Consider the following 277,239-nt stretch of genomic DNA (forward strand, 5'->3'; position numbering starts at 1 on the left):
GACGCAGGTGTTGCAGGGAAGGAGATGTGGGTAGATGCCAACTAGTCAGAAGTCAGAGTCTACAGGATATAGTGACAGGAGGTGCTGGGGAAAGGGCGAGGGTCACCTTAAGGAGACACCAAGATGCTTGAGCATCTGCTTGAATGGGCTGCCAGTTCCTGAAACTGAGAATATTGGAGAAGCTAGTTTGAGAAAAAGGTGAGATGTCTGTTTTTGAACTTAATGGGTTTGATGAGTTTGGGGAACATCCAGGAGGGGAGGTCTAGGCTGGAAACAAAGTTGGGATAGAGGACCCAGGATCCTGCCTCTTGTGGCTCCAGCTCATGAGAGGGTACCCACTCCTATCTCTGCCCTGGCTCTAGGCCACGCTGGAAGCCACATCCCCTCTCTGGGACTCAGTCTTCCCATCTGTAAAGGGGTACTAGACTCTGAGTCCTTTCCCCCTCTTGCCTGAGTGTTGTGAAAAGCCTATGAAGTTTTCTGGGAGGGAGAGCAGGACGAGGAGGCTGGTCTTGTCCTGTCTTTTGCCCACTGGAGGGTGCAGGGGGATCTTTTGGAGGGGAGAGGGCGTGGGCAGCGGGGGTCCTCAGATTCCTGCAGCACTTCTGGGTCAGAGGAGCCAATCTCAGGTCTCCGAGATTGAGAAAGGGGCTGCCATTCTCACCTCCCCTCATTATCACCCTTGTCCCTTACTTCCCCTCAACTGGATGTCCCCAGGGGCTGCCCCCGCTCCTCAGGGGCTCCTGCCCTGCAGTCCCTCCCTGCTCCTCTGACACAGCCTGAGAAGCTGCCCAATCATGTTGACAGATCGCCAGCTTCACCTCAGGCCCCCAAAGTGCTCAGGCTCTCTACCTCTCTCTCCCACTCAAGCCTGCTCTCTGGAGGCTTCTACGAGGAGGTGCTTGAACAGACCCTACTCAGACTCCTGAGTTTGATGGGGTGGGACAATGGATTCCAATGACGGGGACTGGGGCTTGGGAGTCTGAGCGCTCTGGGTGCTGTCCTGATTCAGCCTCTCCTGGCCCGGTGAGCCTGGGCACCACACTTTTTTGTATCTCGGTTTCCTCTTCTGTGGAAAGGAGTTAAAGAGTAATACCTCCTTCACAGGGGCAGTGGAAGAGTCAGGTGAGTGAAAATACACAGGCACAGAGAAAGGCCCCCAGCCCATCGTAAGTGCTCAGGAGACGTTAGCTGGTGTCCCTGTTCTTATCCATGTGGCTTCTCCCAAGAGCCTTTGCAACTGGAGACCTTTCCCCTGCCTGCCTCAGTGACTCCTCTTCATTTACAACAGAGTCCCCACCTGGTGTGCAGACGCGCCAGCAAGGAAGGGGCTACAGACGGTGAGAGACCCGCTGTGGGGATAGCCCGGCCTCCCCTGACAGTCATCACAGCCCTTCCGTTCACTCCAGCATCCCACACAGGATGATCTCAACTTCCAAGCGGGACACTCAGGGCCTTTCTCAGCTGGCGCCCCCAATGTGCTTTTCTCATCCAGGTAGCCCAGCAATCCTGGGCTCCCAGAGGCCCCAGCTTTCTCACCTGGGAGGCATGTGTGGTTCTGTCCGTCTGGAGCACTCTCCCCTGTACCTGTTCTCAGCTGGGACCTCTCTTCCTCAGGGAGCCTCTCCAGATGCCCTCGGAGTCATTTTGGCCATCTTCCTATAATCATAACCAGCCAGGCTGCTGCTTGCCCATACAGTGCCTTTGGGCAAGGAAGGAAAAAAGCACCCTTACCTCAAAATGGTTTTCTTCTATCTGCCAGTAAACCCTTGGAATAGATGTGTTGACCTGTAGCACTTACAACACGGAGGGTGTCTGTCCTGGTGGAGCCCTGATGACACCAGACCTGCTACTTTGGGAACATTTCCACACACTAGGCACTGTGCCCAGTGCCTTATCTCCAATACTGTCACAGAGTTCAGGACAGAAATGATTCCTTTTTTGTTATGTTTGTTTTGGGAATGGTTCATTTTCTTTTCTTTTCTTTTCTTTTTTTTTAAAGATTTTATTTATTTATTGGACAGAGAGAGAGAGATCACAAGCAGGCAGGGCAGCAGGCAGAGAGAGAGGGGGAAGCAGGCTCCCCACTGACCAGAGAGCCTGATGCGGGGCTCAATCCCAGGACCCTGAGATCATGACCTGAGCCAAAGACAGAGGCTTAACCCACTGAGCCACCCAGGTGCCCCTGAATGGTTCTTTTTTCATAGGTGAGAAAAGTGAGACTCAAAGGCTAAGACCAAGGTCATGTAACCAGTAGGTGGCAGAGTCATGATTTGAACTCCAAAGCATGGATGCAAGTAATTGCTTTCATTAAGTCATTGTCACCCAGGTAACTGCTTCCACATCTGTCCCAGACTTTATTGTGAGCTCCTTGAGGCGGCGACCACACTCCACCCACTACCCAGCTCTGGAAAGGTATAGAGTGGGCACAGAGTGGACAGCAGCACATGCGTGTTGGAAGAAGCCTCTTTGCAAGGCACTGGGGACCCAGAAGCTGGAGTCTGTTTCCCTGTAGCTGAAGCTGGAGGTTCCCTGTAGCTGAAGCTGGAGGTATTTGAACCAAGGAGCCCCAGAGTCCACTCCCCGTCCCCCACCCCACACCCCCTGCCTCTTAGTCACTGAAGGCTAATATTTGGTTTGGTGCCTACTTAGGGTCTTTCTTTGCTTCTGCAGAGAAACCCTGTCCCAGGCCCTAATGATTCCAGAGGATTCCAGTTAATTCTTGAATCCAGATTTTTCTGAGTCCAGAATTGTGCTCTCTGCTGAAGTGGGGCAAAGTTTATAAAAGAAGGCCCACTAGCCGGGGGAGCTAGGAAAGCAGGAGAGGCCTATCAAGGCAGATCTTTATTTTTTCCTTAAAGATTCTACTTATTTATTTAACAGAGAGAGAGAGCACAAGCAGAGGGAGAAGCAGGCTCCCCACTGAGCAAGGAGCCTGATGTGAGGCTCAATCTCAGGACTCTGGGACCATGATCTGAGCCGAAGCCAGACGCTTAACCAACTGAGTCACTCAGTCACCCCTATCAAGGCAGAACTTAAAGGCAAGTCTGAGTTTTCCAGGAGGACCCAGGACAAGGTGAAGGATGTTCTTGGCCAAGGTATGACTAGAGGCTAGGCCTGGAGGAGGGCAGTGGCAGACAGACATCTTGGCCAGGGGGGCCAGCACTTGCTTTTCTTTGGATAGATGACTTTGAGTCTAGTACAATTCTTTACTGCCGCTTAACACCAGAAACCTAATTACGACTTTGTGCATCTCTAATTACGCCTTTTGCCTTTTTCAGACCTTTACTGGTAAAAAGTGGGGCGCTATAAAAATAGCCTCTCTTCCAGCCCAGAGACTGTCATCCAAGCTGTCAACTAACCATTGAAATCTCCATCGTAGAAACAGGTTTCTGTTAAAAATAAAATAAAGAGAAGCCGACAGTGATGCTGTGGTTTCTTCACTTTACATTCTTTTAGGGCAAGGTCCTGGAAGTCAGCCTAGCCTAAGGTATGGGAACTTCTTTATTCAAACGGCAGTATGACTCAGAAGCTACAGTCTGAATTAAAGTCCTGGCTGTGTGACCCCGAGTGTCACTTCATCTGTCCAAGTTTCAGTTCCATTACCCCTAGATGGTGCCCATCTCCTAATTTAATGTATGTAAAGCCCTTAAACAGTGGCTGGTACACAGCAGACTCTGTTAGTTGTTATTTTTATTACTTCTCCAGATATGTCAACATAGCTCTGAATAAAGTAACAAACAGTCCTGATTCTCTGCTAGTTTTGAGAGTTTCATTTGCAAGTGCTGGATGTCCTGCTGTGCTCAAGAACACTGGGGGTCAGGGAATAGTCCTCATCGGAGTCAGGGTGTCTTCTCCTTGTGGGAAAGGCCAGAGGTGAAGCTGGCGACTCAGAAGGGGGCCGGGGAATTGAGCACCTCCTTATCGGATATGATTGTCCATCCAGCCTCTCCCTGCTCAGCCGGAGCTGGTTTCCCTCCCCCCAGCTCTGGTCCTTCCTTCAGTGTTCAGGTCCTGCTCCAATTCCAACGTCTCACTGTGCGCCCCAGGAGCTCCATGAACCCTATCTGCCTTGTTCACCCATGTCCCCGAGTTGGAGATAATGCTCCATAAATGGGGCTGAATTGAATGAAAAGGGACGATTTAGATTTTCTCAAAGGGAAAGAGTGGAGCTGAGGGGGCCAGTCTGCATGGGGAAGCCCAGTCAGTCAAGGGGGTGCTAATGAGAGTTGTGAGCCCCTGGGAAGGGCAGTGGAGGAGGCTGATTGAGGCTGGGCCCGGTTCCTCGTGGTGACAGGCACAGCGGCTATTTTGGGGCATCGGCCTCATTCTCAAACGTGGGATATCTGGTTTTCAATGACTGACATACAACCTGTGCCTTTTAAAGATATTTTATTAAAAAAAAAAAAAAAAAAAAAAAGGAAAATCAACCAAACAAAAAGCCCAACCCAAGAACTCTTGGTTCTGGAGTCTGGGAGCAGCTTAGGTCTGTGGGGAGGGTGGAACCTGGAAGACAGATGGTGTGGGGGTCTCTGATCCCCAGGGAGGAAGAGCAGGAGTCCCGGGAAGCTGACAGGCCAAGCAGCCCTTCCCAAGGCTCAGCCCCCCTCTCCGTGAGGCCTGGACTCACCCACTTAGAAAAGACTGGTCAGGGCGGAGGGCTCAACCCACAGAAAAAGGCAGGGTGGGCAGTTCCGGACAGGTTCCAGACCTCTGGTTAAAGTCACCAACCGGTCAGGAAGGAGAAAAGGGTTGGCCCGGGGCTCGATCGGGCCTATCAGCACCCTCCACGAAGGCGGGGTTCAAGTCACCCTGGGGAGGCAGGCCCAGATTGGGAGATGCTGCCTCAAGGACTGAGCAGTAGGGGCCCTGACGAGGCAGGAGCTGCGGGCAGTGCCAGGCAGGACTCCCCGTGGGCAGGGTAGGACGGAGACACTGGAGAGCTCAGTGGCCAGGGGGGCCGCGGGGTAGCGCCCGGATGGGCCGGGGCGGAGGATTGTCCAGGACCGGTTCGGGCCGGGCCCGCACGCCGCCCCGGCGCTTCTGCTTGCGCAGCAGGTAGCTCGAGTACTGCACCTCGGGCATGGCCAGCTTGAGGCAGGCCTCGGTGGCCGGCCCGGCGCCGCCGCTGGGCAGGTCGTAGCCCATGATGTCCACCTTGCGGCTGGGCTGCCACGGCTGCAGCTGCTTGGTGCGGATCTGCGCGGCGGGCCGCAGCACGGGCTCCTCGCCGAAGCAGCGCCGCAGCAGGCGCTCCCGGGCCTCGCGCAGCTCCCGCGCCTCGCGCTCCACGCAGGCTCGGCCGGCGCTCGCCACGCGGCGCCAGAACGTGGCGTTGAAGTGGTCGTAGAGGCCCGCGTCGAGCGCGTTCCAGGCGCGCGCGGCCCGCGCGAGCGCCGCGGGGATGGCGGCGAGGCGCGAGCTGGCGGCGCGCGCGTTCAGCTTGGCGTAGAGCACGTCGTCCAGGTCCCAGGCCAGGAGCCGCCGCAGCAGCACCAGCGACTCGTCGAAGTACTCGGCGATCATGACGAGCGAGAAGACCTCTTCCACCTGACGGATGAGGCCCGCCAGGTAGGCGGCGTCGTCGCGCGGGCTGCGCTCGTTGTCGCCGCCCAGGTCGTAGGCCAACGTGTTATGCGCGAACATGGCGAAGTGCTCGCCCGCGCGGTAGTAGGCCTCGGGCGCGCGCAGGAAGGCCTCGAGCGACGCGTTGGGCACGCGCCGGAAGGCCGGGCAGTACTGGTTGTAGTAGCTGAACAGCGACTCGAACATGGCGGCCGGCTCGCGCAGGATGGTGACGTAGACGGTGCCGGGCGGCATGAGGCGCTCGAGCTCCGCGCGGTCGAAGCGCAGGTGGCTGGCCAGCACGTGCGGTGGCCGCGTGGCTGGGTGCACGAAGTGTGCCGAGAAGTTGCGCGGGTAGCAGAACTGGTGCTCGCAGCTCGGGTGCGGCAGGGCCACCGTCAGGTTGTGGCGCTCGGCGAAGCGGAACAGGATGTTCTGGACGGTGGTGCCTGCAGTCTTGTGCGTCTTGAGGAAGGCCACGGTCATGTGCTTGGGGCGGGGCGGTGAGTCCCGCAGAGGCGGGCAGCTCAGAGGAAACAGCTTGGGGTACCTGTCAAGTCCGGGGTGGGGGGAGTGTGCGGGGAGGGGGGGGGAGGAAGTGTGTGAGGGGCGCGTCTCGACCCCTGCCCCTCCCCCAGGACGGTAAGATGGGCCACAGGCACGGACCAGTAGAGGGTGTGGCAGGCAGCCTCTAAGATGACTCCCAGTGATCCCTGCTGGCCTCTGGTATTCACTCTCTTGTGCATTTCCCTCCCCCTGAGTGTGAGCAGGATTTACTGTTGCCACTAGGGAACAGAATAGGTAGAAATGAAGGTAGAAATGTCACTCGTGAGGTTACATTAGAAGGACTATGGCTTCTATGGGGCGCCTGGGTGGCTCAGTGGATTAAACTTCTGCCTTCGGCAGAGGTCATGATCCCAGCCAGGGTCCTGGGATCGAGCCCCGCATTGGGCGCTCTGCTCAGCAGGGAGTCCGCTTCCCCGTCTCCCTTCTCTGCCTGCTTCTCTGCCTACTTTGATCTCTGTCAAATAAATAAATAAAATCTTAACAAAATAATAAAGACTATGGCTTCTATCTTGGTGTCTCTCCTCTCTCTCTCTCTCTCTGGGATAACTCAGGAGGGAGAAGCAAGCTGCCGTTCTGTGAGCAGCTCTGTGTGGAGGTACCAGGTGGCAACAGTCCAGGAGGTACTGGGCCCTCAGTCTGTCAGCCTGCTTGAAGAACTCAAAGCTGCCAGCAACCACATGAGGGCGATGGGAAGGGGAGCACTTCCGGTCAGACATTCAGATGAGACTGCATCCTCAGCAGCCAGCTTGATTGCAACTCCCGGTGACCCTGAGCCAGAGATCCCCAGCTAAGCCACACGTGGATGCCTGACCCATAGGAGCAAGATAGTAAATGTTTGATGTGTTGAAAACCTAAGTTTTGAGGTAATTTGGCTACACAGAAATAAGATAACGAATATAAGGACAGAGGCCCTTGGAGATCCTTGAGAAAGTCTACTCTACACACGAAGAAACTGAGGACCAGAAGAAAATTCATTTACGTTTTCTGGCAACTCAGATAAAGTCACTATATTCTCTTGTTCTCTGTCTTCTTTTTCACTTTTACTCTTTCTCTGGCTCCTCATGGAGGAGGAGTCCCCACAGCATGGGCTTTGAGACAACCTATTTGCTATATGATTCTGTTGTGTTCCCTGGAGCCTCGTTCATTCAGCCAACAAATTTTCTTTTGAGCATCTGTTATGTGCCAGACACTATTCTAGGCTCAGGAATTTTGCTAGTATGAAAAACGGAGAATACTCTTAGCCTTCATGAAGCTTTCATTTCTGTTTCCTTGTTCCTGCAACAAAGGTGTTGGGGATTACAGATGGCCTGTAAGTTCCCTTCAGACTCTGAGTTACTCTCATTTCTTTTCTAGCCTCGCCATCGTGTAATGAGGACTACTCTAAGCACCCTTGAGAACACCACTGAGATTTCCTATCTGTGGTCGGTTTGGGCTCAGGGTAATATCTACCCAGATGCCCCTCTTGAAGACCAGCAAATCCTCCAACAAGGAGAACTGAGCCCATTCACACCTTTCTCAAGGGCAGGTCATGTAGGAAATGGGAAAGTTGAGGTCCTGAAGAGTGCAGGGATTTGCCGGGTTCACAGAGCCAGGAGTAGGGCAAGGGGTCCTATTCATTGTCACATGGTATCCTGTATCAGGATGGCTGACTGGGTCGCCCATGTCTTCGTTCCCATTCTATAGACTAGGAAACAGGCTCAGAGAACAAGGGGATTTGCCCAGCACAGCAGAAACAATGAGAACTTGTCTGCAGTCCTTTGGGGGAGGCACTCAGACTATGATGCCGTGGGAAGGACTTGGACTGGATTAGAATCCCAGTTTAGTCACTGACTAACTCTGTGCTTTCAAGCAATCTTTCAGTGAAGACCAGTGCCTGCCCAGGGAGGTTGTGTGGATCTAAAGAGAACGTATAGAGGGTGCCTGGGTGGCTCAGTGGGTTAAAGCCTCTGCCTTCGGCTCAGGTCATAATCCCAGGGTTCTGGGAACGAGCACCGCATCAGGCTCTCTGCTCAGCGAGAAGCCTGCTTCCTCCTCTCTTTCTGCCTGCCTCTGCCTACTTATGATCTCTCTCTCTCTGTCAAATAAATAAATAAAATCTTTAAAACAAAAATAAAGAGAATGTATAGAAAGCACTTTTAGAATAGAGTGAAGGAGCAAAGTGCAGCAGAAGACAGACTCTTTTGGCAGATAGAAGGAATGGGAAGGAAAGGTCCCAATTCTGTTGCCAACCAGGCAAGAATGCAACTTGCCTGTGTCCCGCCAGCATGCCCAGGCCCCACCCCCTTACCAGCTGAGCTGTGCCCCCTGGTGGATGAGGAGGCTTACGGTGCTGCATCCTAGCACCAGCAGCAGGATTTTCCTTCGGCTCATCATCTTGGTGGCCAGCTGCATGTGCTGGAGGATGGGGGGCATGATGGGGTACCCACCCCTGGACCAGCCAGGGCCTCGCTATCCAGGACTCCCTTCGCCGGCACTCATGGGGGCTCCTGGGGCTCTGGTAGCAGGGCCAGTATTCCTGAGAGGCCTGGCAGAAGAAGGAGGCAAACAGGTTTGCGGCAGGCAGAGGAGATGGGCTGTGCGCCCCAGCAGGACTGCTGCAAAGAAGAGCTCCAGAGGGTGGGGTGAACGGAGAAGCCGGAGAAGATCGGATTCCTACCTCCCATTACCAAGACCCTATCTCCACCCTGCGCCAGATAACTTAGTCTTGGGTGGAATTACAGGCTCGGGGGTGTGGCCAGCCCTTCAAGCTGTAGCCACTCCTCCCTTGAGCCCCGGGCTTGGCTTTCCTGCCTGGGCCCTAATTCGTCTTTGTCTTGTGGTCATTTGTATCTATCTCCCTAGTAGGCTTACCTTAGCACCAGAGCTTGGGTTAAAGCACAGAAGTCTCAATTCAAGGTTTCCCTCCTCCAGGGCTCCTTGCCTGACTGCTTCAGCCAAGAGCTTGTCTTGACTCCCCAGAGCCTGAACTCAGAAGACACTGACTAGACCTGTAGTTTCTTGAGTCTCTTGACACGGGCAAGGGATTACTACTGCGGGCTTACAACATGTACTACACTCTTACATACTTCCATTTAATTCCCATCACCCTCTAACATAGGTGTGATTCCCCATTTTGCAGACAAGGAAACTGAGTCTCTAAGTGATGGTGCTACTTGTCCCATGGTACACAGCTGTTGGCAGAATCAGGATTCAGACCTGCTCTTTCTGGTTTCAAAACCCATCCCCCTTGGTGTTATGTGTGCTGCTTCCACAGAGAACTGATTTCCCCATCCCTGTTCTAGACTCTGGCAGTTCTGCCTGCTTCTGAGCCCTGAGCCTTCCTCGCTGGGCACCTGCCCTGAGGACCCAAGACCAATAAATCCATGAGGGAGAGAAAGGAAGGACTTGAAATCCCAGAACCTTATCTGGATTTCATCCCCAGACACCTGAAACCCTGGCCACCCATCCGCTGACTCTGCAGGGAGAGGTGCCTGGCCAAGGCCATGACATGGCAGCCTAGGAGAGGGGTGGGAGTGTGGGGGATACAGAGGCAGTTCTGCTTGTTGTCCTGCAGAGACTCTCCAGGAGAAGGTGGGCCTATCCCAGGTGAGTGGCAGGAGTGAGAGGCAGAAGTGAGAGTGAGGGCCTGGTTTCCGGCCAGGCACCTGTCCCCACACGAATGCCTTGGCTCAAGGGCAGCCCAGCCCTTGGCAGCACTAGTGGAAAGTCAGCTTCGGCAACAATGCCTGTCCCCCCCCCCCCCACTAGGGTAGGGTCTCTATCTCAGGGGCCTTGGTCTCCAGGTCTGGGTTCAGGTTCAGCCTCACATACACACCTCTTGAAAGGGGAGAATGAGCCGGGAACTCTACGGGCATTTGCACGTATATGGAACTAGGACACCTGGGTCCCAGGAGGGATGAGGTAATGTAAAAACTTTTGACCATCACTTTCCCCTGGGGCTTGGAGCTTGGTTTCCAGTCCCTCTTCTTTACCGCTACCTCCCCCTGGCCCCTCATTAATCCTGGATTACATTTAAACCTGTTTGGGTAGAAAGATGTCCTGGTTATGCCTTTCTTTTTTTTCCAGGCCCCATCACCTTGTTTCCTCCACCAGCCTGCAGACAGACTTAATCTGCCTGGAGCCAAGGGAGGTGAAGGGTACAGCCACAGAGGGCCAATCAAGGGCAGAGCAGAGAAAGCCTCACTGCCTGCTGTGTTTTCAAGGATTGCTGGGGGCAGAGGAGGGCTGGCTTTGCCTGAGTAAGGAAGGCCGCAAGAGCAAGTCAGAGCCGATAGCCTCTGCCACTCATCCTGCCTTGAGGATTTGGTGACAAGGTGGGAGTTTCTTGAGAAGGCAGAGTTGGGGGGGGGGTGTCAACCTATTCTCATCTGTGATACACTTACTAAAACTACCCTATTTTCAGTGGACTCACTGGGTCACCCAAGGAGGTCAAGCCTGGAGGGAGCTACACTGGGACTTTCCCTGGGGAATGCTTCAACCAGGCCACACAGAGGAGGAGGACAGAGTGCCAGGTGGTCCTCTCCATCCCACTCCCATCCGTGGCTTAGCCCTGGGGACCCAGCCAGCCAGACTCCAGGCTGAGGTCCCGCTTGGAATAGGGAATCATCAGCACTCCCTGGACACCAGCCCTCCAGGGTAGGCACCAGTTTCTGCTTGGCCACCATCAGTGACAGGATGCTCACCACCTTCAGATACATCCTGGTCCATTTCTGAGCAGCCTTGGCTGTCCCAAAGTTGTTTCTGGGACAGCGAGGATCAGCCCACCACCATTAATGCCCTCCTCAGCTTGCCTCTTCCACCTTCCACTCCTCACAATTGCTAGTGCTGCCCTCCTAGACCACACGGGTCATTTTTCTCCATGACAGACCTTCAGGTATTTGAAAGCAGCAACCTTGTCTCCTCTGGGTGGGCACTCGGCCAGGCTAAACATTCCAGGTCCTGAGAGAGGGTGCTGCTTGGACACTGGAGGAGGCCTCCCTTCCCTTGGCAAGTTCTCTCCATGATGCTGCCTATGGAGCTGGAGTCTGAGCACTGGCATCCAGGGAAGGGGGCTGGTTGGGGCTGGATTTAACCTCTGTAATCTCCAGGCTGGCACGGGGTGGGTGGTGGTCTCCTGCGGTCCTGGCTCCAGCCCATTGCATGCTTCAAACTACTCCCTCTGCATCCCCTGTGTCTTCTCCATAGAGAGTTTTCCCCAGCCGTCCCAGACAGGTCAGGATGCCCAGCCTCATCAGAATATCAGTGCTAATTTTAGTCAGAAAAATTTACCTCAGGCTGCTGCCTGGTTTTGCAAATTGCTTTCCTTTCTCCAGGGAACCAAAGGGGGAAAAAATGGTCTAGCTAGCCAGAGCTTTGAAAACTGGCCTGGACACCCACCCACTCCCAAATGAGCCCTTTTCTCTCTCCATCCCAGCCCTAGGGCCAATATGGGTGCTTTTAGAGGAGGAGGGTGTCCTGGCCTGGACCACCAGACCTGACCGTTGGATGACCTGGAGACTCCATCCTTCCTTAAGAATGGCACAGCCCAGTGAGTAGGGAGGGAAACAGTCCAGGGCACTAGAAAGGAAGGGGCCAAGGACTCAGGGGGTTGCATGTAAGTGGCCCAGGAGATCATATTATCTTTCCACCTCTCTCTCTTTTCCTTCCTTTTTCCTCCCAGCCCGCTGCCAGGTCCCCCTTGCCCCCTCTCCCTGCCACCCACTCCCACGTCATCCCTGTCTCCGAATTCCCCTCATCCCCCTCTCTCCATCACTATGGCCCCTCCAGCCCCCATCCCCTCAATTTCATCCCCCACCTACTCCAGAGATCCCGTCACCAGGATCTGGTCACCATAGGGGATAGGCCAGATTCCCCCTCTCACCCCGGGCCTCCCTCGCTCTCCAGGGGGCAGAGCGCGCGCCCCCGCCCCCCCCCCATGCACTCCGGGCACTAGGCCCCCACGACACCCTCCCGCCCACCCTCGAGCTCCGATCTCTGTCCTGATCCGGTCCACCTCCGTCCCCCAGCCCCACGCAGGCCACTGCAGTACTCACGCCGCGGGCTCTGCCTCCGACCCGGGTGGGGGGTGGTCGCCGCTATCTCCCAAACCTTGTCCCGAAATCCAATGCGAATCGGAGCGCGCCGGGGGCCCTGAGCACCGAGTGCCGGTTCGCTCGCCTCTCCGCGCCTGGATGGGATCAGGTGGCGGCTCCGCTCTTCTCCGCTCAGCCCGCCGCCCGCCCCCCATCGCACACCGGAGGCGGGGCGGGGGCGGGGGCCCGGCAGCCGAGAGCGGAGGGGGAAGGGAAGGGAAGCGGGAAGGGGAGGGGGCAGCTCTGACTCGTGGACTGCCCAGGAACAATCTCCGTGTGACCTTTTTGGATGCGGGTATCAGCTGGCAACCTTACAGAGACTGGACACCCATGTGGTCAGCTCCTTGCCCTCACTCTACAGAAGGGGAAACTGAGGCCCAGAAGGTCTCTGGATACTCTGACATTGATGGACATTCCTGGCTGCACAGGCTGACCTTGGGCTGGTGGGTCCTGGGGGAGTTAGAGACACAGGTACTTCTACAAGCACCCACATGCTCCTTCTCCTCTGCCCACCTCCAGTAGAGAAGCACAGCTCCAGCTGGGGGCTGGTCCCATTCTGCCCTGGCATTCCTGGGGACACTTTCCTTCCAGCTCCTGAGGCAGTCCCCTGCTGCTGACCTACTCCTTCTCTCCAGCAGGACTCCGGACCCACTCACTCCTGACCAGAGCTTTAGCACTTTGTTTTGGGAAATTAAAGAACCCAAGTTCAGCCCTGTTGAACTTAATTAAGTCCCAGAGTCAAGAGCCAGTCCCTGCGCCTGAATACTTTCAGCTCTCCAATAGAGAGGTGTTCTTGGAGTTGCAGAGATGATACATGTGAAGGTTCTGTGTAAATTCCCATGGGTGTGTGTGTGTGTGTTGGGGGGGGTGCTCCTGAATTTTCTGCCTTCTTAGGCCTTAGTTCCTACCCCCTGGGAGACGGGCAGCAATACCTCGCGGGGGCCAGACACCAGCGGCCCCACATGTAATTCATTGGTTCTCACGGACCCCTGCTTTCTCCTCCCCTCTTAGCTGAGTATGGCAAGGATGCTGGAGCTGGGATAGCAGCCCAAACCAGGACTGGAAAGGATTGGATTCCATTCCAGTCCCACACAGGTAGCTATTGTATGAGGGTCCTTGTTAAGAGGTAGAAGGGAATGGGGGCTCTTGCAGTCAGGAGAAATGCTTGTGGTCCCAGTTTGGCCTCTTGGGAATGTCAGCTTCTCTCTGCCCCTCTTTCCCCTCTGCAGAATGGGAGGTCCTGTCCTGCCTGCGTCCCAGGGCTGTTATGATAAGGCCCCACTTGTCCCTTTCTGGCCGCAACTACATTACCTCTGCACCCATCAGACTTGAGTTTATCTTGCCCAGCGACCCCTATCACCTTCCCCAGCGTATACACCTGCCTAGGGCCCTGCACGGACAGATGACCTGCCAGCAGCTCTCCAGTTACACGGAGCAGAAAGATGCTTCTTCTGGGTCAGGAATGGTTTTTCCTGAGTGTGCCGACAAGCTGGAGGGGAGGGCAGCACTGCTATTTCTTCTGTCCTCTCTGGGTTTGGCTTCTCCTTTGGGAGTATCTGGAGACTGGGATGGTGGTGGTGAGGGGAAGAGGAAGGATTGAGGCTTGGGCAGGAGGGAAGGGAATTTTCTAGCTAGGGCTAGGATGTGAGCAAACCTTCCTGGCACAGTCCTTCTCTGTTTCTCCTAAACCCACCTATCGTAGACCTGGCACCCCATCTTTTTCCCCTGCTCTTGGCTACTTCTCTTGGGGAGGGCAGTCAGTGAAATGGAGCATGCTAGAAAGAGGATAGGAAGGGTGTGGGTGTGTGGGGGAAAATGAGGCTTTACTTGAGTTTCCCAGCTCTCTCACCCCCCCCCCCCCACACACACACATACTCGCACAGGCAGTGAGCCTATCAGTGAAAGGACAGGGCTAGAATGGGAGGGGGATCTCAGAGCTAGTGGCAGAGGTGCCGAGAGAAACAGAACTGACGGGTCAGGATAGGGAGAGGTGGAGGCTGGACAGACGGGGGTGGGGGGTGGGGGGGGGGTGGTGGCTTCTCATCCCTCCCTCGGCGCACAGGCCGCTGCTGGTGGTGGTGGTGGCGGTGGTGGGGCAAGGGAGGCAGCGTCCACGCCGCCAGTAGTCTGGTGGGGACAAGGGAAGAAAAGGTCCTGAGTTCATTTTCGGGACTAAAAAGGATGCAAAGCCTGTCGCCCGAATGGCCGTTTCGTTTGTCCCCTCCTCCCCGCCCCCCATGAATCATTACTGAGCTCCTCTTGAGAGCCAGGTGCTGCCAGACAGTAAAAAGCCCAGGTCTCTGCTCACGTTCTTGGGGAGGAGGTGGGGGCAAAGGAGCAAGAAAGGCTTTAAAACAAACGGTAGATGTTTGTACGTGTTATGGGAGCTCCAAAGAAGGAAAGGAAAGCGGGAGAAAGCCTAGCGGAGACATTTGAGCCGGCCTGATAGGTGGAAAAAGGGGCTTTAGTGTGGCCCTTCCCCCAGGTCGGCAGCTGGAGCTCAGCCCGCTTCTCTTCGGCTCCGATCCTCTTTCAGCCCATTCATCCATGCGTGGGCCGGGGGTGGGCGGGCAGACAATCAGATACTGTTTTATCACAGGCATCGGCTGCAACCTCCCGCTTGGCGCCCGTAACGCGCGGCCGCCGGCGGAATGAGTCCTTCAGGACTCCCTGAGGAACGTAAGCGCCCGGACCTCTCACGCCTGAGCTGGAAGTCGGGTCGGAAGGCTGGGGCTCTGCGCTCCGGCGGGTCAGACGCGGAGAGCACGCCTTTCGGGCGGGCCCATCGTTCTCCGCAGCCCCGCCCCCGCTCCAGCCCCCAGTGTTCCCGGTGCTTGAGCCCGGTACAGTCCTCCCAGAGTCGGACCGCCAGAGCAGGGGACCTGCGTACTACAAGTCCCAGAAGGCCTCGCGGCCAGGTCCCCTGGGAACCCTTGGAGATCCGCAGGGGCTGGGCCTCAGTGTGTATGGCCTGCCAATCCTCCAGCGGACGTGGCGTGCTGCGCTGCCGGAAGTTCCGGGAAGTGGGCCCCAAGTCTGGCTCGAACTTCCGGGTTGGTCGCGCGCCTTCCTGCGGCTAAGATGGCGGCCGAGCATCCCGAGCCTCCCAAAGGAGAGTTGCAGCTGCCGCCGCCGCCACCCCCTGGGCACTATGGCGCTTGGGCTGCCCAGGAGCTGCAAGCCAAATTGGCAGAGATCGGAGCTCCGATCCAAGGTGAGAACCTCGAGAGGTCAAGAGCCGGGGCAGCGCAGGCCTGAGGAGAAGCGGAGCCTGGTTACCCCGGAGACCCGGTGGCGGGGGGAGGGGCGGAGGCGGATCGCTGAGGCCTGACTTGATCCTGACGGACCCTGTTGATCTTGTGCTTTGCCCAGCAGGGAGTCGCGAGGAGCTGGTGGAGAGGCTGCAGACCTACACCCGCCAGGTACGTGTTGGTGGCGGGACGTCGGGGTAGGCCGAGTTTTTAGAGAAGGCCTTCATGGCCCCTCACTGCTCGGTCTTGGTTCTTTATGTAGCTCTACACAGCAAGCAGGGGTTTGCTGTTCCCGCTTGTTTTTGTCATTATCTGACCAGTTGTAATCGTTTCTGTCTGCGTCGGTCCTCTCCAGTAGCTCAAGCTCTGGCAGACAGGCACTGGGTAAATTTTGTTGAATGAATGGGAGTGAATGTCGTTTGGTGGAACAGCTCCTCTTGGACTGACCTGGAGTCCTTTCTGTTTTGCAGACTGGCATCGTGCTGAATCGGCCAGTTCTGAGAGGTGAAGATGGGGACAAGGCTGCTCCCCCTCCCATGTCTGCACAGGTAAGGGGGTGGTTCTACTTTATAAGATGATCTCTCACATTCAGTGTATTGGAGATGCAACTAACAGATTGGACAGGGAGAAATGGCAGCTCTTCAGTTCTCCTTTGGTCCTGGTCCTTATCACCTTTCCCAGTGTCTGCTTTTCCAAATTCTACCTGTCGTTTTTTTTTTTTTTTTTTTTTTTTAAAGATTTTATTTATTTATTTGACAGAGAGAAATCACAAGCAGATGGAGAGGCAGGCAGAGAGAGAGAGAGAGGGAAGCAGGCTCCCCGCCGAGCAGAGAGCCCGATGCGGGACTCGATCTCAGGACCCCGAGATCATGACCTGAGCCGAAGGCAGCGGCTTAACCCACTGAGCCACCCAGGCGCCCTCTACCTGTCGTTTAAGGTGCAGCTTGCATAATCTGGAAGCCTGACTTGATTCTTCTTCAGCTGGGAAGAACTCTTTTTTGCCTTCCCAGGGCACAGTTCCCATTTTGTTCAGTTAGACATTAAGGCTCATTCCCTGGTTTGATTTCATAGCTTTTACATTTAGTGAGTCATTGGGACACACTGGCTCCAGTTTACTTAAGTCTTCTCAACTTTCGTGTCCTTTCTGAGCCAGGATTTGAATTTTTCTCTAGGACAATGGCTCTGACCTGGGAACTATTGACTTCTCTGTGTGGGACGAGGAGTTCCCAGGTGGCCTTTAGAGGTGTCCTCAAATTTCCTGAAATTGTATGCAAAATCTGTGTTCACGTTTTTCTGGGGAGAAAGTCGATAGTTTCCTTGGTTGGTTCCCCCAAATTAGCATCCTCTTCTTTCGGTATTGTTATAGAGTATTGTTTTCTTACATGCGAGAATTATATGTCATTTGACTTTGAATCCTAGCGCCTGGCTCATAGTTGATCTTCAGCAAATGTCTGCAGTAGGTAAACGTTTCCTAGTTTAGGTTCACATTTTTTCTCCACAGCTTTCTGGGATTCCCATGCCGCCGCCACCCATGGGACTCCCCCCGCTGCAACCTCCTCCACCGCCCCCACCACCTCCACCAGGCCTTGGCCTTGGCTTTCCTATGGCAGTTGGACCCCGCCCACCAAACTTGGGGCCACCACCTCCTCTCCGGGTGGGTGAGCCTGTGGCTCTGTCAGAGGAGGAGCGGCTGAAGCTGGCGCAGCAGCAGGCGGCTTTGCTGATGCAGCAAGAGGAACGTGCTAAGCAGGTGGGGCAAATGGCAGCTTCGGTGTGGGTCTCAACAGGGTGCAAAAGGGGCAGTGGAGCTTCAGAGAGGCTGAGGCTAAGGCTCCTCCTCTTCCTCTTTTTTTTTTTTTTTTAATATTTTATTTATTAGCATGAACAGGAGGGGAGGGCAGAGGCAGAGGGAGAAGGAGAAGCTGAGCAGGGAGCCTGATGTGAGACTTGATCCCTGGACCCTGGGATCATGACCTGAGCTGAAGGCAGACGCTTAACCAACTGAGCCACCCAGGCACCCTGGGGCTGAGCTTTCTGGGAAGGTCTGGACCCAAGACTAGAACATAGGCCCTCAAATGGAAGAGGACCCCAGGAAGCAGAGTTATGACAGCCTGGCCTCAGGGATGGTGGTACTGATGGGAACTTGTTTTCTTTTTTAAGCAGGGAGATCATTCACTGAAGGAACACGAGCTCTTGGAGCAGCAGAAGCGGGTAATGCCCCCTAGCCTTTGGCCTTATGGTCCAGTGCTTAGTGTCCAGAACAAGATGTGCCTTGCAATTTTTCCGTGGAGGTTACCTCATCCTTAAGTTCCAGTATCTTCCAAATAATCCCATCTTCACTGGAGCCCTGGGATTGGTAAACTACAGACTGTGACCTGATTTAGCATGGCCTGCAAGTTAAGAATGGTGTTTCTATCTTTAAAGGATTGTTAAGGAAAAAAAAAAAATAAGTAAACCAGAACATACTACGGCCTTTGCAATGACCCATAAAGTTTAAGATGTTTATTGTTTAGCCCATTACAGAAGAAGTTTGGTGACTCCTGTTAGTCTTATGTGATAATTGTTTTAGGTACCCACGAGGAGAGTCTGGATTTATTTAGTCAGTTGTATTGGATTTAGACTAAACATGGTAGATGTAGTTAGAGAATGATACAGAAAGCATTCAGTCCCAGAGGGGCATTTTGTCAGTTGTTCCCTAGTGTGTTACTGGGAGTATTAGAAAGTAAACATTAACAGGAATAGACACGAAATTACTTATGAAGTGCTGTTTTTGCCTAGATTGTGCTAGATCTTGAAGAGCAGGAATAAGAAAAGAATTCATTGTTTCTTAGAAATAACTTAATCTCTTGGGGAAGAAAACTCTTGTTAAAAAAATAGAAGGCTTTGTGTAGCTAAATGTTAAATTCTCTGTTAGAGACCAGGAGTTCCCTGGGATTTTTTGGTGTTATTTCCAGGGGTTTTCTTTTGTGATGAGAGACCTCCTGTGCGTGGATCAGTAGCCTGGAAGGGTCGGGGGTGATGAGGATGTCCGAACTCTGGTGGTACCTGATTGTTCTTCTTGGGCCTATTGGCTAACAGCCTGTGTTTGCCAGAGGCTGCCTGCCCAGTGGATTTTCAAGCTGTGTCTTTACTCCCACGTCTCTCTTACAGGCAGCCGTGCTCCTGGAGCAGGAACGGCAGCAGGAGATTGCCAAGATGGGCACCCCAGTCCCTCGGCCCCCACAAGACATGGGCCAGATTGGCGTTCGCACTCCTTTGGGTCCTCGAGGTAAGACCCTAGAAATGGAAGGGAAGGGGAAAGACTGTTTGAAAAATCCTACTCGTAAGTACACGTCCTGTGGAGTGCGTAAGTTCAATGAACTCGTAAACTGAGTAACTCATACAACCAGCACGAGGACCAAGAACCAGAATGATACTAGTACCTCAAAATCTCTCCTGGGCTCCCTTCTAGCCACCCCCTCTCCCTAAGGGTGACCGTCACAGTGATCTTTAGCAAGAAAGGTAATTTTTAAGATGCGTGTTTTGTCTCTTCTGACTTTGAATTTCTTTCTTCTCACAGTTGCTGCTCCAGTGGGCCCCACTCCCACTGTTTTGCCCATGGGAGCCCCGGTTCCCCGGCCTCGTGGTCCCCCACCACCCCCTGGAGATGAGAATAGAGAGGTGAGATTGGTGATTTCTTTCTAGGAACTGGAGAGTGTGGAGAAGAACTTTCTGGAGAAGGATTCTGAGAGAAGATAGGAGGACTTTCAGGGATGGGGGGCAGGGGAGAGCCATATCTAGTTAAAGCGTATTTAGGTAGAGCAGGAAGTAGGGTTTAGGAGATGTTTCCTGGGCAGGGTTCTGAGGTTCACTCTGAAGGGGGCTGAGGGATGATTGTGACCCTTTCGTGCTGTTGCTCTCTGCCGTTTACATCACCTACCTGGCAGTCTTTCTTGTACAAGAGGTCGAAATCTGAGATTAACTTCTCTGTCTGGGTCGCCTCTGGCAGATGGATGACCCCTCTGTGGGACCCAAGATCCCCCAGGCTTTGGAAAAGATCCTGCAGCTGAAGGAGAGCCGCCAGGAAGAGATGAACTCTCAGCACGGTGAGTGTGTTGGGACCCGAAGGCTGCAGGGCAGAACCTGGAGAGGCTGAGGCCGAGTCTGCACTCCTCCATCCCTTTCCTCTGTCCCATCCTTTGAGAGGGAAACTGGCCCTTGGTTAAAAAAAAAAGGAGTTCCTGCAGGCGAGTGGTGTGGTACCAGTGCGAGGAGCCTGATGGCCGCCTTTCTCCCTTACAGAGGAAGAGGAAATGGAAACAGACACTCGCTCATCCCTGGGCCAGTCAGCGTCAGAGACTGAGGAGGACACTGTGTCTGTATCCAAGAAAGAGGTAGGGATGGAGCAGAGTCTGGAAGGAATGTTAGGAGACGGTATTTGGGCACTAAAGTCATACTAGCGCAAGGTGTTCAGTAAGTAATAGCTGCTATTTGTGCCAGTTCTTGTCCCAAGTATCTTACAGATATTTCATGTTTAATTATCATAATCTTTGGAGTTCAGAGTACTATGCATGCCAGCGTTTTACAGCTGCAGACATTTAGGTTCTGAGAGGTGCAGGAATTTACTGATAGGCACACAGCTTGAGAGGAGCAGAACTTTGGAGTCCGACTTCAAGGCCTCTTTCCTCTGTCACTTGGGGAAACAGGATGAGGAGATTAGGGGAGGGCATGATGCTTGGATTCTCTGACCCAGTTGGTTTTCCTTCTCTCGCAAGAAAAACCGGAAGCGGCGGAACCGAAAGAAGAAGAAAAAGCCCCAGCGGGTTCGGGGGGCGTCTTCTGAGAGCTCTGGGGACCGAGAGAAAGAGTCAACCCGGTCCCGCGGCTCCGACTCCCCGGCAGCTGATGTTGAAATTGAGTATGTGACTGAAGAACCGGAAATTTATGAGCCCAACTTCATCTTCTTCAAGAGGATTTTTGAGGCTTTCAAGGTACAAGGAGCAGCACATTGGGAAGGGGCACAGCTGAGCAGGGAACGGGCAGGGATGGGGAAAGACAGAGTAAGGGAGGGCGTCTCTTTGGTGCTGGGTTCAGAACTAGGGAGGGACACAGGGCTTGGGTTTCCACGTCGTCTGCCTTCCCAGCTCACCGACGACGTGAAGAAGGAGAAGGAGAAGGAGCCAGAGAAACTCGACAAACTGGAGAACTCCACAGCCCCCAAGAAGAAGGGCTTTGAGGAGGAGCACAAGGACAGCGATGATGACAGCAGTGACGATGAACAGGTGAGGCCCGCAAGCTCTTGGCGGGAGGGGGCTTGGGATGGGTGGCTGAGGTGCAGCGGGCAAGGGGCCGTGGTGAGCTCCTGCAGAGGAGAATGCCTTTGGGGTGAGCCAGGCAGCGTGATTCATACCTTATAGGCTTGCTGAAAAGAAATGATGGTTTTGTTCTAGGAAAAGAAGCCCGAGGCCCCCAAGTTGTCCAAGAAGAAGTTGCGCCGAATGAATCGTTTCACTGTGGCTGAGCTCAAGCAGGTGAGCTTGGAATGGATCTAGCAGATCCTAGAGCCTGGCTGGGAGACTGCATGAAAAGCTCCTAGAGAGGCACAAGGGTTTTGTTTTGTGGGGTAGGGAGGAGGGCTTTGAAGGAGGCCTGGGTGACGTGGGCACAGGTCCTCTGAGGAATGAAAGAGAGAGAGTCTCAGATCTGAGAGGTTAGGGCTTTCTAGTGGCACGTTGCTGTGTTTTCCAGCTGGTGGCTCGGCCCGATGTCGTGGAGATGCACGATGTCACTGCACAGGACCCCAAGCTCTTGGTTCACCTCAAGGCCACTCGGAATTCTGTGCCTGTACCACGCCACTGGTGTTTTAAGCGCAAGTACCTACAGGGCAAACGAGGCATCGAGAAGCCCCCGTTTGAGCTGCCAGACTTCATCAAACGCACAGGCATCCAGGAGATGCGGGAAGCCCTGCAAGAGAAGGTAGGGGACCAGCCAGGGCCCAGATCCACCCGGCAGCTCCACGGCTTTAATAGTCGCCTGTTTCAAAATCGGGAATGTGGTTCCCAGAGTCTACCTTCTTGTTAATTGTCTAATTATCCATTCTCCAGAAGTCACCACTGCCTATGACAGAGAGTGGGAAGGGCGGGGGGAAGACAGCAGCTCATGAAAGGCAGACCCGACCTCGATGTTCAGAGCTGGCTCTCCTGCCCCATGCTGAGATTTCTGATTCCACATGGCTCCGTGTCCCCCCTCGTCTCCTCCTCCTTCCTCTGCCTGCACTAGGCCAATTCTTTGAACTGCACATGGTGACTCCTTTTCCTGCAGGTGGCTTTTAGCTGTGTGTGCAGTTCCCTGTTCCCAATGTGAGCCTGATGCACTTTGTGGCTGGAGATTCAGGGTGGTTGTATAACTTTTTAGATTTAAATTTTTAAGTGAAATACTTTGAGTAGAGAATACTTGTGTATACTGCAGAAAATTCAGGAGGTACAAAAATACATGATGAAAACTGTCTGTCAGTTAGACTCCAGTCACCCAGTTCTGTCCAGAGGCAGCTGATGAGGTCAGTCTCTTGATCAGATGGTTTGAAAAACCATCGGTGTCTGTACCTGAAGATGATTTTATATGACACATCTATTTTGTTCAACTGGGATTATGTAATTTTGAAGGGTTTGAGCGGGAAGGATTTTGGTGACTTCTGGAATGAGAGAAATGAAGTTTCCCTTTCTTTTTTTTTATTTTTTAAATACTTATTTGGGAGTGAGAAAATGAGATACAGCATGTGTGGAAGGGGACGGGCTAGAGGGAGAGGGAGAACCGGACACCCCGCTGAGCAGAGCCCAGTGCGGGGCTCGATCCCAGGACTCTGAGATCATGATTTGAGCCGAAGGCAGGTGCTTAACTAACTAAACCACTCAGGCGCCCCTTCCTGTATTTCTTTTGGCAGTAGGGAGCCAGATCTTTAAAGAGCCGAACTTGGTGAATATTTTTTATAATCTGTCTTCTGGCATTTTTCACAGGAAGAACAGAAGACCATGAAGTCCAAAATGCGAGAGAAGGTTCGGCCAAAGATGGGGAAGATCGACATTGACTACCAGAAGCTGCACGATGCTTTCTTCAAGTGGCAGACCAAGCCAAAGCTGACCATCCACGGGGACCTGTACTATGAGGTTTGGGTGTAGGGGCTGGGAAGGAGAGACTGGGCCTTCAGTCATAGCTTTGTAACACTTAGTTGGAAAAGCTTTCCAAGATGGTACAGTGGCTCCTCTCCTCAGCCTTAGCTCTTAACTCTCCTTGGAGGGAGTGGAATTTGAAATCTTAAAATGAGGTAGGTTTTTTTTGAGGAGGAGTTCAGTCCGTGTCTTTAAAATGATGACTGGATGACTGGATAAGAGGCAGAGGCACCAAGTGGTAGATGCTTTTAGGAAAACAGTTAATACTGAGGGTGGGAGAAAAGTTTTTATTTTTTCCTACTGATCCTTGAAATGGCCGCCGCCGGAATATCAGGAAATTGTGGGGGTGGAAGGATCTTGGCGATCATCCTGTCAAGTGTCCTCATTTCACAGATGAGAAAGCAGGTCCTGAATCTGGCCGTGTTCTTCTGGTGGGTTAACGTCGGCACTGGGAGTCCTGCTTCTCTCCTCCTTTCTGGCCTTTATTCCTTTTCCTACTCCAGCCGGGGAAAGGAGTGATGAGAATCAACAGGCACTAGGGCAACTCTCAGTGGGATTTTGTGTCTGGAGTGGATTGGGACTTCTCATCTTTGTTCCTAGCCTAGCCTCTTGCCATTGAATTCCCAGTGTGTGTCTGGCATTCGTAATACAGTGTGCTCTGCTTTTTCCTCAGGGGAAGGAGTTTGAGACACGACTGAAGGAGAAGAAGCCAGGAGATCTGTCTGATGAGCTAAGGATTTCTTTGGGGATGCCGGTCGGACCAGTGAGTGCCAGCTACCTGACTGGGGAGGCCAAGAAGAGGATGGGAATTGGGGCAGAAGAGAGACAAAGGACAAGGTTGGGCAAATGGTATCCTGTTCTCTTTTTCCGGCAGAATGCTCACAAGGTCCCTCCCCCGTGGCTGATTGCCATGCAGCGATACGGACCACCCCCGTCGTACCCCAACCTGAAAATTCCTGGGCTGAACTCGCCCATCCCCGAGGTGAGTACTGGCTTTCATTCTTAGTTGCCTCTGCTTTTTGACTAGAGGATGATTTTTTTTTTCTCCTTCTCTTATCCCATCCTACCATGTCTCTGTCTCTCTCTTTTTTTTTTCTCCCCAAAAATAAGTTTTTGTTTGTTATAAAACAGTCAATGAGAATTGATGAGTCCAAAGATGAAAACAAATGGCCTATCATTTCACCACTCAGAAATAACCAGATTTAAAATTTGGTGAATGTGTTTCCAGATATCTCTTTGCTTTATACGCGGCTGGACAGATAGAAATAATTTTATCTCAAGAATGGCATTACGCTTTTATTTTGAAATATGAAGCACTGATTTAAAAAAAACTTTGATAGCAAAGTCATTACGGTAAAAAAGAAGTAATTGTTAAACTTCAGGTAAAAATTTCTGTCCCTTTAGAGAAATAGATTTTAAAAGCTTCTTAAAGTTAGGAAAAATCGGTAAGAGTCGTGTTTTTGACCTTCAGGCAATGTGGAATCTACCGTGAAGGCCGAGGTTTATTAGTCAACTCTCTGCCTCCCATTTCCCCATCCAGTTGCCTCTGGATTTTTCTCGCTTACTACTTTTGCTCTGTAATGCTTTATAACATTTAATTCTTCCCTGAAATTATAATTTTCAGAGTTACCAAGTGCTAGTTCTGTACTGTGTAGCGTGACGTCTCTCCAGGGCTCCAGCGTTTGCTCCGGCGCTTAGCAGTGGAACTGACTTGTGTTCGGTCTCTTGCAGAGCTGTTCCTTTGGGTACCATGCTGGTGGCTGGGGCAAACCCCCAGTAGATGAGACCGGGAAACCACTCTACGGGGACGTGTTTGGAACCAATGCTGCTGAATTTCAGGTATAGGCCATGGCTGTCTTACTTCAGGTTGTGAAGTGTGGAGGTAGTTTATAGTCATTGTCAGGGAGCCAGGTGTTTGGAAGTTTCAGAGTCTGAAAAAGGGCATGCATTTTCCCGAGATGTGACTGCAGTAAGTTCCCCAATAGAATGTGAGCTCTCTCTGGGCAGAGATTATTGTCCGTTTACTTTTCCATCCCTTCAGTTCGCAACAACTTGACGCATCGTGGGTACATAGTAAACGTTTGCTGAATGAATGAATGAATGATCTCTTTCAGACCAAGACTGAGGAAGAGGAGATTGATAGGACCCCTTGGGGGGAGCTGGAGCCATCTGATGAAGAGTCTTCAGAAGAAGAGGAAGAAGAAGAAAGTGATGAGGACAAACCAGATGAGACCGGTTTTATTACCCCTGCGGACAGGTGGGGCGAGCAGAGTCTGCCGCTAAAGTGGCCTGTCGCTGGGGGCTTTCTCATGACTCCAGAGCTTGTTTCTCTCTTCGCAGTGGCCTCATCACCCCTGGAGGGTTCTCGTCGGTGCCGGCTGGAATGGAGACCCCTGAGCTCATTGAGCTGAGGAAGAAGAAGATTGAGGAAGCAATGGATGGGTGAGAGAACCAGGCACAGCACAGCTGAGAGGGAAGGTCTTCCTCTTCCCTTCAGCCTCTGGGTTGGCCAGCTGACTTGTGCCCCGCTTTCCCTACCTTGTGAACCAGTTATGGACTCTGCTAGGCACAGCTTTAGGCACTGAAAAACACCAGGTAAGCAGATCCTCAGAGAACAAGGTGATTTCAGATAGGGGTAGGAAGGTGACGCAAACTCAACCAGGTAATGGGATGTGGAGGGAACTGGGTGGCGGGGAGGTCTTTGGGAAGGTCTCACTGAGGTATTGGAGCCCAGAGCTGAATGTTGGGAAAGATCTAACTGCAAGGTAATCTGAGGCAGAAGGAAGCGGAAGTGCCTAAGACAGACAGGGGTTTCTCCGAGTCTTGCAATGGAAACTCCCTTACTAGGTATGTAACTGTGTAGGATTGTTAAGGCTTCTTGATGAATTGACTCCTTTGTCCTGAGGTCATTTCTTTGCCCATTCTGGATTGTGTTCCGTTTTCCTATTTGGTACATTTTAGATTAATTGAACTTTTTTTTTTATGATTCCATTTTATCTCCTTTGTTGACTTATTAACTGTAAAGTTCTGTTTTGTTATTTTTTTAAATTTTATTTTACTTTATTTTCCTAAAGATTTAATTTATTTATTTGACAGAGAGAGACAGCAAGAGAGGGAACCCAAGCATGGGGAGTGGGAGAGGGAGAAGCAGGCTTACTGCCAAGCAGGGAGCCTGATGTGGAGCTCAGATCATGACCTGAGCTGAAGGCAGACGCTTAGTGACTGAGCCACCCAGGCACCCTTGTTTTGTTATTTTTAGTGGTTGCTGTAGGGTTTATAGTACGGGTCTTTATCACAATCTACCTTCAAGTGATCATGCTGCTTGCAGAGGGAAGTGAGTACCTAACAGCAGTGTACTCCGTTTTTCTCTTCCCAGCCTTTGTGTGGTCATCATGCTTTTTACTTTTACGTATTGTAAATCCTACGTTATGTGGTTGTTTTGTTTATTTATTTATTTATTTATTTTTAAAGATATTATTTATTTATTTGACAGAGTGAGAACACAAGCAGGCAGAGAGGCAGGCAGAGAGAGAGGAGGAAGCAGGCTCTGTGCTGAGCAGAGAGCCCGATGCGGGGCTCGATCCCAGGACTCTGAGATCATGACCTGAGCCGAAGGCAGAGGCTTTACCCACTCAGCCACCCAGGCGCCCCTTATGTGGTTATTTTTGTTTAAATGATTAGTTGTCCTTTTTTTTTTTTTTTTTTTAATCTTTTAGAGTGATTTAAATAATTTGTCCTATATTAACTCATAAATACCATTCTCCGTGAACTTTCATTTCTTTATGTACATCCAGGTTTCCATCTGGTGGCATTTTCCTGCCACCTGAAAGGCATCCTTCAGCATTTCTTGTTGTGGATCTTATGGTCATAAATTCTTCCAGTATTGGCAGCCTGAAAATTTCTTCGTTTGTCCTTTTGAAAGATTTATTTTATTTTAAAATTTTTTGGTTTTATTTAAATGTCCTTTTGAAAGATTTTTGATTTTGATCGGGGATAGGATTCTAGGTTGGCAGTAGTTTACTTTCAGTACTTTATTTTGGGGCGGGGGTGAGGCAAAGGGAGAGAATCCCTAGCGGGGTCCATGAGGGAGGCTCCAGGCCCAGCATGGGGCTTGCTCTCACAACTCTGAGCCAGAATCAAGAGTTGGATGCTTAACCAACTGAGCCACCCAGGTGCCCCTCTCCAGATATATCTTCTGGTACCTTTGCTTTCTCTTCTTCTCCTTTGTAACTCCAATTATGTATGTATTAGATCTCTCAAAGCTGCCCTCCTGCTCCCTGATGCTCTGTTCCTTTTGAAAATCTCTTTTCTCTTTGTATTTACTTTTTTTTTTTTTTTTAAGATATATTTATTTGAGAGAGAGAGCGAGCACAAGCAGGAGGAGCAGAGGGACAGAGAGAGAGAATCCCAAGCAGACTCCGTGCTGAGCGCAGATCTTAATGGGGGCCTTGATCTAGCCCTGAGATCATGACCTGAGCCAAAAACAAAGTTGGACACTTACCCGACTGTGCCACCCAGGCACCCCACATGCTTGTTAATTTTTGACTGAAAGCCAGACTTAGTGAAATCTACCTCATTGGGTGCGGGGTTCTGGCTTCTTTGTATTCCTGCAAGCCTTGCTCGGGTTTGTCTAGGCACACAGTTAAGGTACTTGGAAACAGTTTGATTCTCAGGTCTTGCATTTCAGGTTCCTGAGGCAGGACTGAAGTGGTGTGCGGTCCTCTCCACCACCAGGCACAGACGTTCTGTACATTCCACCCAATGCCCTGTTAATCAGGAGGATTTTTAATCAGGCTGGTGTGTTAGGTGCTATTCCCTGGCCCATGTGGGAAGCAGACACGGTTACCACCAGTGCCTTTGGGTGGTTCTGTCCCCGGCTCTGGCAATTCACTCACATCAACACTGAGGAAGACCCTCTGTCGGTCTCCGGAGCTCTCAAGTTTCTGTGCTGCTCTCTCTTCTCTAGGACTCTGCCCTGTGACCTCTAGCCGCCTTGATCTCTGTGGCCTTTCAGTTTCATCCCTTCAACTCAGTCAGCTAGAGTCCTTTGGGCTCTACATGGCTTCCCCCTCCTTGTGTGGCCTGCAGATTGTCTCAGTGCAGTAGGCAGTGTCACTGAAGGACACGCCTCATTTGTTTCCTGTCTCACAAGTTATTCTGCTTTGTTACCCCTGTCCAGTGACCTGAAATCTTTGTTTCATGTGTTTTGCCCACTTTTTAATTTTTTTGATTGTTTCAGGTGGGAGGGTAAATCTCGTCCGTTACTCCTTCTGCAGAAGGCTCAAGCTTGGCATATATACACAAGGAAGAAAGGAAAGAAGGGTCTTGTGGTTGGAGCATAGTGAACAGGGACCAGATTATGAACCCTTTAGATCACGTAGGGAGGTTGGGTTTATTCAAATAAGCAAGCCTCAGAGGTTTTTGAGCAAAGGAATGACTGGATCTAAACTGTTCTAAGGTGGTAACTGGCTGTTGTGTGAGAGTAGATGGTTACTGGAGTGCCTGGGGGGCTCAGTGGGTTCATAAAGCTTCTGCCTTCAGCTCAGGTTGTGATCCCAGGGTCCTGGGATCAAGCCCCGCATCGGGCTCTCTGCTCAGCGGGGAGCCTGCTTCTTCCCCTATCTCTCTGCCTGCCTCTCTTCCTACATGTGATCTCTGTCTGTCAAATAAATTGGGAAAAAACAAAAACAAAAAAAGAATAGATGGTTACTTCTCCAGAGGGAGAGGTGAGGGGAGGTCCAGGTTGATATTGCTAGATTTGCTTTTGTGTTTTGAGTGGAATCATTGAGGTACATGGCAAGACTGGTTCGGCTAGTTCTTGTGCTATAGGAAGTACTGGAAGTTTGAGTTCTCTATGTTAGAACTCCAGGTACAGCTTTGAGCAGGAGCTGTCGTCTCTTTTCTCCTGTCATCTTCTCTGTACCAGAGTTCTTGCGGAACTTTTAGCCCGACCCTTAGCCCTTCTTCACATATGGGAATCTTGGTCTTTGATCCCCTAAACTTGGGTCAGGGGATCCTTTAACTCAGTCCCTATATTCCTTCAAGGCTATTTTCCCCAGAATCGCACTGTTCCACCCCACTCCCCACCAACCAAGTTGTTTCCTCTTCTGGGTCTCTACTGCCTGCAGAGGCAGCCTAGGCATCGTTTTTCCTCTGGGTGACTGGCAGTCTCTTTGGGAGCTGGGCGGAGGTGCTGCTTGTGTTCTCTTTTCTTCCCCTACTGGAGACCCTTTTGTCCCTTCCTTTTTGGGCCTGACTGCATTGTCCTTTGCAGAAGTGAGACACCTCAGCTGTTCACTGTGTTACCAGAGAAGAGAACGGCCACTGTTGGGGGAGCCATGATGGGATCAACCCACATCTATGACATGTCCACAGTGAGCACTCTTTTGGGGGCTGGGAAAGGGGGCAGAAACTTAGTCTTGTAAGCCTCTCTGTAGATGACAAGACTCTGATCCCTTTTCCAGGTGATGAGCCGGAAGGGCCCGGCTCCCGAGCTACAGGGTGTGGAAGTGGCCCTGGCACCTGAAGAGTTGGAGCTGGATCCCATGGCCATGACCCAGAAGTATGAGGAGCATGTGCGGGAGCAGCAGGCACAGGTGGAGAAGGAAGACTTCAGTGACATGGTGGCCGAGCATGCTGCCAAACAAAAGGTAGGAGGTCACAGGGGAACCCAGCTGGATGTGAGCCAGGGACCAGGTACCAGGGCCTCCTTTTTCAGTGGCATGTTGTCCTCTAATATGACAATGGGGGTGCACTCAGGTCTGCTGCCCTGAGCGTCCCCGGTCCCGAAAACCTTAGAAATCCTCCGGTGGGCTGCCCTCTTTAAGGATGATGAAACTAAGGCATAAGGAGGGGAACTCATCCAAGTCAGAGAATCCAGTTTTAGCACTTTTTCCACAGACCTATGTGTCTGAGTCAGGCTACCTACCCTTGTCTTGGGGATTAGTGGGTTGTTTCACCCGTTGTAACCAGTTTCTCTTTCTCTCCTTCAGCAAAAGAAACGGAAAGCTCAGCCCCAGGATAGCCGCGGGGGAAGTAAAAAATACAAGGAGTTCAAATTTTAGGTCCCCCTCACACACCTGGTCCTCCTTTAGGCCCTCTGTCTGGATGTTTGGGCTTCACACATGGTCCCCAAGAGCCAGCTCTCCCACAATTCCCAAGGGCTTGTCATTTCATGTTCTTATTTTAGACCTGTTTTGTAAATAAAGCTGTTTCCCAAGGAAAGAGATGCATATGTAACACTTCTGATTCTCCTTCGTCTTTTAATCCCCTCGTCAAAAGGACTAAAACAGGCTTTTTCTGCAACTTCAGGGCTGCCTCAGTGACCTGGGGCATGCGCCTGGATCAGACGTTGCTTTTGGTGATAAATTCAAGGCCATGCTGAAATTGTGTGTTACCATGGCTTGCTTTTGTAAAAGGGCTCCCCGGGAAGTACCTTTAGGTCTGGTTTGACCTTACTACTTTGTCCTTGGGGACTAAAAATAGCCAGCTTAACACCCTGGCTGGGCTGAGGAAGTGCAGTGGGCTTGGGAAGTAGGCCAGGTCAGGCCTTCCTAATAGACCTGTGGCCTGAAGAGTCCTGAGTCCATACCTGGGAGAGAACACAACTCAAAATCGAGATTGTTTTGCGCTCACATGAACTGAGTGCTTTCAGTCACCCAGTATCTAGGTGTGGGTGGGTGTGTGGAGGTAGGCTTGCTTTCTCTGTGTAAGTCCTCTGGTCCCTAGAAGTCAGCCCAACAGGTTGGGACTTCAGGGGCCCAACGGGCATTTGCTGGGTGCTGAGAAGACCTACTGCTGTTGCCCTAAGTGCACCAACCAAGGTGCAGATGTCAGGAGGCTTCAAGATGGTTTTTGGAGGTGATGGATTGGGGGGGGTAGTGTGGGAGGGCGTTGACTGAGCTAGGTCTTGGGAGGAGTAGGATGTTAGAGATTAAACAGTGAAGCAGGGGAAACATTACAGGTGAAAGAAATTGAGGGTAGGGATGGGGGGCCTTGGAACTCCAGAATGCTGCTTTGGGGGAGGGGAGCTGTAGGTAAGAAAAGGAGGAAGGGTGGCTCCTGATGGGCCAGGGCTTAGCTTTAGATCTCACACTTGCCAGGGCCTTTTGGACTGTAGGTCCGTGAGCCCATACGTCTATGGTGGAGAAAGGCAGGGAAGGAAACTTCACGGCCCACAGGCGAGCGGGCCGTCCCCTGGGGTCGCCACGGCTCCCTTTCGTAGGTCGTGAAGAAACCCCGGGGCAGCACAGCGGGGTGGGGGCCAGGTGGGCTGGCGTGACGCGGGCTTTGGCCGGCGGCCGCTTTTGCCTCGGCTCTGGGGATCCAAAGGGCCCAAGGCGCGCTCCCGCGGCAGCCCCCTTCTGGCCGGGGCCGCGCCCCGGAAAAGCGGAGTTTCCGCTGGCCTGGCTGTTGCAGTCGAGAGGGGGAGGGGAGGGCCGGGCCGGCTGACTGCCGCCCGCGCCGCGGATTTGAGGGCAGGTCCGGCCGGGTTCGGGAGCGGGGGGAGCGGGGGCAGCGGGGGCAGCTACGGAGCGAGGGGAACGAGGGGAGCGCGCCCACAAGCTCGCCAGGGGCGCGAGCGCGAGCCCGGGCCCCGCCCCTCGGCGCTGGGTGGGGCCGGCGCCAGCCCAAGCTCCCCGCCCCCCCGAACACGCCCACCCAGTGTCTAGGCGGCGCGAGCCGCAACAGGCAGCGGCGGGCGAGCGCGAGGACCGCGCGCCGAGAGGCCCCGCGCGTGCGTGCAGCCTCTCGCTCGCTCGCTCGCTCGCTCGCGCGCTCGGGCGGGCGGGCTGAGGAGACGAGTGGATCCCTCGCCGCCGCGGTGGGAGAAGGCTGGGCGTCCTCTCGGCGTCGCCCGGATCCCCGTAACCCCCGCGCCCCCCACCTCCGGCCGGGCCATGGCTGAACGCGGAGGGGCGGGCGGTGGTCCCGGAGGCGCCGGGGGCGGCAGCGGCCAGCGGGGCTCTGGGGTCGCCCAGTCCCCGCAACAGCAGCAGCCGCCGCAGCAGCCGCCGCCTCAGCAGCCGACACCCCCCAAGCTGGCCCAGGCCACCTCGTCGTCCTCGTCCACCTCGGCGGCGGCCGCCTCCTCCTCGTCCTCGTCCACCTCCACCTCCATGGCCGTCGCGGTGGCCTCGGGCTCCGCGCCTCCCGGCGGCCCGGGGCCAGGCCGCACCCCCGCCCCAGTGCAGATGAACCTGTACGCCACCTGGGAGGTGGACCGGAGCTCGTCCAGCTGCGTGCCCAGGTGAGCGGCGGGCGGGGGGACCGGGCCCTCGGGGCCGCAGGGCCGGGTCTGTGACAGGCCCCCGGCTTCTCATTCCTCCCCGTCCCAGCGCCCAAGGGAGCGCCCCCTCCCTGGATACCCTCTGGCTGCCGGGCCTGGCCCCTGCCGGGCCTCCCAGGACGCCTCCTGCGGGGACCCCGCCCTCTCCTGGCAGCCCCACCTTCTGCCTTGGCCCGGGACCACCCTTTTCCCCTCCCCGATTGGGGCCTTCTGGACTCGCAGCCCGGGGCCTTCTCTTCGTCGATCTGACCGAATCCGGCCTTCCTGACGGTCAGTTTCCCTGCGAATGTCACAGACTCTTTTCCCTGGCTCGTTGGTGCCCGTGGGCTGTACATTTGTTACATCGATGCGGTATAGATGTCTTTTGATATTATTATTTCCCAATATACTAAGCGTGTGCCAGACTCATTGTCACCTTCTGCCAGGTAAAGCCCATAGAGTAATCCTTGAGGCTTCTAGTCTTCAATACGCACACGTTCATTTGGGCTTCAGATCACACACATTCTGTCCTGGCCTCTGTGCTCTTGTAAAAGTCCTGTTGAGTGTGTCTTTAAGTGTATTTTTCATCCCCTCCTTCCTCCCCAGTAGCTAGTCACAAATTCTCCTAGCCCTGGAGGACTACATATAATTACTGCCTTGTTACTTAAATTCAGTCCATTCCTCTGTCTGTTGGAACCATCTGGGGACTTTCCTTTCATTGGTAAAATATGCGTGAGTTTGTGATGTTCTCTCTTTCTGTATTGGGAAAACAGTCTTTCTTTTTCCAACTCTTTGGGGACAGTGCGCAGTGTTTTACAGTTTACCCCGTGAACAGACACTGTGGAGCTGGTTTCACCTAGTAAGCCCAGGAAAGTGCCTGGAGGTGATCTTTTTGTCACCTCTAAACTGAACCCATTCTGTTGCCTTGGAGTTTTGGACTCTCTCCTTATTCTGTTAGCCCAGGCTTGGGTAGATGGAGGTTTAAGTGGGGGTTAGGAAGTAACGTCTAGTTCCAGGCTTGGCTCTGTTTATCTCCCCCTCCCTTTATTTGGAATCATTTCTTGCTTACAAAATTACACACACACACACACACACACACACACACCCCTCCTAGATAGGGTATTTTACAAAAATGATGAAAAGTACATGTCTATACTTGACTCACCTTAAAAAATTGAGCATTATAAATTATGTTGAAGGCCTCAGGGTGCCCCGTCCTGACCATACTCCCAGCTTCCCCTAGGCAAACACTATCCTAAATTGTGTTTCCCTTGTCTTTTAAAAATATTTTTAATGCATGATTGCACCTCTAAACAGTATGTTTTAGTTTTGAGTGTTTTTGAAGTTTATATAAGTGCCGTCACACTGTGTGTTCTGTGGATTAACTCAGTTGTGTTCGTGGGTTTTGACTGAGCATTCAGCTTGTGAGACTCGTCTGTGGAATATAGTGGCTCTACTTTAAATATTTTCACTAATGGATAGAATTTCATTGTATGAATACATCATAATTCTCCTTTTGGTGAATATTTATGTTGTTTTTTTGTTTGTTAACGGGAATAGTAATGCTTTAAATATTTTTGTCCAGGACTCCTGGTGCCTTGCAAAAGTTTCTTTTGGTTTCTTTATATGTAGGGATGGAATTGCTGTTTGCAGAGTATACATCTGAAACTATTTTAAGATAATGCTAATTGTCTTCCATTCATGCTCTACCCCTCTTACTTTTTGTTTCAGCATTCACTTCACTGACTTACACTTTTTTTTTTCTTTTGTCTTTCCTTTAGGGTAATCAGAAGCCACATTAGCTTAGTTTGCTTTGGCCAGTGCCCAGCACAACACCAAACTCAAGTGGGAGTTTAGTATGTAATGGTCCTTAGCAGGCTTCTCTCTTTCTAGGTAGGTCCATCTATAGTCCAAGTATTTTAATCTACCTCTTTCAAACATAAAAACACTGTACCCCTTCCTGCATTGGTTCAGTGTTAGTAATACATGCTTCCTTCATATCTGTTGCTGTGTTTGACTGGTGACAGTTGGACAACTGCCTTTTCTAGCTTGTTAGATTGACAAGGCGTTGAGCCAACAGGGAAGAAGCTGCTGTGCAACAGAGGGAGATAAATAAAATCACTGATTGACATTGATTTTTTTTTTCCACACCTATTGGTCACTAAAAAGTCCATGTAATAAATTACTAGCCCAGGAAACAGCCTACCATCCTGAGTAAATGGGTAATTATTACACTAACTTGGTGTGAGAGGCTTTAGGTTGCTTGTTGTTTTCGACCTCCTGGGATCATGCGGTTATGTCATGTCTACTAACCAATCCTTGAGATTGTCAGCTGTCCTGTTAACTTTGTTTTTCAGCTATCACCCTTGTGCCTCCCAGCCCCTTGTGGAACACTTGTGCTCTTTGGAGCATGCTGTTTTATCTGCAGGATGGAAAATAACACCCTGTGGGGAGAAAATATCCTGCTATTGGCCCTTCCAATTACTAGAGTCATCTGGTTAATTTGAGATCTCCTTATTTGCTTGTTCATGTTGTTTAGAATATATTGGCAATGTGTACTCTGTATGCAGCATTCAGTATATAGCCTAGGATTAACATTCTTGTCTCTTGTAACTTAAATGAGACACAAGCATGTAACATACGTGCACTTAAGAAATGTAAACATGATTGTGGATTTAAGGCTTTATATATATATATATATTTAACTTTATATGGCTGAAGAGAATACTTACAGTTGGCTTTAAAATAACTAAATTGTTTGATTCATTGACATTTTTACCAGCATTTTTTTTAAATTAAAAGATTAATACATGTCCATGATTAGAAATTCAAGAAGTACAGAAAGATGGACATTTTATTATTTTTTTATTTTTTATTTTTTAAAGATTTTATTTATTTATTTGAGAGAGAGAGAGAGAGTGAGAGAGAGCATGAGAGGGGAGAAGGTCAGAAGGAGAAGCAGACTCTCCATGGAGCTGAGAGCCTGATGCGGGACTCGATCCCAGGACTCTGGGATCATGACCTGAATGGAAGGCAGTTGCTTAACCAACTAAGCCACCCAGGCACCCAAAAGATGGACATTTTAAAGGAAAAAGCCCCCAGCCTTGTCTCTGTTTTTGCTCTCCAGAGGTAATCACTGGGAAATACAGTTGGCTTTTAAGATTCTGTTTCAAGCCGGTATAGGTCTATTACTGTTCATGAAATTCACAGCTTTGGAAGTTGGCATTGTTTTCTCTCCATACTAAGTAGTTCTTCCTCTACTATGGCCCATGGATTGGCTAGTGGTGTGGTGACATTATAAACAGGTGGCATGTTGCTTGATGTTAAGGGAAGAGCTTTAGAGTTTGATTGTTGATCCCTTCTCTTTGGTCCTTGTATGGTGACGTTTTCCCTGATGTTCTTTTCTCTTTTTGAGAAAAGAGAGTTCTTTTCTTTTTTTGAGCTATTTCAGTAGGGGAGGCAGAAAAATTATTAAATTTCACAGGTATACTGAATTTCCTCAGTAGCATAAAACCAATTATTGGGAGATAAAATGTGTTCTGCTGTATCACTTACAAACTGTATCACATTTGTCTTTGAGTACAAAGTACATTTGCATGTCCTTACCTGTGTGAGCACTTAGGAAAGGAGTTCAGGAGTTATCAGTCACATTTCTCCTTAGATCACATTTTTTTTAATTGGATTCCAAAGTTAAGCCTTATTCGATAAAACTATTAGAACCAAAGGAGGTGGCCATGGCTAGGTTGACATGATTAGTCTGCAGCAGAAGTGTTACTTTCATCAGGACACTTAGGGAGAGTTGCCCCTCTAACCACAAAAGCAGTAGGCAAGCCAGGATATATTATCCTTCTATTCTTATTATATGCCAAGACAACCTCTTCCAAACCTTGGTTTTTTAATCCATTGATTGGGAATACTTCTACTTGCCATTCATTCTAAAATGTGGCTGAAATAAATATGAAATAGAACATATAGGTCTGTAGGAGGAAGTACTTCTTAAATGTAGATAGGAAGTAAATGAAATTGATCAAATACGAGAGACGTGGTGAAATTTCTGCTATTTCCCTAGCATTAAAAGTCTTAAAAGCATATTCGTATCTTAGAAGATTTGAGTTTCACATTGTGAGTGTTGTAATAGAATATCCTCTCTATCAGGGTAATATTATCCATTGTCCCTGCGGAAGCTCAGATTCCTTAAGTCAGAAAGAGAATGACTTTCACAGAGTCTGTTTTACATGTATTGATTTACAGATCTTTTGGGTACCTTAGTGGTTATGTGATTTCTTTTTAAACTAGTTTTCCAATTTATTAGCTGAGCCAATGAGCTGCTACTGTCACTGTGCGTGTTTGCCTCAGTGTGCCTGAGGGAGGTACAAGTAAGAATATGGGCTGTGTCTTCTCCCTGCTTCAACCCAGGAAGCTTGTTTTGTTTTGGCCTGGACTTGAGGGTTTAGTGCGTCCTCTGAAATTTGAAATTGGCTTGGCTTGCATCTGTGGCATCACATTCTGGGAGTACTTTAGGCGTCCAAGGTAGCTGTGGCAATGCTTATAAGAATTGGTCTTTTTCCAGTGTGGGTTCAGAGTGGTATTAGGGCTCTTGAGAAAAGAGTTTGAACTTGGTCTTAGAATGTCTTTCAGCGGCCCCTTGGGCTGGATTGAGTGAGATGGTTTGGTTTTAGACTGGCACGTGCAGACAGAATTCACCCTTCTCCAGGCCTAGTTGGAAGAGTAAGCAGCATAGCTTCGGATGGTTTTAGAGAATCAAGATGTTAATGCCTAGACACCAACTCTAGAGTATTTTCCTCTTCCTGCCATTCACAGGGCTATTGTCTGGTTAGAAACCCTGATGCATTCTCTTTTACCTTATAAACCAGAGAAGAGCTACAGTCACAGCTCAGGGAGCTGCTTAGACAGACCTGTATGTGACCTCTACCTTGGGTAGAGAAGTAGAGTAGAAGAGCAGTAGAGAAGGCCAGGAAATGAAGATAAATTGTTACTTAGCTTATATATCTTCCAGAAAACAGTTTGTGAAAGCATTCCATTTGACATCCAGTTAAATCTTGACATCGTAAGCTGTTTTATCTTTAAAGCTGTGCTATCTAATACAGTAACCACGTTGTGTGTGGCTATTTAAGATTCATTAAAATTGAATAAAATTAAAAATTCTCTTTCTTAGTTGTATTAGCCACATTTCGTGTCATACTAGTCTCGTGTGATTAGTGGCTTCCATATTAGACAAGGCAGATCTAGAACATTCAGGACCACAGAAAGTTCTTTTAGATAACACTATTATTTATTTATTTATTTGTTTGTTTGTTGGTCAGAGAGAGAGAACACACAAGCAAGGAGAGTGGCAGGTAGAGGGAGAAGCAGGGTCTGTGGGTAGCCCGATACAGGACTTGATTCCAGGACCCCAGCATTGTGACCTGAGCTGAAGGCCGACGCTTAACCAACTGAGCCACTGAGGCATCCCTAGATAACACTAAAGAGAAAATTGCCTAACCATGATATTTCTCGTATTACTATCTGTGGTTTCTCTTTATTTATTTAATTAAGTTGAATACTTTTGTCCACTTCCAGATTTTTTTTTAAAGATTTTATTTATTTATTTGACGGAGATCGCAAGTAGACAGAGAGGCAGGCAGAGAGAGAGGGAGAAGCATGCTCCCTGATAAGCAGAGAGCCCGATGCGGGGCTCAATCCCAGCACCTTGGGACCATGACCCGATCTGAAGGCAGAGGCTTTAACCCACTGAGCCACCCAGGCGCCCCCAGTTTATTTTTAAATGTCCCTTTTTTCACTATTTCACGGACCTCTTAGTTTTCTTCTGTTAGTTGTTCCCCTTTAAATGTTTTTACCTTTTAATCTGCTCACTTCTTAGGTAGGGAATTTGTTTCCTGGTATTGCAATAAGGCTGTAAAAAAAAGTACATATTGAATGGATGAAGACCTGGGGGAACTAAAGTTTTAATCCACTCATTACTTTCCTTTTTGGTTCTAGAATTGCTTGTTCCTTTTTATTGATAGTAAATGTGGTGAGTGGGGAATGTTCTAGACACTGTTTCCCTTGTGGTAGGTGGGTGACAAAGTAGAATTGAAAATGGCACATTTATTTATTTATTTGTTTAATATTTACATAGATTCTTTTAGATAGTAAAGTGTTTTAAGATACACTCAAGGTAAGAATCTCTGAGTTTAGCTGTAGCTTCACATATTTTTCTGACCCTGAATACTGGCCTTCCTTTTTTCTCTTTGGGGTCAATGGTCCTTGCCAACTCCAAGATAAATCCGTTCAGCATTTACAGTACTTCTAGTTCTGTGAACATGACACTTAGGTAATATCTGTAGTATATTTTTGCAAAAAAAAATTTTTAGAACTGTGATGAGTATCTTAGAAATTATGCTGTAATTTATGTGTTTTTTAGTGACTCAATACAGATAAAGGTAGATATGAAGGGAATGTTTTAAAACTTGATTCCTACTAGAGGAATATACCTGTTCCTCTCTTTGTGGACTGTGTAACTCTCCCAAATGACAGCTTGCCTCTCCGAATCTTCCTGTGAGCAAGATTTCCACCAGGTCACACTGTGGATGTAACTGACTTATGAATTGTCCCTGGGGAAATTTATACTGATTGTTGTGCTTAGACATAAAAAGGTGTTTTTTCCTTATAGTTGTTCTCCAAAACATTTTGTGTCTGCGTATGTGTGTGTGTGTCTCTCTCTCGAGTTTTCCTTTTGTTCCTTTTTTCATAGGTGAGGTAGAGAAGCTTTGTACCAATTAAAAATAGTATAGAAAACACAAACGGTTTAGGATATTAGTTGTCATTTATTTGTTCCTCCTCACTGACCTTTTCCTGTCTCCTGTTTAAAATCACCAAATGGCTTCAAGGTTTACCGAGCAGCTTTATCCTTCCGTTTCTTTCTATTACAGTACCTCTCAAACCACATTGCATTCTACTGTTTGTAATTCTGCCCATCTTTTTCCACCCTAGTTTCCTCCTGGAGTGTAACCACTAGTAGCAGGTCAGGGTGATGTTTCAAAAGAAAATCAGATTATGTCACTCCCTTCTTCATAATCTTGCCAGTTCATTCATTTAGCAAATGTTTGTAGACCAGCTGGTCTCCTTGAACTCCTAAGTATATATTCTAATGGGTGAAGATTAAGTGACACTGTCAAATAACTTTTCATCATACATAGAATAAAATAAAACCCCTTTCATGCCTTAGGAAAGACTTCAAGATGTGACCCCTTCCTTTGTCTTTGACCTTATCTTCTGTCATTCTCCACGGTGCTTGCTTGGTTCTGGGAAGCAGAGCCTAGACGTGGTCACCTCTGCCTTTGGGCTTTGGCACTTGCACCTGGAATGGTGCTTTGTCCCCACTTCATCATGTGGCTGGCTTGTGAGTATCATTCAGGTCTCAGTTAATCTACCACCTTGGAAAGCTACCCTTCCCTGCCTGTTACATTCTAGGAGTTTATAAATCTTCGCAATTTGTTACTGTCATCTGAAATAATCCTGTTCATTTACTAGTTACCTTACAGGTACTCAATGAATATGTTTATTAAAGGAATAGTGCCTTTTTTATTTATAATGCTTGTTGAGTGAGTATTTGTTATACACAGTTCTTACATTTAGCAAATACTTATTGACTATTTCTGTGTGCCAAGCACTGCTGTAGGTGCTGGGGGAACGGTGGCAAACAAGTTGACAAAATTCATTCTCTCCTAGAGTGTATGTTCAGGTAGAGGGAGGCAGATAATAAACAAATAGTTATAATTAGGTAATATAAGTATAAATAAATAGGTATTTATTTTATATGTTTACAGTATAAATAAAGGGGTGATGAGTGAATGCCATGATGAAAAATAAAGCGTAATGAGGGAATTGAGAAAGTTGGTGGAAGGGCTCTTCTGGACGGGGGGTGGGGGAGGCAGAGAAGGTCTCTGGGGGAGTGACATTTGAGCTGATACCTGAATGAAGTGAACCAGATTAATTGAGCATTTACTGTGTGTCACAGTAACCTTCAGAGGCAAGTACTGAGACCCCTTTCTTAGAAAGGGAAATCAAGGCCGAGTGAGATGAATGCACTTTTTTAAGGTTATGTAGCCTTAAAAACTGTGTGTTTAGAGGTAGGTAGAGTTGGGATTTGTCTCATGACTCATGATTATCTGACACCAGAACGATTTCTCTCTTTAAACTTGATGGTCCTCAAGCCCTGGCTGGTTCTCGTAGTTGACAAATAATATTTAATGTTTATGCTTTGTCACACTGGAATTATAGAATGCTGCTCTATTACCAAATTATAGATACCAAGAAACTTAACATCAGAATGGCTATAACTGCCCGTTCTGGAGCCCATTAGCCAGGATTTAAATCCCGTTTACCATTTAGTGATTTGGGCAAATTATTTAACTTCTCTAATGTTTTAATTTTCTCATCTGCAAAACAGGCCTAACTGTCCCTACTTCTCATTAATTATGAGGATTAAATGAGACTAATACAAGTAAATGCTTACATGGTAAACAGAAAACACTTCAAAATAATAGTTGTTACTACTGTTCTTTTGCTGTGTTTACTGCCAGTCCAGCTTCTCTGTCTCTTGCTGACACCCCTCTAAACACTGCTTTCTTTCTGGAGTCAGGGCAACTTGGTTGATATATAATTTGCTCAGTGGGACCTTCCTAAGGTCTTGGGTTCACTTTAGACACAGATCCTGCCAAACGCCAAGCTTAAAGTCAGAGTAAAGTATTTTGGTTTTCTGAAGCAGTGGCTGGATCGGGATCCTGTTTCTACATCCTGCCAGCTTATATGAACAGAAGACATGGGTCAGGCTCCGCCTGCAAACCACAACTTTGTTTTGAGCCAATTTGACTTGACAGCTTCCCTATTCTACCTGCTGACTTCTTTAGCTCTGGTTTGGCAGCCAGAAGAGCAACTAAACTGGTTTACAGCTAGCCATTTATTACTAATAAAAGCTAAGTGACTCCTAAGAAAATGAGGGTTTAAATGGAATTGATATTTTTCTCTTATCTCCTTAAACTTTCCTTTTTACGTCTGGAACCATGAAAAAATCCTATTTTATTTTTATAAGATAAACCTGATAATACATTTAAGGCCTATCATGAAACATTTGAGTGTGTGTGTGTGTGTGTGTGTATGTATGTTAATTTTCTCCTTTAATTAACACCAAGACTTCACTGTCCCATTTTATTTTATTATTATTTTTAGAGAGGGAGAGAAAGTGGGGAATAGGGGCAGAGGGAGAGGGAGAGAGAGAATCCCAAGCAGACTCTCAGCTGAGCACAGAGCCCACTGTGGGGCTCAATTTCACAACTCTCAGATCATGACGTGAGCCGAAATCAAGAGTTGGATGCTTAACTGACTGAGCCACACAGATGCCCCTGCCCCATTTTAGTTGGAAATCTACAGATACATTTAAATGTTTCTGGTTCTTCTTTAAGAATATGTAAAACACAGATTAACTTCTCAAGTGTGGATTATCATGATGAATGGTATCTTCATGGTGAACATCAGGGCTTAAAATGAAGAGTATAGACTGGTATGTGTTACATACTTTAAATTCATGTGTTTGCTCTTTTTTTGTCTTTATTTCTCCCTATTGCTATCAATATGCCTTCTTTCTGCTTTATTGCTTTAAATAGACCATGGGCTAAAAAAACCCAGGTAATCAAATATGGTAAGAATGAATGGACTCTGGAAATGACGGCTGAGAGTAATGGATAGTATCATTAGAATACATAAAATTCACAGCTGTGGTGTTCTGGAACTAGGAAGGAACATTTTACATACTTCTTGGTTTGCTTGGGATTGTTGGTGAGTTTGGGTAGGGGTTTAATCTTCCAAAATCTTAGGGAGTCAAAAACCCTATTGAAGATGGAGTTAGAGATACAAGTCAAATTTTGCATTTGGTTTGGAGAATTGTGGATCAGTAAATAAAGCCTATATTTACTGTTTGGTTAGATTTGTTTTGATTACCGGTAAGCAAATCACTATTTTCCCTGTTTTTAAAAAGTGACTACAGGGGCACTTGGGTGTCTCAGTGGTTAAGCCTCTGCCTTCGGCTCAGGTCATGATCTCAGGGTCCTCAGATTGAGCCCCACCTTGGGGGCTCTGTGCTGCAGGGAGCCTGCTTACCCCTCTCTTTCTGCCTGCCTCTCTGCCTGCTTGTGATCTCTCTCCTCGGTCAAATAAATAAATAAGAATCTTTAAAAAAAATTTTTTTTAAGTGAGTACACCTTATTTATTTATTTATTTATTTTGCCTTTCTGATTTGTTATGGAGAGAAACAATGTAAAATGTTTGAGCATCTATATTCATAGAAATCATTACCATAACATCTCTGGGTAATGTCAGTGAAGCTGTGAATTTGATGGTATAATATTTGTTGACCCATGATAGACCTGATTTACATTAGTCATCATTTACATTGTCTTCACAAGTAGGCTTTTGTTTGGCACTTTTAGCTCATATCCAATGGAATGTGGCAGTGTAATCTATCTTAAGTCTATTGTTTAATAAAACTGTCTCCTCAAAACTAAAATACATGGAAAGTAGTCTACAACATTTGCCATCTCTGCCATGCACCATTTTTTGCTGTGGATAAAAATGAATAAGCAACTCTGGAAACCAAGATCCTCTGGGAACATAAAAACTCTTGTAGCTATTAATGGATTTAATTGTATTTACTCTCTGCCACCAAAATGTGCAATAAATTGTTTATACCCTTGCCTTTAATGGGGAGAATTTTTCATTAAGTGTATGTAATGTCATTATCACTTTGTTTTTATTACTTGTAGATAATCCCCTTTATCTTTCCTTAAAAAAAACATAAAAGAGGATAGCTATAATATAAATATTACTCCTTAATCTTTTCAGTCAGCTTTTCTCTCCATGGAGAAAAAGGAAAATATCCTTTCATTGGGAAATGAATTTGGGCTAGAAACGGGATATGGTTTCTTAAACTAAGACTTGGCATAAAATTAGTTTGGCATGCTTTGGGCTTAGACCAAGTGGTAAGTTTACTTATGTTTGGGAAGGGCCCGGTTCTCAGGCAGCCTTACTGATGAATGAATGCCATGTCTCAGTTGGTGAAGTTTCATCTTATTTGGGTCCATTTAAGAGAACATTTTTTAAGAAAAATGACTGTTTGGAATGATGGCTCTATTTAGGTTTTGTTTTGTTTTGCTTTGTTTTGTTTGATGCTTGTTCAGGTATTTCCTCCTATTCTTATAATATATCTGCAGGAAAAAAGTCAGCAAATGGCTATAATCTCTTTAAAACCATGTGCCAAAAATGTTTTGACCTTAGAATTTGTTTTCTTAATTGGCTTTACTTGATCATGTGGATTTGGATAAGTCTCTTTTAACTCTTCTCTACCTAGGAGTCACTTAGTCAGCAAGTAACTGTTGAGTACACATCGCAAGCTGGTCACATTTTAGACACCGAGGAGAGAACAGCCAATAACAGAGACAATATCCCAGCTCTTGTGGAGGCTACCTTCTAGGGGTGGGTGGGCAGCAGAGGATAAGCAAATGAATGAGCCAGTGATAGAGTATGTCAGATGGGAAAAAGAAAGTAGGAAGAGGGGATAAGTGGAGCAGAGAGAGTTACAGTTTTAAATAAGGTAGTCAACAAGACCTTGGAGAAGCGGAGCAGTCCTTGTGGGGCACACGTTTAGCCAAGCCAGCAGAGGGAACAGCAAGTACTGGTAGGTTCCAGGAACATCTAGGAGGCCAGTAGGCTGGAGCCAATGAATGAGGAGTGAGTGAAGTCACAGAAGCAAATGGGACCCAGATCTCATGGTCATTGTAAGACTTAACTTTGACATTGAGTGAGACGGGAAGCCATTGGGGGTTCTGAGTATGAGTCAGTCATGATAACGACTTTCATATTAACATACTTACTGGCCGCTGTGTGTAGAATAGCTTATAAAGAAGGATAGGTTGGAAGCAAGGAGTTCAGGTACAAGTGTTGTGATAATGTCTTGGGAGCTAATGCTGACTTAGAACAGGGTCATAGAGGAGGAAGAGAAGAGAATTCTTCAGATTCTAGGTCTATTTTCAAGCCTAAAGGATTTGCTTATAGGTTGTATTTAGGGTATGACAAGAGCCAAAGGATTCAAAGATGACTTGAAAATTTTATTTAACTTCGTTATGTCGGTTTTCTGATTTTTACAAAGAAATTTATTACTGTTGCCATTACTTTATCTTAAGTGACATTATATAAGAATAAGATCTGTAGGGGTGCCTGGGTGGCTCAGTTGGGTTAAGCCTCTGCCTTCAGCTCAGGTCGTGATCTCAGGCTCCTGAGATCAAGCCCCACATCAGACTCCCTGCTCAGCAGGAAACCTGCTTCTCCCTCTCCCACTCCTCCTGCTTGTGTTCCCTTTCTTGCCGTGTCTCTCTCTGTCAAATAAATAAATAAAATATTTTTTTAAAAAAAGAATGAAATCTGTATAACAAAACTTGTCAAAGTTCTTGAAGGGAGTTTGCTTCCACTTTTGCTATTTGTAATTAATTGGGAATAAGTTTCCTTGGGAGTTTACTGGGTGATGGAATGAGTAATCTACAGGTTGGCAACTGATTGTGTTACTGATTTAGGTTAATTTCTATTTGTGCTGTGGGCCATGAGGAAGCTATGTGAGCAGCTGAGTCTCAACATCCCTGATTATTCTGCTCTCATATTTGCTGGGTCTGGTATATTCTCTGTGACCCCTATTTATTTGATATGTTTTGGTAAGGGAGATCTGTGGCAAAAGCCATTAATACCTATAGCACATGTTCTCTGTCACATAAAACCGAAAAGTCAAAAACATGTTTTGTTTTGTTTTTTAAATGAATAGTTTGCTGCAGCAGACAGCCTGCCTGTGCTTCCTAGGAGCTGCTCTGTAAGGAGGAATCCTGCTGCAGAATGATCTAATTTGTATAATCTTGAAGGTGGAGCTATTTTTGAAAGAGAGCAGGAAAATAATGGAGCCCTTCGCTGTGAATGCCAAACTGGATCTTAGTGATTTAAAAGGAAAAGTGCTTAGTTAGATTTTGTAGTTTGGACTCCTCTTTTCCTCTTGCTCTGTTCAGCGTGTCTAGGTCAAGTTTATGATATATTTAGGTAATTGCTCCTGAAATGGCATCTGGGTTTTTCTTTTTCATTATCTTTTTATGTTTTAAGTAAATATGTTACTTAACTTGTGATTTGGATAATGTGAGTTGCATAAAAGAATAGTTATTGAGTTCAGGAATTAAAATTTATGGCCCCTTTTCTATCCTAAGATGAAATTCCCAGATAATAAAACTTTACCAGCATGTCTACGATATCTTAACTACAGTATGAAGGAAAAACAGCAGGAAGGCTGTTTGTAATACAAGATGTATTACTATATGTGAATTCTCAGAAGACATTTGTAAATGGCAAGGCCCGTCAGAAGTGTAGCTGTCAGGTACTTGCAGGTACATGTAGGTTTCCCTCTGTGAGTATGACACTTATAAATAGAGACTGATACAGGTGTACTGTGTGGGTGAGTCAGGTGATATGTGGCAGTGCCATTGGTGATATGATTTTCTAGAATTCTGAATAAATCATGAAGTTATGCACAAAACATAGTTACATTCCTGGAAAATTCCATATATATTATATGATGAGAAAGGTACTTAAATTTCTCTCTATTTAGATGTAGGCTTAGATAATTATAAACTGCTTTTTATTTACTTACATATATGTCTGGTGACACCAAAGGCAAGTTAATTATGAAGCTAATGAAACTTAAGCTTAAGGCCTTTCATGTGTACAGGCTCCCTCATAGCCCTATACCTAATTAAAAAGAAAAACAAGTGACTTTTTAAAGATATTATTTATTTATTTGATAGACAGAGATTACAAGTAGTAAGAGAGAGGAGGAAGCAGATTCCCTGCTGAGCAGAGAGCCAGGATGCTGGGCTCCATCCCAGGATCCTGAGACCATGACCTGAGCCAAAGGCAGAGGCTTTAACCCATGGAGCCACCCAGGTGCCCCAACAAACGACTTTTTGTTGGGGTATAATATATACTTAGAAAAGTACACATAATAAGTACAGTTGATGAATTTCTACCCCCCATAACTAGCACACACCGTAGGAAACCGAACATTGTCAACAACCCAAAACATTGCCTTGCCCCTTCTAATCACTAAACCACCCCACCCCACCAAAAATGAAAGAATCCTAACCTCATAGCAGTGTTAGTTGAGTTTTGCCTGCCCTTTTACTTCATACGTGCATACTCTTGTATCTGACTTTGCTCAGTAGGATGTTGAGTGATACATCCACATCGTTACAGGTAGTTGCAGTTCATATATTCTTACCATGCAGTGTTCCCTGTGTAAATTCATCACAGTTTATTTCACTACTCTGTGGTGATGGTCATGGGAGATTTCCAGTTTGGGGTGATTATGGATAGTGCTGCTATGAACATGCTTGTACGTGGTTGGTGGATATCAGCACTCTGATATATTTCATTTCCTCTCTTTTGAGCATAAGCAGGAATGGAATTGCCAGATCATGGGGTATGTATATTCTCAGCAGTACGAGCGTTCCAGTTGTACCACATCTCCACCAACAGGTGGTATTCTTTGGTCTTTCTGGTTGGAGTTAAAATGGGTACCCATGGGGATGAAAATATATGTTTATAAAAAATTAAAAATTAAAAATTAAAAAAAAACAAAAAAACACAAAAAAAAGGTTTCTCCAGTGGTTTTAATTTGCATTTCCCTCATAATATGGAGTATCTTTTCATAAGCTTATTAATATTTCATATTCTCTTTTATGAATCGTCTGTTCAGGTCCTTTGCCCATTTTTCTACTGGGTTGTCTCTCTGTTTCTTACTGACTTATAGGAGTTCTTTTTCTTTCTTTCTTTTTTTTTTTTTTTTTTTAAAGATTATTTCACAGAGAGAGAGATCACAAGTAGGCAGAGAGGCAGGCAGAGAGAGAGGAGGGAAAAGCAGGCTCCCTGCTGAGCAGAGAGCTGGACGCGGGGCTTGATCCCAGAACCCTGAGATCATGATCTGAGCTGGAGGCAGACGCTTAACCCACTGAGCCACCCAGGTGCCCCAGGAGTTCTTTTTCTTACAAACATACTCTTATACCCCATGGATTGCCTTTTTACTTACTTATTTATTTTGTCTTTTTATTCTTTTAATGGTGTCTTTGGTGAACAGAATTTTTTTTTAAAGATTCCATTTATTTATTTGTCAGAGAAGGTGAAAGAGAGCACAAACGGGGGAGCAGCAGGCCGAGAGAGAGAAACTCAGCAGGGGTCATGGTATGGGGCTCGATCCCAGGACTATGGGATATTGATCTGAACTGAAGGCAGACACTTAACCGACTGAGCCACCCAGGTGCCCCTGATGAATAGACATTCTTAATCTTGATTTAGTCCAGTTTCTCAGTTTCCTCCTTTATGTTCAGTGCCTTTTATGTCCTCTTCAAGAAATCTTAGCCTACTTCAATATCATGAATATCATGAAGGTGTTCACTAATATTTTCTTTTAAAAATGTGTTATTTTACTTTTCACATTTAGATCTACAGTCCATCTGGAATTGCTATTTGTGTGTGGTGTGACAGGTTAAGATACATTTCCCTCCATATGGATATTCAATTAATCGTACACCATTTATTTGAAAAGATCATCTTTTTTCTACTGCTTTGCATTGTCACCTTGATTGTAAATCACATGATATTTCACATGTGCATCTATTTTAGACTTTCTGTTTTGTACATCAGTGAGTTTGTCCATGCTTGCACTAATGTACCCTGTCTCTATTACTAATCTTTATTTTTTTTTAAGATTTTATTATTTTATTTGACAGAGAGAGAACACAAGCAGGGGGAGCAGCAGGGGGAGAGGGAGAAGCAGGCTTCCCGACAAGTGGGGAGCTGGATTGGGGTTCGATCCCATAACCCTAAGATCATGACCTGAGCCGGAGGCAGATACTTAACAGATTAAGCCACTCAGGCGCCCATTTATTTATTTATTTTTAGAAGATTTTTAAATATATTCATTATAGAGTGTTCACAATAGCAAGAGCACAAGTTGGGGGTGGGGTGGTCAGAAGTAGACTCCCTGCTGAGCAGGAAGCCCAGTCCCAGGACCCCCGATCATGATCTGAGCTGAAGGCAGATACTTAACCGACTGAGCCGTCCAGGCGCCCCTGTAACTGCATCTTTATAGTAGGCCTATTACTGGATGGTATTAAGTCTTCCAGCTGTGTGTGTGTGTTCTTGGTTGCCTTGACTAGCCTTTGTTCTTTGCATTTCCTTAGAAATTTTAGAACCAGCTTTTCAATTTACTTTATTGTGTTAGGATTATATTGGATCTGTAGATTACTTTGGAGAGAACTGAAGTCCTTAAAATATTCAATCTTTCAATTAATGAATGTGGTATGCCCCTCCATTTACTTACATCTTTAATTGATTTTGCACTTAATAGTATAGAAATATGGTATATCTTTCTTCAGATGTATTCCTACATATTTGATATTTTAGGATTCTAGACCTAATTTTGTAATTGTGAATTTGTGTGATTTTTATTATGCAGGACCCTCCAATTAGAATAAGCTTTAGGCCCTACAAAACCTGGTTCTGCCGTTGGATGGAACGTTTTCACTTACATGAATGTTGGAAACATGCAGGAAGCTAGTAATTTCTTAATTGTGCAGGACTCAGAGGAATTGGGAGTTGTAGGATATCTTGCATTCCTGGTTTATCCATCGTTGAATGTCACTAAAGTCCCCAATCATTGTGACAATTAAGAAAGCACTTTAGAGGCATTAGTACCATCATTGCCATATTAAGATTCACTTATTAAAGACATTTTTCCTTTATTACAGTTATCATAGTCCATAAATGTATGAAAAGGTGCTGGAATGTTCTCAAGTGTTTGCTTTTTGTTTGCTTTAGGAAGAAACCTAAGGTAAGCCAACGGTTTCGGATGTTGCCATTTGTAATCTAGGCTTTAAAAATTAGCAAATGATTCATTGTCACAAACTTCTGTTGTGCAGAGTGGATTGAACACTGTATTTGGAGCCAGAAGAATGAAATCTTCCTTTAATAAAAACTGTGATTTGGAGTTAGTTACCTTTTAAGCTTCAGTCTTTCATCAGAATGGAAAGAAATAAAAATAACTACCCAGCTGACTCCTCAAGGTTGTAGGGAAGAACAGATGAAACAATTTATAGGTTCTTTGTCTTAAAGTACTAACAAAATGCCACTGATGCCAGTTTGTGAGTTTGCAGGGACAACAAGCATAGTCACAAAGATGAAGCCTCCTAAATAGTTTGGATGTGCCCCCTTGGGGTTCTCCTGGCATGACCACTATAGCAATAACTTGTTGATGGAAGGTAGTTTCTGTTTTCTAAAAGCTTGTGTGTTTATAGGAAGGTAATAAGAGCACTACCTTGTTGGGATTTCTATATCTTAATTCTGGTTTTCAAAGTGAAAGTAGGCAAACCACTCATTTTCCATCTCCTTCATTATCTTACTGCTTAGAAATGCTTTGAAGATTATGGTAAAATCTAAGCAAGTTTTAGTTCCTCAGTGAAAGTGTCCGTGTGAATATAAGTGATACATTATTATAATTAAACACTTGTTCACATTAATTCACTATATGGCCTTCTAGCCAATGGATTCAGAAATGCCTGGCTAATGTCACACTACAAGAGTGATAAGACCCTGGAATGTAGTTGTGAGAGAGGAAGGATACTATCTCTGCAATTTTAAATGGAGATATACTTAATACTCAAATGATACTGAATTTCAGTGTGATTCCCCTCTGGTTAGTGCTCCCTCTAGACTGTGGCCTCTTACACAGACTGGCCGGTGCTCCTTTTAGCTGCATTTTGGCTTCAGTTGAGTTTCAGCACATGGTTATTTTCCTTCCCATGGTTTTATTTTTTAATAGTTCACTTCCCCCAATAGTCTTTTTTCTTGTTGTTGTATTTATTTTTAATCAGTGTTATACTTATGTTTTGGAAAGTCAAGTAAGTTCTACAAGGAGTGTTTCCTTGTTAGCCTCAAACAGTCTTTGGATGTTACCTGGAAGATTGGCTACCATCACCACATTCTCCCAATAAAATTGAATTTTGCTTATTATTATTATGACCATAGAAAGGCTAGTCACTGTTCAGTCATGTAGTAAATTGTGATTTTCCTTTCCTGGCCAACTTTTAATTTTTCCTGACATTAATCATTATCTTTTTAGTTTTGCTTAATAATAGCTAACATTAATTAAGTGTCAGATATATATTAGGTGCTGTTCTAATTGCCGTCCATGTGTTAACTCATTTAATTACCAGACAGGTAGAGAGGTTAGGCAACTTGCCCAAAAAAGTAACATAGCCAAAGTCCAAACCCTGGCAGTGGGGCCACAGAATCTATTCTCTAAGCTACCGTGCTAAACTCTTCATTTCCTATTAATGTGTACTTAAATGTTTCTTCTATTGAAGTAAAATTTAAGAGTGAAATGCACAGAACTTGGGTTTATAGTTTGGTGAGTTTTCACAAATACTTACATTCATGTAACCAACACCTGAATTAAGATATAGAATATACTGATCACTTCCAGTCAGTCCCCATACTGCCTATGAGAGATAGGCAGTAACTGTTCTGGTTTATATCACCAGAATTAGTTGTCTATTCTTGAACCTCAAATAAATGGAATGATTTACAGTAGTATGTATTCTTCGTTGGCCTTCTTTTGTCAGATTCATTTATGTTGTGTATGTTAGTAGTTCGTTCTTTTTGTGGCTAAATAGGACATCACTGAAAAAGAGACTACAGGGGCACTTGGGCTCAGTCAGTGGATCATGTGACTCTTGAGTTTCAGCCCCACATTGAGCATGGAGTCTGCTTAAAAAAATTTTGGAAAAAGAAAAAGAAACTACAGTTTGTTGATCAGTTTACCAACAATTTGTTCTCCTGTTGATGGGTATATAGGTTGTTTACAGTTTTGTTCTTTATGAATAAAGCTGCTATGAACTTTCCTGTATAGGTTTTGTATGGACATTTTCATTTCTTTGGAGGTAAATATGTAGAAGTAGAATGGTAGGTCTTAGAGTAGCTATATGTTTAGCTTTATAAGAAACTGCCATTTTGGGGCGCCTGGGTGACTCAATGGGTTAAGCGTCTGCCTTCAGCTTGGGTCATGATTCCAGGGTCCTGGGATCCAGTTCTACATCGGGCTCCTTGCTCAGCGGGGAGTCTGCTTCTCCCTCTGCCCTTCCCCCTTGTGCTCACCTGCTTGAGATCTCGCACGCACTCTTGCTCTCTCTCTCCCTCGTGTGCCCACACACACAAATAAATAAATAAATAAAATTTAAAAAGAAAAGCTCAGATGATGATTAGCATTATTTTAGCAATGAAGTATTTTTAAGGTGTATATGTTGTTTTTTTTAGACAATGCTATTGCACACTTAGTAGCCTATAAATACAACTTTTAAATGCACTTGGAAACCAAAAAATTCATTTGACTCAATTTATTGGAATATTTGTTTCAGAAGGGGGTTTGGAACTAAATCTGCATTATCTCTGAGATATACCTATATATATCAGATAGACATGCATGCACACGCACACATACTCCTATACACACACATATGTATCTGAGAGGAACTGATCTGTAATATATAAATAACTGCTATAAGCAAATTAAAAAACAAACATACCAATTTATAAAATAGCCAAGATTTAAACAGATTCTTCACAAAAGAAGATATCCAAATGGCCAGTCAGCAGGTAGTCCCATGTCATTAGTCATTAAAGAAATGCAAAATTAAACTAGAGGGAGTTACAATTTCACACTCATGAACCCGGCTAAAATTTTTTCAAAACTAACAACTAAGTAATGGTGGAGATGTGGAGCAATGGGAACTCTTGAACATTGCTAGTCTTTGTTAACTACTGCTGTGTTCACAGTAGTGTCACAAATTTTGCAGCTTAAAACAACAGATATTTATTATCTCACAGTTTCAGTGAGTTTGGTGCAGCATAACTGAGTCCTCAACAAGATTTTTCAACCAAGGTGTCAGCTGGGGCTGTGGTCTCACGACAGGCTTGAGTTACCAAGCTCACATGGTTATTGGCAGCATTCAGTTCTCAGGCTACCAGACTGAGGACAATACTTTTTGCTGGCTGTGAACTTGAAGCTGCCCTCAGCTCCCTGCCACACAGCCCTCTCCATAGGCAGCTTACAACATTGCAACTGGCCTCTCCAAAGCCAGCAAGGAGAGAGTATCCTCACAAGATGGACATTACAGTCTGATGTAACATAATCACATACATGTATATGTATATGATCATGTATATCCTGTCACTGTTGTCACAGTCTATTAGGAAGGAGCAAGTCACACCCATACTCAAGGGGAGGGAATTACAGTGGGAATAGATACCAGGAGCCATGGGGCATTGGGGCCACCTTTAGAATCTGTCTGCTATAGAGGTGCCTGGGTGGCTCAGTGGGTTAAAGCCTCTGCCTTCAGCTCAGGTCATGATCCCAGGGTCCTGGGATCGAGCCCCGCATCAGGTTCTCTACTCAATGGGGAGTTTGCTTCCCCCCCTTTCTCTCTCTGCCTGCCTCTCTGCCTACTTGTGATGTCTGTCTATCAAATAAATAAATAAATAAAATCTTTAAAAAAAAAAAAAAGAATCTGTCTGCCATAGTAAGTGGGAATGTAAACTAATACAACCACTTTTGGTAAAATGACAGTTTCTTTTTTCTTTTTTTTTTTAACCCTATAGTAGTTCTTTTTTTAAAGATTATTTATTTATTTGAGGGAGAGAGAGAGCAGAGCAGGTGAGAACATGAGTACTGAGAGAGAGTCAGAGGAAGAGGGAGAAGCAGGCTCTCTGTTTCTGAGCCTTTTAACAAAAATCATAATCACTGATTGCAGATCACCATAACAAATATAATAATGATGAAAGAGTTTGAAATATTAAGAGAATTACCAAAATGTGACACAGAGACACAGAGTGAGCAAATGCTTTTGGGAAATGGCACCAGTAGACTTGTTTGATACAGGGTTGCCACAAAACTTATATTTGTTTTTGTTTTAAAGATTTTATTCATTTATTTGGCAGAGAGAGACAGAGAGAGAGGGAACAGGGAGTGTGGGAGAGGAGGAAGCAGGCTTCCCGCTGAGCAGGGAGCCTGATGCGGAGCTTGATCCCAGTACCCTGGGATCATGACCTGAGCCGGACACAGATGCTTAATGACTGAGCCACCTAGGCGCCCCGCAAGCCTTGTATTTGTAAAAAAATGTTTTATCTGTGACAGTAAAATGAGTGTATTATTTTCTTCCAGTCTGTGGCTGGGAGAAGCTTCCACATTCCTCTCACCTCAGCCAGGTTCCCAGACTGTTAGCGCTTTACCACATCTACTCCATTAGATTATCTTTCTCTAAACTAGTTTTTCTGAGTCATTTGAGAACAAGTTGCATACATGTTGCCCTATGACCCCATACTATTTCTGTGTGTTTATTTCCCCCAGTCAAGGGCACTCCCAAGTAACTACTACATGTCTTTCTAAGTTAGATCATTAGCACTGATGAAACCCTACTCCCCAGTCCATAGGCCCTGGTCCCATTTTGCCAGCTGCCCCAGCAGCTGCCCCAGCAATGTTTCCTTTTCCATTTTGGTCCAGTATTCCAGCGTGCAACATGCAGTGGTCTCTACTGGAGACATTGTCGTGTCTTTCCATTTCCTCCAGGAGTAACCCCTTGGTCTTTTACTGTCATTCATGTCCTCAACACACCTGTATTCAGGAGGATGAGCTGCAGGTCGAATCCATTAATATTTCCTCATGACTCAGGTCGTGATTTCTTGGCAAAAATATCACAGAAATGATGCTGTAATGTTCCCAGTACTTCACATCAAGGCACACATGATATGAAGCAATCCCATTACCGGTGATATTAACCTTGATTAATATGAAACAACTTAGAAATTTATTGTCTTAAAGTACTAACAAAATGCCATATAGTCAGTTTGTGAGTTTGTAAGGACAATGAACATAGTCACAAGGATGAAGCCTTCTAAATAGTCTGGATGTGCCCCATTGGGGTTCTCCTGGCATGGCCACTATAGCAATAACTTATTGATGGAAGGTGGTGTCATGTATCTCTACTTTTCTTCACTATACACTTGTTGCTTTGCTTTTTGTAACTGACAGGTATTCTGTGGAGACAATGTGAGGTTTTGCCAGTATCTTATTCCTCATCAGACTTGAAGCGACCAGCATCAGTGTCCTGCCTAAATCAGTAACCACAGTATGTTTGCCAAATGATGATTTTTGTTTGTTTCCATTATTCTTTCTGCATTTATAAATTGGCCTTCTACTGTAAGGATGAGCTTTCTCATCCCCTCCCTTCCTCCCTTTCTTCAGTATGGACTCCTATATTTGCGGTTTACTCGTTGGGTTGTAATTTGTTAGTAGTAGTATTTATATTGATGCTCAGATTACTCCAGTTATGGTCAGTGGGAGCCCTTTCAAGCTATTTCCCTTTTATGTGTCCTTATCATTCTTTGAACACATCTTAATTTTTTTAAAGATTTGTTGATTGACTGATTAGAGAGGGAGAGAGAGAACGAACAGGGAGAGTGGCAGGCAGAGGGAGAGGGAAAAGCAGGCTCTCTGCTGAGCAGGGAGCCCAGCATGGGGCTCGATTGCAGGACCCTGGGTTCAGGACCTGAGTGGAAGGCACACACTTAACTGACTGAGCCACCCACACAGTTCCTAATTTTCTAGTTCCAGAGTCATCTTGCATTTTCCCTGCCCTAGCCCTGGAATCAGCCATTTATCTAAAGAGTCCTGGTTCTTTTCATGGAGGATGGTATTCAGAAACCAAGATTTGGGAATTTGTTATGCTCACTGCTTTAGGATACCATTGCTTCTAGGTGCTCTTAGCAGAAAGAGCCAGGAAATATAAGTATGCTTATACAGCACTCTTCTCTCTCTCTCTCGTTTCTTTATATATCTATTTCTGTGTATATCCTTAAAAACTATGAGTTCAAACTAATATATTTTATTCCAATATTATACCTTGGGTTTCTCTCCAGCCTTATCTCTTTTTATGTTTGTAAGTATCTTTTTCAAGAATGAGAAAGCTAGCTTTCATTATTCTCAGAATATTTAGTTGTTTCTTTAATTAAGTTATTTGCTCATTGTAACTGACCTCCCAACTGCCCAGCCTTCTCCATTTGCCATGTTTGCACCCCACTTGAGCACTTTGTGTGCTTGAGCACTAGCAGGTAGAAGCAGGAAAGCAGGTAGACAAGTGGTAAACTTAATTAACATGACTCCTAAGACAAAGAGGTGGAAAGTGAGAAGTGGCCCAATTTACTCTATAAAATCTTAAATAGTATTTGTTCCAGTGATCTACTGTTGTACAAAAAAGCCACTCCAAAACTTAGTCACTTTAAATATGAACAGTATTATTTAGCACACAGATCTGCAATTTAGGCAGAGCTTGGGAAGAATTCTCTGCTCCACTCAAGGAGCGGAATGGCTTAAAATGGGGTGCCTGGACTCATATGTAGGGCCTTTCATTGCCATGTCTGGTGGCTGATGCTAGCTTGTTGGCTGGGCCCTCAGCCAGGGCTGTGGCTAGAACACCTACAGGCAGCCTGTCATGGTGGCTCTTGTCTTCTTCACATCATAGTGGCCGGGGTCCAAGGGGAAGCATCACAAGAGAGAAAGCCGGGTGGAAGCCAAATTGTCTTTACTTACTTAGCCTGTGAAGTCACACAGTATCATTACCATTGCATTCTGTTCATTAGAAGTGAGTCCCTAAGCCCAGCCCATATTTAAGGGCAATGGAATTCATTTCTATCTTTTCATGAAAGGACTGTCAAAGAATTTGTAGACATTTAAAAAATTTTTTTTCATTTTTAAGTAATCTTTACTAAACTCAACAAAGGGCTTGAACTCACAACCCCAGGATCAAGACTTGCATGCTCCGCTGACCAAGCCAGCCAGGTGCCCTGTAGACATGTTTTAAAACCAACATGGTATTTAAAAATATTTTTCTGAATGAGTAGGAAGTCCTTTCATGTGTACAGTTGAATTTGTTTAGTACTTTTCATTCATTTTGTTTAAAACTTTCTTTTTTAAAAGATTTTATTTATTGATTTGATAGAGATCACAAGTAGGCAGAGGCAGGCATAGAGAGAGGGGGAAGCAGGCTCCCTGCTGAGCAGAGAGCCCGATGCGGGGTTTGATCCCAGGACCCTGGGATCATGACCTGAGCCACCCAGGTGCCCCTAAAGCTTTTTTTTTTTTTTTTAAGATTTGATTTATTTATTTATTAGAAAGAGAGCAAGCATAAGAGAGCAGGAATGGGGTGGGGGAGGTGGAGAGAGGGAGAATCGGGCTTCCCACTGAGCAGGGAGCCTGATTTGGGGCTCAATCCCAGGACCTCTGGATCGTGACCTGAGCCAAAGGCAGACTCTTAACTGACTGGGCTACCCAGCCACCCCCATTTTATTTAAAACTTATAAAAAATGTATATGTACTTTTGCATAGGTACGTAAAAGGGATCATATCATATATATGTATTATTTACTGAAATCTGTTGTTTTCTCTTTTGTTTGCCTCATTTCCCTTTTCTCTTTATTTTCTCATTTTGAACCATTCCCTACCGTGTAACATCTTTATCCTTCTTTATCTTTTCTATTCTTGTATAATATAGAAATGTATATACATATACATACCATGGATTGGGGATATTGTTTTAAGAATAGAATCATATTAAAATTGATTTTTTGCATCTTGCTTTTCTTACTGAGCACCTTGTGTAAGTTCCTATAAGTCAGGAGATTTTGTTCTACTTTGTCCTTTTTAATGGCTGCACATACTCTATTTTCTGATTTAGTTATTTAATTATGAAGGGACAGAAGACTAGACTCGGAATAGGAATAGAGAGGGACAGGGTTTATTTATTTATTTATTTTTAAAGATTTTATTTATTTATTTGACAGAGAGAGATCACAAGTAGATGGAGAGGCAGGCAGAGAGAGAGCGGGCGGTGGGGGGGGGGAGCAGGTTCCCTGCTGAGCAGAGAGCCCGATGCGATGCGATGCGGGACTCGATCTGAGGACCCTGAGATCATGACCTGAGCTGAGGGCAGCGGCTTAACCCACTGAGCCACTCAGGCGCCTGAGGGACAGGGTTTAAAGGAAAAATTGTCCCTGGGCCACCTGAGTGGCTCAGTCACTTGAGTGTCTGACTCTTGATTTTGGCCTGGGTTATGATCTCATGATTTTGAGATTAAGCCCTGCCTTGGGCTCTGTGCTGGGTGTGGAGCCTGCCTAAGATTCTCTCTCCAGGAGACAAACTGAGGGTTACAGAAGGGAGGGGGGTGGGGGGATGGGGTAACTGCAGGGCAGATATTAAGGAGGGCACATGTTGTGATGAGCGTGATGAGCACTGTGTGTTATACACAACTAATGAATCGTTGAACACTACATCAAAAAGTAACGATGTGCTACTATATGTTGGCTAACTGATCATAATAAGAAAACTTGGAAAATAAAAAAAATACTGTAGGAAGAATAGTAAATAAATAAATAAATAGATTCTCTTTCTTCCTCTTCCTTTCCGTACCCTCATGGGTGCACTCTCTCAAAAAAAGAAAAAAGAAAAAGAAAAGAAGGCGCCTGGGTTGCTCTGTCAGTTAAGCGTATGCCTTTGGCTTGGGCTGTGATCCCAGGGTCCTGCTCAATGGGGAGTCGTTTTTTCCCTCTTCCTCCCCCACTATCCCCCTCATGCGCGCTCTCTCTCTCTCTCTCTCAAATAAATAAATAAAATCTTCTAAAAAAGTGGTCAGGAATGAGGAACAGAGAATAGTATTCATATTCCTAGAGTCTTAGATGTGCCATCAGAGGAGATAAGGAAGTTGGAAAAATGGTAATGGGGAGGTACGTTGGTGGCTTTGCTTTTCTCAGGGAAATGAGTGTTTTTGCATTCAGTAAAATTGCCTAACAAGAGATTGGAGACACTTGAAGACACACAAGAGACAGGCAAGTGTGTGAGTCCACGGATAGGATTGGAGCTTTTACGCAAAGCTCTGAGGTAGATAGATGGTCACTTGAGAGTGCTGGGTCTTGCTCAGTGTTTGCTGTGTGGTAGACCCAGAAAATGCGATTTCATTCTGCCAGGATCCCCTGGGTATTCTCACTTGATGCATTAAGTTGTGGTGTTTTTTTTTTTTAAACTAGCCATTTTTCAGAAGCAGAGTTTTTATTTTCATTTTATATAACATGGGTTGAGAGAACCTTTTATAGGAGTGTGACTTTGCTCGTCTTTTGGAGGCACTTTAGACCTTTAAAATCTAAGCCAGAGCTGCTTGGTTGGAACTTCCTTAATCTCTTTCAAATCGAATCAACCTAGGTAATATGTGATAATTAGTATCGTTGAATGGCTGAAGGAAGATTGTTTTCTCTTTTATGTTACAGGATTTGTTGCATAGCTAAGTAATAGATATATAATGAACAGGACAGAAGTGTGATTCTACTGAAACCATTGAGCTGATAACCACTGTGATTCACCTGTGGGCCACCATGAGGATGATGATGGTGATGATGATGATGATAATTGAAAATACTGGTGGCCTTGAAGTCAGTAGTGGAGAATAACAATGCTACCTCCTTTTTAGGAACAAACATCTTGTCTTCCCCCCACCCCCTCCACTGGCTCCCAGAATGTTGAAGGGAATGGTTGCTGTTTTCTACTTTTAGTTTGGCTTATTGAAGTTCAAAGCTAGAGATAGCCCAAGAGCTCTATGTAAATGGTGCAGTTGATATGATAAAAGTCTTTCAGATTTAATTTTGATCAGGAATGAAAGGTGCTCCTGTTACTGTTTTTCTTTCTAGTCTCTTCGTTTTTGGTCTTTTTTCAGATAACTTCAGCAGACAATATCAGATGTCAATTATATGGAAAGCATGCTGGGAAAGCTACAGAGATGAATATGATATGAGCCTGTCCATAAAGAGCTCACTGTCTTGGTGCAAACGGCTAATACCAGTACAAAGCAGATTAAAATAAGTAATAAATAGAGGTACATGCTGACATGGTACAGGAGAAAAGATATTAATTCCTCTGTAGAATCAGGCGTTTGAACTGGAATTCTTTGGACTTTTTGTCTGGAAAATTTCAAAAATATACAAAAATAGAGAAAATGTATAATGAATCCCTGAACTCATCATTCGGCTTCATTATCAGCTCCGGGTTGTTTCAGCTGTATCTCCCCTTCCCTCACTTTCACCCCCAGATTAATTTGAAGCAAATCCCAGACATCACAGCATCTCTTCTACAACAATTTCAATATGTCCGTCTAAAAGACAGGGACACTTATAAAAAATACACAACCTAAATGCTGTACCATTCCTAAAATAACTAACAGTAAGTCCTTAATATTATCTAATTTGCAGTCAACTGAGCTGGACTTTACAGAGAAGATTTTTAATAGGTGGTGAATGGGAGGTAGGGAATGCAGATTAAAGGAACAGCATATGCAAAAGCAGGGGAATGTGCGTAAGTGAAAGGTAATAAAAATCTGATTTGGGGATGTGGCAATGGAAGTGGAAAGGAAGTGACAAAATGAGTCATTGCAAAAGAAAACTCAATGGAATTTTCCACCTGAGGGTTGCATGTGTAGCTTCTCTCTATTTCTTGTTAACAGTGTTTGAGTGCTCTTTTGAGCCATATAGAACTTGCAGGCCAAGTCTTACTCTCAGCTGGTGTTTATAAGTAAAGTTTTATTGGCAAACAGCTACATCTATTCATTTTCATGTTGTCTGTGGCTGCTTTCACCCTGTAATGACACAGTTGGGTAGTTGCAACAGAGACTCTATAGGCTGCAAAACCCCAAAATATTTACTGTCTGGCTTTTATAGGAAATGTTTGCTTACCCCTGATCTAGAAGAATCTGGTTTCTGGGTTTAGTACTGTCAGAAAACTGTTCAGTGTATCGATTAGGAATAGCCATTGTTGTGAATCAGAAGCTTTGGAATTTGTTTTGCTTTGTCTGTATCAGTCACTCTATAGCTTGAGAAAGTAAGTTTCTCTAAGAATTTCTTTTTCTGTTGATCGTTAAATTATTTATTGTCTTTCTTCCCCCAACTAGAACTTAAACTCTGTGAAGTCAGAGATACCATATCTGTTGTTCACTACTCTATTCCCAGGGCCTGGATTAAAGCTAGACACTTAGTAGGCCCTCAGTAAATAGTTGTTGGACAGATAATTATTGTCTTAGTCTTTTTGCTTCTCTTCTGCATTAGACACATTTGGAGCCTTTTAGGGGAGTAAAATGGTTAATTGTAGATAGCAACAATCCTGTTATGTAAATGTGTTATAGTTTTTCCCCAGCAAAGTTTAGAAACTTGCTTCATTGATAAGATGGACACTGCCTCTCTAAAATACATGTGAACGTAGACAAAGACTATAAGATAGTGCAAACATGAAATCATTGTTTTAAGATAGTGGATTTTGGAGTGTCTTTTTCTCTCCAGAATATTCTTTAATACTGTTGCTACCTCATATTTTCAATAACGATTTTAAAATAAATAATTTTTCCATGTTTCTCTGCCTGCCCCAAACTCTGTGCCCTATCCAGCTATATAACCATTAGTGTGGATCACAAATAATGCGATATTCAGAAGAAGGCGTTTGTATTGAATCTCAGCACTGGGAAGTTTGATGGGCATTATGGAATTATGGACAGATGTTTCATTTTATCCCATCATAAACTGCTGTAGTATTCTTCCCAGCAGGAAGTGTGCCTGTAAGCATTGTTGGTAAGAGCCTGATATGGGTTGTAAGCTTACATTTAGACAAAAGCCTTTTTATTTAAAATGGAACAGGAACAGGCATGGTGGAAAGGAGTAGTCTAGGTGAGAATGTCTCATATGTGTGTTTCTGAGAGCATGTCCCATTTTTCCTCTTGCTCTGAGACCCATGTTCTGGCTAGCTTTGCCTGAGTGCCGTAGAAAGGCAGTATTTTCTTGGGGCTGCGGTCATGTGGAGTTCATCTGGTTTTCTTCCTATTTCATTTCAGGCTGCCTTTAAAAACATGGTAAGTTTTGTTTTTTTTTTTTTAATATCAGCTTTGCCATGTACAAAACTGTGGTTCTCTCTGCCTTTCCCAAGAATGTAGTGAGTTTGCAGTCTTTTTATTTAAATAAGTGTGTTTATTCTACCAAACTACATTTCTAGATTATATATAGTGTTGTAGCCATTGTCTTGAGGCTTCATCTGAGTATCTTGTCAGGGGCTGAAATTGTGCAGGATAAAACAGAATGCATAAAGATTCCACAATCTTACCTCCCAAATTTCACTGATGGAAAGATGTTGAAGTACCTTTTCTCTTTTAATTCAAAGTAGAACTCAAGAGTCTTTCTAAGTGGTGTACAAGAGCCTATGTGGTAGGACTCTCTGCCCCTCTTATTAATTTTTTTTTTAATTTTTTTTTTAAAGATTTTATTTATTTATTTGACAGACAGAGATCACAAGCAGGCAGACAGGCAGGCAGAGAGAGGGAGAGGAGGAAACAGGCTCCCTGCTGAGCAGAGAGCCCGACGCGGGACTCGATCCCAGGACCCTGAGATCATGACCTGAGCTGAAGGCAGCGGCTTAACCCACTGAGCCACCCAGGCGCCCCCCCTCTTATTAATTTGACCACCTACTGTTTCCTTGTAGGTCACAGCATTCTGTCATATGGGAGTCTTGCCCTTCCTGGAAAGTGTCAGACATGACCTGCTTCTTCGTCCTGCCTCTACCAGTAGAGGCACAGTTCATTCTTGCTGTTCCTCCAAGTGTTTGCCTGAGGGTCGCTTTCCCAGTGACATTGGTCCTGAGCCCCTTCCCCCCCATCATTCTTGCCTCTTATTGTCCATAGCACTTGTCAACTTTTTCTTTTAAGATTTTATGTGTTTATTTATTTGAGAGAGAGCAAGAGAGAGAGCGAGCACATGCAGGGGGGTAGGAGCAGAGGGAAAGGGAGAAGCAGGCTCCCCAGTGAGAAGGGAGCCCGATGTGGGGCTCCATCCCAGGACCCTGGGATCATGACCTGAGCCGAAGGCAGACTCCTGAACAACTGAGCCACCCAGGTGCCCAGCGCTTATCAACTTCTAACACACTAATCATTTCCTTATATGGTCTATATATTATGCTTCCATATATGCTTATCTTTTACTGTCTCCTTCCCTCTCCCAGCTAGAATGGAAGCTCCTCTGTGAGGGCAGGGGGTTTATGCTGTTGCATCCCTAGTGGTTAGACGGGTCAGTTGTATAGTAAGTGCTTGGTAAATACTTGTTGAAGGAATGAAGTGGCTGGGACACTGCATTTCACCTTCAACTTGGAATCTTCTTACCTACATGACTGTTACCACCATACCACCTTGAGCTCAAGGATACTGTTTTCCCCTTTATTTTTTTTTTAAGATTTTATTTATTTACTCATTCATCACAGAGAGAGTGAGTGAGTGAGCACAAGCAGGGGGAGCTGCAGGCAGAAGGAAAAGCAGGCTTCCTGCCAAGCAAGGAGCCCGATGTGGGACTTGATCCCAAGACCCTGGGATCATGACCTGAGCTAAAGGCAGATGCTCAACCGAATGAGCCACAGGCATCCTTTTTTTCCTCTTTAATATGCAAAAAGGAAAACTTCTAATCTTGGTTCTGCTTTGGCATAACTGAGGTTGGCTAGAGAGCTCCAGGAAATGTTTCAGTACCAAGACCAATAGGGAAATCAGTACAGAAAATGTCAGAAGTACAACAGTCTGCCTCATGTTGTATGGCTCTTGCATCTGGGTAACTAGCTTGCTCTCTACCTTGTGGGACCTATCCTAGTCTACCCACTTATAAGGAATCTAATTCTGTTTTTGAAGGACAAGTATTGACCTTGCCTTAATGTCCTTCGTATGGCACCATCTCACAGTCTTCTCCTAAGGAGCTGCCTCGGTACATCTTGACAGCTATATCAGTGAGACCAGGAGAACACCCATATTCTGGTTTGAGTGTGTATTAGTCAGCCTGGGCTGCCATAATAAAACAGCAGACATTATTTTCTCCTAGTTCTGGAGAGTGGAAGTCTAAGGTCAAGATGCTGTCAAGGCTGGTTTCTGGTAAAGACCTTTCTTCCTGACTTGCAGAGAGCCACTTTTTTTTTTTTTTTCTTTAAAAAAAAAAAAAAAGAGGGGCGCCTGGGTGGCTCAGTGGGTTAAGCCGCTGCCTTCGGCTCAGGTCATGATCTCAGGGTCCTGGGATCGAGTCCCGCATCGGGCTCTCTGCTCGGCAGGGAACCTGCTTCCCTTCCTCTCTCTCTCTCTGCCTGCCTTTCTGCCTACTTGTGATGTCTCTCTGTCAAATAAATAAATAAATAAATAAATAAAAGATTTTATTTATTTCTGGACAGGGAGAGAATGATCACAAGTAGACAGAGAGGCAGGCGGCGGTAGGGTAGGGTGGGGAGAGAAGTAGGCCCCCTGCTAAGCAGAGAGCCCAACATGGGGCTCGATCCCAGGACCCTGAGATCATAACCTGAGCTGAAGGCAGAGGCTTAACCCAGTGAGCCACCCAGGCGCCTCTAGAGAGGCACCTGCTCACTGTGTCCTCAATGTGGCCTTTCCTTTGTGTAAACTCAGAGATACTGATCTTTTGTGTCTCTTGTAAGGACACCAATCCTATTGGATTAGGGTCCCATTTTTATGACTTCATTTAACTTTATCTCCCTAAAGGCCCTGTCTCCAGATATAGTCACCTTGGAGTTAGGACTTCATCGTATGAATTTGGGGAGGGGGATACACGACTCAGTCTGTAACAATGGTCATTTCTTTTACTAGAACAAATAACATTATGTTTCAGGTGAGATACCAAGCATCATGCTAGATTCAGGGGATACAAGCCTATATCTTGACCTCATGAAGCTCAGTTTAGCCCAAGAGGCAGTGTGAGGACTGTAGGAGTGTATATATGTATCTAGGAAAGCCTCTTTGGGATGGTCATGTATATTTTTGCACATCTTTCAATAAGTATATCCCTTGTTTCTTGCATAGTAGCATATAATACAGTAGTATGACAACAATCACACGTACGGCAGGAAGAAGGCAGTTCTTTCCACTCTGGGGTAAACCCTCGTTGTCCCCTCTTGGCTTTAGTCCTTCAGCTGTGGTTATGCCAGCCCCTCTCCTCAACCTTTACCTCTCACACATTCACCTGTGTTGTTTTAACAACCAATTATTTTTCTCTTCATACTCCATCAAAAGTTACTTTTTTCCCCCCTTATTTCTTTCTTCAAGTTGAGTTGAACCTTTGGTTCTCTCTCCTTAGCTCTAGCTTTCTCCAAAGGCAGTTCCTGGTGTTAAGTCAGAACTGCTTCTGTCAGAGCCTACCACTTGCCATTAATAAGTGATAAAGGAGGTTGTTAGCCAGCAGTAATACTCTGCTTACAAAATTGCAGTTACTGGTGCAGCGTTTGTGAAGTTCTTACTATATAAATGGCACAAGTGCTTTGATCAGTTATGACTCCAGAGAATTCCCTACTTCGTCAGCCAACATTTATTTTTCCCTCTCAGGAGTACACATATAACATTAAATTAAGTTTGTCTTGGTTGCCATACACTTCAAACTGAACTGGTTTTTTTCCCTGTGCTCAGACACATTTATGAGAGTATAATTGATTTCTCTAACAGCATGGAGATAGAGGGAGTAGCCGTTTTGTGCCCTGGTCTCATTGATGATTCATGGTCTTGAAATAATCAAAAAGCACTTACTGCATGGCTTACTGCTTTCTGATCCTTTGATAAGCTACCAGAGCTCTTACCATATGCCTCCTGATTTTAATGGCATGTCTTTACTTAGCACACTCCACAAAAATACTCAAAATCCGGTGCACACTCTCTGTAATTCTTCTCTTTTTGGTTGATTCTGTGTGTCTCTCTTTGTCTCTGATGTCTGTGGTCCATGGGTTGTAAACTTCCTCAGACAGGTGACCTGCTGACATGTAAGTTGAACTGACTATCAATAGTTTCTATAATTGTGTAGTTGAGGCTTTTAAAAAGTTATTAAATATCTTTTTTCTTTTTTATTATCCTTCCTTTCATCTTTCTATTAAAATTTGTTTATTCGTTCACCCAACTATTCTTTTCTGTCCTTCCATCTAACATCAGTTGAACATCTACTAGTGTTAGTTGTGGAACTTTCTTGGTATTCCTGAAGGTAGTCTTGGCCTTCACATTGTATTTTTTTGGTTTTTATTCCATTTTTCTTTTCCATCCTCACATAGGATATTTTCTAATACTCTGATAACTATCCATTATAATTATTGAAGTTAATTTATTCAGTAGATGGTTCTCTTTTTAAATAGCTTTATAATTTTACCTTGTTTTTTTTAAATAGTTCCATCACAGAGGCTATTTTTTTTTTTTATCACAAAGGCTATTATCTAAACCAGATATAAATGTGATTTTCTCTTTTTTCTTCCTTTCTCATTACTACTGTAACTGACTCATGGTAGCTTCATGAACGGAGAAACTGACCCTGTCAAAGAGAAATACAGTGCCAGCCACACATGTATTTATTTATTTATTTTTAATTGGTTACATATAACACCTAGTGCTCATTGTATCTGTGCCCTCCTTAAGGCCCATCACCCACTTATGCCATCTCCCCACTCACCTCTCCTCTAGCAAAGCTCAGTTTGTTTCCTGTAGTTAAGAGTCACACACATGTACTTTAAAAAAAAACAGTTTTACTGAGGTCTGATTCATATACCATGCAATTTGCTCATTTAAAATATACAATCCATTGTTTTTAGTATGTTCGCAGTTATATGTACTTTAAAATTTTCTAATAGCTACATTACAAAGGGAAAAATAAATTGATGAAATTAATCAGTATAAAAGAAATTTCCATGGTTTCTTTGACCTTTGACAACGCGAGAGGGTGTAAAATGCAGAAGAGAGTCTTTCCCAAAGTTACCCTGAGAGGCTAGAACAGTTGGCAAAACATTTCACTTGCTTGTACAGCTTTCTCATTCATACACACTCATCCTCAACACATGGGTGCACTCAATTGGTACTAAGTACCTCTTTTTCTTGTTTCTCTTCTAAGTGTCCATAATGTTGGCTTTTGTATCCAGTTTGTCCCATGAAGCTTTTTGGTTTTTTCAAAGAGCATTCTGTTTTACTGGCTTATTGATCTTCTATTTTCTGCATGCTTACATTTTCCTACAGCCTTTTTTTTTAAGATTTAAAATCAGTTAGTTAATATATAGTATATTATTAGTTTCAGAGGTAGTTTAGTGTTTCTGCGCTTTTTATACAAACTTAAAAATCATATAAACAATGTGAAAGTCTGAGCATTGATAGTAACTTCAGATGCTAGGTAATTAGTTACTGTCATTTGACTATTTGGAGCTGACTGTATTACCTCTAACAATTTGGGCTGTTCCTCTAAAGAAAAAGCAGAATTTAGCTGTAAGACCCAGCAATTGCACTTCTAGGTACAGCTGTACCCCCTTATCTGTGGGGGTATTCCAGGACCCCCAGCGGATGCCTGAAACCGCGGGGTGTACCAAACCTTGTGTACACTGGTTTTCCTATACATATATACCTATGATAAAGTTTAATTTTATAAATTAGACCCAGTAACAACAAAAACTAATAATAAATAGAACAGTTATAACAATATACTATAATAAAAGTTACATGAATATGGTCTCTCTCTCCCAAAATCTTACTCACCTTTCTTCCTGTGATGATGTAGTGATAAATGCCTACATGAGGAGATGAAGGGAGATGAATGACATAGTTACTGTGATGTAGTGTTGGATTGCTGTTTACCTTCAACAGTATACCAGGAGGAGGATCATCCACTTTGGGGACCATGGCTGACTGCAGTTAACTAAAATCTCAGAAAGCAGATCCACAGGTGAGGGAGGGGACCACTTGTGTACCCAAGAGAAATGAAAACACAAGTCCGTACAAAATTTGTATATGAGTGTTCATCGTAGCCTTACTCGTAATGCTACTTCTAAAAAGTAGAAGTAACCCATGTGTCCATCAACTAATGGATAGTTAAGTAAAATGTAGTGTATCTGTAAGGTAGAATTTATTTGGCAACAAAAATGAAGTAATGACTAATGTACAACACAGATGAGCTCTGGAAACATAGTAAGTGAAAGCAGCCAGTCACATATTATATGATTGCATTTACATGAAACGTCCAGAATAGGAAAGTCCATTGCGACAGAAAACAGATTAGTGGTTGCCAAGGACTTAGGGGTAGAGGGGAAATGGGGAGTGACTGCTAAAGGGTCTAGGGTTTCTTTCTGGGATGATGAAAATGTTCTAAAACAGATTATGGTAATGATTCCACAACTCTGTGAATACACTAACAATTGAATTCTACAGTTTAATCAATGAATTGTATAACATGAATTAGAGCATAAGTTGTTTTCAAGAAAGGACTAATGAGGGAGACCTGGGTGGCTCAGTCAGTTAAGTGTCTGCCTTGGGCTCGGATTATGATCCCAGGGATTGAGTCCCACATCAGGCTCCTTGCTCAGTGGGAAACCTGTTTCTCCTTCTGTCTGCCGCTCCCCTTGCTTGTGCTCACTCTCTTTCTCTTTCTGACAAATAAAACAAAATCTTAAAAAAAGAGACAGAGAGAGAAAAAGGGCTGATGAGCAGGAATTCTCAGCAAGTGGTAGTTCTCATCTTTTCTATATTACTTTCCCTCTTTATTTGCTTTCATTATTCCCCCTCAAATAAAAATAGAAGTGAACAAAAGGTAAAAGCTTTCCTGTTTCTCTGTATTAATCTTCAGCCCAAATCTCAATGCTTTGTGACCAGTCTTACCAATCATATTTAGCATTTTTAATATGTAGTTTATATTATTGTTCTTTTAGAGATTCATGCTTTGTTGATTTTTTTTTAGCCAGTGAGACCCTGGAGAGAGGCACTATTGGGAGATACTGTTTATTTTATTTTTATTTTTATTTTTTTAAAGATTTAATTTATTTATTTGTTAGAGAGAGAGAGAGTTCAAGAGAGAGAGCACACACAAGCAGGCAGAGTGTCTGGCAGAGGCAGTGAGAGAAGCGGATTCCCTGCTGAGCAAGGAGCCCGATGCGGGACTCGATCCCAGGACCCTGGGACCATGATCTGAGCCGAAGGCAGCGGCTTAAACAACTGAGCCACCCAGGCATCGCGGGAGTTACTGTTTAATAACTTCTTCTTTTTTTTTTTTTTAAAGATCTGCTTCCTCCTCTCTCTCTCTCTCTCTGCCTGCCTCTCTGCCTCGTTGTGATTTCTGTCTGTCAAATAAATAAATTTTAAAAAAAGATTTTATTTATTTATTTGACAGACAGAAATCACAACGAGGCAGAGAGGCAGGCAGAGAGAGAGAGAGGAGGAAGCAGGCTCCCTGCAGAGCAGAGAGCCCGATGTGGGGCTCGATCCCAGGACCCCAGGATCATGACCTGAGCCGAAGGCAGAGGCCTTAACCCACTGAGCCACCCAGGCGCCCCCCGGGAGTTACTGTTTAATCAGACTGTGACTGAGTGCACTCTGAGTATTCATTCTGTCATTGAGTCCTATACTGAACCTATGAGTGTTATTGTCTCCACAGCTAATAGGTAGCAGGGGTAGGAATTGAACCTAGATCTCCTGGACTCTAAAGACTGTATGCAAAGTCCATGTCCTTAACAACTGTACTGCTCTTGTTGTAATCTCCACAACTATAGACAGTGATCTAATCTGTATGTTAAATATTTATTGGCTAATTACTGTGTATTCTGATGCTGTTTCAGCTTTTTTCCTGAAATACTCCCAAGAGAAAGATGAAAGTGTACATCTGGGGTGCCTGTAGTTCAAAGACTGCCCACTACAACTACAGTTTCTTTGAAATCTTACATCTGATCTTGAAAAATTGTGTAAATTCAGAATTTTACTCTTTATTATGTGTGTGTTCAAATATACAGTTTATCCCTTCCTACCCGCCCTCACTTCTGATTCCAAGTGAAATTGTACTTGGGGTCCTATTTATCTGGTGTGACCCTGGCGTACTGACGTATATGTATACTGCTTTCAGAAGCAAAACTGTATGTACTTCTTAGTTTCAGATATTATTCCATTATACTGTGTACCCAGCCTGACTTTTCCTCTTAACCACAAACTCACATGTCCAAGTGCCTATTTGACATCTACATTTGGATGGTCAGTTGACATCACAAATTTAGTATAATTAGCAAAAAACTCTTGATTCTCCCCACAACTCCAAACCTATTTCTCCTCCAATGTTCCCCATTTCTTTCTTTCTTTCTTTTTATTTTTTAAGTAAGTTGCATACCCAATGTGGAGCCTGATATGGGTCTTGAACTCATGACCCTGAGATCAAGACCTGAGCTACTTAACAAGACCTGAGCTACTTAAGATCATCAGCTGCTTAACCCACTGAGCCCCAGAGGTGCCCCTCCCGTTTCAGTAGATGGCACTATCACCCACCTAGTTGCCCAAGCCTAACCCGGGACTTATCCTAGATTCTTCTTTTTGTCCCTACCACATCCAACACATTAATAAGAGCCATTGATTCTGGTTGTTTTTGTTTGTTTGTTTGTTTGTTTGTTTGTTTAAGATGTTATTTACTTATTTGACAGAGATCACAATTAGGCAGAGAGGCAGGCAGAGAGAGAGGGGGACGCAGGCGCCCTGCCGAGTAAAGAGCCCGATGTGGGGCTCGATTCCAGGACCCTGAGATCATGACCTGAGCCGAAGGCAGAGACTTAACCCACTGAGCCACCCAGGCGCCCCAAGAGCCATTGATTCTGCTTCAAGGATGTCTTGAAACCATCCCCGTCTCTCGTATTTCTTCCACTTTCCTGTAGTTCAAGCCTTCACCACCTGCACTGTAGCCACCTACCTGATCTGCTTCCACTCTTTCTCTACACAGCCTGTGTGATCTTTTTGAAATGCAAATCTGATTATTTTACGCTCCCGCTTAATACCCTCCAATAAAACCCAACTTTAGTATTATGGCATATAGGATTCTGTTTGACTTGGCCTCTACCTGCCTCTCTAGCCTCACCTCTTACCCTTTCACCTAACCTAGTTCACTACATTTCTATCATACTGGCCTTTTCTCGCTTTTTGAAAAAAAGTTCATTCTCTCCTTAGGGCTTTGCACTTGGAGTTCTCTTTGCCTGGAGTGCTGTGATCTCAGATAGTTACATGGCCTCTCCTTTGTGTCATTCAGATCTCTGCTCAGATAGGCCTTCTCTGCTTGCCAAATTTGGATTAGATACACTGTTAATATATTATTTTAACTTTTCTGTTACATTTCCTGTCCAAAATTATCTTTGTTTTTGTCTCCTCTTTCCCACTCTTTCCCCCTCCAAAAAGATTATAAATCGTACAGAAGAGGGATTATACTGTCTTATTTATTGTTATATCTATAGTGCCTGAACAGTTTCTGTCATACAGCAGGTCTTTAATATGCATTTGTTGAATGACTAATTGCTTTTCTCATAATTATAAGGCCAGTGTAAGGGTTGAAGCTATGATGAACTGAGAGTGTATGGATAGTGCTGAGTTAGAAAATGAAAGCAATCAGAGTAGCTGGTGCCTTGCATATTCACAACAAATTTAGTCATCATAATCCCAAACTGGAAACAACCCAAATGTTCATGAATAGATGGACAGATTAACAAATTGTGGTCCATACAATTGAATATTATTTTGGGGTGCCTGGGTGGCTCAGTGGGTTAAGCCTCTGCTTTCGGCTTGGGTCATGGTCTCAGGGTCGGGATTGAGCCCCGCATCGGGCTCTCTGCTCCGTGGGGAGTCTGCCCCCCCTCCGCCCCCTGCCTCACTGCACTGCCTACTTGTGATCTCTCTGTCAAATAAATAAATAAAATCTTTTAAAAAAACAAATAATAGAATATTAATTGGTCATAAAAAGGGATGAAGTAGTGATATATGGTGTAACATGAATGAATCTTGAAAATATTACGCTGAGTGAAAGGAAGCCTTACACAGAAGAGCGATTTATATGAAATTCTAGAAAAGACAAATCTAATCTGTAGTGTCAAAAATGTTTATCTAGGAACACCTGGGTGGCTCAGTCAGTTAAGTATCTGCCTTCGGCTCAGGTCATGATCCCAGGGTCCTGGGTCTGAGCCCTGAGCTGGGCTCCCTTCCCAGTGTGAAGCCTGCTTCTCCCTCTGCTTCTGCCTGCCACTTTGCCTGCTTGTGCATGCTCTCTCTTTCTCTGACAAATAAATACATACATACATACACACTTACTTACTTAAAAAAAAAAAAAGTTTAACTGGGGCCAGGGATGGCAGTAGTTTGCTTAGGATGAGACATATAAGAAATATTATAAGAAAATTTGGGGGATTTGGGAAATGTTCTAGATCTTGAATACGATGGTGATTATACAGTGTACAGATTTGTCAAAACTTACCAAAATATACAGTTAAAATGGGCCCACTTGATTGTGTATAAACTATATCTCAATAAAATTAAAAAAACTTCTGGTCTCTACATTTAAGTGCATTTTGGATTTCTTTTGTCTTACTTACCTCCCTACTTTTTGGGCAGATGACTTTAAGTTTCAGGATGATCTAGCCATCTGCTGACTCATCTTAGACATGCTGGCTTTCCTGTTTCTGAATCAGTACCAACATTCTTTGGGTCTGTGCTCTTATCTCTAGCTAGTAGAGCATCTTTTTATTTTTATTTTTTCCCAACAATGTTCTATTTATTCACTAAAAAAGAGGGAGATTAGGTCTTGATCAATTTCCTCCAACCTTCCAAAATTCCCTCCCTTCATTTTTCCACAGTAACAACATACTGAGAAACAAGTTTGTACAAAAACCGTGTAATATCTTTTTAATTGCAGTGCTATTGGCTATTTTCAGAGATGCTATTGAAATTGGCCTTTAAGGCTAATTGGATTTCAGTACCAAAGAATAAGTACTTTCAGTTGAAGCATGGCTGTTTTGTAATAAAACAAGAAAAGAAAATGTTGGGGCGCCTGGGTGGCTCAGTCGTTAAGCGTCTGCCTTTGGCTTAGGTCATGATCCCAGGGTCCTGGGATTGAACCCTGAATCAGGCTCCCTGCTTGGTGGGGAGCCTGCTTCTCCTTCTCCCACTCCCCCTGCTTGTGTTCCCTCTCTCACTCTCTCTGTCAAATAAATAAATAAAATCTTTAAAAAAAAAAAAAAGAAAAAGTGTTTACAGTTCATTTAGCTTGATAGGAAGACATAAGAAGCATACATTTTAAACTCTCAGTTCTTTTAGATCTGACTTGTATTGTTTTTTAGGGAGACATAATTGACATACTAGTTTCAGGTATATAACACAATTGATATTTGTGTGTGTTGCAAAAACGGTCACCACAGTAAATTTGGTTAACATCTGTCATCATGAATTGTTTATTTTGATCACTTCAGAAATCTTATTCTTTTTTTTTTTTTAAGATTTTATTTATTTATTTGACAGAGAGACACAGCAAGAGAGGGAACACATGCAGGGGGAGTGACAGAGGGAGAAGTAGGCTCCCCTCCAAGAGAGAGCCTGATGCAGGTCTCGATCTCAGGACCCTGGGATCATGACCTGAGCCGAGGGCAGACCTTAATGACTGAGACACCCAGGTGCCCCCAGAAATCTTATTCTTTTTTTTTTTCTAAGATTTTATCTATTTATTTCATACAGAGAGAGATCACAAGTAGGCAGGGAGGCAGGCAGAGAGAGAGGAGGAAGCAGGCTCTCTGCTGAGAGCCTGATGCCAGGCTAGATCCCAGGACCCCAGGACCACAACCCAAACTGAAGGCAGAGACTTTAACCCACTGAGCCACCCAGGCGCCCCTAGAAATCTTATTCTTTATGATTCATCTTGTTACTATCAATATAACAGCTGAATTGAAGGCTATCTATATTGAGTTGTAGTGAATAGAAGACTGCCTAATATTCTTGCTCAGTCATTAATATACCTTAGTATCCAGCAAGTTTTCATCTTTTGGTTTGATTTCCTTTAGTTCATAGAATCATCTAGCCCTTTCTTCCTTTTTAAGACTTCTTTATTTTGTTTTGTTTTTTTTTTAAGATTTTATTTATTGGGGTGTCTGGGTGGCTCAGTGAGTTAAAGCCTCTGCCTTTGGCTCAGGTCATGATCCCAGGTTCCTGGGGTCGAGCACCACATCAGGCTCCCTGTTCAGCGGGGAGCCTGCTTCCCCCTCTCTCTCTCTGCCTGCCTCTCTGCCTACTTATGATCTCTTTCTCAGTCAAATAAATAAATTTTTTAAAAAGATTTTATTTATTTATTTGACAGGTAGAGATCACAAGTAGGCAGAGAGGCAGGCAGAGAGAGGAGGAAGCAGGCTCCCTGCTAAGCAGAGAGCCGGATGTTGGGCTTGATCCCAGAACCCTGGGATCATGACCTGAGCCAAAGGCAGAGGCTTTAACCCACTGAGCCACCAAGGCGCCCCCCTTTTTAAGACTTTTAATACACAAGTGAGATATGAATACAGCCTTATAAAGTATTTAAGCCATAAACAGAGCATAATGTGAAAATCTTGGCAAAGCTCGCTCACTTCTCCCTACTCCTCAGAAAAAATCACTGTTAACAGTTTGGCATGGGGACACCTGGTGGCATACTCGGTTGAGTGTCTGACTCTTGATTTCAGCTCAGATCGTGATCTCAGGGTCCTGGGATTTAGGCCCTGTGTCAGGCTCCACACTCAGCTGGGAGCCTCCTTGAGGATTCTTTCTCTCCGTCACCCTCTGCCCCTCCCTCTGTTCTCTCTCTCAAATAAATAAATCTTTAAAAAAGAAAAAAAATTAGCATGCATTCTAGATATTTTCCTGAGCATTTACATACAGTATATACAGATTCACAGAAATATTTTACATAAGCAGAATCAGTGTGAGCTGATCAGCTTACTCTTTTCCTGAACAGGGTATCTTGGGAAATTTTTCCATTTCTGTACTTAGAAGCCTTTCTAATTCTTTTTTTTTTTTTTAAGATTTTATTTATTTGTTTGACAGAGAAATCACAAGTAGGCAAGAGGCAGGTGGGGTAGAGGGGAGGGGAGCTGGCTCCCCCTGAGCAGAGAGCCCAATGCGGGGCTTGATCCCAGGACCCTGAAATCATGACCTGAGCCGAAGGCAGAGGCTCAACCCATTGAGCCACCCCGGAACCCCTCTAATTTTTTAATGGCTGTGTAGTTTTCTACAGAATGGACCAAACACAGTTTAATTAACTAATCCCACTAAATAAGTACCTAGTTTATTTCTGATTTTCACTCTATCAAAAAGTGGATTTAGATTAATGTAAGTAATTTGTGATTTTAGGGTTTTTTTCTTTTTTTCAGCTGTATAATTCTTTATACTATTTTTTATTTTTAATTTTTAAAAATTTTTTTTTTAAGATTTTATTTATTTATTTGACAGACAGAGATCACAAGTAGGCAGAGGCAGGCAGAGAGAGAGGAAGGGAAGCAGGCTCCCTGCTGAGCAGAGAGCCTGATGTGGGGCTCGATCCCAGGACCCCAGGATCATGACCTGAGCTGAAGGCAGAGGCTTTAACCCACTGAGCCACCCAGGCATCCCGCTTTATACTATCTTTTAAAACTTATTGGGGTATGGAGTACTTCAAGGATGTTTTAATATTAGAACAACACTATATGAAACCTTTGCTTTAGAAGAAAAGGTTGGATGTAAGTTCTCTGTGAGTGTTAGTATTATTTAGTCTTGTGTCTTCAGGGCTTTCTTTTTATGTGTGATTATAAACCAAAGTACTATAATTAGTCAGAAAATTATCTTACAGTTTTTAATTACCAAGTTAGTTCAAAAGAAGCATACATTGCTAAGGATTAGAGCTGATCAATATAAAAAATCAGCTATTGGTTATAATGGTGGTTCTAGGTTAATATTTTCCCATTGAGCTGGAGTTATGCGTATGTGAAAAATGTTTTCCCTCTTCATTTATTAAAAAGATTTTATTTATTTATTTGACAAAGAGAACAAAGGGAGAAGGAAAAGCAGATTCCCCCTGAACAGGGATCCTAATGTAGGTTGATCGCAGGACCCCAGCCCAGGCAGATGCTTAACTGATGGAGCCACCCAGGCACCCCATTCTCTTTATTTTTTTAAAATTCGATATCCAGTTAATGCACATCATTGCTATGGAACATTCAGTCATCCTCTGTTGATGACCAGCTGTTGCTAGTTTATTAGCAAACACACAGAAAATCTGCTTCTTCACATTTTTCCCCCTGTATCTAGGCAGATGCACAAATATGGAAAATTCTGATGTTTAAGCAGAATTAGAAAGTTATATTTTAAGCAAATGGGTTTGAGTACCTCAAAACCCCTCATGATATAAGCGCATTTTCTCAGCACTGCTTTTGGGCAAATAGTGGGGGTGGAGAGCAGGCTGACATTTGTTTTACCTACTCAAGGAAAGCCAAAACTGCCTTCCTGTTAGGTTTTGACTGCTTTCTTAGTTATGAAACAGTCTGAGGATACTGTTTTCTTTCATATTAACTGACCTCATTGTTAACCTCATCTTCCCTACCCCCCTTTTCCTATTTGGTTTTGGTTTGCCTTTCCGGTTATCACACTGTGGAGTGAAGGCACTGCAGTTGGTATAAATTATTATTTTTCTCTATTGGATTTAGTTGTCTTGGCTTTGAACTTCCTTCCTCTTAGGATTATGTGAGAAAACTATGTAGGTAACCTATCATGTCTGAGGGTTTACATTCTTGTTAACCTTTTAATTTATTGTGATTAAGGGGAATTTTATTGATTGATTGGTTGGTTACGATTAATTTTAAAAAGAAAACCATTTTCTCTCTATTTCTCTAAAACCAATTTCTCTATTTAAAAATTGCACCTGAGTGGCTCGATTGTTAAGCGTCTACCTTTGGCTCAGGTCATGTTCCCAGGGTCCTGGGATTGAGTCACTCATTGGGCTCCCTGCTCAGCGGAAGATGCTTCTCCCTCTCCCACTTCCCCTGCTTGTGTTCTCCCTCTCTGTCAAATAAATAAATACGATCTTTAAAAAAAAAAAAAAAAAAGTGTTTTTTGCCTTGGCAAGAAGTTGGAAATTCCAGAACTTGGTTGCAAAAGAGTGTGTAGCTATTTGTTATGAACGAGTCTGCTTGGATCCCATGGAAGTTCAGATCTCATAAAAGTGTCTCTTATTTCTAGTGTATAACTAGATACCTTCAGTGAGAATGATTCTGTACTTTAAGCAGTGCAGCAAATAGCTTCAAAAGGCAATGGGTAAAGTGAAGGGGCAAGGTTAATAAACAGACATAGCCCATGGGTTTTGTTCACTGACTAAGCTTGAAGCATTTGCCTTCTCTACCTTAAGTCATTTCTTTGCCTTTGGTCATTAGATACTATGTTTATTGTGGATGAATGAGATTATGCTTATAAGAGGGTTCCAGTGTCCACCAAGAAGGCATTTGTAAATATGAAATATTATATATTATCTTTCTTAAGAATATAGATTCTAGTAGAATTACCTTTGATTTGTCTTAGAGTATTACTCTTACGAGACAGGTGTTTTAATAATTCAACAAATATACACTAGGTATTACTGTATACCAGACATTTTGTAGGTTTTGGAAATAGTGGGGTGAACTAAATAAATAAACTTCCCTGCTCTCATGAAAATTAGGTTCTATTTGTGGTAACAGCTACCAAATAAGGGAACACAAGTAGTATATAGTGTTGTTAGTGACAAATGCTAAGCAGAAAAAATAAAACAGGGAAAGAAGTCAGGATGGGACAGGGGAGGTAGTAGGGGTAAATTGTTATTGTAACTTTTTAATTTTAATTTAATTTAATTTCTTTTTAAAAAAGTATATGTATTATTTTATGTATCCATAAGCATTGTTCTGAGAAGGGGTTTGCTGGCTTCTCCATTCTACCGAGGGGACTCATGGCATGGAAAAGGTTAAGGACCCAGCAGCCATCCAACTTTGCATGACTGTAATGTGTTTATTGCTGTGATAATGATGAGGTAGACTTTTCCATGTTTATTTTTCTATTATATATGGTAATGTGGCTTTCATATTTTCCTTAAATGATTTGAAATCATCATTGATTTTTAAAAAATTTTATTTTTTCAATGTTCCAAGATTCATGGTTTATGAACAGTACCCAGTGCTCCATGCAATATGTACCCTTTTTAATACCCACAACCAGACTCACCCATCCCACCACTCCCCTCCCCTCTCAAACCCTCAGTTTGTTTCTCAGAGTCCACAGTCTCTCATAGTTCATCTCTCCCTACAATTTCCCCCAATTCACTTTTCCTTTCCTTCTCCTAATGTCCTCCATGTTATTCCTTATGCTCCACAAGTAAGTGAAACCATATGATAATTGACTTTCTCTGCTTGACTTATTTCACTCAGTATAATCTCCTCTGATCCCGTCCATGTTGATATAGAAGCTTGGTATTCATCCTTTCTGATGGAGGCATAATACTCCATTGTGTATATGGACCATATCTTCTTTATCCATTCTTCTATTGAAGGGCATCTCGGCTCCTTCCACAGCTTGGCTATTGTGGTCATTGCTGCTCTGATCATTGAGGTACGTATGGCCCTTCTTTTCACTACATCTGTATCTTTGGGGTAAATACCCAGTAGTACAATTGAAGGATCATAGGGTAGCTCTATTTTTAATTTTTTGAGGAATCTTCTCCACACTGATTTCCAAAGTGGCTGCACCAACTTGCATTCCCACCAACAGTGTAAGAGAAGGTTCCCCTTTCACCACATCCTTTCCAACACTTGTTGTTTCCTGTCCTGTTCATTTTGGCCATCCTAACTGGTGTAAGGTGGTATCTCAATGTGGTATTTGATTTGAATTTCCCTGATGGCTAATAATGATGAACATTTTTTCATGTGTCTGCTAGTCATTTGTATGTCTTCTTCGGAGAAGTGTCTATTCAAGTCTTCTGCCCATTTTTTGACATGATTATCTGTTTTTTGGGTGTTGAGTTTAAGGAGGCAAGTTTGTAGGACAGTAGTTTTTCTGTTTTGCTCTGCAGAACCCCATGGTATCCTGAAGATTTTCTGGAGATCCTGGGGGTCATTTCATTTATTTATTTTTAGATATAGATATAGATATAGATATTTTAAGATTTTATTTATTTATCTGACAGACAGAGATCACAGGTAGGCAGAGAGGCAGGCAGAGAGAGAGAGGAAGGGAAGCAGGCTCCCCGCTAAGCAGAGAGCCCAACGTGGGTCTCGATCCCAGGACCCTAGGATCATGACCTGAACCAAAGGCAGAGGCTTTAACCCACTGAGCCACCCAAGCGCCCCTTGTTTATATTTTTTAAAGGTTTTATTTGTTTATGTGAGAGGTCATAGGCAGAGAGAATGGACTGTCAGGCAGAGTGAGAAGCAGGCTTCCTGCTAAGCAAAGAGCCTGATATGGTATTCGATCCCAGGACCCTGATCATGACCTGAGCCAAAGGCAGCCGCTTAACCGACTGATCCACCCAGGGTACCCCGACTGTGGGGTCATTTTAAACTTATGCCTATATCTTTCTCATCCAGATTGGTCTAAACAAGTTAATCAGATACCTGACCTTGTGCAGGTATAGGTAAAGAGAATAGATTGAGGAGTTGGTGCATATTTACTAGACATAAACAACATATGCAAAAAGTGGGTGAACCACTGATTAAACTCTTCAGGTGCGTGCCATTGAACCACTGTCAAGATCTTGCACTGATATCTACTGTCTATATAAAGATAAGAATTTCTGAGCTTGTTCCTCTTTTATCCTCCCCCCACCACACTTTTCTTTTTTTTTTTTTTTTTTTGGGGGGGGGGGGAGCCTTTATGTCTGAAATACAAATTAAGAAGCAAACGAGGGGCGCCTGGGTGGCTCAGTGGGTTAAGCCGCTGCCTTCGGCTCAGGTCATGATCTCAGGGTCCTGGGATCGAGCCCCGCATCGGGCTCTTTGCTCCACAGGGAGCCTGCTTCCCTCTCTCTCTCTCTCTCTCTCTGCCTGCCTCTCTGCCTACTTGTGATCTCTGTCTGTCAAATAAATAAATAAAATCTTTAAAAAAAAAAAAGAAGCAAACGAAAACATTGCTTGCCCTCATGCTTGGGGAGAAACAGATGATTGAATAATCAATCATAGTATGTTATGGTAAGTGCTAGAATAGAGATAAACCCAAGTTTCAGTGAGAACACAAAAGTGGAACACCTCTCCCAGGCGGGAATGGGGATGATCCTGATTCAGTGGCATCAGAACTGAGTCAAGAAAAAGGCCATAGCCTTGCTGTGTTGCTGGCTGCTTTTCCTTTTTCCTTTTCCTTTTCCTTTTTCTTCTGAGTGAAAGTACTTCTTTAGTTTAATGCAGTGTGGAGAGATGGCCCTCCACCCTACTGCCTTTTTCTGTAGCCCACAAATTGTACCTTTTTAAGTAGTTTTTAAAAATCAAAAGAATGATAATATTTTGTGATGTGAAAATTATATGAAATTCAAATTTATGTATCCAGAAGTTAAACTTTATTGGAACACAGCCATGCTTATCTATATATTATCTGTGGCTTTTTTTCTCCTTTAAACTACAGAGTATTTGCAACAGAGACCACATAGCCCACAAGGCCTCAAGGCCCTTTATAGAATAAGTTTTGCCGGCTCCTGCTTTAATGTTTTCTGTGCCCTACTGAAAAGCAGGAGGCTGAAAACATGATGGTAGTCAAAGGAAGGCATAAAATCTTCTTATCTTCTATTAGCTAGTTGCGTAATGTACAGGAAATGTTCGAGACTCTTCTTTTCCTATCCTCCACTAAAACATAATGCATCCACACCTCAGTGCACAGTAACAAGCATTTGTATCCTTCTTGTTTTATCTATTTTGAATGTAGCTATGGGGAAATTTTTAATATATTTTTAAAAGATTTGGTATGAGTGAAGATGAATACAGAATGTGCTTGCCTGAAGAGGGGAAACATGGGGTTCACTTTCACTTGTGATGTAAACTAGCCAGGGGACATTAGCAAAAGTCCTTTAACCTGCCCACAGTCTCTAAATGATAGGGTTGACTGGTGAGTAAACTAGGCAACTGTTAGCTCATTAAAGACATTGCTGTGTTGTGGAAGGGGTGTGCACCGTGGTGGCAGACCAGCCTTGTGAGTCCCGGCTCTGCCACTTCCTGCTGATACTCCCTTGCACGCCTTCTCTAAACTCTGTGTGCCTTAGTTTGCTCATCTGAAAATGAGGTTGTAAGAATAACCTTGTAAGAATGAAATGAGATTGTGTTCTTAAAACTCCTGGCACTAGTAAGTGTTTAATGATTATTATCAGTCTGTGGACTCCTATTACATACGGCAAAACAGTTTAAAAAGCAAAGATCTCCCAGTAGTTTGTTTTACTTGTTTATTAAAAGCCCATCCACTGTGACTTAGTACATTTGCAATTTTGCTGGTAACTGGTTTCCTGAAACACTGAGTTCTTTGAACCAAGACTTTCCCTAAGTGGTACATTTTCTAGCTCTGTTTTAAATTGAATTGGCACACAGAGTGTTTATCTTGTCTTGTAAACACGTTCAATCATATTGTCATTTTACCATGCTTAAAGCAGTTGATGGTAGGGTAAAGAGATTTTTTGTATCATACCATCTTTCCTCTGTATTAAATTCTTTTTCCCTTTCCATCTATTCTGAATAATTGATTCAGTTGTTTAATGAATGATTTGAATCCCACTTAGGAAGGTTAGTTTTGACCAAGAAGTTCTAATGTTTGCTTAGTGTAATTTTTGAGGGTGTAGAGGTAACATAGTTCTAGAGACTGTATTGGATAATCAATCAAGGTACCTGGCTGGCTCAGTTGGAGAACGTCTGTCTCGATCTTGGGGTCATGAGTTTGAGCCCCACATTGGGCATAGAGATTACTTAAAAAGAAAAAACAAACTGTATCCCTGGATTATCAATCAGGATGCTGCATTTTATATTTTTGAATAATTTTCCTTTGATTTTATCTGTAAAAGTCCCTTGAATACTAATTATCTATTTTAGGTAAAACCAATATATGAAATATTTGTGTTTATGATTTGTATGTGCTTAATGAAAAAGGAATGGGGTTCCACTAAATAACCAACTTTCCTAGTAGAATCAAGATAATTATTTGAACTACATTTGACTATGTAAGATCATATCGGTGTATACTACGTTAGACAAGTACTAGTCTGTAGTTGAGAGCACAGGCTTTGGAATCATATATTATGGCTGTGGTTCAAGGTCTTTCTTGCCATTTACTTACGGTCTTATGTCCTCATGGGGATAATAATAGGGTGGCTGTGAAGGTGAAATAAAATTACACATGTGATGTGTTCAGCGTGGTGGCTGGTATAGAGTGAGTGCCTCCAATGAATCCATTGTTGTTCCATGATCCTTAGAGGTCTGTACAGCATTTTGCCATATTTAAATATGGAACTGGATCTTCCTCTCTCAAGTTTCATTTTTTGCTCCCTGGTATAAATGGCAGCCATGGTGAGCTAGTGATTTCCCCGAAGTTTGGTGGCCTCTTTCACCTCGCTGCACACACCTGAGCTCTGTGTGCTTAGAACAACTTGCTCCTTACTGCTTTTTCTCCTCTTACTGCCCTTCCGAGCTCAGTTCAAGGGACATCTTCTGCAGGAAGCCTTCCTCACCCCACATCATGTGTTTTCATGGGGTCTTATGCACACCTTTCTGCCTCCACATTACATTATAGGAACTGGTTACTTACCTCTCTCTCTCTCTATCGGACTGTGAGCCCCTTAAGGGCAAGGCATTCTCTACAATTTCGAAATACCCTACGGTGGTAGACAAGATAGAACTGTTCTCCGGGCGTGTACAGCCTGGTGGGGCAGACAGATACTTAAATAGTCATGTACACAGTGTAGAGCGTACACAGTGCCGTGGTAGAGCACAGAATGTGGTAGAGGGTCTAACAGGGGCTTTGGACCTTGTCTGGACGCATCAAAGAAGCCTTTTTCTAGGGAAGTCGTGTTTATTTAAGTTGAAACCTGAAAGATTCCAGGTTTAGTTGGTTAACTCCTAACACTGTAGGCGTTTGCTCAGGGAAAAGAGACAAGAATTCCAGGAGGACAAACTGCACAGAAGAGGGAGGTGACTTCAGGCGAGTCACTTAGCTTCTCTGTGCTTTAGTGTCCTCATTTGTAAAGTGACAACAATATCTCTATCTCATAAGCTTGTTGTGAACATGGAGACTGAATTTTCAGTCATTATTTTCCAATTAGTATTCCTAAAATGAAACGCAGTCATTCATTCAGGCCAGCTCCTGGGTCCAGGTTTACTTACTGAATTGCTGAATGTGTGCAGCCACTGCACTGTACTTTTCCTCATAACCTTAGTTCTTTACCTTTTTTAACCTGTTCTTTTTTTTTTTTTTTAAGATTTTATTTATTTATTTGACAGGCAGAGATCACAAGTAGGCAGAGAGGCAGGCAGAGAGAGGAAGCAAAGCAGGCTCATCACTGAGCAGAGAGCCCGATGCGGGGCTCGATCCCAGGACCCTGGGATCATGACCTAAGCTGAAGGCAGAGGCTTTAACCCACTGAGCCACCCAGGCGCCCCTCTTTACCTGTTCTAAAGCCTTTCTCATGTTTTAACGACAAGAACGGGGTAATTTGTTTTGCTTTTTTGTTTGTTTTCATTTTAGAGATCAAACTGGCATTCAACAGTGTTGTGGGGTGCAAAACTTTGTAAATTAATAAATGCCACCAATTGGAATATTTTCACCTTAAAGAAGTGGAAACACCAGCTTTATGACTTGAACACACAGATGGTATTTCAGATAACAAGGGGTCTGGAGATAGGGTGACTCCAATGCGGGTTAATTTAGCAGCTCAGCAAAGACATCGAGGACCCCAGTTCATTCCATCTTCCTGCCCTGCTGTCCTCAGTGCATTCACTTGTCGTGGTTGCCTCCCCTGGTCTCAGGTAGTCTGTTGTGACTTCAGGTGACACAGATTGTCACCAGAATATCCACCTGAGAAAGAGGGACTGTTTCTTTCTTTTTTCCTGATGGACATTTAGGTTGTTTCCACCTTCGGGCTATTGTGAGTACTGCTGCTATGAACTTTGGTGTATGATAAATTCTTCTTAAAATGCAACATCATTTCATTAATACATAGACCCAAATCTTATAGCTGTTAAATTTCTGTTTTTGGCATCATTTGATGTAATGAAATCCCAGTATTTGAAATATTTTGAGACACTAACTTGTTGCTTAACGGAATTTGATCCCATATTCAAGAAAAAATGAACCAAATAACTGAAAGGAATCTTGGAAATAATTTTATTCCATCATTTATTTTGAGGGTATTTTATTTTTTTCCTTAAAGATTTTATTCATTTGTTTACCAGAGAGAGAGACAGGCAGAGGGAGAAGCAGGCTCCCTGCTGAGCGAGGAGCCCAGTGTGGGACTCCATCCCAGGACCCCAGGATCATGACCTGAGCCGAAGGCGTCCCTTGAAGGTGTTTTAGATTCAGAGTGATTTTCAGGGTCAGAGAGCTAAGTCACATTAAGTAATTCAGAGTGAATGAGAGTGTGCCTTAGTCACTCATTGGAGTAGAGTTGCCAGTCTATCTTTTGTCTCTAGTCTTATTCTAACTAAATGTAAGTATGCCTATGTAAGTAAAACAAAATGGAAAACTGGGATAGTTTAGGTATCCAAGTAATTCAAGAAGAAAATGATTCACTTGTGCTTGAAATATCTTGTCAACCTTAGTACTTATTTTTTTAGATTATTTGCCACTTTCTGTGTTAGTGTTCATACTTAGCAGTGGGGTTCTGTTTTTTTGTGCTCTATTTTGTGATTTCTATCAACAGTGATTTCGTAGTTCAATACAGAAATCTCTGCCTTATAGAAGTAGCAATAAAAGAAAATTAACTTTCCATCTAAATAGAGGAGAGAGATGATAATACAGGATTATTGATGTTATTGCCCTGGTAAATTGCCAGCTTTGGATTTCTTCTTTTGCTTTCTTTTCAAAATTTTTTTCTGATTGCAAAAGTAAAACACACTAGGAGAAAAGATTAAATAAGTAGTATTATTTAAAGTAAAAATTGGAGAATTCTTGGGAGTCATCCCCTGGGATAACTGTTGTTGGTAGTTAGCTATCCTAATGCCCTTCCATAGTTTACAAAGGGTATGTATATAACCATGCATCTATACATACAGAACTAATTTTCTATTGTATTCTCTTCTGTGACTTCCTTTGTTCACTGAACACTATATCGTGGTTATTTTAGACCCTTATTATATTCAGCCATTCTGTCATGACTTTCTCTTCTTTGCATGATCTTTTTTGTACGTGTCTTCTGCCAGCAGCTCCTCCGAGTCTGAACACAGGCAGCAACCTCTTCGACCTGTTTTGATTCTTTATGTGCCCTACTGAGCTTAGCATGTGATTTGCTCATAATATTTGTCAAAAGAATGGTAGAATCTTAGGGATAGAGGTATCTCTTAAAGACCAACTGGTCTTTCCTTTTGATTTTGTGGAAGAGGAAACCAGAACCCAGGTAGATTGATTTGTAGGCTTCACACAGTTGGTCCAAGACAGCGGCAGTGGCCTACTAGGGAAAGCACCAGACCAGGAGTGAGAGAGTTCCTTGTTTTGGGCTTTTGTTTGCCCTTGACTCCTACTAATCTGGGTGCTTCCTTGTTCCGAAACATATTAGTCACCACAGATTCCAGCACAGTATTGACTGGAAACAGATTCATAACTGGCAGACAGGTAATCCCTGCATGAGTAAATCCTAGTGGAACCAGAAAACTGGGTCTTGCTTTCCTTAATTGGAGCCTGACTTAGAATCAGATATTGAACTGACAAAGTATTAGCCATTAGAAAAAGACTTTAAATTACTGATCTGTCCATATTTAGAATTTCTTAAAATCATTTCCACTGTATGTAACACTGAAATCCTTTGTGGTTGTCTGCTGCAAAAATGAATCTTTGACCTGGCAACTTTAAATGCTTTTGACACCATTGGGAATTTTGAGAATTCTTAATTTAATCTGTGCTTGTCCGGGGCTGGGGACAGGAATGAGGGAGAGCTCTCTTCTTTCCCTGAAGGTTATGCAGTTTGTAAGCATAGGCCTGTGCTTCTGGACTTGATGGTATCAGGTAGTGGTTACTGGCCTAGCTAGTACTGTGTTCTAACTTTTATTTCTGGAGGCAGTAAAGAACCAGCCAAGCACAGAGATGAGTGGGAGGTGACTGGCAACAGAGGGCCCTGTAGCTATTAGTACAACACTTTCCTGCAGGTGGTGGAGGGTTTTATCAAAGTGGGAAGAAGGAGAGGCCCCAGTCGTTCTGCTAATGACTCTAACTTCCTCTGCAAAGCATAGTAATAACATGCTTCTCCACTGGACTTTGGCGAGGTTAGAATATAAAGTTCTCTTCTTCCCCAGCCCAAATTTCATGGCTTCTCTCTGTCTCCCTCTCTTTGTTTTTGTTTTGTTTCAAGATTTCATTTTTAAGTAATCTCTACACCGCGTGTGGGGCTTGAACTCACGACTCCTGAGATCAAGCGTAGCATGTTCCATCTGCTAAGCCAGCCAGGCTCCCCTCATGGTTTATCTCTTTAACTAAACTGATTCTTACTCTCTTTCGTGATAACTTAGTTCTTGTCAAGCAGGGACTTGTTCTGCCAAAGAGAGCAGGAAGGTCACCTTACCATGCCCTCTGGTTCCTTGTCTATGGAATGTCCGTAGCCCTTTCTCTCAAAGACTGCTAAGGTCTAGACTCGCATATTTCCCTGAAGGGAAGGAGGAGGCATTGACATAGAAATACTACTTAACTCAGCAGGTTTTTCTAAATGACCAGTGATTTTGGAGTTATTGTAACCTTCCACTGATACACTGTTCATATGTCTATGTGCCTGTTCTCTCGATGGTGAAATGTGGAAACTGTGGACTCTGGAGGAAAGCTGTAAAGGACTAATAAAAGGAGCTGGACTGCATGAAGGGTAGAGAAGGGCCTTTCCTCAGCAGAGAATTGCATGGTCACTGTCATTCACGAGTGCTGTCTGTGCGCAGAGCTGTCTGTGGTAGGGATTGAGTAGAGGTGTAAGACTCTTACTTCTTCTCTCAGGAGCTAAAAATATAATCAAGGAGCTCTTACATGTACAGAAGATGAACATGGCAGTTTATGTTCACTGTATAACTCCAAATAAGTGATATGTGGCTACAGCAATTAGAGCCATCTCTAAAATTTCAGAGAGTGACTCAAGAAGTGCTCTTCCTTTACAGGAACAGCTCTAGTCCAGAAGCATTCTGTTTAACGGGGATTGATGTCCTATACTTCTCTTAACTAAATGAGTCTTATGCACCATAATAATTGCTTTTATTTTCACTTAGTTCAGGAAAAGACTATGTTTTCGAAAAGTGAGACAAAAAGAGAATGAGACATTGTATCTATCTCCTGATAGTAAAGTGTCCTCGCCAACTAAAATAGAACCTGAATTTTTTAAAACCTCTAGATCTTACTACAAAGTTGTAGGGAATGCAAGGATCAGAGAAACATGATAAATATTTTTTAGGGATGCAACCAGTATAGTCCAAAATGTAGGTGTTTTATAGGACAAAAAATACCAGTTTCTTCAACAAATAAATTATAAGCGAGGGGAAAAGGATAGAAGGGATACCTACGGATAAAAAGAGATTTAAAATGTGAATGAGCCAATTGTAATATGTGGGTCTGATTCTCTCAAACAAAATGAGGGAAAAAATGTGAGACAATCTGGGAAATGTGAATACTGACTGATTATTTGATGATATTGAGAAAGTTATTGTCAGTTATTTTAAATGTGAAAATGATATTATGGATATGTGGGGTGTTTTTTTTTTTTAAGATTTTTTTTTATTATTTGACAGAGAGAGACGCAGCGAGAGAGGGAACACAAGCACAGGGAGTAGGAGAGGGAGAAGCAGGCTTCCCACTTAACAGGGAGCCAGCCCAATGCGGGGCTTTATCCCAGGACCCTGGGATCACGACCTGAGCCAAAGGCAGACGCTTAAGGACTGAGCCACCCAGGTGCCCCAATAAATAAATAAATCTTTAAAAAAAAAAAAAAAAAGAAGAGAAGAAACACATTGGGTATTTAGGTATCTTTTAAATTTATATCTCCAGTTTGATTTTTTCATTGGTCTCTAAATTTCTGTACTCACTGACTACGTGATAGTTCCATCTCAGTCTCTGATATCTCAAATTAGTGTTGCTAAAACAGACCTCTTTATTGGATCCTTTTCCTATTAAAAAAAAAGACTCTTTTCCAGTCTTTATTCACCACAGTAAAGGGGCACCACCACCACCACCCACCCCATTGCTTAAGTCAAAACCCATGTTATTGCTTCTTTCCTTTTTCATGATCTCTACATCCAGTCCCTCAACAAGTGCTAGCCATTCTAACTCCAGAGTATATATTAAAGCTCTCTCTGTCTTTCCAGTGCCACCTGCTGCTCCACCGTCATTGGTCCAGCAGTGGCCTTCCCACTGGCCTCTCTCCAGTTCATTAGCAGCCAGAGTAACCCTTGACAGACACTAGTCAGAGCATGTCACCTGCTTAAAAAAAAAACTCTGATCATTTCCAATCACAGAATAAAATGCTAACTCCTTACCTTTATTTCAAGACCAGTATGACCTATCTCTGTGTATTTGTCTAACCTCCTCTCTTATTCTCTCTCTTATTATGCTCCAGCCAAATGGGTCTATTTTTAAAAGATTGATTGATTGATTGGGGTGGGGGCAGAGGGAGAGCAAGAGAGAGCCTCTCCAGTGAGCATGGAGCCCTGGAGCCCAACACAGGGCTCGATCCCATAATCCTGAGATGGTGACCTGAATCAAAACCCAAGAGTCAGACTCTGAACCAGCTGCATCACTCGGGTGCATCAGGATGATTTTTTGTTTCACCCAAACCTCTTTCTTCCTCAGGGCGTTTGCTTGCCATTCTCTTAGCCTGAGTGTTCTGCCCCTCACTGTTTGCATGGCCGGTTCTTGCCTTCCCATTCAGTTCTCCATTCCTTCCTCAATATATCCTTCTCTAACTATTCAGTTTGAATTAGGTCTCTCCCCTCTCTCCTGTCTGGGTCTCACTCGGCGGTCATTGTTAACTCTCTGATGTTATGTTGCTTGTTTATCACATGTATTCACTGCAGCACTGCTTCCCCCCAGCTTCGCAGCTAGCTTTTGAGAGTAGGGCCCCAGACTCTGGCTCATTCATGGTTGTATCTGTGTTTGCAACAGTGCTGCAGCATGTGGTGGCAGTTAGTAAATATATTTTGTTCTTTGTGGGGTTTGTTTCTCAAAGATTTTTTTTATTAGAGAGAGAGATCAAGCAAGGGGAGTGGCGGACAGAGAGGGAGGGAGAAGCAGGCTCCCTGCTGAGCAGAGAGCCAGATGTGGCCCTCTGTCTGAGGACCCTGCGATCATAACCTGAGCCAAAGGCAGTTGCTTAACCGACTGAGCCACCCAGGTGCCCCAGCAAATATATTTTGAATGAATGAATGAATGAAGGCAGTACCTCTCACAGTGCAGAGTGGCCCATAGACTGCTGGCTGGAGGAATTGCTTTTTGTTTCGCACTGAGAGGAAGGCAACTGTCATTTCAGACAGCCTTCAATTTTAATCTGGCTCTGCCACTCACTGGTTTTGAGATCTTAGGTGAGTCATTTTTCTTTTCTGTATGTGTTCTGTCATTTATAGAGTGGAGGTAATGACACATACCTTACTGATGTTTTGTGAGGAATAAATGAAATGACTTAGGAAAACGGCAGACGCCCTGGCAGTGCCTGCCCCTGGTCTCAGAACAGAGCTGACCCCCACAATTCTGAAACCTCCTCATCAACTCCTACACACCAAGTGTCAATGTAAAAACCATATTTCTAACATTTTTGGTTTTGGTATGTAAATTTTAAGCCAGTATTATTAAAATTGCACAGATGAATTCTACTGCAGGGACAGATGAAAGCAGCTATGACCAGGGATCTCATCAAATGACAATCTGAGTGGCACTCTGTGTAGAGTGAACTACTACCACACCAGTTTGTTCTCCGCTTTTGTACTTTGGCTTCTCTTCTTTCTGTGCTTCCCTCAGCCATCTCTCCTCTTTGGGTTCTCTAGTGGCTGCTGGAGGCCTCACTGTTGACTGACACTTGCTAACCCTGGTACAGTCATTAGAGCAGCTGGTAAGGCTCATGGTTCATAATATAGGTCAAGGGGTGTCTTAAATACCTCCCGCCAGCAGGTCTGCAGTATGAGGGCCACACAAAGTAGCTTCTAAAGAAACAAATTTGCTTGTGTGTATCATCTAAGTTAAGATACTTAGCAGACTTCGTTGTTAGATGTACCTAAAAACAATGCTTTCTGCTTTTTGAAGAAGTCATGAATCTATGTCTGAGGGATGTCACTGGACCAGTGAAACAGTTACACCAGTTACACTTTTCCTGGTTAAATGTGATACTGAGCAAGACATTTGACTTCCTTCTTTTTCGATCCCTCTGACATATAACATATACCCCATGTTTATTCCATTTCTCAGAGATATGAAAAGCTAGCTTCAACATATCCATAAAATATATTTATTCCTAAGGTGTATATAAATTGTCACTGCTTCAGGTCTCTTGTCTCTGCCCTAGCCTGAAATTCCTATTGGCTTAATTCCCCTGCACCACAGCCTGCGTCTGTGGGGCTTCAGCTATACTCTGTGCTGCCTTGACCATCCTGACTCCCTCCTCAGTCCAGAGTAGTGGGAACTCCATGAAGAAATTCTTCAGCTTTCCCTGGCCTTCCTTACTTCTGGATGCCAAATGATACTACTAGTCATTGTTCTTTCTGATTTGGATAAGCAAATATGGGAACAAATGGAAGATAACTAATTTTGTTTTTAATGTTTTTTTCCCCCTCTGTTAACCGGTAAAAGCATTTTTTTTTTCTTTTTACTTTTTTTTTTTTAAGATTTTATTTATTTATTTGACAGACAGAGATCACAAGTAGGCAGGGAGGCAGGCAGAGAGGGTTGGGAAGCAGGCTCCCCTCTGAGCAGAGAGCCGGATGCAGGGCTCCATCCCAGGACTCTGGGATCATGACCTGAGCCAAAGGCAGAGCCTTTAACCCACTAAGCCTCCCAGGCAACCCCCACTGAAAGCATTTCTAATGCTTTACGGTTTAGTGTAATATTCCCAATTTGGGTATAGCCTATAAATGTGAAAGTCCATTAGATTCTTCTCCCTATACCCTGTCAATAGCAAAGTTGTCCTGGACTCATGGTGCCCCCTGATGGCCTATACAGAAATTTGGTCACAGTGTCATCTTCCCCTTTCTCTTTCCTGGAGAATTCCCTCCCTACCGCAGCCTTTATGTACTTTGGTTCTGTCATGCATTTTGGATAATTTTACTTGAGATAATCCTTCTTATCTACTCTTTGGGCTCTTATTTCTTACCTTCTTTGTTCTCTTACCTCAGAAGTATCTTATTTCTTCTCCCCATTCATGTTTTTTCATTATACTTTTGAACTAAAATCTTACCCCAATCATGGATTAAAAGTATTTAGCAGTATGTACTTATTAAGGCAAAAGGAAGCACTAAATTTTGAAGTGAAATTAGATACCTCAAAAAAGACTGTTGCCAACATCTAGAACTTTGAGATACATTAAAAGTTTTCAGGATCTTTATAAATTTTTGTTAACCTTCTCAGCCTTTGTCTTAAAGATTAAAATTCCAGGAAAATTAAACACTTCTTCAATTTTATTTCACTTTATAAACTACTATTGTTCCATTGGTATTAATTATCTACTTGGAAAAAGTGCTGATGCTCCATATCAGATGCATCGTGGGTTGAGTGTGCACTGATGGCCTGACTGAGGGACCCACCCTCCATCTGGTCCCTCAACAGGAAAGCCTTCTTTCCTCAGAAGGAAAGGAGGAAAGAAGGCTTTCCTTCTCTCCTGCTCTCCGCATTCTTAGTGCTGTTTCAGATTCTATCCAACTGACTTGTGAACTAGTTTCTGTAATATAGCCCATTTATAAGTTGAATTCTTTGTATCATTTATTTGTTTGTGCTCTTTAGCTCATAATAAGACTGTAGCAAAAGTGACATTGATACCTGGGTAGCTCCCATGGGTTAGAGGTTATGAGTTTTATACAACAAAAAACATACTACTGAGACTTAATACTTAACCCGTCAACACTAATTCACTCTCTTTCAAAACTCTGCTCTCTTTTTCAATAATGGAGGAGCCTAGGGGAGGACAGTGAGCGAAACAGTATTGTCCAACCCCACTACCATGAAAAAACCCATAATACTCCTCAGTACAGGAATCCTGAGTCAAGAATTATCATTCATATCCCCCCCTCCCCCAGAACACTGCACTAATAGTAAAAGTTACGAGTGATGAGTATCATGGTTTCCCGTCTTTCTGGAATTTGATACTTTTTTGGAGTATCATTATCTGATTTCATGCTCTTAACTTTTTAGAGCCAATATAATCTTTAGGGTAGAACTGCATAATTTTAGAGTTTGACAGAACCTTAGTCATCATGTAGTTTAGTTTCCCATCTAATGTGGTCCCCTCCTTCCAAAAACTTCTTTTAAGTTGGCTGTTTAGCCTTGGCCTGAATCCGTTTATGGACTTTGCTAATTCTTAGAAAGTTCTTTTGTATATTCAGCTGACATTTAACTCCTGGGAATTTCCACCCCTGATCCTGATTCAACCATTTATAGAAACAGATGACTCAATTTTTTCACTTACAAGAATGCCTTTCAGCTATTGGAGGACCGCTCTCAACCCCAGCTAAGCTTTCTTTTGGCTTGTTGGTCTTTTTTCCTTAATGATTTTGAGTTTTTCAACATTAAAAAAAAATAGCTCTCTGTCTTTGATATGAGTTGTCATTTTTCTTCAGGCTTCATTTACAGTGGTGTTTACCATGCATGTTTTTCTTTTCTTTTCTTTCTTTTTTTTAAATATTTTATTTACTTATTTGACAGAGAGAGATCACAAGTAGGCAGAGAGGCAGGCAGAGAGAGAGGAGGAAGCAGGCTCCCTGCTGAGCAGAGAGCCCGCTGTGGGGCTTGATGCGGGGCTCGATCCCAGGACCCCGGGATCGTGACCTGAGCCAAAGGCAGAGGTTTTAACCCACTGAGCCACCCAGGCATCCCACCATGCAGGTTTTTCTTAATGCTGTAAAATTTATCAAAAGTTTTTAGTGGCCTCCGGATTTTATATGCTTTTGGATTTTGTTCATGCTTAAGAAAGCTTCACTCCACTCTGTTATTTTGTAAATATTTTCTTCTAATATTTTAGTGAATTTGTTTTTATGTTTAAATCTTTGATCCTTCCAGAATTAATTTTGATATAAGATGTAAGGTACCAGCTCAGATTTATATTTTTCCCAGTTAGCTACCCGCTTACTCCAGTGCTATTTATTATTCATTTTCTCCTGCAAATTTTAAATCCCACTATATTAAATTCCTGACGTACTTGTGGGTATATTCCCAGGATTTTTCATATGTTTTGCTGCCAAGCAAACCATCACACATCTTATTCATTCATTATTCAGTTTTTTAGCCTGAATGTGAAACTGTTTATGTACTTATCATAGTTAAATGTTCAGCCTGTCAAGGTGGTTTGACTTTGTTACTTCTTGTACTAGCAACCTCTTGCCTTGTGCCACCTGCAAGTTAATAAGCATCTCTGTCATGTCCTTATCCAGGCCATTGACTAAGAGGGTGACAGAAATGCTGGCCAGTATCAGGCTGTCCTGTGGACTTTGGTAGAGGGCCACTCCTCACTCTTTCTTATTTAGAAATATAACATCATGTGTTAGAAAGAGATTAAGATTTCAGTATCAGCTGCAAGATTTGGGCATCCTTCTATTCATTGTTTCTCAAGCTTTAATGTGCATAGGAGTAACTGCAGATCTGTTAACATGCAGATTCTGATTTAGTAGGTCTGGGATTCTGCACTTTTAACAAGTTTCTCAAGTGATACTGAAGGTTCTGATCTAGAACACAAAACGTGATTTTTGACTGACCTATAGTTAAGAACTTTTTCCTCAAGTATGAGAGGAATGTTTGGACAGGTACTTCATGGATTTCGTTTAGGAAAGAAATTTAAATTGTTTTGACTTTTTTACTGTTATAAACAAATACTGCAAAGAATAAATTCATCACAGTCATATATTTTGGTATATTATATATTTTATATCTGTTATACAGCAATATGATTCCATTTTATAAAGCCTTAAAATGTATTTATCTTGAACTTGTAATATATGTAATGCAATATTATTTTTATATCTTTAAGTTCTCTCTGGTTGGATTTAGAAGGTGTTTTCTCATCTCTAATATTATTAATATTGAAAAGATTTTTAAAATGCTGTATATAGGCAGATTCCTTTTTTGTTATTTTTTTAAGATTTATCTATTTCGAGAGAGAGAGTGTGCGCGCATGCACAAGTGGGCAAGAGGGAGAGAGAATCTCAAGCAGAACCACCCCCCACCGTTGCTGCCCCCCCCCAGCACAGAGCCCAACACTGGACTCAGTCTCAGGACCCCAAGATCATGACCTGAGCTGAAACCAAGAGTAGGATGCTCAACCAACTGAGTCATCCAGGCGCCACAGATAGATTCTATTTCTATAATCCAGGTAGAATATATTTATTTGTTATGAATCACATCTTATTTAAAAAAGAGGAAGCAGATAATTTCTATCAGATATAAACCTGATGCTTTCTTCTTCTTTTTTTTAAGATTGTTCTTATTTATTTGTCAGACAGAGAGAGGCAGGGGGAGCAGTAGGCAGAGAGAGAGCAGTAGGCTCCCAGCTCACTGACCAGGGAGCCTGATGCAGGACTTGATCTCAGGACTCAAGATCATGACCTGAGCCAAAGGCAGATGCTTAACCAACTGAACCACCCAGGCATCCCAACAGGATGATTTCTGTAATTCAGAGCTGTTAGTTAAAGCCAAATGGGAATGGAACTCCTGAAAAGAGTGGAGTAGGGCTCAAGCAAGCTGCCATCTGACATGCCCATACCATTAGCACAGCGCTGGCTACTGCATTGTTCCGACTGATGTCCAGGGTTTTTACATTAGTCCACTCCATGTTAGCCTCCTTCACTGGAAAAAACCTGAATCCATGAATGATATTTGTACCTGGCATGCCATCGCTGAGAAAATAAAATGACTCACAAACCAAAGTTCAGCTACTTTGACTCCAACTGTATGGTTTGACTAGAAATTGTTTTATTTATGGATAGGTCAGGTCATTATATGGAGTAAAGATGGTAAAAGGCTTTCTTTTTCCTGATGGAGTTTTTTAAACTGTAGTCAGGTGGTTCTGTTAATGAAAATGCCAAACAGAGTGATTTCCCTCCCAAGCAGTATTAGATTATGGTGTTGTCAAGAGGCTTGGAATTGAATTACCTTCTTGTAATCAATCCTACCTTATCAGTTAACTCTACTTGTAATGGACTACTGGCTTCCAGAGTCTTCATGTGGATTATTTAAAACATCTTGCTGTCTGAAAGAGACATTATCTGAGGCATTTCCACCTTCCTCATTCCTCAGGTGGCTTATTTCTTACTCCAGCGTAAGTGAGGCCACTGGCTGGGAGGACCTTCTGGAACCGCCGCTGAGCAGAAAGCGGGTGGACGTTTGGTCCTGGGATGTTTTACAGCTGAGGCCTTGCTGCGGGCACCCAGCAGCCCTGGATGTGGTGGCCTCAAAATCCTTCTTCCTACAGTTACTGCTCTTCTCTTTTGTGGAAGCCTGTTATCTTGTACCACCCACCGAAGGGAAGAAGTGAATGAAAAATTATTTGCTGTAATGTTTGCCCTGATACAATGTGAAACACTCAGTTTGGGAAGCCACTTACTGTTGAAGACTTTTGTGAGGAAAAAGCATTTTAAGAAGCTCCAAAGTCATTTGCAATTAATTTAGGATGGGTTTTATGGAATTTTTTTTTTTCAAAAACTTAGTAATATCCACATAGCAATAATATTGAAAAATGCTTTTAATTTGGGAAGTTGCATTATCATGGAAGTGAGTTAGAAAGTCTTGAACTTTGGTTCTAGTTTGCATCTTACTGATAGTTGGTTATATTTAGCTCTCTCTTGAGTTGGGTTCTTTTTTTTTTTTTTTTTTTTTTAAAGATTTTATTTATTTATTTGACAGAGAGATCAGAAGCAGGCAGAGAGGCAGGCAGAGAGAGAGAGGGAAGCCGGCTCCCTGCTGAGCAGAGAGCCCGATACGGGACTCAATCCCAGAACCTTGGGATCATGACCTGAGCCGAAGGCAGCGGCTTAACCCACTGAGCCACCCAGGCGCCCCTTGAGTTGGGTTCTTATCAAAGAATGGGAAAACTAACAAAAGTAATAATAATATGTTTACTGAATGACCAGAGCAAACCATGTGATATTTTACAGTTTTAGTAGGATAAGGTACAGCAGTATGAGTCATTTCTAATATAAAAAGAATCTATATCCTGTTCAGGAAGAGAACAAAATCTACCAAACAAGGCCAAATAAATACCGGGTTTGTTATTTATACAAATAAACATAGGAGGCTATCAGGGTGGTCTGTCTTCACTATAGATTGGGTAGCCAGCTTTCAGTAGCTTTTGGGTGACTTCAGATGCCAGCCAATAGAGAGAACACATAGCTTGTAGGAAAGGAAAACAAAAAATAGCCAAGCAGCTTTCTTTTGTAAAAGAGTCAAGTTGAAACCTGCTCATGGTACCTAGATAGGACTTGAAACACAGAGAGCTGGTTTACTTTTAGGCGAGGTAGAGTTGTATAGCCATCTTTTAAAAAGTTACATTTCACTCTTTCAGGACCTAGAAGTACATGGTATAATAGTGTAGGAAGACAAAAGGACATGAAGAAAGTTCATTTTTCTTTATGATTTCGCATTTGGTTTATAGTGTAGTTTTTTGTCATGAGACCAAGTGGTACACTTGAGGATGAAAAGATTCAAAAGTAGCTGAAGACAGAGGCAGGACTTTGGTAGATGGAAGGAGGAAGTTGGCAGATCTCTCCCCCAAAACAACAATGAACTGGACAAAGTTAAAAAAAAAAAAATTTAAGGACTCTGGAAATAGAACAAATGCAAACAACAAATTGAGACTCATTCATCCATAAGAAACTGCTAAACTTTGGGTAATAACAGAGGGAGTTTTTGATGTTCTTGCCTGGGACTACCCTTCCCCCTGGTGTAGTAGTTGTCTCAGGTGGAGCAGACTATGGAAACTAGCAACTTGACTGCCAGAGGGGGCTGACTTGATTTGGAGCAGAAGGTGGAAAGCCAACGCCTGTTAGTATTGTCAGGAAAAGTTAGGATCTTAGTGGCAAGTGAATAAGGCAGTTCTGGTACTGATACCTAAATAGCTGTCCCAGTTGGGTGAAGCAGCAGACTGGTAGACTAGCCAAGAACTTAACAGAGACTGTGGAAATGACACAGCTACAAAAGGTTCACAGAGCTCGCCAGGCAGTCTACTGACTGGAAACCTTCACCCACATGGAGGCAAGACTACGGAAGTCCCAGGTTATCTGTATATCTCTCCTTGGCTGGGAAACTGAATGAATACACAGAGGAAATGCAAGAAGAAGTAGAAGTTGGGGCACACCTTGAACTTTGTGTTCTATAGTCCCTACACAGATCCTTGGATAGAGGTTGGAAGCCTGGATGGCTTAAGATGTGAGAGCACAGGGTTGCCTGGGTGGCTCTGGGTTAAGGCCTCTGCCTTCGGCTCGGGTTGTGGTCCTGGGGTCCTGGGATCGAGCCCCGTGTTGGGCTCTTTGCTCAGCAGGGAGCCTGCTTCCTCCACTCTCTCTCTCTGCCTGCCTCTCTGCCTACTTGTGGTCTCTGTCTGTCAAATTAAAAAAAAAAAAATCTTTAAAGATGTGAGAGCACAACCTTTAGCCAATCATTGGCTTATCATTAAACTTGTAGACATAGCAACAATCCCTAGGAAGTTAGGTTTAAAAATAAGAACAAGTGGGGTACTTGGTTGGCTCAGCTGGTGAAGCCTCTTCCTTCAGCTCAGGTCATGATCTCTGGGGCCTGGGATTGAGCCCCACATCAGGCTTCCTGCTCAGTGGGGATTCTGCTTTTCCCTCTTCCCCTCCCCTACTTATTCCCCCCCCCCTCAAATAAATAAATAAAATCTTTAAAAACAAACAAAAAAGAATTTAAAAAAAAAAAGTTGACTGAGTAGACATCCTGGCTGCACACCCTGGGAGAGATAGTCCAGGAAGATAACTAACATGCAAAGGCACCCACCTAATTAATATGAGTTGTAAGATATGCATAAAATGACCCATTTGGTTAAAAAGAGGGAGATTGAAGCACAAAAATCCATGCTGAAAGGTTGGTGGATGTATTTCAGATATTTTTTTCCCTAGACTTTACAGTGATCCTCTTTAGAGGTTTATGGGGATGTTTCTTTCACTGTCTCATATATTTCCAAAATGAATGAGATTTTTTTTTCCGTAGCATACCAGTAATACCTTATAAACACACATACACACACACACACATTTTTAAAAGCAGCTCACACTATAAAACTAACTGGTTTGGAGTTTGGGGAGGCTTACTAAATCAGGTACTCGAGTCTTACAAGCAGCGCTTCACTTTACCTCCATTGCACCTTCTGTCTTCCTTCGCCTGTCTTCCTTCTCGTCTGTCGTTTTCCTTCTTTAAACATGCCTCTTGACTCCGTTATAAAAATCTTTGCTACTACTACTACTACTCCTATTTGTTTGCTTTTCCCTCATCCCATTTCTCTGTCCCCACTATACAGAGTGCATTGCACATAGCAGATTGACTGCAAGTATCTTACTTTATTAGAGATATATAGTAATTCTTCCATACAACAGTTGGAATCCAGTAATCTGTAGTATAGCTATTCAGTCCATGCTCTTTCTTTCTTTTCCCTGCGAAAATATCCACTGAGATTATCAAAATAAAGTAAAACAAAACTAAAACAAAGAAGAGCTCTATTTTCCCCCATGTCCTCCAATTACTAAATGTAGAACAGACTGAGTTGTGTTGAGTCCTAGGCAGGAAGAAGATTCATTTTCTAGGTGCAGAATTCCAGTTTCTAGCTTCTTTAATTTGGGCCCTGGTCTGTTTTTCTTTCATTTTATGTTGTTTCCTTTTCATTGAAATAGAAAAAACAGTCCCAAGCCCTTTCTGCCTTTGACTTTATTACATGTGGACTGTTTGACTTAATAAATTTCTAAGACAATCAGGACTTTACCATTGAAATGTTATTGTTCTTGTTTTAAAATTTTGTTCTTATAAATCTCTTGCATGTAGCACTGTGCTTTTAAAGGTAGGGTATTATAAAAAACATGAAAAGTATATTTAATTGTAGATTATTCTCAGTTAGTTTAGGGAAATTTCTACTAAGGAGGTGGAATGAAGTTGTTGCTCAAACCCTCCCAAAGATAACAATTAGAAAATCTGAACAAAATATAAGAAAATACTGGGTGCCTGGGTGGCTCAGTGGTTAAGCCGCTGCCTTCGGCTCAGGTCATGATCTCAGGGTCCTGCTCCCGCTGCTTGTGCTCTCTCTTGCTCTCTCTCTGACAAATAAACAAATACAATCTTTAAAAACAACAACCACCAACCAAATAAGCAGGCAGAGTCAAGAGGAGAATCAGTCCTCGAAAGACAGACTTATACTAGCTGAAATCTGTAAGTTTAATTTTTGTTTTTTAAACAGATTGCTAAACTGTGCATTACTTGGGCAGGAGAAGACTGAAGTCTTACTAGCTTGGGGTGTCAGAAAACAGACCCTGAAACTGGTAGAGCCTTTGGAAAATTAGAGGGAAACCACAAAATCACAGAGAGCAGAAGCCCTCAAATCTGCATATAAATGGCCCAAATCTTTGGCTCTCGGCCAAATTACACAGATGCAAAGGAGACCCTAGGGAGCCAGGCTGAAAACACAGTAGTTTGAAGCCATAAGAACTGAGCAGATTTGTCAGATGTTGTATACCACAAGAGAGACAAATTTGTAGTTTGAATCTAGGCAAGTTAACTGCCTACTAGAATGAAAAAGCAATAATCCGCAAAAGGACAGGGCAGAATCTAGAATTGCTGCAACATCTTATCTATAGGGTCCAGTTTTCAGCCTATAATTACTAGAACCTAAAGAAACAAGAAAGTGTAACTCATACTCTGGAAGAAAGTCAATCAGTAGAAACTGACTCTGACTCTCTTAAATGGGTATAGATGTTAGATTTTGCAGGCAAAGACTTCAAAGCAGCTGTTATAGATATGATCAAAGAAGTATAGGAGAATATGATCAGAGAATTAAAGGAAGAATAATTGAGTAGATAAATTAGAACAAAGAAATGGGAACTGAAAAAGGAACTTTTAGGGTTCAGATAAAACAGTAACTGAAATAAGAACTCATTAGATGTGCTCAACAGTAGTTTTGAAATAATAAAGGGTGTCCGGCTGGCTCAGTCAGTAGAGCATGCAACTCTTGATCTCAGGGTTGTGAGTTCAAACCCCATGTTGGGCATAGAGATTGCATAAAAAGAAAATAAGTAAATTAACTAATTTTAAAAAACAGACAAAAAGAATCTGGCTTTGAAAATAGAATAGAAATTACCCAGTTCAAATGGTGCCGGGGTGGCTCAGTCATTAAGTGTTGCCTTCGGTTTAGGTCATGATCCTGGGGTCCTGGAATCAAGATCCACATTGAGCTCTCTGCTCAGCAGGGAGTCGTCTTCTCCCTCTCACCCTCCCTCTCTGCTCTCCCTCTCTCTTTCTCTTTCACATAAAATCTAGAAAGAAAGAAAGAAAGAAAGAAAGAAAGAAAGAAAGAAAATAAAGGACAAGAAAAAAGAAAGAAATTACCCAGTTCAAAGAAGAGAGAAATGAAAATATTGAAGAAAAGTGAACGGAACCTCAGAGACTTACAGGACAATAAGAAGCAGTATGATATAGCTGTAATTGAAATTCTATGGAGGGGTACCTGGGTGGCTTAGTAGATTAGGAATCTGCCTTCAACTCAGGTCATTATCCCAGGGTCCTGGGATTGAGCCCTGCATCTGGCTTCCTGCTCAGTAGAGAACCTGCTTGTCCTTCTCCCACTGCCCCTTCCCCTGCTCATGCTCTCTCTTTCTCTCTCTTGCTCTCTCTCAAATAAATTTTAAGAACTTAGAAGGAGAGGGGTGAAATGGGCCAAAACCAATATTTGAAGACAGTAATAACCCCAAGCTCCCCAAATTTGGTAGAAAATATTAATTACAGATCCAAGAAGTTCAGTGTACTCTGAGCAGAATAAACACAAAGAAAAGCAGTTATAAGAACATCATAGTCCAACTGCTAAAACCAAAGGTTAAAAAAGAAATCTTGAAAGCAGATAGAGAAAAATAAAAACACATTACATATGAAGCATCAGTGTTATGGATATGGCTAAGTTATCAGAAATAATGGAAGCTAGATATTCAGTACTGAAAGAAAAAAGCTACTAATGAGAAATTCAAAATCCAGAGAAAGAATCTTTCAGAAATTAAAAATAAAGACATTTCCAGATAGAAACTGAGAAAATTTGTCAACAGCAGACTTAGACTAAAGGAAATTTTTGGAATGAAGGGAAATGACACTACATGGTAGGTCAGATCTATAGGAAGAAATGAAGAACACTAGAAATAGGTCAAGTAAAGTCTGTATTTTCTTCTCTAATTTCTCTAAAAGATATATGACATTACAGTAAACACTATTTAACACTGTGATGTTGGGTTTATAATGTGTATAGAGTTGCAGCACAACAACAGTAACACTAATATAGTTTGGGGTAAATGGAAATCTACTATAGTAAGGTTCTTGCATTTTACCTGTCTATGACAAGATTGATTTTAGGGGCGCCTGGGTGGCTCAGTGGGTTGGGCCGCTGCCTTTGGCTCAGGTCATGATCTCAGGGTCCTGGGATCGAGTCCCACATCGGGCTCTCTGCTCAGCAGGGAGGCTGCTTTCCTCTCTCTCTCTGCCTGCCTCTCCGTCTACTTGTGATTTCTCTCTGTCAAATAAATAAATAAAATCTTAAAAAAAAAAAGATTGATTTTAAATACAAAGACAGGTTGAAAGTGAAAGGATGGAAAAAGATAAACTATGTAAACAATAAGCATAAGAAAGTTGAAGTGGCTGTATTAACATCAAACAAAATAGACGTCAAGACAAGGAATATTACTAGAGATAAGAAGGACCCTATATGATAAAAAAGTCAGTACATTAAGGAGAAATAAAAATCTTTAATGTTTATACCCATAATAGAGCTTCAAAATACTGAAACAAAAACTGATATAAAGGGAAATATAGACAAATCCATAATCATTATTGGAGATTTTAACATTCTTTCTCATTAACTGATTATAAAATGAAATAAAAATGAGTAGAAACATAAAATATCTGAATGACATTATAACTAGCTTAACATAATTGTTACTGAGCGTTATACAGAATATTTTCCATTTTTACATGCATATGAAACATTAACCAAGTCTTAACCAAGTGCTGGACCATAAGACAAATCTCAGTAGAATTAAAAAGAGTGATACCTTACATAGATATTCTCTGACTCCAAAAGAATGAAATTAGAAATCATGAATTTTAAAGACATCTAGAAAAGCTCCAAGTATATGGAAATTGATTTTTAAACAACCTAGGGATCAAAGAAGAAATCACAAAGGAAGTTGGGAAATATTTTGAACTGAATAATAATAAAAATGTAACACATCGGGCACCTGGATGGCTCAGTGGCTTGGGCCTCTGCCTTTTGGCTCAGGTCATCTCAGGGTCCTGGGATTGAGCCCCGCATTGGGCTCTCTGCTCAGCAGAGAGCCTGCTTCCTTCTCTCTCTCTGCCTGCCTCTCTGCCTACTTGTGATCTCTCCCTCTTTGTCAAATAAATAAAATCTTAAAAAAAAAAATGTAATGCATCAAAATTTGTGGGATGTACCTAAAGCACTGTTTAGGGAAATTTACAAGATTAAATACTTATATTAGAAAAGAAGAAGGATCTAAAGTTAATTATAAAAGTTTTAACTTAGAAATTCTTGAAAAAGAAAATAAAACCTTAGGTAAGTAGAAAAGGGTTAAAAGAGTCTAACAGAGGGCGCCTGGGTGGCTCAGTGGGTTAAGCCGGTGCCTTCGGCTCAGGTCATTATCTCAGAGTCCTGGGATCGAGTCCCACATCGGGCTCTCTGCTGAGAGCCTGCTTCCCTCTCTCTCTCTCTCTGCCTGCCTCTCCATCTACTTGTGATTTCTGTCAAATAAATAAATAAAATCTTTAAAAAAAAAAAAAAAGAGTCTAACAGAAATTATTGAGAGAAAGAATATAAATATAAGGAAAAAATCAGTTGAACCAAATGTTGATTATTAGAAAAGATAAAATCAATAAGCCGCTAATTATGGTGATCAAGAAAAATGGAAGACACAGATTATAAGTATTAGGAATGAAAGAGGGGGCACCACTGCACAGTTGCTAGACAATAGAAGGATAATAAGGGAGTGTTATGAATAATTTAGTGTCAATAAATTATCAGTTGAAAGGAACAAACTTAAAAAAAAAAAAAATCTGGGGCGCCTGGGTGGCTCAGTGTGTTAAGCCTCTACCTTTGGCTCAGGTCATGATCCCAGGGGCCTGGGATCGAGTCCCGCATAGGGCTCTCTGCTCAGCAGGGAGCCTGCTTCTCCTCATCTCTCTCTCTGTCTGTCTCTCTGCCTATTTGTGATCTCTCTCTCTGTCAAATAAATAAATAAAATATTAAAAAAAAAAATCTAAGTAATCTCTACACTCACTATGGGGCTCAAACTTGTAACCCCAAGATCAAGAGTAGGGTGCTTCACTGACTGAGCCAGTCAGGTGCCCTGGAACAGATTTCTTTAAGGTCACAAATTACCAAAGCTGACACAAGAAGAAATGGAAATGTGAGTAGTGAATAGCCCTATACCTACCAAATGAATTGAATTTGTAATTAAAAACCATTTCCCGAATCAAACTCCAGGTGCAGATGAATTGACTGTTTTATTCTGTTGACCATAATACCAGTTGCACATACTTCACAACGAATTTTGTGAGGCTGGTGTTACTTAGATACCAAAGTAAAGCAAAGACAGTACAAAAACAAAAAACCACAGACCAGTATCTTTCATTAACATGGCTGCAAAAATACATAACACAATATTAGCAAATAAAATCTAAAAACATGTACAGGGGGCGCCTGGGTGGCTCAGTGGGTTAGGCTGCTGCCTTCGGCTCAGGTCATGATCTCAGGGTCCTGGGATCGAGTCTCGCATCGGGCTCTCTGCTCAGCAGGGAGCCTGCTTCCCTCTCTCTCTCTCTGCCTGCTTCTCCGACTACTTGTGATTTCTCTCTGTCAAATAAATAAATAAAATCTTTAAAAAAAATAAAAATAAAAACATGTACAGGAGTATAATAATGTGACCAAGTAAGGTTCATCTCATTAATGCAAGGTTGATTAGATATGCAATAATCAATCAGTGTAATTTACCATATTAACAGTTAATAAAGAGAAAAAAGCCTTTATTCATAGGATTGGTAGCAAAGCACAGATGTCTACTTTAACTGCATATATTCAACAATGTACTGGAAGCTGTAGTCTGTGCAGTAAGGCAAGAAAAAGATGAAAAAAGCAGATTTGGGTTTTTACTTTTTTTTTTTTTTTTTTTTAAGATTTTTTATTTGAGAAAGAGAGAAGGGGGAGGAGAAAATTCCCTGCCGAGCAGAGAGCCCAACATGGGGCTCCATCCCAGGACTCTGGGATCATGACCTGAGCTGAAGACAGACGCTTAACCAGTTGAGCCACCTAGGCACCCCAAAAGCTAAGATTTATAAAAGATAAATAAAATGATTACTATTTGCAGATGAAATGATCATATATAATATAGAAATTCATTTTTAAAAATTACCAAAAAGCTTCTAACTAATAAGTGAGTTTAACAAAGTTGTAGGATACAAGATTGGTTTACCCAAAACCAAATCATTGTTTATATACTAGCAACAAATAATTGGGGGGAAAAGTATATTTCCATTTACCTTATCATCCAGGTACATGAAATACTTAGGGATAAATTTAACAAAATGTGTGCAGAGCTTGTATACTGAAAACTATAGAACATTTCTGAGAGAAATGAAAGAAGACTGAAATGGGCACATGGATTGAAAATCTCAGTATCATAAAGATACTAATTTTCTATAAATTAATCTATGGGTTTAACACAAACTCAAAAAAATTTAAAGATTTATTTTGTTACTTATTTGAGAGCGAGCTAGAGAGAAAGAGCATAAGCAGGGCCAGAGGCAGAGAGAGGGAGAAGGAGACTCCCTCTGAGCAGGGATCCCAGCATGGGACTCGATCCCAGGACCCTGAGATCATGACCTGAGCCAAAGGCAGACACTTAACCAACTAAGCCACCCAGGCACCCCTCAAAATTTTGCTTTTTGTTGTAGAAACTGATACGCCAACTCTAAAATGTATATAGAAATGCAAAACACTTAGAATAGGAAAATCCAGTTTTTAAAAGAGCAAAGTGGGAGTACTTGCTTGTACTACCATAAAATTATGGCTTAGCAAAGAACAGACATGTACATAAAATGAGACCAAATAGAGTTCAGAAATAGGTCTACATACATACAGCCCTACACATGTATAGACAGGCAGTTTGCAGCAACAATGTCAAAGCAATCAATGGAGAAAGGAAAGTCTTTTCCATAAATGGTGCAGGACCAACTGAATTTTTATGTGAAAGAAAATCAGCATTAGCCCTTACATTATATCCTATGCAAAAAATAACTACAAATGGATCAGAGACCTAAAAGTAAGAGTTAAAACTATAAACCTTCTGGAAGAAAAACAAAATATATATGACCTTTGGGTATGGAAAAATTTCCTAAATAGGGCACAAAAAGGGGCACCTGGGTGGCTCAGTGGGTTAAAGCCTCTGCTTTCGGCTCAGGTCATGGTCCCGGGGTCCTGGGATCAAGCCCCACATCGGGCTCTCTGCTCAGCAGGGAGCCTGCTTCCCTTCCTCTCTCTGCCTGCTTCTCTGCCTACTTGTGATCTGTCAAATAAATAAATAAAATCTTTTAAAAAATAAAAATAAAAAAAAATAGGGCACAGAAAGTATAAATCAAAATAAATGAATGCTAAATTAGAGTTTATAAAAATTTAAAATGTTCTTCGAAAACACTATTAAGAAAAGGAAAAGGTTGGGGTGCCTGGGTGGCTCAGTGGGTTAAAGCCTCTGCCTTCGGCTCAGGTCATGATCCCAGGGTCCTGGGATCGAGCCCCACATCGGGCTCTCTGCTTAGCAGGGAACCTGCTTCCTCCTCTCTCTGCTTGCTTCTCTGCCTACTTGTGATCTCTGTCTGTCAAATAAATAAATAAAATCTTAAAAAAAGAAAAAAAGAAAAGGAAAGGAAAAGGCATACAAAGGTATGGTACAAAATATAGGCAATATATGTATCTGACAAGTACTGTAAAGAAGTTCTAATCCAACAATAAGATGGTAAGCCTGTTTTTCAAAATGGGCAAAAAGATGGGAATGGATACTTCACAAGATAAGATATACTAATGGCCAGAAGTTACATGAAAAGATACTTTCATTATTAGTCATCAGGGAAAAACAGTCTAAAACCATAATAACTACCAGTGTATACCCAGTAGCATAGCCAAAATTGACAAATACGGAACAAGTTGAACTTTCTTTCATACTCTTTGGTTGAGAAGATAAAGTGGTTTGGATAGTACAGTTGGCAGTTTCTTTTAGTATTAAACATATACTTATCATAGGACCTAGTAATTCCTTCTTAGATATTTACCTAAGAGAAAAGAAAACAAAAGTCTGCACAAAGATTTCTCTATTTAAGATGGTCCCTTACTTACTATGGTTTGACTTGGGATTTGGGGACCTTACAATGACTTGAAAGTGATGTGCATTCAGTATAAACCATTCTTCAAATTTTGAAGGTTGATCTTCTGGACTAGCAACATGCAGTATAATACTCTCTCATGATGCTGGGCAGTGGCAGCAAGCAGCAGCTCCCAGTCAGCTACACAATCACAAGGAAAAATAAGGATAAACACCAGATACACTTACAGTCTTCTGTACTCATACAGCCATTCTGTTTTTCACTCTTAGTAAAGCATTTGATAAATTACATGGAATAATCAACACTTTATTATAAAATAGGCTTTATATTCAGTGATTTTACCCAACTGTAGGCTGATGTGTTTGTGGTTTTTTTAAGATTTTATTTATTCATTTGAGAGAGAGAGATAACATGAGTGGTGGTGGAGAGACAGAGTCTAGAGGGAAAAGCAGAGTCCCTGCTGAGCAGGGAGCTCATTGTGGGGCTCCATCCCAGGATCCTGGGATTACGACCTGAATGGAAGGCAGACGTTAACCATCTGAGCTACCCCAGTGCCCCATGAGTGTTCTGAGCACCTTAAAGGTCAGCTAAGCTAAGCTATGATGTTTGGTAAGTTAGATATATCAAATACATTTTGACTTAGGGTCTTTTTAACTTACAGTTGAATTCAACCTACAGTTGGGCCTATCTAAATATAACTCCATCATAAGTTGAGGAAGATCTGTATTCATATCAGCTTTATTCATCATAGCCAAAGACTGGAAACAATCCAAGTGTCCCATCAGCAGGTGAATGAATAAGCAAATTGTGGGATACCAATACAATGAAATACTACTCATCAATAAAAAGGAACTGTTGATACATACCACAACATGTATTAATCTCAGAAGCATTATGGCATATGAAAGAAACCAGAAACAAAGGTGTACATATTGTATGATTATTTAAAAATCTAGAAGATACAAACAAATGTATAGTGACAAGAAGGCAGATCGTTGGTTGTCTGGGGCGTGAAGTACAAAGGAGATAGGTTGCAAAAGGGAACAAAGGAAATTTTAGGAGTGATGGAAATGTTCTTTATGGTGATGATGGTTACACTGGTATAATGTATGTAAATTTTACATTTATCATGCATAAATTACCTAATAAAGTTGGTGGTTTACACTGTTTAAAGAAGGCTATTCAGTATCCATTCACTAGATGATTATCCTTTAGGTTACTTGTTCTTTTTCAGAACTTCTATTTTGTTCAGACGTCAGGTTTCTCTTTGCAGTCATGTTCTTCTAAGAAGACTGGTCCTATCCTGGTGGTTTTGCTTCGTCTTGATAATTTTGCTGTCTCCTCAGCTGTGTAGCATATTACCAGTTTTGGCCAATGACAGATGAGCATAACTGTGCTGGGAGGGACTTTTAGAAAAGATGAAGAGATGTGATAAATGGTATTTGCTCTTTCCCTAACCCCATTAAAATTATAGTCAAGGAATTTTCCCAAAAATGAAAGGTGTAAGGGTGCCTGGGTGGCTCAGTTGGTTAAGTGTCTGCCTTTGACTCAGGTCATGATCCCAGTGTCTTGGGATTGAGCACCATGTTGGGCTCACTGCTCAGTGAGGAGTCTGCTTCCCCCTTCCTTCCTGCCTCTCCCCTCTTGCTCATACTTGCATGCACACGCTCTCTCTGTTTCAAATAAATTGATAAAATCTTAAAAAATAAAATAAAAAGCATAAACCTAGGAGTGCCTGGGTGGCTCAGTGGGTTGGGCCTCTGCCTTCGACTCAGGTCATGATCTCAGGGTCCTGGGATCAAGCCCCGCATCGGGCTCTCTGCTCAGCAGGGAGCCTGCTCCCTCTCCCCTTTCTCTGCCTGCCTGTCTGCCTACTTGTGATCTCTGTCTCTGTCAAATAAATAAATAAAATCTTTTTTTTTAAATTATTTTATTTATTTATTTGAGAGAGAGAGCAAGCACGAGAGGAGAGAGATCAGCGGGAGAAGCAGACTCCCCGCTGAGCAGGGAGTCTGATGTGGGACTCGATCCCAGGACTCCAGGATCATGACCTGAGCCGAAGGCAGTCGCTTAACCAACTGAGCCACCCAGGCGCCCCTAAATAAATAAAATCTTAAAAAAAAAAAAAAAAGCATAAACCTATGAGGATGAAGAGAAAGGAAGAGGAGATAGCAGTAGGGCCAGAATATTACTCACAAATTTTGAAAGCTGAAAAGCAGGTACATATATGATAAGTAACTTAGATTTCAACTTTCCTTGCTTTACTAAGTATTGGCAGTAGAGGAAGCTAATGAAAAGCTAACCCATTTTCAGCCATAAGTAGGCAATGTTCTGAGATAAGTTTTAGGTTTCTCTGAATGTGGGATATACATTGGGCCTGAAATTAGGAGTATTAGTTGAAAGTCTGAAATGTGAAGGGGCACCAGAGTGGCTCAGTCGGTTGGGTGTCTGCGTTCGGCTCAGGTCATGATCCTGGGGTCCCGGAATCAAGCCCCACATCGGGTTCTCTGCTCAGCAGGGAATCTGTTTCCTCCCTCTGCCCCTCTCCTTGTTTATGTGCCCTCTCGCTCTGTCTATCAAGTAAATAGATAATATCTTTAAAAAAAAAAAAAAAGTCTGAAATGTGGAAGAGTTAGTACCCAGTAGGCATCCTACTCTTTCAGGTTACTACTCTCTCGTATTCCTAACAACTAGGAGGTAAGAAGGGATGAAGAAGGAACTGTTTTGTTGATTAAGCCTTATAGTATGATTTACTATGTAAAATAATATATACTTATTATCCTGATATAAATAAAGACTAAATTTAAAAAATTGAGACCTGGGGCACCTGGCTGGCTCAGTTGGTGGTCGAGCATGGAACTCTTGATCTCAGGTTCATGAGTTTTCAAGCCCCACATTGAGTGTGGAGCCTACTTCAAAAAAAAAAAAAAAAGAAAAAGAAAAAAATTTTTTAAAGATCTTATTTATTTATTTGACAGAGAGAGAGATCACAAGCAGGCAGAGAGGCAGGTGGGGGGCGGGGGGGGGGGCAGAGAGCCCAATGCAAGGCTGGATCCCAGGACCCTGAGATCATGACCTCAGCTGAAGGCAGAGGCTTAATCCACTGAGCCACGCAGGCGCCCCCCCTCAAAAAAGAAATTGTGATAAAACTGAGACCTGAGAAAGCAAGTTCTTATTTTCTGCCTCTTGTTAGTGTGTGACAGAGGTTGAGGATGTAGTGATGAGCGTTGCAGCAGTCATTGTCTAACCGTGAGTCGAGTTAGCGAACATGCTATAAATGAGGGTTTGACTCTTTCCCTTTATTTCCCTGTTTTCAGAATGAGTTTGTTCCCTGGCTACCTTCAAAGTTGATGTATATGTGTGTATAAACTCATGGATTTTTATATACTTGGTGATTTTCCATCTGTTACCATCATTATTTTGAATGTTCAAATTGTCTCATCTTTGGCCTTTGAGATTTCTTTCAAGGCGGCTTCCATGGCATTTTGATACAATCCTAGTAGCCTTTAGTATCCTTCTTCCTTTCTGGTATGAGAAGATTTTCTGGGCTTATCTTGTACATTTCCTGCCTCAAGTTTATAATCAGTTACTTTCCTTTAATGGGAAATGGTATTTAGAGACCACAGTTGGGGTAATAGGGATGCTTATTGCTTCTAGGCCTTTTCAGGGTTCAGAATTTAGGAATACTCTTTTCTTTTAAAAAAAAGCAATCATAAGGGGAGCCTGGCTGGCTCAGTCAGTTAAACCTCTGCGCTCTGCTCAGGTCATGATCCCAGGGTCCTGGGATCGAGCCATACAGTGGACTCCCCGCTCAGTGTGGAGTCTGCTTCTCCTTCTCCCTCTCCCCGCCCCCTGCTTGCTCATTCTTTCTCAAATAAATAAATAAAATCTTTTTTAAAAAAAAGAATTTTGGGCGCCTGGGTGGCTCAGTTGGTTAAGCAACTGCCTCAGGTCATGATCATGGAGTCCAGGAATGGAGTCCCTGCTCAGCAGGTAGTCACCTTCTTCCTCTGCCTGCCCCTCCCCCTCTCATGTGCTTTCTCTCTCTCTTTCTCTCTCTCTCTTATTCTCTTTCTCTCAAATAAATAAAATCTTTAAAAAATAAAAATAAATAGAAATAATTTTGACTTCAGGGTTTTTAACTACCTTGTTTTTTATTTGCATTTCTTTTATGATAAAGACCTTAACATTAACATAATTATCTATGTCTTTTATCTTACACTATATGTAATAGTTTTAAAATAATATCATGTTGTTACTAGTATGATTACTTGATACAGGTTAAGATATCTTTGTAGGTCTTTTTGTTGTTAAAATAAGACTGGCATCTTTTGCTTAGACCAAGAATCAGCCCTTGAACTGGGGAGAGCCCCTCCCATGAGACATGACTACACATTTATTTTTACCTCTTTCTGTTGAATTACGAAAGATCTATTGACTTTCTGATGTGAAAGTTGAGAATTTAATGTGCAGCCCTTTATTTTCTTCCTTCCTCCTCCTACCTGTGTTTGGGAACCATTCTCAAAAGTTGTTTTTGTTACTAACTTTTGTGACTTAAATATTTTAGTTATACCACTATTTCTGGCTCCATTAGTGCCATTACCTGTAGTTAGATTTTCTCCTTCCACCTAAAAACTGAAAGACAATAAATAATATTTATTTATCACTCTATAATTATTGTGAATATAGTCCTACAAATCTAAGTATTTGTAGTACTAAGATGACATTTTCTATATTCAGAGGAGAGTCCCTGGGATAAAGATCACATGGCTTCTTTTTTCATAAATTTTACTTAAAATCATATCATATTTTACTTTGCCTCATGTTTGGATTTTTTTATAACTTTCTGGTTTTCATCCCTAGGATCTATCATTTTTCTTTTTTCTTCTCAGCAGAATAATATGCCTTTTTGATACCCTCAGGTTTTTCTGATACCTCATGTATACTTCTTATTACCTGGATTAGCCCTTTTTATCCAAAAATCTCTTTCCTAGAGGCCTCTTTCTCCTAATCTGGACTGTTAGTGTATAAGCCTGCTATGTAGCAATCATCATGAGGTTTCTAAAATTACCAACTCAGTGCATTTCCCAGCTTTCATCCTTACCCCATTCTGGTAAGCACTGTTGGTGTGTTAATTCTTCCAAGAGTTACTTTATGCATGCACTAGCAAACATTAAATGTATATTTTCATTTTCCTCCTGCTTTACATAAATGCCAACATGCTGTGTACTCTTCTGTACTCTTTTTCACTTAATTTTTCTTGGAGGTTTTTTCATATCAGTATCAGGATAGCTTCTTCATTTGCTTTTAAACCTGCATAATTGTCATCCTCTAAATATACCATAATTTGTTTAATACTCCCCTGTTAGTGGATATTTTAGGTTTTCCAATCTATTGCGATTAGAAATGATGTGTATCTGTACAATCAATTCCTAGAGTAGAAACCCTAAGTCAAAGATTATATGCATTTGCAGGTGAGGTAGAAATTGCCCTCAATAGAGGTATGCCAGGTTCCTACGAGCAAGGTATGAATGCCCATTTTCCCATAGCCTTGCCCACAGTGCTACAGGGTTTTTGTTTGTTTGTTTGTTTGAGGTCATGTTGGAGGTATTTGCTCATCTGATAGGTAAAGGATAGCAGCTATTTAATGATGAGTCTATTCCTGTGAGGCTGCCACAGAAAGATTACCTCAGTTTCACAAAAGCAATGGAAAAAGTCCAACTCTATTTACTTTTAATAAGATGCAAGGAAATGCTGACAGATTAAGAAATTAACCACAGGACCTAATTAGAAAAAGATTTGGCAGCATGCCCAGTTTATCCAGTAGCAAAGGGAAAAAAATATTCTGCATTTGTGACACTGTTTAGAAAGGGATAATTTAAATGCCCTCTAATCTGAGCTAGTATTGTCCAATTAAGGAGTCTATTAGAATGAAAACACTCGGGTTTTTTTATACTTAGTGTGGTGAAGCCGACTTTTTTTTCCCTTAAAAATCTTCTCTTTAAATATATTTGCAGTGAATGGTAAAGATTACAGTTTAACTAAACAAACTGAACATTTCTTGTTCTCTTTCAAACCGCTGTGCTAGAAGTTAGGATCCAAGTAAGAATAAGACATATTTAGTGCCGGGTGACTGTGATTCAGGGAAGCGCAGCATGGGTACTGTAAGAGGAGGAAGCAGTGCGGCCTCCGGGAAGGGCCGAAGCTCACTCAGTAGTGGGAAATCCGAAGGGCAGGTAGGATTTGGGATGACCCGAACTAATGGGTAGCAATAGATCCAGCAATTTAGTGGCAAAGGAAAGTTTTTTAATTGTCTTTCTTTCTGGTTTGGGTGACAGGATGTGCAACACCTCTTTTCTTGGCAAGTTAGTGCACTCTAGGAGAGAGTCAGCCTGGGGCTTAGCTCCACAGTTTTATATCTAATTTAGGCAGCGCAACCTAGTCAAGATCACAGACTCAAGCTAGGCAATCCTGGCTGCCACATGCTAGCAGTACGACCTTGGGCAAGCTGTTTAACTTCTCTGTACCTCTGCTTTCTCTTCTAGAAATAAAGATAATTGTTTTGAGGATTAAACTAATGTATATAAATCACATATTACAAGCAGTGCCTGGCTCATAGTGTTCTCTGCTTGCTATCATTGTGTTGTACCTTCACAAATTGATGCTTTTTTCTTTCTACTTAAAAGAATATTTTGGGGGTGCCTGGGTGGCTCAGTGGGTTAAAGCCTCTGCCTTCGGCTCAGGTCATGATCACAGGGTCCTGGGATCAAGCCCCACATCAGGCTCTCTGCTCAGCAGGGAGCCTGCTTCCCTTTCTCTCTCTCTGCCTGCCTCTCTGCCTACTTGTGATCTCTCTCTGTCAAATAAATAAATAAAATCTTTTTAAAAAAATATTTTGAGGTTACAAAATTAATCTCTGATCATTGTAGCAAATATGGGATATATAGAAAACAGTTTTTAAAATTCTCCTGTAGGGGTGTCTGGGTGGCTCCGTGGGTTGAGCCTCTGCCTTCGGCTTGGGTCATGGTCTCCATGTCCTGGGATTGAGCCCCGCATTGGGCTCTCTGCCCGGCGGGGAGCCTACTTTCCCCTCTCTCTGCCTGCCTCTGCCTACTTGTGATCTCTGTCATATGAATAAATAAAATCTTTAAAAAAAAAAAAAAATTCTCCTGTAGCCTCACCACTATAGAACATTTTGTCACATTACATCAGAGGCAGTCTTGGGTAATGTCTAGGAACATGGACTCTGGAACCTACGTGCTTGGGTTCATATTCTGGTCCCCCCGTTTAGTAGTCTCTCTTAATCTCTCTCAGTTCGTTCATTCTTATAATGTAGATGATAATACTCTTTATAGAATGAGGATTAAATAAGTTAATACACATAACATTTAGAATAGTGTAAGGCAGAATAAGTGCTGTTCCTGTTTCTCTTCCTTGTATGTGTGTATGGCCAAGACTTAAAGAAATCCCATTAGACTCTGAAATAGAAAATCTACCGGTATATGTATATTCCACTAATGAGTGGAAAGGCACCAGGGAATAAAGGTATGCATTCATACGCTCTCGCGCCACACACACACACGATTTACATGACCTAGGGTGAAGGATGGCCCTGTAGGGGAGAAAGGAAAAGTAATTGGAGATGATCAAGAGGGAGGGATGCCTCAGTGGCTTAGTTGGTTAAGCATCTGCCTTTGGCTCAGGGCAGGATCAGGGTCCTCGGGAGTCCCAGGATCAAGCCCAGGCATTGGGCTCCTTGCTCAACAGGGAGTCTGCTTCTCCCTCTAACTCTGTTCCCCCTGCTGTGTTCTCTCTCCATCTTTCGCTCTCTCTCAAACAAAATCTTAAAAAAAAAAAATTTGTTTTAAAGATTATCAAGAGGAGCTTATAATTTGATTAGATGGAATCTTAGTTCTCCTTGTATTAGAAAATAATTTCTTCCTGGGCAATTGGGGAAAAAGTGAATAAATTCATGGTTTTAAACTCAAGTAGAAAATCAGAATGTGTATGTTGTAGGCAATAGTAATAATAAAATTACAGTATTAATCTAATTCTGTTGGGACAATGAATAAATTTCCACTTGAACTCTCAGCCAAACAAGAAAGTAGAGCTTTGGGGCGCCTGGGTGGCTCAGAGGGTTAAGCTACTGCCCTCAGCTCAGGTCATGACCTCAGGATCCTGGGATCAATCCCCAGCATCAGGCTCTTTGCTCAGCAGGGAGACTGCTTCCCTCCTCTCTCTGCCTGCCTCTCTGCCTACTTGCATTCTCTATCAAGTAAATAAATAAAATCTTTTTAAAAAATAAAATAAAATAAGGTATATTTGAAGTTGTCAATGGGACAGTTATTTTTTGCAGAAACCAAAAATATTTTCTTAGACTTGTACATCCATTGTATAAAGCCGAGTAAAGAACCTTAAAATTTTGTAGGCAGTTAATTTGGGGTGGAAGGAGTCCAGAATAACATTTTAGATGTAAATAATCCTGAAAAGCATAATAAAATGACCCTTTTTTATTTGGAGCCCTTAGAAAAAAATGAGAGAGAGAGAGTGTGTGTGTGTGTGTGTGTGTGTCTGTCTGTCTATCGGGGTATTGGGCAAACTTAAAATATGTGCATTAAATTTGCCACTAGAGAATAACTAAAACAATACTAAAATTCATACAAGTAAATTTTACTGAATTTTAATATGATTTTTCATATTGATTGATTGATTATAACTTATTTGAAAAAAAATATTGGTAGAGCCTGACCTGATACTCTTCTTACTCAGTATCTCTGTCCCATCTAACATTTATAATTACTTTGAGACCAGGGTTATTTTATTTTATTTATTTTATTTTTTAGTTATTTCCGCTAACACTTCTGATCTAAAGGTAAATGATTATTCAGATCTTCAGTCTAAAATTTGTACTCCATGTGTTATGGTCCCAACAGTGGACTTTAAAAAGATGTTCATTCACATGTCAGCATTCTTTTCAAGGTGAAAGGTCTTTGAATAGATAGCTATGATTTGGAACATATTCTTGTTTAAAGCCCTGTAGTTTCGGGATGCCTAGGGGACTGAGTCAGTTAAGCGTCTGCCTTCTGCTCAGGTCATGATTTCCAGGTCTTGTGATTGAGCCCTGCATCAGGCTTCCTTCTCAGCAGGGAGTCTCTTCTCTCTCTCTCTCTCTCTCAAATAAATAAAAATTCTTAAATTAAAAAAAAAAATGAAGCCCTATGGTTTCAAACAGTAAGATAATGGTAGTTCCTCTCTGTGAAGTCCTTTATCAAGAAGGCCTAAGGATTATCCTGCTGTCTCCATCAGTCAGCAGCTGTTTGTTTCTGGAGCAAAATGTGGGTACTGCCTTCAGGTGGGATGGATAGGGAGATAAGAAAAAGATAGAATTATCTCTGGAAAAAAAGTAACCAGCTGGTTATACAGTACTTACAAAAGTATCATTTAAAGGTAAAATGGCAAGCTGTTTCAGTCCCCAACATGACCTACTTTTGAAAATATTCATTCTTTGTAAAGAAAGACCTCTTGAGTCTAAATTACACGGGTTTCTTGTTTTGTTCATTTAAATGTAAGAATCTGCCAGAGGCTAAATGTTGGGACAGAGAAATAAAGGAAAGAAAAGGCAAATGACAAAGGGAAACGAGCACAAGGAAGAGTTTGGGCTTTCCTTTCTGGCTCTTCAGTTTGTGTGGAGCAGGAGGATTTGGATGGCTGAATTACTGTCATAATTGAGAATGGAACAAAGTTCTTCATTTTTAGCCGATTGGTGTTGCGGGGCTTCTTTTGAATGTCAAAGTTAAAGATTTCTTCCTCATGTGCTGTTCAGTTTGTTGGTCAAGTCTCGTCACAGAAGGATCAACTCCTCACCTTTGTGATTTCAAAAATAGTACAGTGGTCCTGGGATAATGATATGGTAGCACATAGTTGAAACTTTCTGGGTACTTTTATGCTATATCATTTTCCTTGTATATAATTCTAAAGGCCCACCAGAGCTTTTTTTCCTTTTTTTAAGTAAGCTCCACACCCAAAGTGGAGCCTAACATGGAGCTTGAACTCATGACCCTGAGATCAAGACCTGAGCTGAGATCAAGAGTCAGACGCTTAACGGATTGAGCCACCCAGGCACACTATAGAGCTACTTCTAAAAAAATCTTTTATATTTTGTTGAGTTATTCCATTCAGATCCCAATCACCTCTTTTCCTTGTATTCTCAGATAAACATCTCTTTTTAGAGGGGAATACTGAGAACCACAGGACCTTAGACAAAACCATTTGGTTCCAACATCTTAAGAAGCAGCTGAATGTTAGAAAATGAGAAGTGTTAGATTCACATACTAGTCAGTATGGAAACCAAGTTCCTTCTTCTGTACTACATTACTTTTTTCCAGCTTGAACTCTTGTTCCCCTATCCTCCTCATCAGCAACTGCTTATTTTTCTATGGAGAAAAGTCTCTCAATCAGGCTTTTGTTTTTATTACTCTTTGAAATGCCTAGTATTGTGGTCACCGGGTATCCATTTTCTGTCTTCTGATTTTATTTATTTTTTAATTTATTTATTTGACGGAGAGACAGACAGAGGCGGAACACAAGCAGGGGGAGTGTGAGAGGGAGAAGTAGGCTTCCTGCTGAGCAGGGAGCCTGATGCAGGGCTCAATCCCAGGACCCCAGGATCATGACCTGAGTCAAAGGCAGATGCTTAATACCTGAGCCACCCAGGCGCCCCATTTTCTGTCTTCCATTTATTCTACTTCCCAGCAGTGTTTGACACATCATCCTAAGCACTTCTTCTCAAGATTTGTGAGGGCACATCCTCTTCCTACCTCACTGGAAGCTTTTTCTTCTGCCAGATTTGTATGCATGCATCGGCATGGCCAGGGTTCTATCCTTGGCCTTGTCTTTTTTATTTGAACTTTTCTCTCAACCATTCCCATTCATCTCAACCATTCCCATTCCTCTAAATACCATCTTTATGCCATGACTCCTGAATCTCTGTCTGTAGCCTCATCTTTCTTTCCCTTGAGCTCAAGGCTTGTATGGCCAGTTGCCTACTTTAATTTTTCCACTCAGATATTAATAAACTAAATAACCTCCTGATTTTTCTGCCTTATTCACCCCTAAACTTCCTCTTGTCTCCCTCATCTCAGTAAACAGTAATGCCATCCATACACTCAGTTACTCAAGCCAAAAACCTATAAACATGTTTGAGCTTCCCTTTCCTCCATAGTCTGCATTCAGTCCATCAGCAAGGTCTATCAGTTCTACCAAAATGTTCCTGAACACCCTTCTACCCATCCCTCCCGCTACTACTGCAGACCAGACCTTCCTGTCCTACCTGTACCACTGCAGCAGCCTCGTAACTGGTCTTCCTGTTTCTATCCCCCCTTTTCTGTAGGCCATTATTCACGTAACAGTAGGATGATCTTGCATAAATCATTTTACATCATCCCCTGGTTTGTAATTCTTCATTGGCTTCCCACCATCAAGTCAAGTTCTCTACCCAGCCTCCATTTGCTTTTCTCCCCTCACATCTTGCTGCTCCCTCGCTCACTGTGCTCCACACGTGCTTGCTCTCTCTGTTTCCGTCATATCCCAAAGTCATTTTATGTTTCAGCCACATGCTCTTTATAGCTTTACCTATCTGTATATTCCTAGATAATTAGTAGTTTATTTTTGCTTGGTTTTGGATTTGACGTAGTGTCGTACTAGATGTGCTCTTCTGCAGCTTGTTTCTCAGTCAGTGATGTGTTTTGAGATTAATGCATGTTGAAGTGGAAGCTTAGTTCATTCATTTTCACTGCTGGATAGCACTTGATTTTTTTTTTTTTTTTAAGATTTTATTTATTTATTTGACAGAGAGAAATCACAAGTAGATGGAGAGGCAGGCAGAGAGAGAGAGAGAGAAGCAGGCTCCCTGCTGAGCAGAGAGCCCGATGCGGGACTTGATCCCAGGACCCTGATATCATGACCTGAGCCGAAGGCAGCGGCTTAACCCATTGAGCCACCCAGGCGCCCCTGGTTTGTTTTTAAAAGATTTTATTTATTTATTTATTTATTTATTTATTTGACAGAGAGACACAGCGAGAGAGGAAACACAAGTAGGCGAAATGGAAAAGGGAGAAGCAGGCTCTCCTCTGTGCAAGGAGCCGGATGCGGGACTCGATCCCAGGAAGCTGGGAGCATGACCTGAGCCAGAGGCAGACGCTTAACGACTGAGCCACCCAGGCGCCCCAATCCTTGATTGTTTAAGTACACACCAGTTTATCTTCGTGGTCTTTCACACGGGGTACATTTGGGTTCTGAGTAAGCATAATACAAGCAATACCTAATTTATAGAGAACTTACTATGGGTCAGGCACTGTTCTCAGGGCTTTTGTATATATGAATCCTCACAACTGTCAGGTTGATATTACAGTCCTCATTTTGCTGATGACAAAACAGAGGTGTAGGAAGATGAAATAGTTTACCCAAGGTTGTATAGGTCCATGAGTGCTCTGAATGCTTTTGTATGTCTTCTGGTACACAAGGGTCAGAGTTTCTCTAGGAGAGAAAGTGCTTGACCACGGATTTTACACATGTTCTTCATGAAATGATGCCTAGTAGTTTTCTAAGTGATTGTACCAGTCATAACTCCCACCAGTGGCATATGAGCTCCCAATGCACCACATCTTCACCCACATTTAGTTTTGCCAGTTTTGTGGGTGTAAATGATATTTTGATTTCAATTTGCATTTCCCTGATTCATAATGAGTTTGAGCATATTTTTGTGTATTTATTAGCCATTAATGTTTCCTCTTCTGGAAATATAAAACATCTGTTCATGTTTTGTGCCCACATTTCTATTTGTGAGTCTTTTACTTATTGAATATAATTCTTTATATTCTAGACCCTTTGTCAATATTATGAGTTTCAGATGTCTTCTCCGAGTTCATGACTGGTGTTTTAACTCTTTATGATAGCTCCTGATGAAGAAGAATTCCTAATTTTAGTATGGAGTTATATTTCTCGGTGTTTTCAGTGTGTGTGTGTGTGTGTGTGTTTAAGATTTTATTTATTTATTTATTTGGCAGAGAGAGATCACAAGTAGGCAGAGAGGCAGAGGAAGGGAGAAGCAGGCTCCCCGCTGAGTAGAAAGCCTGATGGCGGGCCTCAATCCCAGGACCCTGAGATCATGACCTGAGCCGAAGGCAGAGGCTTAACCCACTGAGCCACCCAGGTGCCCTGTTTTCAGTGTCTTGTTTAAGAAATCCATCATTGGGCGCCTGGGTGGCTCAGTGGGTTAAGCCTCTGCCTTCGGCTCAGGTCATGATCTAAGGGTCCTGGGATCGAGACCCGCATCGGGCTCTCTGCTCAGCAGGGAGCCTGCTTCCTCCTCTCTCTCTCCGCCTGCCTCTCTGCCTACTTGTAATCTCTGTCTGTCAAATAAAATAAATAAAATCTTAAAAAAAAAAAAAAGAAATCCATCATTGCCTCAGAGTATGAAAGATAATGTCCTGTATTTCTCATATAGTTTTATATTTCACATTCGATCCACCTAGAGATTATTTCATATGTATACTGTGAAGTGTGGATTCAATTTCCCCCTTCTATAGTTATTCTTTTCCCAATTGTTGAAATACTGCTCTTATTATAAAGTTTCTGTATAATTATAGGATTTTTTCTAGGCACCCTGGTCTGTTCCCTTGACCTTTATATTATTTCGCTAACACTACCTCAACTAATACTGCTTTTTGATAATTCTGTATATCTGATAGGCTAATTTACCCACCTTGTTTTTCTTCTTCAAGAATGTCTTGGTTTGGAATGCCTTTGGCTCAAGTCAGGATCCCAGGATCCTGGCATTGAGTCCGTATGGAGCCTGCTTCTCCCTTTCTGCCACCCACCCTGCTTGTGTGCTCTCTTTCTCTCTGTCAAATAAATAAATAAAATCTTAAAAGAAAAAAAAAGAAGAATGTCTTGGGTTTTTTTGTCCTTCTTCCTTATAAATGTTAGAATTAACATCTATGGAAAATTCTGATGGAATTTTGATCTGTCTTGTATTTTGTGTATCAATTTGGAAGGGAATTAAGATCATGATGCTAGAATTTCCCTTATGCATGAGCATGGCATTTCTTTTATTTGTTTAATGTCTCAAAACACTTATGCATGTAGAACATATCCTACAGCTCCATGAGGCCTTGTGTATCTTGCAAAGGAAGGCAGTTTAAAGTAGTGGTTAAGACCAAAGGTGCTGGAACCAGACTGCTTGGGTTTAAATCCTCCTTTAGCTGCTGACTAACTGTGTGGTCTTGGGTAAATCAGCTTCTCTGTGCCTTCATTTCCTCATCTGCAAAACAAAGCTAACTAGAGTTTCTATTTCCTGGAGATACACAGTAAATGCTCAGTAGTTGTTACCTCTTACTATTGCTGTTTTATCCCAGGTGTCTTGTTGTTGTTGTTGTTGTTACTTTGTGTATAGTATCTTTTTTTAAAAATGTGTCTTATTTCTTTGTTTCTGGTGTTCAGAAATACAGTTGATTTTTGGAAATCTAGCAACCTGGTTAAACTCTCATCAGTCCTACTGGGAATTCTTCCAGATTTCCCAAATATCATGTATCAGCCTGCAAATAATGACTTTTGTTTCTTCCATTTTAATTCTTACATTTTTATGTGTTTTTTGTTTCTGTTTTTTTTTTCCCCCTCTCTTACTGAGCTAACATCTAACAGTATACCCTTGAATAGAAATGGGAATGTGAATACCTTGTCATATTCTTGGTTTTAAATTTTTTTTTAATGATTTTATTTATTTGACAGAGAGAGAGATCACAAGTAGAGAAGCAGCTGGGGTTGGGGGGGGTAGGGGGAAAGCAGGCTCCCTGCTGAGCAGAGAGCCGGATGTGGGGTTCGATCCCAGGACCCTGGGTTCATGACCTGAGCCGAAGGCAGAGGCTTTAACCCACGGAGCCACCCAGGCACCCCTATATTCTTAGTTTTAAAGAAAATATTCTAGGGTCACCTCAGTGCTGCAGTCACTTAAGGGTCTGGCTCTTGGTTTCCCCTCTCTCACTCTCTCTCTCTAACAGATAAATAAATCTTTTTTAAAAAGAGAGAGTTTAATGTTAGTTTTCCATTTTTTCCCTCTGAAACAATTCAGGGAACTTAAAAAATTCTGACTTGAGTCAGTTCCTGTCATGTCCATGCTGTAATATTTATAGTTTGTAAATCAAGCATAGACATTCTTGTTTCATATTAGCCGTGTTTGTCTTAATTTATCTACAGTTTTACAATTTTCTTTGTCTACCATTTCTTTTCCTTTCCTTGATCTTTTAGGACCACTTTCTTATTTTTACAGTTATCCTTAAGAAGTAGCACTAATGTTCAAACCACTTTCCAAGGCACCCACAGCGATTCCCCTTCCTGGGATCGACACTCTTCGGTGGTTCCCTCCCACACTGAATAGGGCTGACCTAAACCAGGAGGACATTTGGGAAGTGATGGAGTGTGACTTCTGAGGCTGGGTCATAAAATGCATTGCGCCTTTTGCCTTGCTCTTTCTTGGAACATTCACTGTGTGGGGAAGCCAGCTGCTGTGTCATGAGATTGTGACTCAGCCCCGGGAGAGGAACTGTGGCCACCTGTCAATTGCCAGTACTTGTAAGGAGCCACCTGGGAAGCAGATCCTGCAGCTGTGGGCCAGCTGAATTGCAGCCCTGGCCAACATCCTGACTGCAGCCTCATGAGAAACCCTGAGCCAGGACCATCCAACTCAGATGCTTCCGAATTTCTGACACACAGAAACTGTGAGATAATAAATGTGTATTATCTTAAGTCATTTGCTTTGTTACATAGCAGTAGATAAAGAATACACATTGATGAGAGTCCTTTGCTAGTAAACTGTCAGTTTTTATTTCCTGGCTTTAATTACCCCTCATTTCTAAAATATATTTTATCTGTGCATACAGTACTGTAAGGGGTGAGATAGAGAGCCATCGATGTTTTTATTCAAATAGCCAGTTTTCCAGTACTATTTATTAGTTGAGTAACTCATCTATTTCTTGCATACATTAAATTTTTGTTTATACTTGGGTCTAATTTTGGACTTTGTTCCTTCTGTTGATCTCTTTGTTTATTTTGTTCCCAATACCACGATGTTTTCACTATTTGGGCTTTAGAATACATGTTAATATCCTATTGGATAAAGCCCTTTTCCTTTACCCTTTTTTTCCCCAAAGTTTCTTGGCATGTGTCTTCTTCCTCCCTTCCTTCCTCTTTCCTTTCCACCTTCCTTCCCTCCCTCCCTCTCTGTCTCTTTTTTTCCTTTCCTTTCCTTTCCTTTCCTTTTCTTTCTTTCTTTACTATGAAATTTTTTAAACCTACAGAGAAGTAGAGAGAAGGGTCTAATGAACCCCCAAGTATATTCATCTCCTAGATTGAACAATTATTATAATTCTTTCTGAAGTATTTTGAAGTTAATTACAAAATCATTTCCCCCTTGAATACTGCAGTGTTCATCTCTACTTACTTTTTAATTATATTTAATTATTGATTATTATTTGCATTAAGGACACTTCTGTATATTTATTTTGATATTTTCATAATAATTCTACTAGTTTTTTGGTTGACTCTCTTGGGCTCTCATACAGTCATATATCTGCAAATGGCAATTGTTCTTCGTCCTCCTTTCAGCATTGATATCATTTCTTTCTTTCTTAAAAAAAATTTTATTTTATTTATTTATTTTAGAGAGACAGTGAGCATGGTGGGGGGGGCTGGGGGGCATGGGCAGAGGGAGAGGATCTCAGGCAGACTTTGTATGGAGTGCAGAGCCCAATGTGGGGCTCGGTCTCACAACCCTGAGATCTTGAACTGAGTTGAAACCAAGAATGGGATGCTTAACTGCCTAAGCCACCCAGGTGCCCCAGTATCAGTTATTTCTAATTATTTCAGCCAGCTTTCAGGAATAGCAGAGATAGGCCCTTGTATCACTCCTGTCTTCAGAAGGAATACTGTGGTCTCTCATCTTTACTCCTGATGCTATTTATGGGAAGTATGTTTTTTTTTTTTTTAAATTTTATTTATTTATTTGACAGAGAGAGATCACAAGTAGGCAGAGAGGCAGGCACAGAGAAGAGGAAGCAGGCTCCCCGAAGAGCAGAGAGCCCAATGCGGGGCTCGATCCCAGGACCCTGGGATCATGACCTGAGCCGAAGGCAGAGGCTTTAACCCACTGAGCCACCCAGGCGCCCCTGGAAAGTATGTTTTTTAAGTTTATGTTCAGGAAGTATTTTTCTATTGATGTTAAAATTAATTTTTAAATTTAAAAAGTTTTTAAGGAATCTCTACACCCAGCATAGGACTTGAACTCACAACCCTGAGATCAAGAGTCCCATGCTCTAAAGACTGAGTCAGCCAGGTGCCCCCAAGGGTCTTTTTTAAAATTAGGAACATAGGGGCGCTTGGGTGGCTCCGTTGGTTGAAAGCAGAACTCTTGGTTTCAACTCAGATCATGATCTCATGAGCTATAAAATCCAGCCTCAGCTCCACACTCAGTGGGGAGTCCTCTTGAAGATGCTCTCCCTTTATCCTTCCCCTGACACACGCTCTCTTACTCACACTTTCTCTAAAATAAAGAAATCTTTTAAAAAAAATAAATAAAATTAGGAATGTATGTTGAATTTATCAAACACCTTTTTAGTATCTCATAAGGTAATTACATTTTTTCCAAAATTATTGTGATAAAATGTATTAACAATCCCCTAATATTCAACCATGCTTGTCTTGGGAGTCTCCCTCAGATATATTTTTGTTTTAATGTATTTTATTGGTTCTTGCCCCTGACTCAGATCACTTATTTTTGGCTGGACCGAAATTTGGAGGGTTTTTGTTTTGTTCTTCCCACACACCTCTTCTGCCTCTATCCCTGAAACACATGGATTAAGGGGCTGTCATATTGAAGGACTATAATTTAAGTGACTAGACGTGTCAGATGCTGATGGTACATAGGGTTTTTTTGAGCAAAGGTTAAGGAAGGCACTCAGCCTTTCTCAACACTTATGATGCACCAGGCTCTTGCATAGGTACTTTTCACACTTGTTAGTTCACATACTAGTTCTGTTTTACAGATGATAAACTCACATGTAAGTCTGTTCGAAATTACTGAAGGAGCTGCAGACATTAGAATTTCTGTGTGTAGTTTTAGTAGTGAGACCCCACCTTCCCCCATATTTAAAGTCCTTTCCCCTCAAGAAGATTGTCATTAAGGAAATTGTAGGAAGGGGGGAAAATGTTATAATCTTGTTGATATGTGCAAGTATTGGTGTTTGTATATATGTAATGTATATGTATATGCATGTGTGTGTGTATATGTACATATATACACACACACACGTATGCATATACATATACATTACATATATACAAATACTAATACTTGCACATATCAACAAGATTGTGTACATATATAATAAATAAATATATATATAATTTTTATATAGTGCCAAAGTAAACGTATGCTAAATAACTGAAAATTAGGGATTTACTTATAAACTTCGTACCTCTGCTTCACAGAAAGTCACATCCTATGGCTAGGGAATAAAACATGCCAAAGCCTATTCCTAGGTTATGTTTTTTGTTTGGGTCTGAGTTTTTTCTCATTCTCTTGTGTTTCCCCATCTGAACAATGCCTAGTTCCATCTGATTTCTTTGTGAGACAGTTATGGACAGGAAGCCTTTATTTGCTTTTCCTTCTTTTTTTAAGATTTTATTTATGTATTTGTCAGAGAGAGAGCAAGCAGAAGCAAGGAGAATAGCAGGCAGAGGCAAAAGCAGGCTCCCCACTGAGCAAGGAGCCCAGTGTGGGACTCGATCCCACAACGCTGGGATCATGACCTGAGCTGAAGGCAGACACTCAACCAGCTGAGCCACCCAAGCATCCCAGGAAGTCTTTTTTCCTTTTACCCAGTCATTGTAAAATCCATTCCTCTCTACATCTCACAAGCCTTTTCATTACTAATGTTGTTTGTTTGTTTGTTTGTTTGTTGAGAGAAAGGGCTTTCGTGCCCATGTGCAGGGAAAGGGTCAGAGGGAAAAGGAGAAAGAGAATCCCAAGCAGGCTCCATGTCAGCACAGAGACCTGCCTAGGGCTCGGTCTCACAGCCCTGAGATCGTAACCTAAGCTAAAATCAAGAGTCTGACAATCAACTAACTAAGCCACCCAGATGCCCTGACTTACTAATTTTAAAATAATACTGCCTTAATTCATTGTTTCACAGTCTATGCTATTTTATGTAAAATTATAACTTCAATGTCTACATATTCAAGTAGCTTCTTAAGCAGTAAAATTACACAGCTCAGACATTTACCTTTTGTGTTATTGTCACTGAAGTTCATCCAGACATCTACAAGTGCCCTGTTAAAACTGAAGCAATTGTAAAAATGAAGATTACTCTCACAAAGGAAAAATTTTCCTTAAGTTTTTTTCTTTTGATTTGCTCTTTGTCCTGATAAATGCTTTTGCAGAGAGAAGGTAGAGCTTCTTCTTCCTATGTTGTGATTAAAGAACTAAAGGGGGGAAAAATTGATTTGTTAATATAACATAGTCATTTCTTCGTAGGAGCAAAAAACATCCAGGTCACTTGTCTTCTGGTCCCAGAAGGACTGTCAGTGTGATTCAGAGGCCAAGTGTGCAGTGTTTTATTCCATCCGGATCTTCATTTCTCCTTTCTTCCATCTTTCCTGTCCAAAATGTGGCCACTTTACTCTTCATTGATACCCTGGTTGAAAGGAGTTTGGGGAGTAGGGGTGGACTATGACTTTTTCTTTTGGCGAGTCTCTCTAGTTCTGCTTGGCATGGAATAAGTTTGAAGCAGCTGTGAAGTACAGGTTGGGGACCATTTGTAGATGACATTTAAAGCTGTTTCTCCTTCATCTTATAGTGAAGCACAAAATAGAATAATTTAGAAGGTTTCAAAAGATTCTTGTTATATTTTTATATCATTCTCTCTCAACTAACTTATCAAGTAGACAGTCTTACTCTCTCAGATTCAGTCAATTGGGATCTAAAGAAAATTTCTTGAGAGAATTTACTTGGGCTCAAATGGTATGTCCTCACTGAAGCTGTGAGCTAAGGAAGAAGCTCTCTTACGTAATGTAGTACTTAATTTTGTATGCACCATTACATTTGTTAGATAATTGTTTGATATACTTAAATCCTGTCCTCTCAACTAGATTATAAACTGCTCAGAAGCAGAGAATATGCCTCATTTTTCTAAGTACCTTATAGCTTCTAGTGTAGAGCTAAGTACAGTGAAGATATATACAGTAAGTGGTTGATGGAAATCTTGCTGTGCAAAAAGAAAGTCTTTAAGCCAGGTATAGACTCCATCAGTGTTAGCTCCGATGGTCCGAACTGTTGATGAGTGCAGCGAGGGTGTTCTCTTCAAGGGCTTGAGGGCGTATCAAGTGGAAAGGAAATGACTGGGACACAGGGAATGAGAGTAGAAGCCAGGAGGAGCTCCCTCCCTGTTTAGAATGGCAGTTGCATCACTACCTTTATTGGAACAAAGTCAGTCTCCCCAAAAAAGGAGATCAAACACAGACTTAAACAGTGAACAAATAAGAATGATCATGATGACGATGACGGTTGCAAGTGTAGCAGTTACAGCATCTCACCATATGCCAGGCCCTGTTTTGCTTTCCATTCTCTCAATTAAACCGTAGCACATGTTATTAAATAGGCACGGTCATTGTCTTCATTTTATCTGAGAAAATTGAGACACAAAGGTCACCAAAGTTTGCCCAGCAAGGAAAGACAGGGGTGGAATCAGGAAAAGACCAAGATGAAGAAGGAAGAAACACTTTGAGTAATCAGGGGACCTTGATTTGATGTTTCATTGTTTTATTAATGCTAGACTTCACTAGCGTTTCCAAATGGAGTCTTAAAAAATGACAATAAATGAGTCTGATTACCAGTATATTTTCAAAGTGCCTTTGCAGAAGGGAAGATTATTTTGGGGCTGAATAACTTGGGATCCTCCTTTATAAATCCATTGGATTCCAACAATCTTTATGATACACATTATGAGAAGCAGACTGTTGACTTCTTCGAGTTCTAGCACACAGAGGTGCATCTTTCTCTGTCTGGCCTTTCACTGACATACCAGAGGTGGATTCTTGGGGAACCCCAGCCACACGTTCCATTGAAACCTCCTTTGGTTAAAGACCTTTACCTAGAACTGCCCTCTTTTCTCATCCCTAGATGAGGAGACAATAGGGAGGTAGGTACAGAAGAGTCCTCACCCAGTTCACGTGTTGCCAAGGTGGACCATGAAACTGGCTTCCAACCCGCTGTATCACAGAGATTCCTAGTGAGCTTTCTGAAATGCCGAAGTCTAGGAATTTGGTTCTTCAAAGGATCATGAAAAGAATCTTTTTTTCTTTCAACTTTTGAGATATCTTGCCTTCCTTCCATAAGGATGAAAGCTAGGATTTATTGATAAGGCATCACCCTTTAAAATGGACTTTTGGGGTGCCTGGGTGGCTCAGTGGGTTAAGCCGCTGCCTTCGGCTCAGGTCATGATCTCAGGGTCCTGGGATCGAGTCCCGCATCGGGCTCTCTGCTCAGCAGGGAGCTTGCTTCCTCCTCTCTCTCTCTCTCCGCCTGCCTCTCTGCCTACTTGTGATCTCTCTGTCAAATAAATAAATAAATCTTTAAAAAAAAAAATAAATAAAAAATAAAATGGACTTTTGGGGGCATCTGGCTGACACGGTCTGAAGAACATGTGACTTTTTTTTTTTTTTTTTTTTTTTTTAGATTTTATTTATTTGTTACAGAGAGAGGGAGAGAGAGCACAAGCAGGGGGAGAAGCAGGCTCCCCAGTGAGCAAGGAGCCCAATCCCAGTCCCAGCATGGGACTCAATCCCAGGACCCTGGGATCATGACCTGAGCTGTAGGCAGACATCTAACTGACTGAGCCATCCAGGTGTACCTAGCATGCGACTCTTGGTCTTGGGGTCATGAGTTCAAGCCCCACACTGGATGTAAAGATTGCAAAAAAATAAATAAACAAACTTTAAATAGATAAAGTAACTTTGGGAATAACGCAACTGATTCTCTCAAAAGTATTTTAGAGCTGGGGGATGAACCCTAACACCTGGAGAATCTGTTCGCAGTATATCACTTAAAAATAAGTTTACCTACATAAATAATGGGGCATGTGGGCGGCTCAGTGGGTTAAACCCTCTGCCTTCGGCTGGGGTCATGGTCCCAGGGTCCTGGGATCGGGCCCCGAATTGGGCTTTTTGCTCAGTGGGGAGCCTGCTTTCCCCTCTTTCTCTGCCTGCCTCTCTGCCTACTTGTGGTCTTTGTCTGTCAAAATAAATAAATATTTAAAAATCTTTTAAAAATATAAGTTTACCTGCATAAATAAGAAATTCAAAAGAAGATACTTATGTAAAATGGAGTTTATTTCTTTCTCACTTAAAGAAATGAAAAATCCTGGGATCGAGCCCCGCGTTGGGCTCTTTGCTCAGCGGAGAGCTTGCTTCCTCCTCTCTCTCTGCCTGCCTTTCTGCCTACTTGTGATCTCTGTCTGTCAAATAAATAAATAAAATCTTAAAAAAAAAAAAAGAAAAAGAAATGAAAATTCTGGAGCTAAATAATCCACAATTGATACAGTAGCTCCTGCGGTGTCCTCAAGGGTCCTGACTCCTCTCTTTCTAATTTATGTTCCTGACACATGGCTTGAATTATCAAGGTTTCCTCATGGTCCAAGTTCGTTGTAGGAGCTAAAGCCATCGGCCTGCCTTGCATACCAAAAGAAGGTAAAAGGATCTGTCAGGTGAATGGACTCCCTTTAAATAATCTTCCCACAAGTCTTACCTAGTATGTCCACTTACACTGGCCACATTTAGCCATGTGTTCTAACCTAGCTGCAAAAGAAGCTGGAAAGCATGGTCTTTTATGTTAAGAAACAACATGCTCAGCTGAAAATTGGTGCTGTGTTGCTAAGTAGAAAGGGGGGAATAGATGCTGGATAGGCAATTAGCAGACTCTAGGACACTGGGTAGAACCTTCTTTAAAAAGAAGAAACAGGGCACCTGGGTGGCTCAGTTGGCTAAATGACTGCCTTCCGTTTAGGTCATGACTCTGGAGTCTGGGATTGAGTCCCATGTCAGGCTCCCTGCTTAACAGGGAGTCTGCTTCTCCCTCTGGCCCTTTCCCTGTCATGCTTTCTCTCACTCTCAAATAAATAAATAAAATATTTAAAGAAGAAACAGTTTAGGGGCATCTGGGTGGCTCAGTTGGTTAAGAGTCTTCTTTCAGCTCAGGTCATGATCCCAGGATCCTGAGATCAAGCCCCGTGTCAGGCTTCTTGCTCAGCAGGGAGTTTGCTTCTCTTTCTCCCTCTGCCCCTCTCCCCTGCCCATACTGTCTCACGCCCGTATGCATTCTCTCTCTCTCTCTCAAATAAAATATTTTTTTAAAAAAGTTTTATTGCCGTATTGACATACAATAAATTGCACATATTTAAAGTGTACAATTTGACAAGTTTTGACATAAATACATACTTGTGAAACCATCACCACAGTTAAGAAAATTAACATATCCGTCACCCCAATATTAGTACCCTTTTGTAATTATCCCTTCCCACCCACTCTGTGTTGGGGTTCTACAGGACCACCCCTGGGTGCGATGATTCCTAAGAAGACTCACAAGACTCAGAATACACAGTCATAGTCACAGCTATGATTTATTTCCTTAGAGGGGTACAAAAGTGAAGTCAGTGAAGAGAGAGGGTACATGGGCAAAACCAGGTGTAAGCTTTCAAGAATTTTCTCCCAGTGAAGTCACACAATATACAGTGAATTGTGACAACTAAGAAATGTTACCAGGGAAGCTCATTAGAGACCTAGTGCCCAGGTTTGTACTGGGTCTGATCAGTTGCGTACCCTCTTCCTAGCACATAGCAAAATTACAGACCACCGGAAAGAAAGTTACACCTGTGGCTTGTACTGTATTTTCTGTTGGACAAGAAGTTTACTACTGGGGATATTGGGTTGGAGTTAGGGTTGAAACAGATTTGTGCCTTTTTTTTTTAAGATTGTATTTTATATTTTTCAGAGTGAGAAAGAGTGAGCATAAGCAGGGGGAGCAGCAGACAGAGGGAGAAGCAGGCTCCCCGCTGAGCAAAGAACCCTATGTGAAACTTGATCCCAGGACCCCAGGATCATGACCTGAGCCAAAGGAAGACAGTTAACTGACTGAGCCACCCAGGGGGTCCCACAGATTTGTGTCTTTATATTTGCTCTCTCTAGTGCCTTGCCTCCCATCCTCTCTCAAATTCATTCCATTTAGGCCTTCGTCTTCACTCTTCTGTCGAACTGCTCTTGTTTAGGCCCATGTGACTAAATTCAGTCATCTCTTCTCAGTCTTTGTCTTGACCGCGCAGCAGCATTTGATCCAGCCAACCATTCTCTCTTGGCTTCTAGAATATCACATTTACTCGGTGTTCCCCCTGCCTCCCTGGTTGATCCTTCTTGATCACCTTTGCTAGTTCATCACCTTCACTTCTGTCTTTAATGGTGACGTATTCATGAGCTTAACCTCTCTTCTCTTTGTGTACGTCCTCGTTCTATGGATCCTCTCATGCAGCCTTGTGACTTTAAATTCCATTTGTATGCCACACCTGCATATTGATATTTTCAGTCTGGAGACAAACTTGATATCTAACTCTCTACTCAACGTGTCTACTGAGAAGTCAAATAGACAAACTTAGAGTGTCCAAAATTGAAGTCTTAACCTTAAACTCCTCCTCTGCTTTACCCAGAGTTTTCCCCACCTTTCCAGAGGATCAGGCCAAAAACCCAGGAGCTGACGTGTATCTTCAGTAATATATCCAAAATTCAAACCATTTTTTACCACCTCTGCTGCTGCCATGCTTCTACCACCCTCTAAACCACTAGTCGTCTATTGCTGGCATGATGACAGCTGCCTTCTAACTCAGCTTTTCCCTCCTCGCCTTCACTTTCCTTCTTTCTATCCTTATAGGATGCTAGAACAGCTAGAAGTGGGGTACCTGGGTGGCTCAGTCAGTTAGGCAGCTACCTTCAGCTCAGCTCATGATCTCAGACTCTGTTGTTGGGTTCTCTTGGGAGTCGCTGGGCATGGGAATAGGAATATAATTAATGTCTACTAATAAACTACCAAATGGTTTTCTTGAGTAATTGTATGATTTTACACTCTTACCAGCCACATGGGGGACTTCAGGTTATGCCACATCTTCACCAGCACTTGGAATTCTTAAAACAGGAGTGTGATCAGGGAAAGGACCCTTCTGTCTAGACCTTGGATTCTGTATTTTAACTGCATAAGAAATACTCAACCAATAAAACATAGGGCAACAACAAAACGTAGGATCGGAATCTACCGCAGCCTCTTATGAATTGTAACACCTCCAGTCAGAACATCTTGCCAGACTCGGGCATCGTTACCTCAGAACCGTCTTGGACTGTTACAGTCAACTGCGTGTGAGTGTGGGTTTAAGGAGAAATGTATCTTATTTCCTTGGAGCTTTTCTGTTGTATTGAAATATATGTTGAAAATATTTACTTGTAATTAAAATAATTTCTTCTAACTTTCTAACAAAGTACCTTGTAGTAACTTAAATTGGGTTCTGGGCTAAGACAGGCGTAAATTTGCATCTTGGCTCGGCCTCTTTTGTGTGATCTTGGTCAAGTTTCTTAATCCTTCCGACCTCCTCACACATCCATACCTGCCCTTGGTATACCTACCCTTCTCCCTGCAGAAATTGCTCCCCATGTATCAGAAGTAGAAAAGTGTGTAAGTTTAACTTGAGATAATTGGATATCCACAGCAGTTCGTGGAATATTGTATCTTTTGACAATTCTCAAGTATCAGAATTAAATAGAAGGATGCTCTTTCACTAAAGGCGGACACAGATTGGCATCTGACATTCTTTCTTTAGGTAAAACAGTGTTTCCCTAACATCATCTATCACTTTTCTCCTAAGTTCCTTATGTTTGACTGGATTGTCTTTCTCAAAATTTTTCTAGGCTGTTCAGCTTGACCCTGAAGAAACTTGTCATGCTGAAAGAAATGGACAAAGACCTTAACTCAGTGGTCATTGCTGTGAAGCTACAGGTGAGTTGACCAAGATCGTTTGTTCAGGGTCCAAGGAAGCTGGATAACTTTTTGCCTGCTGTTGGGACTCCAGAAATACTGCTGGGGGCCTGCCTCTTCCCTCCTTCCCTTCCTCCTCAGCCAAGCAAGAAACAATAGTGTAAAATGACTGAGTTCATGAGACCTAGTGAGTCCCAGTTCTGTCTCTTAGTTAAACCGCTCAGTTTCTTTAAACCTTAGTTTCTTTATCTGAAAGTTTAAAACTTGGTCCTTCCTGCCTTGCATATCGAACAGGATTAGGCTGACGATCAGGTGATACAGATGCTAAAGTGTATGATAAATGATTCAGAAATTGCTGTGGTGGCCAATGCCTGTTTCAGTGTTACTCTCGGGGTTTCTGGGTCCAAGGAAATGCATGGGTTGAAGAAGCACTTTGGAGGTTTTCTATAAGGTAGAAGAAATTTATAGATTATTGTTTCTGACTTGGCAATGAAAAATTTACTGGAATAATTTAACTTCTGGGTAATCCACCCATTAAAACTGCTTATACTTACTTGGTATCTTCAAGGGACCCAAAATATTAACAAACATTCATACTCTTAAGCATTCCTGAAGTTCAGAAAAGAAGGGAGAACTGTACTGTGGGAATGTTAAGGAATTTACCTGTTGCCAGCTAATTGCCAGGTGGCAGAAGTGGTACTAGAAACTAAAGAGCAAGTAATTTATATATAGTCATCAAACTCCACGATGAGGCCTTCCTTAACTGCTAAGTCCTTTCTAGTGATGACTCCCTAGAGCTCACTGAGATTCTGGAGTTGTTAAATAATGACTGGATTCCTCAACTGACGAGTGGTATATTTAGTGAATTCTTATTCATTGAAAATAGTGAACTGTATGGTAACGCCCTACCAGCCAGCAGATCGTATTAGCTAGACAGCTGTGGTGCAGCGGTGTATTGTTCCAATACTGGCTTCACCGGACTCCACGTCTATAGCACTCACAGTGCGTGTACAATGCCCTGAGGTCCTCAGCTCTCTTTCTGAGACAAATACAAGATCTTAATTTCGCCCTCAGAACTTAAGGCATTTTAATTACTCCTTATGAATATCTGCATGTCTCACTTTATATTCTGACTCCCTGTTCATCTTTGTACATAATACCTCCCAGTTCTGTGAAACATTCCCAGGCACCCTACGTTGAGAAAGCAAGTATGGGGTAATGATGTGTAAGTAGAGACTTCCAATGTCTTTGCTTCTGTCCCGCTTTTGCACCCATTTCTAGGTCATGGGCCGGGTTCCAGTTTTCAGGAATTGTTGCTTTGCTAAAAGCTGTTGCTTTCCAATGCAAACACTGTTGGTATGGTTTGGAAAGTGCCCCACTGCTTTTGCCATCCCCGCAGTCAAATGCCTTTGCCAAAAGAAATAATTTCCTTTTTTTCCTGATTAAATATTTAACATTCTGTAAAATTTAAAATTATACCCCAAAACTATAAATATCCTTAATTTTTTATTGCTTTACTTCCAGGCAGCTGGAAGTAATTACAGATGTTATCACATTCGTTTATCCAGTGACTCGTTTATTCATTTTTTCATTCATTTAATACATTTTTATTGAGCATCTATTATATGCAAAGCATTGCTCTACACACAGGGATTACAGCAGTGAGAGGATAAAACAGAGGGAAACATGCACAAAGCCCTTTTTTAAGATGTATTTATTTATTTGAGAGAAAGTGCATGGGGACGGGTTGGGGGTTGGGGACAGAGGGAGAGCAACTCTCAAGTGGACTTTCTGCTGATTGTGGAGCCTGACGCAGGGGTTGATCTCATAACCCTGAGATCATGATCAACTCATGAGATCATGAGTTGAAATCAAGAGTTGGACACTTAACCAGCTGAGCCTCCTAGGTGCCCCAAACATGCATAAAGCACTTCTGCTTCATTGGGAAGTATGCTCTTGTCTTGAACCAATACTTCTGCAATTCAGTTGTGAAGTAAAATAGCTGCTTTGGGGCGCATGTGGATGGCCAGTCATTTAATTGTCTGACTCTTAATTTCGGCTCAGGTCATGATCTTGGGTCATGAGATGGAGGCCTGCGCCAAGGCTCTGCACTGGACAGGGAGCCTGCTTAATTAAGATTCTCTCTCTCCCGCCCCACCTTCTCATGTGCAGGCACTCTCTCAAATAAATAAATAGATAAACAAACAAACAAACTGCTTTTTTAATGGAACACCATTTTTTTTTTTTTTAAATTTTTTTTTTAAAGATCTCATTTATTTACCTGACAGAGAGAGATCACAAGTAGGCAGAGAGGCAGGCAGAGAGAGAGAGAGAGGAGGAAGCAGGCTCCCTGCCGAGCAGAGAGCCCGATGCGGGACTCGATCCCAGGACCCTAAGATCATGACCTGAGCCGAAGGCAGTGGCCCAACGCACTGAGCCACCCAGGCGCCCCTGGAACACCATTTTTAAGTGAAAGCAGACCTCATAAACAAACAAGTTATTCAGACTCAGCTACTTGGAATGTATTTTCTTGAAAATGAGCAAAGTGAACCTATCACTTCAAGGGAAACAACTGAGACATATTTTTGGCCAATGACAAATAAAATTTGATCTTTCAAGTGAAAATTAGAATTTTGTAAAATGTGTTTGTCATTATAAGCTTCACAGCTTCCCATTTTTTAAGGACTTTTCTGAAGAGATCAGTGGTGATAGTAATGATAACAATTTTTTAAATTATATAATAAAAAGTATATAACATTTGAAGCATTGGCCTAACTCAGTGACTCAGTGTTTTCCAAATGACGAATGCATGATGTTACAAAATCATGCTAGGTAAAAGATCCATTCAAAGAACAAAATAGACCAATAGATTGGATTTTTATTTTTAACATTTTATTTTGAGATAATTTTAAATTTGCAGGAGATGCAGGGATAGTACATAGAGTTCCTGTATTCCCTTTGCCCAGCTTTTCCCAATGTTAACATCTTTCTTAGCCATGGTACATGTATCAAAACTAAGAAATTACATTGGTTCAATATTATTAATTAAATTAAAAACTTTATTCATGGGCACCTGGGTAGCTCAGTCATTAAGCATCTGCCTTTGGCTCAGGTCATGATCCCAGGGTCCTGGGATCAAGGCCCACATCAGGCTCCCTGCTGATCGGGAAGCCTGCTTCTCCCTCTCTCACTCGCCCTGCTTGTGTTTCCTCTCTCACTGTCTCTCTGTCAAATAAATAAGTAAATAAAATCTTTAAAAAAAAAAAAAGAAAGGCTATTCAGATTTCCCAATTTTTCTTTTTCTTTTTTTTTTTTTTTTAATTTATTTGACAGACAAAGATCACAAGTAGGCAGAGAGGCAGGCAGAGAGAGAGGAAGGAAAGCAGGCTTTCACACAAACCTGTACCTCTGAGGCAAAAATACATTATATGTTAATAAAACTAAATTAATTAACCAATTAATTAATTTTTAAAAAGAGAGGCTTGTAGAAAGGTATGCTCTCTCCTTCATACTGCAGAAAGGTAATGCCTTCTCCTTCATACTGCTGTTGAGAATGTAAAATGATACAGCCATCTTGGAAACAGACTTGCAGTTCCTGAAAAGGTGTGACATAGTGTTAGTTACCAGATGACCCAACAATTCCACTCCTAGAAGTTACCCAAGAGAAATGAAAACATGGCCATGTAAAATCTTGCACATAAATGCTCATCACAGCATCTATTCATAATACCTAAAAATTTGAAACAAACCAAGTCTATTAACTGAGGAATGGATGTGTAAAAGGTGGTATATCAGTACAATGGGATATTTTTTTAGCAATGAACAAAAATAAAATATATCCATGCTACAACACAGGTGAACCTTGAAAACATTGTGGTAAATGAAAGGCAGGCACAAAAGGCCACATATTGTATGATTCCATGTATATGAAAATGAGAAGATATAAAACCATCATCAAGTAGAGCAGAAAAGTGAAAAGACTTGAGACAATACAGAGTAATTGCCAGGCTGCCTTGTCAGCACACTACTGATTTGGGGTCATGTATTAAGACAGACCAGTTCACCTGATTATATGATTCTCTCTGGGCATGTTTAGCTGGTGCAGTTTGGATTTTTTTTTCAGATTTTATGAATTTATTTGAGAGAGAGAGAGAGCAGGAGCCAGGGGAGGGACAGAGGGTGAGAGAGAAGCAGACTACCTACTGAGAAAGGGCCCTGATGTGGGGCTCAGTCCCAGGACCCTGGAATCATGACCTGAGCTGAAGGCAGACACGTAACCGACTGAGCCACCCAGGCGCCCTGCAGTTGGGTTTAAATAGGGTTGTAATTTTTACCAAGTGAATATGGCAGACTAGCAGCAGAGCACAGGAGTTAAGGGTGTGTGCAAGAACATGTTTATACAGATTGCCTATGGCATTTAAGCTGGGTAAGGAGGAAAGATAGACAACAGGACCCTGGGGAAAATTGAAACAATGGAAGCATCCTTGGATTGTAGGCCCTGGTGGGTCTAAAGGATTATTGTTGTTGACAAACCAGAGAAAATGAGCTGAAAAGATAGGTGGTAATCAGAGAGTGGGGAGCATGAAACTGAGATTAGGTATTGGTTGTAATTATTGGTAATGGTAAGATCTGGAGAAAGAACATTTGGGTGAGTAGCTAGAACAAGTGTGAGGACAAAATCATCGGAAAAGAGAGATTAGGGGATTGGGGCAGCCAAGATGTAGGAAAGAGCATGTATTGAAACCACGGAGAGTTACGGCTGGTGTCCTGCTGGGGAGAAGAACAGTGAATGAGGAGCTAAAATCAGGAAGTGGGCAAGAATGACTACAGGTAAAGATCCCAGCAACAGCAGGAATAGAGGTCAATATGAACTGAGAGCATCAGTCCAGAAAAGGATTTTTAGAGAGATGGAAGGGAGAATGTTCTAGAACTGGTGATGAAAACAAGGAGGACACCTTCCCCATTTCCAGTCCAGCGGTGTGTCCCATAAGAGAAGTCCCCTTCTCTTATGGGAGAAAAACGGCCACCATTTGAGATAGTTACCCAAGAAGCCATGTCTTCGGTGGAGATGAGGTTTCAGCTAGAGGGTTTCTCAGTGGCACTAGACATGGGGTCTGTTTGTGCACAATAGGATGGTCAGCAACAACCTGGCCTCTACCCTCTAGAAATACTTTACACGCACGCACGCACACACCAGTCACAACCACCCAAAATATCTCTAAATATTGCCAAATGTTTCCTACCTCTAGTTGGAACCACTGCTATATATCAACCACATTTTGAATTCTTTCAACATTTCTGAGTTTCATTTTACAGAGATTTTTAAAAATCAAATCAATAAAGTCAGGTGAAAATTTTGTCAAGATTGTTGTTCGTAATAGTGGTTACTATGAAAGTGTTATCTAACAGGTGAGGCAGAATTTCCTTTATTATATTTCACTGGTATGGTACACTATTCTTGTTACAAAAACATTGCGAACTATTGTATTTAGATTTTCCTCTCTGCATTAAATAAAGTTTGCATTTTGTAAAAACAAAATTAGAAATGGATGTAAAACCAAAATATATGTGGGTATTATGGAAGGCACGTATCGCATGGAGTACTGGGTGTGGTACATAAACAGTGAATTTTGGAACACTGAAAAAAATTAAATTAAAAAAAATAATAACTACTGCAAAAAAAACCCCACTAAGATTATATATTTTTTTAATTTTTTTAAAGGGGTACCTGGGTGGCTCAGTGGGTTAAGCCTCTGCCTGGCTTTAAAGATTTTATTTATTTATTTGACAGACAGAGATCACAAGTAGGCAGAGAGGCAGGCAGAGAGAGAGGAAGGGAAGCAGGCTCCCCGCTGAGCAGAGAGCCCCATGTGGTGCTCGGAATTGTGATCGGGCCAAAGGCAGAGGCTTTAACCCACTGAGCCACCCAGGAACCCCTAAAATTGCAAAATTTTTAAAGGGAAACAGGAGAATATCTGCTCCAACACAGTTAGCAGAGTAACTGAAGTTAGCAGAGTAACTCCACAATCTTAAAGTAGGCAGAGATGTCTTAGCTAGGACCCAGAATACATTAACCATAAAAAAGTAATAAAGTACACTTGATCACAATTAAATACTTCATTGATAGATACCATTAAGAAAATAAGTAGGCAAGAAAATATTTACCATACATATATCTGACAAGTGACTTGTATACATAAAAAAAAAACAAAAAAAAAACAGGAGCGCCTGGGTGGCTCAGTGGGTTAAAGCCTCTGCTTTCGGCTCAGGTCATGATCTCAGGGTCCTGGGATCGAGGCCCGCATCGGGCTCTCTGTTCAGCAGGGAGCCTGCTTCCTCCTCTCTCTCTACCTGCCTCTCTGCCTACTTGTGATCTCTGCCTGTCAAATAAATAAATAAATAAAATCTTTAAACAAAACAAAACAAAACAAACCTCTTACAACTCAAAAACAAGTTGAACAAACCTGGATGAAAATATTTGACCAGGCCATCTCATAAATGGCAGTATACAAATGATCAGTAAACAAATGGGAAGGTGCTTATCAGTAGTAGTCATCAGGGAAATGCAAATCGCAACCACAGCGATATTCCACTGTCTGTCTCCACTAGAATCCATGAACCGAAGCCTGGTCATACCAAGTGCCGGCGAAGACACGGGGTCACTGGAGCTCTCATACACTGCTGCTGGGGGTGGGCATCATACCAACACTTTGGAAATTGGTCTGGCAGTTTCTCATAAAATTAAACATACATCTACCCTGAAACCCAGCAATTCCTCTCCTAGGTGTTTGCCCAAGAAAAAGTAAAACATATTTTTTTCCCAGACTTGTAACAAGAATGGCAGTGTTAGCCATAATAGACAAAAACTAGAAACGACCCAAGTGCGAATGTTCAACAACAGTAGGATGGACAAAGGTGGTGTATTCATAGAACGGGATTCCACTTGGCAGTAAGAAGGAATGAACTACTAATAGATGCGACACCCTATGTGAACCTCAAAAGATGATGTTTAAAGAAGCCCAGCTAAAATAGTGCATACCATATGACCATGTATATGGAATTTTAGAATTGGCAAAACTAACCTATGCTGAAAGAAATCAGAACAGTGCTTACCAGAAAGGGCAGTGTAGAATTGTTCGGGAAGGATCACAGAGTTTTCCTGGAGCAATGAAAATGATAGATGTCCTGAGGCAGTTGTGGCTTGTTACACACATAAATGCATTTATCAGCTCATTGATTCGTGTACTGGAGATCTGGGCATTTCACTGTGTTTAAATAATTTTTTTGAAAAATTAATCTATACAAATTTACTGGCATTCCTTAGGCCCTCCTGCTGGTCATTTTTTACACTTTTGGAGTAGTTTGGCCCAACTTTATTTTTAGAGCGAAAAATGCTAGGATAGCTACCCTCTTGTTAGGTTAGAAGGGGTAGGGCTAAAAGGAAAGGTTCCTGGGAAAAATTAAACTGAGACCTGAAAAATGAGTGCCTTAGGTATGTGTAGAAGCATGAATAAGCATCCGGGGGGGGGGGGGGGGGGCGTGTGAAAATAAAGGCCCAAAGACAAGACAGTACAGGTGAAGTATCAATTTGAGAGGAAGAAGGGAGGCAGAGTTGAGCATGGGGGCGGGGGGTACTGCTACCTGCCTGGTTCTTCTTCAGGAGAGCTCTACGTGTAAAAATTACTCATTTTTTATGTGAAAACCTTTCATGAACACACAATATAATAACCTGTAAAATCATATCTATGATGTGGCTTGATTTTGATGTGTCTAACAAAAACCAAGGAAGTATTTGGTAAGGATATTAATAGAGTTTAGAAGTTGTTTGCAAACTTAGTATTTCTTTTGGTGTGATTTTTTGATGATATACATTGGGCCTATTTTTTCTTGGTTTTCAGGGTTCAAAAAGGATTCTTCGCTCCAATGAGATCATCCTTCCAGCTAGTGGACTGGTGGAAACAGAACTCCAATTAACCTTTTCCCTCCAGGTGAGAATCTAACTCAATCTTAGGTCACTAATGTCCAGTCTAGTTCCTAAATAGTCGTTTAATCTGGAGACTTGTTTTATCCGAGAGAAGCCGTAGCACAGTGAATTAAAGTCATCCAATGAATTGAGCATTCATTCATCTATAGCAAGCCTAGAGGGCCAAAGCAATGACTTAGCCAGCCACAGTGGGGATGCTGAGACCCAAGTTCTTTTCCTTTTCCTTGGATAAGGCTGTTAGCCTACCCATCCTTTCTCAGCCTGCCCTCAGCCCCTTTACCTCTCCCTGGTAATCTGCAGTCCACACCCCAGCTGAATTTGTCCCTTTCAGTCTCACTCTGCTCCCATGTTGTAATCTCAGTTCTTCCCTTCTCCTCCTTATCCCTTTTTCGTATGTCTCTCTCTCATTGTAATCCCAGGAGCCCAAATTGAAGCACATGGAGAAATGCTTGGTCACATGGCAAAGAAAGAGGCAATTTTCTTTTCTTTTCTTTTCTTTCCTTTTCTCTTCTTTTCTTTTCTTTTCTTTTCTTTTCGAGATTGTATTTATTGGAGAAAGAGTGAGAGAGAAAGAACGAGCTGGGGGGCAGGTGGGGTGGAGGGACCAGGAGAGGGACAAGCCGACTCCCCCCTGAGCAGGGAGCCAACAAAGGGCTCAATCCCTGGGTCCCAGGATCATGAACTGAGCCAAAGGCAGCGCTTAGTTGACTGAGCCACCAGAAGGCAGTTTTCTGAATATATGTGTACTGTAGAGCTGCATAGTGAAAATCAGGCACCAAGCAGAACCAGACCCTGAGCAGCACCTTAATGGTGGTTCATTCACCCCTGCTTCCCAGCCTTGTAAAGCCAGGAGACAGTGAGGCTTGTTGCACTGTGTATCCTCCAGCAGGACCAGAACCCACCAAGACCCAGATGCATTTTTTTTTTTTTAAGATTTTATTTATTTATTTGAGAGAGAGAGAGCACAAGCAGGGGGAGGGGCAGAGAAAGAGGGAGAGGCAGGCTTCCACGGAGCAGGGAGCCAGATGTAGGGCTTGATCCCAAAACCTTGGGATCAGGATCTGAGCCAAAGGCAGGCACTCAACCGACTGAGCTACCCAGGTGCCCCAAGACCCAGTTACTTATTAACAGTATTTGACTCTTTTGTACTTGGCAGTATCCTCATTTCCTGAAGCGAGATGCCAACAAGCTACAGATCATGTTGCAAAGGAGAAAGCGCTACAAGAACCGGACCATCCTGGGCTATAAGACCCTGGCTGTGGGACTCATCAACATGGCAGAGGTAAGAAGAACCGTCTCCAGCCCTTAAGTCGGAGAGCCAAGAGAGACACTAGGCCCAGCCAGTTGAGCTCAGCAAACGATCTTCCCAGCCTACTACCTGTGTGTTCTATTTTATTTACAAGTCAGTTCTTTTTTTTTTTTTTAAGATTTTATTTATTTATTTGACAGACAGAGATCACAAGTAGGCAGAGAGGCAGGCAGAGAGAGAGAGAGAGAGGAGGAAGCAGGCTCCCTGCTGAGCAGAGAGCCCGATGTGGGGCTCAATCCCAGGACCCTGGGATCATGACCTGAGCCGAAGGCAGAGGCTTTAACCCACTGAGCCACCCAGGCGCCCACAAGTCAGTTCTTTTATTGGAAATTCAGGCTATACCTCAGGAGGTACTTTCTCCCTCACAGAATGTTTTTCTTTCAGTTTAAAAGAAAATTCAAACTTACAGAAAAGTTGTAAGAATAGTATAAAGAACTCCCATATACCCTCCCTTGGATTCTTCAGTGCTAACGTGTTAACCACATTTGCCTTATTTTCCTCTCCCTGTATAATCATTCCTGCATATTCTCTGAACCACTGAGAGTAAGTTGCAGACATGATGCCCTATTACATGTTAATACTACAGTGTGTTAAATTTCCTACACTTGATCTTAGCCAAAAGGCCGAGAAACGATTAATTTCCTAAAAATAAGAATACTCTCCTGTGTGCTCAGCACCGTGCCTGCCCTAAAGATAAGCACATTAACACTGGTACAGGATCACCGTCCTGCCCACAGTCCCCGTTCACGCTGTGCCAAGTGTCTCAGTCATGTCCTTTACAGGCACAGACTTTAATCTAGGATTACATGTTCATTTAGTTGTCGTGCCTTTTTGGTCTTCAGTTTTCAACAGTCCCTCAGATTTCCCTTGTCTTTCATTCCCTTGACTTTTTTTTTTTTAAGAGTACAGGCTAAGAAAGAAAGAGAGGGAAAGAAAGAATACAGGCTGGTTACCTTAGAGAATATTCCTTAGTTTGGGTTTGTCGGATGTCTTCTGACATTTTTGGCAGAATTACCACAGAAGTAATGCTGTGTTCTTCCCAGTGCACGACGGGCAGTGCTGCACGTCAATTTGTTCCATTTCTGGTGAGGTTAGCTTCTCTTTCTTGATTAAGATGATGTCTGTCAGCATTTCCAGTCCAAACTAATACATTTTTTGTATTTACCAATGAAAAAATATGTGACAGGCAGATGTTTTGTGATGTTTATGTAACAACCTTTTCTCTCCTCATATGTTCACCAACTAAGTTTAGCATCTACTCATGATTCTTGCGTGATTCAATTATTATTTTAATGCTTGCCAGACAGTGACTTTATAATCCCGTCATTCCTGCTGTATCATGAGTTTGCTTTCTGTTGTAAGACAGAGCTTTCTCTTCTTCACCATTTATTGATTGGTTCATTTTTGGTATTAATTATGGACCTATGGATTCCTGTTTAATTCAGGGGTTTAATCTGTAACTGTCATTAGTTATTTTGATGCTGAGATTATCTCAAATTTGGCCAGTGAGAGCCCCTTCAAGCTGGTTCCTATATCTTTCTTTTTATATGTCCCACCATTCTTTATATATTTCTTTACTTTCTGGTACAAAATATCATCTTGTACTTTTCCTGACCCAGTCTTAGAATGAACTGATTCTCTGAAGGGTCCTGTTTCCTTTCAATGGAGCATGGTATTTAGAAACCAACATGTGGGTACCAGAAGTATTCATTTTCCCAGGTAGGGTGTCATTACTTCTACTCCCTCTCAACAGATAGAACTAGAAAATATATCTCCATATGTGTATATGCCCTCATACATACGTACATACATGCATCATGCCTGTTTCCCTGTCTGTGTCTGTCTGTCCGATCATGAGGTCACGTCCCAATTAATTCCAACCCAACACCATTGGGCTTATTGTAGCCTTTCCCCTTTCCACAGCTCTAATTCCCTCCAACAGAATGAAAGTAGGCTTCCATTATCCTCAGTGTGTTTGCTCATTTGTATAGTTCCCTTGTGTGCCAGGTGAATCCTCTCAACCCTGAAACAGGGAAAGAAAAAAGGGGTCCCAAATCAGTTTTACTTTTTATTATGTTTTTAAGCCGAAGCAATGCTTTATTGTGACTATAAAGCACCAATTCAACAAGGCATTGATACTGGGAATTCAAACAAATATCTTCTTGAACAGATATGTATGTAGCAAGCCCACCATTTCAAGTTCTTAAAAACAAGGACTCAAATCAAGAATCAAACAAAGCACGAGGGCAGTTTTTAAAAATTACACATTGTTGGGACGCCTGGGTGGCTCAGTTGGTTAAGCAGCTGCCTTCGGCTCAGGTCATGATCCCAGCGTCCTGGGATCGAGTCCCGCATCGGGCTCCTTGCTCCGCAGGGAGCCTGCTTCTCCCTCTGACTCTGCCTGCCTCTCTGCCTGTGCTCGCTCTTGCGCTCTCTCTCTCTCTGACAAATAAATAAATAAAATCTTAAAAAAAAAAAAAAAAAAAAAAAAAATTACACATTGTGGCACCTGGCTAATTCAGCCAGTGGAGGCTGCAGTGGTCTTGGGGTTATATATTCATACCCCACGTTGGGTGTAGAGAGCACTCAAATATAAAATCTTAGGGGCGCCTGGGTGGCTCAGTGGATTAAGCCTCTGCCTTCGGCTCAGTCTTGATCTCAGGGTCCTAGGATCGAGCCCTGCATCCGGCTTTCTGCTCAGCAGGGAGCCTGCTTCTCCCTCTCTCTGTCTGCCTCTCTGCCTACTTGTGATCTCTCTCTGTCAAAAAAAAAAACCCTTAAAAAAAAATTACACCATCATGAAGGCATATGTGTGTGTGTGTGTGTGCGTGCGTCTGTATTCTGTATGTATGTGTACATATATATATATATATATATATATATATATAAAATACAGTAACAAGGCTTTCTGATCTATAACTTCCTGCATATTCCTTCAGAAACAAATTAGTATAGATAGCAACCGTAGAGGGAAAAAACGCTTCCTTCTATGGAAATAAAGAGCCGATCTGAAAGTACATCTCTGCAGAAAATCCATTCATTACCCCCTGTGAAAGAAGCTGAATATAGATGGATATCCCCCAAACACAGCAGAGTTTCTGTTTCCAGAGGTTCTGCTTCGGCAGGGGCCGTGACGCACATTCACCTCACACATCACAGTGCGCGTCCCAGCGAAGCCTTAATAAGGTCAAGTGAAGGAGCCTCTGTGAAAAGGGGTGTTGTCATTTCCGCCCAAATAACACAAGCTCTCAGGAGCAGAGGAATTCAAAGAAGACTGCTATCTCTCTCCTCTCCTCTTCCCCAAGTTTTCTTGTTTGTAATCTCCCTACATCTGTAACCAAAAGATCATTCAGTTCAGTCCTTTTTCAAGGATTTTGGGAAAGCACTCTGTGAAGAAAATCCCTTTAGTGGGAAGGGGTGTTCAGTCATGTCAAAGATCACTCTCTCTGACAGGCTCCACAAGAAAACTGTCCTGTCTACAAGGTATCCGTGCTCCTCCTGGCTGAGTTCCGGTCAGCCGATGGATTGCCTCCTCTAACCAGTAGGATGGCATTTCATTTGACTGAAATTCTTTACATATACACGTGTATGTATTATGTTTGCAGAGTTTCATCACAGGAAAGGAAATTATGTCATTATGTATTTTTTGATGTCTAAGAGCTCAGTTTGACTATACTACGAAGAGTTGTTCTTTAAATGCTTTGTCTGCAGAGGTTTTACATGATACTTGTAGATTTTCAGAGCAGGCCCCATTTAACTGAAGTCCTGTCAACATGTCAACAGGGATTTTCTATTGATTTCCTGCTCCTGAAAAGCATTAGCTTGCTCCTCAAATCGGGCCACATGAAATAGTTGACATCCATCACAGTCCTGTCTGGAGAATCTGGTGGCTTCCCATTCCCCATGTGGCTGGTGCCAGGAGGCTTTCCCCCCTGTGCAGAGCTCAGCGACTGCCACCTGCCCAGCCCCCGCGCAGCTGGCCCACAAATCAGTTTTAACTTACATCTACTTTACTATGTTGAATAGGAAAATTTTGTGACCTTAATAAATAGAATACGTGAGACAGCCCCAGCCCATCTGTCTTTCCTCTTCGTGCTTTGAATCAGTATGAAGGACTGTAGGAAGTGAAGTGTTATGGACACCACAATTCCCCACCTGTGTCAAGCCCTTCCGTTTTCTCAGGTCCTGTAGGTCCTTTTCCCCATTACTAGGCACAGGTAACTACCGTCTGCAGTCTGGCCCCAACCAGCCAGGAGAACTAGTTCTCTGTCAAGGACTAACACTTAAATGTAGTCCTGGAGATTAGCCATCATTTTAGTCTTGAGTCTTGATCTTCGTTTTTAAGCACAGGGCCTGACCAGTGACTGGGCCTGACCAGGCTGACAATTCGAGTAGGACCTTGAAGGTAAGAGGAGAACAGTAACCTTGGGTTTGAAAGGTAGCGAGAAAGAAAATGTATCAACACAATCCATTCCCATTGGTTTGCACATCCACTTGGATTTATGAAAATAGACGACTCACCTCCCTTAGTAAGGCGTTTGCATTGCTGCCCTTTGGCCTCAGGTGATGCAGCACCCTAGTGAGGGTGCCCTGGTGCTCGGCCTGCACAGCAACGTGAAGGACGTGTCTGTGCCTGTGGCAGAAATAAAGATCTACTCTCTGTCCAGCCAGCCCATTGACCATGAAGGAATCAAGTCCAAGCTGTCTGGTAAGATGTATATAGTATCGGGAGAGCCCTGTGGGTCAAGAACAAGCCCATCATCGGCTCCCCATCCTGGGAAAGCTGAACAAGACAGGCCTAAAACGTTTCTATGAAAAAAGTGTAGAGATCCCTGAGAATAAATGTGACCTTCAATGGCTGTGGCTCTCTCCTCTACCCCAGCCATATTTCCACCTGACGAGAGCCATGACTGTAGCCAACCCAGCTCTCTTAGGCCAGATCTTCAGATCGCAAGGTTGTCTTACTAAGGTGTCTCTTTCCAGATCGTTCTCCTGATATTGACAATTATTCTGAGGAAGAGGAAGAGAGTTTTTCATCAGAGCAGGAAGGCAGTGATGATCCATTGCATGGGCAGGTAACTTTCCACAGCCCCTCACGTGTAGCGTCTGAGAAATAATTCCAGACACCCCTGGGATTTCCCAACTTCATTCCATCCACCTACCCCCTTAGGACCTGTTCTATGAAGATGAAGATCTACGGAAAGTAAAGAAGACCCGGAGGAAACTAACCTCGACCTCTGCCATCACAAGGGTGAGCCTCAAAGGTCCCGGGAATGTTTTAGCTGAGATTTTAAATTTGAAGGTAGGAGGGAGTGGTGTATTGAAACTTCCTGAGGTCTTTTTTAAAATATGCACATGAAGGTTCTGGAGGTTCTGATACACCCCTTTATCCCCTCCACCAGCACCACCATGTAATTAAGAGTCACTGTTGTAGAGAAGCAGTGTTACTTATAGGAGCGTGTTATATTTTTCAGGTTATCTCGGGATAGAAAATAGGTTGAGAAACCTTGTTTTAGACTTTGCAACAGGTAATGCTTCTTCAAGAAGCAGAATGCCTCGGGCACCCCTCGTCCCCTCTCCAGGTGACTACTTCAAATTACGTCCTACCTACCACATAGACAGACACAGTCTTTTCTAGGGCTATCACCATTTTTAATCATTTTAACCCAGAAATAATAGGCTAGTGCTTAGAACTGGGTTTGGTAAGGTCTAATTACATTGGGTATCATTCCTGCCTTAATGGATCCATAATCTTAGAAGCCAAATGCCTTTGAATTGTGTCTCCTGCATAAGATGTCCTCAGGAGTCACTATTTTTGGTGAAATTAGAATCCTGGACTAAGACACTTAATACCCGAAAAAAAAAAAGACACTTAATACCTGGATTTCTAGGTTAACTTTGGGGTTGTTGTTTTTTATTTTTGTTTTTGTTTTTGTTTTTTAAATTAAATGTAATTTCATTTTAATTGCAGTATGGTTAACCTACAGTATTACATTAGTTACGGTGTGTAATATAGTGATTCAGCAGTTCTGTACATGACTCTGTGCTCATCGTGATATGTGCAGTCTTAATCCCCTTCTCCTGTTTCACCCATCCCCCTGCCCCCTCCCTCTGGTAACCATCAGTTTGTTCTCTGTAGTTCAGTCTGTTTCTCGGTCTAGGTTAACTTTGATGCTGGAGTTCCTGTGCTAAAGTGTGGGAGAGTCAAAAGTGCTAGAAACCCAATTTCATTTTCCCCCCACATATCCTGATTGTCTAGAGTAGAACTAGCTTAGGGACCCCAAGAGCAGAGATTTCCATCACCTGCAGGAATGAAATAAATGTCAGCCAGACCTTCCAGATGTGTTGCCTCTGAGCCTGGCATTCGCGGTGAAACCACACTGTCCTCTCTCCTTGCCTCCTTAGGCATTACTGGCCTTAAAGTCCTGAAGACTGTGGCCTTGATTTCCCCCATTAAATAATGAATGACTAGAGAGTGTGAGAACTGTTTTGTCCTCAGGTATCTAATCCCTGCTTGGCACTCCAAAATGGCCTGGGTAGGGCATGTCCCCAGGGCCTCAGACATCTTAGCTGTTGTACTTACAATGGGGAGAGGTTGGAGGATCCCTTTGTGTTGTAGCTTCTTCCGTTAAGTTCTTCTTTCTCTGGCTCCGCAAAGGTGGAGAGACCTGCTGGAGCTTTTAAGTCACCTTTCCCTGTGGTCTCGGAGGAACCATAGCTTTACCCTATTATATGACCAGAATTCAGCACTCCTATTAATATCCTTTTCTTGAAAGGCTGTTCTTTGTTTTTTGTTTTTGGGGTTTTTTTTAGCTGCAGGCTCTCTCCAGTCAGATTACCAAAGACTTGGAATGGTTCTTTAGTTTCTGTCTCCTTTTGTACACATGCATTCTTCTCTCCCTACCAAGAATACTTTGTTCTAGATACACTAATTGATTTGCTGCGTTTTTTCTCTGCTATGGATACCCTTTCTACCTTTGGAACCCCTGCTTTTTTTCTGAAGGCCTGGCTCAGTCTTATTCGCAAGTTAGTCTCTTCCATCCCCAGATGGCAAGTCTGTCAGGCAGAAGTACTTCAGACCAGTCATTGCGCCTGGAGTTAGAGACATAGAAACAAGAAAGGCCTAGTCCGTGCCATCAAGATCACGATGTCCGAACACAGACAGCATCTAAACCAGCTGCTACAACACAGTAGAGTAGGTGCTAGAAGTTAGAGCTTGGCGTAAGGGACAGCGATGGTGCGCAGGGGAAAGTGGCCGACTCTGGGCAGGAGTGCCAAGAGAATGTGCAGACAGGGCAAAGGATACGCTCTATAAAGACCCCCATGCCTCTCTTTACAGAACTATCAGCAGTTTCCACTTGAATAGACGGGGGAGGTGTTCAGTGGTGACATGGGGCTAGGGACAGGCAGGGAAGTCCTCAGACAGACCCATGCTTAATGCCGCAGCTTTCTTCCCTGGGCACTGGGGGCCAGTGAAGACCCCTGATTCGGGGAGTAGCATGATGAGGTTTGCGTTTGTAAGGATCACTGTGGGCTCTGGAGAGAATAAGACCAGAAGCTAGCTGGGAGTGTGAGGCTGAGGGTGTGGCGGTTGAAGGCCGTTGCAGTGACCCCACAGGGCTGTGGGGAGAAAGGCCTGAAGGACAGCAGTGGTATTACAGATGAAAGAGAGAGTCGGGGTTAGTAAACAGTGGTCTATGAGGAGAAAGGGGAGGGAGACACTCTGGGTTCAGATTCCTGTGATCGGGGGTTGTGATAATGGTGCCCAGGATGGGAACACGGGGAGAAGGTGATAATTCTTGGGAATGCTGGACTGGAGGTGCCTGTGTGGATGCAGCCGGAAATCATCAAGCAGCACCACGTATCTGAAGGACTGGAGAAAGGGAGGACTTGGAGGGGTGTGGGAGGTGCACACACTCGATGCCCACAGCCCTGGGGTCCGCTCCGCGTTAACCATGCGTGTGCCTGCTTCCCTGGGGGGTTTTATGTGCCGGAGGATAGAAGCTGTTTTCCCATCTTTATGTCTTCCCACAGTGCTTTGCAAAGGAAAGAGTGGGCTCTGGATCACTCCGTTGGCTTAAACTGGTCGTTGTGCATGGGTGGGTGTTGTTGAGAACTTCTGTGCCATTTGTTCCCACAGCAACCTAACATCAAGCAGAAGTTTGTGGCCCTCCTGAAGCGGTTTAAAGTTTCAGATGAGGTACGACCCCTTACTCCCAAGGTTGATGGTGAGTAGAATTCCCTGAGTTTCACCCTTGTTCCTGGGGTGCATTTTTTCCTGCCCCTGGGAGTCGGGACTACAGGACCCCCAAATGAGAGAATAGCTAAAGAAGGGCTTTAAGCTACATAAAAAGAGAAAGAAAGGATTCGTGGTACCTGCAGGGAGGGGTAGTGTGGTTATACTCCACTGTTGGCTAACGCCACCCTTCTGGCATGGGGCATTAGTAACGTCTGGTTGTTGTTTGGTTTTCCCTCCTGTCAGAGGGAGGGATCATGGTGCACAACGACCTGTGAGGTAGTTGAGAGTCCTCAATGGTTGGCCATTAAGTAACCAAGAATCGGTCACGGAAAGAGAAGCAGTGTCCTCCCTGGGCTCTGACCAGCCTGGTCCCAGTTTTCGTAGGCTTGGCTTCTCAGTGCGCTGGAGAAGAGATGGAGAGGAAGATTGTTCAGAGGTTTCTTTGTCCTTCTGTGGACTCCTCAGGAGAACAGGACCAGCCTGCAAGGGGTCGCAGTCTTCTGGGTTCTCTCGCACCTGTTCTCTGGCAGAGGTCCTTTAGCACTTCTACGTTTCTTCCTTGTGCCAGGCCCGTAGCATGGAGTGGTAGGGAGACACTGAAAAGAAGAGGTGGTCTCACCACATCCCCGCTCTCGGGATTGGGTCACAGAGAGGAGACCAAGGTTACCTCAATGAGTGTGAAGCTATGGCCTGTCCCTTAAGGAGGACGAGTTAAGGAAGCCAGTTGGTACCCATCAACCAGAGTTGCCCATCTACCATAGCTGTTAACAGATGTAACCCCAGACTCAAAGATCTTTTTCCCCCATAGGTAGGTTTTGGCTTGGAACATGTATCCCGAGAGCAGATACGAGAGGTGGAAGAGGACTTGGACGAACTGTATGATAGTCTGGAGATGTATAATCCCAGCGACAGTGGCCCTGAAATGGAGGAGACCGAGAGCATCCTTAGTACTCCGAAGCCCAAGCTCAAGTGAGGCCCAAACCTCTTCCACCAGGTTGTCTCCCTGCGTCTCTCTGAGCCAGAGTGACCTCCTAGACGCCCTCCCTCCCGCCCCCTCCATTATTGGAGTATCTTGGCTCCTCACCCTCGTGGAACCTCCAGCTGTCTGGATAGAGATCACTGTTTTTGCCTCTAGCTGACAAAAGTCCTGATAATCTCGAGTCCTTTGATCCAGGCCCTGCTGGGTCACCCACTGCCATGTCCTTCCTCAGCAGGCATGTCCTTCAAGCCCGGGTTGTCAGCCTTTCGTGCACACCATCACGACCCAGCTCTCATGAGCTGCTGCCCTGGGCCCTGGTGGCCACTGACCCTGGCTGTGCTTCTTTGCCGCAGGCCCTTCTTTGAGGGGATGTCGCAGTCCAGCTCACAGACGGAGATTGGCAGCCTCAACAGCAAGGGCAGTCTCGGCAAAGACACCACCAGCCCTGTGAGCAAGACCAATGGCTGTGGGGGTCGGGGAGGGGGGCCGGGGAGTGTTGGGGCATAACACTCTGGGCACTGTGCTGCTGGCTCACCTTGTGGTGCTGAAAGAGCGGGCTTCTCCTTTTGTTTTAACTTGGGTATCCTGACTGCGGTCCTCCTGGGAGCTTGGTTCTCATGGGCATTGCTGTGGCTATTTGGGTGTCCTTTTTGGTCAGTTCCTGCTACAAGAAGGAGCCTTCCCTCCCAGAACACACAGTATTAAATTTCTCCCTCAACATGCGTCACATGGTTGCTGGGAATATGGCATCCTGCGGTGATAAGTAATGGTGCTTTCCAGGTGGAGAAAGAATGCAAGGAGGCAGGAAGCCCACAAGGTCTAATCAAAGATGCCACATAGGCTTTATTCAAAGACGCAGGCAGTACTTGCAAAGAATTACAAATTTGACGGGCAGATTTCCATTTCGGCTGGTGACCGAGAAGAAAGAGTTGCTCTTTCCCGTAGTACCCAAGAGCCCAGTGTCATCCTGGACCATGCTCTGTCCCTGCTTGGGAAAGCTCTCCCTATGGCAGTGAATCAGAGGTTGGAGCCTGGGTTGATGCTGTATCTATGTCAGGCCCTGGGGAGCTGTTCTTCCCGTCGTTACAACTAAAGGAAGGAGATGTGCGTGGTTTTAGTGCAGTTTATGGTTTGCTGTTGCAAGCACAGTGTCTTTCCTGTAGATCAGAGAAACTGAATCCTTTAAGTCCTCCTATTCTTCCTGCTTTAAGAGAGGGCGTACAGAGCTCACCTTGAAAATAGGTATTACTTGTGAGGAAATGCTGTGTGAGACATGTGAGGCATGTGAGGCCCTCCATCGCCTGAAAAGCCCTGTGACTATGGAAAGGCTGCCGCCTGTCCCCAGTGTGTCTGCAGACCAGTGGGGCTGCTCGTGGCAGTGCATGGGCTGCCTTACTACTTGCTGCCACCAGGTGGGGCTACCACCCACCTTATCCCTCTTCCTGGTAAGGCACTGTGGGCAACTGTCTGGCCCTAGAACAGTGGCCCCAGCTGGCATTAGTGAGGAAATGTGGGGTGGAAAACAAGCAGAATCCCTCCGACAGAGAAGCCTCTGGCATGCCACTTACAGACCCTGTGCTCTGTGACCTGCAGCTGAGGCCTTACCTTGCTGTTTACGTGGCTTTTAGCTACTCTTTCTTGGGGGGGGTGGTAGGAGGTCCTGCTGAATGGCCCTGCTGAATCATCAGTGTCCACATAGATCACAGGCCCCTACAGCCAGATTCCATCTTAATTATAAATACAAGGGTTGACTCTTCTAGAGAGGAACCTGGGACCGGGCCGAAGGAGAGCTGTTTCCTAGTGTCCTAGGAGTGTGGAACAAGGAGTACGTAACAAAATGCAGTTAAATTTTTAACTGATGGGGCGCCTGGGTGGCTCAGTGGGTTAAGCCGCTGCCTTCGGCTCAGGTCATGATCTCGGGGTCCTGGGATCGAGTCCCGCATCGGGCTCTCTGCTCAGCAGGGAGCCTGCTTCCTCCTCTCTTTCTCTCTCTGCCTGCCTCTCTGCCTACTTGTGATCTCTCTCTGTCAAATAAATAAAATCTTTAAAAAAATAAAAAAGTAAATTTTTAACTGATATAATGCCCCAAAGCACTGAGCATAACACTGACTTGTAATGAATGCTAGGTAAATGCTAGGGATTGTTATTATTAAATTGATACATTATTTTATACTAATGAAGGTATTTCTGGGTTGATAGAACGTGTCTGCAGGTTCTGCTTTAGTCTCAGTTACGTGGCTAACATGATTTAAAGGGGAAACCACTGATGTTCTGAGCCTCCAGGTGCCTTAGAGTTGACCCAGCAGGCCAGTTAGCTCAGAGTTAGGACAACTGAGTATCAGTCTTAACAATATAATGGCCTAAGGGTCCCTGTCTACGCAGAACATTCATCTGGGCAAAGTGGGACTGGGTTGAGAGCACGTGGTCTGGAGGAAGACTTCTGAGTTTGAATCTCGACTCTATCATTCTACTGACTGTGTGATCTGGGGCCGTTGTCAGGTCTTCGTTTCTTCATCTACAAAGTACTTGTTAAAAGCACACACCTTGTAAGGCAGTGCACAGATATGATGATCCTCCATGTGGCGGTGGGTTGATGGGTGGATGGATTTACTACTCAGCGAGCGTGCGGTGAACAGAAGCTGCCGTGGCTCTTCTCCTTACCGTCAGTTAGAACCGTTTCAGTTCTGCTCTCCTGAAACTGTTGGGATCTAGCTGTCTTTGTCATGAGTCCTTCAAATCCTCGTTCTGCTGGCCAGATTTCAGACTTGCTTTGCTGATTCTCTGTGATATTTCTATTTTGAAGAGGCCCATATGTTTCGATGTGGATGTGGAATTTTGGAATCCTTTTAGTATGAAAGGCCCTTCGGGAATGACAGAGTGAGCCGTGCTTTTACAGAGAACTGCCCAGTATATTAGGGAAAGAACACTGAGATTGTGCATACGTGGGCAGGTGTGCACATGCAACCCAACTTTTATCCTCTGTCTCTCTCTGACTTCCTAGTGTTGTTACGTAGTTGTTTTTCTTAATCTTCTTTTTCGTTCCCGAAATTTCAGAGGATTCAGTTTATTACTAGAACCAGAAGGTATTTCTGCTGACACAAATTATTACAGTTGTTGAGGCATCTGGGTGGCTCTGTCAGTTAACCTTTCAGCTCAGGTCATGATCTTAAGGTCATAAGATCGAGCTCCACATGGGGCTCCGCACTCAGTGTGGCGTCTGTTTGGGATTTTCTCCCTCTCCCTCTGCCCCTGCCTTTGCTCACTCGAGCATGCTTGTTTTCTCTCTCTCTCTCAAATAATTTTTTAAAAATTAGTACAGTTGTTGAATTTTCCCAAAACTGGGAGCCCACAGTAGCAACATAATTTGGTTTTCCAAGCTGATAACAGTAGGTGCTGACAGTGCTTTAGTTAGGGAGGTCAAGAGATGTAGCCTTTCAGCCAAGACTGCCTGCTGCTGGAAGTTGTTATTTCCATTGCACTGCAGATGATGGCGTTTGAGACTAGTACTTCATAAAATTGATAGCCTAAAATACCACCCCACTCTGCTCCCCCAATCTCCACAGGAGCAGGTCCTCCTCCTGCAGCAGCCGGCATTACCCGACGGGCGCAGTGCCTTGGGCTGCTGGCATCTGCCTCCAGTACCACACAGTTAGATGCAGCTACGGCACAGCTGGTGGTCCGGGGCTCTGGGGTGAGAAAAGCCCTTCGTATTTATAGAAGTAGAAATTTGGAGAATTGGGGAGTTTGCTTCTAATGGGATTGTTTGGAACATCTAGAAGAGTCAGGAAATAGCCAGCAGGTTCCCTCTGATGCCAACCCAAGTGAAAGTTGTTGCAGCTTAACCACGGAAACAATTCTGTACCTGTCGGAAGGCTTAATAACAGGATGTGCTCTTTAAAGCCCTCCAGCAAAATGATGTTAATGCCCCAGTTCGTTCTCCTTGAATGGGTTTAACTCATTTGTCATACTGAGATCCAAAATGGAGTGAAATCATCTTCAGTCTTTTTTTTTTTTTTTTTTTTAAGATTTATTTATTTGAGAGGGGCGCCTGGGTGGCTCAGTGGGTTAAACCCTCTGCCTTTGGCTCAGGTCATGGTCCCAGGGTCCTGGGATCGAGCCCCGCATCAGGGTCTCTGCTCAGCTGGGAGCCTGCTTCCTCCTCTCTCTCTGCCTGCCTCTCTGCCTACTTGTGATCTCTCTCTCTCTCTCTCTCTTTGTGTCAAATAAATAAATAAATTTAAAAAAAAAAAGATTTATTTATTTGAGAGAGAGAGAAAGAGCACACCTGCGACAGGGGAAAGGTGGCATGGAGGGAGGGAGAGACTATCAAGCAGAACCCCCCCCCCCCCGCCCGCCACTGAGCACAGAGCTCCGTGCTGGGCTTCGTCTCATGACCCTAGGGTCCTGACCTGAGCCAAAATCAAGAACTGCACACTTAATTGACTGAGCCACCCGAGCGTCCCCATCTTCAGTCTCAAATCTGACCAGGACTTTTTCACAATTCTGGACTCTGTTGGCATTGGTATTCACATAGATAATGTGCAGTGAACTAGCTGTGTAATTGGAGGCAAAGCGACTCCAGACCTGGAGTCACAGTCAGATAAAGTGTGTTGGGTTGATCTTGCAGGTGGTTTTGGACAGTGGCTCTCTACCAGGGGTGATTTTTGCCTCCTTCCAAGGAACATTGAGCTCTGGCAGTGACTAGAGACATTTTGATGATCAGACCTGGCAGGGGTGGTGCTGCTGCTGGCATCCAGTGAGGAGAGGCTGGGATGCTGTTTAACATCCTGTGGCATACAGGACAGCATCCCCCACAATGAAGAAGATCTGGGCCAAAGTGTCATCGGGGCCGAGGTGGAGAAAACATGGGCCTGCTTGTTCATTAGTTTGCCAAGTGTCCCCTTGAACTTACATGCCCCCCGTTTCTCAGTACTATTTATAATTTACTCAGAAGAGGGACTTTGAGTAATTGGGATGAAGTAGGATATCTTTGATCTTTCCTGACTCCCTGGTTTCCGAAGAGATTCACTAAGGCCAGTACCTTCCCTACCTCTAAGACCCACAATCCTCAAATTCTCATGACTTTGACATTAACATCTGCACAGCCAGAAACAGTATTAGCAAATGTGAAAAATCTAATTTTATGTATGAGTATTTGTGAAGTAAATTTTTAATGTTTATTAGAAATGCTAGTAAGACTTGGGGACAAAGGGAAAATTCATTCATACCTAAATGGCTTGACATTGGGTGTCTTTTTGCTTAGTATATTAATTTTTTTGAGGATATTCTAGATGTTTCTACCAAGCAAAATAAATTTGGCTGCCGTGGATGACTTTAGTCTCAAAGTCAAAGACCTGAACTGTGAGATTCTCCTTTCTTCTCAATAACTTCTGACAAGTAGAAGAGGCCCCAAATGTCCCTCCTGGATAAAGGGCATTTACTACATCCAGAGTCAGAGACCCTGTGGATCCCATACAAAGCCATCTAAACTTTGAGCCTCTCTTTTCTGTGACATCTTGTGAGAGTCAGAACTGCTGGGTTCTGCATCTTACTGTGTAATTTAATGATTATAAAAATAACTGACCCTTCTGACACTTAGTTTTCACAAAAACATACTCCTTATAAGACTAAAATCCCAAAGATTTTATGAGGTCTTCATATTAAGTGGGAGTATTTTAAACTCCTCGGGAATCTAGAAAACCAGTTAGAATGGTAGTTACTTGGATTGGTGATGACTAATTATTATAATTTTTGCAGATGGAATTGGCTGCTCTAGAAAAAGTCAAATCTGCTTGGATTAAAAACCAAGATGACAGCTTGACTGAAACAGACACTCTGGTATGTGTGGCTCAGTCCCCCATTTAACATAGTTTTTATATCTTTAGAAATAAAACCAAAAGACCTTTAGGACCACCCTGGGATCTTGTATCTGTGGACTTGTGAATGTCCTGTGTTCTCTTTCTTCCTGGAATCCCTACCCATGAAATGTAACCTACCCTGGAGAACAGGTCATTCCCTAAATTAGCAAACCAAAAATGTCCCCATTCTGTTTTTTAACTCGATCTGATTAAATGCTAATTCAGATAACTTCTCACTCTCTGTCACCCTTATTTACTTCTGAGAGATGACAACCGGTATCTTCCTCTCAAAAACCATTCCTCCAGTGTGGCTCTTAGAGTGAGCAGGCAGCCTACACGTTAAATTTCCAAGTGACTATTGGTCAAGTGTTTCCCCTAAGAGACACGAGCTGCCCAGGAGGGCAGGCCAAGCCCTAGAGAAACGGAATGAATTGCCTGGGGTGCCCAGTTTTCTGGGCAGCTACATGTGCTGAGCAATGAAGATGCAAAGGTGAGAACGTCATGGTGTCTGGCATCAAGATGCCACCCTCCAGGAGGAAAGCCACGCTGTGTACACCTGTGCAGAGGCTCTGTGGAGGCCGAGGGAAGGACAGAGTGATTCCGACTAGAGAGGGACATCTAAACTGGGCCTCTCAGAATATGCAGAAGTTCACCCAGTGGGACTGGACATGGACACAGGGCGGGAGGGAGCAGAGAACCTTACCAATACCGTCTGGGGCTGAACTATGTATTAGCCTCACGGTGAGACCTGGTAGTTGAATGGAGTCCAAGGAAGAATTAGTTCAGACTTCGGTTTCCTATATAAATGATGGTGCCTTGAAGATCTGGTGTATAACCCAACGTTAGGCCTGATGCAGGGTAATCTAAAACTTCTCACTTGCACTTTATAGTTCACCACAAATCCAAAAACCCAGCTTCCACTCTTGCCCAACTGTGGTTCATGCTGCAGAGTGGCCATTTCCGAAGTGAAACTCCAGTCATTTCACTTCCTGGTTAAAATTCTCCTTCCTACCTAAAGAAGCCAGAGCATCAGTCCGGGTTTGTGCGTTGACGCATAGTTCATAAATGCACACTGACTAGCAAGAGACAGTCTCCAGACAGTGGGTATGCTCAGTTAAGTTAAACAGAAGTCTTCCTCCTCTGGTGAGGTAGGAGCTGTAGAACCCTGTGCTTCCAAGGAAAAAAGACCAAGAGACCGACTCTCCCTGTCATGGTGATGGGCCCTGTCAAAACAGATGAGACTCCTGGGTGGTCACTGACAGGGCAGTAACCCTTGCTGTTTCCTTTCTTCCATGGCAGGAAATCACTGACCAGGACATGTTTGGCGATGTGAGCACGAGTCTGGTTGTGCCGGAGAAGGTCAAAACTCCCATGAAATCCAGCAAAACAGATCTCCAAGGTTCTGCTTCCCCCAGGTACTCAAGATGAGAAGAAAATCCTAAAACAGGGAGTAGAATTAAACCAATCAAATAGTGCCAGGCTGTGACCATGCTCAGCAGAGGCTCCTGGCCTAGGGAAGAGTGGGACTAGCCGTGGCCTTGGATTGCAAAGGCTAGTAACTATCTCCTTCCCACGTCTCCGGCAGCAGAATGGATGGGGTGCTCACACCGCGGCAGAAGAGGAGCACACCCCTGAAGGAGCGGCAGCTCTCCAAGCCCCTGAGCGAGAGGACCAACAGCTCTGACAGCGAGCGGTCGCCCGACCTGGGCCACAGCACACAGGTACCCCCTCACCCCTCCAGGTCGGGACCCTCTGAGCATCCTCAGCCCTTGGCTTCTGTTTTGTCATCTTCCTGGGGTGGTTAGGTAGAGAAAAAAGGAGGAATACTTTGAAGTGCCCCGAGTAAAAGTCTTGAAGACAGATCTACATCAGAGAAGTCTACCATGCGCCACTCCTCATGTGGGATTGGCTTGGTAGCTGCTCTTCGGGGAGCAGAGGGGGGAGCAGGAGACACCGGCTTCGTCGCAGCCTGCATCAGCCCAAGTGGCATTTCCACACCTTGTTTGCTCTGCCTCCTCTGCCCCCATCAGACATCTATCTGGAGACCGTGTGGTGAGCCAGTCGTTCTAGAGGACAGCAGCCGTCAAAATCCCACTGGACGTCTCCCACCTGGGCTCAGATAACTTGAGCACTACTGTGGGCCAGTGATTGTGACTTCAAGGTGACAAATCAACAGTGTTAAAATTCTTTGATTGAGAGACCTAAGAGTAGGCTGGAAGAGAAGCAAAAGAGACTGGGCCTCGGGAATTCCGTCCTCTTCCTAAAGGCCAGCGGTGCAGGGGGCTTGGGGACGGAGCTCACACCGCTCCTCCTCCTCTGGAGAACAGCAAGCCTGTTCATTTACCTGATAAATATCAGTGAGAGGAGAGTTTGTGTCAACGTGGCTTCCCGAGTTCAATGCTGTCACAGAGCTGAGAGTGAGCTGGAGACCAGAATAGACTGTGCCTGGGGCGAGGGGTCGTCCTTCTTGCTAGTCACTGTTCCTAAAGAACCTGTTGTCCTCTGCGACAGTGGGGCTCCCCACACAGCACTCACTGCTGTGCTCCTTGGTTCTCTCCCCACTGCCCTCGTTTACACTTCGGGGAGCACCTGCTAACTGGTACCTCCCCCTCCTCTCCCGGTACTGCATGCCCTATTGTTACCCTTAAGGGAGGCTCACCGCGCTCCTCCCTCTGTCAGGACAGCTGCTGTGGCTTTGTTCCTGGAGTCCGAGTGCGTGTTCCTTAAGGACTCTGCTCACTCTTTATCCTGCTCCTTTCCGGTTTGCTCTGACCGGTGGGGTACTGGGTCTCCTCCAGAAATTCCTAGTATGTTTTCTCTGAATGCCCTTGCTCCAGAGATCTTCTACCCCACTGCTCCCTCCCCTGCCCTTAGACTGCCTGGTAGACTGCCTGGGATGCCTGACAGGCACTTCTGTCCCTACAGATCCCAAGAAAGGTGGTATATGACCAGCTGAATCAGATCCTGGTATCGGATGCAGCCCTCCCGGAAAATGTCATCCTTGTCAACACTGCTGACTGGCAGGGCCAGGTAAAGCATTACAGATGGCAGGGATGGGGAGGAAGGGTTCTGGGGAACAAGACGCAGGACATGGAGAAAAAGGAAAGTGAGCCCCACATCTCGGGCCCCTCTTCCCTGAACTCAGCCGATAGCTTTGGGATCCTGTCCTACTTCTGTCACGTTCTGGCCTGTGGGATCTCACGTCCCTTATTTTCTGTACCTCGGCTTCCTCATCTGTAGAAAAGCAACTGATCTACCTTCCTTCCTGGGGGGTTATGTGTGGTTTTCCCATCAGCATAGCGGAATAATGGTATCTTGAGAGGTACGAAGTGCTGTAACGTGCCCGAGGTGGCCCGTGGGTCCCATGAAGGCAGTTCAGAAGAGGCAGAGCCAATCCGCTTGGGCTCCCAGTCACTGCTGTCCACCCAATTAGATCCTGTGACAGAATCCCTCTTTCCTAATAGCCCTGCCTCCTGGAACATATCCTACAGAGACAGCATTGGAATCTAAAGATTCCTTAGCCTTCCCACGTGGCCTGGTGAGCATGTCTGCATGGGCTCTAGCCCCACCTTCTCGTCAGTGGCGGCAGGAACCCTGACCTTCTCGGCCCAGCTCTGGTCTGAAGGACAGAGGCTGGGGCCCTGCACCTCTAGCTAGGCCTTGCTCTCTTGGTGCCTGTGGGAGAGCTGTTGTCCCTGCTGCGTGGCCTCACCTGTGTCCCCGCCCTTTCCCTCCCTGCCCCCCAGTATGTGGCAGAACTGCTCCAAGACCAACGGAAGCCTGTCGTGTGTACCTGTTCCACCGTAGAGGTCCAGGCCGTGCTGTCCGCCCTGCTCACCCGTATCCAGCGCTAGTAAGGGTTCTACTTACCTCCTGCCCTTTGGGGTTCCCTCTCACCTCTTCCTCCCACCCTGACTTCTAAGCAGTGACAGGACCGCCTGGCCTCATCAGACCAAAAATCCTTGGTCACTGTGTGGTTGGGCAATGGCAGGCAATGGTCCTCTGATGACCCTGCTGGTCCCAGAGGTCAGCGTGTGAAAACGTCATTTTCCTGCTCTCCCTTCCTCCCCACCTGGACTCTCCTTGACCCGCCACATCGTCTTCTTAGACCCAGGATGAAGAAGATCAGGAAGAGAGAACCAGAGTTTTACAAAGGCATTTTACTCTCACCCCTCTAACTGTGCTGTGCCATGTGGCATCCAGAGTCAGGGCTTTCCCTCCTCAGGACCTCCCTAGACTAGGGGCCAGGAGTCCCTGCCAATGGGAACGAGAACTTCGGGCCTTGCAGGTGTCTTGGCTCATGCCCACTGCTGACCCCTGGCAGCACTGCCAAATTGCCTCCCATTAGCCTAAGCTAATTCTTTCTTCTAGATGATTACCTGTCCTCTTTGATCCTACATTTCTCTCCTAATTGCAGAAGCACTGTAGTTTATGGCTTCTCTGGGAATTATGCTTACTGGCTAATTTTTTCCCTGCGGGTTGTTGAGATCAAGTAAAGTCAGAGCTTGGGCCCCTCCTCCGAGCAGGACGCTGGTGAACCTCCCGGATGTGGTTGTGACTCTTCCCTTGCTCCCCAGCTGCAACTGCAACTCATCCATGCCGAGACCGGTGAAGGTGGCAGCCGTGGGAGGCCAGAGCTACCTGAGCTCCATCCTCCGGTTCTTTGTCAAGTCGCTGGCCAGCAAGACCTCTGACTGGCTTGGCTACATGCGCTTTCTCATCATTCCCCTCGGTAAAGATGGGGCAGATTTCATTCCTGAAGCAGCATGTTGGGGCTGGGCCCTACGAAGGGACAGTTAGGGAGACCGAAGGCCAGGCCATCATTCTACCCCTTAACCAGTTTACCTTCTCTGGTTTCCATCTCCCAGGTTCTCACCCTGTCGCCAAATACTTGGGCTCAGTTGACAGCAGATACAGCAGTACCTTCCTGGATTCTAGCTGGAGAGATCTCTTCAGTCGCTCGGAGCCCCCCGTGTCAGGTAATGGCCCTCCGCAAGGGGTTGAGGCAGGATGCCACCTGGTCCACGGAGAGCCAGTCTTGGCCAGAGGAGAAGGCTGCAGGAGCGTGCTTCTCTTCCTCCCTGCGCCTCTGCCACCCCCAGTCTCTTGCATGTTTATTTTTTCAGCAAATATTTGTTAGGGGGAGGCCCATTATGGGCAGCCCTTCTTCACTCTGGATGTTTTCAGTCTCTGCTTTCTGCTCTGCTCCTGTACATCTAGAAATGAGGACGGGCATGAGGAGGTGGTGAGGAGGACATCTCTAGTGGTAGAACTCAAATATAAGAAGCAGAGGATAGTTACTAAGCAATCTGTTGATAAGCGAGTAACACTATGCTGACCTTGTCTTTTGTCTGAAATACAGAGTAGGAGTGGCAGGGCTTAGAGTGAGCTTGAACCTTGCAAGTCTGGGGAGCAGTAAATGCATCGCCAGACCTTGAAGGAAGTGATGGGCAGAGAGTTGGAGTGGAGGGGTTCCTCTAGATTACGAGATTGGTTTGAGCAAAACAGACGTGATGTGGGAGCGTGATCAGCCTGAGAAAGAGCAAAACTGAGGAAGTGCAGAGGTCGGAAAGGAGAGAACAGCTCTTTGGTTCATCATTTCTTATATTCAAAGCCAGAGGACCCTTAGAACGCTTTCTCTACTGCAGCTGCTAGGGTCTTCTGATGGGTCTCCAGAAGGGGTCTCTTTAAGAGGGTTTTCAGGTTTGCCTGCTGAAATAAGTTGGTAGTTATCTCTTGTCTTTTCTCCAGAGCAACTGGACGTGGTAGGTCGGGTCATGCAGTATGTCAACGGGGCGGGGGTGACGCACCAGCTCCCTGTGGCTGAGGCCATGCTGACCTGCAGACATAAGTTGTAAGTTTGACTTCAGGGAATTTCTTGGAAACGGGTGGGTGGGCTAGATAAATCTTGAGTTTTCTTCCCTTTTCTGTATTTTTCCGTCTCCCCACCCATTTCCCTTCATAGGCAGCCAAGAGCAAAAGAGACGGGGTTTTGACTACCTCCCATCCAGGCACTCCCCTCCCTAACCTGGGCCTCCCCGCCCAAATGGATACCCCCTCAGTATAAGAGAAGCCCATCCTAGGCGCTGACATTCACGCATGGTGTAGCATGCAAAACTATTTTTTTTGCCTCCATCTGAGGCTCCTCGTGCCGTCCTGAGATGCGATGGAAATTGTCATGTAGTGTCTGGACTCCCTTGACACCACAGTAAACTATGAAAAGCTTGTATCCCCAGCTCTCCATGCAGATGACCCACTAACTGTAAGGCTTCCCTTTGTCTCCCAACAGCCCTGATGAAGACTCCTATCAGAAGTTTATCCCCTTCATTGGTGTGAGTACTGACTCCCCGCTCCTCTGTACCACACCCGTTCTCCTGGCCTTCCTGTCCCCCAGTGCCCTCATGTGTGCGCGCGCGCACACACACACACCCAAGATTCATCTAGACAGTGGTTCTCATCCAGAAGCAGTTTTGCCCCCAGGAGAGGTCTAGCAGTGTCTGCAGACGTTTTTTGGTTGTCACAGCTGAAGTTGGGGTTCTACTGGCATCTGGTGGTTAGGGAGCAGGGGTGCTGCTGAACTTCCCACAGTGCTCAGGACAGCCCCTACGACAGACTGATCTGGCCCCAGTGTCAGTAGTGCCCAGGTGGAGAAACCCGGGGCTGGGATATGCACTGAGCTGCTCCTTTTGGTGTTCTCCTTTCCCGAATCATGGGCTGTCCCCAGATCACCACTGGTATCTCCTTTTTATTACACCAAGCCCTGAACCTGGTGCCTTGGCCTGGGGCAGGACGTCCAGAGCATAGTTCTGCAGCCTCCAGGGAAAAGCAAGCTGCCTCTGAAATGAAATAATGATAGATGATATTCTGAAGAGAAGTCCAAGAAGTAGGTATTTCTGTGTCCAGGGTCAGATGTACCTTTGAAACGAAGATTCCTTCTTTTCCCTCCTATTTAGTCAAAGGAGAATCTCTAGATGAGTTGATTTTGGAAATCAAAGGGAAACCTCTTGGGTATCTCTGATGTCAGGTGGTGCTGTCTTTTCATTTGGCAGTAGTGAGCCATAAGGCAGAGACCCAACCAAAAGAGGGACCCCAGAGGTGACAGAGGTGACACCCTGGGAGACAAAAGCATACCACAAAAGCATGACTGAAATTTCAGATTTCCATGTGTGAGACAATCGAATTTCTCTTCAAAATCAGCTTGTCTTTTTTCCTCCAATCTCCTAGCTTTGGGTAGGGGGCATATGCAAATGTGAAGGGCCTCTTCTATGCTCAACCCAGGTTCTGGAAGTCTTGAGTGATCGTGGGAAATCCCTGAGCCTGGAGAAATTCGGTTGCCCCTTCTTGTGCCTTGCTAAGACCTCCTGTCTGAACAGTCCACTTAGTCCCTGTTAGCCCCTGGGGCTACTCCCAGAAGCCATGTTGGAAGCTCTAGACCACAGTCTGTAGCCTAGGCTGATGATTTGATTTGCATCTTCATGGAGCTGTGGGTTGCTGCCCACTCTAGCCTCACAGACAGAGAGAGATGTGAAAAAAAATTTTTTTTTCAATTGAAATAAACAAAGGAAGGGCAGCCTCATATAATACCAGGGGAGCAAGGGGAATTGTATCCAGGAAGTTGGGAATGTTAGGATGTTACTTTCCAGGAACTAAAATAAGGATGCATAGAGAGTTTGGGACAAACAAGGGAATAGCAGCCCTGTGTTCTGAGTAGCCTTGAGGGAACCATCCACACGTGATCGTGATCTCGACTCCCCGTCAGTCCCTGGGGTCCCGTTTCCGTGACCTCATAGCACTCCCTAGCACCTCTGCCAGGTGCTAGGCCCTGGGCCTGCTACTTCATCAGGATTCACCTGTCACTTCAAGCCACAGCTGTGACATTCAAATAGTCTGTTTCTAGCTGTGCCTTTGCTGGCTGCTGGAGGGCCCCCTCTCTCCTTCCCAGAATTCTCTATGAGAAATCTAAAATTCTTTGGGAAGCTGAAATTAGTACACTGCCTTGAGGTAAAGAACGGGTGGGGGTGCCTGGGATCACTATCTTATCCATATTCTCTCAGATTCCAGCAAGTCTAGAAAGGAGGAAACTGGTCCCTTGCTTGGTTTCACACAGGCAGGCATTCAGGGAGTCTCCCCCACCCCCCGCAGCACGCTGCCTTACCAAGCTTTCTCCCAGTGGCTCTGACGTGGGAAGACGGTGTCTTACCCATGTGGTCTTAGAAGAAGCCCGATCAGAATACTGAAATGGGTCCGGCCTTCGGGGTGGCCTTGCACTCCCCAGAGGTGAGCTGTGAGGTCTTGTGTGCCCCCCAGCTCATTGTTTGGAATGGGGCTTTTTTTACATATAAAGATCAGATCTGGGCTGCTCTGGATTTGCAAAGATGTTTAAAGCATGATATATAGTAATGGCTATTGTGTCTAATCACTGGCTTCCAAGTGGACCAAAATGCGTACAGCTTTAGTCAGAGGACCTAATGCAGCGTCTCTTCTTTCTCCCAGGTGGTGAAGGTGGGTCTGGTTGAAGACTCCCCCTCCACAGCAGGTGAGCCTGGGGCCCTGGTGCCCCTGTGGAGTGAGGCGATGCCTTCTCGGCCTCCTCTCTAGTCCGGCAGGCCAGAAGGTGAAGCCTCTGGGTGTCCTAAGGTTAAGTCAGAGTTTGGGCACCCTCACTTCCCAGGTGAAGTAGCAGGGGGCAGTGGGGAGCTGTCCACACTTAGCTCAGCAGCAGCTGAGACCCCTTGTCATTAACTGGTCAGGGGTGGCTTCCTCTGACCAACTGTATCTGTCCCCCTGACAGGCGATGGGGACGACTCGCCCGTGGTCAGCCTCACCGTGCCCTCCACATCACCGCCTTCCAGCTCAGGCCTGAGCCGAGATACCACAGCCACCCCTCCTTCATCCCCCTCCATGAGCAGTGCCCTCGCCGTCATGGGGTAAGGGGCTCTTGCCCATACCTCTCCTTCCTTCCAAACCCCTCCATCAGCGCCCAGGAACCTGACCGACTTAGCTCCCCCCTCCCCCACCCCTCCATCCCCGCCTGCCTACAGCATTGCATGACGACGATGGCTTACTGAGTGTGGAGAACAGGACAGTGGCGAGAGCTTTGGAGTCCCAATTCAGAGACTTGGGGTGCTAGCCAGGCACGTGGAGCTACTCTGTACAGTGCGGGTTACTTTCTTCCCCATCTGTCTCCCGGGGTAGAAGGGAATGAGACAAGTGGCAGGGGGGCTCGTACCAGCCTGTAAAGTGCTATGCAGGGGTCTTGCTGGGGTCTGGCGGGTGTGGTGGAGTGCCGCCATGGGAGACCTGCACAGCCCGGTTTGAGTCATGACTCTGTGTTAGTTGACTGTACTAGCTTGTACTAAAGAACAGATTACTCAGTGACACTTGTTAAAGCACAGTGAGGGAGGGGCACCTGGGTGACTCAGTTGGTTAAGCCTCTGACTCTTGATTTCAGCCCAGGTCGTGGTCTCAGGATCGTGGGATTGAGCCCCATGTCCAGGATCCACGCTCAGCACAGAGTCAGCTTGGAATTCTCTCTCTGCCTCTGCCTCTGCCCCTCCCCCCACTTGCATGCTTCCCCCACCCCAAATAAATAAATAAAACCTTAAAAAAAAAAAAAAGACACAGTGAGGGAGACCACATCAGAGCGTGACCATCGAGACAGGTGTAGGGGGCACTGCTGTGGATTTTGCAGGGTGGGTGGCTCAGCTCCACGTGGAGATGTCTACCCTGGGAGTGAGCATGGGTGGAAAATTACTAAGAGGAAAAGCCAGGGGTACGGCGTGGGGGGGGGGGGGGGGGAGCTTCTGAACAGTCCTGACAGGACTCTTGCTGAGACAAGTCATGGTGTCAGACATCTCCTGGGGGGGCGGCAGGGGTGAGGAGCCGCAGGGGATCAGATGGGGGGTGGGGCTCTTGCTAACTGTCTTAGCAGGGTTCTTGCTAAAAATGGATTTTACAAGCAAGTACACAAATGGGCCTCTGAAAAGGATTAGGAGCCAAACTAAAGTTTCTAAAGTTTAGTTACTAAGCTTCGTTTCAGACTCCGGGAGTGGAGTGAAATGGCCATGTCAGAGTTTTGTGAGGCTTCAGGAAGAGCTTGTGTTGTTGGTACCTGGCATGCGGGAGCTGCTGCCTTCTTTCAGGCAGGCAGTCTGTCTGTCTGTCCAGTGCCATTTGGGGCACTGGAGCTGTAGCAGCAAATAGGAAAGGCTAGTCCTAGTCTTAGAGCTTAGGCTGCTGGGCCCTGGCAATGCCAGAGCCGTAAAAAATTCAAACTGTAGATTGCAGTGAGCACTATGAAAAACCAGTAGAGGATGGTTCTGCAAGGGGAAAGAATTTCTTTAGGGTCTTAAGTATCCAGAGTTTAGACCAGGTGCTCAGGGTGGCCTCTCAGGAGGCAGCTGTCCTGCCAGGCCTGAGCAGGAGGCGCTGAAGGGGAGGGTGGAGCAGAGCCGTCCCAGAAGGGGCCCGAGGGGAACAGGCCATGAGGTGAGTAAAGGGCAGGCGTGGGGCAGGAACACAGATGGGCCCCTGCACCTTCTTCCTCCCTCTTCCCCTTTTCTCTGCCTGGCCTCTTCCTGTTTCTTCTGGGGAGGGTCCTCAGCAGCAGAGAGGGTAGGCACTGGCTAGTGTTTTGTCCAGAAACACCAGTGACAGGGTCGTGGTCCCTGAAGAGCGTGAATGTTCTCAGATGTCGAGAAGCGTCGGTTGCGCCTTGGATCCCAGCCCGTGCCCTCCCTCACCCTCCTCCCCTCCTTCCTTCCCCCTTCCCTTCGTGGTCTCGCTGATCTGTGGGAGGGACAGTTCAGGAAAGGAGGAAATCGCACACGGCCAGTAATGCTTCAGGGTTCCAGGCTTCCCGAAGGGTCTGCAGACCAGCCCTTAACCTCGACCTCCTTTCCCATCCCATTAAAGCTGGTTTCTAGTGGAACAGCTAGAACCAGGCAGAAAGAGAAATGTCAGATGACTTTTGTAGCCTGTGTACCTATTGTGTCTGACACCTCCTTTCTAGAAAACATCAGCCTTTTCTCCCCATGGAGCTAAAATTACCCCTGAGCTAGAAGTGCCATAAATAAGAGAAAGCTGCGGGTCGGCAGCCACCGGCTCGGCCTCCTGGGGCTGTGGCGGAGCCGGCCAAGGTGCTTGCACCTCTGCACACTTTGTCTCTCTGGCCCTCGGTTGGGTCTCGCCTGGGCTCTGCTTGCCAGGTGTGTCCATGTATGTGTGTGCACGAGTGCATGCAGGAGCGTGTGTAAGTATGTGTGCACACTTCCTGCGGCAAGCCTCCTTCCTCTCCGCTCCTCTCCGCCCCTGTGACTTTGTGTTTGGTTCCCTCACAGTGCCTCAGGTCTTCACCCTCTCCTGACTTTGTCTTCCGATCATTCCATCACTCCCTTCCCACAGAAACCAATTCTGTGGGACCGGGGGGAACCCAGGACCACTAGCCCGCCACCTCCCCTCACCCTGCCCAGAGCCTGGCAGTCCCCTGCTGATCCCTGAGGCCGGCCGTGTAGTTGGGAACTGAGGGCAGAGCCTACTCTCCGTTACTGTTCCCCTTCCTCAGGAGCCCCAACAGCCCATATGGGGACGTGATTGGCCTCCAGGTGGACTACTGGCTGGGCCACCCTGGCGAGCGGAGGAGGGAAGGTGACAAGAGGGATGCCAGCTCCAAGAACACCCTCAAGAGTGTCTTCCGCTCAGTGCAGGTGTCCCGCCTGCCCCATGGTGGGGAGGCCCAGCTTTCCGGCACCATGGCAATGACTGTAGTCACCAAAGAGAAGAACAAGAAAGGTAGGTGACATCTGAGGCCAGGGACGATCGGGGCCACCAGGGTTCACTGACTCCTCTCAGGGTCGGGGAGCCCTCTGGATGAGGGCAGAGCAGCCCATCTATCATGTGGTCCAGCCCAGGGTCCTGCAAGGCTCTTAGCTCACCTTGCGAGATGAGGCCAGTCCTTCTGTAATCAAGGAAATGAATGTCCCCAGTGAGTAATCAGTCCCTGCCTGCTGAACATCAGCGCCGTAGGGGCTGGGGCAGTTAGTGCTGCCATAACGAACGGAGCCTTTCCAGCCACTGCCCTCTAGGGTGGACCACATGACAGAGGAGGCCATCACTGCGTCCCCATGAAGCAGGCATTTGCACCCAGTCCTAGAAGTCGCTCAAGCCCACATGAGCAAAAGGGCATAGTTGTTTAAGAGTTAAGAGGAGTTAAAGGCACCTGCATGGCTCAGTCAGTTAAGTGTCTGCCTTCGGGGGCGCTGCGTGGCTCAGTGGGTTAAAGCCTCTGCCTTCGGCTCAGGTCATGATATCGAGCCCCCGCATCAGGCTCTCTGCTCAGCAGGGAGTCTGCTTCCCTTCCTCTCTCTCTCTTCCTGTCTCTCTGCCTACTTGTGATCTCTCTCTCTGTCAAATAAATAAATAAAATCTTTAAAAAAAGAAAAAGCGTCTGCCTTCAGATCAGGTCATGATCTCAGGGTCCTTGGATCGGGTCCCATGTTGGTCTCCCTGCTCAGCAGGGAGTCTCCTTCTCCCTCTCTCCACTCATGCTCTCTTTCAAATAAATAAAATATTTTTTAAAAAGAATTATGAGTAGTACAGCCCATTTTGGATAAGAGGGGCGGTTTCAGGCACTAGAGGCAGAGTTGGGGGATGTCCCCGGGCCCTCTGCTCTGAGAGAGTAAGGCAGGAACGCCCCCGGCCGGGCCAGTGCCAGGCAGAGCTTGCCGCTGTGTGCTCTGCTGTGCGCCGGCCGCAGCGGGCAAGCCTGCCGGGGGACTCGGGCCCTCACAGCCCACCGCCAGCCAGCGGTCAGGTTCCTTTAACTGCCGGACCCTCCCTCCTCAGCACTCCCAAAGCAGCTAGGCCTCTTTCTGTTCATGCCTCTGCTTCATAGTGCTCCGCATGGGGGCAAGCAGGGGCTGCAGCAGACCTAAAGCCAAACAACAGAGGCAGCTCAGAGACGCAGCCCGGGCAAGTCTGCCGTGATGCGCCCCTCATGCCCTGAAAGCCCTGGGCCAGAGCCATTGCAGACCCTGCCATGAGGCCCTCCTAGCCACAGCAGACTCGGCCCTATGTGCATGTGAGCGTGTAGGAGGGAGAGCCCAAGGACACGGGCACCTTGCCCCACAGGCTACCTAGAACATTCAAGCCAGAAGGGACCTCAGAAACTAACTAGCTCCAGGTCCTCGTTACACAGTTAAAGATACCAAGGTTCAGGGAGAGGCTTGTGCTGGGAGGGGGCGGAACAAAGATCTGGTTTGCACTTCCTGCATCCCCCGAGCTAGGGAGGGGGGAGAAGGGATGGCTGGCTGCAAATCACCTCCCCTTCCCACAGGAAGAGGGGCTGGTGGGGATGAGAGAGAGGAGAGGGGTGGCTGCTTTTCCAAGGGCTGTGATGGAGGTGGTTTTGCTTGCCTTCCAGTTCCCACCATCTTCCTGAGCAAGAAACCTCGAGAAAAGGAGGTAGATTCCAAGAGCCAGGTCATCGAGGGTATCAGCCGCCTCATCTGCTCCGCTAAGCAGCAGCAGACCATGCTGAGAGGTACGGAGAAATGGGCGGAAGGTGCCGGGCGGGGTGGGAAGAAGAGGGGCCGGGGACTCTGGGGGGAGGGAGGCGATGGCCCTCCCCAAGGGACCCTGGGGAGGTGGCCTTAGCAGCCCTGGTCAACCCCTCCTTCCCCTGTCACCCCAGTGTCCATCGACGGAGTCGAGTGGAGTGACATCAAGTTCTTCCAGCTGGCGGCCCAGTGGCCCACCCATGTCAAGCACTTTCCAGTGGGACTGTTCAGTGGCAGCAAGGCCACCTGAGGGCATTCTCTCCTGGCCACTCTCCCTCCTGGCACTGCCACCAGCCTCACCGCCTGCGGGCAGGGGGAGGCCAGCAGGCCCCGGCCCAGCATCCCCTTTCCTGGCCCGGGAGTCTGCGTCTTTTTTGCCCAGTCCTGAAGGACACTGCCAGTGGGGACACTGCCCCCCTCCCTCCTGCTCAGTCCTCTCCTTCCTGCTCCAGGCCAAGGCATGTCGATTTTGCCTTCTGGCGCCCATCCCTGGAATTGAGGCCTGGGCATTCCTTCACTGACTTCTAATCTCCTCACATGGCTCCAGTTCCTTCCTGGAAATAGGAAGCCTGGGATCCTGGCCCCCAGCAGGGAGTCCAGGCCTCCCCATCTCTGCCAACTGCCCTGCCTGTCCCCCTCAAGTGGAGCCCACGGCCACTTCCCATGCTGTGGGTTCTCCCACTGGGGGTCAGAGGGGTACCCTGAACCCAAGGACCCCCCCCCTCCCCTCCACAGTCACAGGGGCAGCCCCACCCTCCCTCACCACCAGGACAGCTTTTTTATGGTGATGCCATGTTTCTCTGGGGTGGAGGGGCCTTCCCAGTCTCCCCCATGCACGACCACCTCACTTACCCCCAGGTTCCCCCCTACATGTCACAAGCACCCTTGAATGTTTCTTTGGTTCTCTGCACAGCCAGTCTCTTGGTGGTTCCATGTGACTTGCTTGGGCACCAACCCCTGTCCTTGTGGCTTCCCCCTGTTGGTGACTCTCCTCCCTCTGCCTCTCCCCTTCCCCCGCCAGCACAGGGCTGCCTCTTCCTGAACTCCAGACTGGGACAGAAGGGAGAGAGACCCCCCCACCGGCATATTGTCTGTGACCCTGCATCTCCCTGTGCCTTCCTGTCTATTTGTGTCGCACTCCCTATTGTGTCCTGCACACGCCTAGGCAGAGAGCCCGCCTTCCCAGCGGGTGTTTCTCCAGTGGGCTCCAATCCTGCCCTCTCGCCATGGGGGTCTGAGCCAACCCCTCAGCCTTGGCCATCAGCATTCTCAGGAGAAGCTGAGCACACAGGGCCACCATCCCAGCCGTAGCCCTCCGTGCCCCCCCGACACCGCGCACCTTCGGAGCTTTACCGTTGCCCTCTCTCACCCCTTCTAGAAGTTTTTGCACAGAACTTCATTTTGAAAAGTGTTTTTCTCATTCTCCATACCTCCCCAAACTCCTCCAGCCCTTACCCCTGCTCAGCCCTGCGTCCGGAGCGTCTCCTGGGCTGAGCTGCTCTCTCGGGGCCGGAGAGGGGCTGGGCTTGAGGGACTGAGTGGATGTTGGTTGGGTTTTTCATTCAATAAACTGGTGATTTCTTACCAACTAGCAAGGCTTGGGCTTCTATGCCTCTCACTGTGACTCAGGATCTGTACGACCCTCTCCCCTCCACAACACAGTCGACTCCTTTCAAAATCAACTCCTTTCAAATGGCTGGCAAGAAGTATTCTCATTTCCTTAATTAGAGAAATAGGCATGAAGGTGCCTTGCCCAGTATGAGGCACTCAGAGGTCAGAAACAGAAGTAACGCTCTGCTCACACCAATCTCTTCTTTTTCTATAGGACTCACTATTCCCAAATCCCACCTCCCAAGACAATGACATGTCAAGGGCAATTTCTGCTCTTCTTTTTTTTTTTTTTTTTTTTAAGATTTTATTTATTCATTTGACAGGCAGAGATCACAAGTAGGTAGAGAAGCAGGAAGCAGGCTCCCTGCCGAGCAGAGAGCCGATGTGGGGCTTGATCCCAGGACCCTGGGATCATGACCTGAGCCAAAGGCAGGGGCTTTAACCCACTGAGCCACCCAGGTGCCCCAGTTTCTGCTCTTCTGATTAAAGATTAGAACTTGGCTTCTTTCCCTCTGCTAGGCCGATGTCCTGCCATAGTTTCTGGAAGCTGGTGAAGTCTGAGGCCCAGGTAGAGGGGTGGAGCTGGGGTTTGTCATTGAGTTGGCTTTCCTACCTGCCCTTAACTCAGAGATGGAAAACAGCCATAGCCCCTGCTCCCCGGATGCCTGGTTCTTCACACACTTCCGGATGGAGGCCTGCACACCAGCCTTCCTCTGGTGAAGAAGTGCCCAGAGGTTGGGGCTTGCGTGGGGAAGGAGACCGAAGGGCTTGGCGTCCTTGCCCTGCAGGACACAGCCACAGAGGAGTGGATGACCAAGCAGGACAGGCCGTACTGGCTCCCCGAGCCCTGTGGTCCAGTGACCTAAGGGAGGGAGGCTCTGGGACTCGGCAGTGTAGCCCCGCACCAAGCTCTCTGAGCCTGGAATGTGGAGATAATGCCCATCTCCCAAGGGGGAAAGTCCAGCGAGGTCTGTGACAGTGTCCCAGAAATGCAATCTGCACGTTAGTTACCGAACAAGGTGTACAATCTGGGTGGTGAGAGGAAATGCCAGAAGTCAAATTGTGTTTAAGATGAGCTAGAGAGGATGTGAGTGTTGCCTCAGGACAGACTGGAAGCTCCAAGAGAGACCTGGGGGCTGGAGGCCAAGGGAGAGGATGCAGGCAGTGCAGTGGGGAGGGGAGACCCAGGAGCGGTGGAAGTCCCCAGCTGGAGGGGTGTGGGGCACAAGCAGACTCAGGTCCAGCTCAGAACTGAGAAGATGGAGCAGATGATGGGAAGATGAGGGGGAGGGAGAGACCCGCGCTCCAGGCCTGCGGGGGTCCGACTCTGCATCCAGGGCCGCCCCTCCTCCCGCCTCTGGGGGCTTCACTCTTGCGGTTGCCCCCTTTCTCCTGCCTCCATCTCTACCGGATCTTTGGCTCTTTCCTGTCCGCCTGCCATCTGCATGCCCACACTAAGTAACAGCTCTCCTGTCAAAAACAACTTCCCTGCTTCTAGATTCCCTCTGACAGCCGCGTCTCTGCTCCCTGGAAAGTGAAAGTATTTTGAAGCTGTTCCTGCATCCTGCCTCTGCTTCTACTCCTTCAGGCTTTTATCCTCAACAGCCCATCAGAAGTTCCCTTACCGAGGTCACCCGTGACCTCAGGTGCCACATCCAAGGGTCAGTTTTCTTTCCTGACCCCCGCACTTGGCCTGTGGACAGCTCTCTGCTCTCCTTCCACTCCTCTGACTGCCCTTTCTTGGCCTCCCTTACTGTCTCTCCAGCTTCCCAGCCGTGGAACACTGGGCAGTGCGGGGCTCGCGCACCGGCCTCCTCTCCCCCCACACTCAGCCCTGCAGTGTGAATTACTGCTCTGTGCACGGACTCCCCGCGCCACCCCCCCCCGCCCACCCCGCCGCCCCACTCTTCAGGAGCTGAGGCCAAAACCTTTGGAACCGCCACTGACTCATCTGTCCCTCGTCCCCAACATCCAGTCCACCGGCAAATCCTACCAACTTTCCCAAGACAGACTGGGAACCCAGCAGTGCTGCACCGCTTTCGCTGCTGCTGTTATCAGTCTCTGGATGTGTTCATAGCCTCCTAATTATCTGTGCTTCCACCTACTCTTCCTGTAGTCTGTTCTCCACACAATAGCCAGAGAGAGCTTTTTAAAATGTTAATCATATCGTGTTAAATTACCAATTTGAACTGTCCAATGGCTTCCATCCCACTAGGAATATAATTCAAAGCCCTCACCATAACTCACAAGGCCTACGTGATCCGACCTCCTGAGGGCTGATTGATCTCTCCTCTCATTCTGCCCCTCCCCCACTGACCCCCTCTGCATTCCTCAGACACAGGCATGCTCTGCCTCAGGGTCTTTGCATAAGCTGTTCCCCCTGCCCATCCTGCCCCTGGCCTCTAGGTCCTTATGGTTTGCTCCCCCATTGAAGTCTTGGCTTAAAGGTGACAGAGAAGCCTTCCCTGCTCTACCTGTCTCACGTAGCACCTTCCTTTTCTCTCCCCCTTCTTTAGTTTTCCTTATTAGCACTTCTCATTCCTTAGCACTTAATTATCCATTTGTCTCTCTCTCCTCACTGGAATGTAAGCTCCAAGGAAATGGGAGTTATTTTTTTAACCTGCTCTAACTTTGGTACCCAGGATCCTTCTTGGCTCGTCCTAGGTCCACAGTGACTGTCAACAGAATGAGTGAAGAGGCCTTGTGCTGCGGCAGTGGAGTCCCCAGTCCCCATGCACTGCTCAGACACTTCAGTGCCTCAGCCCGCAAGATACCTGACTTCCCACAGGCCCTGGAGTAAGAAGATAGACTCCTAAGAAGAGGGAAAGGGTTGTGTAGCAATGATCTCCAGAATTCCAAACATGGAGCAACTCAGATTTACACATTGAGACAGCTTTGCCCAGTCAAGGAGAGTCAAGGTTGCCCCAGAGCAGAACTGTCCATGGGGCTGCCAGAAACATTCTCTAAGGCCAAGAGTAGCATTTTGGTGCAGAAGGTGGAAGAACTTCTGTCTAACTCGTATACCAACGCCAGATTGTTTTATTGTTAATTTAAACAAACACGGATTTTAGAATAGTTTTAGATTTACAGAAAAGTTGCAAAGATGGAACAAAGAGTTGCTGTACAACAGCCCCGTGCCCGCGCCAGCCTTCTCCTGTGGCTAACTCGTTACATTAGCATGGCGCATTTCTTGCAACTAACGGACCAACACTGATACATTATTATAAACTAAAGTCCATGTTTCACTCCAGTTCCTTAGTTTTTCCCTAAAGTCAGGGTTTTTTAAAGTTTTTTTTTTTTGTTTTTTTTTTGGGGGGGGGGGGTTGTTTTTTGTTTTTTGTTTTTTGTTTTTTTTGAGAGAGAGGAAGTGAGAGAGCACAAGCCAGGGGAGCTGCAGAGGAAGAGAGAGAATCAGGCTCCCCACTGAGCAGGGTGCCAGATGTGGGGCTGGATTCCAGAACCCCAGGATCATGACCTCAGTGAAGACAGATATTTTTAATGTTTAACGTTTAACAGACGGAGCCACCCAGCACCCCTAAAGTCCTTTTATGCATTCCAGGATACCACACTACATTTAATATTTGGAGCTATGACATTTTCTTTCTTTTTTTTTTTGTTTTTTTTTAAGAATTTATTTATTTGGGACGCCTGGGTGGCTCAGTTGGTTGGACGTCTGCCTTCGGCTCAGATCATGATCCTGGAGTCCCGGGATCGAGTCCCACATCGGACTCCCAGCTCCATGGGGAGTCTGCTTCTCTCTCTGACCCTCTCCTCATTCATGCTCTCTCTCACTGTCTCTCTCTCAAGTAAATAAATAAAATCTTTAAAAAAAAAAAAAAGAATTTATTTATTTATTTGACAGAGATCACAAGTAGGCAGAGAGGCAGGCAGAGAGAAGGAAGCAGGCTCCACGCTAAGCAGAGAATCTGATGTGGGGCTTGATCCCAGGACCCTGAGGTCATGACCTGAGCTGAAGGCAGAGGCTTTAACCCACTGAGCCACCCAGGCGCCCCAAGCTATGGCATTTTCTTAAACTTTCTCTATTTTTGATAACCTTGACAGCTTTGAGGTGTACTGGTCACATATTTTGTAGACTGTCCCTTGACAGCAATTTGCCAGCACATCACATCAAGGGGACCCGCCTTCAACATGATATGTCAGTCTTGATCATCTGACTGAGGTGGTGTTGGCTAGTAAGCTCACACCCCCTTCCCTACTGTGCTCCTGGGCTGGAAGCCACTAAGCACAGCCTAGATAAAATACAGATTTTCCTCTGCGTGCATTATTTGGGTTCTGGAGAGCAGATTTCTTCTAGACAGCAGACTTCTAAATCCATGTTTTTAAACTCCATCCCTCACCACCCACTGCTGTGTCCAGAGACTATGGCATGGATGACCCTCTCAACACCACCTGCGAGCATTTTCTTCTGGCCAGGCTGCTGCAAGAATGCTTCGTGCGGCTTCTGCCCCAGACTCCTTCAAGCTGCCCCAGGAAATCAGTTCAGCTGATACTTCCTTTTTACCAAGGAGGAAGCCCCAATTCAGAGAGCCGCCCGCTCCCAGCCCCACCCCCACCCCCATCCCAAATCTAAACTCTCATTTCTTTTTTTAAGATTTTATTTATTTATTTCTCAGAGAGGGATTGAGAGCACAAGCACGGGGAGCAGCAGGCAAAGAAGCAGACTCCCCACTGAGCAGGGAGCCTGATGCAGGACTAGATCCCAGGACCCTGGGATCGTGACCTGAGCCCAAGGCAGACGGTTAACCGACTGAGACACCCAGCTGCCAATAAACTCTCATTTCTAAGCATTTACATGACTTGAATACTCACGGACCTCCCAAACCCAGTCTGGCTCAAACAGAACTCTTGATTTCCCTCCATCCGCCCCAGTTTTGATAATGACACAGCGTCCATCCTATACAAGGCAGAAGCCACCGAGTTGTTCTGTGTCACCACAATGACTCCTGTTCATTCCGCCTCTCAGACACTGTTCCCAAACGTAAGCCAGAGTACCTCCCTGCCTTGCTAGGGCCCTTCAGCAGCTACCTCCAGTCACCCACCTCATGACCCATCAGGCCTACACATTTGGCCCCACTACCCCTCACTTCCCTTTTAGCTGCTTTCTCCAGCCCTACGATCTTCGCCCTTGAGCCACACCTGATCCTGCAGTGATCACACTCCTCTTCCCTGCTCGGGGCTCAAACACATGGTTCTTCCCACCTTAAATGGTCTGTCCGCCCCCACAGAGCTACTCTCTTTGCCTTTAGGATGCAGCCTACACATCACCAAGGCTTTCCCAACTGCCCTGCCCAAAGCGCCGCTGTTAAGTTAGCCTCTACCTGAGCCCTTTCTGTAGTCACAGCATTCAACGTCCCTGGCAATAAATGTCTTTGTACCACATCAGAATGAGAGCTCCGGGTGAACAGGGACTCAGCCTACATCTCCAGCACCCATCACTCTGGCACATGGCAAATACTAAAAAGCTAGCTAAAAGGATGAGTGCAGGGTTGCCACTTGTCCAATGCACATAGACCTGTTGAGACGGAACCAGATTTCTAACCCAGGTCATCTCACTCCAGACCATTTTTCAAGGCCCCACTCAGATCCCAAATTCCCAACCATCTGTACATCCTACACGTATTAATGTCCTATCATGGTACATGATGAAAACATGGTTGGGTTCTTACCTATATAGGAACTCCGAGGTGAGCAAGGGAGGCAGACAGACAGTTGCCACAAAGCACGACATGTTGCACAGGAATATGCCAGAAGGACATCTAATCCAGCCTGGGGAAGATGTCACAAAGGAGACAACACCTGAGCAGCATCTTAAAGATGCCTGACGCAGTGGATGTTCCGGACACAGGCAGTAGCAAAAACGGGAGATAAGAGACAGTCTGCCTTGTTCCGAGACCCTTGGGTGGTTAACAGGACTGCAAAGCAGTGGGCATGGGGCACGACAGGGCAGAAGAGAAAGACAGCCAGGGCTCTACGGAGCCCTATAGCTGTGGTTATCCTCACTGTCTGCCTGGGTGAGGGCTGTGCACTTTTTCCTGAGATCAGTGGAGAGCCAGGGTAGTGAGATGAAGGAATTTAGCAAGATCACCTTGTGACACAGATTGGAGGAAACAAGACTGAAGACCAGAAGAGCTGGAAGGGTGTTGCAGCAATTGAGGAAAGATGTGACCGAGACCTAGACGATGGTAAAGGGAGGAGAGCTGCAGGAGAATGGAAATGTTCGTTCAATTTAAGAGGTAAAATCAGTAGGGGTAGGTGGTTGGGGAGGAAATTGGGTCAAAAGAGATAGAGCCAAGGAGAGGGGCTGGCTGGCTGCTCTAGGTGAACCAGCAGAGGGTGGGACATTCCTGGAAGAGATTTGGGCAGGAGATGGTGAGTTCAGGGCAACGATGCTCTGTGCTGCTCAGAGGTTAGTGTCCAATTGGAGTTGAAAAATAGGCCTGGACGGAGCTCAGGGCAGTGATCGGGGTTAGACGGAGATTGGGGCGTCCTGAACACACAGGGGAACTCACTGGACAGAGAAGGCGAGAACACCCCTGGCTGGGCGGAGCTCTCTCCATCCTGACCGTGTAGGGCATCTACTGCCAGCACCAGACAGCTTAGCACTTGTATCCAGACACGGCTTTCCATTTGCTGCCTCTTTTACTGCTCGCTTCCATCCCGAATGTGTTCTCCTTCCAACACCTTAAGAGACCGCCCAATATTTCGTATGCTTTCTCCCCACTCTCCGTCCACTAGCACCGGGTCGATCCAACAGTAAGGCTGGTGGTGATAATAATCCTAAATAACTACTAGTAACAGTGTCTGTTATGTACAAGGCCTAATGTTAAGATCTTAACTCTGCTGTTTTATTCTATTTCTGCAAGGATCCAAAGAGGTAAGTATGAGGAGCTTTATTTTACAAATGAGGAAACAGGTGAAGTTACAGAGCACGTGCAAAGCCCTATAGCAGATAGGAGATGGATAAATAGATGGATAGCAGATGGAGAAATATGGCATTGAACCTAGCTGAGGATGACCCCAAAGCCCGTGTGCCCTCTCACTGAACAGGGTGAGGACACCTCTAGTCTGGCTGGGAGGTCAAAAGGAAGAGAGGGTACCGGTTTGCCAAGTGGCTACCAGGATAGCAATCAGGAGCCTCTTGGGGGAGCTCTAAGCAGTCCGGACTCTTGACTCAGGGGCAGAAAGAATGGACAACCAGGGGTGTTCACAGTAGAACGAGTTCCTCAGGAAGCAATGAGCTGCTCATCACGTAAAGGAGACACGATCTTGAAGGAGCCTCCAATCTTGAGCATGTCATGAACCTTCTGACATTTCCAGGTGGAAGATATGCTTGGAAAAAGTGCCCCCCAAACACTTCCAAGAAAAGTAGTGACGCTAGCCAAAGGAAAAAGAAAAATTTAAGAAAGCAGATTTCAATGGAATAGGTGCTTCTGAGGATCCAAGGGGAAGGGGTGGGAGCAGGAGGAGTGATTTTAAGGGAGAAAACATTAAAAGTAGCAAAACAACCTCCCCAGGCATGGGACAGGCGGAGGCAAACTGATAAGCTCTGCAGAAAATGGCATAAGGAGCTGAATCACCACTGGGCATAGACTCCTCCCTTTTCCTCCGCTAAGAGCACCCATCAGCAGACTGGCAGGAGACCAGCAGCTGCAGGGGGAATGCAGAACAGAGCGGGATGAAGTAACAGTCTCTTCTCCTGGGAGATGCACAGTAGAACCCTCAGGGACAAGATTAGAAGCCAAGTGGCTGAAAAGGTTGGACACATGCAAGATTAAGTGCTTTAAAGCAAGATAAGAGCCTGAGAACCCAGCAGGGCAGACCCCCACCCCCACCCCTACTCAGCACACAGGGAGGAGCAGGGCAGGATGGCCAAAGAGAATCACAAAGAAAGCCCAGAACCCTGTGGAGAGCAGAAAAGCCAGAGCAGGAATTCAGCAGAAGTCATAAAGGGAGACTGAAAAATGCTCTTTCCATTTACCTGGAAAAAGATGACAAAAGGAATGTGCGCTATTAGACTGAGAGAGAGCACAAGGGGAAAAGGCAGCGGTTGTGGCTGTGTGTTTGTGCTTGGGTATGTGTCATATGGTCCTACGTGGGCCTGTAAACACGGGCACACCTCCACGTGCATGTGGCAGACAAGTGTCCGTTCAGGGCTTCCAGGTGGACCTGCGTGAGGCTGTGTTGAGGGTGTATACAAGCAATCGGACCTCAGTTCTCTTGACCGCTACTCTATGTGGTCTGTCTCCCCCACACAATGCAGCAAAATAAGCTGTTCTATAGATGAGAGAAGGACATGGTGGTCACTGGGAGCCTGAGCTCCCCGACTACAGCATGCTCTCTCTGCACGTGCAGCTGCCTTCCCCTCTCCCGGCTTCAGTTTCCTTACTTATAGAACAAAAACATTTAAGCGGTGGCTCTCCACCCAGGACGCACAGCACGGGGCACCACTGAAGGCTTAAAATAATAAGAGATACCCAGGACCCACGTGGCACCAGTGAATCCCAACCTCTAGAAGAACCTTCCAATGAAGCCTCTTTCACAAGACATTCCCAAGTCGAGCCTCGATAAGAACGACAAAGGGGCCCTGAGCTCCAGATTCCCGTTTCCTCTCCAGGAACTTGCCGTCAAGTTGGGAATGCAGTCACGATATGAGGTTTTCATATCGTGAAATTATCACACCGATTATCACACTGCAGCCAGCCCTCTTCTGGGAGAAAAGGCCTATAGGAGGGCTAAAGGAAGACAGACCCCCAAACACTAAAGACTCCAACCTGCTGGAGCCTGGAGGAAGACTGACAAGGACAAACCCAAGTTCAACACTAAGGGACACAATCTAATGGATGAACACAGGAAACTGGTAACAGTAGGAGATCCTGGGGAGAAGAGCTGAGGGCTGAGGACAGCCATCAGAAAGAAAGAAGTATAGGGCATTGTAACTTGTAGGTGCCTTTTGAATTTTGCATTGTAGAACTATTCTAGCTACCTTTAAAAATCACTGGGGGAAAACAATAATGGGCAGGAGCTCAGAACTTGGAAGAACCTGGCAGGACGGAACTGGGAGGCACACAAGTCTAGGGTTTTAGCCGACAAGCTTACCCTGAGCAGACCCAGTGTGGTGGCTCTCAAACTTAGCCTGGCCTGCAACTTCACAGTGGGCAGGTGGCATTGTCCTTACGTGCGGACTATCCCTCTGTGATCCGTGAAGTTCACTCCCTGGCTGGATCCCTGAGCCCTGGACTGACTGAGCACCACATTCTGAGCAGTCTCGGATTGAACCTAAAATACACCCCGAAAAAAGAAACTGGAGTGGAGAAGGGTCAGGAAACTGGAGCAAGGAAGGTAAAGGGACAGGTTTGTCAGGACAGGCAAGGAGAAGCCTGGGTGGGGGACCACAGAGGTCTGCAAATATCTCCACTAGGAAAAGAGAAGAAGCTGTTCTTCCTGAAGACGGAACTTGAGTTTGGAAGGTAATTTCCGAGCTAAGGAGAACTTCCTAACCTTTAGATCAGTCTCACAGCAGAATGTGGTGAGCTCCCTGTCAAAGGACATCCTTGACCTAGGAATGTAGGACTTCTCCCTGGCAGAGATGATGCCAAGGGGATTCTGGCATCCACCGGGACACTGAACCTGGGGGACTCTGGGTCTGAATACACCTTGACTCATAAGGAACATCCCAGATCTCTGGGACCAGGGCCAGGCTTTGTTATGCAGGGTTTGTACCTCAAGGGGTTACCCTGCTGTCGCCCACTAGTGATATCAACCTAGGGGCAGTGGGGGCAGTGCCAGAGTAGCCACCAATCCAGAGCTGCAGAGCATCAGACCAAAACCTGGGCCTGGAAGGGATTTGGCAAGGCCAACAGGTGCCCCCTCCCACATTTTTTTTTTTCTTTTTTAAAGATTTTATTTATTTATTTGACAGAGAGACAGACACAGCAAGGAGGGAACACAAGCAGGGGAGTGGGAGAGGGAGAAGAAGGCTGCCCGCTGAGCAGGGAGCCGGATTGGGGGCTGGATCCCAGGACCCTGGGATCATGACCTGAGCTGAAGGCAGATGCTTAAGGATTAACGACTGAGCCACCCAGGCGCCCCCACACTTTTTTTTAAACCAACATTTACTAATTGTTTTTGTGTGGCTGGCCAGGGGCTACTACGGAAGTGAACATGACAAGCAGGTCTTGGGCTGCATTCTAGGGAGGAGACAGAAAACCAACAAGAAAAATATTAGAACTAAGTTCTACAGAGAGAAACAGGTGTAGGAGGTGGCTCTATGAGAAGTCAGGGATCATTCCAGCAGGGCCAGGCAGGCAGGACGCCTGGGTGGCTCAGTTGGTTGGACAACTGCTTTCGGCTCAGGTCATGATCTCGGAGTCCCGGGATCGAGTCCCGCATCGGGCTCCCAGCTCCACGGGGAGTCTGCTTCTCTCTCTGCCCTTCTTCTCACTCATGCTCTCTCTCCCTGTCTCTCTCTCAAATAAATAAATACAATCTTTAAAAAAAAAAAAAAAAAAAAGAGAGAGAGAAGTCAGGGATCAGAGAAGGCTCTCTGAGGAGGTGACATTTACTCTGAGGCCAGAATCACTTTGCCTTGGGCAGGTGGTCAACAGACATCACTTGTGGCCATTCACCCACAGGGATAAGACTCTCTGTTTCCACAGATGCCCAGCTGCTGTTCGTCAACTTTTTCTCCCTTAGGGCCAAGAAGCCCTTCCCCTAGGAAACAGCCCTAAACTACTACGAATCCCACAGGGACATAAACAGTTCTGAAAGTTGGGCGAGGGGCATAACTAGTCTGTGGAGACAAAGGAGCCTGGGATCAGACCTGGAAGACGCGGGTAACAGCAGTGCTCGGTTCATTGGGTCTTTGTGGGCATTAAATGAGTACATGCACTTAAAGCATCAAAGCGTCCGACATACAATAAGCGCTCAGGAAGTGGCAACTACCTCGATAAACGTCAATAAATGTCAAAAGTCTGGTTCTGTATTCGGAGGAGGCCAGGAGGCCAGGCCTTCTTCTTGCGCCTCGGTTTCTACCGCTGTCCTCTTTGGCCGTGGCACTGGGTGCGTGCAGGGTTAGGATCTCCCGAGCCTTTGCACACCCCTGCGGCCTGGGGGCGGTGTACAGTCGAGGAATCCGAGGCCGCGGGGGTAGGGGTGGTGGCCTTTGGGAACCAGTGCCTCCGGGAGCCCCCGCCCCGCCCCCGCAATGACCCCGCCCCCCATGTCGCATGGCCCCGCCCCAGTCCCCCCTCCCAGCCCTGAGAGACTCCGGCCTGCGCGCTCCTTTAAGGCAGCCTGCAGGAAGAGAAGAGCGCGTTTCGCCCCCTCCGACGCCGCCGAGGTAGAGGCTTCACCTTTAAGGCGGCGCGGGGACTGCTGGGAAGGCCGGCGGGATGGAGGCGGCGGGACCCGCTCACGGCTGCGGGTCCGGGTGAAGCGGGGCGGGAGCCGGAACCTGAGCAGGAGCCCGGCCCGAGCCGAAGGCGTAGGTCCGCGCGGGCTGATCAGGTCGGGAGACGGGCTCTGGGTCCGCCTAGGGGAGGGGTCGTCGTGGGCGCAGGCTGTGGGAGAACGAGGCCGGCCTGCTGGGAGGGGGCGCGGTCCTGGGTGGCCGGGGGCGGGAGCTCGGCCTTTTCAGGGGAGGGGGGTCTGCGGGACGTCGCGCCGGCGTACGGGGAGCGGTCATTGTGGGCGCGGCCTCGGGGTGGGGGAAGACGAAGAAGCCGAGATCTAAAGGCCCTCTAGGGGAAGGGTCTCCCAAGGGGCGGCCTTCCCTAGAGGAGGGGCTCTGTGACTCGGCTGCCTTTTGGGGAAGGGGCTGCCCGAGGGGTTGGGTCTGCATCCCCTAGAGGCGCCGGGGTCTCCTGCACTGGAGTGAGCCTCCACGATCCCTGTAGGACCGTTCTCCAGCGCTCCCTGTCCTGGCTAGGGGAGTCCACGGGGAAGTCCCCAGCCGGCCTGAGCCGGTGGTCTGGGCCGAATCCGGGTCCAGCCTCACCGGCCTCACCGCATTGCGTCTCCCTGGCCGAGACGAGCTGGGCGCGCCCCCTGTAGGCCGAGCGCGGGCACGGTACGGGTTGCCGGCTGGGGGACCCGGGCACCCTGGGGACCCAGGCGTCCTGGGACTGGAGGTGTTTACCTAATTCGGGGCGGACGGCGGTGTGGCCCCAGGCCCGGCACTCGCCTGCCCGCCCCCTCGCCTTCACAGGCGGCACGCCATGGCTACGATGGTGCTTCCGCGGGAGGAGAAGCTGAGCCAGGATGAGATTGTGCTGGGCACCAAGGCCGTCATCCAAGGCCTGGAGACCCTACGCGGGGAGCATCGTGCCCTTCTCGCTCCCTTGGTAGCTCATGAAGCTGGCGAGGCGGAGCCGGGCTCACAGGAGCGATGTGTCCTCCTGCGTCGCTCCCTGGAAGCCATCGAGCTGGGTCTGGGGGAGGCCCAGGTAGGCTGGTGTGGGATGCTGAGGTGGGAGGTTACGGGAGGGATGGAGCCTTCCAGAGGAATCCTGGCAGTGTAGGAACAGAACCAGAACAGGGAACCCTGTGGCCTCTGGAGCCCACGGTAAATATCTGGTGAAAAATGAACTGGCTTTGAAAACCCCAGCTGTGCCTTGCCTCAGAAGAGCCTGATCATCCTTTAGTCCCCACGCAGAACCCTGTTCCTGACTTCTCTGATGGGTAGCGGAGGCCAAAAGCATAGGAGAACAAAAAGGAGATCCTTAAGAACCGCCTCCCCTTCATTTTCTTATTCATTCCTTTACAGGTAAATTATCAAGTGCCCACTATGTGCCAGGCAGTCTGTTATGTGCCAGAGACACAGGTCCAACAAGAGACAAGATCTCTGCCCTAATCTACTGGGGAGAGAGTCAGAAACACACGTACATTTGCTACATGTTGTGATTAAGTTCTACATAGAGAACAAGATCTTGAGATACTTAAAGCCGGAGGTCTTGTTTATTGGTCAGGGAAGACTTCTAAGGAAGTGACATTTAAGCCAGGACCCGAAGGAAGAAATGAACTGGCCTTCAGAAAAGGGAGGGAGGCAAGAGGTTACATGTGCAAAGGTCCTGAGATAGGAGAGATCTTGTGGTGGGAGAAAAGAGAGAAGACCTGTCTAACCAGAGCTTCCTGGGGAAGGAGAGGGACAGGAGAGGCCTGTGGACAAGATCATGCTGCAGCTTAGTAGCTTGGGTCGTATTCTCAGAAAAGTAGGAAGCCTTTGGAGGGCTTCAGTAGTCAAAAGATACAGTCCGCCTTAGATTTTAAAAGCTTCCTTTGGGAGCGCCTGGCTGATTCAGTAGAACATGTGACTCTTGATTCTGAGATTGTGAGTTCAAGTCCCTTGTTGGGTGTAGAAATTACTTTTAATAAAAGAGTCTTAAAATAAAAACTCCCTTCGGCTGAGGGGTGGAGAATGAACCATATGGAGCACATCAAGAGCGGAAGCAGGTGGCAGGTAGCTAGCAAGCCACTGCCGGAATTCAAATGAGGAATGGTAGCCTGGACTACAGAGGTGGTTGCGAGGGAGGAGAGAAAGGACTGCATGTTCTGGATGTTCTGGAGGTGGGTCCAGCAGGACCTGGAGGTGAAGTAAGGGAGAGGGAGAGAGAGAGGAGGGCAGTGTAACCCAGAGTGTGGTTGCAGCAAGTGAAGGGGGCAAGAAAGCCTACATGATCAGGGGTTCTGTTTTGGTCCTCTTGACACTGGGGCTGCCGGGACGATATGGTGATGGAGATAATTCAGGAGGTGGACGAGGGGTGGACAAGGAGTACACACTTTCTCCAGAGCAGTGTTGGCTGAGATGCCGTCTGGCTCCAGATATCCTAGGCAGGTGGCATCATCTTGGTTTCCTTGTCTTTAAAATAGGGCTCATGCCATCTGCTGTGTACACTCCAGGCTGTTTAGGGAATTTTTTAAAAAGCTAGCGGTTGTGAAAACACCTGTCACTTACGCATTTGCTAGTCAGCTAGAAAGTGTGGGGTCCCAGACGGCCTGGCCCTGTGGCAGTGCGGTGTGCTGGTCATTCCCTCCTTGGCCGGTTGGCTGCCGGGTACGGAGAGAAACACAGAGGGGTCCCCCTCCTAGTGTGCGCAGACACCGACACAGATGGGCAAGAGGATGGCATGGAGGGAAAGTGCCCTTCTTTCCTGGGGCTGCGGGAATGACCCTGGCTGTGAAGGGTGGAGAAAGAGTAGAGCCTGTGCGAGGCTCCAAGGCAGGAAGAACTTAAGGGCTCAGGAAAAGAGTCCTAGAGGTTGGAAAGACGGGTAGGGGCTGAAGCTGAGGCCTCTGGGTCCCCTTCCCCTCTGGTTCCCAGGGGGCTTGGGACACATACACCTCTCCTTTCTAGGAGCTGCATAAGACCAGGGGCTTACCTTGGCAGAAATCAGGATGGGGTCTTTCCATGTCCCTTCAGCCACTTCTCAGGGTTCTTAGGAAATTGCTAGCGCTGGGGTAGGGGGCACTGGGATAGTGGCTTTGGCAGCAGAGCTTGGGTACAACCCCCAGGAGAGACAAAGGAAGAGAATGGCTCGCTCAGGGAAAGCACAGAACCCCAGCCAGCCCTCTTCGTGATCAAGTCAGTGAGGTGGGACCTGGGAGTTTTAATGCAGAGGACTAGCTAGAGGCCCAGGGGAGGGGATGGACTTTCTCCGAGTCCAGCAGAGCCAGCCTGGGAACCCAGGGCCTGACCCCAGCAGGAAGAAGCTGGGGTGGGGGGTGGGGGGGTGGTCCCAAACCTCCTGGGTTCAGGTCCTGGACTAGGGTCTATTTGGGGCCTTCGGGGGAAACTCCCTTGACAAAAGGAGAACTTGGTGGCCCTCAGCCCTGTAGGCAGGGCCAGGCCCCAGCACCCCAGGAGGCCCAGGCTGGGGGTGGACGAGACTAGCCCTCATCCTGGCTGGCTGGCACCACAGGTGATCCTGGCGCTGTCGAGCCACCTGGGGGCCGTGGAGTCAGAAAAGCAGAAGCTGCGGGCTCAGGTGCGGCGTCTAGTGCAGGAGAACCAGTGGCTGCGAGAGGAGCTGGCCGGAACCCAGCAGAAGCTGCAGCGCAGCGAGCAGGCCGTGGCCCAGCTCGAGGAGGAGAAGCAGCACCTGCTGTTCATGAGCCAGATCCGCAAGCTGGATGAGGACACGTCCCCCAGTGTGAGCCCCCACCACGGCCGCTGCAGGGCCATCGGGCGGGGGTCCTGGGAGCAGGGAGGGACACGGAGTCCACTGGGCTCTGACCCAGCCACTGACACTTGGGCCGCCATGCCCCTCCTTCCCTGACGCTCATTCTGTCCTCAGGAGGAGAAGGGGGATGTCCCCAAAGACTCACTGGATGACCTGTTCCCCACCGAGGAGGAGCAGAGCCCAGGTGCAGAGGGGCGGCTGGTTCTGGGGCAGGGGAGGGGGGGGCTGTGGGAACTCCTTGTCCTTGGGACCCAGCGGTCACCAGAAACGGTGACCGAAAGTCCACCGTGTTCTTTCCCGCCGCGTTTCTGACCATCACAGCCCAGCATGCTGGAGTCGTCAGGCAGGTCTCACGTGTTGCTTCTCTCCCCCTAAGCTCTGAGGAACAGGTATCGCAGTAGAGAGCTTTGGAGCAGCCTGGCCTGGGCTCAGGTCGTGCTCTGCCACAAGTCGTCCTGGGACCACTGGTTTCTCTCCCTCTCAGCCTCCTCTGAGGGTTGAGGAGGACGCATGCACAGGGCTGAGCCCAAGGCCCGTGTTCGGCTTGCTAATGGCGTCGAGCCCCCATGTCCAAGTCTCCCTCCTGCAGATGGGCAGCTGCGGCTCGGGGGTTAGGCGGCTTGCTCTACAACACACAGCTTGAGGGATTGGGGCTAGGACTCTACCGACTCTACAGATGGGGAAACTGAGGCAGAATAGCTAGTGACTTGTAGGGTAGGTCAAAGGCATGGCTTGCATGTGCCAGCCCCGCCCTGGGGGGCAGTGGGTACATCTGGTCTGCTCTTGGCCTTGCAGCCCCCAGCCCTGGAGGAGGGGATGTGGCTGCCCAGCACGGGGGCTATGAAATCCCAGCACGGCTCCGCACGCTACACAACCTGGTGATTCAGTACGCCTCCCAGGGCCGCTACGAGGTGGCCGTGCCACTCTGCAAGCAGGCGCTCGAGGACCTGGAGAAGACCTCAGGCCATGACCACCCTGACGTCGCCACCATGCTGAACATCCTGGCTTTGGTCTATCGGTGAGGGCGCCTCTGGTCACAAGCATCTGTGAGAGTCTGCACGCTGCCTGAGGGCTCCAGCCCTGGGTCACAAACCCCCGGTCCCTGCTGTGGGCCGGGACTGGGCAGCTCGGCTCTACCAGGCAGCCCGGCCGCAGATGAGGAGCTTATGCCCAGAGAGGCCTGGGCCTATGGGGTGCCTAGGGCCTCCCTGAGTCTGGGCTTATTGGAGGATAAAGGCTTGGGCATAGCTAGGGATGGGGACATAGCTAGAGTCCTGAGGACTCTAAGGACACAAAGGAGGCAGCCCAGGTCTTTGGTGAAAGAGGAGTGCCCAGAACATGAGAGGGTTGGAAAAGTTTTCCTTGCTGGAAAGAACAGTATGAGCAAAGGCCCTGGGGAGTAGACAGCAAGGTGCACTGGGCGTGAGGAAGTTGGGGTAGAATCCTGGGGAGTCTGGCACATCCTATCCCAGTACTCGATGCCCTGGTGAGTTGTGAGTAAACTGTTCAAAGTCCCCCCAAGCCCCTGGAGGGCAGAGGCTGACCAGGTCTCCCCAACCCCTGCGTCATAATCATCAATAAATACCAGAGGAGTGACCATGGGGATCTGGGACCAACAGGGGGAGGGCCTTGGGCTGGAGGACACCCCTCACTGTGCTTCTACCTGCACTCAGGGACCAGAACAAGTACAAAGAGGCTGCCCACCTGCTCAACGATGCCCTGGCCATCCGTGAGAAGACACTGGGCAAAGACCATCCGGCTGTGAGTGAGAGTGGGTGCGAGGTGGGGGCTGGCCCCTGCCCTGCCCTGGGCAGGGCCCTGGATCACTGAGTGTCGATTCTGCCCCCGCTCCCCGACAGGTGGCCGCAACATTAAACAACCTGGCAGTTCTGTATGGCAAGCGGGGCAAGTACAAAGAGGCCGAGCCCCTATGCAAGCGGGCGCTGGAAATCCGAGAGAAGGTGGGAGCAGGCAGGGCTGGGCAGGCCAGCAGGGCCCAGCAGGCGGGGGCTGAGGGCAGCCCTGAGCCCAGCCACTGGCTCCTGCTCCCAGGTCCTGGGCAAGTTTCATCCGGACGTGGCCAAGCAGCTGAGCAACCTGGCCCTACTGTGCCAGAACCAGGGCAAAGCCGAGGAGGTGGAGCACTACTACCGCAGGGCCCTGGAGATCTACGCCACCCGCCTTGGGCCTGATGACCCCAACGTGGCCAAGACCAAGAACAACCTGGTACCCTGAGCCGGGAGTGGGGCGGGGCGAGGGCAGGAGTGAAGGGGAAGGAAGGAGAAGGCTCAGCTCCCCATATCCCCGCTCGCTCTCTGGGCCCTTCCCTCCAGGCCTCCTGCTACCTGAAGCAGGGCAAGTACCAGGACGCAGAGACCCTGTACAAGGAGATCCTCACCCGCGCCCACGAGAAAGAGTTTGGCTCTGTCAATGGTGAGGCTCAGACCACCACGTGCCCCCAGCTCACACAGCGCAAGCCTGGCCGGCCATCAGCATCCAGGGCAAATACTTGAGCTTGGCGGGCCCTTGTGGGGTCTGGCTGGTTCCCAGCCGTGTGTATGCACGTGTGAACACATGAGCCTAACTCACACAGCCTCCCGGGTCCTGCTGGTGCTGCGTGTGCCCTTAGCAGAGTCTTCCCCTTCCTCCGCTGGGGATTCCTGCTCACTGTGAGGGCCCACCCCGAATGTTTTCCCAGCTGGGAAGCCACCTTCCAGCCCCCAGTGGTCAGTCATTTCCTGCTCTGGGGTCACCAGCCTGGCCTGTCCTTCAGGCCCAGCATGTGCCCCAGGCCGTGGACTTGAGGCGTTTAAGGACCCGCTCCCCCCAGGCCTCTATCCCAAGCCCCTCAAACACAGGCCCGTACCATGTCATCTCCGTGTTCCAGAAGAGGGTCAGTATTGTTTCGAGTCTGTTTTTTGTTCACTCATTCATTCATTCATACCTTCATTCATTCAACGAAGCCCAATCCTGATCCTTCTTGGGTACCCCCGACCCCCTCCCCAGACCCCAGTCCTATGTTTCAACCAGGAGAAGCCTATATGGGAGGCTGGTGACGGCCCCCTTTCTCCCCCCAGGGGACAACAAGCCCATCTGGATGCACGCAGAAGAACGGGAGGAGAGCAAGGTAGCTCCGTGGGCAGGGCTGGGGTGGTCTGGGGAGGCAGGGTGAGCTGAGGGATATGTAGAGGGGAGGGACTTCTGCCACCTCCCCTGACCATTCCTTCCTCCAGGACAAGCGCCGGGACAGCACCCCCTACGGGGAGTATGGCAGCTGGTACAAGGCCTGTAAAGTGGACAGGTGAGGACGGCAGGGTGCGGCTGGAACTGAACAGACGGCGGGAAACAGCATCCTGGGTCAGGGCCCGGTCCAAACTCTACGCTGCGTAATGCTCACACACACACACACATACCCCTCTGTGTCAATTTGTCTTTCGAGAACTGAGTCATAGGCTACCTGTCCCAAAAAGGCTTTCTGCACTGGGACAGCCCGATTATCTTGCCCTTGGGTCTCCCAGCTTTTAGTCCTGGTGGCAACATCCCACTTAGGGCTCTGGGGCCAGGTCCCCAACCCTAGACACCTGGGGTGATTCCAAGACAGGAGAGTCTAAGTAGGCCTAGCACAGGGCTGGACACAAGAGGGGAGAGATTCTGGTCGGCGGGATGGTTCCTCAGGGCCCCATGTGGGCCGGAGGCTAGGATGGGCCTGGTTGCCCGGGGAACACGGAGTTGGACACCACCCTGCTGTCCCATCCACAGCCCCACAGTCAACACCACCCTGCGCAGCTTGGGGGCCCTGTACCGGCGCCAGGGCAAGCTAGAAGCTGCACATACACTGGAGGACTGTGCCAGCCGCAGCCGCAAGCAGGTGGGCCAACGGGCATGGGGGGATGTGGGCAGGGACCTGGGTGGCCGTGTGTGTTCCTGTCAGGATTCAGGGCTCCAGCTGATACGCCCTGCTCCTCCCTCAGGGCCTGGACCCCGCAAGCCAGACCAAGGTGGTGGAACTGCTGAAAGATGGCAGCGGCGGGCGCGGAGACCGCCGGGGCAGCCGAGATGTGGCAGGGGGGGCCGGGGCACGGCCTGAGTCTGACTTTGAGGAGGCAGGGCCTGCAGCTGAGTGGAGCGGGGTGAGTCTGGGGGCTGGGCCGGGCCAGGAGGAGGGGTCATCAGTGTGGCAGAGAGAAAGACTGGTCCACCCCGCAGGACGGTAGTGGCTCCCTGCGGCGCAGCGGCTCCTTTGGGAAGCTCCGAGATGCCCTGCGGCGCAGCAGTGAGATGCTGGTGAAGAAGTTGCAGGGTGGTGGCCCCCAGGAGCCTCCTAACCCCAGGTGAGCCTCCCAAGAAGCCACCCGGTAGCCCACCCACCCCAGATGAGCTCCTGACCCAGGTGAACTCCCTCATCTCCCGAAAGCTCCACCACCCACCAGATCTGCTCCCCTCCCGTGAGCCTCCGTCTCCGGCCCCCGCCCGACCCCTTCCCTCCTCCTCCCTCACCCCGTTCCACCCTTGGCAAATCCATGCGTTCTTCTCCTCAGGATGAAGCGGGCCAGTTCCCTCAACTTCCTCAACAAGAGCGTGGAGGAGCCCGTCCAGGTATGGCTGGGTGGGTGTGGGGGTACTGGGCAGTGAGGCCCAGGCCCCAGGGCCCAGAAACTGCATGTCCTGTGTACTGGCCGAGCTTGTCGGCCACGTCTGCCCATTTCGAAACCTTTCCAGCTCTGTGCCGGGCCTGGCTTTGGGCTGGACCCTGGGAAGACAAATGAGGGAAACCCAGCTCCTGCCGGGGGTGGACGTGCAAGTGGCCGGGGCCGACACAGTGACTGTGGAGGTGGGCGGGAGGGCCAGGGACTCTGGCTGATTGGGCCCCATCTGGGCAGCAGCATGACACTGAGCTGCCTGCCCGCTCTGCCCACAGCCTGGAGCTACCGGCTTGTCGGACAGCCGCACCCTCAGCTCCAGCTCCATGGACCTCTCCCGACGAAGCTCCCTCGTGGGTTAATCCTGAAAGGGCAGCCAGTTGCCAGAGCCTCCACCCGGCACTGCCCCCACCCCCAGCCCTTCGCATGGGCCTGCTGCTTGCCCCACCTGTCTCTCCCAAGGACCCCCGTCTTTTCTGTTCAATCTCAGGGTAACCTCCTCCCTTGTCATCTCAGCCTGAGCCCTGGAGGCTGGGCCTGCCCGCTCCAGCTCCGGCTCTTATTTATTCCATCCAGCAGGGCCCCCTCTTTAGGTTCAGGGCCAGGTGAGAGGCTGGCCAGAGTCTCCAAGATAGAGACTCAGTGGCCCGCCCTCCCCAGGCCCCACCGAGCCAAGAACACTAAGCACCTGCGGTCCCTTCAGCACTCCTGCCCTTCTGCCCCCAACCCCCCGGCCGTTGCTTCTGTATATAGAGAAATAAGTTATTGGCCGCGCCCCTCCCCTCAGTCCACGGTACTGCCCGGTTATGCCCTCACCGTGCCCTTCTCTAGTGGTACCGCCCAGGCCTTAATCACCCCCATTCCGCGCGGTGGTATCTTCCAGGCTCTACATCTCGGGGAGCGGCGCCTCCCCAAAGGGTTCCCTGGGCCTTCTCGCGCTCCTCCTGGCCTCTGAGGGGCGCGTTGAGCCCCATCATCGCCCCATCATCGCCCCATGCCCCAGGACGGAGAGCCCTACCCTTGCCCGTCCTCTCACCGCCGGGTCCCGCCCAGCGTCCCGGCCTTATGCACTGCCCCTCCCGCCCGGCCCCGCCCAGGCACGGCCTGACCCCGCCCCGGGCACCGCCCGTCGAGCCATCCTGCCACGCCTCTCCCCTCGCCTGCGGCTTCTTGCTAGGGGCAGTGATGGCCCCTGTGGCAGGAGGGGCTGCCCCAGTTGCGGGGGTGAGGCGGTCTCTCTCTATTTTCAAATGTTGCTGTAGAAATAAAGACCGTTTGAATCTGAGCCGGGCTTGTTTTGGGGGCGGAGGCCAAGGGCCCCTAGCGTCTCTAGATTGGGGGTGAGGTCGGGAGAGGCTGCGAGCGAGAGCCAACGAGTGTGTGTGTCGCTCACGTCCGGTTCGGCACTGCTGAAGCCCAGGTAGTTTGCTCCTTTCCCGGATTTGTTTGGGGGCCTCACAGGTTGAGTTTTTTCTAACCTTCATCACTTAAGTTCCGGAGACCGCGGGCTTTGAACTCTGCCCCTTACTGAGCTGTTTTATCTTGAGCAAGTTACCGAGACTAGACCTTTTCCATCTATGAAATGTGGGTGACGACACCCTCCGGGGGCTGCGTCTGAGTTAGGAGTGCCAGCACACCAAGAACCCCAAATAAGTGAACTTCTGGTGCTAAAAACTCCGGGAACTGCGAGGGTAGTGATGACTGCCTCTGCCAGACAAACATGAAACGTGTCGACCTCAGCCCTAAACTGACCTCTCACTGAGGTCGGGACGCGTCAGGTGTCCTCAAGCCGAGGTACGGCTATAGGGAGCGAACTACAAGCCCCAGAAGGCAATGCGCGGCGGTGATGGGGCGTGGGCTGGGAGACGCGGCCTCGGGTTTACGCCTGCGCAACAGCAGGCGTGGGGGTGAGGGGTGTGGTCGGGCAAAGTGAAGAGACTACAAGTTCCGAGAAGCAACGCGGCAAGGCACCAGTCGGGAATGTTTGCGCCTGCGCAACGCGGGCGGGGCCTCTGGGGCGGAGCGGCCACCATCTTGGAACGGGAGGCGGAGCAGAGCTGACTGGGAGCGACCGAGCGGGCCACCGCCGCCGCCATGAACCCCGAATAGTGAGTGAGCCCCGCCCGCGCCGTCCGGCGCAGCCTCGATCCCGAGTACGGGGCTGTACGCTTACCGGGGTTGTCCGGCCTGGGTCAGGACGGAGCGGTGCCCCCACATCCGGGTCCCTCTTCCGCTGACACCCCCCCCACATCCGGGTCCTGCCCCTCCCCCCGGGGGGCCCCAGGACCCCGGCTCGGCACCCCGAGTTCTTGCACCGGGGACCCAGACACTGCGACCCCAAGGGGCACTACTTCAGCCCGAAGCACCGATCCCTAACAGGCCTATTGGTCAGGTGACCCCGCAGCCTCGGTCTCTCCAGGCCTCAGTTTCCCCACCTGCTGCTTGCAGTGGCGGTCTGGGTGCTGACGACGGTCCCGGCGTTTTGGAGCCTGTCCAGACTCGGGCCCTTTAGGTCTGACAGTAAATCTTTTCTGTTTTTCCCGTTCTCCCGGAATCCGGTTCCCGGGGCTGGGCAGTCGCGGGAGGCCCCGAGGGAGTGCTCTGGGTCGCTGTCCCGGAGGTCCTCCCCTCAAGGGCTGCCGCTTCGGCCTTTGCTGGGTCTTGCTGCCCTGGCTCTCCTGGAGGCCAGTCCCTTCCCGCCTTCTCCTCACCTTTGTGCAGGCCCCCTGCGCCACCGTCACACCCCTTCCCTTCGCCGTCACGCTGCCGATGAAGTTTAGATGAATGTGGCATTTGTTTCTCCCCTTCCAGTGGGATTCTCTGTACCTCAGACTCTCCTCACTTCTTGGTCACTCCCCCTGCGGGTAGGTGGCCCACATGTCTGCCCCGACTTCTCCTGACAGTTTTCCCCCAGTGTCAGTTGTCGTCTTCCTCTTCTGCCACTTCCTATTTCTCCTCCAGATCCAGGCCTCAGATTTCCTTGGGGAAGGGAGAAGCTCTGAGCTGGATTATAAGGGACCCAGAAGGGAACCAGCAGGCTCTCACAGAGACTCTGGAGTCTGAACCTGGTTTCCAGTCTTAAAGTTAACAGCTGTGTAACTTAGGGCAAGTCACTTCCCTCTTCTGACCTCTGGTTTCCTCATTAGTTGGGAATAACACCGTCCACTGCAGAGGGCTGATGTGAGGGGCTTAAGTGAGATGATGCATTGCAGTGTTTAACATAGGGCCAGGTGCAAAGTAGGAACTCAGTGCATTTTAACTGCGGTCGTTGCTACTCGTTGGCCACCTCTTAGAGGCTTCCTACCAGGCTCTTTACGTAGATACTCACTTAACCCGTTCTAGGCTGGGTCCTAGCTTCCATTTCTGGGACCTCCCCTGTCAAGCCAGATCGGCCCCAGGGCAGTGACGGGGGTTTCCTAACTAGCCCCTACTGGCCCAGAGACCACAGTCTGGCAGGTGTCAGGGTAGGACACCCAGCTTTTTCTCCTAATGATGGTGATCCTTGGTAGGTTATGTGCCTCCCTCTCTGTGCCTCAGTTTCCTTCTCTGTAAAGTGGAAATTCAGACTCAGTCCTTTGGGCCAGCTGTAGTATGGGGGGTGGTCAGCCCTATTCTTCCCAGGACTTGTGGGAGGATATTGTGAGCACCTAGATACTCCGAACCAAGGCAAGCCTCACAGCGTGGGAGAAAGCCGTAGTTGTAACTGTAGGATGGCATGACGGGTGGGCTCCCTGCCTGCCTTCATGCCTTCCCGTCCTTTCTCTCTAGTGACTACCTGTTTAAGCTGCTTTTGATTGGTGATTCGGGCGTGGGCAAGTCATGCCTGCTTCTGCGGTTTGCTGTGAGTAAGAAGCCTCCCGTACCATCCACCGGGGGTCCTGGCTGGCGGCAGGAGGGAGAGGGGGCAACCCAGAGCGCAGTGGTTGCAAGACCTTGGAACCAAGGAGGAAGTTGCAGGACCTTCTAGTAACATCTCTGACTGAACAAAGACTCAGGGCTGGCAGGTTGGGGTGCTGAAAGTGGGGGCTTAGCAGTTATAAGCTTGGCCAGGGCAGGGGGCTGGAGGGAGATTTTCTAAATGGGCCTGTTCACCTAGGCCATTTTGTTGGTCCTTTTCCAGGATGACACATACACGGAGAGCTACATCAGCACCATCGGGGTGGACTTCAAGATCCGAACCATCGAGCTGGATGGCAAAACCATCAAACTTCAGATCGTGAGTGTCGCTCTTCCCAGTCCCTGGTACAGAGGCAGCCGCCTCGGGAGGGGTGGCGGCTCCAAGGAAGTAGCCTGGCGCTGACCTGCTCTTCTCTCCTTGCTGTCTTGTAGTGGGACACGGCTGGTCAGGAGCGGTTCCGGACCATCACTTCCAGCTACTACCGGGGGGCTCACGGCATCATTGTGGTGTACGATGTCACCGACCAGGTACTCCTCGGGTCACATCTCCAGTTTTGCCTCCTCGGCTTTAGGTCTTAGTTCTTGTTTTGTTCCGGGTTTTGGGTTTTTTGTTGTGTTTTGTTTTTTTAGGATTTTTTTTTTTTTAAGTAACCTGCGCACCCAGCGTGGGGCTTGAACTCACGATCCCTGAAATCAAGAATCACACACTGTACTGACTGAGCCAGCCGGGCGCTCCAGGTCTTTGGTTCTTGTTTCCTCGTACTTTTCCCTCCTCCCTTCCGGATGCTGCCTGGAAGGGAGACTGTGCTTGGACTCACTTCACAGGGAGCGAAACCGCGGCAGAAGTGCATTCTGCTCAGGCCCCGGAGAGGGGCGTTGGCAGAAACGGGCCTCACACCTCCTGGCTGAACTTGCCGCCTTATTCTAGAGTTTCTAGGCACCTGTGTTTCGAAGGGGTTTAGTCAGCTGGTTGGTTGCTGTGCTGGGCCCCTGGCTTCCTGTGTGAAGACACTTGGAGAATCCAGTGCAGGGCTTTAGACGGGCGAGGGAGCCTAGCACTCTGGGTCTGCTGCGGCAGCGGTGGTGGTGTTAACAGGCTGAGACAGTCCTACCGTCCTTTATGCCACGGCCTCTTAACACTCTGAAGCAGTCTGCAGCAGGTTCCCATTTTACAGGTGAGGAAATGGGTCAGAGTGGTGAGGAGACTTGCTTGGGGCCGTGTAGCTAGTTAAGTGGCAGAAAGAGGAAACCTCGGTCTTCTGATTCTCCTTGCTTTATTCTTCCTAAACCTTGTTGGTTAGTGGGGAGCAGGCCCTGGGGACACGGAAACGTTTACATCAGCTCTGGGCCTGGAGGAGTCCTGCTCCGACGGGCAGCTGGGCCCTTGGGCTCACCAGGAACTCACGATGCTTTCTGGACAACAAGCTGTGGGTGGACTGTGCGCTACTCAGAGGTCGTCAGGGGCCTCTAGCTGCCAAGTCCCGTGACCTCATTGCAGTTCTGGCCCTGATCGACCTCTCATGGCTTCTACCTTCCTCCTCCTCCCTCTCCTTGCAAAGTTTGCTGTCTCCAGCTCTCCTGCCTCTTGCTACTTTAGCTTCTCTTTTCAGGGACTTTGGACCAGTTTGCCCTGTACTACCACCACCACAGTCCCTGCCCTCTGGACCCCTCCTACCCCCAGTCTTACGCTTCCTGACTTTTCCTGCATGGGTCTGGCCCTTTGTGGTTTGACTTCTGTCTTCTGTTCTGTCATTCCTGTATAAACAGCTCTCACTGTGCATCTTCTCTGTGTTCTACTTTGCTGGCACTTTGTGCAGTAGTTCTGACCTTCATCGTATCACCCAGCGAACTAAGCGCTGGGGTCCCTTTTTTCCAGGTGAAATACACTGGGGGAGGTGTTGGGTAACTTGCCCGTGGTCTCACAGCTAGCTCGTTTGCTAGGAGAGGCAAAGTCAGTGTTTGAACTCAAGGTTCTTGGCTTCTGAGCTTACCCTTCCCTGCTCCTAGGCAACCTCCTGAGCTCCACATCATCTTCAGAACTCAGCATGTCTCGCACTGGCCTCACCCTCTCGCGCTAAACTGGCCCCTGCCTCGCCAACAGGGTTCCTGTTGGCCTGACCAGAAAACTCTTCCCTCCCCTCCCTTCCCTCTGTTCTCCCTCCACCTTCTCGTTCAAGGCCTTTCCCGTGTAACAATAGCCGTGATGAGGATGACAGCAGCTCCTGCTAATTAAGCACTTGTTACAAGACAGGCCCGCATTCATTATCTCAGGCGCACAACAGCCCCAGGGAGAGCTACTGTTTTCTCAAAATGAGGAAGCTGGTGCTCGGAGGGGTCAGGTGACCAGTGTAGGGTCTCACAGCAAGTGGCGGAGCTGGGGCGCCTCCAGCGTGGCCGGACTCTAAATCCCGCTCGCCTCACGTCGCTGCCTGGCCCGCAGCACATCCCTTCCCTGGATCGCTCCAGGCACCTCCCAGGTGCTCGCCATCTTCTTGCCAGGCTGATCTGGCCTCTACGCTCCTGTCCCGACTATCTTCCCGGGACTCAGGTGTACTTCTCCGGCTCCCTTCCTAAGAAAACCTTTGGGGGCTCCTGGTTGTCCAGATTTAGCCCGGCTGAGACCTTTCATTCTCGGGCCTGCCTCCTTTCCCCTCCTTCTGGGCTCAAACCTGTGTCTCAGCAGCCTTCAGCTTCTCCTTGCTCCCCAGAGGTGCCATACAGACCCGAAGCGCGACCTGGTGTATGTCCTCTCCTCACCTTCACTTTGTCACCCTTCCGCTTGCTTCCACACAAGGCCAGTTTGTCCCTTCGGACACAGGTCAGCCGTAGTCTCTCTAGAAGGAGCTGGTCCTGGAGCTCGGGCAGCACTCATCACCCTGTCTTGCCATTGTGTATGTGTGTCCCTGTCTAGTCCTCCACTGTCCGCTGAGTGCATCGGGGCAGGATCCAGGTATTTGTCCCTTCGTTGTCCACAGGGCCCGGCCTGAGATGTGGCAGCACGTATACATTTGAACCCAGTGGGTATCAACCACGCTTTTGACTCCTGAGAAGGGAAAGTGTGGCTCTAGCTCAACCACGTTCCTAAAAGTTCTGTTTTTGTCTCTGAGCCGGGGTAGGGGGTGGGGAGCAGCCAGCTGTCAGGAGAGCCGTCTGAGCAAGGAGGCTGTTAGTGCCGGAAGCAGGATGAACATCTGGCTCTGTTCCCAGGATGCACCTGTCCCTCATGGGCCAGGGTCTCCTCTGCGAGGACCCTCCACCTACCACTGGGCTGAAAGCCTTCACACCTTACAGGGATTTTAAGGCCACTGTGGGGAATTTTGTGATTCTTATGAACCTGTTTCCCTCCTTCTCTGTGTCTGTCCTCTCTGGTGTCTCTCCTGTTGTCACTTGCTCCTCCACGTATTTTTGGCCTTTTGTGTCTCGGGGAGACCGGCTGCAGGAAGCAGAGCTGGCTGGCCCTTAGGCCCAGTCTGTTAGGTGTCGCAGCTGTTGGCAGACAGCTGGTGCTGTGCCAGGTTTGGCTTTGGGGGTCTCAGAGGGAGCAGGTCAGGGAGGAGATCTAAGCCTAGAGGAGAGGGGACAGCTTCCTTTGGGTCCCTGAGCTCTGGGGTTCTGTCTCTCTTGGGAGCCCAGGGAAACCCCCTTCAGAAGCCCCTGCTCTCCCGGCCTTGAGTAGGGGTGGGCGTAGGGAGCAAAATAACTGTATTTTGATTCTGGCTCCTCTAGGAATCCTATGCCAACGTGAAGCAGTGGCTGCAGGAGATCGACCGCTATGCCAGCGAGAACGTCAACAAGCTCCTGGTGGGCAACAAGAGCGACCTCACCACCAAGAAAGTGGTGGACAACACCACGGCCAAGGTGGGCGGGGCCTGCGTCGGGCCACCCAGGGCGGGCTGGGGTCTGCTGCCCCTCACTCGTCCCTCCCCTCTTCTTCTCTCTCCTCTCCTTATCAGGAGTTTGCGGATTCTCTGGGCATCCCCTTCCTGGAGACAAGTGCCAAGAACGCTACCAATGTCGAGCAGGCATTCATGACCATGGCTGCTGAGATCAAAAAGCGGATGGGGCCTGGGGCAGCTTCGGGGGGTGAGCGGCCCAACCTCAAGATCGACAGCACCCCTGTGAAGCCGGCTGGTGGCGGCTGTTGCTAGGAGGGGCACGTGGGGTGGGACAGGAGGGGGCACCTTCTCCAGATGATGCCCCTGGAGGGGATAGGAGGTGGCCTCCCTCTCCTGGGGCATTTGAGTCTGTGGCTTTGGGGTGTCCTGGGCTCCCCATCTCCCTCTGGCCCATCTGCCTGCTGCCCTGAGCCCTGGTTTTGTCAAAGCCCCCAAGGAGGATACCCAGGACCTTTGGCTGGGGTGGGGATGTGGGCTTGCTCTGCTGCTGCCTCTAGGTAACTTCAAAAGCTACCCCACCACACACCTTTCTTCGGGATGAGGGCTCCTCTGTTCCCTCCCTTGCCCCCCGACCCCTGTACGCTGCAGCGGGTTTCTTTCCTGTACCCTTTTTCCTTCTGTCCCCGCTCCCTTTCCCCAAGAGCTGGGAGCCTCCCTGGCCTCTACAGTCCCTGGCTGCAGTGAGAGCGCCAGGGACCAGGAATGGGACCAGGGGATCCAGGACCCAGGATCCAGGGCCCTGGGCTGGACCTCAGGAAGGGCATGGGGGCCATCGGGGCCCAGCAGCCCACCCTTTCCTCTCCTCCCTGCCTCTCCTCGCTGTGCCTCTTCCCCGCCCCTTCCATACTCACAGCTCCAGCCGACCGGCCGCCGTGGGGTCAGAGCACCTCTAGAGCAGGTGGGCGGACAGCTATGCTGGGCCTGTGTTTTGAGCCCAGAGGGGTCCTGCTCCTGCCACCGCCTGCCCTGCCAGAGCCGGGCCATGTGCTGCCTGCCCACCGAGCCCCTTTGTCCCCATGGCAGGCAGAGGCGGAAGGCCCACCGTGCCAGAGGCTGGGCACCAGCCTTAACCCTTACTCTGCCAGCACCTCTTCCCTTTCTCTGAGGCAGCACATCTGGCTTATTCTCCCCCTTCTGTTCTTTGGAGCCTGTGAGGGCAGGTCCTCATACCCTGTCACTGCTTCTCCTCCGGGGAATGTCAGTGCAGACCCAGGGTCCGGGCCTCTCCCCTCACCCCCTCCCTCCTAGCCTCCCCCCACCCCCACCTCCACCCCCACCGCCGCCGCCGTCTGGCACAGCTTCTTCCTACAGAAAAAACAAACCTTTGGTCTCTACCTGAGAAGCCATGTCCCTTGTGCTGTCTCTCGCCTGTCCCACCTGTGCCCTGCCCTCCAGCTTATATTTAAGTCCCTGGGGTGCCCCCACTCCCAGGTTCCCCTCTGGTGTCATGTCAGGCATTTTGCAAGGAAAAGCCACTTGGGGAAAGAAAGAAAGGACAAAAAATAAATAAATTTCCACTGGCCCTCGGGTGAGCCGAGGGTTTTTGCAAGGAAGTTGTGGTGGTTGAGTGTGGTCTGTGGTGGGAGCTGTCTTGGGGTGGGGGAGTGGGACTGGTGCCCTGGGCTTGGCTGGCGGTACAGGGGTCCCTGGATTGGGCTGTGTGTCCTAGGGTTGCTGTTGAAAGTCCTTGACCCACTTCTTAAAGCCAGGAGTGCTGCCTGCTTTCGCTTCTGTGGTGTGTCCCCACGGGCCCAGCACGGTTCCAGCAGCAGGGGAGGCAGGCGGCCATGGGCGAGTGACAGCCACACAGGTGCACGCTGTCCGGCCTGTGAGGTGGCGCTGCGGACGTGCCCCATCATGCCCGGCCCGCATCCCCTTCTGCCCCCGCTCCCGTCTTTGCTCTGGGTTCAAGCCAGGTGTCTCGGCCCCGGGACAGTCCCAAGTTCTCCCACTTCGGACCTCAGCCTGGCCTCCCAGGGAGGCTAGTGTGCAAAATACAGTATGTGAGGGTAGGGGTGTGTGTGTGCGGCGCGCTCCTCCGAGTGGCCCCAATTCGTGTGACGCGGGGGGCGGGGGCGGGCGCATGCCAGGGATGTGCGTCCATGCCGACGTGTCCCCGAGGTTGGGGCGGGGGTGGCGCCCGGGCCGGGCGGTGCAGGCGGAGGGGCGCGCAGAGACCCGGCCCCGCCCGAGGCCGCTCGCACGGCGGCCCCGCCCCCGGCTCCGCCCCGCCGGCTTCGCGGGCTGGAGAGCGAGGGAGCCGCGGGCGAGGGATCGCAGGATGAGCGATCGCGGCCCGGGCAGCCGGCAGCGGACGCGCCCCCCGAGCCCACCGGCCCGCGCCCCGCGCGCCCCACGGCCCCGCGGCCCCGGTCCCGGCCGCGCCGCCCGCGTCCCCCGAGGCCTGCGGGCCATGCCCGGCCGGCCCTGAACGCGGACCGGGGGGCGTCCCCTTGCGCCCGGGCCCCGCGCTGGCGCCCCCCGGGCCGCCGCCCGGCGCGGGGGCCATGGCGTTCACCTTCGCCGCGTTCTGCTACATGCTCACCCTGGTGCTGTGCGCCTCCCTCATCTTCTTTGTCATCTGGCACGTAAGGCCGGGCTGGGGCTGGGGGCGGGGTGGGGTGGGGGGCCGGGGGCACACGGCGCGGGAGGGGGCCGAGCAGATGGGCTCGGGGTCCGCGGAAACTTGGGAGCCTCCTCTCCGCTATACCCCTTCGGTCAGCTTCTGTTCGCCCCCATGAATACCCCCTCGCGTTGTCGGCTTCCTTCCTGGGGCCCCCTTCCTCCGCCGCCCCCGCCTGTCTGTGGGTATGTCAGTTGGTCCCTGACCCCCTGCCCCTGCCCCACGCCGCCTTGGGGTGTGGGGCAGAATTCTGGGGTTCTTGTGCCTTTCCTCTACCACCCCCCAATCCAGTCGCCCCCGTTTGTCTGTCGGGCAGTTTGTCTGTCTGCTTGCCCCCCCTCTGTGGGTTTTTCCAGCCGGAGTGATGGAGCCGGTTGCCATGGCAACTGCATCTGTTTACAGGACCCACAGATCGCAGAGTCCATTAACCCCTTCCCTCTCACTCACCTCCCTGACCCAGCGGCGATTGGCTCTTAAGCAGACCAGAGACCTCGTCCCCACCGCCAGCTCACCTTGGGCTTCCCCGCCCCCTCCTTTCTGGGCTTCCCCGCATCGGGTTTCCTCCCCACTTCCCATTTTCCCTCCTCTTCCTTCCCACTTCCCCCTTTGTCTGGTATCCCCTTTGGTCTGTCTCTCACTCCGGCCCGGCTTCACACCTGCTCTTTCTGTGTCCGTTTCTCATCCTCCATCCTAATCGCCTCCCCTGAGAGTCCCTCTCCCTCATTCTCTCCGGGGTCTCCTCAGTGGTCCCCTCTGCCTGGCCCCCTTCCTCTCACCAAGAACTCTGTCACTCAGCCTCCTGCTCACTGTTTGGGACGCTTGCCCCCCCCCCCCCGCCCTCCTCCACCTCTCTCCCCTCAGTGAGGACTGCCCCTCTCGGGCGGCCTGGTCGGCCTGCTCTGTCGGTTTCAGCACCCTGTGCTCCAGGACATCTTCCTGATCTTCCAGCCCTCTAGGGGGGTTCCCTTCCCCCTCTGCTCTCCCCCCTCCCTCTCTCTCTGGGTCTCTTAGTTGCTTTTTCTTTTCTCCCCCTTTGTCTTGATCTCTTGATCTCTCTGAGCTTCCTGTCTCATCCCAGAGTTGTGGACAATCCTGGGGGCAGGAGAGCTGGGGTCCCAAAAATCAGGAGAAATTGAGGGTCACAGGCTGGGAACACGGACCTAACGAGTTCCTGGGAGAAAGTTCCTGGAAATCAAGTAGCCCCTTTTCAGGCCTCTCCCCACCCAAAGACCTTCCACAGCCCCTCTGGGGGTCCCTGTTCTTAAGGGCTACTCGGAGCACTCCTCCATCCAACACACCAGTGTCGATGCTTCCTGAGAACCGGGGTCTGGGCAGCTGAAGGAGAGTCAAGGATGAGTAGGACTCAGGCTTTGCCCTTGTAAGGCTCCTAGGCTGGGGAAAAGGGCCCAGCAAATATTTATTGAGCACGTATTATGCGTCAAGCCCGGTGTTCACTCAGCTAAGCTATTTAGTTCGGTGATCTTAGCAAGTCACTCATGCTGAGTCTGTTTCCTTGTGGATAAAGTGGGTTTGTTGTATATACATCAGAGTGCCCAGAGCATGACCTGCTAAGGGGGGTGGGTTGGGCATAGGCATAGGAGGTGTGGTCCTCAATCCGAATCAGTAAGAACCAGAACCTTCCAGGGCAGGACCCCAGATCCCACCCCAGACCCTGAGCCCAGTCCCCACTAGTCGCTAGGCAACCCTGGTGGTGACTGACGCGTGTCAGCTGTCATCGTGGGGGATTGTTTGTTCCAGGGGGCTGAGTCAGAGCCAGGCAGCCTGGGGGGTGGGAGGCGCGACACCCGCTGCCTGCTGGTGGTGCCAGCTCTGGGGCAGACAGACGGCACCCTTCCGCTCCCTGCTGGACCCTGTTGCTGTGCCTGGCAGGCAGGTGGCTGCCCAGAGTCCATGGGGAGGGGGGTGCTGCTCCAGATGGCCCCGGCTCCCTCCAGGAAGCCCATGTTCTCTCCTTCCAAGCCGTCTGGGGTCCGGGATACTTGGGGGTGATGGGCCCTGGTGCTGAGGGGAGGGGACCCCAGAAGACTTTTCTTCCAGACCTCCTTCCATGTCAGCTCCCACTGCCCCCCACCCAGGAACACCTGTACCTCCCAAGAGTTCCCCATCCCAAGGAGTACACTGCCATCTACCAAGTGCCCCAACACCCAAAGGCAACTTGGTCCCCTGTGCCTCGACTCCTGCCATTCAACCCACTGGAGTCTGGCTTCTAAACAGCTCTGCAATCCCTCCACACCTCTCCACTCTCACTGCCGCTGTCCCCATGCCGATCATCATCGATGAGCAGCACCTGCCACCCTTCCCCCACTTCCTCACTGGCCTGGCCTTCCTAGGATAAAGCCATTAAGAATTTTAATGCTGGAGTCTAACTGGGTTAGAATCCTGGCTTACCACTGACTCGCTGTGTGGCCTTGGACAAGTGACTTAGCCTGTCTGTGTCAGTTTCCTTATCTGCAAGACGGCTAGGATAATACCAGGCCCTACACCGTCAGGTTGTTGCAAGCAGTGAGTGAGGTAGTATACGTAAAGCCTGCTGGCGTAGAGCAAACGTCATACAGGTCTTCGCCGGGACTGTTCGCCAACGTGTGCTTCCCGCTCCATCCAACCTCAAGTGTTGGCCTGACCGTCCTACTCTGCGGCTTATACCCCTCAATGGCTCCCCTTTATTTTGGGTTAAAGTCCAAACATCTGGTCCGGGTTCACAGCATCTCCAGCCCATCTCTCACATTCCTTCTTTCTTCCCACTCACCTCACACCGTCACTCGACCCCATGGAAGCGGCAGCTTCCTCAATGTTCCTTGTTCTTTCAACCTTCCGTTTTTGTACCTGCTGTTCCTACTGCTCGGACTGCCCCCCCCCCCCGCGCTTGTTCACCAGTCACCCACTCAGAGTCCAGCCTGAACTCTGCCCCCCATCACGCCCAGCGCTGGACCAGGCACCCCAGTAGACCCATCACTCTGGAACATTCTTCACAGCTCTCCCAAGCAAGGGAGCCTACCCAAGCGAGGGCTGTGCCTGAGGCCTCTGGGGCCCCGGTGGCCAGCAAAGGGCAGAAAAAGACACCATCTCTTGGGATGTTTTGGACGGAAGCGTCGTGAATATGGCTTGACTTGGGCGATAGCGCACCAAGATGCCATTCCCCACTGTTGGGTGACCTTGGGCCAGGCCCCGCCCCTCCCTCAACCTCAGTTTCTCCACCTTTGCATCAAGCTCCATCTGGTCCAGTGCCCATGCATGAATTCCTGAGTCACGGAAGGACGGGTGGGGGGGCCATCAGCTGCTGCCCCAACCCTGACAGGCACACGCTCCTCCCCCAGATCATAGCCTTTGACGAGCTGCGGACCGACTTCAAGAACCCCATCGACCAGGGGAACCCAGCGCGGGCAGTAAGTGATACATGTGCTGTGCCGAGGTGTGTCCGTCCATCTGTCTTTCCATCTGTCCCAGGAGAAGGGGGATGGGGGACGGGAAGAAAGGGTTGCGTGGTGGGACGGGCGCCGGCCGTGGCCCTTCCTGTCTGCCCCCGCCCCCAGCAAACACCTGGCGCGGGCTCAGGGCTCGGGTTCCTCCTGGCGGGGCGGCCGTTGCCAGGCTCTGGGCCGTTGCCGTGGAGACGCGGGTGAAGGTCCCTCCATGGTGACGGTTGCCATGGGGACGGCGCGGCTGCTTCCCTGCCGCAGCGACCGCTCTGGCGCCCCCTGGCGGCCACTTGAGGGTCGGCGGGGGATGTAGGGAGGGCAGAGGGGCACCCCCCAGTGCCCGCTCCTCCGCCTCCCCCATGGCAACCTTTTCCTCCCCCTACAGCGCGAGCGTTTAAAAAACATCGAACGCATCTGCTGCCTCCTGAGGAAGGTCAGTGTCAGGGCCAGTAGCAGGAGGCTCCTAGCCCAGGCTGGCCCTTCTCTCTGCGACCCGGAGCGCCGCCTTGCCCCTCTGGGCCCCTCTGGTCCGCCACCGGGAGGGAGTGGGAGGCTCGAGGCCTCTTTAGTCCCCAGAGGTTACGGTGGGGGGCACCTCCCAAACCCCGGCTCCCCTCTGTGCCCTTGAAGCTGCGGGGCATCCTCCCACCAGGCCGCTGACTTCTCGCCCTCCCTCCCCAGCTGGTGGTCCCGGAATACTCCATCCACGGCCTCTTCTGTCTGATGTTTCTGTGCGCGGCAGAGTGGGTGACCCTGGGCCTCAACATCCCGCTCCTCTTCTACCACCTCTGGAGGTGAGGGCCTCAGCCTCCCCAGGCTGGGCCGCCTCTGGAAGCTGCCTTGGGGAGGGGGTTGGCGGAAGAGCAGGGGAGAGATGGGGGGAGCTCTGAGGTGGGCGCTCAGGCCCCTCCCTCACCCCAGGTACTTCCACCGCCCGGCGGACGGCTCTGAGGTCATGTATGATGCGGTCTCCATCATGAATGCTGACATCCTCAACTACTGCCAGAAGGAGTCCTGGTGCAAACTCGCCTTCTACCTGCTCTCCTTCTTCTATTACCTGTACAGGTGAGGCCCTGCCCGCCACAGTCAGAAGCCAGGGAAGGGATGTGCCTCCAATTCCAGGAATGGTCGGGCCCCAAGTTGCCGCCTTTTCCCCCTAAGGACTGAGGGCAGCCCGGGGTATGGGGGCGTGGGCGGCCAGTACCCGGGCCTCCTCGGGATTCGGCTCACTGCCTCCTCTTCCTGCAGTATGGTTTATACGTTGGTGAGTTTCTAAGGGGGAAGCCGGCCAGGGAGCAAGCCCAGAATGGACCGGACGCCTGTGCACCCCCAGCCCTACCCCTCGGCCGCAGAGGCCTCAGCCCTGGGGAGGGAGGGGGCACTGGTGCCCCCAGCCTCCTCTCCACCCCTCCAAACTGCTGCTGCGGGGACCTCCCGCCTTCAGAGCCCCCTCCCCTTGGACCAGGGCTGGGCAGAGCTCTAAATGGGGCAGGGGCTCCTCTGCCAGCCTGTAGGCATGGCAGTCAGTCTTGGAAGGGGCGGAACCTCCGGCCTTGTCCACTTCTCGGGGGGAACATGGACCCTGCCAAAGGGCAGGGCTTGACCCTGGAAGTTCTGGGCCGCCCCCCTCCACCCCCACCCTGAGGCTCCCCCTGCAGGTGGGGGGGTACCCGCACCGGGAATGAGCAGGCTCAGCAGGGGGGCAGTCCCACCCCTAGTCTGCCCTCTCCCCTCCCCCAGGCTCTCTCCAGACCTCTCCCTTCCCCATCCCCACTTGCCCCAATCCCAGCCTGTCCTGTCTCTTGGACCCATTTTCTATGTTGCCTGGAGGAGTCCGGCACCCCCTCCCCGGCCATTTGTGAGAAAATATGAATAAACTACTGCAAACACGTGGGCCCCGGTTCTGCTCCGGAAAGGCTTGAAGAGGACATGGGGCACAGGGACTCTATAGGGAGCGGCCCTCAGCTGAATCCCCAGTACAGCCAGGCTCAAACCACCCGCCCACGGGACCCTCTAGGAAACCCCTCCGATGGATCAGAGGCCTTTACGGTGTGGTCGGCAGCCGCTCCCTTCTCTCCTCCCTTCCCTGGCCACAGCCAAAGAGCCATTCCTGCTGAAACCCTTCCACCTCCCTCTCAAATTGGTACCAAGGCCACCAACTCCAGGAAGCCCTCCCCTGGGTGCCCTGAGCCTGGTAAACCCGGGCAAGGGCGAGCCCCCGCCCAACCCCCGTCCCCAGGAACAAGGGTCAAATACAATCAAGGAAATCAAATCTTCAATGTATGGAAAAAAAATCAGTGCCAGTGGGGGTCAGGGGTCACCGGACCAGGTGGAAGGTCAGCCAGTATATGATGAGGGGCTGGAAGGCCGCAGCTCCCAGGGTCAGGTAGAGCTGGAGGCGCTGTCGGGGAGCTGGGCCCCCCATGTTGTCGGGGCCCAGGGCTGCTGTCCGCAAAGAGCGCACCTGGGAGAAAGGAGGGCGCTGAAGCTGGGCCGGGCAGGGGAGGCTCATTCCCAGCTCCGACCCCGGGGTGAAGCACAAGGGGCAGCCCCAGACTCACGATGAAGTACATGAGCGCGGACGAGGTCCAGGCCAGGGCCACGTAGTAGCCGTCACTGCCGAAGAGCAGCCCGGTGAGCACGCTGAGAATCATCCTGCGGGGGCGGGGGGCCGATGGGGGAGGGGGAGAGGAGAAAGAGAAGGGTCCGGGCCTCAGACGGGCCCCACAGCCCACCTAGATCCCACCCACCGCCACTGGGGCCCTTTATCTCCAGTCTATCCCCCGAGGCTCCTGGACTCAAAATGAACCTAGAAGGCCTAGGACTCAGTGTAGAATGTGGACGTGAGACCCCCTTCACGCCCCCAGCACAAGGCCCTTCTCCCCTGTGGTCCCAGGGTGACTCGCCTACACTCCTGACCTGAGCAACAGTACACGGGTCCCGAGCACAATGCCAAAAGCAGCTGGTTCCTCTAACGGAAGAGCTAGGGCCCAGAGAGGGCAGACCCAATTCAAGGCGACAGCTGCACCAGCTGGGGACCCACGGCAGCAGGCCCCTCTCCCAGGCCTGCTTCTGGCCTGGCCCGTAGGTACTCACCCCACATATTTGTAGCCGCTGTAGGCTAGCAGGTGGAAGGTGCTCAGGTCACTGCGTACGGTGGCCAGGTAGACGCCCAGGAGCAGGGCAAGCACCTCCATCACGACCCACACCAGCGCCGTGCTCGCACACAGACCCAGCACCTCCGGGGAGAACCTGTGACCATGCGCAGGGAAAAGTGCTGTTTGGAAACCAGCCATCCTGTGGCAGGTGTGAGACTGAGGACATGGGCTGGGCTTGGGACCGGCCACACAGGTCCCCTAGGGAGGTGAGGAGAGCAGGAAGGGGTGCCGGTGGGAATGGGGAGGCGTCGGTACTAACCTCTGCTGAATGCCCAGTGCCATCCCCGCCAACAGCACGTAGGTGATGAAGGCCATTGCTGCCGAGAGCCAGAAAGATGCCATTCGCCTGGTTTCCTCAATCAGAGCCCCGGGCTAGGTATTTGGGGCCATTTCCACTCCCTACCTTCCCCCCATACATCCCTTCCTGCGCGCCCGCACATATGCATGGGCCCAGCCTCCAGTCACTCCTACTGCCCTGCCTGGGATGCCTTTCCCGGCTCAGCCCTCTCTCCCGGTGTGAATGCTTCCTGACCCTTCTCTCAGGACCACCGAGCCACCTCCTTCCCTGTCCCTGTGTTAGGAAACTCACTAACTCAAGTTTCCTGCTTGGATCACACCGGATCATAGGCCAAGGCTATTACTAATCCTAGACCAACGGGCAGGAGCCACACTGATCTCCCACAACACGACAGGACTAAAATACAGACTTGGAGACAACCCAGGCTCTCCCCAGAGTCCGGCCATGGGGAAGACTTCCCCTCAGCCAGGAATTTTGGGTCTGGCCACTGGCTCTGGCTTTGGCCGTCCCACCGATGTAGAGGGCTCCCACCCAGTTTACCTCTGCTGTTTCCACAAAAGCTCAGAGCGCTGGGGGAGCTGGGCTTTCACAGCCTGGAACTCCTCGGCCCTCTTCTCTGCCCCCCTCGAAGCACCAGAACTGACACGCCCACCAGAAAGCACAGGGTCTGAAGTCAGGAAACGAGCTCTACCACCTATAAGCTATGTGGCTTCAAGGACAGCTGTCTCCGAGCCCTGACTTCCACACGTAAAAGGGGGATGGCAAGTCCTGCATTACAACGTGGCTCTGGGAGGAAGTGGACTGGAGGACAGAAGAACCAGGAGCCAGCCTGGAGCAACTGAGCCGACTGGCTGCCCCGGCAACCCGCCTACAGGCTGCGCAGGGCCACTCACCCCTCCTCCGGGGTGTCCACCCTGGGCTTCGCCTCTTGCAGGCCCCCGGACAGAGAGGAGTCAGAGGGACAGCCTGCCAGCCACTGTCCAAGGTGGGCAGCCTGACCCCGTGCCATGTGGATGGGCAGTTATGGGAACCCAGAAGGGAGTGACCACTTCCTCTGAGAAGGCAATGTTGGAGGACTTGGGGGACCAGTAATCGCTGTGACACTGACTATTATTTTCAGTGTGCCCCCTGCTGAGTGCACATCACCTCCCTGAATCTCCACAACAGTCCTTTGTGGTAGAGACTGTTGTCATTCCTGCGTACGTAAGAGTAAAAGCAGCCAGCCTGAGGTCCCATTCCCGGAAGCCGCAGGATCAGGTCTAAGCCCTGAGCTCCAGGCTGTGGAAGGACACGATCCCAGTTAAGAGGTGAGAAGATCGCAAAAGGAAAAACTCCGAAGGCCCTGAGGGCACGCCCGGGAAGCTCCTTACTGGTCCCGCTACTCTGTCTACTAGGTGTCTAGCAACCACCACACACAAAAGCATCGAGCAGATGCTGAATCAATGCACGAGCGTCTCTCTCCTTGTTGGGGCCTCAAGGCACAAGTCCCCCCCACGGTCCCCCAGCCCAGGTCAAAGAAAGACTCACTGGGGATATAGAGGTCAGGGGCGTTGAGATCTTGTCGCGGGGGCAGAGGCACATCGCGACTATACTGCACCTCCCAGTTCTGGTGGTGGCAGCAGCAGCCAGGGCACGAGAAAAAGATAAAAAGAAAAGAAAGAAGGGGGTTGAGATCTGGGGGCCAAACTCTGGGACAGGCGGAGGGAGGCGCAGGGCCCCGCCAGCTCACCTGGTAGGCAGCTCACCTGGTGTGTGTAGGGGAAGACCAGTAGCCCCAGCTTCTTGGCCACATAGGCTGTGTCCACAGCAAAAAAATACTTGAGTTTGTTCACAGACACAAAACGGTGCAGCTGGGAGAGGAGAGAGGAGGCTGTGGGCAAGCCGCACACCAAACCTCAGGGTGCTCCTCGGTGTGCTCCTTCCCTGAGGGCTGCTGGGAGAATTAGGCGGGATCCCATGATGCCCCATCCCTGGCCACAAATCTTGCCACCCTTGCCCTGGGGGCGGGCCACACCTCCTTGTGCACCATGTCCTTCCCATGGGATGCGATGGAGCTGCCATAGGCCATAGCCACGTTGGCCATTGGGTCCCCAAGCAAGTGGTTGACATTGAAGGCCACGTCGGCTCCTGGGGCTGGATATTCCCCTGGCTGGCTGGAGTAAGCACCGCTTGTGTCATCGAAGAGGGGAGGGGGGTCTGGAGCTGCCCGGGCCCTGTGCTTGGAGCCTGTGGGTTTGTAGGTACTGGAGTAGGTGACAGGAATATCAAGCATGGGCCCAAACCACCACCCCTTTCCCCAAGCTGGGCAGCCCTGTATGGGTCCTGGGGCCACCCAGCAATCGGTTAGTGAAATCCGGGCTGCATAGGTGTAGGTAACCCAGAAAGAACTTTGATGAGGGCTCCTTTTCCAGAGGTACTAAATGTAGGCAAAGAAAGAGCTGAGGCAGCGCCTGGAAGCGGCTGCCCACCTATAGGTTTGGGGGGGCGGGCTTCTCGAGGGAAGTGATCTCTGAACTGAGCCTTGGGGGAGAGAGAAAGTTCCTAGGTGAAGATAACTAACTGCGAGGGCACCCCGCAGGAACAAGGGTGGGAAAAGCGATAGCTTGGTACCCAAAGGCCCTGGGCTGTGGTGAGAGCCCCAACAGGGCCATGACAGGTAAAGAAAGTTCCGAAGGCAGACCCCGTTCGTGCCTGAGTCGGGCAAGGGAATCCCAGCTGTGCTGTCACCGCCCGATCTCAGGATTGGACCCAGAGGGCGAAGTCCGGGACGCGATGTGGAGTCCCGCAGGGCAGAAACCCGAAAGACACCCGCCGCCCTGGGGAGCGGTCACGACTGGCCCTCTCCCTGAGGGTGAGCGGGCCGCGCCGCCGACCCTCCTCCGGCCGGTCGGGCCGCGTCCCGCCCGCCCCGCGCCCCACGCACCGTGGGCTCCGTAGCCCGAGTGATAAGCCATGGCCGCGATGCTGGCGCTCCCCAAGGGCCCGCTGCGCCGCCTCGTGGGTACGAATACTAGTAAGCCAGCTGCTCTGGTGCCTGGGCGCCGACCCGGGTTACGGAGCAGACCGACACGTCCGCGAACTCTCCGACCGCAGCCGCCATGTCCTCAGCGTTATCCTCCGTCGCCTGCCATTGGCTCCTTGGCGGCGCTAGCTCGTCCCTCCCCTCTCCCAATTGGCTGCTGGCCCGACCTCGCCGAATTGGATTTCGGCAGTAGTCAACTTCCGGGAGGGAGAGAGGCGGAGCAATTCAAGGAGCTCTCGGATTGGATGGTGGGTTTGCTAGCTCGGGGCCAGAGCAGCCAATGGATGGGTTAAGGTAGGAGGGGGTTGAGAATTATTTCCGCGCCTGCGTAGTGGGGCGCATGACGCTCGCCGTGCCACGACTACACCAGGTGGAGACCTGGCGGAGGCGTGAGTCCAGGAACGGAGTTTCGCTCGCGGGACGTGCCCCAGGAGGGAATGGGTCCGTGGGGCTCTACCAAGTCCCGCCCCTTGGGTCTCCTGTCCCTCCCTCTCAATGCCAGCTTTCCTCTCCCATCCTCCACGCTACCCCCCCAAGTCCTGGCACGGAGCCCGGGCAACCCGCGAGGTGTTATTGGAGGCCGGGCGGGGCAGTGACAGCGCGGCCCAGCGAACCCAGGAAGCTGACTCCTCCTCCTACCTCCCGCCCCTCCTTCCCGCGCGGGCGCTGTCCGTTATCCGGTGCTGAAATGCCCTATGGCCACTGCCGCTACCCTGCACAGCCTAGGGGCCTGCTGCTGGGAGGGTCTGACCTCTTAAGACAGAGAGACCCCCCCCCGCGCGCGCGCACACACACACACACACACGCATTACACATACTGAAAACTCCAAAAGATCTGAAGTCCCAGAGATTGGGCGGTATAGTCGGGACAGAACCCTGCACCAGGCCTGACCCATCAATTTTCCCGTGATCCAGCCAGTTTGGGTGTGGAGGTGCGCTGGTCCACCTCCTGAAGCTGCACTTGAAACTCCTGAGTCATTGCTGGCCCTGCGGTCCATCTTAAAGCGAGATTACCCACCCCCAACACCAAGCCTCCCTCCTGAGGCGGGGTGTGTTCCTTTCTCTCTGCCCAGTTTGTGACCACTCTCACCCTCCTCAGAGCTAGCCTTCAGGGGCGTCTTCTCTCACACACCTTCAGCCACCACTTTCTAGAGAGCAAAATCAGGTCCTCTGCAACCTGCCTCTAGCTAACCCAGTGTCCAGTTACACCAGGTGACTTTCCTGCTTTCTAAACACAGCCCACGTGATCTAATCGCAGTGTCTTTGCTCAGAAATCCCCTCTACCTGGGATGCCCTTCCCCCTAATATCCATTTGTCCAAAGCCTATTCTTTAAGAATCAGTTTAACTTGTGCCTCTCAGAGAGACAGAAGGAACAGAGGACTGACCTGGCTGGGGGTTGAGACCAGAAGCTGGGTTCCAGGCTCCCTCTGGGTACACTAGTCTGTCCTGGATATAAATTCCACTAGGACCGGACCTGTGTCATTCTCCATTCCTCCCCTCGTCTTCAGAGTGCCAAACACAATACTTGGATATAGAAGATACCCAACAAACCTCTGTGCCCAGTAAATAAAAAATGAACGGATGAAGCCCTGGGTCACTCCTTTACTCTATCATTTCAATCACCTCATCTTTAAACGGGTAGGAGTGTTGAACTGAATGGTTTTTGAGTTGCCCTTTGGGGGGAAAAAGTGACAAAGCAACCCAAAACTCACCTATATCCCACCAAATAATTGTTTAGTTTGGGGATAGCCCAGACCCAGGGGCGGGTGTGAAGGTCTGAGGCCCCTCAGGGCCAGGGAGCAGCCCTGCGTCCACCACTACTTGGGAGGGCATCCTCCCAAGGACAGATCCCACTCCCCTGTACCTCACAATGAACGGTTTGCACCTTTCTATTCCCATTTCTTAGATGAGAAAACTGAGGTTGGGGTAGAGAGTGCAGGCCCAAGGTCACGGAGCCTAGGACCCTGGGTGTCCTGCCTGCTCTCAAGCAGCACCCAGCACCTCTGTCCAGTGAGTGAGGCATATCACACCTTTATGGGTTGTAACTGTTTTTTTCCCTACCATCAAGGCTTCCGGAGTGGAGTCTGGGTGGGCTTAGGCCTAGGCCCATTCCTCAGAGACAGGACGCCGGAGGTATTACCCACCTTTGGGATCCATCCCCCTTCATTTTACAGCAGGGGAAACAGGCCCCAAGAGCAAGGACTCGGCCAAGGTCGCAAGCGCAAGCGCGGCGGGAGGAGAACACAAGCTTGGGTCGGCCCGCCTGGGTGGGGGGGCTGGCAGTGCCCGTGGTACCAGGCGCTGCCGGCGGCGCCGCGGGTGCCGCGGGGGCGGGGTCAGCGGAGGGCGGGGCGCCGGGCACCGCGGCCGCCAACGCTGCCGCCGCCGCCGCCGCCGCCGCCGCCGCCGCCGCCGCGCTCGGGCTCGAGCTCCGCGCACTCCCTGCGCGGCCGCCGAGCCGAGCGGACGCCCTCGGGGCCGCGCCGCAGCCCTCTGCGCTCCCCCCTATCATGCCCCGGGCCCGGGCCCGGGCCGCGCAAGCACCCAGGACACCATGCCCGAGGGCGGCGGAGGCGACAGCGGGGAGGTGCCCGCGTTCATCCCGGACGGCGAGCCGCTGCGGGAGGAGGTACCGGCGCTGTGTGCTGGGGGGCCGGAGCCAGGGCTAGAGCGGGGGTGAGGGGGACTACGGAAGGGGCAAACACCGGGACAGGGGGTGAGGAGGGAAGTCCCCAAACCCCAGTTGCCAATGACGTCATTAGGGTAGCTGGCGTCTGGCGAGCGGAGGGGCTCGCGTGGGGGTTGAGGTGGGGGGGGTGACTGGGAAGGGAGGAGGGGGCGACTACTGCCCCGGACGCCCCTTCGTCCCTCCTCGCCCTCCTGTGACGTCAACGCCTGGCCCCTGCGCGCCCTCATTCCGCAGCGCTGCCCCTCACCCCCAAGGCCCGGGGGTCAGGCCCCCCGCCCAGCCCAGCCCAGCGGCTCACGAGGTGCCGGGCGATGCCTGCAATGCAGCAGCAGTAGCCGGGAGTTGGGGGGAGGGAGTGGAGGGAGGAGGGGAAAGAGGAAAGGATGCGGCCTCTGGTACCCCGTCTCCCTCTCCCCGCGATGAGGCCCGAGGGCCCATCCTTCAGGGTGGGACCCCTCCAGACTGGCCTCTCAGCAGAGCTAGCCAAGGAAAGGGTCTGCAGAAGTGTGGGGCCCTGCGCCCGTTGTGGGGGTGATAGGTGGCCAGTGGGTCTGTGTATGTGTTTGGATGGATGTAGCGTGCTTGTGGGTGTGTGAATGCTAGTCCATGCTCCCCACACCTTGGGTGAGCCAAAGTCAGGTGATGGTCTGGTGGGTGCTTCGCCTGGGTGATGTAGGGATGTGTGAGCGTGTTCTGTCGTGGGTGGGTCTCTCCTGTAGAGTCTAGGGTGTGATTTCAGGTTGCAGTAGGGGTGGGGTTGGAGGCTGTGCACGCGCTCAGGCGAGGCTCTGGGAGGCTCTGGTGTGGACCTGGGTTTCAGTGAATTTGTAACGGGTATATGCGCCTGTGTGTGCGTCCTGTGCTGGGTGGGTCTGTGTGCGTGGGTGCGTGGTGGTGGGGGTTGCGAGTGCAGGCACCTGTGCGCCATGTTATGATTGGGTGGGCACCCATGAAGGTCCGGGATCTGGGCTGAGCCGGCCGTGTGCACATCGGTGGTAGGTAGGTCTGTGATTAACATGGGCTGGAGGGTGGGTGTGTGGGTGTGTGCCTCTGACTGGACCTGTGGGTCATGGTGGGGATGTTTTCATGTGGTGGGTGACCAGGGATAGGGTACACTGCCCTGGGCTGGGCTGGGGGCATTTCCTCTCCTCTGGGGTCTCTCAAGACCTGGTGGTCCTGGGGTTGAAGAGGTGGCCCCTTAACTTTTCCTTCTCCATCTCTTCCCCACTCCTTCCCCCATTTCTGTCTCTGTGGGGACGCTAGAGGTGAGGTGGGGGCCAGGCTGGAGGGGAGGCCAAACCCTCTGGGCCAAGAGTGGCCCCTGCTGCCCAGCAGCTGTGTTCCGCCCCCGCCGTCACAGCACAGATGGGGAGCGGAGGACGCCGCTCCATCTGCTCCCCCGACTCACACCTCCTCCGTTCCCAGCTCTTCCTCTTTCTCGCTTACTTAAAAGCTTCTCCCAAGTCTCTAAGTGGAACCAAGGGACGAGAGGGAGTCTCAGGGCAACAGCAATAATATTCATTGCCATGGCCAGACCTCGTGCTGAGATGGTTACACATAAGATCTTGTTGAAACCTCACAAAAACCCCAGTTTACAGATGAGGAGACTGAGGTCCAGAGAGGATGGGGGAGCTGTCCAAGTCGCCCAGTAAGTGGGAGAGCCAGCACCCCGAGTCCTGGGCTGTGGGGCTCTAAAGCCCATGGTCTTCATCCTCAGGCCCCCTACCACTCTGGTCTCCTGTACCAACACGTCCAGGAATCAAGGCCCAGAGAGGGGAGCAATATGGCCAAGACCACACAGCAAATTAGGGGCAGAGCTGGGACCAGAGCTCCATTTTCTCAATAGCCAGTCAGGGGGCCCTTCCTTCCTCTTGGCAGAGATGGGTCTGTTTTGTCCTGGGTGGCCTTGACTGAGCGATGATGGGGTGCAGTAGAGGACAGGATCCGGAGCAGAGAGGCCCCAGTTTGAATCCTGCAGCCCTACTGCAGGAGAGCCTGAAGGGTGAGGTTTGGGGCAAGAGGCTCTGTCCCTCAGACCCTCTGTTTCCCCCTCCATGGAGTGGGGAACCTGCCCCAGCTCCTTCCCAGGGCTCAGGCAGAGGGGCAGTTGTGACGGATGACCTGTCCTGACCCGCGCCTCTCCCCTCTCTGCCCGCCCTGCAGCAGCGGCCCTTGAAACAGTCCCTGGGAAGCTCCCTGTGCCGAGAGTCGCACTGGAAGTGCCTGCTCCTCACGCTGCTCATCCATGCCTGCGGCGCCGTGGTGGCCTGGTGTCGCCTGGCCACCGTGCCCAGGCTGGTCCTGGGGCCTGAGGCAGCTCTGGCCCGAGGGGCCGGGGTCCCCCCGCCCACCTACCCGGCCAGCCCCTGCTCCGACGGCTACCTGTACATCCCGCTGGCCTTCGTCTCCCTCCTCTACCTCCTCTACCTGGCCGAGTGCTGGCACTGCCACGTGCGCTCCTGCCAGGCCCCGCGCACTGACGCGGGCACGGTGCTGGCGCTGATCCGCCGGCTGCAGCAGGCGCCGCCGTGCGTCTGGTGGAAGGCCACCAGCTACCACTACGTGCGCCGCACGCGCCAGATCACCCGCTACCGGAACGGCGACGCCTACACCACCACGCAGGTCTACCACGAGCGGGCCGACAGCCGCACGGCGCGCGGCGAGTTCGACTACTCGGCCCACGGCGTCCGCGACGTCTCCAAGGAGCTGGTGGGCCTGGCCGAGCACGCGGCCACGCGGCTGCGCTTCACCAAGTGCTTCAGCTTCGGCAGCGCCGAGGCCGAGGCCTCGTACCTCACCCAGAGGGCCCGCTTCTTCAGCGCCAACGAGGGCCTGGACGACTACCTGGAGGCCCGCGAGGGCATGCACCTGAAGGACGTGGACTTCCGCGAGTCCCTCATGGTCTTCGCGGACCCCCGCAGCCCGCCCTGGTACGCCCGCGCCTGGGTCTTCTGGCTGGTGTCGGCGGCCACGCTGTCCTGGCCGCTGCGCGTCGTGGCCGCCTATGGCACAGCCCACGTGCACTACCAGGTGGAGAAGCTGTTCGGGGCCAGCTCGCCGCCCCCCGGCGCCGTGCCCAGCGGGCCCCCGCTCTCCCGCGTGGCCACGGTGGACTTCACCGAGCTGGAGTGGCACATCTGCTCCAACCGGCAGCTGGTGCCCAGCTACTCGGAGGCCGTGGTCATGGGCGCCGGCTCGGGCGCCTACCTCCGGGGCTGCCAGCGCTGCCGCCGCTCCCTCAGCAGCAACTCGCTGCCCCCGGCCCGGCCCAGCGGGCCCCGCCTGCCTTTCAGCCGCAGCCGCCTGTCCCTGGGAGCTGGGGGTCGGGCCACGCCAGGGGTCTTCCGAAGCCTGAGCGGGGGGCCACTGGGGCGCCGTGGAGAAGACACAGAGCCCCTGGAAAGCCCCCCGTGCTACGAGGACGCCCTTTACTTCCCGGTGCTCATCGTCCACGGTGACAGCGGCTGCCAGGGGGATGGGCAGGGGGCACTCTGAGACCCACGTGGCCTCCCGGAGCGGCCTCCTCCCCACCACCCTGCCACGGCCTTCAATGCCTGAGCAGCTGTTGTCCTAGACGGAGGGGACAACAGACCAGCACATGAGGTGGGGGGTCGGGTGGGTAAAGTCCTTAAACAGACTGAAGCGCAGTGACCTAGGGTCATTTTGGGGGTGAATGGACAGCACTGGAGTTGAGTCCGTGGACTGTCCCAACACCGCCCCTGCCACCGCCATGACGTTCCACCCCCTGCAGTGGCTGGTGATCCAGCTTAGGCCCCTCTCAGGTTGGGCAGTGGGTGGCGGGGATGCTTCCAGAAAGCCTGACGGAGGAAGAGTCCTGGGGACAGCTGTTGCATGCAGCCGAGGGCTGCCTCTAGGCTCTTCCCTGCACGGCTGAGGCCACACTGGGAGCCCTCGAGCAACCCAGAAGCACAAATTGGTGGTTTGGGGCCATGCCTGGCCGGGCCAGCCTCCATGAAGCTGAGGAGCTGGCCGTGGCTACTGGCCCCAAGTCCCCGTCCTCCCCCCCGACACGCCCCTCCCTGCCTGCCCCCTGGTCTTTGCTCAGGGCCAGTCCCCAGTCAGACCCTGCGGCACAGCCCCTGTACCGGAAGCCAGGTTCTTGGAGCAGAGCCTTGTCCCCCGTGGCCCCCTGGTTTTCCCCGGTGTGCCCTCCCCCAACATCCAGCTCCCCTGTGACCTGGGGTTCCTTCTCAGGGCCCCACCTTGATCCCACAACTCCTGGCCTCTGCTCTTGTGCCCCCCAAGGTCACCTCTGCCTCTATCAGCCACCCACACGCTCCCCCAGGCTTTGCCCTCTCATTGCGCCCCCAGACTTCTCCGCTCTTCACCTTCCTGATGACCCACGGGGCCCGGGCCACAGGGCATCTGAGGGACTTCGGCCTTGGCCACAGCCTCTTGGACGATGCACCTGCTCTGCCACGGGGGCCCCTGCTTCTCCCACCGGTGGGGCCCAGCCCAGTGGACACCAGCCCTCCTCCAGGGAGGAGAGAGGAGAGTCCCCTTCCAACTGGGCTTTCCACCACCTCTCAGGGGCCAGTGGGGGAGGGAGGAGGTGGAGAAGATGCAGATAAAATAAAAAGGTATGAAATGGAAGGTCTTCTCACGTGCATTCCTACGGGGTGTGTCCAAGGACACTACATGTGCAATGGGCCACCCAGGGTCAGTGATTCAATGCTTGGTTCTGGAAGGGGATGCTGGGTTGGGCTCCAGTGCTCCCAGGAACAGGGTAAGCTGAGAGGGAACCCCCAACCCTGCTCAGCTGAGGGCCAAGACCCAGGTTTGAGTTGCTCTGAGCAGCTGACTCCCACGGGCCAACTGGTATCTGGATCACTTTTAACGCATCGTCTAAGTGGTCCATCTTCCAGCCCGGAGGGGGTTTTCATTCCATGGCTAGGCAGGCTGAGGACCAAAAGATCAGAGTGGAAGGAAAGAGATATGGTCTGTGGTGCCAGTTCAGTGCCCCCGATGGCTACTGGTGTTTGGGGGAGGGGGTGCTGAGCCGGGGGGAGGACACAGGGTGGGAAGCAGCCAGCCCCACGCCAGCACATGGGATCTGAAGACCGGGAACAAGGGCGAAGGAAGGGCCTCGCTTACTCTTGGCAATGGCATCTTCCCATGTACGGCTGTGCAGGATGTTCACTGTGCCAGGGCACCCGGCTGAAGGGCACGTGTGGGTGGAAGCCAACCTGTGGGTGGCTCCTCCAGCCCCGGCTTGGAGCTGCACCCTCCTGCACCAAGGCACCCTTCTCTAATCTGTGCAAAAGCGCCAGAAGGACTAGTGGCTCTAGAAAGGTCCTGGGAAGGGGTGGGATTCACCCGAGCAGAGACAGGGCAGAGGGGTTTCTGGGCCATGAGAGCTGTCCACACAAAGGCCTGGATGCAAGGCATGAAGCAAGGCGTGAAGAGGAGGGAGAAGCCAACAGCCGTGAAACAGCTGGTAAGACCTTCAATACCAGACCTCAGAAATTGTCTGTAAGCTGGGGCAATCTGGATCCACAAACGTGGTTGTGCAGGTTAGTGACGAGGTCAGGACCCCCTCTTAGAATTTTAGGCAAAGTCCAGCTGCCTGCTGGCCATGTGGGGAGGGAGGTGTTAGACCAAAGCTTTCCCTGGACATCGCTGCCTCGCTTCTTTGGAAGTGAAGTTGGCTCTTTGTTCAGAAGCAACTTGAAAAAACTATGGTACCCAAGCATTTAAGGAGGCTGCAGGGACAGTGTGTGTGTGTGTGTGTGTGTGGGTGTGGGTGTGTGTGGGTGTGTGTGTTGGGGGCTGGGGGGACGTGGTTCACTGGATCCAACTTCTGCCCATGGAGAAGGTCTCCTTTTTCCATATTCCTGCACTAACAGCACAGTCACGAACTCCCTGCTAGCTATGATCCACTATGCTCTCCTTCTTAACAGCAGAACCCCAGTTTTACTTCAGATGGCAATGAGCCCAGCTAATAGGCAACATTTCTAGCCTCCCCTGCATATATAGTGTGACCGTGTGACTCAATTTTAGGATATGAGATACAAGCAGAAGGTGTTGGAAAGGATTTTTAAGACAGCTCCATGAAATAGAAATAGTATCCGTGAAGGCTAGTTCTGTCCTCTTGTTTCATCCTGTATTCAGCCTGGAATGCAGATGTGATGGTTGGAGCTCCAGCAGCAACGTTGGATCAGGATGTGATCTTGAGAATTGTACTCCTGTGCTGAGGCTAGCAGAACAACAAGATAAAATACCCTGGGCTTCTGATGACATCATAGGAGGTTCCATATCATCCTTGGGTTGCCTACTTCCAGATTCTCAATAAAAAGGAGAAATAAACTTCCAGTTTGTTTTAAGCTACTGTTTCCGCCCCCCGCCTTGTTTCTATTACTGGCATCCTATGTTAATTATCTACTACCACATAACAAATTACCCCAAAACTTAGTGGCTTAAAACATTAATAATCATTATTATCCCTCCTGGTTTCTGTGGGTCAAGAATTCAGACAGGGCAAACAGGGATGGTTTAAACTCTGCTTTGGGACATCTAGGGCCTCTGCTGGAAGGTTCTAAAGCCAGGGGAAGAATCATCTGAAGTCTCATTAATTCATATGTTGGGCAGTTGGTGCTGACTGATGGCTGAGGGCCTAACTAGGTCTGTTGACTGGGACACCCAAAGAGACCTCTCCCCATGTAGCTTGGGCTCCCTCGTAACATGGTGGCTGGTTCCAAGGACAAGTGTATCATGAGGGTAAAAGCTGTTATTGTCCATTATGATCTAGTCTTAGAAGCCACGCATGCCACTTCTACCTCTTTCTGTTGGTCAAGTTTATTAAGAAAATCTACCCAGTTTCTAGGGGAGGAAATAGAAGACCCACATCACAGCGGGAGTTTGTCAACATCACATTGTACAATTGGGATGCCAGATAGGAGATACCCTGGTGATTATCTTCAAAAAGGCAATCAGGGGCACCTGGGTGGCTCAGTGGGTTAAAGCTCTGCCTTCAGCTCAGGTCATGATCCCAGTGTCCTGGGGTCAAGCCCCGCATCAGGCTCTCTGCTCAGCGGGAAGCCTGCTTCCTCCTCTCTCTCTCTGCCTGCATCTCTGCCTACTTGTGATCTTTGTCTGTCAAATAAATAAATAAAATATTTTTTTTAAAAAAAAGGCAATCAGCCACTGAGCCAAATGCCAGACCTAACTGACAGACATCTACAGAGTGGTCTACAATATGAACACCAACCCTTTCATGATGTTGGTTTGAGAGAAGGTGGTGACATGACAGATGTGGGCCAACTGCGGACAGAACGACCTGCTCAGGTCATTTACTGGGGCCCTCTGACCCAGGATAGCTTAAATATGGCCCCCAATTCTTCACAGCCTTCCCTCAAGAGATGGCATCTATCTAGCCACTCTTTAAATCTGGGATGGCTTCGTGACTTGCTTTGACCAATAGAACATGGTGGATGTGATGTTTGCACCTGGAGAGGTTGGGTCTTGAGAGGCCTTGCAACTTCTACCCTTGGTGTCTTGGAGCCCCGAGACCACCAAGCTGTGGTCAGCCTCGCCTCCTGGTGGATGATAGGTTGTGTGCAAGAAGACTAGGGCCCCCAGTCAAGAGCTAGTTATTACCATCAGCTTCCAGATATGGTAATGGGGCCATCTTGGATATGTTCGACCCAACTGAATCACAGATCACCATAGACAGCCACAAGAATGATCCTGGGTGCAACTAGCAGAAGAATCACCGGGCTGTTCCCAGACCAAATTGTTGACCTCCAGATTGGTGAGAAATAAGAAATCCTTGTCGTTTTATGACACTGAGCTTAGAGGCAGTGAGATGCGGGCACTGGAGAGCTGACACAAGGCCCCTCTTTCCTAACAAAGTCCCAGCCACAGGGACCTGGTGCCTGATCCTACAACAGGGCCAGCTCCTTCCTGCCTCAAAGCCTTGGCACATTCTGTCCCACCTCCCGGAGCTCTCTTCCTTCCCCTCACTCTTCCCTTGCTCCTCTCACCCCTGGGGGCTTGGCTTGTGTGTGAGTCCTGATGGTCTAAATCCATCCCCCACCAACCCCACTGCTATCCTTGCACTAATTTCTATGTAAGTGTGTACAAGTGCATTATTTGCTCTTCTATTAGCACTAAAGCTCTGGGAGGCAGGTGGTCCCAGATGTAGACCTTTGAGTTGGACAAAGTCTGCCAGTATGACCTGAGTGGCCCTGGGCAAGTCACTTACTCTTTCTGCTTCAGTCTTCTCAGCTCAAATGGGGGATAATAATCGAATCTACTGACTTCAGAGGGTTGTCATAAGGACTGAGTGAGATCATATAATACCATGCCTAACACAGGGCCCCACTATAGTCAGCGGTCAATACCTTTAGCTGTAATCGTCATCAGTACTAGTATTATTATCAGTACTAGTATCATTACTAACTATGAACAGACACTCCAAATGACAGACACATGCTTCGCCAGTAGTCAGCACAAAATTACAGGCACCGCGCCTGCCACACGATAGACTTCCAGGCGGTATGTGCTAAGTGAATGACCGACACCTCCGACATCCAGGGTTACTGTGTCCTGAGGGCGGAGTCATAGACCCACTCAGCCCAGAGCCCAGACCAGCCACAGGAGCCTTTGCCTTACTCAGCCTCGTTTGAGGTGGAGACTTACAATCCCAAGGACATGAATGCACCCAAGAAGGGCCCCTGGGGAAACGCAAGCAGCCTTCCCAGCCAGAGCACACCTGAAGTTTTGCGTCTCCCCCATGAATTGAGGCCCAGGACCCCTGCCCCTCAGAGAGCTTCACCCAGCTCGCTGGCCCCTGCCTTTTCCATGAGTTTTATCCTCTCTCTTATGTCACCCGTGCTGCCAATCTCTTCTCCGAAGCTCCCGAGAGAAGTCATCGCTGAGGTGGCCGGAGTGTTTCTGGAAAGCATGTGAGGAGGGTCAGGCGTCCAGCCCGAAACTGGACACATCCTTGAGTCAGGGCGGGCACAGAGTGCTATTGCCCTGCTGGGTGAAGGCTCCTAGAAGTCAGATTCCACAGAAAGAAAGAAAGCCAGACCGGCCAGCTTGATAAGGGCACACGATGGGCCAGAGGCCGTAAGTCCGGCATCTGCTCCAAAGAGGAGTTTCTGTCCAGAACGTCAGCTGAGGCCCAGATCAAATGGTTTTCAGTAACCCGGGGTCCTACTTTGAAAGACAGGCGTGTTTTTCTTCTCTTTGACTGCTATTTTTGAAACTTGTAAGATGAAAGAGACCAAAATAAAAATACTGAATTCTTTCAGGAGAAGAATTTCAAAGAATTTTTTTTTTTAATTTCACAGAGAGCGAGCGAGCACAAGCAGGCAGAGTGGCAGCCAAAGGATGAGGGAGAAGCAGGCTTCCCGATGAGCAGGGAGCCTAATGCAGGGCTCAATCCCAGGACCCGAGATCATGACCTAAATCAAAGGCAGACGCTCAACCGACTGAGCCACCCAGGCACCCCTCAGTAGAAGAACTTCAATGTATGTGTTGTAAAAGCACAATATGCAGGGCGCCTGGGTGTTTCAGTGGTTTAAGCCTCTGCCTTTGGCTCAGGTCATGATCCCAGGGTCCTGGGATAGAGCCCTGCATCAGGCTCTCTGCTCAGCGGGGAGCCTGCTTCCCCCACTCTCTCTCTGCCTGCCTCTCTGTCTACTTGTGAACTCTGTCAACTAAATAAATAAAATACTTAAAAAAAATAAAAGCACAACATGCTTCTCCCTCTTCCCCTGCCCCCGCTCATGCGCACTCACTCTCGCTCTCTCACGAATAAATAAATAAATTAAATCTTCAAAAAAAAAAAAAAAGTAAACTTGGGTGCCCAGGTGGCTTAGTTGGTTAATGCCTGCCTTAGTTGGTTAAATCACAATCAACTCAGATTGTGATCCTAGGGTCCTGGGATTGAGCCCCATGATGGGCTCCCTGCTCATGGAGAGAGCCTGCTTCTCCCTCTCCCTCTGCAGCTCCCCCTGCTTGTACTCTCTCACGCTCTGTCAAATAAATGAAATCTTTTTTAAAAAATAACAAAGGTAAGGACCTTGAAGTGTGAAGATAATTGTAAAATATCCAGGTGCAGCATCCATTTCAACCAGCCTTTTGGGGGCTCCTTTGATCAGCCTGTTTTCAGAGGCCACAGAGAGTGGAGAATCGCTGGGGGCTGGCAAAGCACCAGTCTGTGGACCCGGCAGCTCATGGGTGGGATAGATTTTTTCCTCCAAGCCTTACAATTCTTCCCTACATAGTATTCCAAAGGAAGTCTGACTCTTCATAGTGTGGGTCAGTGTTAGGTCCAGGCTAGAGGGAACCCTCTGGAAAAAGCTGCCACCAGATGTCCGTGTTAGAGCAAGAAAACTGACCTTTCCCTGAGCACCCCCTAAGACAATCCATGTGTCAAGATCTGAATAGTTCCGGGATGCGTGGGTGGCTCAGTGGGTTAAAGCCTTTGCCTTTGGCTCAGGTCATAGTCTCAGGGTCCTGGGATCGAGCCCTGCATTGGGCTCTCTGCTCGGCAGGGAGCCTGCTTCCTCCGCTCTCTCTGCTTGCCTCTCTGACTACTTGTGATCTCTGTCAAACAAATAAATAAAATCTTTAAAAAAAAAAGAAGATCTGAATAGTTCCTTTTGGCCGCCTGGTAGGGCAGCCCCAAATTTCAGGTTTGCATGCTCTTTGCCTCCCTGGCTTCCATCACCCATCCTAGATGTGTCGTCGCCTTCCCAGTCTGACTTCTGCATGCCTCCCACAGGCCCATATCAGTTTCTGTTTTCACCCTCTCATCAGCCACCATGGGGTCAACCTCGCAGTGAAGTAAAGAAAGGGGAGAGGGGAAGGGGTGTAGACATCCCCAATCCTGAACCTTCCTCCCTGCTCTCCAAGTGGATCCAGCTGTCTAACAAGACCCTTCCTTCGACGTAGGGCCTGCCACACTGCAGCAAACTCCCAGGAGGCCACAAAATACTATAAAACTTTGAGAGAAATACTGGACATCTCTCAGACGGCTAGCTCGAGGCAGTTCACAGTTTCACCACTGTATTGCACACGTTCCTTTTGATAACATAATATCTCTGTGAATCTGGGGTTTTGGCAGCTGCCACCAGCAAAAGCAAGTACTATTGGGAGAGTCCGTGTGTGACAGGAAATGAAAGTGGCGCTGTCCAATATGGTTCCAAGTTTTGAGAAATTGTGCAGTGCGCAACAGGCACACATATCCCACTAGCAAGTGATTGTGATTACTTAAGAATAAAAATATTCTTCCATCTTTCAGTGTATGTGTATTATTCTTTCAAATAACTACTGAGGTATTAAACTATAAGTACCTCTTTGGGATGCCTGGGTGGCTCAGTCTGTTAAACGTTGGACTCTTGATTTTTGGGTCAGGTCCTGATCTGAGTCAGGAGATCGAGCACCACACTGGGGCTTCCCAGGGAGAAATCCTTGAACTCACCAAAACCATGCTAAAGGCTGGCCACAGTTGGATGCCCTAAAACTGAGCCTAGACTGGACCCCTCATCTGGACCCCTCACCCGGATCTCATAAAGTCACGAGTAATGCCCTGTGTAACCAGCATTATCAAAGCACAAGGGGAGTGTATATCTTGCAGGCTCCTCGGTGAAAGCAAGCTCCCCGGGTTGAGGTCGACCCCATGGGGCTTTTTCTGTAGACCTATATAGCTGGAAATGCCTCATAAAATAGATGTAGATGTGTGGCTTCCTTTATTCACAGAACTATGTGTTAGATCTATGTGAAAGAACTACAAGACATCGATCTAGAAGCTGCGCGGAAGGCCTGTCAAATATTTCATTATCTTCTTAAAAATATTTTTTATTTGGGGCGCCTGGGTGGTTCAGTGGGTTAAAGCCTCTGCCTTCAGCTGGGTCATGATCCCAGGGTCCTGGGATCGAGCCCCGCATCTGGCTCTCTGCTCAGCAGGGAGCCTGCTTCCCTTCCTCTCTCTCTGCCTGCCTCTCTGCCTACTTGTGATCTCTGTCTGCTAAATAAATAAATAAAATCTTAAAAAAAACACACGCACATTTTTTTATTTAAGAGACAGAGAGAGCATGCATGCATGAGTAGGGGGAGGGGCAAAGGGAGAGAATCTTCTAGCAGACTTCCAGGAGAGCCCAGAGCTGGCACAGGCGGAGACGGGGGACAGGCGGAGAGGCAGAGAGGAGGGACAGAGGTCTCCCCTGGGGGCTCGATCCCACAACACATGAGACTCTGATCTTGAGCTGGAACCAAGAGCTCAACACTTAACGGACAGAGCCACCTAGGTGCCCTGCAGTCAAATACCTTCAATCTTAGTTATTGGCATATCCCAATAATCTGTACAATTCCAGAGTGTGATAGTTCAGGGATGAATATGATTGACATTATTCATGCTTAGAGAGTGTCTGGAATAGAGAACCAGAAAGAACCACCTACTCTGCCCCCGAATGTGGTCCTAAAGTAAAGAAATTGGATTCCAAAGATTACAGGTACAGAATTTCTTAAGTATGTCCTTATTCAAGTGGAGATCAAAGAAGCCCACCATGAAGGATTGTGGACTGGGGCCCCTGGGTGGCTGAGTTGGTGAAGCCACTGTCTTTGGGTCAGGTCATAACCCTGAAGTCCCAGGATCAAGTCCCACATCAGGCTCCCTTCTCCCTCTGACCTTCCCCCCTCTCATGCTCTCTCTCTCAAATAAATAGATAAATAAATAAATAAATAAAATCATTTAAAAAGGATTGTGGACTGACACCGACAACTGTGGATTAAACAGTTCTTTTTAAATGATTATTTTGAAGATTATGATTCTGACTTGGGAGGAACTAAAGTGATTGGGTGTGGAAGGAATCACATAAAATTCCTTAAATAAAAATGTCTTGACCAGGGCGCCTGGGTGGCTCAGTGGGTTAAAGCCTCTGTCTTCAGCTCAGGTCATGATGCCAGGGTCCTGGGATCGAGCCATGCATCGGTCTCTCTGCTCAGCAGGGAGCCTGCTTCCTCCTCTCTCTCTCTGCCTGTCTCTCTGCCTACTTGTGATCTCTGTCTGTCAAATAAATAAATAAAATCTTTAAAAAAAAGTATTGACCAAAACAAACAAACAAACAAACAAACAAAAGCCAAGTTCCCTGGAAGGTATGCATTTCCTAATCTGAGATGTGGCTATTATTATGGACTGATTCTGCTCTAGGGGTGAAGATCATGGAATCCATCTGGGTTCAAACCTCCACTTACTAACTTGATCAAGTGGGGTGGGTGGGTTGACCCAAGGCACTCAGGCAAGCGCCTTCAGCTTCCTCATCTGCAAATCATGGTGAGAGTGGCCCTCACTGCAAGGTCCTTCTTGACCTCAAGTGGGTAAAGACATGCAAAGCCCTTAGAACAGGATGAGGCAGACGATTATTTTCATTACGATTTAGCCCTGAACCCTACTCCCGTTGTTCATAGTCCCCAGGACGCCAGAACTGGAAATCTCATCTGGAAAGCATCTCATTCCCCAGGCTTTGAGTTGCGGGCAGGGGAGGAGGGTGCGGTGGGGGGATGGGGGTGGGCGCTCCACCACCAAATGTCTAAAGCAGGAAGTGAAGGGTGTCCAGCGCGGTGCTGGTACCTACTGGAGCTCAGTAGATGTTAGTGCTGCCCGTCTTCAACCTTAGCTCCCCAGTCTGCCCCAGTAATGTTTGAAAACATTCCATTGCGCCCCTGACACCGAACTCTGGAGTGTCCTTGGCTCCTGGAACCCCCGTCTAGTGTGGGAGTGAGCAGGGGAATATTTTCAAACGTAGTGATGACACTGCGAGTGTCCGCTTCTACAGGAGGGTCTGTGAGCCCAAACCCACTCCCTCCTGCTAAAGGCGCCCCTCTAAAGAAGGTGTCCACACTTTGGAGAACTAGCTGGGGGAGGGGAGGATCCAGCCTTAAGGATTCAGGTAAGAGTCTGTGCTTTCAGCCCTGGGAAACAGGATTTGTGGGTAGGGGACAGCGAAAGTCCCCCCAGCTGCTGTAAAGACTGGCGGGGGGCCGCTTCAGCTCACAGAGGCCCCCTTGGGGTCTTCCAAATACGACAGAGGGCCCATGCGAGTGGATGTGCTGTTTTTCCTGCGAGCAAATATTTGCCGAAGCAGCCAAAATCGGAATAATACAAACATTTAATGAATTAAGCAAGTATTTATTGAGCCCGAATGTGCTTTGAGAGACGGGCCGGTGGCTGCAAGCCCGGGCGCCGAAGGCAGGTGGCGCCAAAGGCCCATTCCTTCACGTCGCCCGTCGGGCTCTCGACCTCTTCCCGGAGCTCCCTCCAGAGAACCTGCAATCTAGACGACCGGAAACCGTGTACTCACGGGAGGGAGACGGGGTGCCAGGACCGGGTTCAGGGGCATCCTGGTCAGGGACAAGGAGTTCGGATCCACACTATTCTGAGCAAATTCAGAAGGCGGTCAGCGACTTTGGGAGTCTCGGGCCCCGGAAAGCCGAGAAGGCGGAACCTACAGGTAGGCGTGGCTATGCATTCACAGTAGGTGGAGCCTGAGAGAAGAGGTTAGGTTAGGCTCTCTGCGTGGGCGGATGCTTTTGTGCCACGCCCCCGACCTGGGGCGCTCTGGGTAGGCGGGACTTAAGGGATAGGCAGGGGTGGAGCTTGTGGGTATTCTCAGTGGGCGGACCCGAGGACCCTGTAGGTGGGCCATCACCTCGGTGAGAAGGGAAAGTGTTAGCTGGACGTGGGCGGAGCTCTTTCCCAAGGGAGGCGGGCCTGGAGCCCGCCCTACGATTTGAGCCGCTATGAATGGGCGGGACTTGTAACTGGGGGCGGAGCCTGAAGAGGAGCTAAAGGGGAACCCGTTAGCTCCTGGAAGACGGAGTTCTCAGCTCTCCTGGACGGAGAAAGGGTTTCTGCGCGATCCCCTGCACTCGTGAGCTGAGTCTCCGGCTCCGAGGAGGGGCGGAGCTTGTGGTTCTGTTAGGCGGGGCACACAACGCGGCGTGAGAGGAAAGTGTTCGTACTTTCTGGAAGCGGGAACCAATAACTGCCAGTCTGTGCGAGTCGCCCTAAGGGGGCGGGGCTTATGATCCCCTGGTGGGCGGGGCCATTGTTACTGCCTCGGCCGGGGCGGAGCTGATAGAGAGGAGGGGAGGGGCAATAGTTCTTGGAGAATCTCTGAGCTGGCACGGGGCGTGGCTGGTGGCTTTGGTGGGCGGTGCTTCGGAAGAATTCCCGAGGGGCACGTTGACAGTAGTGGGTGGGCGTGGCTCATAGCTAGGAGGGATCTGTCGGACAGTGTCGGCATCTGCCTACAGGCGACGTTCGCGCCTGGATGAGGAGCGGTCTGAGGGTCGGTGGGCGGAGCCCAAGACACAGCTCCGGGTCTGGGCAGAGCCCAGCCTGGGCGCAGGCGGGGTTTCTGCCTTGGGAGGCAGTCTGTTTAGGCCCGCACGCAGCTCCGCATCTGTTGCTCATTACGGGATGACATAGAGCCGGCTCTGGGCCCCCTTCCCCACGCCCATCCCCTCCCTCCGACAGCAGTGCATTTAACTCCTTGCTGCCCTGACGGCGCTCTGGATACCCTGCTCAGGGTCCCGGGAGGGAGCTCCAGTCTGTGCCATCCTGGCAGGCTTTGTTTCCCACCCCAGGTTGCTCCCACACCTACTTCTCAGATTCAGGCCTCTAGGCCACCCCGCGACTCCACTCTCCTGCATCGAATCTCTCCAGCGGCATCGCTGAGGTTAAACGCTTGGGCAGGATCTGGCGGGGGCGTCTGGTTTGAGTTAGGGGAACATGAGAGCGGGGGCCGGGGGCGGTGCATAGCGTTCCCTCCACCCCCTCCACAGCGCCCCGTTCGTCCCCAGTTCTGACCCCTCCTCTACCGGTCCCCTGCGGCCCGGCCGAGGTCCAGGCCCTGGGGCTAGAGGATGGCATAGGGCACCCAGTAGGGAAGGGGCCTCTAGGCCACCCCTCCTCTCCTGTCTGGGTGGTCGTGGTGGTTCTGCTCCGTCCTAATTAGAGGCCCCTTCGAGATTGCAACTGAAAAAATTACAGAGGCAGTGGGAACCGGAGCCCTACCCCCTCCACCCCCCACCCCCTGCCGCGGCGCAGGTCCCACCTCTCCCCATCCCCAAGGCAGTGAGCCCAGGATGAGAAGAGTTTGCCAGGCTCCTGCAGGCTGTGATCTTTAACCATCCCCTTCTGGTTTCATGGGACACCTCAGCAATTGAGCAACTTGCCCAAGCTCTGGTCTCCCGGGTTTTCTCTGTCCCAGCACCACCCGCACGGAGAAGGGCAAAATGCGGCTGAAGCCTTGCTCAGAAGCCTGCCAGGGGAGCTGGATACGGGATGTCTCCCCCACGTTCTGCGCTCTCCACATCCCAGCCTGCTAGGCAGTGACTCCCACCTCCTCCGCAGAGCAGGGAGGACGGGCTCCTTCAGAGCACCTATAACCCAGCGGAGTGGAGAGCTGGACCCCAGCTGCCAACTTCTGGGCGGCCTGTGGGGATGGGATGGCAAGTACCAGAAGACAGTTAGAAGCTCACCCTTCACTCCCCAGAACTGCCAGACCCAGAGCTTAACTTTGACTCCTAAATCCCAGTTTGGCTGCCGTTGATCAGAAGCCCTCGTTCTAGAACGCTCCCCCATTTTTAGCCCCACTTTCTTGGAGTTTTGCTAAAAAGAAAAACAAATATGAAACTCTCTCCATGCCAAAACTCCCACTCCCGGGCTAGCTGTGTGACCTTGGGCAAGGCTCTGCCCTCTCTGGGCTCCTGTTTACCAGAGAATCTCTGAAGCATACCCTCCTTTAAGGTGTCTTACCTTATTTCCTTGGGGCTCACACAAGCTGAAGGAAGGTCCCCTCTTTTTTGCTGAGTCCTCCCAGGCCCTCCCCTCAGACATCAATGGGGGTCAGGAACTTTTGGTGAGGTTGGCACCCCGTTTATTGAAGAAGACCCCAGCACCCACCCCCTGAGGTCCTGGGAGCCTTGGCGTCTCCTCTGCCGTGAGTGCTGGGTCGGGGAGCGGAATCCCCAAGAGTCTAGTCTGGTAGTTGACCGAGAGAGGAGCCTGGCTGGGCCCGGGGGAGCAGGAAGCCCTCTGTCCGGCTGGGCAGCCCCCGTGGGTCCCTGGTGCAGCCTGGGCCATGTGTCCAATGCACGCACCTTCCCCCCCACCCCGCAGAGGGGGTGCTGTGCCCCATCACACGCTGGTTCTGCAGGTCTGCACCCCTGTGAGGCTGCCCCGGTGGGGCATTGGTTCTGTTGGGCCCTTGCTCCCGGCGTGGGTGACCCAGCGATAGCAGTCGGTAACTCGCTTGTTGGGTGCGTGGGGACCACAGCGAGTGCAGTACACGATGCCCAATGCGAGTAGGACCACCAAGAAGACACATGTGGGTACTAGGAGTGCCACCAGCAGCCACCGGTCATCCCTCCGGCTGTGGCCTGCCGGACTGGAGTCTCCCAGGGCTGTTGGGGCTGCTGTGGGGGCTGCTGAGGGCAGCCATGGGGCCACCTTAGCATCCCAGGCACTCTCCCTTGGGACTTGTGGGGGCTTGGAATGGGGGTGTGTAGGGCTGGTGAATGAGGTCTGGTTAGTGGGGCTCTGGGGGGGCTCTGAGGTGAGGGTAGTGTGGGGGGCTGGCGGCTGGGGGGCAGGAGACCCAGGAACTTGATGGGCAGGGAGCACAGGGGATCTGGAGGTAGTGGTCAGAGGGGGCTGGACAGTCGAGGTAATGGGAAGGTGGGTGGCCTGGGCTTGGAGGACCGGGACATCTGGGGTGACAAGGGATTGACGGCCCCCAGAAGTGGTGCCCAGAGGAGTGTGGTTAGCAGGGATCTGAAGCACATGAGCGGTGGTCTGGGTATCAGTGACCCGGGTGTCTGGAAACACAGAGGACAGTTCAGGATATTTGGCTGAGATAATTGGGGGCTGGTGAGCCGGAGCCTGTGCTGGGCGAGTGGCAGAGATAATGGGGGGTTGGTAGGCAGAGGGCAAATCTGGATGGTTGGCTGAGATCATGGGGAACTGGTGGTTAGGAGGCAAAACTGGATGCCTAGCAGGGATCATGGGGGGCTCGGGGGCAGGGGCCCAGGGTGGGCGTGTGGCAGAGATGATAGGGGGCCGGTGGGCAGAAGGCAGTGTGGGGCGTGTGGCAGAGACCACCACGGGTCGGGTGACAGAGAGCACCGAGGAGTGGTAGGGGACCCTGGGAGCACTAAGCGGGGGTGGCCAGGTGGGGTCCAGGTAGGGCATCGGATGATCTCTCTCCTCCGGGAAACTAGGTCTGTAGGCCAGGCCAAAGTCAGGCGGCTGCGTGGCCTCCATCCACGGCACCCCAGGCACCTCCGTCCAGCTGCCATCAAAGGTAGCCCAGGCCTCATGTTCATCCTCTTCGTCCTCCCCATCGTCAAGCAGCTCGTCCCCTAGGTCCTGGGCAGTGTGGGCTCCCATGGCTCCAGCCGGGCTGCAGCTGATGCCGTCAGCCTCGAGCTCGTGGCCCTCCCTGCAGTAGCACTCAAAACCACCGACGTAGTTGACACACATTTGCTGGCACACGCCAGCAATCTGGCACTCATCTGTGTCCACGCAGCGGTGCGGTTCGTCCTCGGCCGGTCGGAAACCCAGGCGACAATGACAGCTATAGCCCTGCGGCCCGCCGGGCTCACACTGCTGTTCACATGGAGCCTGGGCACAGGGGTCCTCGCAGCTCTGCCCGTCTGCCGCCAGCCGGAAGCCCTCAGTGCAGCGACAGGACACGCGGCCGTCCACCTCCTCCACGCATTCGTGTTCGCAGCCCCCGTTGTCCGGGCCGCAGCCAGGTGCCGGGCACAAGGGCCCGGCCCGAGACCAGCCCACGCCACCATCGGGCTGCTTCACGCAGAGCAGGGACGTTTCTCTGCCAGCCTGGCACGGCACAGCCGCCACGGAGCCGAAGGGCAGCCACTCAAACTCGGTGGACACCAGGTGGAAGGGTGTGGTGTAGACCACCGGGCCTGCCTGGCCCGCCTCGTCCGGCAACGCGGGGCAGGAGCCCTCGAAGCCGAACTGGCACAGGTAGCCGTCGACGGCCAGCGTGCACGAGCCCTCAAGCCAGCGATGCTCGCTGCTTGCCTCAAGGGCGGCGCAGCGCTGGGCTGGGCAGGGCCCTTCTGTGGCCGGCTGGGCCCAGTTGGTGAAGGCCGTGTCCTGGTCTCCCGTGGTCCACGTGAAGCCACGCAGCGGGCGCTGGGGTTGGCACTGGCGGGCCTGCCGCTGCAGGCCGATCCACAGCAGCTGGCTGGCCGGGCCCGAACCCACCAGGCTGTCCACACGCTGGGCCTCCTCGGGGGTCCGCGGCGTGGCCAGGTCACCCCCCAGCTCGCGGCAGGCCCGCCAAGCCTCCAAGAAGGTGCGGCGCCGAGGGAAGAGCGCGTAGCAGCTGCTGGGGCCGCAGATGGCCCGGGGCTCGGCCGCCCAGGGGGCCTGGCCCAGTGTGGGCACTGCGGCCGCCCAGGCCAGCAGCAGGCGCAGCAGCATCGCGATGCCCCCCGACTGGCCCGGGGCCGGCTCTCGGCCGTTCTTGACAGGGGGAGGGATCGGGGCCTCTGGCAGGCGGGCCGGGGGCGGGCCTGGGCCGGGCTCAGGCCTTGTAAGGAGTGGGTTGGGGCCGCTGCCAGCTCCCTGCTCCCGCTCCCCCGGGGCCGCTGGAGCAGGAAGCAGTCGGGCGGGGGGGGGGGGGGGGGGCAGAGGAGGGGGGTGCCGGAGGGGCGGGCGGGGGGAGGCACCGCTAGCCTGCTGGGAGTCGGGGAGAGGAGGCTGGTAGACCCTCAGAAGGTGCCGGCAGTCGGGGCTCCTGGCGGTGGGCTGAGGTCCCTTCCCAGAGACTCACCCCAGATCCTGTCTGGACACACCAACCTCATCGTACTTGTGAACTGTCTCAGGGCCCAGCGGCTCGTCATACATGTGGAAACGTGCTCTGACTCATGGCCTTCGCATCACACACGTGTGTGTGTGTGTGTGTGTGTGTGAACGCTCGGCTCCCCACGTAAGGGCACTCTCTTGATACTGTCCTGTCATCCCAGACTCGTACACGCTCTGACACGCTAACCCCCCCCCCCCCGTGGATGCACATCCTCAAGTGGTGTGGGGTCCTTGTGGGGTTCTCCGTGCCCTCACACGAGACACCCCTTACATTCATGTGCGGCCCCTGAACGGAACCCGTCTTGATCACGCAGGCGTCGCACAGGGGCATCATGCACCCTCATTCATGAACGAAACTCCTGCCTCAACCTCCCCCCACCCCCAAGCTTCCTGGCTCCAGCTGGACCGGGTTGGGGGGAGGGGGAGGGGCAGGGGGCTGCCCTCCCTTCACCTCTGCTCAGCCTGGGGCCCTGGGAACCTGGGCTTAGAGGGGGAGGAGGCAGCCCCCAAACAGGAAATGCTTCTCTGGGCTCCTGCTGCACAAGGGCAGGGTGCGTGGGGGAGGGGGCAGGCTAGAGCCAGGCTGCACTGCGGGGTGGGGGAGCAGGGCTGGCTGGGAGGGGAACGGCCGGGGAGAAGCCATGTATGGGCGTGAAGCTCACAATGTCACATCCATGTGTGTGTGACACAGGCATCACATGTGTGGAGCCTTCCCTGCAGGCTGCTGCGTGGGCCTGGCCAGGGTCCCTCCGCCCGCCCCTCTTGGAGGCCTCTGGAGGCATGTGCACTGAGCCCATCATCCAGGATGGTCCCTGGGGAGCGGGCTGTCAGATTAACCCATGAACACCCTCTCCACTCTTAGCAGAAGTTTGATCCGGGGGGGTGGGCACATGGAAGAGAGGATCTGCCCCTCAGTGCTCTGCCCCTGATGTGCTGTGTGACTGCTGGGAAGTCGCCGACCCTCTCTGGGTCTCCGTTGGTCTTATCTACAAAATGGGGTAATGGGTCAGGGCCTTTTAGCTGAGCAAGGCTGTTGTATCACAGCTCATGGTGTTTGAAAATGTGCTTTGTCAGCAGCAAGGCAGGAGGCTAATGTTCCTTAGTCTTCTGAGCAAATCTTCTGGGCTGGGGGTGGGGACCAGAGCAGTTTTGCTAATCACCTTACGGGTGCCGGTGCCGGGGGCTGGCCCTGCAGACTCAGCCAGTCCCCCTGAGAACCAGGGCTCTTGAAATGCTTGCTACATCCCTGGCAGTGCCTTCTTTTAAGGTCTACATCTGTGAAATGTATAGAATTATCCCCCTTCTCGTGAGAGGAAGGTCAATATGGGGCAGTGCATCCTGCCCTTGGCTCAGGCCCAGAGCCTTGAGATCATCCAGTCTCTCAGCAGATCCTGTTGACTTCACCTTCGGGATAGAGCCGCAATCGGACTGCTTCTTGCCACCGTTTTTGCCCCCCGCCTCTGGCCCGCGCCACGGGCCCCTTCCATCCAGATTCTTGCAACAGCCTCTCCTCTGGTCTCTGTCTTGCCTTCCCCATCCTGCCAAGAGGGATCCCTTTAAAACCCAAGACAGATCTGGTTACTCCCCTGCTCAGAACCTCTGGGCCTCCATCTCACTGAGAAGACAGGCCAACATCTTGGCCATGGCCTTCAGGGTGATGTGGTCTGCCCCCCCCCCCCCCCAGATTTCTTACCCCACTCTCACTCACCCCTCTGCTCCAACTACTCTGGCCTCGAAGCTGTATGTGAAACTCACCAGGTCCAAGCCCACCTCTTGTAGGGACTGCCTTGTGCATTGTAAGAGTTTAGCAGAAAGCCTGGTTTCCTCCTAGAGGCCAGTAGCATCCCTCCAGTTGTGACCATCAAAAGTGTCTCAAGAGCTTGCTGAATGTTAGTTATGCCCTCCGTGGAGACTCTTGCCCTAGGAGACTGTGGGCCCCATGAGGGCATCATCATTGTCTCGTTCCCTACTGTATCCCCAGAGCCTGGAAAGTTCCTGGCCCATCGATGCTGCTCAGTAGGGTTTGTCGAACAAACGAATGAGTGAATGAATGAATGAGACTCAGATAAATGAAGAACCTGGCCCAGGGCCCTGCTGGGGGAATCCAGGATGCTCTCCGGAGCCAAAGCCCACCTACTCCCCACACCTCCCCAGCCTTCCCCAGAAGTCAGACCATTTCAGAGCAGGGAGATCCCTGGAAAGCAGCAAACCTTTTTGCGGGTAGGGACACTGAGGCCCAGGGAGTCTCCAAGCTCATCTGTGGCAGGGCTGGGACTAGAACCGAGGCTGTCTGATTCTCGTTCCAATTCTCTTTTGGCTGCGGTGCCCTGAGGAGCTCTCAAGCGTGGTCGGAGAGCTGGGCACGGCATCGGGAGGTGAGGACGGAGGAAGGCCTGACAGCAAAAAGGCACCGCCTAGACAGAGCGCTGGGGTGGGCAGCTCCAGATGCCTTTGGAGACTACAAAGGACCCCACTGGAGTGAGGGGCTTCTGGAGGGACCATCGGTAGTGAGGAGGGAATGTCAGAAAGCGGGGAGCAGCCCAGCTTGGAAGGCAATCAGCTACCCCTAAAACACTTGTCTCTGTCGCGGGGACCCAGGGAAGGAGGCATGATGGGAGTTCCCTGGGGCTGGTGTGTGGTGGGTGGAGGGGGGACTGGAGGTTGTTGCAATAGTCTGGGAGAGGGGCGGGAGCTGGCTGGAGAACCGGGCCGCAGGGCGGGCCGGGCTGGGGGAGGCAGCCTCTGGAGGCTCCTCAGGGGCTGGCCAGAGCCGGATCCAAGGGTGTGGCGGGCCCAGTCATGATTCGGGCAATGGCCCGTGCTGGGGCGTCTGAGGGGAGGCTGCGAGCCGTCTGGCTGGCGAGTAGGCAGGTCAGATCAGAGGTCAGGACTCCAGCCTCGGTTGGGGTGAGGGGTTGGGGGGCAGGCAAGAGAAGCAGGAGGAAGAGGGTCAAAGGCCAAATTCCAGATGGTTTGTCTGGGCTGACGATGGCTGAGCCAGGAGGGGGCAAGAGTGGAAATGAGCCGGGCACCTCTGACCCCAACAAAGTGAAGGGTTTCGTGGGTAGAGGTTGAGGCTTGGAGCCGCACCTGGGTGCCCGGCATTCCCCTGCTCCCCTGTCCGGATTGAGAGAGTTGGAGTGGAGCAGCCTAGGAACTTCCTTCCCTAGTGGGCACGGGCAGGCAGTGGGCACAACATCGGGGATCCGGGGCTGAGCGGACAGAGAGGGGCTGGTTGCGGGGCTCTTACTCTTTCAGCCAGTAGCGTCCAGCCTGCCTCCTCCTGCTTTTCTCCCAGCACAGAGAAATGCTAACGGTTGCAGTCAGCCCTTGGAGGATGGGCGGTGGGTAGAGGGTGCCCGCGTGCGGGAACGCAGGAACGCGCACGTGGACGGCCGGGCGGGGAGGTGGGGAACGGGTGGGTGCCCGGATGGGCGGACAGACGGGTAATGGCTGGGTGGGGGAAGGAGGAAGGGGCTGGCCCGACAGACGGCTAAGTGTACGCGTGTGCGGACGAGAGAAGATGTGGAGAGGCATGGCTGGCCACAGGGATTCAGGCAGAACGGCTGATTCGCAGTGAGCCACACCACGATGGATGGCGGTCTCAGAATGCGACTCGGGACTGTAGGATGGCAGGACCGCTGGGAATGACCACTGGCAGGGATCACGTGTGATGCTCCCTTGGTCTGTCTTCTCGGGTGGGGGCCCAAGGCCTCTGCGTCTCCCTCCCAGAGGTGGAGACAGCTCCAGACACCAAGTTTGGGTCTCAGTGTGGGTTCGGAGGCTGCAGTTCTTGGCTCTGACCGTGGCCCTTACGGCAAGAGCGCACCTCCAGACGGCCTTGAAAACAGAAGCCCACTTCCCCAGGAGGAGCCTGGTCTTCCAGCTACTGGGACAAACCAGACAGTGGTTTTGGACGCAATGTGTGGGCCCGTGGGGGCGGGGGTGAAGGCGGCCTGCAGAGGGGTTGGCCTGAAGAGAGCCCAGTGGAGCAGCCAGGATGGGGGTGTTGATCGGATTGGGGGGCGCCCCCTGGGCGGGCGTCCTGGAGCCCTGGCACGCCCAATGCCGAGCCAGCACATTGCTTTGTGTACAAATCACCTCTTTTCCTCCTTTCTCTTTGGTCCCCATCCCCCCGCCTCCCTCCATTTCCAAATTCTTCCCAAACCGCCCCAGCCTTCAGGCAACTGGTGGGCAGGAGGCGCCTGGTCTCCAGTGGGAGCTGCTGGACAGACAGATGGCGGGGAGGTGGGCGAGGTCCCAGGGAAGTGGGGAGGGAGGGCTGTCTGGGGGGAGGGCAGCGACTTTGGTCTCCTTTCCCTCCCCACGTGCTGGGGCCGCACCCTCTGTGCTTCTGGATGGGAGCGCGGGGGCGGGGAGGCGGGTGGCACTGGGGACTGGACAGGGTGGGAAGGAGAGGCTTGGGGAAGGGGGGGCCCAGGAAGAAGTGGTGTGCCCAGGCCTGGTCCCTGGAGGTAAGGGATTCTGACAGCTGGAGGGGGCTGGAGGGTGGCGTCCCCCACAGAAAGATACTGGGTGTGCTCGTGGGTGTACCTGGGTGTCTGTACATGGCAGTGTGTCCATGAGTGTATGTGCCTGCCCGGGGCTGGCTTTGCTGAAGGCCCATGCAGCTGGGTGATGTGTGCGCATCCCCACAGGCCCACACCTGCTCCCACAGCTGTGAGGGGAGCAACGTATGGTTCCTCTGGATCGCCCAACCTGGGCACAGCTGGGGCCCCAGTCCCTCTCCCGCCAGATGCCTGGCCTGAACATCTGGCCACATCTGCCGGCAACGATGGGCATCTTGGAGCCCAGCGCAGAGCTAGAAGAGCCCAGCCCTGCCCTCTGTTCAGTGTCCTCCCAGCTCGGAGAGGGACAAGGCTGGCCCTGGGTCACAGGGTGGAGGCAGAGCAGGGACTGCCCGAGTCTGGGGTTCCCAGGAGGGACAGCTGCTCCCCTGGCCTCTGCTGTTCCTGTCCTTCCTCTGCTGCTCTTTGGCTGTGGGGGTGGGGACTCTGTGGTCCTTGGGGCATCTGGCAGAAGCCTGCTGCCGAGGGTGACCAACCTGTCACAGTTTGCTGGGGAGCGTTCTGGTCTCAGCACTGCAAATCCTGTCTAGTGGGGACCCCGTTCGCGCCCCAGCAAGTGAGAATGCTCCGTCACTCTGTTGCCAGGATGTTTATTTTTCCATCGTGTCCTTCCCTCTGCTACCCCAGTGTCAGCGTCGCAGTCTGCACCCCCGCACCCTGGAAGCTTCCCTTCTCTTCCTGCCCCCTCCCTGCCCCAGAGATCTCTGGAGTCTCACTGGCCTTCGGCACTATTTCTCATCCTCTCCTCCCTCTCTGCAGCCAGGCATCTCCTGCGCTCCTGTCACCCTCTGGGGTCTCTCTGTCTCCTCTCCTGTCCCCAGGATGGCCACCTTGTTGGTTTTTCGGGTCTGTCGCTCTGTTGTCTGCCTACTTCCATGCCTTCCCTCTCTGCCTCTGCTGCCTGCCCTGTCTCCCAATTGCTGTTCCAGCGTCTCTGGCTCGCCCCCTTCCCTGGGTGGTCCAGGCCTCCCCCCCGCCCCCCCCCCGTACGCACCCCCAGGGCTGGCTGGGGTGGGAGCCAGGTCTGGGGGCTGTGACCAGGCCGGGAAGGGGAACCCAAGCAGACATGATATTTATGTTAGGACTTCAAAGCAGAGCAGAGCCTGAGGCAGGCTTGGTGGGGGCTGGTCTGGGTAGGAGAAGGGAGGGGTGGTGAGCCAAAGCCTGATTAAGGTCAGCTCAGGCCCCTCCCTGGTGAGGGTCTCCTTGGTGACACTTATCTCTCCCCCGTGGGACACTGAGATCTAGAGTAGGGACAGAACAGGCTATTTTGGTACCAAGTTCCAAGAAAGGCACTTCCTGCAACCCCCCGGTCCTGCCTCCAGCCCTATCCTGTCTTCCTGTCACCCTGCAGGAGCGGGTCCTCCTAGCATCAGCCCCTCCGGGGAGGCAGGGGGCTCAGAAGGCGGCAGGAGCAGACGACTCCATCTCAGCAGGAAAACATCCGTGGCACTGTGTTCTCTCTGGCAGAAGCCTGGCCTGGCAGGGCAGCGAGGGTCTGTAACCCTGTCAGCCCCGACTGGGCCAGCCGGCTCCCGCCCTTCAGGGTCTCTGGGGTCCAGTACGGCTGCCGGTCTGAAGGCCCCAGGGGCCAAGATGGCCGTGAAGGTCACCCCACCCCTGCCCCCCACCCTTGGCCTAACCCCTGCTAAAGACACCCAGCTGCTGGGGCTGGGAAGGCTTAGGGTCAGGGGCCCAGGCCCGGGGGTGGGGAGGGAGGGAGTGGCCGATTGTCTCATCCTGCGGGCTCAGCTCCGTGTCCTGAGCCCCTCCCAGGGGCCAGACCCTGCAGACACCCCTCAGGCTGGGCCACCCTTCAGGAAGCCCCCTCCCGCACTAGAGGCTTGCTTTGGACCCAAGATGCTTTCCAGTCTGAAGCCAACCCGGGCCCCCAAAGCCCCAGCCCCTGGGTCATTCCCCCCACCCTCGCAGATCCTTCCCGGGGCGCTTCCCGTGAATCACTCAGGCTGGAATCTGATGAGCTCAGGCCGCCCCGCCCGGGACCTCCGGCCTCTGCTTCCCTCCTGGCCAGTGGGGGTGCCACACCCCCAACGGGGGTCTCCTCAGCAACTTCCAGACCCCACCAGGGTCCACCATGGCCTGGAATGGCTGAGTGTGGCAGGGATAGGCCCAGGCTGGAGTGAGATTAGTCGGGATCAGGACTTGGACCTCTTCAGCATGATCAGAAGTGTGAAAGAATGTGTGTGTGTGTGCGCATATGTGTGCACGTGTGTGCGCGCGTGGACACTTCCTATGCCTGTGCAGCGTGAGAAGCAAGCCCACGTGCCGCGACTGAGCAGAGCACTTGGCAGTGCTAGCTGGGTGGGTGTGTGTCACCTAATATGCAGCGCTCGCCATGTCTCCGTGTCAGCCTGTGCCCGTGGATGTGTGTCACGGAGTCACATTCTCAACCTGAGAGGCTGGGAGGGTGACAAGGGAATGTCTCTGAGCTGGCAGATCTACGGATGGCTGTCAGGGTACGGCTCAGAGGAGGAGCCCGTGTGTGTGTGTGTGTGTGTGTGTGTGTGTGTGTGTGTGTCGGGGTCCCACCATACAGGGCAGGAGCGGCTAAGTCTCCAGGTGTTTCCAACACTCTGAGTGTTCCTGTTACAGCTGGGGGTGCCCAGGTTCTCTGTACAAGACCGTGGCCCTCAGGGTGTCACAAATTCCATGTGCAAACGTGAGTCAGGATGCTTGTGTGTGTTAAACTGCGCGCCGCGGGGGGCGGGGGGCATGGGTCACAAGACTCCAGCCGGTACCGAATGTTCTGTGCGGACCTGAGGGAGGGTGATGGTGTGGGGCTCAGTGACCGCCTTCTCCCCACCCCTCCCAGGGCCCTTCTTGGGCCACTCCAGAGGCCCTGGCTCCCCGCATCCCCTTCCCAACCTCTGCTGGCAGGACTCCCGTTCGCAGGACGGGCCCAGGGCCCCACTGAGGGGAGGCTTCCCCACGCTGGCACCAGGCCGGGTGCAGGCGGTCGGAGTGCCCAGGGTCCCTGGGTGGCCTCCCGCAGGAACGGGGCCGGCCATGTGCCTGGGAACGGGCGTGCTCGCCCCCTGGCGGCCGCGATGGAGGTTGCGCCGCCCCAGCCGCACAAACTCAGAGGAACTGTTCGGGCGGGCGGCGTCTTACGAATCAATCATTCCACATCCATCTCCTAAGTGCCAGTTCCGGGCCAGGCATTGTTCTGGCCCCCCGAGATTTAGAGGCGAACAAGGCTGACTTGGCTCCGGTCTGGTGGGGAAGACAGACCATAAACTCACACAGAGAGCCGCTGCGACTCTAGGGCTGCTAAGAGCAACGTTTCTGGCCGAGGAAAGGACTTGGCGGCTGCTTGCGAGCCAAACGCCGGCCTTCGCGCCCTGCTCTGCCGCGGTGCCTGCTGGCCAGGTGCGGCTCGTCTCGCCCGACGTCCTCTTCCTGAAGGCCAAGGTGGAAGGCGGCGTGAGGGCGGGGCAGAGTTAGATACCGAGGCACCCAGGGCGCGTTCTTCCTGTCAATCACGCTGTTTTCCATCCACGGGGGGGGGGCGGGGGCGGGGCTGGGGGCGCTTGGTGCTTGGTCCATTCGGGCGCAGTTAATTATTGCTGAGAGGTTAAGTAAATGCGTGCTTCTGTCTTGGAGGAGGGCAGAATCCCGAAGCTCCACGGAAGCTGGGTCCCAGCCCTTTGCCCTGTACTAAAATCACTGACCCTGGGCAAGCCTGTTTCCTCATCTGTAAAATGGGAATGAGATCAGTCTTAGACCTGCCTATGCTTGCCTGCCCTGCTCGGAGTCCCCACCTCCGGACGGTGACCCTTGACCGTACTGTTACCTGGCCTCGGCCCCTGACCAAGCACGATGTCTTGAGACGAAAATTCAAAAGGCTCAGTAGCGGGAAGGGCCCCATAGTGCTCTGAGCAGGGGAGGGGCTTCTGAATTCCCAGAGCCTGGAAGTGGGACTGAGCACAGTAAGGGGTTAGGAGGGGGCGCCTGGGTGCCTCAGTGGGTTAAAGCCTCTGCCTTCGGCTCGGGTCATGGTCTCAGGGGCCTGGGATTGAGCCCCGCATTGGGCTCGCTGCTCAGCAGGGAGCCTGCTTCCTCCCCTCTTCCTCTACCTGCCTCTCTGCCTACTTGTGATCTCTCTCTCTGTGTCAAATAAATAAATAAAATCTTTTAAAAAAGGGGGGGGGCGGTTAGGAGGGGTTTGCAGAGGGCAGCAAGGAAGGGGCTCAGAAGCTTCTGTCAGACCCAGTTCCCGTGAGGCCAGCTCCACATCCAGGTTTCTCTGAGCGCCCCTGGCAACCAGTTGTTCTAGGTTTTCCTCTGGAGCTCAACTTGAGACATCCTGTTTGGTTCCCAGAACCCAGGGCCCCCTCCTAACCTCCCAGCTTCCCACCTCACTGCCCTTTACTCTTTTTTCTCAAACTCCAATCAGGGGACAACATTTATTGATCACCGGTGCAGTGCCCAGTGCGGGGCAAGGCACTGGGGGGTGGGGGTGAGACAGGGAGGGGGACATACAAAGGGGGAGACTCCCTGCCAGCAGGAAGCTTGGAGTGGGGGGTGGCAGTGGGGAGGCAAGAGCTGCTGGTGGCTCTAGTGACACATTGGAGAGCGAGACGCCCAAATTTGGTGCATCTGTCTCTGGACTGTCGGAAATCCCAATGTCCAGGATTCCTACCTTCCAGTTGTCATGTCTGTCTCACGTGGGGTATGATGTCCCTTTGTGGTCAGCACCTGAGGGAGTACCCCCGAGCCTGGCTGGGCTCCTCCTTCCACCAGGGGACAGTTCTTTCCCAGGGAGGGATTCCTCCGGAGTCTGCCCGAAACCTGGGAGCTGAAGGCTGGCAGCGCTGGGCCCTGCACTGACCCCAGGTTGCCTGGTAGCTGCAGGAGTACAGGGTCTCTGGCCACCTAACTCGCTTCGGGCTTTGGCCCTGGAGACACACTCGCCCCTGGCAATTACCGACTGGCCACTTCCTGGGCCACGCGCACCCCACTGTGGTCATCAGTGGCATTTCCTTTGCTCCCATTGGCTCCCTGCCCTGGGCCCCAACTTGGGGTTGTAGGGCCTTTAGGTTTAATTTATTGGTGGCTTAGAAGAAAGGGCACGTATTTGGAGCCTGGCACCCTGGTTCGGGCGGGGAGGCTGTAATGGCCGGCTATGCGATGGGTATCTTAGGAGTCACTTTCTCAAACAGTGTGTAATAAGCCATGCCCAGCCTTCCGCGGAGCTCTTGTGAGGTCCAGAAGAGTTAAGTGCAGAGAAAATGGTTTCCAAGCACCCCTTCTGTTTCGGAAGCCCATCTCCCCTGTCCAAGTCCCCTGGGATGCCAGAGTGCATGGCAGAAAATCCCTCCTTGAGGAAAGACTGGGACCTGGGTGCTCCCTGGGCCAGACCTGATCTCTCGGATCTCCCCCCGAGTGGCGGGATGAGAGCCTTCGGTGGATGCACACAACAGACCCTGGGAGGAGTGGTCCGCTAACATCCCACCTCCTACTCTCTCCTTCCTTCTAGCCGGAGCTCTGCTTTGCAGCAAAACCATCCATTTGGCCTCTGGGGGACTTGTGGGAGAAGGCAGGGCACCCTCTCTTTCCAGGACACTGAAGTCTGGAGCTTCTGATCCTCCAGCTGGGCTACGGCTGGCCTGGGCTCTGGGCCCGTGTTGGCTCTGGGCCCGTGACACCCAGGAACAGGTGAAGCCTTTCGCGGCCCTGAAGACAGCAGCTGGGAGGGGCACCTGTTGGGTTTGTCCCCTGTTGGACATCCGGCACTGACGGCTGCCTGGCCTCCAGCTGGGAGGGAAGGGCGAGAGGCAGAGGGCCTGAGCCCTGGGTCTGGGGTCCCTCAAACCCACTCAGCTTGATTCCAGTATTCTGTAGCGGCCAGGCCAGGCGCCACCCCAGCAGGTGTGATCACGGAGGGAAGTATCGGACAGGGCGGTGGCGGACTCAGGAGTGGCTGGGGTGGGGAAGCCTGCAGGGGTGGGGCTGACGGCTCGGAGAGGCCTTCCCAGCAGGCTCAGCTTTCTGTCTCAAATGACCCTTCTGATCACTTCCGGCTACTCCTCTGCTGCCTGGCTTCCCGCCAAATGACCCTTCTGATCACTTCCGGCTACTCCTCTGCTGCCTGGCTTCCCGCAGCCTCTGGCCCCCCCGGCTGAGCAGGGGCCCCCCTGGCCTGGCCCATCCCTGCCTTGGCCCTCTCAGCACTGGTGTCAGACTCTCCCTGGCTATCCCTAGGACCAGCTTCGACCCCGATGTCCCCATCTCCCTGGCCCCCTTTCTCCAACTCCCTGCCTCCCGCCTCTGGCTCCCCGCTGCCAAACTCCGGTGTAGCCCCAGGCGAGGCCCCCTGGGTCTCAGGCCGCTCTGCCCTGCGGTAGACAAGGTAACTGGTGGCGGGGAGCCTGTGGGCCAGGGCTCCGGGGGGCAGGCGGTGGTAGCCCTGCTCCTTGTACAGGAACAGGCCAAACGTGTCGGGCTGGGTCACTCGGAACTTGGTGGCACAGAGCTGGTTCAGGGTGGCAATCGAGGCCCCTGGAGGCACAGCCAGGGTCTTGGAGGTGCAGCCACTGCTGGGGTCCTGGTGGGCTACTCGGAGGAGGCACTGTGCAGGAAGACAAGCGAAGCCAGAGCTCAGTCCTGCCTGCTCCGTCTCTGGCTATACAGCTTGAGGTCCCAGGGTAGGCTCTGCAGGGACGGGGCGCGGGGTATAAATCCGGGGGTAGAACTGAGTGACGAAAACTTTTTGGATAAAGGGAGCTGCGGAAAGGTGAGGTCTGCCTTGGCTGGTGGGTTAGAGCTGCAGGAGGATGGCCCCAGCGGCTGTCCAGCGCCTGCCAGCCCTCCTCGGGGCCTCCCCGGGCCCAAGCGCCCGTCCTGCATTCGCTCATCTCATCCACACATCGGCCCCAGGAGACACTTCCCGTTGCCTCCGCTTATAGGTGAGGATAGCCAGGCACACAGCGGCTATGTAAGGTGCCCCACGCCTGCAAACAGAAAGTAGCTGAGGCAGGATGTGAAGCCGACATCTGGCTTCAGGGTCTAAAGTCCTCACCGAGGCTGGGGAGGGTCCCTGGGCTGGATGGAGAGGAGGCTGCGGGGAGCATGGGCGGGGAGCCTCACTCCGGGCGAGGGCAGAGCCCCACGGAGTCGGGGGTCAACGCTAGAAGCCAGGATTTGGGGTGTGAGTTTGCCCCCTGCGTCCCTTTCCCCCTCCATGTCACGTCTCTGTTTCCTCATCTGTAAAATGGGATAATAATGGTCCTAAGGCCGAGTTTCTTTGAAGCGGCAGGGCTGAGCCCCTAGAGCACACGGAACGTGCCCTCTCGAGGAAGGCGAGGCGTGGAGTCCACACAGGGGGCTGCTTCTCTCCCCTGCTGGGTCTCTCTAGGAAAAGGAGGGGACCGCGCAGGATGATGCCAGAACCCCGACGCCACCCCCACTGCGCCCCTGGCCGGGGCAGTTCAGGCGACTGACGGGGAGGCCCCGTACCTGGAGGCTGTGGGTGGCCGGCAGGCGGCGCTGCTCCCAGAGGCTGAGGGAGCGCTGCAGCTCCTGTGAGGGGCTCAAGGGCGCGGTGTGGGCCTGGTCCAGGCCACTCAGCAGGGCCAGGCTGGCGGAGAGGCTGGTCAGGTAGTAACCGCCTGGGACACAAGGGGAAGAATGCAGCTCGGGCTGAGGACAGGTGATGCTTTGCCATGCCCCCAACCCGCCACCTTCCTGGGGGCTATGCAGCCCCTAAGCGGCCCAGTCCCCCCCCCCCCCCCCCCCGCACCCAGGGCGGTGGCGCGCAGAGGGGCTCCCTCACCCTCTCCGGTGAGCAGGGTGGGCTCCAGCAGCTCCGACATGTACTCAGCTTCCAGCAGCAGCTCGGGAAGGTCGCACTGGGCCAGGACAAGGCTCAGCAGCGGGAGGAACTCATCTGCCCCCGCGGCCTCCCCTGTGGGGCAGTAGAGAAGGAAGCTTCAGACTCTGCTCGGGCCCCAGGGTTGGTGTCCACCCCGTGTCTCGGACAGTGACCCTCCCCTCCACCTGCCGGGCCTTGGGGGAGGCAGTCTCTACGGTGACCACAGACGGGAGCGGGGTGGGGGAGCGGAGAGCCTGGGGAGGACACTCTATACTCTCTGGGCCTCAGTTGCACCGTTTGTGGAAGGTTGGGCCCATTTCCCAGCCTGCCGCACCAGTATGGGATCTCTGGGGGGCCTGCCTCTGACCGGGCAGGGGCCGCTGGGCAGCAGAAGGAGGGGGCGTACCCGCTTCGGTCCTCAGCGCTGTGTAGAGCAGCTTGCAGGCCTGCAGGAGCCGCTTGACCTGGGCGCTGGGCGAGTAGGCCCGGAGCAGCTGCAGCAGCTTGTGGCGAACCTGTTCCACCTCAGCCGGGGAGGGCAGGCTCACGTGGGCCCCAAAGGCTCCAGAGCCCTGGGCCCGGGCCAGGCGCAGGCCTTCGGCCAGGCGGCCCAGGGAGCCATTGGCGGAGAGCCGGCGCCGCAGGCGGGCCGCCAGGATGGGCCGGAGAGGCTTGAGCACGGAGCGATGCAGCGACTTCTCCAAGGCATGTTCTGCAGGGGAGAGGCGGGCAGGGTCAGGGGAACTGGGGCGCCCGTGGAGGGGGGCTGTAGGCAGGGAGGGATGCAAGTTGGGGGGAATCTCCGTGAGACAGGAGAAGAGCCGGAGAGAGGTGGGGAGCAGAAAGAACTAGCGCTCCGGAGAGCCCAGCGGAGCGCCCCGGGTCTCACCCAGTCTCTCAGGAGGCAGCAGCTTCTCAGGGCCCAGCTCTGCGCTCAGCATGGCCCGTGCCCGGGTTAGTGCCTCTCGGACGCCCTGCAGCTCCCGGGGTGCAGGGCCAGCCCGCACCTGGGTCAGTAGGTCCTGTACCAGCTGGCCCACAGCCGTGTGTCGGTCCTGCACCAGGGCCGCGGCGGCCCGGCCCACCTGCCGCTCGGGCGCCAGGAGGGAGCAGAAGGCCGCGCTCATGGACCGAAGCAGGGGCCGCCGGCGGCCCAGGCCAGGGGAGGTCGCTGGGCTTCCCTGGGACCCCGGCGCCCCCTCCTCTTCTGAACTGCTGGGAGAGCCGCAGTCTACCTCCTGGAGGGAGGGCAGAGGTGGGAGGCTGGGCCTGGGGCCCCCTGGCACACGGTACCCCACTGAGCTCTCCCTTTGCAGAAGCTGGTGAGGGGGGAAGCTTTCTGTCTGGCTGGGGGCTGCACCTGGCAGCACGGGGACCGGGGGAGGTGGCACAGCAGGTGGTGACAGAGGGCTGGAGGTCTCAGTGGACACACGCACTTTGAAGCTCCTCTTGAATTTTTCCCGCTTGGTGGGGCCCAGGTCCCCTGGGAACAGGGGATTGAAGAAGCACAGGGCGGCTCCCGTGCCCTGGTCCAGCTCTTGTGGGGACCGGGGCTTCAGCCGGGGCAGCAGCTGGCCTTCAGATGGGCCCGGCTGGGCCTTGGTGTTGAGGGAGGAGCTCCAGAACTCTAGGGAGGAGAAACCAGTTGGGGTGTCAGGTGCCCAAAAGAAGGCACAGGCTCAGGCCATGTGCCCACGTGCCTTCACTTTGTTTCTTGCCCTCAGCTTGTCCATCGGTGCAATGGGAAGCTGAAGAGCCCTTACCAATGCCCAGATGGGAGATGGCTTCCAGTTCCTTGTGGGTGGCTGCCTGGCAGATGGCTCTGGGGAGCTGGAGCGGGAGAAGGAGGATGTCCCTGAGGCCAGAGAGGGAAACAGAAAGCCAGGGGTGAGGGGATGCTCAGGGCTCTGGGGGCTGACAGGACCTGCGGGGCTTGGGAAAACAGACTGTCCCAGGGAGCCGGGACCAGAGGACACCAGGCACCCTGCGGCCAGGCTCACCGGCTGTGGCAGTAGGCGCAGATGAGCTGGACCAGGTCTGGGAACATGAGCTCTGAGCCCTCCAAGGAGACGCCTGAGAGATGGGAAGTGTGGTTGTTCTCTGGGAAACACCCCTGCGCCCGGCCCTGACTGCTTCCAGCCCCTTCCCCCCAGGCCAGTCCAGCTCACCCTCAGGGCTCTCCTGGATGTAGTGGCTGGAGACAAAGGAGGGGCCACTGGCTTCGGGCAGCCGCACGCACAGGGCTTGGCACCCGCGAGTGTTGGATTTCCGCACCAGAAACGTCTGCAAAGGGACAGGGGTCCGGGGCTCAGAACCTCTGCCTCTGGCCTCTCTCTCTCTCTCTCTCCCCCGCCCCCCCCCCCCCCCCCCCGCAACCGCCGCCGCCACCGCCGTCCCCCGCCGGCCAGTCCGGATTCAGGGCCATGACTCACCCCGGGGGGCTCAGTCCTCAGCACGTGCAGCGCGGCCGCGGCGTTGGCCCGCAGCTGCAGCCACACCGGCCGCGTGAGCAGCAGGCGCTCCCGCAGGCTCACGCTGCGCCCCGGCCGCTGGGGCCTGCCCGCCGGCCGCCCGCCGGCTCCAGGCACGTCGTAGGGGGGGTCCTCCACGGGCCTAGGGATGGGCGGCAGACTTGAGGGGGTGGCGGGGGTGGCAGGCGGGGGGGGGGGGGGCCCTTGCTCCGCTCTCTCCCCCTCCTGGGCCCTGGGGCAGGCCCTGCTCTGCCACCCCTCCCCTGCCCCACCAGGCTGCCCTTCCAACTTCACGAACTTTTCTCTCTCCGGGCGCCCAGGTGCGAAATTGGACAGGCTGGGGGCTCCGAGAGGCCCAGCTCCTGGCTCCCCGGGGCTTTCCATGGCTGAGAGCGCCTTGGGTCTCTCACGCTTTCTCCCAGGACTCTGGAAGAAAATCCAGCCCCCGAGGCAGGAGCGCTCACATTCCCGGCGGTGAGTAACACTTCCTGAGGGCGGTTAGCCCTGTCACGCCCCGCCAGTTAACTCTTGGGTGTCCACTCGGCCTGGGCCAAGCCCGGAATCCTCAGTTCTGGGCCCCGTCTCAGGGGCCAGGGATCCCATCCGTGCAAGCGCCACTCCGAGAGCCCCAGCTGCGGGGCCAGCCCCCGCCCCACGGTGCGCCCGGAAGCCTTACCGGCCTCCTCAAAGCACACGAGCAAGCGGGAAGGGGTTAAGCAGGGCCCATCTGGGCCCCCACAGGCCCAAGTTTACCCCCCCCACCACCCCCGCACCTTTAAGTCTGCTGGTCAATTGCTCATCTGTGCGAGGCCCTGGGGTCAGCGGGGGTGGGGGGGGCACCCCCTACTAGCCCCGGATGACTCATTCTTGAGCCTACCTTGGGTGTTGGGACTTCAGGTTGCCATGGAGAGAGGATGCTGTGTCTCCATGGAAACTAACCCCCTTGCTTAACTGAGGTTCTGGGGGTGGTTCTAACACTCGGTGCTCAACGGGGGGAGCTTGGCTGTGAGGTCGTCAGCGCCCCGTGCCAGCTGCCTCGTACACGTGCAGGCCCCCCCCCCCCCCCAGCCTGCCTTACCAACCTGCCAAGTGACTGGGGCAGGCGCAGACATGACCCAGTCTCCAAGCACAGGCGGGGACACATGGTCTGCCTGTGCCACATGTTGCTTCAAACTTTGCTCAGGAGTCTCGTTCAGCCAGGGCTCACTCCCCGCCCCCTGGGAGGTGTGGTGGGCGAGTCCCCCCTTCCCTCCCTCTGCCCTAACTCAAGAGTAGGTTGGCTCCTGCCTGCTAGTGAGGGGAGCTACCGGGGACTCCAGGAAGAGCCCGCCTGACTCAGGCACTCCCTGGGGGAGCCCTGATTCTCTTGCAAGGTAAATCAGACACACACAGCTCATACCGATGTCCCAGGAAAGGTTTTAATTCCAGTCCCTGAAATCTGGGAGACACCAAGAACCTCCTTGAGAAGACCTGGGGAACATGCCTTCTCACCTCCAACAGCAGCCAGAAAAGACAGGCCCCCCAAAATATGATGTCTGGCTCAGAGTTCCCACGAAATGGGGCCCAGCTCACTGGCTCAGTGACTGGTCCAAGGTCATCAGGAAGGATGCTGCTTTGGTGTAAGAGGAGCCCCACCTTCTCTGTGGGAGGAGGAGGCTGCCCTCTGGGAGGGGGCGCCGGTGCACGCGCTGGGGACGGAGGAGACAGTCTGGCCTGGCTAGGGCAGCTCTGGGCCACAGCTGTGCAGGCCCCCCGAGGAGGGCAGAGGAGTCCGGACCAGTGATGGCTGGAGGGGAAGATCCACCAGCAGTACCGGGGAGCTGGCTGGACAGACCCTGTCAGTCTGCCTTCTCACAGCAGGAAAATGTGGATCCTGGCTTTGCGGCCAGTTGCTCCAAGGGGCCCCCTGGCTCTGAATGGCAAGGTCACGGTCCTGAGGGAATGCCAAAAGCGGAGAGCACTGCAGGTGATAAGCTGAACCAAGAGGGGACACCACTGCCTGTCGGGGCTGAGAGGCCGGCCTCGGGGTGGCCCAGGGCAGCTCCACAGCCCTCAGCATGGGCCCAGCATTCCTGCGCCCCCTACCCAGGCCTGGTTGGGGGGGAAGCTTCATCCCCCAGCCCTACCGACCTAGAGATTCTCTATCGCCATCCCGGCTCTGGCTGCCCAAACCCCCAAACGCCAACCATTCTAACGGGGGCCACTGATCGGATATAACCCTTGTCTCTCTCTGGGCTCTTTCCGAGTATGCTGGGCTGGGGGTGGGGGCAGGAGGAGGAACAACCCCTGTGGGTCTTACCGTCTGCTTTTCTCTTCTGAGGGGACACAGCTGCTCTAGCCTGGGTGGGTAAGAAGAAAAGCGCCCCCCTGAGAGCCTGCCTCCAGCTTTGCAAGCAGCCTCTTCCACATTAGTTTCTCTGGGGTAGGGACGCTGCTGGGTCGGTGCCTCCCATCCCATCAAAACCTGCCCCGGAAGGAGAAAGGGGCTGACACAGATTGAAAGGTCCCTCCTATGGGAAGTCTCAGGCCAGCACCTGGGTTAAGCCATCAGTCGGTTAAGCCTCAAGGTTTCAGCTCAGTAGGGTCAAGAGCTCGAGCACCACATCGGGCTCTGTTAGGCATGACGCCTGCTTGGGATTCTCTCTCTCCCTCTGCACTCCCCCCACCACACCATTCGCACGTGCAAACACATTCTCTCCCTCTCTGTCTAAGAAAGGCCAATGCCAGGGAACCTGGGCTGAAGGCAGGAGGTGCTGAGGGCGAGCAGGGCTCCCAGGCCCTCAGGAAGCCCAGGTGTGGTGAGACCGCAGAGACCAAAGCTGGTGTCAGGGATGGGGACCCGTGCGGGGAAGCAGGGGCCCTGGCCGCACCTTTTTGATAGCCGTCCAGTCCTCCAGGATGTCGATCTCCTGCAGCATGTACACAATGTAAGGACCTGTGACAGAGGTCAAGGAAGCAAGAAGCCCGGTAGAGGGAACAGGTGTCACAGCGGGGAGGGGGCTGAGGACCCCGGTGGGAGCTCAGGTTCTGCCTCCCACCTCTTGGCTCCCAGGTTCCTAAGGCTGGGCCTGTTGTGGCCCCTTCACAAGTCTGTGGGCGGGAACTAAGCCTCACCCCACCTCCCCTCTGCTCCCCCTTCATCGTCTCTCCAGTGTAAAGGTCAGGAGGTGAAAACCCAGCCCAGCCACGCAGGGAGCTTGCTCCTTCGATTCCCTGTCCCTTCCTGTCCCTTCTACACACACAAACCTCAGTCCCTTCCATCCGGGAATCAACCCTCCGGTGCTCTCCACTCCCCCGACTCCCACTCCCCCCGGGCTCTGTACCTGATGTCCCCACGCCCTTGCCCCCCATTCACCCCTCAAGTCCTTGCAGCCTGGATGCTTCCCTCCCTGCCTGATGCGACAGCCATCACCAGGCGGCCGGGTCCCGAGCGTCTGATGGCCGGAGTACCCGGGCGTGGGGGTGGAGGGCGTGCAGATTCTGTTCTGCATGTGCCGGACGCTGCCAGGAGGGATGAGGGCTCAGCAGGCCCCGGGCTGCAGCGGCGGGCAGGGGGCAACTGTGTACGGGATGAGGGTGTCCCGGGTTAGGACGCAGGGGTGCAGAAGACAGAGAAGCTATCGCCATTGCGAGGAAACCAGGAGAGGCTTCACAGAGGAGGTGAGGCAAGCCGTGACCAGGCACAGACAGGCAGCACGACTTTCTGAGAAGCGGGTGGAAAGTGAGAACAGGCGGGGGAGGCACATGGCAATGGGAAAGTCTGCGACCTGCCCGGGCTGGTGTGGGAAAGCCAGAAGAGCCTCAAAGGAGACTTCACTCAGGAAGCTAAGGGACTCTGTGAGGGGGCACTGCTCTTTCTCTATGGTCCACACAGCCCGGCAGAGACCCAGGGCCTTAGAAAATTCCCGACAGCGGGAGTCAGCTCTTGTGTCAGGCGTGACTCCGCCTTCCACGAGCCTCCACCCCCTCCCGGGGCTGGAGCTAACCCCAGTGATGTCAGACTCAGGCCGCCGTCGGGGGAAGGATACCAGAGACGAGAGGAGCCTTCTTTCTCTTGCTGGCCGGCAGGCAGTCCCAGGCCTTTGTGCTGCTTCGGGCGCGCAGTCTGTCGTCCCACCACTCTGGGCCCCCAAAGCCAGAGTCAGGATCAAGGTGCTGGTCCGCCCAGGACACCCTGCCCTTGGAGCCAGCCCCTCCCCTTCCTCTCCCGCCCAGGTTGGTGGAGAGAGCCAGGGACGGGGGGCTTAGAAGCGGAGGTCAGGGCCCGAGGACAGCATGGCTGTGCGAGCCTGGGGGGCCGGGGGGCACTGTACGTCTGTCCGACCAGTTTCTTCATCTGTTCAGTGGGCGCTGCCCAATGACCACTACGGCTTCCCTAGGACCCCCCCATGAACACAGGCGCTGCGGACATAGGGGGACCCTGTGGCTGTTGTAGGTGTGGGGGTGTCAGAACGACACCTCCTGTTCTAGAAAGAGAGCAGGGGCCAGGGCGGGCGGGGGGGCGGCCCACTCTTGCTGAGCCTCCCTGGTGCACCAGGCACTGGGCAGGGTCCTTTCTGTGCCTGGTTCCGTTCGGGCCACACGGTGAGCCCATGAAGCAAGCTCTCTGGCATGCTCCCCGCTCCCTGGGCAGGCAGAGCAGGGGTGCGGCGGGGAGACGGCACAGAGAGCGCGGCGCCGAGGGCAGCCTCACCAGAGCTGAGGTCCAGGCTCTGGCGGTCCTCCTCCAGCCTCTGGATCCGCTCCTGCAGCTCCCCCTGCAGCGTGTCGTACAGCAGCAGCTTCTCACTCTGGAAGGGCTGGGGCCGCTCAGGCTCATGGGGCGGTGGGGACAAGCCACTTCCGCTGTCCCCCAACCCCCCCTCCCTCCACCCGGGCACATTCACCTCCAGGTGCTGTCTGGCTCCCTGCAGCTCACACTCGTACTTGTTCCGGATCACGTCCAGACAGAAGCCCTTGTAGATCCCTACAGCGGGGAAGGGAGACGGGAAGTCCGCCTTGGCCAGGGACCTGGGTGTCCCAGATAGGAAGCCAGGAGCCGGGCCTCGCAGGGAAGGGAAGAGCAGGGAGCAGAGAGCCCTGGGCTCCGGCAGAGGCAGAGAGGGGAGGCCCGGGGACCGCCCCAGCGCACAGGACGGTCCACAGACCTGCCACCTGAATGCGGATCTTGAGGCTCCGCTGCAGGCCCCCCAGAGGCTCTGTGTACTCAGGAGCCCGCTCAGCCCCGACTTCCTCCAGCCTCGCCCTCAGCTGACTCAGCCGCTCCCTGAACAACCTGGGAGGGAAGAGGCAGAGCATGTGTGTGCCTCAAGCACGTGGCCGGTCCCGCTCGGCAGGTCCTCAGACGCCCCTGCCCCGCACTGGCCCGCTGCCTCCGCGCCCCCACGCCCAGGGTGCCCCGGGAGACACAGGCCCAGACACCCCACGCTCACTTCTCCTTTAGCTCCGAGAACTGCTTCTCCAGGTCCAGCATCTCGTTGACGCACTCGCTGCGACGCCGCTCGTAGTCCTCATCGTCCATCTCTGGGACAAGAGTCCGGTCAGCGCTGGCTGCTGAGGAGCGGGCGGGCCCGTGGGGGTGCGCGGGGGCCCGCGGGGGGCCTCACCTGAGCTCTCCTCGTCGGACTCCGTCTGGCTGCCGCTGCGCTCCTCCCCGCTCTCTTCCTCCTCCCCGTTCATCTCGGCGGCCGAGTCACCCTCTGCTTCCATCTCTTCTGTGTCTTTGCTCGGAGGCTGGACGGGCATCTGGGCTCTGGGAGAAGGAGGGGAGCCATCGCCTATCGTGGCCATGCGGGGAGTCAAGCCAAGCCCCGTGCGCACATCTCCCTGAGGCCTTGGAACCATGGAAATGCTCACGTCCTGGGACGTTATTGCTGATCCCAGGGTGGGGAATGCTCGCCAAGGCGATGGTCTTTATGATGGGAAACACCAAGGGTGGGGTCCCCACTGCCTCCGGGACTGGACATACACTTGTGATTGGGGCGTTTAAGGCCCCACACAGACTTGAGGACTGGGGCAGCTCCTTGACTCCACCATCTCATAGTCAATCCTCAAGTACACCCTTCCAACCTCCTCTCCGCCCCTTCCTGTTGCTCGTCCCCTGGGAAGGCCCTGCACTTCTCTTCCCGAGAACATTCTGCCATTCCCTTCCCGTCTCCCTGAGCTCTGGGTCACCCCCCATGTCCTCTTTTCTCTGGAGCCTCAGGCTACCAGCACCCCCACCTCCACTGTTTTCCAACGCTCCAGCTCCTGCCCACAAAACTTTAGAGGTATTTAGAAATAGCAGAAACGCAAAGCCTTGCCCCATTCCATTTAACTACCCCCCATTTCCCACCTCCCAGCTACGCTTTTCAAGGCTCTGGTTGTTCCCACCCTTTCATCTCCCAGATGTTCTGTTCCATTTCTCTATCGTCACCCTCGGCTGATGTGAGTCCTGTGGCAGCAGATAACCTTCTGGCGCCCAATGCCAGTATTTTTTCCTGCTTCCCTTAGTTGAATACTATTAGTCATTCTTTCTTTCTTTTTTTATAGATTTTATTTATTTACTTGACAGAGAGAGCGATCACAAGCAGGCAAAGAGGCAAGCAGAGAGAAAGAGAGAGAGAGGAGGAAGCAGGCTCCCTGCTGAGCAGAGAGCCCGATTCGGGGCTCGATCCCAGGACCCTGGGATCATGACCTGAGCTGAAGGCAGAGGCTTAACCCTCTGAGTCACCCAGGCACCTCTATTAGTCATTCTTTCTTTTATATACTCATCTAAGATTTATTAAATACCTAACACATGCCAGGTTCCTTCAGACAGTACAGGAGATGCTGGGCACGACGGGGCATGACAGGGCAGAGCCAGTCTCTGACTTCAAGGAATGTACAGCTTCCTGGGAGAGGCAGAGCAGCGGACAGTACTGTGGTGTGAGAAGGGCTAAGACGGGGGCGGGGGGGGTATCTGGGAGAGGCGTCTAACTGGAACCCGGAGCTTGCTCCAACAGTGTCTGGGAGAGGCGTCTAACTGGAACCCGGAGCTTGCTCCAACAGTGAAGGTTTGCAGAGGGAGATCCTTGCCGCAGCATCACCATGGAGAGCTCAGACAGAGGACTGGAGATGGCTGGGGAGGGAACATTCCAAGCAGAGTGAAGAGTGTGTGCACAGACTCCAAAATGAGAGAAGGGGCACATGAGTCTAAGCCTCAGAGAGAAATGTGGGCGGCAGATATCTGTCACCGGCATATAGAGAGTTCTTCAGGCCATGGGAGAGGCCAGTGGAACCAGCAGGGCAGAATGTGTGGAGTGAGAAGAGGTCCAGGATGGACTCCCAGGGCCACCAAAGGGGCAGGTGATGAAAGCCCAGCAAAGGAGAAGGAAATTAGCAAGAGGCGGAAGAAGAGAAACTCAGTCGTGGGGAGAAATAACTTCAGACAGAAGGACCGTGACTGTGCCAAATGCTGCCAAGAGATCATTTAAGAGGAAGACTAAATGGTCCTGCCAATAGTCAATCTCTCCACCTACCGGAGGCTTGATTTCACTGCGATGCTCTTCCAACCTCTCTGGGTCCAGTTCTGTAGACCTTCAGATCAGTGTAAATGCCGCTCCCTCCAGGAAGCCCTATGTGTTTACATTTCCTCTCTAATTGCCCGTTTTCCATTTGTCTGCCTAACCCGGCTGTAGGCCTCTCCTGCACAGCCTCTCCAGCCGATGTGCTGCCACAAATACAAACGAAACAAAGCACTTTTTCAGGCAGGCTTTGTACTTCTTGGTTGCCCCAGGACCCTGCAGTGGTTGCAAACCTTAAGTATTCTGTTAACTCTTCTTAACACAATTCGAGTTATGTAAAATAACTGGCTCAAGGCGAGGCTTAGTCGGCTTAGTCGCATTCCTCAAGGGTTTCACAGCTGATCTGAATCTGACCTGAAAACCTCAGTTCTCCAAACCAGCCTCATTTTTCCCCGTTCTCAAGGCTGAGTTCCTGCAGTTTGGCCAATTTGCAATTCCTCTTCATTGTTAAATACATATTTACTTTTGTCTCCAGATGTCTCTAACTCTACTGAGTGAGCAAAATTAAATCACAACCTCCCCTCCTTACCCCGGGCGCAAAAGGAGGATAAACACCGCTACTCTGAGTGTTGTAAAGATCGCAAGGGGTAAAGGATGGAAAAGGAAATTGTAAGGCGCGGAACATAGGCAATTTATGTTTTTAGAAAGTGAGCATTTCCAGGGCAGACCTCCACGGAAGGCCGCTTCTTCTCCCTAGAGAAAGCCAATCCAGACCCCTACGCGCCGCGGGGCCGCGCGGCAGGACCCTCCCGCCCCGTTCCATTCCCGTCCGCGCCGGCGCCGCGGGCCGGGGAGTCACTGGCTCTTCGGCGGCCAGCAGCGGGCCCGCGGCGCCGCACGCGTCCGGCCGGTTAAGTCTCCGCTTCGGCCCTCCCTGGGCCAGCTCCGACCGACTGGCCAGAGACGCCGAACTAGGTGCCCTGAGGAGCATTACGCACCGCGGGGAAGGGGCCTCCGGGTTGACGTCGGAAACTCCCTGAGAGGTGCCCGCGGCTGCCGGGCTCCCGGAAACGTCGCGCCCTCCTCTCTGCTCCGGGAGGCGGGGCCCGCCGCACTTCCGCATACGTTATCAGGAGGCGCCCGTCGCCGAGCTCACAATTGGACAGCTGGGGCGAGGCATGCTGGGATACCGCGGGGTCGGTCTCCATAGCAACCGGCCGACATTCAAGCCGGCCTTCAGCAGCCGCGCAAGACCCTTGTGGTTTCCTTGCTTTGCGGTCGGCGCCCCTTGGGCCGCAGCTCCTCCCCCGCCTTCCCCCACTCCGGTCCCCCCATCCCTCGCGTGGAAGGGAAGAAGCCACGACCCCACGCCCTGCCCGCCGGGTTCAGGAGAGTCATGGAGCCAGCCGTAGGTGTGAACACTCGTTTATTTACACATGGTCGGTGGTAGGCAAATAACCCAGCCCAGCCTATTCGAGGGCACAGATCGGGCAGAGAACCTGCAGACCCTTTCTCCAGAGCTCCCGAGGGCGGAGGCGGCTGGAAGAATCAGGAAGTTTAGGATTCTGCCCAAAAGCTAAGAACTAAATTCAGTGCCTTCACCTGATTTTTTCCCCAAAAAGTCCATTTTGTTAAGTACTCAGACGTCTCCGTTCTGCCCCATTCATACTTTTCACTCTCCTACTGCCCACCCACCCCAGATTGTTAATAATAATAATAACAATAATACTGTAATAATATTAATAATACTTCACATTTGTACGAAGCTTACAGAATGGTTCACATATATAGCATCTCATCTGAGCCTCCCGACAGTTCTGTGAGGTAGGTGTGCTCACCTCCCTTTTTACAGACGGGATAACTGAGGCTCAGAGAGGAAGTGGGATTTGCTCAAGGCCACACAGCTAGTTAGTGGTAAAGCCAGGACTTGATCCCAGCACCCCGTATTCAAGTCCAGTGTTCCAACATCACAGCCACCACTGTAAAGTGGAGTGACATTTCTTCCCCCTGTCAGTCCTGAGGGATGGCCTAAGGAGGGAAGAGGCTGAGACTTCTCTGACTAGGGGAGAGAAAGGCTCAGCAGTGACGAGGGGAGTCGGGGTACTTGGCCTTCAACTCCTGTTTGAACTGGCGGTAAAGGATCTTATTGTGCTGATTTTCGGCCTCCTTTTGGGGATGGAACTTCAAAGCTTCCTTGAAGCCCTTATGAACCAGGAAACCTTCGTTGAGCACCTCGAAATCAAATCCTGCCACGTGCAGCTCACAGGCCTGTTGGGGGAGAGACAGGTCAGTGAAGCTGGAGACTGCTGGCGCCGCCACTGACCTCCCTAAAGCCCCTCTCCAGCTTTCCCACTCCTCCGGAGACATCCTGGGTCCTCCACACCATCCAACCACTTCGTGAACTACGACTGTCCCGCCTCATTGCCTCCTTTCCGTCCTGGACCACTTATAGCTCCCAGAGCCCACCACTCCTCCTGCCCCATGTCCCCTGCCCTCTCCCTTTGGGCACCTGGCTGATCCGATTGAAGCCATACTGGCGAAAGCGCTCGTCGAAAGTGGGCACCTTGCCTCCAGCCACGTAGAATGGTTCCCAGGGGTCCTGCCAGGGCACCACATAGGCAGGCCTCAGCAAGCTCTCTTCTGGCAGGTTGACCCAGCGGGAGTAGTTGGTGGGCGCCTGGCAGGGCGTGCACAGCCCATAATAGAAGGGCCGCACCTCGCCCACTTGGTAGAGCTGCAACAGCTCGTTCTTGTTCGTGGGCATGCGGCGGGCTCGGCGGATCTCGAAGGCGGGCACCACCAGTGCTGTGCCCGCCCACTGCTTGCTCTGATCCAGCATTTCCCGGAGGCCCCTCCACAGCCCCTCACTGGGCACCATGTCCACATCGATTACCAGGGCATAGTTGGCCCCTTCCCGAGCCAGATTCCTCAGCAGGTTATTGGGATAGGAGACATTGGTGCCCAGCGCATAGTTGATCCCGGGCTGGGCCACCCTGGCTAGCTTGTCAAAGACCTCCTGGCAGGACCGCAGCAGGGCAAACTCCCCCGGCTCCCGGGGATCAGGCACAGCGGCCTCATAACGCGAGGGACACACAAGGTGCATGGCGACCCGGGCGCGCATATCGGGGCAGTGGCTGCTCAGCGCGTAGGTCAGCACCGTGGCTAGCTGCGCCTCCTCCTTGGTGGCCGCGAACACCGACACGGAGAGCGGGCCCTCCCAGCGCTCCAACAGGCCCGACAGGTGCAGCAGGTTGTCCACGCTGGCGTGCGTGGCCAGGATCACATCATTGGGGTCCATGGTGGTCTTCAGTAGGCCCCTGTAGACGCGGTAGTCGCCACTGGCGTCCAGGACGCCCCCAGAGGCCAGAGCGGTGCGGAGCTGCGCCTTGACCTGGTCCACGGACCGCGGGGACGGGGGAAAGAACTCGAAATACTGGTCTTGCTCCTCCTGCCCATGTAGCCCGGACAACAGCGACAGGTAGAGCAGCTGCAGCATCGCCACCAGCATCAGCGCGGCCAGAAGCAGCTGGTAGAAGGCGCACCGGATGGCGTAGGACATCTGCATGGCTCTCGGGGCTCCAGGGCGCGCAGCGGGGACCACCGGGCCGCAGCCTTTGCCAGCCGCCGCAAGCCCGGATTTACCGCAGCCTGCCGAGCGCAGCCGAAGCGAGCCGAGGCGAGCCGAGCCCCGCGCAGCTTCCCCGCCGGAGAGGGCCTTGGGGCGCGCCAGCTCGCCCCCTGCGCGCGAGGAGGAGCTACTGCATCCCCCGCACGCCGCGGTCTGCAAACCCTGAACGTGCCCGCGGCCGCGCCTGCCGGGTTCCCAGGGATTCTCCCCCCTCCCTCCCGATCAGTGTGCGACCCCCCGGACCAGGCGCTTTCTGAAACGCTCGTGCACTCGCCCACGCCTTAAGGCCGGGAAACCGTGGCAGAACTCTCGGTCGCGGCTTGGTGAAGGATGGCGCGGGTTCGCGGCTGCGGCCGGCGGGAAGGAACACAAAAAGTCGTTTTCCTTCCGCAGTCTCTCCCCCCCGCCAGGTCCTAGGAAATCCACACCGAAGACGGGGGCTGGGGGCGGGGCGGAAACTGCGGAGAAGATGAGAGATAAGAGTACGTGGAAAAGCACGCTTCACGTGGGACGAGGTGGCCGAGTGGTTAAGGCGATGGACTGCTAATCCATTGTGCTTTGCACGCGTGGGTTCGAATCCCATCCTCGTCGGCAGGTCGCGTTTTACAGGAGATGAGGGGGTGTACTTTTCTGACTTCCTGGGAAGAAGGGCCCGGGGCTCAGGTGCACGTAGAAGACCCGGATTGGAATTCTGGTTGATGCCAAATTGCGAGCCAATGTATTATCTGCGGTAATTAGAGAAGCCCCTTACAAGGTGCCACCGTTCTGTGTAAAATTGGTGGAATTTGGAATTTGGTAGTGGCGGGGCTGCTGGCCACGCAGCCGCCATCACTACGAGCTTGTTGAATGGGTGAGCAAGAAGCTTCTGAAGTGTCCCGAGTGGCCGGAGCTTGAGGAGAGACTGACTGAAAAGTAGTGACCCTCTCACTGAAGTGTCAAGGTCAAGGAAAGCTACATGAAAGGTCCGGCCTGCTATCTGGATAGGAAGGCCTGGCCAGGGAGCGACCCTGGCTCCCCAGTGTGATGGAGTGAAGCATGAGAGATTCAAAGACCAGCGTTGGGGGCATTAAGCATCCGCCTTTGGGTCATGATCAGGGGATCCTCGAATCAAGCCCCGCATCAGCTCCCTGCTCAGCTCAGCAGAGAGCCTGCTTCTCCCGCTTTCTGCCTGCTGCTCCCTGTGCTTGTGCTCTATCTCTCTCAAATAAATAAATAAATAAAATCTTAAAAAAAAAAAAAAAAAAAAAGACCAGAGTGGAAAACCATTAATAAGGGGTCTGCTTTCCACATACCTTTCCCTATGTATCTCTTCTATCTGGCCATTCCTGATTCATACCCTTTTGTGTTAAATCTGTAACCCAGCCAGTAAAACAGTTTCCTGAGTGCTATGATTTGCGGAGGCAAATCAATCAAATCCAGTGAGGGGGTGGCGGCTGGAACCTCTGAGGTATTGCCTGTCCATCAGGAGCACAGGTGACAACCAGAACTTGCGATGGGCATCTGAAGGGGGGCGGGCGTGGTGTGCCGTCTTGTGGGACTGCGCCAGCAAGCCGTGGGACCTGCTGCTGTCTCCAGGTAGATGGTGTCAGAATTGAGTTGCGTTGAAGGGCGCTCGGGTGGTGTCGGGAGTTGCTTGGTGTGAGGGGGAAGCCCACGCATCAAGAATTAGTGTCAGAATTGTGTGTATAGAAATACAATGGGTGGTTCAGTGGGTTAAAGCCTCTGCTTTTGGCTCAGATCATGATCCCAGGGTCGTGGGATCGAGCCCCATATCAGGCTCCCTGCTGAGCAGAGAGCCTGCTTCCCTTCCTCTCTCTCTACCTGCCTCTCTGCCTACTTGTGATCTGTCTGTCAAATAAATAAAATCTTAAAAAAAAAAAAAAAGAAAGAAAGAAATACAATGGAATTTTGTGTGTTGATCTTGAACCTCTAATTTTGCTGAATTTGGTTATTAGCTCTAAGTGTGTGTGTATGTGTATTCTTTAGGATTTTTTTTTCCTGTATGTGTATTTTATCATTTGTGAACATGGATGGTTTCACTTCCTCCTTTCAATTGTTGTATTTAGGACTTCCAGTGCAGAATTAAGCAGATGAAATGGTAAAAGTGGGCCTTTTCCTATCTTAGGGAGAGGCTGTGAGTCTTTTATCATCGAATACGACATTAGTTGTGGATTTTTCATAAATGTGTGTCATCAGGTTGAGGAAGTTCCTGTCTATTCCTGGTTCATTGAGTGTTTTGTTTTTTTAAGATTTTATTTATTTGACAGAGATCACAAGTAGGCAGAGAGGCAAGCAGAGAGAGAGGAGGAAGCAGGCTCCCTACTGAGCAGAGAGCCCAGTGTGGGGCTCGATCCCAGGAACCCACGATCATGACCTGAGCCAAAGGCAGAGGTTTTAACCCACTGAGCAACCCGGGCACCCCCGCTTTTTTTTTTTTTTAATGATTATATTTATTTGACAGAGAGACAACGAGAGAGGGAACACAAGCAGGGGGAGTGGGAGAGGGAGAAGCATGCTTCCTGCTGAGCAGGGAGCTTGATGCAGGGCTCCATCCCAGGACCCTGGGATCAGGACCTGAGCCAAAGGCAGACGCTTAGTGACTGAGCCACCCAGGCGTCCCGAGTGTTTTTATCTTGAAATGGTGTTGGGTTTTGTCAAATGTTTTTTTCTGCATTAGTGGAGATGACCTTGTGGCTTTTTCCCTTCATTATATTAATGTGGTGTGTTACATTAATTGTTTTTTTATGTTGAACCCCCTTGCATTCTGGAGTAGATCAAGCTTGGTCGTGGTATATAGTCCCTTTAATGAGCTGCTGGGTTCCGTTTGCTAGCATTTTATTGAGATTTTTACATCTTTATTCATAAGGGATATTCGTTATTAAGTTTTCTTGTGATGTCTTTATCTGGCTTTGGCATCAGGGTAGTGTTGGTCTCATAGAGTGAGTTAAGGTATGTTCTGCCTTCTTGTATTTTTTTGGAGGAGTTTGAGAGTTTTGGTGTTCATTCTTTTTTTTTTTTTTTTTTTTAAAGATTTTATTGATTTGAGAGAGAGAATCAGTAGGAAGAGGGGCAGAGGGTGAAGCAGACTCCATACTGAGCAGGGAGCCTGAGAAATGACTTGACCCAAGGTCCCTGGTATCATGACTTGAGCCAAAGGCAGATGCTTAACCAACTGAACCACCAGGGCCCCCTGGTGCTCATTCTTTGAATGACTGGTAGAATTAGCCTGTGAAGTTACCAGCTCCAGAAATTTTCTTTGTTGGGACTTCTCTGATTATCGATCCTATCTTGTTATTCCTTTTGTTCTCTTTTTTAAAGATTTTATTCATTTATTTATTTGTCAGAGAGAGAGAGAGAGCGTGCGCACAAGTAGGCAGAGTGGCAGGCAGAGGTGGAAGGAGAAGCAGGCTCCCCGCCGAGCAAGGAGCCCCACAGGGGACCCCAATCGCAGGACCCCGGGATCACGACCCAAGCTGAAGGCAGCGGCTCAACCGACTGAACCCCCCAGGTGCCCCACATCTTGTTATTTCTTGTATGTTCAGACGTCTTATTTCTTCTTGAATCAGTTTTGGTAGTTTGTATATTTCTAGGATTTATTAATTTCATCTAGGTTTCTCATCTGTTGGCATACAACTGTCCATAGTATTCTCTTATAATCCTTTTTATTTCTGTATAAACAGTAGTAATGACCCCACCTTTGTTTCTGATTTTAATAACATTAAGTTCCTCTTTTTCTTAGTCTAGTCAAAAGTGGCTCAGTGGGGGGGTGCCTGGGTGGCTCAGTGGGTTGAGCCGCTGCCTTCGGCTCAGGTCATGATCAGGGTCCTGGGATCGAGCCCCGCATCGGGCTCCTTGCTCAGCGGGGAGCCTGCTTCTCTCTCTGCCTCTGCCTACCTCTCTGCCTGCTTGTGATCTCTGTCTCTCTCTCTCTGTCAAATAAATAAATAAAACCTTTAAAAAAAAAAAAAAGTGGCTCAGTGGGTTACGCCACTGCCTTCGGCTCAGGTCATGATCTCAGGGTCATGGAATCGAGTCCCGCATCAGGCTCTCTGCTTGGCAGGGAGCCTGCTTCCCTTCCTCTCTCTCTGCTTGCCTCTCTGCTTACTTGTGATCTCTCTCTGTCAAATAAATACACAAAATCTTAAAAAAAATAATTTGTCAATTTTGTTGAACTTTTAGTTTCATTGATTTTCTGTTTTCTATCCCGCACTGTGTTTCCCTTCACCCTAATATTTATTGTCTCTTTCCTTCCGCTAGTTATTTGCTCTTCCTTTGCTAATTGCTTGAGGTATAAAGTCAGATTACTGACTTGAGATCTTTCTTTCCTTCCTTCTTTCTTTCTTTCTATCTTTTTTTTTTTTTTTTTAAAGTAATCTCTACCCAGTGGAGCTCAAACTCAGGACTCTGAGATCAAGCGTTTCAGGCTCAATCGACTGAGCCAGCCAGGTGACCCCTTCTTCCTCTTTCATGTAGACATTTACACCGACAGACTTCCTCTCAGCACTCTTTGGGCTGCATCCCATAACTTTCAGTGTGTGGTGTTTTCATCTTCTTTTGTCTCGAGGCATTTTCCAATTTCTCTTTTGATTTTCTTTCTTTCGAGGAGAGATTTTTTTTTTTAAGATTATTTATTTATTTATTTAACAGAGAGAGAGAGAGAGATCACAAGTAGGCAGAGAGGCAGGCAGAGAGAGAGGAGGAAGCAAGCCTGATGCGGGGCTCGATCCCAGGACCCTGGGATCATGACCTGAGCCAAAGGCAGAGGCTTTAACCCACTGAGCCACCCAGGTGCCCTGTTATACAACGTTCTTAACTGTACTCCCTATGCCATACTTTTCGTCTCCACGACTGACTTGTCTGCAGGTGGAAGTTTGCCCCACTTCATCCCTTCTGCCTATTTCATTCATCCTCTCGTCCCCTTCTTTTTTGTTCTCCGTATTTATGGGTCTGCTTTTTGGTTTTTTTGGTTGTTTTGGTTTTCAGATTCCACAAAAGAGTGAAATCATACGGTGTTTGTCTTTCTCTGACTTATTTCACTTAGCATAATACGCTCTAGGTTCTTTCATGAGAGAAAAAAAATTCTTTTTTATGTCTGAATAATGTTCCTCCGTGTGTGTGTGCATGTGTGTGTGTATCACATCTTCTTTATCTGTTCATCCATCAATGGACTCTTGGGCTGTTTCCATATCTTTTGACTTCTTCTTTTTTTTTTTTTTTTTATTTGACAGAGAGAGAGAGATCACAAGTAGGCAGAGGCAGGCAGAGAGAGAGGGGGAAGCAGGCTCGCTGCCGAGCAGAGAGTCTGATGTGGGGCTCGATCCCAGGACTCTGGGATCATGACCTGAGCCGAAGGCAGAGGCTTTAACCCACTGAGCCACCCAGGCGCCCCATCTTTTGACTTCTTTTTAACCCATTAGTTCCAAATATGTTAATTGGTACATATTTGGGAATTGTCCTCTTGTTGTTATTGGTTTCTAGTTTTATTCTACCGTGATTAGAAAAGATACTTTGTAGGATTTCAATTTTTTAAAATGTAGCGCAGTTTTGCTTGGTGTCCTACTTGGCGATCTATTCTGGGAGATGTTTCTTGGGCGCTCGAGAAGGAGGTACATATGTTCTGCTGTTGTAGGTGAGTGCTCTGTGTGTGTTTGCTTGGCCTGATGGTGTGCATCCTTGATCTTTTGTCCGGTTGTTGTGTCCTTCATTGAAGGTGGGGCATTGATGTGTCCAACTATTCTTATAGAAATGTGTATTTTTCCTTCAAATTCATCCATTTTTGTTTCGTATGCTTTTTGGGATTTTGTTATTAGGTGTGCATGTGTTTATAATTATTTTACCCTTTTATGAATATATAACATCCTCCTTTGTCTCTTACATAATTCTTTTTTTTAAAGATTTTATTTATTTGACAGGCAGAGATCACAAGTAGGCAGAGAGGCAGGCAAAGCGGGGGTGGGAAGCAGGCTCCCTGCTGAGCAGAGAGTCCGATGTGGGGCTCGATCCGAGGACGCTGGGATCATGACCTGAGCTGAAGGCAGAGGCTCAACCCACTGAGCCACCCAGGTGCCCCATCTTAAATAATTCTTGACATGAACTCTCCTTTGTCTGATATTAGTATATTCATTCTGGCTGTCTTTTGATGACTATTGGCATGGAATACCTTTTCTCATTCTTTCATTTTTCAATTCGTTTGTGTTTTTTGCTCTAAGGTGAGTTTCTGGTAAGCAGCATACGGTTGCATCATTTTTTTTTAAAGATTTTATTTATTTATTTGACAGAGACCACAAGTAAATAGAGAGGCAGGCAGAGAGAGAGAGAGAGAGAGGGGAGGAAGCAGGCTCCTTGCTGAGCAGAGAGCCTGATGCAGGGCTAGATCCCAGGACCCTGAGATCATGACCTGAGCCCAAGGCAGAGGCTTAACCCACTGAGCCACCCAGGTGTCCCGATGCATCATTTTTTAATCTATCTGACAACCTCTGCCTTTTCATTGGAAAGTTGAATCAATTCACAAACCAGGCCTCCTCCTCATAAAAGGGTGAGAATCTAGAGGGCAAGGATTGGCTTTCCGATGTTTGTGTCCCTATCTCAGGGCTTGCCACATAGCGCCCTCTACAGGTGTTTGCTGATGGCAGCCGGCTGCTTCTGAGGGCCTGCGGGCAGGACTGTCAGGCTGCGGATGTGGCAGGGACTGGGCACCAGGAGAGGAACGGACAGACGCATCAGTACGTTTCCGGCACCGAAAGCCCGCTGCATCCTGACTGAATGGGCAGGTTGGGCTGAGTCTACCAGGAAGGAGGATGGGAAGAAGGAATTGCAATGTGACATCAGAAGGACATCTGAGGGATGAGTGTCCTCTTTCTGGGCCCATCCTCCCTCCACCACTCAGCCCAGCGTGGGCTGCTCTCGAAGACTGTAGACCAGCACCAGTGGGTTCCCTGGGACTGTTGCCTGGCCTGCGAGGGTGGGTCTGGCAGGTCTGGGGACCTTTGGGTTCAAAAGGCAACAGTCTGGGGGCGCCTGCCTGGCTCAGTGGGTTGGGCCTCTGCCTTCGGCTCGGGTCATCATCCCAGGGTCCTGGAATCGAGCCCTGCGTCGGGATCTCCGCTCGGCGGGGAGCCTGCTTCCTCCTCTCTCTCTGCCTGCCTGTCTGCCTACTGGTGATCTCTGTCTGTCAAAAAAAAAAAAAAAAAAAAAAAAAGCAACAGTCTGTGAAGGTGGAGAAGGAGAAGGGGCCCAGGGCGGGAGTGGTCCTGTTCTCACCATTCCCAGCCAGGCGGTCCGGCGCGGCCTTGTGGTCTGCACAAGATTCCGTTAGGACTACAAGCCCCGTTTGGTAGACGTCTGTCTGTACTCCATCCCCACCCTCTCCCCAGGACTCCACGCACTGACGGGCAAGTCCCCATTCCCAGTGCTTATCAGTGAAAGGACCTGGCTTTGAACCCAGAATGCTGGATCAGGGGCGCCTGGGGGCTGTGGTTTAAGCCTCTGCCTTCAGCTCAGGTCATGATCCTAGCGTCCTGGGATCGTGTCCCGCATCAGGCTCTCTGCTCAGCGGGGAGCGGAGCCTGCATCCCCCTCTCTCTCTGCCTGCCTCTCTGCCTACTTGTGATGTCTGTCTGTCAAATAAATAAATAAATAATCTAAAAATTAAAAAAAAAAAACCCCAAAATAGTTTCTATTAAAAAAAAAGAAAAGAAAAGAAAAGAATGCTGGACCAGCTCACCCGCACGTAACCACTAGGTTAAGCGGCCTCTGAAAAGGCAACCACCCCTTTCTCTCCTGGATCTCTCCTCTGTCTAACCCCCAATTTATGCCTCATCGCTAAGGTCCTTCATCATTGGTCCCCAACCCACTGCTCCAGCCTCATCCTCTCCCCTCTGGCTCTCTCACATCTTAGGGGCTCCCCAACTCCCCAATCCCCCCAACCAGAAGTCCCCACTGTTCCCTGAGTTTCCTAAATATGCTGTGTCCATGCCACCGCCCTGCTGTCTCTGCCTGGACACCCCTCCCCAACCTGGGCCTTGTGTATGTTTGCGGGGGGGGGGGCGGGGGGGGGACACAACAAAGACTACAACTCATTTACTCATTTTCCCTTCCTTTGAGGCACGGCTGAGGGGACACTTCCTCAGAGCTGCCGCCTTGACTTTCCAGAGCATCGTTTTTTGGACTCTTACACTCCATACTTCTGAAGGGCCCTCACAGACCCCGTCCCGCATTACATGTCACATTCTACGTCCCATGGCCTTGGGGCGGGGACCTGTCTCCTTTGTGTCAGGCTCACCAGAGTCTGGCACAGTGAACAGTAGTCAAAGGAATGAACCCTCCCTTGGGGGTTCTGCCCTGTGGCTTCAGTTCAGCCCCCAAGGTCCTATCTCACCTCTGAGCAGGGAACCCGTGCTGGCTCAGGGCCGGGTATTTAATAGCTGCTCAGTGAACATTCCTGGCAGGCGGGAGGGCACGTGGGCAGAAAGGCTGGTGCCTCTGAAGGCTTCGCTTTTCTCTGGGCTGGGCAGGATGGTACAGGCGTGTGATGAGGCAGGACTCTTGTCCATCCCTCTGGGAAATTCACCGACTACCTCCCCGAGGCTCCATTTTTGAGAAGGGGCAGGGCTGGGGAGGCAGAGGACCCCAGTGGAGGGAGAGAGCGACAGCAGTTCACGCAGCCGGGTGCTCTGCCCAGGAGCGCAGGCCACTATGTGCTCAAGAGGGCCCAGCACAGGGATGCCCATGAATCTCCACCCTCTCAGGGCCTCAGTTATCCCATCTGTCAAATGGGTACAATCAGCCCTACCCCACCCGGCTCATCAAAGCCAATAGAGCTGAAAGCGCTTTGGAAGTAAAGACTCAGTGAACCAATTATACAAATGAAGAAGGTTGTTATTAGACCCAGGAGCAGGATTGGAGGGAGGAACAGCCAAAATGTGGAGTAAGTGCTTAGGACTCCTGCCTTGAGCCTCTTGAAGGAAAGAGAAGCAGGTAGTGGGCAGGAAGAACAGCACCTACAGGGAGGAGGGGGGTGGGGGCTGGGTCCCGGCTCTGCCACGGACCAGTCGTTTCCCCCTGAGACTTGGTTTCCTCACCTGCACGCGGGGAGCGCACGATCCCTGCCTGGCTCCCCCCAAAGGTCTCAGTGTGACTCGGGGACAGAAGAGCTTTGCACACTGTAAAGAGATGCGCACCCGTGAAAGCCCACTGCAGCTCCGAGACCGAGGCCCAGCCAGGCTCTGGGGAGTGGAGACAGTTAGGTGTTGGCAATGAAAACACTGTTTAGGCCCACAGGGTCCCGTGAGTACCCTCAGATCCCTAATGTCTGTTCCTTCTCCCTGCTGCCCTCAGCTTCCCTGGCATCCTCTGCCCTGGGGTCTGAGAGATTTGATCCTGGGGTTACTGCAGCCTGGGGAGACAAGCAACTCCCCACTCCCACTCTCAGCCAGAGGCTGGGCCCCACCAGCCACACCCTTGGCAAGACCCCACTGGTGGCCTCCGATCCCCACAGATTAGCAAGTGCATTTCTTGAAATTAACAGATAGACTCTTGGCCGTCTTTTCCCTGATCGGCGCCCTTGGGATGAGGTTGTGTGCATCTCTAAATAGTCCGTCTCTGTGTGTCGGCTCCATTCCTGGGTGAGGGTCAGAATGACCGCTGGTGAATTTTTCCTTGCAGCTCCCAAGTGGACACCAGCCAGGGAAGGAGAGCAGCACCCCACCGCCTCCTGGCACCTCCAGACCAAGGGGACCTGCCCAGCAGAGGCTTGAACCTGGCTCGCCATTCCCCCTGCGTTGGGGTCTCAGCTCCCAAGGGGCAGCGAGGAGAGAGCTGTGGGCAAGCCCTGGACGGAACACTTCAGAGCAGAGCCTTGAAGAGGAAGGAAAAGGCGGCTCCACAGGAGAGCCCCAGGGCCAAGAAGAAGGTCATGAGTGTGCCAGCCACCTCCCTCTCGTGTGGTAGCACCTGCCTAGGACACACAAGAGGAGGAACTCTTAGGGGACACCAGGCCAAGTCTCGACCCAACGCTAGTGCCCTCTGCTCCCCTTACAACAGGGCACCTGAACTCTAGTCTGGGCTGACCCCACCTCTGGGTCACTGTAACTAGGCCCTTCTCTCTGGACTTTAGTTTCCCAATCTATCAAGCCAGGCCCCTGCCAAGGACATTTCTCGGGCCCCTGCAGGCCCAGTTTTAGAGGATTCTAGATTCCACTGCCTTCGAGCGCCACACAATGTCCCAGCCTTGTCCTCCCTGTCACCTTTACTCTCTCTGGATTCTCAACTCGATTGTCCCTAAAGTAAAGAGCCCATGATCCCCCACTGGATCAAGACATTAGCTCCACGTTCAACTGAGAATTTGGAGAGGCTTTGGGACCTAGGCCCAGAGGGGAGTCTCTGGAAGTTGTCCGCGGGCTATTTCATTGGCAGAAATGTGTCTCCCCATAACCCCACCCCCTCAGCCGCCCCACCTGCTCAGGCTCCATCTCCCCAGCTCCTGCCCGGAGGCAGGCTCAGTGTGGCTCAGTGTGGGCAGGGGAGGGGTGGGCCACAAAGCGAGGCCTAGAGACAGCTAGGGCCGGGCTGGCTAGAAGCCGAGTGGGCCCCCTCTCCGCCAGCCCACCTCCCCAGCCCCAGGCCCTCCCTCCTGCCCCCAGACCTGGGCGCCAGGCACATGGTGAGGGACATCAGATAGCCGTTGGAGACAGCGAAGAGCAGCATGAAAGTGATGAAGTAGGCATCCTGCGGGAAGAGGACCGGCAGCCGGGACCTCTCGGGCACGTGGCACAGCATGAAGAGTGGCACGAACAGGATTCGCAGGCCGACAAGCAGAGGCAGCAGCCGGCTGTCCTCGTCCGGCTGTGGCAGAAGCTGGGCTGAGGGCCGTCCCTGGGAGCCCGCCCCGGCTGGACTCTGTCACTTGCCCTGACCTCCTACTCTGCGTGTGCCGGGGAAGGCCCAGCACGGAGGCCTCTGGAGGGCGAGGGGCTGGGCCGAGGCCACCCAGCAATCAAGGACTGGCCGGGGGCTAACCCCCTCCGTCCCTTCTGAGCTCCTCTCTCTGCAGCAGAACTGGGGGAGACCTTACACAGCATCTTTGGCTTCCCACCTAGGCTCCTCCAAGGACGCCGGGGGGTTCCACGGACCCCTCTGGGGCAGGTGGGGTTGCTGAATAAGATTGGAGGCTGGGGATCCAGACCCCAGCCCAGCCGGGATCAGAGCAGCTCCTCTTTGGTCTGCCTCATTCTATCTCCTTGGAAGACTTCATTTAGAGAAGTAGCACCTTGGCTAAAAGCAATCCGGACACTCGGAATCTTGTCCAACCTCTCACATGGGATAGGAACCTCCAGGTAAGGGTCTCTGGGCTGGATGCTGGTGACACAGGTCAACTGGACATGACTTCTGCTTTCAAGGAGCTCATTGTCCAAGCCCTGCCTTGCATACCTCCAGGGGCCAGGAGCTCACTACCTCTTAGCCAGCTGTTCTGTTGCCAGACCTAGATTGGTCCGACTTTGGGGAGATCATCCTTCTGGGCTCTTTCACACCCTCTGATCCCCAGCTGCTTCCTGGAAGGGTCAGGTGCCCCCAGCCCAGGTATGCTCACCCACAGGAAGTAGGAGGTCAGGCTCCGTCCTACCCAGTCCATGATGTTGAAGAGAAGGAAGCAGCAGATGGGGTTGAAGAACCGACCTGGGAGAGAAACAGGGCTCATCCTGGTCCCTCCTCCCTCCCCCTCCCTTAATTCCTCTGCCCTCCTCCCGCCCTCTCCCTTGCCCCGCCCTCTTCTGCTTCCCAGCACTCACTCCACTTCCCAGGACTGGTGGAGCTGGTCACCATGGCGGTGATTGCAGGGAACACAGACAGAGTGACAGTGAAGACAAGCACAAGGCACAGCGCCGTCAACCAGATCTGAGAGCCAGAGGCAGGGGTGTAAGTAGGCGGCACCAACTAGGGCCCCAAACGCAGCCCCAGCCTCCAAGCCCTGGCCCTGGAGGCAAGACACCCGAGGCCTGGGCCTCGCTGTGTTCCTGACCCACTAGGACTCTGGCACCTTGAAGTGGACCAGGGGAGCATGAAGGTCCCACTCCATTTTAAGGGTCTTTAGAGAGGCCTGGAGAGAGTAGCTCTCTCTTCCCCAGGGCTGGTGGTTGGAGGCCACATCCAAGCCGAACCTTTTGGAAGACAATGAAAACTGAAGGTTTTCCTGGCTTCTGGGGCTCCTCAGGCTCCAGTTCTGGCTCCTTCTCAGCGTCCAGATCCAGAGTCAGGGCTACCTTCTGGGGACTGTTGGGAATACCGTTCTTCTCATCTGGGGCAAGAGGGGAGGTCAGAGTCATGCCTGTGGCAGCCAGGCTCCATGGAGAGTGATTCCCAGCAGTTAAAACAAGTGGCTCTCCTCCAGCCCGGGATGTAGGCAAAGAGAATTAACCAGGGAAATATGCTAAGCTACTTCTTATGAAGCACATACGTGTGTCGGGCAGAGTTAAGCACCTTAAACAGATTATCTCCCTGCTACTCCTTTCCAGATAAAGAAACGGAGGCTCAGAGGGGTTAAGGGACTTGCCTAAGGTCACCCAGCTTGGATGCCGGAGGCCGGGATCCGAATAAATGCATTTGGACCCAGAACTAGCGTGTTGGCGCTCCACTGTCTCCCCATTTTACAGAGAGGGAAACCGGCGCTCGAAACCCACAGGGATGGCTCTGCTCCCACTGGATTTCTTCTGGGTCTGCTCACACGAGTCTACTACGGTTGAGGACTCCAGCTGGGAGGTGTCCCAGAGGGGAAATGCTTCCCTGCGGAGGTAGCTTCGGCCTCCCTTGGGTCCCCCCGCCCCGCCGTGCACTGCCACGCAGGGTCCTGAACTCACCAGACTGGAGGAGCTCAGCTTTGGTCTCCAGCTCCTGCCCTGGCGCCTGTGACGGTTTCTTGGCTAGGTAGTAGCGGGCAAACTCCTGCAGAAGGAAAGCGTTGGCCCTGCCTGGCGTGGCGGAGGCGTCTGGCTCCCTCTCCACCCTGTGGACTGCGAGGCTGGCGTCCCCCAGTGGCTGACTCCTCTGGGGATCAGGTCCCTTCCTCCTCCTCCCCTGGCCTCTCGCAGGGCCTCAGACTCAGAGCCGTATCTGAGATGCTCTGAAGTGGGGCCTCGAGCCCAGTACCAGGCTCACCAGGTGGGGCAGGCTCAGGTAACACACGATGGACATGAAGATGCCCACGCAGGGTGTGATGAAGTACCCCAGGGCGGAGGTCTGGGCATCCACGCCACCTGTGCAGAAACTTCAGCTGCAGAGTGGAGGGGGCTGGTCCCGCGGGCTCCCAGGGGCGGGGGATAGGGGCGGGGCTAAGGACTGGTCCCACTTCCCATCATGCACTTCTCAGCTTCACCTCCTGGCCTCTTCCGCTCTGCTGGCTGACAAAACTCAGGAGCCCATGCAGGACCCCAGGCCAGCCCTTTGCTTCTTTCATTCCTGCCTGTCACTTTTGTTGAGCACCTATTATGTGCTCATTTTTACTGCACGCTCCGTACAGTCTGAGGACAGAACTCTTAAGAAGCATTTCGGTGGGAAAACTGACACAGGTGTCCAGTGCCCTTGGCTGGGGAGCAGTGGGATTAGGATTCCAACCAAATTTACCTGAATCTTAACCCTGCCCCCCCTTCCCTGAACCCCAGGCTGCTGCCACTTACCAGCGTCAGCCTCAGGAATCCTGCCCCAGGCCCCAAGTTAACCCAGCCCTCACCTGATCATTCTCTCACTATAGAGCCCAAGAGTCCCACTCCCTACCCCCAAACCCAACCCCAGCTTCCCATCACCTCCATCTCTACCCAGAACCCAAGGCATCTCACTCCTAGCACACTCTGTCTGCTCCCCAGAATCCCAGAGGCCGCTTCCACCCCCCCCCTGCCGCAACCACCCAAGTCCACTCACTGGCCATGGACATGAGCATGGCCAGGGCAGCGAAGATCCCAGCCAGGCCCTGGCCACTGAGGAAGAGGGTGCTGTAGGTGGAAGGCATGGTGCCCAGCTGCCCGAAGAGGCTGCCCTGCAGAACTGCACAGAAGGCTGTGGAGAGAGAAGAGTGGGGGCTGTCGCTCAATGAGGCAGGACTTAGAGGCTCCCTGGAAGAGGCAGCGGCAGGGTACACAGGAGACCCTGGACTAGGTCGGGCAGGCATCAGACTCTGGGCATCCTGGTGTAACACTGTCCCATTCATTCTTCTCATGTGCGGCCATAGGTCTGAGGGACTAGGGGCCAGGAGACCTGATCTTAGGTCACTGTGGGTTTGGGACAAGTGACTTTTCTCTTCCCTCTGGGGCTCAGTTTCTCCTCAGGGATAGGAGTGCAGCCGCTGCTGTCTTTCCTTCTAGGATATGTTGGGCCTTTTCAGTTACAAAGAAGAGGCTCGGCTGAAGCCCGGGGTGCAGGGGGTGGGGAGGTGGGGAGGCGGGGAGGGGAGGCGGTGCTCACAGTTGATGAACCAAACAGACGCCATGGTGATGGAGAAGAAGGGCCCAGGGCTCATGTCCACCTTGACCAACGCCGCCGTCAGGGCAAAGAGCAGCAGGATGGCCAGCAGGCTGCCCAGAATCCTCACCGTGTCAGGGACGCTGCTCATAGGTAGGGGTGGAGTGGGCATTGGCTGGACCCCCGGCCCCGGGGTGGGGGGGGAGGCAGGCAAGAGATGGAGCTCAGGGTTGGACAGCGGGAGCTGGAGGGGGCATGCAGGGGCAGTGGAGGAAGGATGGGAGGTCTTCCCTGGGCCCAGGGATGGATGGTGCTTCCTTAGCAGGGGCACCACAGAGGGGCGGCCTGCAGGGAGCCCGAGGGGCGGGGCCTCTCACCACTGGTACAGGAAGGAGTTGAGGAGAGTGAAGAGCAGCAGGGGCAGCTGGGACAGCAGCGTCACCCAGTTGTTGAAGTTGAAGGCGTCTGCGGGGCCGGTGTGGTTGCTGTCCAGGGTGCCGGTGGTGGTGGTGGTGTTGGCCCCTGCCAGCCGGCCCTGGAAGTACTGCCAGGATGCCAGGGGAGGGGGTACAGGTCACCCTCCGACCTACCCTGAGGAACCCGCCAGCTTTTCTTCTCTGTCTGCTCCCCTGCTTGCCATTGCTCAGTTAACGTCTGCGGGAGCTGTCTGTCCTGTACTGATCCTAGCGCCTGGCACACAGTCAGAGCTTGATGAATGTTCCCTGAGTTGAACAGCTGATGTCTGGGACAGAGCCCAAGCCCTAAGAACCCCCAGCTTGGGCCTTACTCCATCTTTGAATCACCCCTCCTCTGCAGAGCCCTGGTTCCAGCCTCTACCCCCATTCCTGCAGCAGCTTCCAGACTCCTGAAGATTTACTGAGTGCCTACTGTAAGCCAGGCCCAGCCTAAGTGCTGACCAACCGTATTCCCTCTGGAACACACATTCATTAAGCTTCTGTTTAACTTCCACCTCCCCACCCCCAGGGTTCGCCCCTGTTGCCTTCAGGGCAAAGCCCCAAGATATTGAAACAGCAGCGGGAGCCCTTCAGAACCAGATCCTGGCCTCCCTGTTGGGTTGCATCTCCTGCTCCATGCTGCTAAGTTCTAGTACCCCAGGCTCTGGCCCTTTCTCCGAACAGGTTGGCATTCCCCTGCCTGAGTGCCTTTACGAGGAATGCCTGGAATGCCTTCTCCCTTTCCTCCTGCTACCTCCTAACCCCCAAACACCCATGCTTTACCTACCCTTCTCCTAAGTTACAAATCACCTCTTCTATGAAGCAGAAGGAATTACTCCCTCCTCCACCCCCGCCGGGGACTCAAAGGACTTTGCTCCAAGCCTGGAGTGGCAGGTGCCCTATTAAATTATTAATAGCTCTTTGGCACCCAAGTCTTTCTCAAGACCAGGGGCTGATTTAACTTTGGGTCTCCAGGGCCCAGCAGAGAGCCAGACGCTGAAAAGGCATCTGGAAAGTTGCTGCACTGACTATGTATGAATAACTCAGTCCTAAAGAGAATACAAACCCCACGTTTCTGCCTTCCCTTGAGAGAATGCGGGCTCCGAAAGGGCTGAGGTTTCCTCTGTTGTGTTTCCCCCTATCGCCCCAGTGCCAAGAACAGGGCCTGGTTCACAGTAGATGCACATTATTAACTGTTTGTTGGGTGAATGAATATAATTTGCTTTTATTCAATGAAAACCAAAGGCTTGGATAACCCACTTTGGGAGTGGATTAGCCCAGGAATGACTCGCCAGGGAATAATGACCAACGTGGGTGGTGGGTGGGTAGTTCTTGGCTATCCCACAGCTCCCGCCCCCGTTGGTGGCCTTGCCCCTCTAGGATCTGGGCGTCTCTGAAACCTTGACGTTTCCTATCAGTGAGCGGGGCACCTCCCCTCTCTGAGGCTCTTTGCTTCAGCGGACAAACGGGCAGAATGAGGAGTCAGAGGCGGCGCGGTGGGAAAGCGCCTGGTACTCCTCGAGTCCCAGGCGATGGTGGTTGTGGCCATGAGGCTGGGCACTCTAGCCGAGTCTCACCGGGATGGCCGTAATGAAGAAGTTCCAGGGAAGGAGCGTGCCCAGGCCCAGGATGAAGAAGCTGATCCCGACCAGGTGGTAGCTGTGAGGATCAGTCAGAAGGTCACCCTGAGGACGCGTCGCCTCCCCGCCCCCCGCCAGGCCGCCCCCTCCGCAGAGCGGACTACAACCCCCATCACCCTGGCTCAGGTAGCTGAGGGAGGAGACTGATGGGAATTGTAGTTCCATCTCGTCTGCTTTGAGCCTCGGAGCGCCCGAAGGCAGCGGGTCTGCGCTGGCCACGGCCACCCGGATATCCCCGTCCGCACCCCACCGGGTCCCCAACTCGCCTGTCTTGTGGGGCGTCTCCTCGCGCCATGGTCGCCCAGAGGGATGCGCCGGGGTGGGAGGGAGGTGGCGCGCTGCACCTGCACAGACGCCGGGGCCGGAGGGCCGGGGGATCGGGAATACTGGGTCTGGTGGGCGGCGGACAGAAGGAGGGGGTCGGGTCTCCCCGAAAGGGG

At 49.5% G+C, this 277,239-nt stretch overlaps 13 protein-coding genes, 1 long non-coding RNA gene and 2 other non-coding genes across 35 annotated transcripts in view; 9 read left to right on the forward strand and 7 right to left on the reverse strand.

Annotated features, from left to right (window-relative positions):
* Window positions 1-4,375: 4,375 nt before the first annotated feature.
* GAL3ST3 (galactose-3-O-sulfotransferase 3) lies at window positions 4,376-12,380 on the reverse strand. Its single transcript, XM_059147930.1, has 3 exons — window positions 12,165-12,380; window positions 8,420-8,656; window positions 4,376-6,115 (listed from the first exon to the last, which is right to left on the reverse strand). Exons 2-3 carry the CDS (start codon window positions 8,542-8,544, stop codon window positions 4,945-4,947), a joined length of 1,296 nt encoding a protein of 431 aa, XP_059003913.1. The 5' UTR covers window positions 8,545-8,656; window positions 12,165-12,380; the 3' UTR covers window positions 4,376-4,944.
* A 2,866-nt stretch (window positions 12,381-15,246) lies between these two features.
* SF3B2 (splicing factor 3b subunit 2) lies at window positions 15,247-29,823 on the forward strand. Of its 4 annotated transcripts, none has more exons than XM_059147889.1 (22): window positions 15,247-15,417; window positions 15,576-15,625; window positions 15,925-16,002; window positions 16,956-17,204; window positions 17,615-17,665; window positions 18,605-18,722; window positions 19,014-19,114; window positions 19,443-19,539; window positions 19,736-19,827; window positions 20,209-20,424; window positions 20,578-20,715; window positions 20,884-20,964; window positions 21,182-21,409; window positions 22,447-22,596; window positions 23,273-23,362; window positions 23,474-23,581; window positions 24,331-24,438; window positions 24,714-24,856; window positions 24,940-25,041; window positions 28,874-28,973; window positions 29,064-29,249; window positions 29,592-29,823. In XM_059147889.1, exons 1-22 carry the CDS (start codon window positions 15,285-15,287, stop codon window positions 29,661-29,663), a joined length of 2,691 nt encoding a protein of 896 aa, XP_059003872.1. In that variant the 5' UTR covers window positions 15,247-15,284; the 3' UTR covers window positions 29,664-29,823. The 4 variants fall into 4 exon arrangements, with proteins under 4 accessions (XP_059003872.1, XP_059003890.1, XP_059003881.1 ...); XM_059147907.1 differs by having other exon boundaries at window positions 17,618-17,665; XM_059147898.1 differs by having other exon boundaries at window positions 15,579-15,625.
* Window positions 29,824-31,286: 1,463 nt separating this feature from the next.
* On the forward strand, window positions 31,287-171,499 carry PACS1 (phosphofurin acidic cluster sorting protein 1). Of its 2 annotated transcripts, none has more exons than XM_059147941.1 (24): window positions 31,287-31,849; window positions 131,917-132,004; window positions 139,882-139,971; window positions 141,124-141,249; window positions 145,840-145,984; window positions 146,260-146,351; window positions 146,447-146,527; window positions 149,417-149,476; window positions 150,324-150,484; window positions 150,848-150,941; window positions 156,252-156,332; window positions 157,652-157,767; window positions 157,938-158,073; window positions 159,278-159,382; window positions 160,099-160,205; window positions 160,930-161,084; window positions 161,221-161,331; window positions 162,104-162,206; window positions 162,642-162,684; window positions 164,846-164,888; window positions 165,144-165,279; window positions 167,916-168,142; window positions 169,773-169,892; window positions 170,043-171,499. In XM_059147941.1, exons 1-24 carry the CDS (start codon window positions 31,500-31,502, stop codon window positions 170,156-170,158), a joined length of 2,886 nt encoding a protein of 961 aa, XP_059003924.1. In that variant the 5' UTR covers window positions 31,287-31,499; the 3' UTR covers window positions 170,159-171,499. The 2 variants fall into 2 exon arrangements, with proteins under 2 accessions (XP_059003924.1, XP_059003933.1); XM_059147950.1 differs by having other exon boundaries at window positions 157,941-158,073.
* An 11,275-nt stretch (window positions 171,500-182,774) lies between these two features.
* KLC2 (kinesin light chain 2) lies at window positions 182,775-192,641 on the forward strand. 8 transcript variants are annotated; one of them, XM_059148016.1, is made up of 17 exons: window positions 182,775-182,878; window positions 183,709-183,983; window positions 186,456-186,686; window positions 186,831-186,900; window positions 187,512-187,734; window positions 188,390-188,477; window positions 188,576-188,677; window positions 188,769-188,942; window positions 189,050-189,149; window positions 189,490-189,609; window positions 189,794-189,843; window positions 189,950-190,017; window positions 190,476-190,584; window positions 190,688-190,846; window positions 190,923-191,047; window positions 191,255-191,312; window positions 191,635-192,641. In XM_059148016.1, the coding sequence occupies exons 2-17, from the start codon at window positions 183,756-183,758 to the stop codon at window positions 191,716-191,718; spliced, it is 1,989 nt and encodes a 662-aa protein (XP_059003999.1). In that variant the 5' UTR covers window positions 182,775-182,878; window positions 183,709-183,755; the 3' UTR covers window positions 191,719-192,641. The 8 variants fall into 8 exon arrangements, with proteins under 8 accessions (XP_059003999.1, XP_059003945.1, XP_059003955.1 ...); XM_059147962.1 differs by having other exon boundaries at window positions 182,860-182,878; window positions 183,746-183,983; XM_059147989.1 differs by lacking the exon at window positions 182,775-182,878 and adding an exon at window positions 182,885-183,026.
* Window positions 192,642-193,338: 697 nt separating this feature from the next.
* Window positions 193,339-200,702, forward strand: RAB1B (RAB1B, member RAS oncogene family). Its single transcript, XM_059148042.1, has 6 exons — window positions 193,339-193,464; window positions 195,125-195,197; window positions 195,477-195,572; window positions 195,686-195,781; window positions 198,980-199,111; window positions 199,207-200,702. The coding sequence occupies exons 1-6, from the start codon at window positions 193,451-193,453 to the stop codon at window positions 199,399-199,401; spliced, it is 606 nt and encodes a 201-aa protein (XP_059004025.1). The 5' UTR covers window positions 193,339-193,450; the 3' UTR covers window positions 199,402-200,702.
* LOC131815908 (uncharacterized) lies at window positions 193,471-195,116 on the forward strand. The gene is made up of 3 exons (XR_009347883.1): window positions 193,471-193,868; window positions 194,168-194,220; window positions 194,318-195,116. It is a non-coding gene; the product is annotated as an uncharacterized LOC131815908 (long non-coding RNA).
* Window positions 200,703-201,352: 650 nt separating the features above from the next.
* On the forward strand, window positions 201,353-207,098 carry CNIH2 (cornichon family AMPA receptor auxiliary protein 2). The gene is made up of 6 exons (XM_059148079.1): window positions 201,353-201,737; window positions 205,108-205,176; window positions 205,595-205,642; window positions 205,891-206,003; window positions 206,131-206,274; window positions 206,458-207,098. The coding sequence occupies exons 1-6, from the start codon at window positions 201,657-201,659 to the stop codon at window positions 206,483-206,485; spliced, it is 483 nt and encodes a 160-aa protein (XP_059004062.1). The 5' UTR covers window positions 201,353-201,656; the 3' UTR covers window positions 206,486-207,098.
* Window positions 207,099-207,467: 369 nt separating this feature from the next.
* On the reverse strand, window positions 207,468-211,806 carry YIF1A (Yip1 interacting factor homolog A, membrane trafficking protein). The gene is made up of 8 exons (XM_059148066.1): window positions 211,589-211,806; window positions 210,680-210,891; window positions 210,411-210,515; window positions 210,193-210,271; window positions 208,627-208,684; window positions 208,306-208,461; window positions 207,771-207,864; window positions 207,468-207,673 (listed from the first exon to the last, which is right to left on the reverse strand). Exons 1-8 carry the CDS (start codon window positions 211,617-211,619, stop codon window positions 207,527-207,529), a joined length of 882 nt encoding a protein of 293 aa, XP_059004049.1. The 5' UTR covers window positions 211,620-211,806; the 3' UTR covers window positions 207,468-207,526.
* Window positions 211,807-214,082: 2,276 nt separating this feature from the next.
* Window positions 214,083-218,991, forward strand: TMEM151A (transmembrane protein 151A). Its single transcript, XM_059148088.1, has 2 exons — window positions 214,083-214,317; window positions 216,541-218,991. The coding sequence occupies exons 1-2, from the start codon at window positions 214,243-214,245 to the stop codon at window positions 217,870-217,872; spliced, it is 1,407 nt and encodes a 468-aa protein (XP_059004071.1). The 5' UTR covers window positions 214,083-214,242; the 3' UTR covers window positions 217,873-218,991.
* A 7,024-nt stretch (window positions 218,992-226,015) lies between these two features.
* LOC131823031 (small nucleolar RNA SNORA18) lies at window positions 226,016-226,151 on the forward strand. Its single transcript, XR_009350479.1, has one exon. It is a non-coding gene; the product is annotated as a small nucleolar RNA SNORA18 (small nucleolar RNA).
* A 5,119-nt stretch (window positions 226,152-231,270) lies between these two features.
* On the reverse strand, window positions 231,271-233,909 carry CD248 (CD248 molecule). The gene has a single exon (XM_059148098.1). It carries the CDS (start codon window positions 233,867-233,869, stop codon window positions 231,554-231,556), a length of 2,316 nt encoding a protein of 771 aa, XP_059004081.1. The 5' UTR covers window positions 233,870-233,909; the 3' UTR covers window positions 231,271-231,553.
* A 9,341-nt stretch (window positions 233,910-243,250) lies between these two features.
* On the reverse strand, window positions 243,251-250,412 carry RIN1 (Ras and Rab interactor 1). Of its 2 annotated transcripts, none has more exons than XM_059148112.1 (10): window positions 249,446-250,412; window positions 249,109-249,289; window positions 248,845-248,959; window positions 248,677-248,749; window positions 248,440-248,531; window positions 247,566-248,303; window positions 247,083-247,388; window positions 246,638-246,769; window positions 246,322-246,473; window positions 243,251-245,434 (listed from the first exon to the last, which is right to left on the reverse strand). In XM_059148112.1, exons 1-10 carry the CDS (start codon window positions 249,529-249,531, stop codon window positions 244,940-244,942), a joined length of 2,370 nt encoding a protein of 789 aa, XP_059004095.1. In that variant the 5' UTR covers window positions 249,532-250,412; the 3' UTR covers window positions 243,251-244,939. The 2 variants fall into 2 exon arrangements, with proteins under 2 accessions (XP_059004095.1, XP_059004104.1); XM_059148121.1 differs by lacking the exon at window positions 243,251-245,434 and adding an exon at window positions 245,463-245,816.
* Window positions 250,413-250,543: 131 nt separating this feature from the next.
* Window positions 250,544-257,744, reverse strand: BRMS1 (BRMS1 transcriptional repressor and anoikis regulator). Of its 5 annotated transcripts, none has more exons than XM_059148170.1 (11): window positions 257,630-257,744; window positions 256,647-256,837; window positions 254,754-254,899; window positions 254,580-254,670; window positions 254,295-254,422; window positions 254,034-254,113; window positions 253,841-253,904; window positions 253,176-253,268; window positions 252,018-252,082; window positions 251,447-251,486; window positions 250,544-251,121 (listed from the first exon to the last, which is right to left on the reverse strand). In XM_059148170.1, exons 3-11 carry the CDS (start codon window positions 254,890-254,892, stop codon window positions 250,865-250,867), a joined length of 957 nt encoding a protein of 318 aa, XP_059004153.1. In that variant the 5' UTR covers window positions 254,893-254,899; window positions 256,647-256,837; window positions 257,630-257,744; the 3' UTR covers window positions 250,544-250,864. The 5 variants fall into 5 exon arrangements, with proteins under 5 accessions (XP_059004153.1, XP_059004144.1, XP_059004117.1 ...); XM_059148161.1 differs by having other exon boundaries at window positions 253,841-253,937; XM_059148134.1 differs by having other exon boundaries at window positions 253,841-253,946.
* A 296-nt stretch (window positions 257,745-258,040) lies between these two features.
* Window positions 258,041-260,355, reverse strand: B4GAT1 (beta-1,4-glucuronyltransferase 1). The gene is made up of 2 exons (XM_059148181.1): window positions 259,141-260,355; window positions 258,041-258,899 (listed from the first exon to the last, which is right to left on the reverse strand). Exons 1-2 carry the CDS (start codon window positions 260,194-260,196, stop codon window positions 258,708-258,710), a joined length of 1,248 nt encoding a protein of 415 aa, XP_059004164.1. The 5' UTR covers window positions 260,197-260,355; the 3' UTR covers window positions 258,041-258,707.
* A 413-nt stretch (window positions 260,356-260,768) lies between these two features.
* On the forward strand, window positions 260,769-260,850 carry TRNAS-GCU (transfer RNA serine (anticodon GCU)). The gene has a single exon. It is a non-coding gene; the product is annotated as a tRNA-Ser (tRNA).
* Window positions 260,851-269,115: 8,265 nt separating this feature from the next.
* The window catches only part of SLC29A2 (solute carrier family 29 member 2), an 8,789-nt gene continuing 665 nt past the window's right edge, over window positions 269,116-277,239 (reverse strand). The window contains exons 1-12 of one of the 4 annotated variants that reach the window (XM_059148213.1): window positions 277,066-277,239; window positions 276,737-276,818; window positions 275,082-275,248; window positions 274,708-274,847; window positions 274,168-274,302; window positions 273,409-273,506; window positions 273,111-273,195; window positions 272,415-272,551; window positions 272,046-272,151; window positions 271,847-271,932; window positions 270,902-270,984; window positions 269,116-270,214 (exon numbers count right to left, since the gene is read on the reverse strand). The exon at window positions 277,066-277,239 is cut by the window's right edge and continues 664 nt beyond it. In XM_059148213.1, the coding sequence (XP_059004196.1) occupies window positions 270,103-270,214; window positions 270,902-270,984; window positions 271,847-271,932; window positions 272,046-272,151; window positions 272,415-272,551; window positions 273,111-273,195; window positions 273,409-273,506; window positions 274,168-274,302; window positions 274,708-274,847; window positions 275,082-275,248; window positions 276,737-276,818; window positions 277,066-277,094 (1,260 nt within the window). In that variant the 5' untranslated portion in view covers window positions 277,095-277,239 and the 3' untranslated portion in view covers window positions 269,116-270,102. Of the gene's footprint in view, window positions 270,215-270,901; window positions 271,102-271,846; window positions 271,933-272,045; window positions 272,152-272,414; window positions 272,552-273,110; window positions 273,196-273,408; window positions 273,507-274,167; window positions 274,303-274,707; window positions 274,880-275,081; window positions 275,249-276,736; window positions 276,819-277,065 lie in introns of those variants that run through there. The other 3 variants (XM_059148193.1, XM_059148202.1, XM_059148222.1) reach the window with 3 other exon arrangements.

This window comes from Mustela lutreola, chromosome 1 (genome assembly GCF_030435805.1).
Source record: "Mustela lutreola isolate mMusLut2 chromosome 1, mMusLut2.pri, whole genome shotgun sequence".
In the NCBI taxonomy this organism is placed as follows: domain Eukaryota; kingdom Metazoa; phylum Chordata; class Mammalia; order Carnivora; family Mustelidae; genus Mustela; species Mustela lutreola.

Excerpts from the sequence above, each read along its gene's own strand:
- B4GAT1 (XM_059148181.1), bottom strand. The coding sequence starts at position 260,196 with ATGCAGATGTCCTACGCCATCCGGTGCGCCTTCTACCAGCTGCTTCTG. Across the intron at positions 258,900-259,140 it reads GCTTCAATCGGATCAGCCAG|GCCTGTGAGCTGCACGTGGC; the intron begins GTGCCCAAAGGG and ends CTCCCCCAACAG.
- GAL3ST3 (XM_059147930.1), bottom strand. The coding sequence starts at position 8,544 with ATGCCCCCCATCCTCCAGCACATGCAGCTGGCCACCAAGATGATGAGC. Across the intron at positions 6,116-8,419 it reads CAGGGGGCACAGCTCAGCTG|GTACCCCAAGCTGTTTCCTC; the intron begins GTAAGGGGGTGG and ends CGGACTTGACAG.
- RAB1B (XM_059148042.1), top strand. Across the intron at positions 195,198-195,476 it reads GCCTGCTTCTGCGGTTTGCT|GATGACACATACACGGAGAG; the intron begins GTGAGTAAGAAG and ends GTCCTTTTCCAG. Across the intron at positions 195,782-198,979 it reads TGTACGATGTCACCGACCAG|GAATCCTATGCCAACGTGAA; the intron begins GTACTCCTCGGG and ends TGGCTCCTCTAG.
- RIN1 (XM_059148112.1), bottom strand. The coding sequence starts at position 249,531 with ATGGAAAGCCCCGGGGAGCCAGGAGCTGGGCCTCTCGGAGCCCCCAGC. Across the intron at positions 248,750-248,844 it reads CATCCAGGAGAGCCCTGAGG|GCGTCTCCTTGGAGGGCTCA; the intron begins GTGAGCTGGACT and ends CCCATCTCTCAG. Across the intron at positions 247,389-247,565 it reads GCTGCCTCCTGAGAGACTGG|AACATGCCTTGGAGAAGTCG; the intron begins GTGAGACCCGGG and ends TCTCCCCTGCAG.
- SF3B2 (XM_059147889.1), top strand. The coding sequence starts at position 15,285 with ATGGCGGCCGAGCATCCCGAGCCTCCCAAAGGAGAGTTGCAGCTGCCG. Across the intron at positions 19,540-19,735 it reads AGAGATGAACTCTCAGCACG|AGGAAGAGGAAATGGAAACA; the intron begins GTGAGTGTGTTG and ends TCTCCCTTACAG. Across the intron at positions 20,965-21,181 it reads CTGTGGCTGAGCTCAAGCAG|CTGGTGGCTCGGCCCGATGT; the intron begins GTGAGCTTGGAA and ends TGTGTTTTCCAG.
- BRMS1 (XM_059148140.1), bottom strand. The coding sequence starts at position 254,892 with ATGCCCGTCCAGCCTCCGAGCAAAGACACAGAAGAGATGGAAGCAGAG. Across the intron at positions 254,423-254,579 it reads TTCTCGGAGCTAAAGGAGAA|GTTGTTCAGGGAGCGGCTGA; the intron begins GTGAGCGTGGGG and ends CTTCCCTCCCAG. Across the intron at positions 253,947-254,033 it reads GAGCCAGACAGCACCTGGAG|CCCTTCCAGAGTGAGAAGCT; the intron begins GTGAATGTGCCC and ends GAGCGGCCCCAG.
- PACS1 (XM_059147941.1), top strand. The coding sequence starts at position 31,500 with ATGGCTGAACGCGGAGGGGCGGGCGGTGGTCCCGGAGGCGCCGGGGGC. Across the intron at positions 160,206-160,929 it reads CTCACCCGTATCCAGCGCTA|CTGCAACTGCAACTCATCCA; the intron begins GTAAGGGTTCTA and ends CTTGCTCCCCAG. Across the intron at positions 164,889-165,143 it reads AGACTCCCCCTCCACAGCAG|GCGATGGGGACGACTCGCCC; the intron begins GTGAGCCTGGGG and ends TCCCCCTGACAG.
- CD248 (XM_059148098.1), bottom strand. The coding sequence starts at position 233,869 with ATGCTGCTGCGCCTGCTGCTGGCCTGGGCGGCCGCAGTGCCCACACTG.
- CNIH2 (XM_059148079.1), top strand. The coding sequence starts at position 201,657 with ATGGCGTTCACCTTCGCCGCGTTCTGCTACATGCTCACCCTGGTGCTG. Across the intron at positions 205,643-205,890 it reads TCTGCTGCCTCCTGAGGAAG|CTGGTGGTCCCGGAATACTC; the intron begins GTCAGTGTCAGG and ends CTCCCTCCCCAG. Across the intron at positions 206,275-206,457 it reads TTCTTCTATTACCTGTACAG|TATGGTTTATACGTTGGTGA; the intron begins GTGAGGCCCTGC and ends CTCTTCCTGCAG.
- KLC2 (XM_059148016.1), top strand. The coding sequence starts at position 183,756 with ATGGCTACGATGGTGCTTCCGCGGGAGGAGAAGCTGAGCCAGGATGAG. Across the intron at positions 188,678-188,768 it reads CGCTGGAAATCCGAGAGAAG|GTCCTGGGCAAGTTTCATCC; the intron begins GTGGGAGCAGGC and ends TCCTGCTCCCAG. Across the intron at positions 190,847-190,922 it reads CTGCAGCTGAGTGGAGCGGG|GACGGTAGTGGCTCCCTGCG; the intron begins GTGAGTCTGGGG and ends TCCACCCCGCAG.
- YIF1A (XM_059148066.1), bottom strand. The coding sequence starts at position 211,619 with ATGGCTTATCACTCGGGCTACGGAGCCCACG. Across the intron at positions 207,865-208,305 it reads AGCGGCTACAAATATGTGGG|GATGATTCTCAGCGTGCTCA; the intron begins GTGAGTACCTAC and ends CCGCCCCCGCAG. Across the intron at positions 207,674-207,770 it reads CCGCGCTCATGTACTTCATC|GTGCGCTCTTTGCGGACAGC; the intron begins GTGAGTCTGGGG and ends CCTTTCTCCCAG.
- TMEM151A (XM_059148088.1), top strand. The coding sequence starts at position 214,243 with ATGCCCGAGGGCGGCGGAGGCGACAGCGGGGAGGTGCCCGCGTTCATC. Across the intron at positions 214,318-216,540 it reads GCGAGCCGCTGCGGGAGGAG|CAGCGGCCCTTGAAACAGTC; the intron begins GTACCGGCGCTG and ends CCCGCCCTGCAG.